The following is a 258,260-nucleotide window of genomic DNA, read 5'->3' as shown; positions in this document are numbered from 1 at the left end:
CGGTTTGCGCGTGCGGCGTTGCGTTTTGACAAATTGAGCTTTGAATCTGATGCCGATGGATCATGGTAGCCAAGATTAGGTGACTGTCAAAGACGGAGTTGCGAGATGAAGGAGATGACGCTAGGTGAGGGCGATGCCGTGATGATTGAGACTGGAGAGAGAACTGGCACTTCCCATGTTCCTTAGCCCCAGGAACGGGTCGGTCACGAGCGAGAGAGTTCGTTCGAGTGGAGGAGGAGGAGGTCTGGCACACCTGGGCAGATGAGACGAGACGAGACTCAGACTTGGCCGTGTGAAAGAGTGGCCGCCGCCATGGTTGATGATCCATGGTGGACGAGGACGTGGACGAGGACGAGGGAGAGGGAGAGGTCAGGTACATACTCTCTTTCACCCGAGAGCAAAGAGCCAATCGTCGGAGCCGGCGGGGCGGCAGCCTCACTTTGCGTCAACGAGCCGTAGCCAATCGAGCCTCGCCCTGTGACGCTAGTCTCTTTTTAGAGCTACGCGGGAGAGCTGTGATTCGTCACAGCTGGATTCGGCCAAAAGTGGGAACCGAAGCTGGGGGATTCGTGACTTTGGGGGAACTTGGAAGTTGCAGAGACACAGAGACTTAGAGAACAGCCCCAGCATCGTGGAGTCCAGCCGTGGACCACTTCATCTCACTGAGCGACCGGGCAGAATGCTACAGAGCAGGTCTTCAGTGGATGTCTGTACCTATTCTTCACTAGCGCCTGGTTTGCCAGCGAGGTCATAGAAGGGAATCGGCGCTGATGGCGGTCTGGTGTAGGTACCGTGTTGGGGGTTCTCCAATGCTGGGAAGCTGTTTAGTGGTGACTCCCACTGGAGGTACGTAGGGGTACGTAGAGGTACGTACTATCTCTCGAAAATGAGGCAAACCACCGTCGATTGGACCAACATCGCCAATGCATCCATCACATTGGATGCCACTGGATGCCACTGGGACGGGGAAGGGGATGAGATGCGTCCAGTGACCGTCATCCGTATCGTCAACCACAACACAAGAGACAGATTCGGCCGGCGTCACTTGGAGGGTGTTGTGCATGGGATGGGGATTGGGCCGATGGAATGTGTCCATGGCCGTGGTGCGGTATCTCTCTCGTTGCAGTGTTGCTCTTCCTCACGAGTCTGCAAGCCGCATGCAAGCCAACGCTCGACAGGGCATATTCTACTGGTTAGGCGTTTTTTCGACTTTGTTAGATCTTGCGATGGTTTGCTTTCTCAGTGCATTTTTTGTAAATTCCATCGAATTGGATTTCAACTTGAGGTGATACAAAGGCAACGATGGCGGACTAGGTGCTTGTGAGGTGGTGGTGGTCAGCCAGCATCCGGGCGTCTGGGGTCCAGATCCAGAGCTCGTCACATCATTGCCGCTTCGAGAGGAGGCACTTAGATGTGTCGTTGGCGATGGTTCCCCATCGCATACGATCCTCTTGGCCGTGGAAATCACACACTACCGACCACACCAAAAAAGGGAGCCACCAAGACATGCCCGTGATGGGATATCGTGCCTGAACATCATGGAGGAGGATGCGTCCGTGGCTGCGCCGAGGCACGGGGTGACATGGCATGGGCACGACGCGGGAGGGAAAGGATTTGTGGGAATAGGTAGGTATCTCGCATTCAACTCTGTGTCTTGCCTCTGTCATCTCCATGTGTAAGTGCCCGTGGGCCCACGGCAAGCCGCATATCGGTGCGCAAGAGACTGCGTGGATGGATGAAGCCTAAAAGGGCCCGAAGGAGGTGGTGATCTGCCCGCCTGTGCCCCCAACGTCACAAATGTCGACCAACAATGACGAATTTGTCTCTGTTGTGGTTTCTTATTCCTCGGGCTGAGCAGCATCGCACTAGAGATACCACGCCCCCCCCGTGCCCCCTTGAGTCGGGAATTCCAAGCAATACTCAAAAACCCTCTGCCGTCATATTGTAATTTTGCTTTTCTCTTGGGGTGGTGCATCAAACATCCCGCGTTCTGCTGCGTGCTGTGTGAGTCTGGTTGTCTTGGGGAATGCATGCCCGGAGTCCCTTCCGATTCCCCCCGTCCCTGGTCCAGACTTGGAGATCAATCAGATTAGGTAGCCAGGCATGGGCTTGGTTTGACAAGACCTCGGGCCCCCTTGCGCAAAGAACGTGTTTGGGGATGTCTTGCACTCTGCTAATTAGAGAGGATTGACTCGTTCGGTTCAGTAAACGTGTAAAGTGCCTGCATAGGAATTCTTCTTTGGTTCCGTACGCATACTGATGGTTGTTTGGTTTGGTTTTGTCCAACGTTTGACACGTTCCGTCATTGAAGATCTTACAAATTCCTTCATGGACTTTTCATCGCATCGCCATTAATGACGGAGTAATTATCGCCCTCACTTCATGGATGGCCAATCGTCTTAGTGTGAGAAGTTTGGACCGTTGAGAAGAAAATCAGCAGAGAAATTTTTATGATCCGAGAAATTAGATGAAAACCCAAGGATCTAGGTTGTGTCAAGCAAAGGCAGGAAGGGGAGAGAGGGAAAAAAAGGTTTCCGTCCCCCCTCATCCCGATCTCGTCCCGAAAGACAAGCAAAAGCCAATTCGCTCTTTGACCCTTTCGCTTGTGTGAGATGATGAGGAGATGGGTGATGGAGTAGTTGAAGCTCACGGTTGACTGACGCGTGAGGTGGTGAGAGTCGTGAGAAAGGGGTGGTGTGTGTCGGGAGGAGCTAAGGGAGGGAAGCTTTGCATGAACGAACTTGAAGCTATGTTGACATTAAAAAGGGTAATCAAGGACGAGGAAGGACGCGAATACATGAGGGGGAAGGGTTACAGAAGTCCAGACGAAATAGAGTTGCTCTTACATTTCCCCTTCATTTGCGGCTATCACAACCGGGACAAGTCATGATGATGATGTCCATCAGACTTGATAACGATCTCAACTTAGCCAATGGCTGGGTACTTCTTTCTTTGGTCCCGTTGAACAAGCCCGGCGCGGGAACCTAACATGGAAACTCAAAAAAAAGAATGGTTGACTTTTCTCGTTTTGCCTTTTTTGGCTCTCGGGCTGCCGTGGGCTGTATGGGCTGTCAACTCTAGCGGCTGCCGCAACCGCATCAGAGAAAGCCTAACGGCCAATGGCGCCAGGAACGAGTCATGTTTTTGCCAGACGGGCGTGACGGGGAGAAGCGGTTGGAACTTGGTGCGAGGAGTGGTTCAAAACGGCGCGCTTTGCGGTAAGACCTCTCCTCCCATCCCCTCCCGAAGCCACGCATCCCACCTAGGGAAACGGGGTGTGAAAGAATAAAGAAGGGCAACTTGTGCCCGTTTTCGCAAGACGATAGTTTGGCTGGTCTGGTTTGATCGTGGTCTGGTCTGTTTATTTTTGCGGATGATCTTCATGCAATCGTTATGCGGGGCCTTCATTAATGGTGTGTGACTGTGTGTGCTGTGTTGGTGATGATGGTGGGTGTTTGTTGCCGAACGACCGTTTGAAGCAGCTAGACTGCTGCTTCGTGTGCATTCTTCTTTTTCCCTTGCGCACAGTTGCGCGCGATGGTCACCATCTTAGGATAAGTCGCGGCATTAATCGTTCTTCTGGTGTTTCTCTCTCAAGAAGAGGGGTTCGATCAAAGCAAAGGGCACGGATTAAAGTCAAGCATGATGAGCAGAGTCAATAAGAGTCATTCATATCGGCCCGGATTGTCAGATGGTGCGAATTGGACGCGCGGTGTTTACAACAAGAGACGGCATCGAGAGGGTTGAGGTGAGGGAATAATGTGCTGTGTGTTCGGAACCGGTTTGCTTGGACGGCATGGTGTTGAGAGACGACGGATGGGTCTAATGAGACACCAACAACAAGTCAGGGCATGGCATATCTCATCGCATCGCGATCTCTTTTTACCGCAACGAGGAGGATCCGCAAAGGTGGGCCTGCTTTGTGAAAGTTCGGGACGATCACGATGTCGGCCCATTCTGCCAGGTTTCTTGCGGCATACGTACGCTAACAGCGAGGTAGTAGCTAATGGAGAGGCGCCGAGTATCAAGAGATGAGGGTACTGTAAGGTAGCTCTCAGACCGGCGGCCGGGCTTTTTTGAGTTGCCTTTCAGGCCCGGCCAGACTGCGGCTGTCCACGTTTTTCTTGGCCGGGTTCCTCTCATTGTGACAGACATACAGCACGGCGGCCCGAACCCCAAAGTTGCGTCGTGTCGTGCTGGCGGTAGTGAAATTTGGGGGACCTTGTAATATGAGTTTGACCTCGGACAGTGGCACTTTTTGATGAAGGTCAGGTCATGATAGCCACCACTAGGGAACGTTATGGCAAGCACCAGGCTGAGTTTGGTAACGGCTCAAGATTAAGGTCGCGCCGCCTCCGGGGCCAAGATTGACAATGACAGACAGCTGCCCAGCTACGGGGCCTAGTAGCTGCTAGACAGGCGCGCGCAAGAGGTCTAGAAGAGCCGTGATAGCCCAAGCTAAGAGCAAGGTTCCTGAGCCGTGGGTTCAGGGCCAGTCTCGATACGGACAAGATTCAAGATGAAGAGTGCCCAACTGAGAGTTGCTGAATACGACTTCATCTTGCTCATCCTCGTAGCTTAGGATGAGTGTGGTATATTTCACTATTGTGTTGCCGCGTGGGAGGTGTGACTCTATGAGGAGGAGAGGTCCGTGGGCGAGCTGGACGGCAGCCAGCCGGGCAAAGAGTTGGAGAAGGTTGCTGCCCAGTCCAATTCTCACTACCTATCCCTCGGTATCAAATTAGGGAATGCCAGAGAAAGAGATGGAGATACCTACCCTAGAGTGAGTGACCACTGACCAAAGTGAGAGACCTGATTGAGAGTGAGAGTGACCGGCGAGCATCAATGAGAGGAGAGATGATTAGGCGTCACACCCCTGCCTCACACGCGCTAGCAGACGTGTTCGGTGCCCACACGCCCCCTGGTGACCAGCACCTATACCCACACCTCCCAAAAATACCACTGGAAACTGGGACAAGTCGTCACCGAAGCCGAGATGCGGTTGGAGGAGGGCACGTTCTCAGGAGCCGCTGGGGGTGTCGAGTGAGAGAGAGAGACACACACAGAGAGAGACAACCACAGACTGGGTAGAAACTGGAAACGCCGTGTGCGACGACGCTTCGTTCGGCCGGATGTGTTGACGAGCAGATCCCAGTCAGCCCTTTTTCATGTTGCGTGTTTACCTTTACACTACGCCTTTTATCTTCTTTCTACTTGCTCAGTGGAGACCAACGGCTCTCAGTTCCCTTGGGGAGTGAATGCAATTGTATGAATTTCCATCCAGTCGCAGAGCAGCTTTTGATCTGTGAGGTCCACCTCTGTTTTTCAGAATGAGAGTATCCGTAGTGCTCCTGAGGCTACTGAGGTCATTCAAGCTTTCAAGTTCACTGAGAGGACGGATAGACCCAGAGGCGGAGTGAGAGCCCGGCGTGAGAGTGAGAGTGAGAGGGGCCACGGGCGGGCGGCTGCACCCACTTTAACCTTCTTTCCTCGCTTCCATTCGTTCTTTGCCGGCCTTCTGCCGCCAACTGCGATTCCGCCCACGTATTCCTTCCTCACTCTTTTTTTTGTTTTGCTACACTATTCGTATGGATACACTGCTGGGCTGTGGTCTTCCTCTGTGTTGGTGCTGTGGCAGCTGTGCTGTCGAGAGTTCCATTTCTCGTCGTCCCCTCATCCTTGGTCGTGCCGGTGGTGATCAACCACTCGTGGTCTTGATCGTCCCTCCCACCGCTCGTCCCACACCCCCCTTCTGCTCGTGTCTTTCTCACCGCACCTTTGACCGCCGGGCAGAATAGCAGCCCAGCAGCAGAGGAGCAGCGCAATTATCCATTGCAACATTAATGGAACTGCAGTAACATTTTCAATACCGAAAGAGCAGCATCAGGCACTGTGTTTGGTCTCGCGGCTGTTAGTGGCGGCTGTTTCTCGTCTGCCAGCTCATCATCACCACCACTACTTTTCTCTCACTCTCACTCACTCACTCACTCTTTCGGTCTCTCGTTCTCACTCTCACTCGTCAGTCTCAATCACACCCTCCATCCAAACCCAATGCTTCTGAATCCTCGGCCAATCCAACCATCTCACAGCTTTCCCAAAAGACAGAGAAACACCCACACCCCCCATCCCCCATCCCGCACACCACCACATCATCATCGCAACACACACACACACACACACACATGCAACGCACGTCCACCACCCACCACCACCCACACCAACATCCTTACACCCCCCTCCCCTTCCCCCATCCACCATCATTCATCCACCCTCACATACATCTCCATCCTCCATCCCTGCTCGTCTAGCGTGCTCTGTCTTGCCTGTTCCACCGACATTACCAGCTCGCTGTGGAGACGCCGCAAAGCCTCACTTCCATGACTGGACATTCGTTGCGCTGCTGATCCTGTCGACTTCTTTAAACCACTGGCCTCTCGCCGTCCGCCTTCCTGAATTCTCCTGCGATCGTCTTCCTATTCGAAGCCACAGACTTTCCTGTACCATCGAACATCAACTCGCCTCAACCCGCCTCGCCAAACTTCAAGTCAAGTCAACTTTGAATCCTGCTGCTCGCACAAATCTTCGAGACCCCCAACAATCCACCAAAAGAGTCTCGAATACCAGGAAACAATTCTTGACGCCGCCGGGTCTCATTGTTTCGCTGCGCAGCATCAGCCATACTACATAGAAAGACAAGAGCCAAACAACAACGTTTTGTCTTGCTTGTCTCGCTCCCAGCAAAACAATTAATTTTCCCCGCCCGGTTTCCACAAGTTTGTCACTCGGGAGACCTTGAATGCGTTGGAGGAAGAAGAACGAGGCTGCAGCAACATCGTGTCACATCACACCTCGTCTACTACCGACGTCTAACACCACACTCTATCCCTCCGTCTTGACTCGGACGGCCTTGGATACCTCAACCGAGTAGAAGCCCGACACGCTTCACTCTTCTCTACTATACCAAACCCACCCTAGCTTCTTCGCCCATCACCCCGCTGTTCTCCGCCGACTTGACTCAACATGAACCATCCTTACAATAACGTCCAGGAGATTCAGAGGCAGATGCAACAGAAGCAGCAAGAGCTGGCAAACCTCCAAAACCTTCTTCTTCAGCAGAATGCATCAGCAGCACCGCAAGCTGCCCAGAGCAATTTCAACCTGCTCCCGTCACAAGGGGACTACCATGTAGACGCCGCCGCGGCCTTCACACAACACCAACAGCCCAATGCTGCTCCTCTGCTTAACCGCAGGGCCACAATACCCAGAAGCAAGTCCAACATGGGCTACGCTGCCCAACCCACAAGAATGATGGTAATGCACCACCACAGTTCCCATCACCATCATCATTGCTCGTGACCATGGTGAACCAAGTGTCTGTGCTAACAATCTCTTACAGGAGCGCACAAGTGATGACTCCCCCCATCCCGTGAAGCGCGCGAGGGTCATGTCCCAGCAGCACCCCCGCGCCACGCCCATGACGGGCATGTCTAGAAGTGCTTCCAACAGATCAGAAAAGTCTATCCCTTTCATCGTCAAGGGCCCTCTGCAACCCCTCCAGACGTCAAATAACCCCAATCCCATGATGGATCGCTTCTATCAGAGCCAAGATGACCCTCATGTCTTGTTCGAGTCTTCCCTCCAGCGATCGCCAACAAATCGACGCCATTCGGGCCTCTCGCCTGTAGAGGAGAACGCAGGTTTTCCAGAGGTCGGCATGAACCCTCTCGACTTTCTCGCTGCGCAAGACGAGAGCATACCGTCTCCAGCCATGGTCCCGCCGCCGCAGAACTTCCTGACGCCCTACGATGGCCGGAATTCACAGGCCAGCCTCATGAACTCAGTTTGCCCGTCAATGAGCTCTGGCACATCGGCTGCCGAGACCATGCCTCTTACGAGGGAGAACAGCTCCTTCGACAACCAGTCACTTAGCGGTGCATTCGGTATGACAAGAATCAACTCGGCGCACTCGCAAGGTGCTGCTGACTTTATGTCTCCCGAGGTGTACGCAGTCCCCTCCGGCACGTCACCGAACAAGTCAGATTATCTCGCCTACGTCGGCGCGGGCACTAGCCTTTCGCCGCAATATCCTCAGCAGTCGCCCATCGATGAGCAGTTCCTCACCCAAGGCTCGTCGATGATGGAGCGCTCCATTTCGGCTACCAGCAACGCATCCACCAAGTCAAGCACTGAGCGCAGGGCAAAGGAAGCACGCCTCCAGCAGATTCAAAATGCGAGCCGCACAAAGATCTGCCCCAAGCCGCACGATGCTGTCAAGTCCCAGTCGGCTGCCGCTAAGAAGGAAGGCAAGGTTGCTGTCTCTAAGGGTAGCTACACTCGTCCCAAGCACCCAAAGGTGTTCTGCGATATGTGCAGCGATCACCCCGATGGCTTCCGCGGCGACCACGAGTTGCGCAGACACATCAACGCTAAGCACGAGGGCATCGTCAAGAAGTTCGTGTGCCGCGACCCCAGCACGGTTGGCATGCAGAGTGGCGTCCAGGCCATCAACCCGCTCTCCAAGTGCAAGCAATGCGTCGCCCGCAAGCAATACGGCGCGTACTACAACGCTGCAGCTCATCTCCGCCGCACGCACTTCAAGCCCAAGACTCCCCGTGGCAAGAACAAGCGGGGCGACGACGAGGAGAAGCGCGGCGGCAAGGGCGGTGGCGACTGGCCCCCCATGAATGAGCTGAAGCAGTGGATGGAAGAGGTGTTTGTGGCTGCCGACGACGAGGTCGCCGAGGGCGACGCCCAAGAGGAAGACGAGGAGGAGACTCAGGCCACGGCCCAACAGTTCGACCCCTCCATGTCAATGGACCTGTCTCTTGGCCACATGGGCGAGAACATGACATACGACATGGGTTTCCCGCAGTCCTACCACATGCCTGAGTTGGCGGCGATCGACACTACCCAGGCCTCGTACCTGGCTGTTTCCAACATGCCGCTCTCCTCCGCGTCGGAAGCCTTCGCCTTTTCCCCGTTTGGTCAGAACTCGCCAATGAACAACGGTCTGTCGCACGAGACGGCATTTTCCATCTCGTCGTCAAACACCGTCACACCCACCAACTACCACCAGGACTCGCTTACAGCGGAGGCCTTTGAAGGCTATGCTGCCTACTAAAGACTAATTGGGAACGTTCTTGAATTCTCACGGATTTAATTCTTTTCTAATTTGGGAATCTTTCGCAACTCGTGTCACTCGTGCCGCACTCTCTCCCGCGAATCGTGATTGGGGTTGAGATCTTGGGCTGTTGGGCCGCGCTCAGGCGTTCATTGGGCCGACTTTCGGTTGACCAACTGCATGACGCGGCTCTGCCCAACACCGCCCTCCACCACGCGACCTCTAAAGGGTCGGTCAAGAAAAAAGAAAAAAGAAACAAGAAATCATGATAAAAAAGCGAAAACGATTTTCCTTCGATTGGCAATCATGTCATGACATCATGATCAGTATCAACACGGCTGCCCGGTGTAGTCGGCCGGGTGGAAACACTCCGGGTCACACCCGCGCAGCCCGATCTATTCCAATGCTCCGTTATCTTCGGTTCACAGTCACTTCCCGACTTTCTTCGACGTCGACCGATTTCTATTTTTATCTTTCTCTCAGCCGGTCGGGTCGCGATACGTTTCACAATGGCTCAGTGGAATGCGGTGACAGCATTTCGCGCCTCAAGAGCCGAATGCCTTTCGGTGGTGCAACCGAGGCCTTGAAAACATTGCTGTACATATACACACACACACACACACACACACACACAAACGGCCACGTTTCTGGACAACCAAAACAGTTTCCAGCGGATGGATCAAAAGGGGTGGTGGGAGGCGAACGGAATGGCAACCGTCGCTCCCGCGGTCCCGATATGGTACACAGGCGTTGTTTTCCTCTCCGCAAGGAGATTTTCCTCCCTTTTTATTTTTGGAATTTTTACAATCTTGTGATTTTCTTGCATGGTGTTGGGGACTTGGGAAGGGCTATTCACGCTCTCTGGGAAGACGAAAGGGTTCGTCCCGTAGACATGTATATACATGGGTTGGATGGATGGTTGGTTAGGTTCAAGACGCACAGCACGCGCTTGCGTAGGATGGGTTCAAGAACACGGAGGGCATGTGGCAAATGTCCCACTGGGGTGTATAGCATGAAACAAGCAAACTAGGTGTTCATCACCTTTCACCTCATTATTTGTTCTCAGCACGTGCTCTGGCTTCCTCATTGGTCTTTGTCGTGACCTGACTTTGTACGTGCCAGTGAAGCATTCTTACCGGTATGTTTGTTTACTGTGTCACAAGAGGTTGAATGAGGACAACACAGTAATTATGACTCATGTCAAACCATCCTTGAATAGAGTCGAGTGTAAACCATCACTGCAACTAGGACGATAGGCCAGGCCATCTGAGAGGCAGAGTCTGGGACTTGAATACACCTCTTCTTGGTCTGATGAATGCCGTCTCTTTAGACTGGATTTGTACTGAGCTTGTGAGTCCGACGATGGAACCCGGTGGCTGGAAGAGGATGACTAAACTCTGCTGTCAGCGTCTCTAAACTCATGGAGAGGCGGCTTCTTTTCTTAGTTCTGGTCAATTCAGGGTCACTGATCTCTTAAAACGATGGCTTGTATGAGTTTCAGGCGGCGCTCTGTCCTGACTGGCAGACTAGCTGCTGTTGATATGCGTCAACCTTTTCTTGGACTGGTCCGGGGAGACGGTCTATTTGGAGCGAGGTGTTGAGTAAGAGAAAAGCTTGTCCTTGAGGACGCCGAGAGACTATCGTGAATGATTTGGATAGGATGAGGGGCCTTGATAACTTGGTTGCGTTTCGACTCTGTGGACGTTCTTGTCTTCGACTATGTGAAACAAGATAGTCCCTTCCTTTGGCGTTCCATTCTCTATGATCTGCGACATGGTCTGTGGGGGAAGGGTGCGTGTCGAGAAGGAGACCCAGGTCAGCATGTAGAGGTTGTCATGTCTACCTTCAAAGTTGACTAGATTCTCAATCATTTGAGCTACCAAAGCCTTTGGAATCGATATCAAGGCCCTCCGAGTCTGCATCTCGAGATACCTAATTATTGGCAAGGAGGGTTAGCGTTGAGGCTCAATCGCGGCTTCTGAGGCCCAAGACTTAATGACTCCTGCTGGTGGTTCAGATTATTCCCCTGGTCGTACTGGCTACGAGCGACGAGCTCGAAACATCGTGTAAGATAGAGTGATACGGCAAGAAGAGAGACCAAGTGTAGATACCTTGAGTAAGAAGAGGGACACTGCCACCTGATGATTTGGCTTCACGTGCCGATGCGTCGATTGAGAGAGGGAGTTGAGGTAAGACTTGGAATAATGAAGCCAATTGGCGAGTGATTTGAGCAAGGAAACTTTACATAGTCAGTTGATCAATGTTTCCTGAGTAGGGATTTCAGACTGTCAAGTTGGGATTGTTGACGCAGGGTGGAAGCTCTCAGAGGCCAACTGCAGTTAGGGGTAGAATGATGAATTACCGAAATCTGCTCCTCCCTCGACGTGTACTCCCTGCGCTGTATATATATCTGAGCTGCTCCTTTGTTGCTTGGACTCCTTACTACCTCTAACTAGCCCCTATCCGGGAGGGCTCTGAGAAGGCGCCCCTTCCAACTAGGCTTCGTCCTCGAAGCTCAGTAGCGATGAACGCGCTGCGTTATCTCCCTGCGGTAGCGTTGCCAGCTGATACTTCTCATCAACCCACATGGTTGCTTGATTTGGACAGAATTTCCAGTCAGATGCCGGATGCATTTTTCGAAACGGATGCCGAAGTGTTACTAGGTAAGGTAAAGAAAGCAGGATTGTCGTTGACGGATTTCCAATTCCGCGTTATCAGGGTCCTAGCCGGCAACGAACTGATAAGGGGGCGCGGGTGGTTCTTTACTAATAACTGCCGGAACGCCTTCTCCCTCACTCTCTTGGAGAAACTCGGAACCATTCCTTCTCTTCAACCCCCCACCCCACCGATTCCGACCAACCTCACCTGTTCCGCGGAGCTGCAACCCGCGCTCCCCCCGGCTGCGACAGCAGTAAGCGAAGAACACAGATATGGGCCCGGACGCTGATGCGACGGAGGCCGTGACGCCGCCGTCGACGGCCGCGGGATCCGCATCGGTCCAAAAGCGTCCTGCCCCTGCATCTGCATCTGCCGAAGTGCAACGGTCCAAGAGGGCCAAGTACACCCCGGTCGCCTGGTAAGCAAACGACACCGACATCGACACCTCGGTGAGGTGATGATCATCGTCGGAAAGACATTTCGCTGACAGGAATCGGCCAAAAGCAACGAGTGTAAAAAGCGGAAGCTCAAGTGCATCAAAGAGGACCATCAGGCCGTGTGCCGACGATGTCTCTCCAATGGCGCCGAGTGTGTCTTCATCCCCGGCCCGCAACAGACGCCGCTGAGAGATCGCGAGGCCACTAATGAGAGAGATGATTCCATCAATCCGTATGAAGCGCCCAGGTGTCCAATCACGAAACCGGTAGACTAATAGTCGTGACAGCTCACAGTACAAGAAACTGAGCGACGAGGTAGCAACTCTGCGAGAGCAAGTCGCCACTCTAACCTCGTCCCTCCGAGAGCTCACCGGAAAGATTACACAAATCAACACCCGGTCGCCAGCAGCCCTCATCGGACCACAGCACCCGAGCCCTCTATACACGAGCGAATCCAACCGGAGACCCAGCGAACCGAGGGAGCCGCAATTTGTCGGTCCTACTAGGTCGGCCTTCAGCCTTCGCATCGCGGAATCCTCTCTCTCCCGCGTGCACATCCAGACCCGCGATGCGTCGGCGACGAGTAGATCCGCATCACCGGCTGCTTCTGCGAGGGCTGTGTCCGAGACCTCGGAGCATCCTGCCTCGCCATCGTCGTCGCAGAAAGACCTTGATTGCCTGTTGACGTTCGAAGCTGACGAACTTCTTCGGCTGCTTGATGTCTATCAGGATGATGTTGAGTCTGTGTACCCATTTACCAATATGAACGATGTCTCTGCGAACTTGCCGTATATTCTCGACTTTGTCAGGACCCAGCAGAACCCACTGGCTGGGGAAGACTTGGTCGCCACCGGTGATCGAGCCAAGATCGAGCTCAAGGACGTCCAGATTGTGAAGGTAGCGATTGCGACGTCGATAGTAATGGAAGCTCAAGGGCAGAATGCCATAAGTACGAAGCTGGTTGATGCGGTGGAGCCAATCGTGTGCCGTGTCTCTGGGGAAGCCTTCATTGATCTGAAAGAGCTCCAGATCATGACCATGCTGGTGAGTACCGTGTCTCCTGTGAACTGATTCAGTGATGGGTAAGGCCCTCAAATTTTTGCTAACTCAACGTTAGAGTATCTACTGGTTCCACTGCGGCGAGGAGTTGCTAGCATGGAGATCGATTGGTATCTCTGGACGAGAAGTCCTGGAAATCGGTCTTCATCGCCGCGCCATACTTCTCGAGAACTTTAAAGATCCCAAGGAAAGGGACTGGGCCCTGCGGTGCTTCTGGTGTGTGTATGTACTAGATCGCCGATGGAGCTTCGGCACGAGTCTGTCTTTCGGCCTCATCGATCGCGACATCGACCCCGAGTTGCCGGAGCCGGTAAGTTACTCTGTTCTTCTATCAAATTCCCACAGACATCAATGCTGACTAGGATTGCTCAAGGGAGACGAGTATCCGTACCTGAGATGCATGGTTGCCTACGGGAGGCTTTGTTCCAAAGTCTGGGAGGCACTGCCGCCCTTCGAGTCACCGTCGCAGTTTATCCCCAAGGATACAGTGGCGTTCCTCGACTTCATGACGCTGAACTGGCTCAACGCGATACCAGAAGATCTGCAGCTTCGGCACCCAAGGCTTGGTCTTGCTCCCAGGATCCAGCCACGCAGCGTGCATCGCCTCCGTACCCTGCTCTACCTGCGAGGAAACCACATGCGCACGCTCATCCACCGCCACCACGTCCTCAGCACCGCCGGTATCAAAGCAGACATGCAGAGCGCGAAGCTCGTCACTGAGATTGCCCTCGACACGATACAAGTACTTGTCCACTTGAACGAGACGAGCGACATCTACGCGCGGCAGCAGCACGCTTTCAACTACTTCCTGATGAGTGCCTTGGCGGTGATCCTCCTAGCTGTGTGTCACGCACCAGGTGTCTTTACAGAGCCTTGCAAGGAGAAGTTTCTGAAAGCTGTACAGCTGGTCAAGGGGTTCTCTCGTCACGGGCATGCTAGTCGGAGGCTATGGAAGACGATTCGAGGTCTCATGCCTAGCATCAAGTCGTTGGGTCTGCGCAGCGATCCTGAGAAGGGTGATGCCCCCCAACCTGTAGAGAACGGAGAGACGGAACAGAATGAAAACCACGCCAACGGATTGGAGCAGACTGTCGGTCAAAGCGAGCGCGACGGGAGGCGGACGGAAGCCACGCGGGATGTGTATGAGTCTGGGCCACCGACGGCAAGCTCTATGCCAGACATGTTCAACATGGGTAATGATCTTATGAACCTCTTCGATGCGTTTGGGCATGCGAATGCTGGGCATCCGGCGCCGTCGGACTTTCCTGTTGGGTTCTTTGAAGGGAACGATCAGGGGATGTCACTAGGGGATCCGGAGGAGATTTCACGACGATTTCAGGAGTTGATTTGATACACAATCCGAAGAGACCTAAGTTTTCATCATTTTCATCTATCCAAACTCCAACTCTTGCTTCCCGCGTACCTATTTATTCTTAGACTACAACTTCTGTGTGAACGAAGACCCCAGTCACAACGTTATCAACCGCCGGCACCTCGAACTTCTTCCGCCCAAACGAGATGTAGTAGACCACGCCGAAGGTCAGCCACCCAGCCATTACAACAATCGAGTAGTTCATGTTCTGCGGGGTAACCGGCATCGCCGAGGGTAAGGTGCTGAAGATGATCACCACAGTCATCCAGATTAGACTGATGACGTTCAAGATGGGTCCCACGACGGGACCAAGCTTGAATGGGCCATAGTCGGAACGGCTCAAGTTCTTCCTTCCGTGTACCAGCATGTACACGATGGGAATGATGTAGCTCAAGTACATTCCGATGATGGCCATGGACAGAATCGCTTTGAAGGCGGTCGTGTTACCGAGGTAGATGAACCCAAGCAGCATCTGGAGGACCGTGACGAGAACGACGGAGTGGACGGGGATCTGCTGGCGCTTGTTGACCTTGCTGAGGTAGTGATCGTACGGCGTGGCCTTGTCTCGGGCGAAAGCCCACAGCGTGCGCGAGGTGGACGTGATGCCGGCGACGGTGGCGGCCACGGCAGTGAGGATGATCATGAGGGACATGAAGGTCGCGCCGCCGTAGGACTTTGTCACGTCCATGAAGATTTGCATAAAGGGGAACCCTGTCGGGGTTGAGAGGAGGGCATCGAGGGGACCCGTGCAGAAGAGGAGGACGGTGCCGTAGACGAGGCCCATGATGCCGTTGACAACGACGCTGCCGACCATGGCGATGGGGACGTTGCGGCTTGCGTTGGGCATTTCTTCGGCCAAGTGGCATGCGGCATCGTAGCTGCGTAGATGTGTTAGTGTGTGTACAACACAGGAGGGGGGATTTGAGCGTACCCGAGGAAGGGGTAGACGGCGCTGATGAGTCCGACAAGCCATGAGACGCCGTCGCTCTCCCAGCCACTGGAGTTGACGAATTCCGTGAAGACGAACGAGGCTGAGTTCTTGGGGGCCATGACACCTAGAGTTTTAAGTTATGATTCCCGTTTTCGAAGTAAGGATACTCAGTCACTTACCCGACAAAAGATTGGCGGTGGGAAGGAGTCTGTGACCCCAGATGTTCATAACCATGCCGTATACCAAGATCGCCCAGTAGAATAGCATGCCCTGCCACCTTTGTGGGATATACGAATCATCGTTGAGGATAATGAGGGCCTGAGTCTGGAGACCGGCTGCGAAGGCGGCCGAGGAGGTCAGAACGACCTGGCCGCCCACGGAAATCCATCCTGTTGTGAATGCGGCCGCGAATCGAGTCGATGGTGGGCATAGTGCGGCGACCCAATGGTATTGACCTGAAGAGGGAGAGAATGTCAGTATTTGGATGCTTGTAAGTGCCCTTCAACTTTCTTCCTTGAGTTGAGAACTAGGTGCAGTTGCTTCACAATGGAGCTTGACACCGTTGGAAGGAAGAATTTACCTCCGGCAGTCGGATAAATCGAAGCAATCTCTCCGAGCGATGAGGCGATGCAAATAGTGCAAATAGTGGAAATGATGCTTTTCACGATGTTAGTCTCGCCTAAGTGGTGTCGCCAAGAACCCCCAGTTTGCATGTTAACTTACAGATTGTAGAACAAACAAGGTGCGCCTCCGCTAACTAGGGCTGGCGCAATGACTGTTGACAATGCCTCCCATGTTGCCATAAGGCAGAGACACAGAGCTCCCAGTGCCGGCAACGAGAATTGTCTCTTCAACTCCTGCGTGTGCCCGAGTTGGGCGAGGCGCAGGTCGTCGCCATTGACATCGTCGGTCTGGGACTGAGAGTCGATTCTTCCTAGAGTCGCGGTATCTTTCTTCATGTCGTTTTCCATGATTAACAAAAACTCTGAAGTAATTACTATGTCGTCGTACGATCCTACAGAGTTGACCCCTGTGTATCGGGCGATTCTCGAGTTATGTACGCCATGGCTATTACATACAAAGACGGTTCCGTCTTGTCTTTGATCTTATCACCGAAAGGGTTGTCAGGCCTTTCAACCAAAAACAAGCCTCGAAACCTGGCTGCAGTGCCGCGAGTTCTCCCAAAATGGAGACGATATCCTGTACCGGCGGTACCGCAGCAGCTTCCTGGTCTACCTTATCTTCAGCACAAGGTCCAATCATCAGCACTGTTATAATCAGTGGTCAATCACAAGAGCTTCTAGCAAGCTTCAAGGCTGGAATCTTTAATACACTAGCTTCTGTCAATGGCTTATCTAGGCCGGGGTTGAAGATAAGAGAGTGATGGGGGCATTGTCTTGACTCGGTGGCGTTCCGTCTTTCCGAGCGGTTTCCGCGTTGTACACTTAAGCTTGTGCTCGGAAACTCTTCCGAGGGCATTAGCAGACAAAGCGTCTCGTCTCATTTAATGGGCCAGACTTTCGACGTAACATCTGTCCTTCTCTATCACAGTATCACTATCAGCAAAAGCCAATTGCAAGCCTCTTATAGGTGGTTCCGAAAGTTGTCTGAATTCTTCATAAAGACACAGTCTTGCTCAGTCTCGAACACCACCCTGTCAACTACTTCCGGCCACACACCTCTTCAGCACCCCTCCCTCCCTTGTTCCGACCTTCCTTACTCGACCTCCTCTCCCACGATGGCACCCATTCCGCACCCCCTGTCCGCCTTGTCTCCGGAAGAGACCAACCGGGCGCGAGACATTGTTCTTGCGGCGCACGGCGGATCAGTGTTGGACTTCAGAGTGATTTACCTGTGGGAGCCGCCAAAAGCAGATGTGACCAAGTTCCTGGAGCTCGAGCATTCTGGTAAACTCACAGCCTCCTCACCGAGACCGGCGAGATGCGCACAAGCCTTCTACGATGTCATTGGTGGCGCCAGCAAAGCCCAGTACACCGAGTCTATTGTGGACTTGGGCATGGGAAAGATCGTTGACCAGAAGATCATTGGTTCCGAGCACCAAGCAAGTCTGACTGTGTATGTCTAGCCCTCGAAACATCCGCCCCCAGGTTTCCACTGAGTTCCGCAGCGCTAACATGCATATGTGCTAAGCTATGAGTTCGAGACCCTCGCCGAAGCTGTCGAGCGTTCCCCGCTCTTCAAGGAGAAGATCGCAGAGCTCCAGCTGCCAGAGGCCTTTGAGGTCGTCGTCGAGCCGTGGCCTTATGGCGCACCCGATGCCGCGGACGGGGACAGCCGCTTCTTCCAGGCCCTGATCTTCGCCCGTGACACGAGGAGCGGAAACCCGGACTCCAACTTCTACGCCTACCCCCTTCCCCTCATCCCCGTCATGGATGCGCACGCCAAGGAGATCGTGCGCATCGACGAGCTGGCTACCGGCGGCAAGGGTGACGCCCTCCAGGGCAAGACCCATAAGCCCACTATTGTCGACCACTGCCAGGAGAGCGAGTACGTGCCCGAGCTGTTGCCCAACGGCACGCGCAAGGACTTGAAGCCCTTGACTGTTGTCCAGCCCGAGGGTCCCAGTTTCTCCATCACGGATGGCAACCTCATTGAGTGGCAGAAGTGGCGTATGCGTATTACCTTCAACCCTCGTGAGGGTGCTGTTGTTCACGATGTCCGCTATGATGGACGTCCCGTCATGTACCGTCTCAGCATGAGTGACATGGTAAGTCACGAGAACACTGTTACTTGGTACCAGTTCATGAACCCCCACTAACAATACTCGTGCTCTAGAATGTGCCCTATGCTGATCCTCGCCCACCTTTCCACCGCAAGCAAGCCTTTGACTTTGGTGATGGTGGTCTTGGCAACGCAGTCAACAACTTGACCCTTGGCTGTGACTGTCTCGGTGTCATCAAGGTATGCCTCAACCCTTACTCATAGTCACACCAGTGTACTAACACAAGTAAACAGTACTTTGATGGTGTTCTTACCGACGCCAAGGGAAGTGCCGTTGAGACGAAGAACGTCATCTGCCTTCACGAGCAGGACAACGGTATCAACTGGAAGCACACCAACTGGCGCACCGGTCGTGCCGTCGTCACCCGCCGCCGTGAGCTCGTCATCCAGTTCATCATCACCCTCGCCAACTACGAGTACATCTTCAACTTCAAGTTCGACCAAGCAGCCGGCATCGTCGTCGAGGCCCGTGCAACCGGTATCGTCTCCGTGGTCAACATCGACCCCGGCAAGACCGCCCCCTGGGGCAACGTCGTCAGCCCGGGTGCCTTGGCGCAAAACCACCAGCACGTCTTCTGCGTGCGCATCGACCCCTCCGTCGATGGCCACGAGAATACGGTTGTGCAGGAGGAGAGTCTGCCGCTGAAGATGGACCAGCGTACGAACCCAAACGGCAACCTGTACGAGGTCAGGCAGACGCCCATCACGACGTCGGCGGGCTTCGATGCCGCCCCGATGAACAACCGCGTCTTCAAGATCCAGAACCTCAGCAAGCCGAACCCCATCAGCGGCAAGCCCGTCGGGTACAAGATTACGCCGCCGCCGACGCAGCTTCTGCTTGCCGACCCCAACAGCGTGCAGTCCAAGCGTGCGCTGTTCGCGCGTCACCACCTCTGGGTCACGAAGTACAAGGACCACGAGCTTTTTCCGGGTGGTCGTTATACCCTGCAGAGCAAGCTCGAGGTCGGCGGTGTCAAGGATGCTGCTGATAGGAACGAGGATGTCCTGAACAAGGATGTTGTCGTCTGGAGCGTGTTCGGTCTTACACACAACCCTCGTATCGAGGACTGGCCCGTCATGTGAGTATTTGCCTTGCTTGAGATCTCCTCTGTGAATGAAGACATGACTAACAATTACTTTAGGCCTGTTGAGATGCTTCAACTGCACATTACGCCTTCTGATTTCTTCACTGGAAACCCTGCGCTTGATGTGCCCTCAAACAAGGACATCGGCTCCCAGTTGACTTCGGGTAACCAGAGCTGCTGCGCCGAGAAGGAGGCTCCGATCAAGAGCAACTTGTAAAGGGGCTGATCAGATAAACAATCAGTCTGTGTATTTTATGAAAAGCGCTGTTTTTAGACAGAGCATGAGACCCATGATATCAGAATCATTAGTTACAATTTCATCTCCAAATTACTACAGTATTGGACCTTGCGAAAGTCGACGATGCAGCGAGCTGAATGTCTGAACCAGAAATCTCATTGCAGATCACTTCCATTTCGTTAGAATTACCTGCATTGGGATATCGCTTACGATGTATAATAGCGTTTGGCTCTCCCATAAGTCCTCTATTTACTTTGCACGTTCCAAGACCCTTGAAGGTTTCGTCTAAGTACGACCAAAGATAGCAGCAGCGATGGGGACTCGAATGGGACTACAAGCGCAACAAGAACTAGATGAGACCTCGAGTACTTCATGTCGTCGGATAATCAACAGCATCATAGTGTTCTGATGGCTTGCCATTCTCAAAATGCGTCTTTGTGTTAATTTGAAGAAAAGTTGCAGCTGTGCTGTGATGGCCATGATGCTATCGGTGGTGCGTTACTTGGAACTGAGGTGTGCCTACCGTCAAACTCGTCTGCCGAGTCTGTCTCGAAAACTCTTGCTTCAATCATTCAAACACGCCATGGTGATCTGAGCTACTATCTCCAGTGCAGCCCTTCAAAGCATTGTGACCCACTGATATCGGTTGCCCCTTCCTAAGCTTCACGAACAATATTAACTTTTCTCTAGCCTCCATGTGTCGAGAATCGGTGTCAATTTACAGTGAGATAAGATAACCCTACGTGTAGGTTGCCATCGGAACGATTCCGGCGAGGCAGAACGCGTCAACGAACCCCCACAAAGATAAGAGAACGCACAACTCGGAACCGGAATTCGCTTGATTTAGTTGATTAGATCGTGTGATGGTGGCGTATCGCCGACAAACACCAAGGTCGTTGACAACATGACGCAAAGAAAGCCGACTTTTGTGTCCGAGATCGGTGATGTCCACACCAAGGAGGATATTTGGGTTACCGCTATCTATATGATCTCCCATGTTTCCCAGAGCTGGGTCCCATCATGACCTGCACTGCCTTTTATGTGTACTCCTCTGCGACACAACCGCCAAATGTTCGGCCATATTAGCAACGACTAGTAAGTACGTACGTCAAGCTTCGCGGCTGACACATAAAGACGTCACGTCGATGAAGTCGTTGCTCATTCGATGTGTGCATATTTTTGCACATCTCCAGGTGTTAAGCAGCAATTTGAACACTTTTCCAAGAGTCAAGTATCGCAGCGCCTGTGAAGACAGGAGAACGAGTCAGTGAATGGACCGATTGAATCTTTCACATTGAGACTGGAGCTCTGCCAGCTTACACAGCACGTGTTGCCGGGGGCTTTTCGATACACATTGTTTGTGTCGGCAGCAATTGGTAGGCTAAGTCAGTGCCATGGTGTGGGATTCTAGGACCAGTGGGTGAAATGCAGGGCAAGTTTGGCGTTGAAGAATTGTTCGGCATCAAAATGGGGCCGCGGTGGATCTGAAATAAGGTAAGGTCTAGTGCGTCTCCATCAGCCAGATTGGGCTTATCGCCTAGGGGGCATGTCGTGTTCGACAGAATTGGCTGCTTGTGTGGGCTCAAATATATTTGATTTCGATAGTGCTCGGCCACGACACCGAAACGAAGTCCGGATCAATCCCCCTATTCAAACATCGTAAATGCTTGTGGTGTCTTGGAGAACTTCGAGCTTGAGAGGCCGACACGTCATGAGAACTGATTGATGGGGAATAGGTGATTTTCATTGTAGACATCACTTGGATCTCAAGGGATCCCAGTTGAAGAAATCCTGCCTTTTTAAACAGCCGCAAGGCCCGCCCTCCGCCTGAAGGCCATCTCAAATTTCCTTCGTGATCGCCGTGCGTCCGACAACCCCTGAAATTCCCACGTGCGCGACATCGCACGCTTTGATCACCCCCAGGCCCTTTTACTCCTCAATATCTCCCTTATCAACAGCACATTCTATGTGAAAGTGTTCTGCATTTAAGCAGCGGTCTCGACCTTGATGCTGGCCGAGCCGGCGGACTGGTAGCCCTCGGTGGCGACGATCATGTAGTCGAAGGAGGTACCGAGGGTCATGCCGGCGGACTTCCAGGCGTTGAAGAAGTTCTGGGTGGTGACAGTGCCGCCGACGCGCTTGCTCTCGCGGATGGCCCAGAACTGCTTGAAGGTCTGGGTGCCGTCGATGGACGGGGCGTTGGTACGGGTGCTCTCGTACAGCTTGTAGACGGAACCGTCGGAGGTGACCTGGCCCTTGAGGGTACCAGCGCTACCGGGGTTGTACGCGCCGTGGTTCTCGACGATGTAGTACTCGATGAGCTGTCGAGGATTGCATTAGCGATTTTGCTCGAAGCACTCGACTCGGTACACGGGCCGGTTTAACTTACAGGGTTTCTGGTCCATCCGTAGACGGTCAGGTAGCTGTTGCCGTTGTTGACGGGGGACCAGGTACCAGAGTACTTGATGCTCTTGGAACTACCAGTCTTCCAGCCCTTTCCACCGACGAAGTTGCCGCCAGACTGCCACTGGATGCTGTACGCGCCAGCGGCGCCGTTGGTGTAGGTGACGGGGGAGGCGCCATCGGTCCAGAAGCTGTAGAAGTAGCCGTTGCTGGTTCCCTGGGAGGAGGGGGTCGAAGCGCGCTTGATGAGGTCGGTGGTCATGGGCTTGTCGGTGGCGGGGGCGGCTAGGGCGCCGACGACGGCCAAAGAGGCCGTGAAGAGAGAAGTGAATGAAACCATATTGACAGGTTGGTTCTGATATGTACAAAAAAAGGTCAAGAGAACGAATGTGGTGGTCGGAGTATGAACAAAGAGGCTGGTGAGGCTGAGAGGGGAGGAAAGGAGAGCATCGTAGGAAGGGCGAGGACGAACCTCGTCCTTTTCAATCTAATTCTTTCTCGATCGTTTCTCTGGGTCCAGAGCAGGAACCGATGATGGGATGACAGGGGAAAACGGAGATTCAAGTGCCGTTTCCTATGGGTATTTGGGCATCGGTTGCATGGGAACTGGGGGTTGTTTTCTCGATGGGACCGCCTTGCCCAGAATTAACTAACCTCGACCCACGTGGGTAGCATTCTTGGGACCGGGTGGGAACTTCAAGAAGTTGCTTCCGTGCCTTTCTAGCACAGTTGCGCGAGGTTTACGAGCTTTTCGGTTTTGGGGTGACAAGTGCCCATGTGTGGTTCACCACCAACCCCTGGGAAATCTTTCCCAAACGGTCGACGAGCGGCCGGCCGTGATGGACCGATGAGGACCTGTGGGGTTCCGCCAATGGACGTGTCGGGTTTATGTCAGGAGTCGGATTGAGTGGCCGCATCGTCGGGAGTAAATGAACCAAGCCGGGGCCGGTGTTGCATGATCCTTGCTACGCTCTCCGCAATTTACGCAAGGGGCATGCTCTGGCACTGCGGCCGAAAAAGCAGTTCCTCTTTTTTCTTTGGAAAACAGTATTAGAGGCAAAGAGGCAGCTCGTCCGTCCCCCTATTACACATGAACGCTTGTTTAGCCGGCCATGCCGGTCTCCAGGATGATATTCATCCGGAACAAATGACAGCTGAAATGATCCCAGAAACCCATCTCAAAGTCGGACGGGATCTCGAACATCATCGTTAAAACAAGCTGTTAAGGTTCGGGATGGTGGCACTAGCAGCGGCCCGTGAACGATTCAGCGACACTTTGGGGGCATTCTGTGTGACTGCTGACCTCGAGGTGGGAATGGATTTCTTTACCCGTCGGCTGAAGTCATCTAGTGCTTTCCGGAGAAGAGGAACGGAGGCTGCGAATATTAGCGTACCAGATTCACTGCATTCTTAACGCTCGCGAATAGTTAGCCTCCATGGTTTCAGTGTGGAGAAGAGCATGAACGCCGAGGTTTGCTCGGCCGGCTTATAACGGTTTCTTATGATAGTACCGGATTTTCTTGTGCAGCCGGACCCAAGCTTTTGTCCAACCTTGCAATAATCTCGAAACCCGATTTTGGGCCATATTCATTCTAGCTTTTCAGGCAACCACGGGAGCCATGCCGGTACTTCAATCAGATGTGTTGCACTGCTTTTGTAGCCGGGTCTCAGCGTTTGAGTTAGACGCCGCAGTGAGCGCCTTTTTGGCGTTATTTCTCTCTTAACAATTTCTTAGACGCGCAGTCTCAACTGACGTCAATTCTAACTCTGAGCTGTCCCTCACCATAGCTTCCGGCTTGACCACACTCGTCTCTCCAGAGTCCAGAGCGAACAGAACCCTACGCCATGATCAACCGGGCGTGTCTGACCTCTGCCGATCTCTGATCTACTTATGCCACATTCCAACGTGTGGCCGTTCTCGACCGGCCCTCCAACGCCCTGGATCCCCTCCGCCATGATGCTGATTCCTACGTAGTAGGGTGCTTGGTGAGATCAAGTGCTGCCCCCAAGCCACATCCCCAACCAATCGATCCTGTGCCACCATCCAGCCGCTGACATAAGCAAAGCTGCGACAACAACGCCAGTTCGCTCGTTTTTGCATTAGTGTATGGCAAGCGAGGGACCCTGACTTGCACAACGGGGCGCTCGGCCTGCACAACCCCCGCATTTCGACGCGTCCAGACTTTCTTTCCCCCTTTCTGACCAGACCTCCCCCAGAAACGAAAGGGCAGCAAAGACACCAGACGAGACGACGTCAGTGCAGCTCCGGTGGCACCACCCTCCGCCCATTGGTCACCCTTTGTCGTCCTGTAAGTGAGAGGTGGCTGTCATGCCTCCTCATCAGACCATCAGTCGCACCCTTCGAAATGCGGGGTGCGTCGACCGCCGTCTGTTGCGGGTGAAGCCGTGGGAGCAGCAGCAGTGGCACAACTCAACGTCGCAGGCGGTGAGGAGTCGTGGTGCTAGCCTTCCCTCGACATGCCACCGGCCAGGCTCGTCGACAGCGACGACGACGCTTACGAGACGACGCGGTTTCCATACTTCTGCCAGTCATCGCGACTCTACTACTGACGACAAGATGATGCCGATGTTGACCATGGGAGGACTGCCGCGGTCAAACTCATGCAAGACGCACGCAAAGGCGCGGCTCAAGGAAACTCTCACGCCTGATCTGCTTGAGAAGCTCCGCCGGTTCTGGTTCAAGCATCTCAAGACCGATGAGGCATACATTCTACCCCAGAGGAGCCAGATGGGACGATGGTTCTACTCCGACGTCGATTTTGATGAGGCTTGCGTGTAATGTTACCCACCAGATTGCATGCTACGTGACGTTGCTAATGTGCACCTACAGAAAGAAGTTCCGCCCTGTCTTGGAGGCCATGAAATCAGCCAAGATCACCACCAGAGATATTCTCACAATTCTGAGGCCATTCACCCCTTTGCAGTGGCTCGGCCTAGTCCTCCTCCTAGACCAAGTCCCGCGAAACATCTACCGGGGCCCAGAGTCGTCGACGGTCTTCAAGTTCTTCGATCCCGTCGCGCGCGAAATCGCACAGCACGCCATCAATGCCGGCGCCGCGACTCACAACAGGATCAAGTACCGTGTGGCCTACCGCATGTGGTTCTATCTGCCTTTCATGCACTCCGAGGACCTGGCGCTGCACGACTTTGCTGTGGCGCAGTATCAGCAGATGAAGGACGATTTTGAGGAGCTGATGGCTGATGACGGGGAGGCCGGGAGCGACGATCAGCGTAAGTGCTGGGGCGTGTTGGCGGTGCAGAAGGAGGCGGCTAGGGATCTACTGGAGACGAATTGTGACTTTGAAACGAAGCATCGCGACATTATTGTGCAGTTTGGACGGTACCCGCATAGGAACATGGCTATGCGTAGGGAGTCAACTGTGCAGGAGAAGAAATATCTTGAGACAGGCGGCGAGACTTTCAGCACTGCAAGGTAATCCTGTCCGGTGATCGTTTTCTTGTATAGTACTACTAGTAATTAGCCATGATTCCTTAACGATGGCATTGGCATTGGGTAGCTGTTGGTATCCCTATCACAGGGAAGTTGGTTCGAACCGTAGGGTCCTGGGGGTGACGAAGTATCAATATCTCTGTATTGATTGATTCTGCGTAAGGAGTAGAAGGGAGATTCCAACCGGAGGTTGGGTGGGTAGTCGCGGTCTAAGTGTACCCCCTCGAGATGGCCCATGCTCCGCCCCTACTCGCGGCCGAATTGGACTTCCAATCCGACACTAAGTTTCTCAACATCACCTATCCACGTGCTTACGTGAAGCCGTATATGCTACATCCTTTACCCAAAGCGAGTACCTAGATGATAGGGTAAAACTTTTTGACATGATAACGTCATAGTGAGCATCCAATGTCAACGAACAAAGTTGGAATAGGAAGAAAAAAATGAGTTTGATTGCCTGCAGCTAGTCGAAACTATTCGATTCGTCTGAACCAGTAATCATGAACACCATTGAGATACGGGGAAACAGATCCCTGATCCTGCACCGCTGTCGATAGCAGTCAACATGAGGCATGTTTCGCCAAGGCTTTGGATAGTCGGATGACGAAAAGAGAATGATTACACACTACCTCAACGAATCTCGCCAAAATCACAAGGCGTTCGGTTCAATATTCGCTGGCATATGCTGCGTAGGGAGAGAAATTGTCACTTGCCGGACCCCTGAACCAAGAAGGGACTACTTCATGTTTCCAAAACAGCCACACTTTGTACTCGACCATATGCCTAGGAGAACTCAAAAACGAATAGTAACGAAGCTAAAACGCGAGACCCCTCAATATCAAACCCGAGCCACGTTTAGGGTTTCCGAGTTGGACACTATCCCATCGAGTGCCAATTGGCAACAGGTACATGCCCTTGAGGGGAACTGACCACTCAGGAGACAGCCAAGACTTCTTCTAGCCAACCAAAAAGCCTAGATTATGGATACTTCTGTTGTCTATATACTCTGACTATGAAAGAGGTACCAGCAATCATCCGAGTTACAAAGCGCTACTCCACACTGCAGGCACCCTGACCTCGTCTTTTTTCTGTGGGATCGTGAGTGTTGTTGAACAGGGCCTCGTACTGCGGCTTCATTGGTCCACTGTACCCACGATTCAACCAGCCTCAAAGGCACATACTGCTGAAAAAGCTCTAAAGGGGTAGTAGATAGACCCCGTACTGTTGCGGCGCGGTAGGGCACGTCGAGGGGGTTGAATTGGCCCGGTGTGCCCCTTTCTAGCGGAGGCGATTCGTGTGGGCGTACAGTTGCGTTATCACACCTCTCGGGCCTACATTGAGCTGTACAGGCGCTATCAAGGTCTTCGGGAAGTACTGCGACGGTGATATGTGAAAGCGCTGACGAATCAGACGCATCAGAGTCGCTTGAGGACATCGCGACAGTTGCCCATCTGTAGAAATGTTAGTTGTGGTGGTGAACGCAGCTGGGAAAATATAGGGGTTGATGACGTACCGTCATGTATTCCCGCGGTGAGGGGGCAAAACTGGGTCAAAACTGGGCATAATGTACCTGTTGCCAATTGGCACTCGATGGGATAGGCAAGATCAGTGAAGTACTACTCGTGTCCGACGCTGACTAGAGCTTCGTCGAGCATGAGCAACGAAGTTGGAACCTAAATTTTCGAGGTTATGTAGCGAAATAGGGGAGAGTGGGAACATATCCGTATTTAGACTTAAAGAGCACTTTCTGCAGGATATCCGCACAAGTGTAGTATAACCGGCTCCGCAGCTACGGCTACGGCCATCGAACGACGGGAAACGCCGCAAGGTAAAGATTGCGTCAACTTGACAAGCCTAGTTTCCTAGGCCATTCCTCGCCCGCAATCCTAGGTCCCTGTGACCCCTTTCCTTTCAGGCGACCGAGGCACGGCACGAATACAGATTCCCATTAAGAGGGTATTGCGGGGCAAAGCGAGGAGGCTTGCCAGCGTATATTTATGAACGCAATGCCGTGCCGTGCCCTTTATATTTCCTTCCCTGCATACGGCAAAGAGTCTCGACCGGAGCAATGTCAGCGCCAATAGGTACTATGGGCAGAGGATTGAGGCCGGACAAAACAGTCCCCAGCTGTCCGGGTGCACGCGAAACCGAGGGCGACACCGCGAGGGCCAAGAAAAGTACAGTAAAATCAATAGAGCAAAGAAAAAACCGAAAACGCTCGTGAAGTTGCCGGTGCGCTGCTTCTCACTGACACATATTGAATGGTTCGGTCAAGAAATGGCCCAGCCGTGGTACGCCTTAATGAAATCGCGATACTGGCCCGGCCCCATGACGGCAGATTTGGGAACACTCTGTTACCTTGGGATTAGCGATGGACAAGTAGACGAACTACCAGGGATTATTCGTAAGCTGGCGGCACGCGATTTCTAGAGGACTTGCGATGTATGTGAACTCAGGCGGTCAACTTTTGCTTCTACACTTCCTCAGCACATGTCGAACCTCCGCCCCTGATGACTTAATATGTTGGCTGAGCAGCAAGCTCTTCTCTTCACGGCCTAGTCATTTACCCATAAGGCTTGTATTAGAGCTAATTATTGGTTCGTCCGTTCTGATAGATGGTGGGGTTACTGTCGACATCGTTGAATATCCGGCCCATGTTTTGCCGGCCCTTTCGTTATGTAGCCTTGAATGTACTGATCGACAAAGCCACCACGAATACTACATTGAGTAGGTAATACCGACCATTACACTGTTGCCTGCATGTAGAAAGCAGTCACATCATGTCTTAGGTGTTGACCTTGTACACATGCTGACCCCACTCACCAGGGGGAGGGTCCAAAAATACCTGGGCAACGTATTGGCGTCATTGGTGGGTTCGGACTGCTGGCTGACGTGAGGCAGACCAGAGCCAGCTGCAAGTTCACAACCTCCAATCACACAGTTTCACACGAGTCCAGGGCCGAAAGAATGCCTCGAGCATAGCCACTGGAGCTTCGGTATGATCGTTCTAGGTATTGATAGGTTGCCTGCTCAATCCTTCTGGTGTAGGACAAATCCCAAGGCCCTACTTATGGACTAGGTTATTGATTCCATCAATACCATCTTCGAAGCTGTGTTTCGAATCAAGCCCGTATATCACGGACGTTCGCCAATACACGTACTGACATCACACGCCAGGGACTTCTGGCTAGACCAAGGTCTTCATGTTCACTTGAAATGTCCAGCCGACAGAGCAGCGACTTGCAAGACTCTCGGAGTCTCCTAATGCAGACGCACCGCGTCGATCGGGAAAATGATACTCCAAGTGTCTTGTAATCGCTCACAACTGGTTTGTACTCTCCCTCATTGTCCTGGTTCTGATTGCTGACGGGAGAAGGGGGCGAGTTTTTGGTCTCGGAAGGATCTGGTCCAGCTTTGCCGGGGCGTTCGAAATTGCGCCCTGAAAGCATCAGCATTCAAAAGAACAACATGACGGCATCTACAATTCTTGTTGATTGCGCCGCTGTTATACTACCGATAGCGATGATCGTGTTCGTAATACTCGTCTGGCGCCTCGATGGCACCGAAGTTGGCGAAAGGTTCGACGTATGGCAGAATGTGTCACGAATCGGCATATAGAGTAGCTCATGGAAATCGGTATCTCAACTACGGTCTAATCAACTATGGAAAAGGGGAAAAGGGAAGCCCTCGAGGGAGCCCCTTTTGTATGCCCATACCCCTGTCTACCCCTTATCTCCACCCCTGAGATATCCACTGCTATACCTCTTTCGTGACAGAATGCAACCAAGGTGGTAAGTTACATCCCCGTCCCCGGGCCTCTGGAGCGTTACCTCTGTTCGGTTATGTAGCAGGGCCCTCCGCTGACCTTCGTCTGTACTGTAGCTCTCGACACTGTTTCCAATCCTTTTCGCTTCTGTCGTGGGTCGCTTGATGCTTGAATCCGCGCGATGGAAGCTAGAACAAGGAGGGAGCCTGGGTTCTCTGGAACAGCTCATGGAAAGCAGAACTGTCGGATCTACGCTCTGGACCATTATTCAGTTCCGGATAGTGAACCTACTTGCGGCTGGATTAGTCTTTGTTTGGACCTTTTCTCCTCTTGGGGCTCAGGCAATCCTGCGCATGTTGAATTCGCTCAATCGCAGCGACAACTACCCTGCGAAGATGGTGTTCTTTGACAACCTATCTAGGTCTTGGTTTGCTTCAATGGTATCAGTCGGTGGCATCAGTGGCGGCGCGAACCGGGGTACGCTCGAGAATATTGCAAATCTTTACACCATCCTTATCTTGGAGCCATAGACTAATAAGTTCGACGTAGTGGATGTGTGGGGAAATTTGAGGATCCCTATTATGGACTCTACTCATCTTTGGTCGGGATCCCCGTCAGCTACGCCAACACCGGAGATGCAACATTCTCACTTGAGTCCAGTTATCTTAATCTTGAGTGTCCAAAAGCCGACCGCTTTTCCTCTACGGAACTCAATCGGCCACACGCATGGTCCAACGTAACGGATGAATACATCGGCCGCACAACGGCCATAAATGGAGACGGCAAAAATAAATACCCAAATGGCACGTGGCACGGGTATGACCACCGCAGGAACACGAGCAACTCTCCCCAATGGGGAATCGCGATTGATAGGTTCGTCGACCGTTTCTGGTTTGACGACGAGTCGCTGCGACCAGAGAGCTATGTCGACCCATATAAGGACTGCCCCATCGTGTTCACCAACGAAACAAATCTAGACGTCGACCCGACCAGGCTCCTTCTTCGATTGTCTCTCAGAGCCAGCGCGACCCAATACTGGTTAACGGACGAAATATAAATCACATGTCACATGAGTCAAAAGTACGTCGAGTCTCGCATCAGCTGCTCGGATGATAACGGCAAGCAGAGCTGCAAGGTGGTGGAACAGCGCCCATCTCAGAGGCAGCATTCTCCGGAAGGCATATCGCACCTATCTTTTCCACGAGCCTTCAACTATATCTCCAGAGACCTACCCGCTGCGACAGGCAGGACTCTGGCCGAGGGAACCGACCCCTCCATATACTATCTCGCAGATCCGGTCCTTGCGGGTATCACGAGTAGTCCGGATGTCACGATGAGAGAGATCGACCCCAGCACAGTCGGTATACGCCTTAGCCAGCTTCTCAACACATGTGTAGCCATAGGCCAGCGTCCATACGCTATCGGGGGCGATACTTTCCAGCCTATTGTCCCATCCTTGGGAGAGACTACCACTGTGGTGGAGGTATTTGATATTTCGAAGGGATGGGCAGTAGTCGGTTTAGTTTCTGCTCTAGTTCTTCTAGCCGGAGGCGCAGTGAGTGTTGTCTTTACGCATTTGGCTTACGGCCCCGAATTTCTGGGTTACGTGTCGTCAATTGTCCGAAACTCAAAGTATATCGATTTGCCTCCAGACACAATCTGGTTGGATAGTTCGGATGTGAGCGGGAAAGAAAAGAAATTGCGTATAAGGTATGGGGTCACGGGCGAGGTAACGACAGGGGAACCAGCAATCGCAATAGGATACCAGAATGAGACGAAAACTCTTCAGGAATGCGTCGCCAATAAATAGTTCAGGTACACACCTATGGCATGTTGCTCCTATCCCATAAAACCAATGCTACTGTCGGATTGGAAGTCCAATTCGGCCGCGAGTAGGGGCGGAGCATGGGCCATCTCGAGGGGGTACACTTAGACCGCGACTACCCACCCAACCTCCGGTTGGAATCTCCCTTCTACTCCTTACGCAGAATCAATCAATACAGAGATATTGATACTTCGTCACCCCCAGGACCCTACGGTTCGAACCAACTTCCCTGTGAAAGGAATACCAACGCTTAGCATGATTCTGACCGAAAAGCGAGTTCATGGTGAGTAGTAATCTTCAGTTTTCCGTTCCTTTTCTGCTAGGACTAGCCATCGTCCGTCACCAACGGTTTCTCACGTATTGGTACTGTCGCTTTGTCTTCTTCTGGGCTGATGTCCAAACTGCCCTCCCTCGTCCGCCTTCTGCTTCTTGTGCTCATCGGAGACGTGCGTCCATCAAAGATATAGTCCTTCCTCGCTGTCTGCCGCAGCGGAGAAAGCGATCCATTCGTCTGCTCGATGGCCGGAAGCACTAGCATCACCCCGTTATTTCCAACATTTGTGCGATTGTTGCTGTCGGCCAACGTGGCAGACGGTATGCTCTCGGGGCCTCGACAGTCGCAAGCACTCATTCGAGTGAACGCCAACAGCTTGTTGAGGACGACGAATTCGACTTTGAGCTTGACGCTGTAAACGAACGGTTTGCACATTGTCTGAATCTCGAATTTGTCGCTGTATTCCAGGACAATCAAACCTGTGTCTAGTATGAAGACAACAGCGAACAGTGAAGCCAAGTGCCGAACCATGCTCGTAACAGCCTTGGGTTTGATTGCGCTCAACGGCTTGAGACTCTTGTAGCCTTCGTATAGAAAGACCGATGCGATTATGTTCTCCTGAATGGTGAAGACGACTAGCTCGACCTTTTCGTAAATCTTGAACGGCATTACGTATTGCTTGCGGCTGGTGTTGGCGAGAAAGAAGATCACCGTCTCCGGGATATGCATCGTGACGGCGTTGAAAATGATCATTGTTAATATCCAGCGGATCTTCCGTTGGCTGTGAACAACTAGGTGCAATCGTGACCAGAGTACAATGGCCTGGCCTGTGACCATTGAGTACCAGGCGATCGGTATAATGATACTCGATGCGAATATTGCTTTCTGGTAGTAGCCGAAGTATCGCAGAATGAAGGCGATCACGTTGATGTTTATGCCGGTATTAGACACGACCATGCTCCAGAAATATCTCCCTCGTCGGCGCTTGAACGTCGTGAAAATGTAGAAGAAGGTTTCGATCGTATTGTAGTACGCGGTCGCGGCGAACGCTATCATAACCATCGCCTGAACCTGCGAAACCGAGATGGTTCCCGTCTCTCCGGCCATCTCTCATTCGAGAAGTGGAATTCGGTAAATCGACGACGCTAGTAATAGTTCGTACCTTGGGGAAGGCATTATGCGGGAGGAACACAACCGAGTGGCGGCGGCGGCGTCAGCGAGACGGGATGGAAGATGCGATGGCGCACGCAACCTTACTAAGAAGAGTGTAAAGGATGCCCGCTAGTACTTAAGACGAGCGCCATCATCTGCAAGCTGCAGACTGCAGTCGGATATGCAGGTTCATGACCCCAAATGCTGCCACAATAAGGTTTGAGAACCACCTCATGAAGAAAGCTTATATGCTGTGCGAGTGCTACCGATCCGCTTCGACAGTGAAACCAAAAGGATCGCAGGGCCAGTCAGGGTCTTGTTACTGACTCGTCTGATGCTCCGGCGCCATGGGATAATCGAGGAGGGCGGCGGCGGCAAGTTGCGTAACCTACGTTCACTACTTGGCCCGCCGGTAAAATTGGATTATACCGCGAGGTTGCATAAACTCAATATGTTTTTCAGGAAGGTCGAACCAGCTTGGTTCAGTCATTGGCTCCCAGAGACATGGCAAGCTTAATAGAGTGCTTCTTTGGTTCAGGGTTGCCGGGGAAGCGTGGACAAGTGATTGGTTCTTGAGGGTCGACACGGACGAAGACTGCATGCGGTTCGAAGCTGGTCTTTGTAGAGTGCAGATGGCAAACTAGTTTTCCGGGGGACCGGAAACAACACCCTTGAGATCTGGCTGTTTGAGAGGCAGTTCATCTTCTGCCCACTGACTATAGAAGAGGACTACTCCGGCCAAGTCTGACGTCTGCGTCTGCAGATCTTTGCATCAATTTGCTTAGCTTGAGACAGCTGACCATTTCAGCGACTATTCTACGATTAAGTGTAGGAGTGAGTAGAGGAGAGCTAACCTTCGACTATTGCCTAACATAATTCAAGGACGAGTGTGCTGTGAATACTTAGGATACATAAGACGGCAATTTGAACCCACTCCAGATCTGTTGATACGTTTCTTTTTAATGATAGCCTCATAATTAAGTTTGGACTTTGGAGTAGATTGTGACAAACACTTGATAATGGTTTAAGCAAGATATCAACTCATTCACCCACATGCCCTCCTCTGTTTCGGTTATATTATCAGAGTACCGATTCAACAGTCATGTCTTCCATCTATGAGCCTTGGCTAGAGACTCTTTGAAGCAAGACCTGGGCCTGTATGTCAACTTACTTCCGGACATTTGATAGAGTGATCAAGGGCCCCTAGGAGCATCTAAAGCGCACTTGACTTTACGCTACGAAAAGAAACGCCAAAATGCTCTCCTTCCTAAACTCCCACTTGAGTAAGTGTTAGTGTTTCCACTTCCACTGCATTTATGGCTTTCTCTCAGCACCTGACCAGGCCCGTGCCGCAACTTTCTGTCAAGCACACAGTCTGATAGAGTTATCTCCACGTTGATCGTCGAAAGCTAAGGCTCGGTTTCGGGCAAGGTTTTCTGCCCATTGATGATTCACATGCGGGCAGAGATCTTTAGTTTCCTTTCACACTGAGGCATCATGAATCAGTAGTTATTGACGAGAGAGCAGAATTGAGTCACGAGAATGGTTATGTACACCCAGCGGAGTCAGTCATTCAAAATACGTCATGAAAGGGAGGGAACTACTTGACAGTCGGTTGAGAGGTCGAGGACTGGCAACTTTGTACGCTACTGCCGTATTCGCGAAACCTATTACTGCTCTATTGAAAAGGTTTGACTTCATGTCTACGATAAGTTATGGAGCTTTGCCACCCCATTCACTACGATGACGAGACTTGTCTGGTGACACCACAGATTTCCCGAATAGTAAGATGTGAAAGAGATTTGCTTCACGTGCTCCAGGCATTTAAGTTGCAAATCTGCCACTTTTTCTTTGAAGTTACCTCTGGTTCTTCAGCACCAAGCTGCGAGCCTTTTGCAAGAGCTTATTGTAAATTGATATTGAAGTCTTCAAGAACAACCAATGACTTGAACACATAGTCACAAGAGGACAGTCATACCAGCCAGGAAACTCAATCCGGAGGGAGAGGTATCATACTGAAATCTTCTCCTTGAATTTCCGAGATCCTCTTGAACCTAGAAGCTTTCTAGGCAGATGGAAACTATGAAACTCTCAAACCATGTGACAAGTCAAATTCGCAACTTCATCGTAGCATTTGTGGAAACAGCCTCTAAGTGGAGTCCGTAAGCTTAAGTCTCAAATTTTGAAGGCTCTCCTACTCACATGAACTGGTCTGGTACACACTCAAATGGAGACATCTTGTATTGCTAATCCATAGTACAGATTGTATCCCTAAGCTGTCTTTTCTCTGGCAATCGACTTTATTAGACTCTTCACCTCATCATCTGACATTTCTTGGACTCCAAGTATAGGATTGTCGTCTCTGGGCCAAGGGCAGGAAAAGTCCGGCCTGGAGTTCGCATAGCGTATCATGTCGCCGAAAACGTTCATACTGTAGTTTCCCGCCTGGAACTCTTTCAAAGCTCCGGCGAATACTTGGTCCATATTCGACCTTGATTCAGTCCAGCCGTCAGACCCCAACGCCTCCTTACACAGGTCCACCATCTGCTTTTGGCTCTTGTTGACAGAATGCACGTAAACAGGTTTGTTTTCCGTCTCCACGTGGTGAAGGAGGGCCCCCGACACGGCCTTGCCAGTTGATTCGAGGGTGGTCCAGACGTGGACATTACCCCCCTCGTTGATATAGTCGACTTTCTTGTTGTAGATGTCGATGTTCATGAAGCCGGTCCGTAAGTTCCAATCCAAAAACGCACCGTTGCATATGACACTCCAGGTCATTCCAGTTTCTTCGCACTTCTTCAGCAAGTGTTTGTCATTCATGTCTTTCTTGAAGAAAACGGGCACCGAATGAACGTTGCGGTTGTTGAAGTCCAAGCTGAAGTCTGATGGAATGTAACGATAGACCCCAGCCGCGGCAGCAGCATCTATCAATCTTGTTGGAGTATCGTCATGGACAAGAGTACAGTCCACAAAAGCTTGGTGGCCCTGCAACGCATCCTTGATAGCATCAGGAGAAGCAAAGTCGACCACCTTGACGTTGACACCGTCAGGAAAAGAGCCCTGTTTGCGGACCAAGACAGTGACATCAAACCCGTCTGTAAGTAATGCTTTCAGAGTTGCTTTTCCAACATTTCCAGTTGCCTTTCATCGTCAGTTACACATCATTTGGTTAGACGATGTTTGGGACACGAGCTTACTCCTGCAACGGCGACTTTCTGAATTTTAGGTGCCATTGTGATTGTGAAAACTGCTTCTGCTACGACAGTAAGACTGATAAGAGCAACTCAGTCTGGAAGATCTTGTCGATGCTGGGTTTGGCGCAGACAATATCAACTGCGTCTCTGGTGAAGTATTTAAGCCGGTTAAAGGATACGCGGGTTCCCGGGCCAGAGCCCGCGCCCATCGAAGAACAGTCACCCGAAAGAGCCGTTAACCGCGTCAGCATTCATGCATTCAAGACATTAAATGTGAGAAGTCGTTGTATCTGAGTCTCGCGGAAACCGCTCGCCTGTTGTGTGTAGGATTGATCATTGGGCCGGACCCCCGGTTTGACAGAAGCATCTTCCCGCCCCGAGTCCGAGCACAAGGTGCACAACCTCGTCGTCTGTCAAGCAGCGTCACTCGTCGAACGCATCTACGTCTGTTGGGGCACGTCAACCTCGCAATTCGGTGCATATTTCTATCCGCATCTGTCTCAGACCGTCTGATATGTATCGGGCTCGTCGGCCACTCAAAGTTTATGTCACGACACAGGTGCTGTGGGAAGGACACCCGCCCCCCTTGTGCGGGAATACATGCACGGTGGATCAATCCTAGTGCGTGGGACCAGCTTGAGCGCCGTCTTGGCATCTGAAATGGCGTCGACGACTTCGTAAATGCTTTCCTTGAGGTCTTTAGCATGGTTGCCAATACTCAGGCACTACTTGAACTTCAGAGGTTAGACGAACTATTGGCAAGTCACAATCGCAACACGAAAACATCACAAGTTCAAGCTATGGCTTCAGAAAAGTCAATTGCAAGCTACTGGACTATCGCTACCGGCCAATGATCCGTCTAGATTCCAATCTAAATGCGTCGTGAATACCTCATCTAGTGGGTGTTGGTAACAGAGAAGCCCTTAATGGGGTAGTGGAAGTTGACGTGGTGAGACTCCACCTTGCCGCTGGCAGGAATGTAGACAGACTTGTCGGCAGCTCTGCTCTTCTCCAGGCTCTCCCATCCCAGAGCCGCGACGAAGACCTTGCCACCACCGTCCACCTCTTCGGTCGAGAAACCGCTGGCAAAGTCATTGAAGCCATCCATGCCGCGGACCTTCTCGAACTGAGCTCGCATGTCATCCTCAGACATGGTGGAGCCGCTGATTGTGATAGTCTCGGCAATGGGAGAGTCGATGGCGGCTCTGGGTGCGTACGGGACAAACTTGATGAAGTATGACTTGACGGGGCCGGTCATGACTGTCTTCAATTGCTCCATCGCCTTTGCGCATTCAGAAGACGCAAAGAAGCTGTCGCGGGACTCCTTTGACTTCCAGCCTGGGATAAATTAGACATGTTCGGGTTGCATGGGATAAGTGACTTTGAACGTACCGGAAATGAGATCAAGAACCTGCTCGTTCTCGGACCAAGGTCCCCATCTTGTGCGAAGGTAACCGTCTTGAGTCTTTAGAGCAAGAAGGTAGGTCTTAAGAGGTTCCTTCCAGTCCTCCTTGGTTCCCTTGACGGGGATAATCATGCGCTCAGTAACGCCTCCGGCAGGTGGTGCAGACATAGTGATAGTGTTTAATTGAGGTGGGTTGAGAGTAATTTTGGAGTGGTTGGTTGATGATTGTAAGTAGTTCTTGGTTGCTTGTGTGGATGTGATTGTGGTTGATGAATGATGACGATGATGAAAAGCTGCTGTAGAAGGTGATTCAAGGTTGATTATATACTGCCAAACGTGGGCCCGTGTTCTACGGAGCCGTTGTCCATTACCCGGTATTCTGTAGATGCATGACATTGAAGGCATGAGTCCGACAATGATCTCACGGCACGACACTGCGGCCCGGTGGCTTTCGGTGGAGTGCCACATCCTATGTCCGTTTTGGGGGACTCCCGCGGCTGCCACCACGTCAGGCCATCCACGCCTAGACCCTCAATGTCCAAGGTTATGCTAACCGGAGAAAGTTGCGGCTGTATTGCTGTGGGGTTGCCATATACGGCGATCTTCTGGAAGGAAACACTGCACTGGGTCCCGGAGCCGCGTCGTTGGCGCCATTGCGAACTCAGGGCCTCAGCTCTTCCCCGATGTTTCTAGTTGCGAGATAGCCCTGTCAAATAGAATAGTGGAGTACGACTGCCGAATAAGAGGTTTCAAGCATTCCTTCAAAACTTCAGACGAACTTGACAAGGGTAGTCACTTGCCTTATGGGGGGCGGGAGCGGAAGCTCTGCATCTATTGTGAGACTACTGCAAGCAGAACACAGACAGCGGAGCATGTAGGCTATGACGTTGACGTTGGACTGACAGAAAGAAACATAGAATAGTAGGCGGTAGACTTCGCAAAGAGAAGCTTGCCGTTTTAGGGTATCCGATGCTTTCGAAACCACGCGGCGGACAAAGCGGCGATGAGGTGGGGATCGACGAAGGACCTCCGCAAAGTCTAAGTTTCATAAACATACAAGGAGGAGACGGGAAACATTTCAGTACCCTGCTTGACTTGACATAGCCCACAGCCTTCGGCACGGCCATCCCGTCGCATTCTCGTTGATCGCTTTCGCACCTCGCTCCAGGCTTCGTTTCCTCTCTACGTCGCTCCGTCAGGTTTGCATGGCCGCCGGCCTTTAGCCTCCCGGAGCCTGGAAGTGCCATACACCTGAAACATGGGGCACCGGCGGGCAACGTTGTATCCCGTAGCATCTCCTTGATCACCGCGGCATTGATACCGTTGCCCCGGTGGCCCTAGTCCGTTGATCATCCCGGCGGTCATCGGGGAAACACCAGTGCTCGGTCCTCCGCAATTGCGGACGGCATCAACTCGGCGGGTCTTCACGGACTAATGCCATGTCCGATGCGATGCGAGAAATAAGAGCATTCCAGCCACGTTAACAATGTGTCCCTAAATATGAGTCGTAGTTGATTACAATGCTGCAGTTGCAGTACCCAAGTTGCCAGGCAGAGACGAAGGATGTACATGTCGCTGTAAATGTCAGATCCAGATTTACACTGAACTGATCATTGATGGTTGTGGAAGGATTTCAATTCCAGACAGTGCCAGCTGAGCAATGGCAGCTCACGAATCCTGAGGTCCGTTTTCTGGACCGTTTTGTTTGACTCGAATACATCTTTTTCGGGACTGCATTATCGAATAGGTCGTGCTTTAAGTTACCTAAGGTGTACAGTATTATCAAGCGACGATTCTGCACATTGCTCACTATTAGGCATAGCAGGAGTGCTTAAGGAGTGAACGAGGAGAAATCTGGGATAACTGATCATCAAAGATTGAATAATTTACACATACATAATCTACGTCATATCCAGATAGCGTCAAGTCAAGCGTATATCCTGTCATGTACAAACTCCGAGGGGAATATCCGGAGGGTTCTAGGCTCCTCTCGCCAACATCACCCTGTTACATTGCGCCTCGTTATCAACACGCTTCGTCACCAATATAGATAGCTAACCAGCAGCTTCATCATCCGGTCCGATTTTAGTCCCCCTGTACCTTCGGAGAGAAGTAAGAAGACATGTATGGCCCAGTCTCATTGTAGTTGTACGAGACGTAAGAGAGCCCGCCAGGCTTAGAGTAGTCCCTACCAGGTCTTGAAATTGTTAGCGCTTGTAAGAAGTTTAGTGATATTCTTGGTTCAACTGACAGCTTTGAAGTTTCCGTCGCCCCTCGGTAGAACTTGTCTGCAGACTCGTCCCATCCCAAATTTCTGAGAGCTTGCGCAAAGTTCTTCATGGTCTGCGCATCGCTACTCGCAGTCTGGCCCCATGGCAAATGTGCTTTGATATCGATACGTTCCGCTCCCGGCTTCAACTCAAATGCAAAGCAGATGCCCTTGTGCAGGTTCTGCATATCGCAAGCGTCTTTTCGTTGTTCCGCCGTCATGCCCTGTGGCTCGTCGAGGAGCAGATGCCACACCTTTTCCACGGTCTCTACGCCTTTCAAGGTGGCCTCGTCGGTCTGGGCCCCACCGAGGGTGAAGACGTCTGCCAGAACTGACTTTGCGTTTGAAGTTGTCCGAGCATAGACCTTGACGCGCGCCTTGTTGGGGTCGATGCAGTCGACAGCCATCATCTCAACTATGCACGGCTCTTTGCACGTCGCCAAATATTTTTGCAACTTTGCAGCCGATGCTGCGAGCCTGTCTCCGCAAGGCTGTAACCTGGGGATCATGTCGAAAACGAGATCTGACGTCGTCGCTCCTGTCGCAAAGTGCTTGAGGACGGGAAAGTGGTAGGATTTGAGAATGCGCTTCGAACGCTTCATATCGTAGGCAAGGAAAAGCTGCGGTATGCGTTTGACGAAAGAAGGCATCGCTTGACGAGCAGCTGCGGCTTCTTTGGGTGTGAGAAACCATGCATCAACGAGTTGCTCATACCATCGCATATCGACGTCGGAAGAGACTTGAGAGAGAATTGGGATCATGGACCTGCCAATTTCTCCAGCGAAGGGGTCATCGGTAGAACCGGCAGTGTCTCCCAAGGGCTCGAATGTGTAACGAATTACGCCGTCATCTCCCTTGGTGAAGTTCCAAGATGGTTCGAAAGTAGATCCATCGTAAGTCAAAAGCGGTCTTGCTTTTGCTTTTGGTGTCGGAATCCCGAACGAAGGCACAACAACATCGCGAAAGACGCGTAAGTGGTCTGCCCTTTCTTCCGGTGTATATGACTCGGCGCTGTTGAGCAGAGTGTTGAGAAGTGGTGCACATTTATCCCACCACCACCGATGCTTTGGGTTGAGTGGAGGGTCAATGGGAATAGTACCATCGTTGACACCCGAGGTGAAGGCGTTGAACTTTTGAGGAGATTTTAGTGGCGCTTCGAGACCATCCTTTACGGGATTGTAGATAGCTGCTGGCGCCATGCTGAAGTCAATGGAAGTATGTGCAGCGTAAGATTCAAGAGGAATGAGATGGAAATGTTATTAAGCATGCTCAAATAGCGCTGACATGCAGGAAGTAGGGCAGCCTTTAATCTTTATAGCTTCACCATACTCTGGGCATCTTAATTAAACACCGTTCGCCTGAAGTGGTAACTTCCTAATCAGACCTACGTTACACTCCGTCAACCGAGATACTCGTGGAACTAAAAATTAGACCGAGGGCCGAAGTCTTCCAGTTGGTCAACTTTCTCCGTCCTCCTCCTCATAGGGTCGCCGTTCACGTTCAAGGCGAAGAACAACATTGAGTTTAATCCGGTATCAAGTCACGACAACGTCACTGCAATGCCGTTGTTTGGTGGACCGTCGTCTTGCGGGCAGTGCATGGATATGCTGACTACTTACGGGCACTTACTCATAACCAGTAAACTTTCATCTTGAAGTTGAACAAGGAGGCTGTGGCCTGCCTGCTGTCAAGCTTAGATAGCCGTGAGCCGCGTGCTTAGTTAAAACGCGGAGACACTTCGAAACAAACAAGGACAACCTAGCCGTATAGACCTACAAAGATCAGGCGAAACCATAAGCCATGGCAGCGTATGATTCACTTCGTCAGCGAAACACTCGTTTTCGTGGGTATTCGTATAAGGCAAGTAGTGATGGCTTCTTGTCGGCGCCCGTCACTTCTTTACTCAGTATCATCTTGAGAGGCTTGGCCAAAGGCTGAAATCCGAGTTCGGCAAGTTAAACATAACTCTAAACATCCCACTTGATCAGACGATATGGCAGCTGCAGAGATGGCCAAGATTACGAAGTCGCCGCACCTTCCGTAACTATCGGCAGTCCGCAGTTGCACTTCCAATGAGACATGGAGTCTTGACTCTTTCTGCCCTTCATTAGTCAGGTGAGGATAGTAATACGGACGTTCCCATCGGACTCTTGAAAGTTTGATTCAATGCCACGCAGCCACTTTGGGGAATTCCAAGAGAGCCCTTCTCTTCAGGAACGGGCATTCTCATGTAGAAGATGTTTGATATCGAGTAGTCCAAGTGCTACTCCGCGCTTACAGCCCCGCGCGGACTGGATCCGCGGTCATCTGTGGAGGCCGAACTTCCGAAGGTCTGTCATGATATGGATGTTGGCAACAGCTCATCCTGAGCTCTAGAGCTAGGTTGAAGCTCACGGACGTCATAGACTGGAAGCTCTCATCAATAAATGAGCTCTGCCCCCTCTTCAAGGCAATGATTTGCGAATCCAGGCTTGTGATTACGGACAGCAACAGCATTGATTATTTGAGGATCCCGGTTTCATTCCAGACTTCACTACATATTTCATCATCAACTCTTCATCATTGCATTAAGACTACTAGACTATCGACAGAATCATGGCACCAGGCGTCAAGTCAGCGAACGGAGACCACGCATCGAACGGTGCGGCACCAGCTCCTCGGTTTCTACCTCCTGGAGTTTCCACGGAGAAGTTCCAAGAGTTCGCAGCGAGCCTTCAGAAGGCAGTCGGAAAAGATAACCTTCAGATCATTACCAAAGATACTCCTCTGGATGATGGCGACTATCAAACCGTCGACTGCCAGACGCACGACATGCACTCCCTCTACGAGCGTGAGGAGTTTGTCGGCAGCGCGCTCATTCACCCACGGAATGTGACAGATATTCAAGCAGTCATCAAGCTCTGTAACGAATATCTCGTTCCTGTTTGGACTTACAGCAAAGGTCACAACATCGGCTACGGCGGCGCCGCTCCGAGAGTAACCGGAAGTTTGGTGATGAACCTAGGAAAGCACATGAACCGCATCATCGAGGTCAATGCCACGGACTGCTACTGTCTCGTTGAGCCTGGCGTCACCTATCTACAGATGCAGAAGTACCTCGACGACAACGGCCTGCGGGACAAGGTGTGGCTGGACTCACCGGAGCTTGGCTATGGCTCCATGATCGGAAACGCCCTGGACCATGGTGTTGGCTTCACTCCATACGGTGATCACTGGATGATGCACTGTGGTATGGAAGTCGTGCTGGCCAGTGGAGAGGTTGTTCGCACGGGCATGGGTGCCATGCAGAGTCCCGAGGGTCGCAAGCAGGCGGCTCAAGGGGTGCCACCTCAAGATCAGCATCAGAACGAGTGTTGGCAACTTTTCCCTTACGGATTTGGGCCAATCAACGATGGAATCTTTTCCCAGAGTAACAACGCTATCATCACGAAGATGGGCATGTGGGTAAGTTGGAAGCCAGAAGAGGAGGACTACCTACGTTGGCCCTAAGATGAGGCGAAACTGACTGATGGACAGCTCATGCCTGCACCGCCGGGAATTACTCCCTTCATGGTTACATACGAGAAGGATGAAGATCTTGAGGCTGTCGTCGATATCATTCGTCCGCTCCGTGTTGTAAGTTGCTCCCCTGAGACTCTCCACGTAGCGCAGCTCACCAAACTCTGTAGAATATGGTTCTCCAAAATGCCGCTAGTCTTCGTCACATCTCCCTCGATGCATCGCATTACCACCCCCGCACAGCGTACACTGATGATCCCAATACCCCCCTAACGGAAGAACAACTGGATGCTGCGGCTAAGAAGGTCGACCTTGGCCGATGGGTCTACATTGGTGCAGCCTACGGGCCCGAGCCGATCCGCAAAGCCCACCTTGAAATCACTAAGCGTGAGATGACCAAGGTTCCCGGAAGTCGATGGTTCCTGCTCGAGGATCGTAAAGAGGATCATAGCACCCTGCATTGCCGGGCTGACACTATGCGAGGCTTGCCGACATGGGATGAGCTCAGGTGGCTCAACCAGTAAGTGTCCAAACGCCCCGTGCCTACGTCGCAGCATTGACCAGTGTACTCAGATGGATCCCTCACTGCACATTCTTGTCATTCTCGCCAATCTCCAAGGTTGATGGCAAGTCTGCCATGATGCAGTACACGATGGCCAAGAAGCGCTTTGCAGAGGCGAAGCTGGACTACTTTGGTATTCTCAGCATTGGCATGCGCGAAATGCGTAAGTTGTTCATCACCCAGCTTGTCGCTCGGTCACCATGAGGCATTGAGAAGATTTACTCACGCGAGGTTGCACAGACAATATTGTATGCATCGTCTACAACAAGGAGGATCCCGACATGCGTCGCCGTGCGCAGTGGCTCGTCCGCACCATGATCCAGGATTGTGCTGACAACGGCTGGGGCGAGTTCCGTACTCACATCGCTCTGATGGATCAGATCGCGGATACATACGACTTCAACAATCATGCGCTTGGCAAGTTGAACCAAACCATCAAAGACGCGTTAGACCCCAATGGTATTCTGGCTCCCGGGAAGAGCGGAGTTTGGCCTAAGAGCTATGACAAGTCGAAGTATGTGTTGAGCAAGGACTATATCAAGTAGATCATGTCGGGACGTGAATTCCGGGACCATAGTCACACCACGGACGTACAGCTTAGTAATTGAGAAACTCTTTTGAAGTACCTAGCAGTTCCTTATACAATGGATTGAGAATGACTCACTTACGAAGATCAAATGTTCAAGCATACACCATATTTGCAATATTTTCGGCTGGCCAGTGAGTATTACCCTGCCAGACAAGCTATTATAGACTTTGAAGAGTGTTTGGGGCTTTTGACATGGATCTTGGGACAAAACTGGCGGCGGGCACTATCTTGAGCAAGGGGGAGGGTTTTTTTCTTTCGCAAAATTAGCTCTGAACTCCGAGCCTCCATGAGACGTCGAGAGTAGCCCAACTCTCATCGAAGCACATCGCTTAATAATTAGCCCTGATGGTCTAGCGGTATGATTCTCCCTTAGGGTGTTCACGACGCGCCTGGGAGAGGTCCCAGGTTCGAATCCTGGTTAGGGCCATCCTCTTTTGCCTCTGAGTCTTGTTTTACTTTGCAGTGCATGGCATTAGATTAGGTGTTTTCCTGAAGGTCGACGAGCAAGTTCTTTCCAGCTTTCATAATGTTTTATTCATTGCTTACGTAGTCGCTTCGAGTCTGCATAGGGCACTACTTACCTTTGTTACTTTCGATCATAGAGCTGTAGTATCTGCCAGTGAGTTATTCATCATCGTATAGGTAATCTGTATGTTGTATTGACGTTTTCGAACTCGTAAGCTCAATTGCTAGCTGATGAGCCAGACTTTGGACGCGTACCCATATTTTAAATTATCTGAGCAGACCTCAGCCCCTGTTTGGCCTTGTCTCTCTCTGGTGATTTGAGGCTTTCTTGGGAACAGCTCTGTAAGGATTCCCAGTTCCAAGACCGTCGGCTTCCAGCGTGAAGCGCGAATATCTGTGGACTCAGTTTCAGATCGCCGACAAACATTCTCAGCTCCCAGCGATTCCGGACTCCGGATACGGGCCATGTCAAGGTGGTCAAGTTGGGACGAAAGTTCATGCAGGGGAAGGCATGCATAGAATCTTCGACGAAGTAGCATGATCGGCATCTGCATTGGGTGAAGGATTGTTTCGGCACGGGGCAAGGGTCAATAGACTTTTCGTAGATCAACTTTCTTAGAAGCTTTGCTAGCAGGCTGGTCTGACTCCAGTCTCAGTCTCAGTTGTCGTTCATGGACTTCCCAAAGGAAAAATGTCGGTTGCGCAGGAGTGCTTTGAGATGACGTGATTTGACCAATTGTCATTTCGAGAGACAAAGTCACGAGACGCAAACACAAACGCGTTTGCGCTCCATGTCAATGTATGGAACTGTTTATAGTTTCAATTTAAATGGCCAACTTGCATGTGGACAGCTCTCTCATCAACACATCACTATCATAGGAAAAACACCACAATTAAACTCACGACCAGCATCCTTCTTCAACATCTAGAAATTGAAAATTAGGATCGAGAAATAGAAGCAGAATTCAAGATGTCCAGAGAGTCTGCAGACCCGACAGTAGCTCTAGTGACTGGAGCCAACCAGGGCATCGGCTATGAGATTGCCAAGCGATTAGCCTCAGAACACCCGGACTACCATATCTTCATGACAGGGCGACGGAAAGAAGCCATTAAAAAGGCAGCTTCGGAGCTCCAGGAAGCCGGCTTGAACGTTGAACCTTTGGTACTCGATATAACTTCTGACGACAGCATCAAGTCAGCCGTCGATATCATCCGCACAAAATTTGGCCATCTCGACGTCCTCATCAACAATGCTGGAATCCTCTTGGGCAAGCCCGAAGACTCGATCCGACAAAAGCTCGGGACGGTCTACAACACCAACGTCTTCGGCTCCGTCGCCGTTACAGACGCCTTTATTCCTCTTCTTGGCGAGTCTTCCAAGGTCAGGCGCGTTGTTTTCGTCAGTTCTGGGCTGGGGAGTCTTGCGATTCGAACAGACCCTAGTCTGGGACCTGTGAGGGACTTTATCGAGTATGGTTCGAGCAAGGCCGCGCTCAACCACGCTGCGATGACGTTTGCGTCTAGGTACAGGGACGATAAGATGTGGAAGTTTAACATTTGTTGTCCTGGCTACTGCGCGACCAATATGAACTCGTACGAGGGGCCTGATGAAGCGTCATTGGGATCGGTTCAGGCGGTGTACTTAGCGACATTGGGACCTGACGGAGCATCTGCGACGTTCTCGAATCGACATGGGCCGATTCCGTGGTAGATAGTTGATGGATTGGTTGAGCATAGGACACGAAGCTGATGTGCTATTGATGTGTTGGTCTGCTAATCCAGTCCATGACCTGTATTTATTCTAGGTGAAGCAAGCGGCCTTATCACGGGAACTTTGAAATCAATATATGTAAGGACAAAGACAAGTTTTCGGGGACTTGTTGTGACCAGGAAACGTGCGTTCTTAGTGCGATAGATTGTTTGTTTATTCTCAGAACTATCCTGATGTCAGTCAACGAAGCAATTGTTGTGCTGGCGTGACACCCGCGCAAAGGTCCGAATATGTCCGGTTTTGTGCAAGGGATCAGTGAGAGCGCGCCAATTGGGCAAATGTTTCCATGTTGCTCCAAGGGCGCGTGTGCACGAGTTTCCCCGCTCCTCTTGCATTTGAACAAGAAGCACTCTCACCCGATTGCATCTTCTGTAGCTGGACCAGGACCAGTCAACACTTTCAAGTCGACGGATCAATAGTCTTCGCCATGGATGAGCAGCCTGTAAGACGACCCTACAGAGGCTCATGTCATTGCGGTGCGACGCAGTACATCGTCTTCCTCTCGTTTCCACACGCCCAACCTCCCGCGCGGGTCCCTAGGGCCGACGCACGAACGCATCAAGACTTTTACAGATGCAACTGCACCACCTGCCACAAAGCCGGAATATTTCACATGCGCCTCGCCTCGGCCCCGGAGGATTTTCTCCTCCTGAAGCCCCTAGACCCGTACAACGACCTAGGCGACTACACAGTCTATGAGAAAGACCTACACTTTCTCTTTTGCAAGAGCTGCGGAATGCGATGCTTTACGTTTATGGGCAAGGGCGAGGTGGCAGACGTGGATCTACCGGCCCTGGGAATCGGTGCCGGGACCGACTCCGGGGTGGAGGAGGGGGAGACCCGCGGCAAAGACGGGTCGACGGCGGCGGCGGCGGCGGCGGGCGAGAAGAACATGACAAAGGTGTGGAGACCGAAGAAGGATGGGTGGGTGGAGGGCAAGAAGTTCGGAAGCTATTTGAGTGTCAACGGATATTCCGTCGACGCCGGCCAAGATGGATTTGATCTACGCGAGATAACGGAAAAGAAATGGGTTGGGTATTGTGATTGGCTTGAGTTGCATTCCGAAGGGTCTCAAGGGACTCGACATGATCGGCCCTGGGAAGGCGGCGCTTATTGAGTTGGTGATGTTGGTTGACCTGGTTCGACTGGGCCGGTTAGTCAAATCCCGGACTGATAGGGGAATGAAGCGAACGCGTTAGGGTGGAGATGAGCTGAATGCCAGGCTGGTTGGAACCTGGCATATCTTGGTTACGCCGGTGGGAGGGGGTTCGTCGGGATATGGATTCCCCTCGCAATCCATAAAAGGATTCCGGCCCCTGATACGTCTGCCGATTCTGACTTGCTCCTTTTACACCTTCGTAGTAGCATTTCGTAACAAATGTGCCGATAGCTCTGATATCCAAGATTATTAGCACTATAATAATGCACTATTGACATCCTTGCTCGAGTCGTGTGCCTCTGGATATTGCTGACGGAGTATCACTGCGGAGGTCTGCATTCCGCTCCCGGCTGACTGCCGCGGTGCCAACGGAGGCTTAGCGGAATTCATGATCTATCATACCCCCCTATGACCGTCGCATTGTGAAACGATCTCCTTGCTATCAGGAAGACTATGGATATTAGCAAAACTCTAACCCCGCATTTTCCTTATCATTGGGTCTGCATTGCATGGAAAAAGACGAACTTGTTAGTAGACATATCTCGGCGCTATCTTCATCAGGAAACGAACCACCCTGTAATATTGCAGCTATTGCATGCCGCGCCCACATCCGGTCAGCCAGCACCGCCATCCAAGAGATATGTAAAAGGAAGCCTTCGAGAGGTCGTCCGAATCCAGACGAGCCTGTCAACCTTTTTACTTTTCACCTGCAGTTGCATCTCCTCTTCACATGTCTTTGCTCTCAAACCTTGCCTTACGTATCACCAACTCCACCCCCGCAGCAACAGCAACAGCAACAGCAACAATGACCAACACAAGCAAAGTCGTCAAGGTGGCCGTCACCCAGGCCGAACCCGCCTGGATCGACCTCCCAGCTGCCGTCGCAAAGACATGCCAGCTCATCACCGAGGCCACCTCCAATGGCGCCCAGCTCATTGCCTTCCCCGAGTGCTGGATCCCCGGTTACCCCGTGTGGATCTGGACCCGCCTCATCGACTTCGATCTCAACGTGAAGTACATCAAGAACTCGCTGCAGCTCGACTCGCCCGAGATGGCCACCATCCAGGCCTGCGCAAAGGAAAACAACATTGCCGTCTCGCTCAGCTTTTCAGAGAACGACAACCACTCGCTCTTTATTGCGCAGGCCCTCATCGGCGGGGACGGCGAGATCAAGGTGCACCGCCGCAAGATGAAGCCCACGCACATGGAGCGGACCGTCTTTGGCGACGCGTCGGGCCACTGCTTGAAGAGCGTGGCAGAGCTGCCCTTTGCGCGAGTCGGTTCTCTGGCGTGCTGGGAGCACATCCAACCCCTTTTGAAGTATAACACGATTGCGCAAAAGGAGGAGATCCATGTGTCGGCATGGCCCAGCGTTACGCCTCATTCCGGGGGTGGCCCGGACATGTGGTCCATGAGCGCGGAAGGTATGTCACCAAAATCACCGTTCGGGGGCGGAATTCAAAATTCCGGTGTTCCGGAGACACAAGGAACTTGAACTAACCAGCATGATTAGGATGCCAAAACCTCTCCCGCACATACGCTATCGAGTCAAATGCCTTTGTTCTCCACAGCACGGCGCTCATCTCCGAAAAGGGCATCGCGGCGCACAGCAGCGCGGGCGGCGCCATCATGTCCACCCCCGGCGGCGGAAACTCTGCCATCTTCGGCCCGGACGGCCGGAGGCTATCGGAGCCCGTTGACGAGACCACGGAGACCATTATCTATGGCGAGTTGGATTTTGACGCCATCCACAGGACAAAGATGTTTGCGGATTGTACCGGTCACTACAGCAGACCGGATCTTCTGAGGCTTAATGTGGATAAGGAGATTAAGATCCTAGTCAGGGCGGATGGTAGTGTTACGAAGGAGGCGAAGGAGGATGAGGAACCTGTGCTTGTTCTCTAGATACCTATTTCATAATTGCGTTTTTTTGTCCTTCTAGCAAATCAAACTTTTCATCTCGACACTTCGACCGTTCCGCCCGTGACCTTCCGACCATTCAATCGCAGCCCAACGCCTCGATCGCCACAAATTCTTCTAGAACGACGAAAAAGTCTCGTCCCATAGTGTCGATATATTGTTAACATGAGTCTTGCGCTACACGTACCCGAGGCAATTTTCCATCTCTTAACCCGCTCATAACCCGTTATTGCTCGAAAGCCAGTTGAAATCCTCGCAATCCGTGAGCCCCTGGGAGGCTTGGAGAAAGTCAACACTGCCCATGGCATTCGTCCGCTGACCGCTCAATCCAGAAACATCGAGAGTTCCCAAAGACGCAAAAGAACTCATGTCCAAGGTACTAAAGTCCACGGATGGCGCGTCAGCCGCAGTAGCGCCGCACCCATCCCACTCATACTCAAACTGGACCTGGTTCACGCCACCCAGGTCCGCCTCACCCATATTCCTACTCCTAGGCTGCGTAATATTCGCGCCCGAGTCCCTCTCTGCATCAGGCGTCGTTGTCTGCTCGATCTGGTAGCTGAACTCGATGGGCAAGGCCCTCATGACGCCCCACCGCTGCGCGAGCACGCGGATGATCTTGATGCTCTTGACGGCGCGAACAGGCCACGAGACCTGCAGCTCGCGCAGAAGCTCGAGGCACTGCCGGAGCCAGTACGTGCTCTGATGCCGCAGCGCCGGCGTCCAACTGGTCGCGTTCATCAGGTGCACGATTGCGGCGCTGAGGAGGTGGTGAATAATGACTGGGTTCGGGGAGGTGTCGAAGCCGTGGGCGCGGCGGTAGGTGCGGATGAGGCGGGATGTTGCGGTTGCTGCTGCGGTGAGGGAGCGGAGAACCAGGAGCATGAATTCCGAGTTTTGTCTTTTGCTGTTAGTGGTGTTCCCGGGCTCGGTTGTTTCTGAGGTTTGTGAGATTGCGGCGAAGATGCGGAGGAAAGGCGGCATAGTGATGAGGATTGTCATTTGGTAGGCTAGGTGGAATTGAATGACTGGTTTCGGGGTCGAGTCACCCGATAGATGGAGCCTGTCGTCGCGTGATCGAAAGAAGGCGCTGAGTGCGTCCTGGCTTGCTACGAGAATGCGTACTTGTTGTGGCATGGGTAGAGATTCGAAGTTTGTTGAGAAGCTGAGATCGATGTTAATCACGGAAGTCTACTTTTGAGAAATGTGTGGGAGTTTGGGAAGCAGTACTTACACCTGATCCATGTACTGGTCATGTAGATACCACAACTTACACTGCCATGCAAAAGATACTTGACCAAGGTCCGCCTTCGAGTTCTCAAAGGTCATCTCAAAGTCCGGCACGTTGACTCTCCGCCACGGCAATGCACAGTCACGGCCGAGAATCGAGATGGCTGTCCGGTCAATGATGTAAAACATCCAAAAAGTGTGAATCTCCTGCTCCGTAGCCTCCAGCTGCCTGGCCTCGCACTCGTCTAGCACCAGGACGTGCAGTCTCAGATGTACGCACATGCCGGCGGCCATGGAGATGAACATCCAGCCAAAGTGATCTCTCCCCATGGCCAATGAGCGCCAGGACATCATGGACAGCCCCTGGATGACCTTGAGTGTAGGATTCTGCCTGCAGCAGGTGAAGATGAGGCTTTCTGCAAACTGCGCGAATGCATCTCCTATGAGGGTGGCATCGGGCCTGCGTGTAAAGGTTGTACCCGTTGCTATGATGGCACTGTGTAAGAAGGCTTCATCTGGAGATTGGTAAGGGTAGCTGTGGAGAAAGTCGGTGGTCGTGTAGGGCGTGAACTGGTGTTCTTGGTTGATGTTATCAAAGAAGAGATCCGCCATCTCGTGAATTAGGCCCTTCTGTCGGCAGTAAACGAGCACTTGTTCTGGAGGGATGACTTGATGGGCCATCGGTACAGCCGGCTGTATGGGGTCGATTGAGTAGTGAGACGCAATGGCAGGGTCGTCGATGATAGTTACCCCGTCCCCGACGTTTGTTCTCCATAACATTACACAGAGCTCTTCCATTGCCATCTGAGACCTCTCTTGTGTCCCCGAGTCCTTGCTTGCACTACCTCCATGGTCTTCTATGGAGACAACGTCCTTGGTGTCCTCGTCGTTGCCGCTGACTGCGAGACCTTCAGTGGCATCACCTCCATCGAGACTTTCTCTGAGACTGGCATCAGGCTCTGCAGAGTGAGATGCACGGTCACTTAGAGACAACGGCGACGACGACTCCTTCTCGACGCTTTGCTTCTCTAGAGCCAAGAGCAGCGACTGTACTTGGGCTTCGAGGGCTCTGACGTAGTCCTCATCCCAGTATTTCCGTCTGGATGATTACGTTAGCGACATTATCCGATTGTTACTTAGCATTACTTCTAGTCGAGGTGAACCACAAGTAACCAGGCTACACACTTTCTGGGGCGTTGCTCAGTGTAAACACATTCCCTGTTCTGCCTGCTGCACAAGGAGCATGCAGGACGGGCAGCATCGCACTGCCGATGGGAGAAACTCGTTAGTCACGGCAGTTCACGAAAGGACTAAGAGACTAGCAAGGGAGCTCGGGGAAGTTGGTCCTTCCCCGTGGGGTTTAGAATGGAGTCTAGAATGGAGCAAAACTTCGGGAGAGTTCTTCTTCGCACCGGGCGACCTACTTTACGCTTCCCCGCCCTGCACCGGTCACAAGCGAAGCTTGTTGGTTTCTGGGACATGGCCGTGTTGGGAAGGGACCTGCTCGGGGGAATGTTTGTCGGATCTCAAGTTGGGTTCTCTTCTCGGTCACGCGCAGCGCCGAGCGAGTAAGCTCGCCCTCTTCTTTCCGCGTCTGCAAAGGGGCCCGCGAGGTTGGGCGACTCACTTCATCCGGCTGCCAACGGTTTGTTTCCTTTCATCTGTGTAGATCGACCACACCCTCTGCAGGCGGACGAATCCGGAAAGGGTGGGTGCGAGACCTTCTGGAAGACCTGGAAGCAGGGCTTGAGTCGTTGGAAATGACTCTGCTGGCGAGCGACTGACGCCTCACGTACGCGGTGTTGTTCGGTGGATTATCTGCGGGGTGGAGACCTCCGCAGGATAAGCCCAGGGCGGACGGTGAATTGAGCATGTCATAAATGGCACCGGAGCGGAGATGAGGGGTTTGCGAGACATTTCCCAGGGCATGAGGGGGCTGACAACCCTGATATGCTGAGTGGCTGCGGATGGTCGGAATATTTTCCGATGCCCACGCTATAGACTTCCCAGCTGAACTTTCGATGCGTAAAGTGGTTTCTTTCTGTTCTGTGAAGAAAGGGTTCTTATCTCGGAGGATCTCTCAGATAAAGAGCTCGAGGGCGCGGGCCACAGCACAGAAATAGTCGATACGAAGAGTCAGCGTGAGCGAGTCATGTATCAAAGAGCTGGCGACAGCGCCTGACAAAGCGGGCATAAGTGGCTAGCATTTAAGCGCAGAGGCAGCAAGAGGAGGATACTCGTCAGGTTCTTGGCCAATGTAATTTGTGGAAAGTCTGCAATCGGTGAAAGCCCCTTCAATGGGATAGCGACGAAGCATATGATTAATGGGCCGGCAGATGCTGTGGTGAGAGGGGCTAAGTTTGAGATCGTTCAGTGTCGGCGGCAGATAATCTGCTCCTCATAAGTAAGACATGGTGGTCTAACCGCAAATAGACATCACGAACTTGATGAGTCTCTTTTGAAAAGAAGACATGGAGCGTCTCGTCTCAGACCTAGGGCTATGGCCTCTACTTACTCCGGGCTACTACGTTTATTCAACATTTTATTCTACCTATATATAGGTAAAGTACATAGTTGAAGGTTTGAGGAGACAACAAATGCTGATGAGTTCAGGGTTACACACTTCAAACCTCACCTAGAAGGCACGTTACTTTTGAACTCTGGACGGTCTCCTTCGGGGGTTTCCGGCGGTGCAGCAGTGCTGCTTGCTTGAGTTTCATGGCGACTTTGGTACGTCCACAAATCTATACTCTATAACGTACCTGCATAGCGAGCGACGCATCATAGCGAGCGACGCACTCTCTCAAACCTTTCTACCTTATGTATAAGTTAACTTAGCCACAACGTACGAAATCAATTAAAACTATATATCACCCTCTTCCTCATTACTATCCCAAACCACTTCACAGGTTCGTGCGTTATGTCCAGGCTTCCCGCAATTACCACATCGTCGCGCGCGTGGTTCAGCACCTTCCGTACGACCCTCCTTCTGAGGGTTATTCTCTCCTCCAGCATTAACACCACCCTTCTCTACTTGTAGTGCCTCTGCTTCAGCACTATTAAGTGACCCTCCAAGACGTAGCCGGGTCTTTTTTGCCCTCCGGCGCTTACTTAGTACCTCTATCCCCGTACGAAGCTTACGGTTCTCAGCCTCAATAATAGCAAGCCTATGGGCTAACTTGCTAATACCTCTGGCCTGGAAGTCAATTACTTCGTACATTGGTGTTGGTGAGCTACCTTGATGTGCTTGGATCTTCCTTTTAAGGGAGGTAGCACTTCGTACGCCCTCTAGTGCTGTAATTGGTGTCCTTGGGTCCCAGGAGCCTTGGCTGCTTGGCCGTGAGTTTGATGGTGTTGGCGTCTTTGGCTTGAAATCCAAGCGAGAAATAACCACTTCAGGGTTAAAAGGTACAAGGCCTGCCTGCCTAAAACCAGCTCGTACGTTATTTTCGCCCATGGAAGTAAAGAATGCTGCTTTAAAGGCAGGAAAGAAGTCATCCTTTGTAATATGGGAAATCTGTATCCGCATCATCTTCTCGATTTCCTTGCCGTACGAGTACTCTAACGGGCTAAAGCACCCAACATCAAGAGGCTGAAGCTCGTGTGATGAATGGGGAGGCATACAAAGAGCAATAATGTTTTGTTCCTTGCAGTATTCGTCAAAGTCAGTCGATTTATGACTATTATGGCCATCAAGGATCAAGAGGCGATAAGAGCCCTTCGTACGAGTCCTTGTACACTGATTAAAGTGCTTTAGCCAATCTAGGCCAATATCATTTGTCGTCCATCCATTTTCGCTTGGATGGATACGCCATGTGGCTGGAAATTGGCCATTAATATACCACGAGAGGAGGTGATATTTGCCCTTTACGATGACGTACGGAGGCAGCGCCCAGCCATCCGCACATACACCCTGAATGACAGAAACCCATTCTCGATTGCCAGGCTGTTTCGTACGAGGCCTTCCCTTACGGTCAGAAGTCGTAACAACCTTTGCGTGCGATAGCATTCCCATCAGGAAACCAGTCTCGTCAAAATTATAGATATCGTTATCCTGTATCCCATACTTTGCAATTGTGTTTCGCACAAGTGCAAACCAGCCTTGTATAATCGTAGGATCCTCAGCTAAGGCCCTCTGATAGTCGATTCGACGTTGAAACCGCATTTTCAATTCAGGGACGCGTCGTACGAAGTTCTCTGCCCATCGCGGTCCAGTACGCGTCCCATCGCGTGCGTTTAGGAGTTGGTCGGCCATTTCTCGTACGTCTTCTTGTCGCGGAGGGAACCCTCGATCGATTAGGTCAATAACTCGTTCAAGAATCACCTCCTCTTCTGTTATAGTCATCTTCATCGAATTTGGTCGTGTTTCACCTCGTGCGACGCGTCCAGCGCGTCGGTGGCGGAGGGTTGATTCAGGGACCTCATAGATAGAGGCAGCTCTTCGTATAGACATTTTCGGGTCTTTTTCAATAGCTTGGAGGGCAAGGGTAATTCGACTTTCAATTGAGGAGGATTGCATGTTCGTACGTGGAGAAAAGGTGACCTAAAGATGAAGAGGGTAGAATTGGGAGGACGTGCGTCGCTCGCTATGATGCGTCGCTCGCTATGCAGGTACGTTAGTGTTGTAAATCATCTGAGAAAAAAGAGGATATGGAAAAGAACTGTACTCGGATCGTGTCGGTGTCTAGGCGTGGAGAGCGAGGTCCATGGCCAATGTAGACTGCCAAGACTGCTAACGTGCTCTACGTACGAGTCTCCCATTGTGTGGACACATCGAAAACCATGACTGCCATTAAGAGACCGGACAGAACTAAATAGATACATGTACTTGTGAAACCCCGACAATCTTCAAGGCAAGTCGGAACGTCTCTCACTGAGTCACATAACCTCTCCTTCTTTCGTGCCCTACCTAAGTAACTCTGAGAAATGCTAAGGCTTTGAAACAAGAATCAGCCTGCTCAATTAGCTTCCCTTTGACAACCCCGCGTTATAGGATCATGTCTAGTCTGATCCTTCCAATGTCGATGCGGAGACCCAGAATTCCCGTCACTTGCTTGTCAAGTTAAACAAGTCGACCTCGTTGAACCCGGCTACTTATCTTAACATCAAGGCTCGAGGATTAATCATGAAGTCATCAATCGCAACGTTGAATCCTACGGTTTTAAACTGTTCCACGGATGAACAGGCATGATTCTTCTCAATCCTTCTTTAAAGTTCCTAGGACAGTCTTGGCGGCTCACAGATTGGTATAGGGTAAGCGAGCTTCATGTAGGCTTACTGCATGAGGATGTACGAGCCTGTGAGATGGCCTTACAGTGATCATTTGGGAAGCACTTATCAATTTCGCAAATTGAGGCGAAGAACATAGTGGAAGTCCCACGGTGAAGTAGACTTTGTTGTTCACTCACCTCAACTCAGGCCTTGTCAAGCTAAAAGTGACAATACTAGACGGGCTAGTATGATGGGCGACCAAAGTCACACGATCAGCACTCAAAGGAAACCTATCCTAGCGGTATAGTGTAAGTCTCCCTATTCGTGGAATCAAGTTTTTTTGAAGGATTCAGACGCATTTGCAAATCATTGGCCGGCAGATCTGTGCATCTCACAGCTGGGACTTCAAACACCCGAGATAGTCATTGACACGGGCGACAGACTGCTGATTCGAAGCAAAAGCAGTATCGATGCAATTGTGTATAAAAAGGAATGGAATCCTCGATTCAAAAGGTACAGCTTGGACGTTTCCAGCCAGCAGCCATTTCGAAAAGTTCTAGACACTAGTTTTCAAGTTTCAACCCTTAATCCCACTCTAGAAATGTAGGTCTAGTTATTTTGGGATTGCATGCGTTCCAAACATCTCACTCAATATTTTCAATCGTATCAAAAAACACTGGGATTTACTAACAGACTTAGCTTCACAGAAGTTTTGCTTTCAGTCAAAATGAAGTTCATCACAACCGTCACTGTTACTCTGGCGTCTCTCGCTCTGGCTGCCCCCAACCCCGAGGGTCAGACAAATTCAATCAAGCTCAGCAAGGACTATGTTGATGCTATCGTTGCCGCGTACCCCGACGTACACAAGCGCGACTGTAGCTTTGACTTCAGCTGTGGCTGCATCTTCTGCGTCTAGTCTTGCTCGAGGCAAGCCTACAGACGTCACATATAGGAGGGTGGCCTGCTCACTAGGCTCTAGTACGGATATCAATGTCTTGGGGGAGGTATCATAGGATCACTTAGGAGTTGACTTGGTGATCGTCTTGCGAGTATCTGTGATGACTACGTGTAGTCTATTGCATTGTAGATGGCAATATACATGATTTGAATAAATGAGCTGCCCTCAGGGTTTTTCGGGACCTGCTATCTCGCATAATCCTTGATGTTATGTAATGGCGAAAAGAAAGGGAAATGCGAACCAAAACCCTTTTTGATACATTCAAGTTGCAGTCCAAGCTGCGACAAACACTCTTATCTCGTTACAATCTCTAGCTTTTCGAAACGGCGATTGCGCAAATCGGTGCTTACGCGGTTCCCTCGTACCATTCCACAGCCCAGTCAGGCCAGCAGCCGTTTCAAAATTTTGGTGGAGATGATTGACTGCGATGTGAGTCGGAACGGTCAATCACCGACGCGAATCCGAGCACAGGGCATTGTTCCGCTCCACCGGCCGACAGGCTCTGCCCCTCCTCGGCGCCGACCGATCGGAGTCCGGCAGCACACGCCAAGGCTAAGGCGGGAAGACCCGCGCCGGAGAAACCGCGCCGGGAAAGCGGGGCGACCGCCCGCCGTATCCCGCACGTGGCCGCCGTGGACGGGCAGGAGACGATGTTCCGCGCCTCTTCTTGGCCCCTGCCCGTGCAGCTGCCCGCATTTGCAGGTCCCCCTTCCCCGAGATGCAGTTGGTGTTTCCGTCTCATTGTTCGATGCCGCAATGATGATGAAATTGTAGCCACAGAACAGAGCGCGAAAACCGCGTTGATGACGTCAAGAGGGGATGTTCGGGTTCTGTCAAAGCGTGCGAATCCTCCCCAAACAGCATGAGGGGGAAACGCAAGACATCGACAACAGCTGCTATTTCAATATAGGAGATCTCTTCTGACATTAGCCACAAGTGCGAATCCCCGGGTCCTGTATAAATCGAGCAGGTGTTTACTCACAGCACCATTGCAATCTCGCTTATCGAACAGGATGGCGACCAAGCCGGACACAAATGCCGGAGACCCCATCAGCACCAAGAACCAAGTACTCAATGCTGGTGCTTCAATAGTGCAAGTAAGTCCTAGTCCTCTTACTAGCTACCATCATGTCACGGTCTTTGACATCTGAATAGGACCTTGCACCATTAAGCAACATCTGCGCTCACCTCAACGCCTTCCACGCATACGCTTCTGACCCAAGCCGCGTGGTCGAAGCGAACCATTACTGTGGACACTTGAACGAAGATATCCGCCAATGCATCCTCTACGATAGTCCTGAGAAGAACGCACGCATCATAGGCATCGAGTACATGATCACCCCCAAACTTTACGAAACGTTGGATTCGGAGGAGCGCAAGCTCTGGCACAGCCATGTGTACGAAGTCAAGTCAGGCATGCTCATCATGCCACAGGGAAAGCTGCCGGACTTGGCATGGCAGGCAGCAGAGAATAAGGAGATGGAGCAAGTCGTTCAGCTGTACGGCAAAGTATTCCACCTTTGGCAGGTCGACAAAGGCCACCAGCTGCCCTTGGGCGAACCGCAACTCATGACAAGCTTCACCCAGCCCGGCCAATTGGACTTTGCAAAGTACGTGGGCGAACGAGATAAAAGGTTCAACTCAGACTATAAGCAAAAAGAGGAGGCCCGGAAGCATATTGCAAGCCCGTCGGTTCATCCCGACGCTGACCAAGCCTGGAAGACCAAGGACAAGAACAAGGGAGTCTCGCAGTGAAAACTGTCAAACACTGATGAGGTTGATGCGACAACAATCACATCGGGGCTGTTGCATGCAAGTAAAAAAAGGTAATCTGCGAGGTTGATGCATCGCTTCCCGCCGAGGATGCACCCGTTTAACATTATCAACTATTGACCAGTCGCATAAGGTTGCAGGCGGGTCGAACAGGAGTTGTTCCTGGCGGGAGGCGGCGGCGGGGCGGCGGACATTGCAGGTAATAGGTTAGTAATATGGGCAACACGGGCTATTTGAGAGGAGAGAGACGAGCACTAAAGTTTTACGGTTGCGGAGGGCAGCGCGAGACGAGATTAATCCTATCTGAAATCCCATTATGATTTATTTCACACCCCCGGAGGACGGGGGCCCGGTCGCGAGACCAGAGGTTGTGGATATCAGAAGCACTATTGGCGAGTGACGAGTGACGAGTGACGACACAGAACAGGCTCAGAGTAAAATGCCGAGCTATCCCCTTTTACTCTCATATGGCTCGATGTCGATGCTTCAGATTCGTCTCGAAACGTCCCTTCTTTTGAGTCCATCCCCCCCTCCACCTCCAGTGACCAGTCTCCTGCCCTCTCGCTCGACGCAGCCCACCCACTTGAGGCTGCTCGTGATCGAATGACACCTGCTCTTGGCTTCCAGATGTGGGCCAGGGGTGAAACGTGAAGGGGAGATCCTGGTCTGAAGATCCCAGGCGCCAGCAGGGATGAGATGACTCCTTGCAGCAATCTTGTGGATCTCGCGCGTCTCCTTTATGTCGCGGAGAATTTTTAGGGTAATGGTGCCAGCGGCTGGCAATCTACGCGGAATCGCTAGCCGGAAGGAGAGACACAAAGAGAGTGAGAGAGGAGAGAAAGTTCTGGACTTGGACTGGCGGAAAGAAGAGCGAGCTGCTTTGCCGGTGCGGCACTCCGAGCCTCTACCCCGAGGCACGCGAGGGAAACGTATTCCATGTCCCTTCCCACACTTCCCATGCAAGGTACGCTCGCAAGCCTTCAGGTATCCGTCCGCTAAATTGTACCTTAAGTGGCATACGGGGATGCCGGTGGGAGAGGATAGATTGCTCCCCAGGCTCACCAAGAACAGAGTTCACTATCGGTAGGGCTTCTCTGCTCGATGCACTGCACTCCAACTCTCTCTCCACGCTCTTTACTGGAGCCAAGTGGTCTTGGCTACATATCAAGCAAGTCGAGTCGAAGCTGATCTCCCGAACGTCGCTGGTCTTACCTATCAGTGGCGCTGATCACCAAGGACCAAGCAAAATGAGGCTCAGCTGAACAAATTGTTCCCCCATCTTCTCGTCCGTCGGACTTGTCAGACTAGCGTGTGCGCCACGATCTGGGTTGGATCTGACGGATTACCCGTCCCGTCGCGCGTCCGTGGCTCCTTTTGGGCTACAATGGCGACCTGCTTCGGCGGGTCTCCGAGCGTGAGTCTCAGAATTGGGGTAATACACCAGACGAGTTCCCACGTTCTCTGCTTCCTATCCGCGTCGGAAAGAGCCCACGCTTGCGCCTGTCAATGTCAAGGCCTCAGGAATGGGACGAAAGGGGGAGGGGGAGGGGGGTTAGGAGATGAAGAGAGAAAACAAGAGCGAGACTGGGAGACGCCAGAGACCGAAAGTGACGAGAGGAGAGTGAGAGGGCGTGAGAGCCGGCTCACCTCGTCCGTCTCGCCGCGGCACCGCTTCTGGCTGTCGTATGCGCGCTTTGGTGCCTTTGTGCTTGGCGTCTGTATCACCTCCTCGAGTCTGTGACCCCCTTTGGGCCGAGAAGAGATGGGACTATCCTGGGAAACAGACGAATGGGACAGCGCTGACCCCCGGGAGAAAACAGGGCCGTATGCGAAATCGTTGCTCAAAGCGTCCAGAGTTCAGTGAGCAAACCGCAACCTTTCAACTCTCGCCAGGCTTCCCGCCCTCCTCCATCGACCGTCGACTAGGAAGTCTGCAGTCCGCAGCCGTTGTCAGAATTGCTTACTAGGGAATCTCCTAATGCTCTGTGAAACACGCTCGCCTCTTCAGAACAGCGCCCCCCCAGCGCGTAATCGTCCGACCTTTTTCTTTCCATCTGTCTCGGCCCTGCCAAACACGGCTAGTCGCCGTTTATGAAAACTAGTGGTTGACTCGCCGTCACTATGTCCGTCAATCGACAGGGATCCCGAGCCAAAACCCTCCTCCAGATCCACCGTCACTCGACATATGCCCCCAGGGCCCCATGTGAGCCTCCTCCAACCGCCTCGCTACCGGCCGCTTGACCAGGTCTCGAACTAACGCGAACTGCACCATGGTGCCCATTCTATTGCTGGCAGCTGCCCATACTTGTGGCCACTCACCTCCTCCTCAACCTCAAGTGAGGTCCTAACCTCCCCCAAGGTTCCATGGCTCGTCCCTTCCCCCCCGACCACACACCACCACCACCCCCTTCAGTCCCCTACCCTCCATCTGCCAAGGTACGTCGGGTTCAGGGTTAGGTCGCGACTCCGCCCAGCACCATAGCCTTGCGACAAGAGGTGTTGCAGATGATCTGAGCAGATCAGCGTACATCATGGGCTGGTCGACGTTTGGCAGTGTTTGCGTCGTTTCGGTCCTCGACCGCGAGCCTTCGTATAAGACGACCTTTTCGCGGCGTCGTCTCGTGTTTAAGTTTCCCTCTGCCCTCTCTCTACCCTCACATCATATCATCCTCCTCTGCGCCTACGCTCTTTCACCGGGCCTTTCCGTTTTTCCTTCTCTTCTTTTCACTTCTCCCTTCACTTCGTTCCTTTAATCGTGCTGGCACATTCCGACTTAGTCTCTGCGAGACAAGATGCTTTCTTTCACGGATATTTTAATCGGCTCGGCCTTCCTGGCCGTTGCCCATGGCCACGCTGCCATTCTCGGTGCTCAGGGAGACGCCGGCTCACCTGCTAGTGTCGGGTTCCTGGGTATGTTTTGCGCCGAGGAGGAACGAGCGGGAGGATATCACGATCTTTGATACTAACCTTGAAATCAGTTGACCCGAACATCGCCCGTAACTGCACGACGATCAACCCTTGCCAGCAGGATGCTACGATTATCCGTGATAAGGAGATCAACTCCAACATCGTCAACGAGTGCGGACGCACCGAGATTGCTGGCAACATCGACATTGGCGAGAGCACCGAGAACGCCCTGGCAGCGAACCAGGTTACGCAGGTCAAGGCGGGCGGCGAGGTTACTGTCACCATCCACCAGGTCAACGCCGATGGCGCCGGCCCCTTCTCATGCGACTTGGACCAGACCAGCAACTCACTCGGCGGCACCGGCCAGATCCCTCTCGAGGTCACCAACAACGTTCCCGGCGCCAACGGTTTCTCCCAGGCAAAGGCTCAGCAGTTCAACGTCACCGTCAAGATGCCTGCTGACATGAAGTGCAATGGAGGTTAGTAGCTGAGCAGACTCGACAACGTGTTTATTAATACTAATTTGAATGTACAGCCTCTACCGGAAACGTCTGCACTGTCCGCTGCCGTAACAACGCTGTCGCCGGTCCCTTCGGTGGCTGCTTCGCTGTCCAGCAGACCGATGTCACCCCTACTCAGAACACTCCCCAGAACATCCAGACCGGCGCCAAGTTGAAGGGCGTTCTCCAGCAGGTCCAGCAGGATATCGTCGACTTCCCCGCCGCTGCTGCTGCCAACCAGAAGGACGGAACCCCCGAGCAGCTGGCCGCCACTGACGCCGCCAACAAGGTTCTGGGCGCTCCCCCCGTCACTGTCAAGGAATTCCCCGTCGAGAATACCGGCCCCAGCCAGACCGGAGGCAACACGGCCGCTGCTCCCGCCGCTGCTCCCGCCGCGCCTGCTGCTGACCCCAACGCCGGCAACGCCAACGCTGGTAACGGCAACGCAAACGCTGGAGACAATGGCAACGCCGGCAATGCCGGAAACGCCGGCGGCAACGGACGTGCACGCGGCAAGGGCCGGGCTGGCAAGCGTGGCAGAGCCGCCAAGCGTGAGGAGAACGGATCCCTTCGGTGGGCCAAGCGCTACGTCGTGCCCGGTGCCGACTTCCAGCCCGAGGTTATGCCATGAAGGGGATCTTCTGCTTAGAATGAGAAGTTTCAGCTTCCTTTGCTGATGGTAGACGAGCGCTCTGAGCCGTTTCTTCCTTTTCACGCGGTGGTCGTCAAATTGTGGTTTTTCCTCCTAATTCAAAGTCTCACTTACAAGTACATTCCTCTTTGTTGAGCGAGCGCACAGAGACACACAAAACCGCGGCGAACTCAAATCTTGGGAAGAAGGGCAAAAGCGGCAAACTTTACTTTGCTTTGCTTTGCGGAGATCTTGGAGAGCGGTTGCGAGTCTTTTTTTTTTTACACCCAATACATCTTTTTTTACTCTTTACTTGTGTGTACACATTATAAAAATTTTTCATAGCCATGATTTGATGTCAAATCGTCTGCTGTGCTCTTTTGCAATGACTGATGATAGTGAAAAATGAACAGTACCAGTATGATGGGGATGAGGACTTTGCCCAGCAAATTCGCCGAATTCCAACCACATACGGCAATGACGACGAACCCGAGACGCTTGCACAGAGGCTGAAATTCCTCTCCCGCATTCTCGGGTCTTTTCACCAATATGCAGTAGACCGGGGCCTGCCGCCGAGCTGTGCGTCCCAAAAAAGACTTGACTTTGCGTTCCTGAAACCGAGGTGGTGGAGTTCCTAGAGTCTTTTTTGCCCTTCGCCCGGTGTTAAACAAACCATAGCCCGTTATTTCCCTCCCACCCATCAACCCGCCCACGTCGGCATGTTCGAAGAGTCCCGTGCTGAAACGCACAGATGCTACGGATAGTAAGCGATGCAGGGCCGGCCGGATAAGGCCTCGCGCATGGTCGTACGATTGGGGGAACATGCAGTTGCTCAGTTGGGAATGCGAGGCGGCGATTCAATGCTACAAGCATGTGGCAATCCCACCGGTGCTGATACAAGCAAGATAGGTCAGAAGGAACAAAGCGTTGAATTCCGATTTCCTGGTTTTCCTAATTTTCCCTTTTGCAGAAAGATAAGGGAGAATCCCAAGACAAATGGTCCGCCACAAGAGGCGTTCCAAAGTGCGATGTAGGTATCCGCAATGTTTCGACCGGGGAGTTTAAGGGAGGGAAAGTCTGCGGCACCGTATTGCATAACATGAATTCTATCAACCCCTCTTGACCATCGACGGCCTATTACTATGTGTGTTGATGTGGGTGATTGTTCTTGGCAGCGTATATAATCAGATTTTTCCTCCTCAAGTGATTGATCTACGTGTGTATGCCAATGATTCCACTTATGTGATTCGAGGAGGGACAGCGCTCCTCCTGCGACGTTTCTGCAAGGTTTGAGTATTGCAATATGCTAAGCCTTACAAGCGGGTTTAGATCTCTTGGCTTCAACTATATGTCTAGACACCAACCTCAGGACCTGCGTTAGCTCGCGGGGGAAAGCATGGAGATCCCCCTCAGTGAGGACGGTCGGTGGATATTGGGAGGGACTGCCAAAGTTGAGTAACCTCGGAACTCAGTCATCATTACCTTTAGGATTCCTTTACCGTCTTTAGTTGCATTGAAAGTTTCCGTGTCAAGTGTGGTGTATGGACTGGCCCGTCTGCATTTGGTGCACAATGCACCGGTACCTTGCATATGATCGAAAGTCAATCATAGTCTAGATGCATTCCTCCTTAGTATTGCAATCCACAGTTACTATAAACTGGAACTCCCTGGGAAGATCACGCAGATTTTTGTCGCTCTCGCATCGCAACAATAGTCTCGTTATTGCTGAATCCCATCAATGCAGAACGGAACACTTGCTTGCTGGTCGGAAATCGCTCGGCATTTGTTCTCTCAGTCATCGTTTCAACCGTTTCGACGACAGACTGGGGAAACCTAACAATCTGCAAAACTCTGTCCGCTCGTCCTCTCATCTAGTCCAATCAGCAGTGCGTCGAGAAGGGATGCACAGTAGATCCCAGTGAGATGAGAGAGAGCCAGTCACGACTGCGTAGCATACCAACCTTTCTTGCCCGTTTGATTTGCTGAGCATGATTGCCTGTTCTGTTTCTGAACGTCAACCTTGACCGGAGGGCTTGCACCACTACAGTGGATGGTGCAATCAAGAGTCGGGGGTTTTCTGTGACGAAACAAACGGCCGATCTTAAGGTTGACTTTCAACTCGCAGCCTGAAATGTAACTGACAAAGAGGGTTGTTTCGTCGGACAAACTTGCCCTATGTTTATGGGTCTTTCATCAGCTTGCGCTCGCCCCTTCAACTCTGAGATTAAGCTGGACTGTATATAAAGTTTCGAGCCTCAAGCTTCGTCGTGTCCATACCGCACTCGCCAATAGTAGGTATCTGACTACCTCATAAGCTCAGAACGTTGCTGAAGTCACACTTTGTCGACGAGGCTTAGCCTACCGTACCCGTATTCCAACGCACTACCACAGCACCATGGTTCATAGAACTCTTTGAGCAATCTATTTTGGACAAGCTTCATCTTCTTTGACCATAGTTCCAATGGCGCGAACCATTCGTGATCTAGAGTTGCTACTAGTTCTCAACCTGAGTTATCGGCTCGACGGTCAGATAGTGTGGGACGAAGCTTAATGCTGCCCAGTAACCGACTCACAGACGATATATCCAGAGACACTCCACGCTACGGCTTGACGTTCCGTTAGTGTATAGTTCCAATATTTCTAGCCTTGAGACGATGCGATATCCATGCCAAAATGGGACTACATCTGAACAACTTTGCATTTCGGCTCCGAGACCCCAACTCGCTGGTAGAGAGGAGACCGAGCCTACAATCTCCGAGCCGGTTTCTCTCTCGAACCACAACATGGACGTTGACCTACTTCCATTACCAAGGCGAGGCCAAGCCGTCAGATTCGGAGCCGCAAAGCTTCGATAACCACACCAAAAGCAGGTGAAGGTAAATGCGGCTGATCATTAACGATCCGAGGATGCGGTACGCTACCCTCCGTGACACGCATCAACGACATTAGCGCTTTCGAGGGTCTCTGCATGCATTAGATTCCCGGGGCCCGAAATTTGGAGAAACCGTGGGACTTTTGCAAGAGATAGAGATTAGGGTTATCTAGAGTAGCATTAAGTACGTAATGAATCTGTACACCTCAACTGAGTAGCTCCGTACACGGGAGAAACCAGGACCGCACTCGGCTGAGTGACTCCGATAGGTGGACTGCTTTTCACGGTCCGTCATTACGTGCGATGCTCCGTGGGCCCACGGCGCCACTACCGGCAGCATCAAGCCGCGAAACAGGCATGACCTGACTAGGAAAAGGGGGCCAAAAAGTAAATTAGACTAAGGGGGAAGATTGAGGAATGAGATAAAGAGAACTCAACTCTGTTTCTCGTCAGACATAGTGATTCCTCGGGCGCAGTTGCAAGCCTGAAGGCACAGGCTTGGTCACATTTGTGGTTGCCGTTAGATCTAAAAGTGGTGAGCCAAGACTCGAGGGCATTACCAACTTTGACCGGATGTCGGCGGTTCAACACCCCACGTTGGATGACTGTGCACGATAGTGGGCCGAATTCCTAGTGAGAAAGATTGAGGCAAATACTATCTGCCGCCGAGCGGATGAAGCAAACTAGGAACTCTTGCTGGTGAATTAGGGTCACAAAATTTCTCTCCATGCTAGGTAGTTTGCTGGACAAGCAACCACTTCTTGATGGCTTGTCTACATGTAGTCTAACTGAGATCAACGCTATCAGTGCCGCAAATAAGTTGATTGTTGGGGTAAGTTGACGCCGTCATACCCGCATCAGTAGCTTCGGTAATGCTCAGTAAATGCCGTGCCCTCCGGCTTGAGCAGGGGAGGCGGATATTACTTATCCAACCGCATGGAGACGCTTCTCCCAAACGGAGGGCGGTGGGAGATATTCCGCCCGGGTGCCCCTTGCATAGACCCCAACTTGGCTTTGCTTGACTTTGCGGAGAAGACACACGATGTCACCTCACGACGGGTTGCGGCAAACATGTGCTCTGCTCACTCGCTCATCCAGCTCCCTATCCCTGCGTCACCAGCCCTTTGGACCTTGTGGTAATTAATCAATTTGTTGCAACCGGCTGCCACGAGAGAACCAAGAGAGCCAAGTTGCGCCCCTCCCGGATCAAGCTTCGCCCAGCAGGCTTGGTCTGCCTTGGTCTCTTTAAGTCTCCAAGAAATGGACTCTGACTACGTTCGTCCAATCCCACCTGCCCCGGGCCCTCAAGACAGACTTAGGCAAGGCGGGAAGGCATCCGATCTTGCCTATCCAGGCCCACTAGACAATCATCAACTCTCCAATGACCGATGCATCCCGGGTTACTGTTCCCAATTGAATGCATCACGACTCACTCCGAGCCGCTCGCAGGAGCTCCCAAGCCCCTGGACGGAAATTAAGCAGTTTGGAAGGAAGTGGGAAGAGAGGGGCTAAGCGCAACCATCTCATGATAGCTTAACCTTGAACGGGAGATCGAAACAGTATGTGAGAGTCTATATAATGTGTCCGAGGCCATCCGCTCACTTTTGGCTTTCGTTTCCTCCTCCCAAGCCACTCGCGACATTCTTTTCCGGCACTCCCATTCATTCTTTTATGTTCAGACCCGTCTGATCATCTTTCCACACTCTTTTTCCCCGATCGATTCTCCCATCCGTTCTTTATCGACTTGACGTCCGAAGATATATCATCACCACCATGTTGACCAAGGTTTCTGCACTCACGGCCCTCGTGGCCGCTGTTCGCGCGCAGCAGGTCTGCACGCTCAACGCGGAGACCAAGCCTGCACTCACCTGGTCCAACTGCGCGGCCGGCGGTGCCTGCACCACGGTCGACGGTTCCGTCACCGTCGATGCCAACTGGCGTTGGACTCACAAGACCGACGGCAGCACCAACTGCTACACCGGCAACAAGTGGGATACCTCCATCTGCTCCACCGGCGAGGACTGTGCCTCCAAGTGCTGCGTGGACGGCGCCGACTACTCCGGCACCTACGGCGCCACCACCACCGGCGATGCCCTCAACCTCAAGTTTGTCCAGCAGGGCCCCTACAGCAAGAACATTGGCTCTCGCATGTTCCTCATGGACGGAACCGATAAGTACCAAATGTTCAAGCTCTTAGGCCAAGAGTTCACCTTTGACGTTGATGTCTCCAACCTTGGTGTAAGTGAAAAGGCCTCAGCTCCACCAGGCGAACAAGGAAGCAGCAGCTTGACTAACACGGCGATCATAGTGCGGCCTGAACGGCGCCTTGTACTTCGCCTCCATGGACGCCGACGGTGGCATGTCCAAGTTCCCTACCAACAAGGCCGGTGCCTCCCACGGAACCGGCTACTGCGACAGCCAGTGCCCCCGCGACCTCAAGTTCATCGACGGCAAGGCCAACGTCGAGGGTTGGGTGCCCTCATCCAACGACGCCAACGCCGGCGTCGGAACCATGGGCTCGTGCTGCTCTGAGATGGACATCTGGGAGGCCAACTCCGTCTCCAACGCTTACACCCCTCACCCCTGCGAGACTGTCGGCCAATTGAGCTGCAGCGGCGACGCCTGCGGAGGCACGTACAGCTCTACTCGCTACGCCGGCCAGTGCGACCCCGATGGATGCGACTTCAACAGCTACCGCCAGGGCAACACCACCTTCTACGGCAAGGGCTCCCAGTTCGCCATCGACACCTCCAAGAAGATCACAGTCGTCACGCAGTTCGTCGAGACCGGCGGCGCTCTGACTGACATCAAGCGCTTCTACGTCCAGGACGGCAAGGTCTTTGCCAACTCCAAGTCCGACGTCACTGGCGTTGAGGGCAACTCCATCACCACCGACTACTGCACCGCCCAGAAGAAGGCTTTCGGCGACGAGGACGTCTTTGCTCAGAAGGGTGGTCTTGCTCAGATGGGCAAGGCTCTCTCCGAGGGTATGGTTCTCGTCATGTCCGTCTGGGACGACCACCACTCCAACGCGCTCTGGCTGGACTCCACCTACCCTACCAACGAGACCGGCCCTGGCACCGCTCGCGGCTCTTGCGGCACCGACTCTGGCGTTCCCGCCGATGTCGAGTCCCAGGCCCCCAACTCCAACGTCATCTTCTCCAACATCAAGTTCGGCCCCATCGGCTCTACCTTCAACAGCGCCGGAACTGCTGTAAGTACTACTGAGTAGCTCTCTTATGTTTCTGTTGCTAATCATGCATCTTTAATAGTAAGTTGTTGAATGTTGATGTAAGCGATCGCCGCTACTCCTACAGTAGCCTCATCTCTGGTGTGGTTGCGAGGTTGCGCTAGGTGAATGTTAGTCACAAGTTCTAAGATGACCGTGGCATATATCCTTCTTTCGGTTGTACATGTTTTCTAGACATTTCAGTGTATATACATATAGCGTGGCTCTGACCCTTGCAAATAAGTGCAAGGGAAGTCGGCTTACAAAAGTCTTCAGCTAAGCTTTTACCCTCTTATATGCTGCCTATATCTCCTTGTATTTGAATTTTGTGCATGTGGAGCAAAGAGTCTCAAAAGTAATAACAGGAACTGTTACGAATTCCTTTCCCTCCGAGGATCGGGGCTTGGTCGGAGTACGTGTGTTGTAAATAGGTGCTCTGAAGACAAGATGGATAACACCATGCAATGTCTCGGGCTGTATTAACGCCGAATTGTCTGCCATTCTCAAATTCCCTTTTTGATTCCATTCTGTAACTCTGATGCGTTCAAGTTCCCTTATAGGAGGTGTGTTGTATCCTGTCCAACAAATAGCTGGAGGTATTGTTGATGGGACAATGAGTCATAGACCAGACAAGTACGTGCAAGTGCTGAGCACATGCATCTTGCTACAAAAGATTCTCGAGCCCATACAAGATATAATCGCATCCCTGATATACAATTCGGAGAGTTTCGACGGAAGTGTGCTTTTTCGAATAAGACTTCAGCTCATCTCAACCTATTTCCACCGCTTTGCTCAGCGCAATCTGTGGAGGAACGAGTAAAGTTGGTAGTGCATCATGACACAGGGCACCGCAGTGGATCTCTAGCCTCCAATGACGGATTCACAGGGCAAATCCCTCCAAGACGCTAACCCCAAACAGTGTCCGAGTCTCTGTCGCAGGCCATTTATAGATGCTAAATAGCTCCCGCGGCTCTGCAAGTGTTCCGGAACCTTTACACAATCTCACAATCTCATTTGAGCGCGGGGTTTTCACATCAATAAGCTTCGAATCGGACACATCTCAGCGACAACACAACTCACGAAGGGTTCATGATGGTCGATAAAATAGAAGAAAGTGCTACGGCTCGTAAGCCAGTGTTCTTTTTGTAAGCTCAATAATTCATCAATCTGAGATGCTCAGCAGATGGATGCGTATTGACTCACCAGGAAATAGCGACATCGACAACTGTCTTTACTCTAGAAGTAAGCAAAATAATTCTTCCTCTTCTCAAATATCGTAGTAATTCAAATGGACTCACTAACCTTTTTTCCTAGGTCATAAAATCCATGATCTCATGGCGAAGCTCATCGATCAGTACTTCGTGACACACTTGTCGCTAGGGGAGAAGGAAGCCTCGAGATTGACCAGAGAATACTACAAGACATACGGCCTCGCTATCGAGGGCTTAGTCCGCCACCACAAGATAGACCCGCTAGACTTCAACGCAAAGGTGGATGACGCGTTACCTCTCGACGACATCCTCAAGCCTGATGCAGAGCTCCGAGCGCTGTTGGAGGACATCGACACCAGCAAGGTCAAACTTTGGCTCTTCACGAATGCCTACGTCAACCACGGAAAAAGAGTCGTGCGACTCCTGGAGGTCGATGATCTATTTGATGGTTTGACGTACTGCGACTACGCCCAGTACCCTTTCGTCTGCAAACCAGCCAAGGAAATGTTCCGCAGGGCCATGGAACAGGCAGGAGTTGAAAATCCCGGAGACTGCTACTTTGTCGGTAAGCTCTTGACTATTAACCCCATTCAATGGCACGGTGGCACTGCGCTACTGGCTTTCCAAGAGATGACTTGTACTGAAAACATGCAGATGATTCTTACGATAATTGCAAGAGCGCAAAAGAACTTGGGTGGACGGCCGCGCACCTTGTCGAGGAAGGGTTGCCCGTCCCCGAGACACAGGCTTCCCAGTTCCAGATTCGACATCTTCGAGAGCTTCGCGACGTTTACCCCCAATTCTTCAAGTCCGGCGTTTCAAAGAGCCAGAGTTAGACAAAGAAGTATGTTCTTACCACGCTTTAAGGAACGAGCAAGTAATAGACTAGAATCTGCATGTAGATAAAAGAGTAAAGCTTGAATTCCTCGACGACTAGTAGATTTTCCTAGCCACAAAGGACTGCGCTCTGGAAACAAGTTGATCTTTTACAGTTAAGGATAAGTAACTTCATATGCCCTTACTGGTGTAGGTCAGTCTTTGGCGAAGGGCGGTGCCTCGAGTCATCTTCGGATCATCCGCAATATGAGAAATTACAAGACAGAATGTCTCCGGATGTTGAAACTTGACGGCTCTTTTTATCGTAGCGTTGCGCAAGTACTCTAACTCAAGTGATTCATACCGTTCTATGAACCCCTTGTGTAACGTCTTTAAGATGTCTCGACAGTTTAGCAACTCACTGCTCTCAAGTGCCAACCTGGACGTTGAATAAATGGTTCGCAAGTGCGAATTTGTCAAATTATCAAACGACTCAGATGCATAGGGTGCTGACAGCGTTTAACACAATGTTCTTTTGCGATCTGGACACAGTCTGGAATTACTTAGAATCGATACGTACCTACCCGGGAACAGAACATGGATTGCCCGAAGACTTCGTGTTTTTCGGTGCATGTTCAACTACTCTCTTATTGTGTGCAGCTTGCATAAAGCCAACACTCACATTTATGCAGTCACTGTTGTACGGATACCCCTTGCATACCAGCAACCAGAGGGTGTTGGTTCACGGGGTCGTATACGACAAATAGTGGTAGCAATTATCACTCGTCTGTTGGTGATCCTATTGCTTGTTCTTCTTGTTGTTGTTCTATCTTACATTGTAGGCAGGAGTCGGTCGAAGTAGGTAGTGACGGCCTGGGTGGTTGCCCCACCTTTATCCGGCCGTGATGACTAAGCCAGTTGTCCCACTTCGCCCAGGGCAGGTGCCAGCCAGCCCATGGTACCTGCCTATTACTCCTTATCAGCCTTTGCTGTTCCAACAGAGGGGCTTGTGGATCTCTTGTCGTTGGCAGCCCCGTCCGTATTGCATTATAATCCACTTGAGAGCCACAAATTTTAACAATCAGTTAGTCACCTTGCCAGAGTGGTTAATGGGCTGGCCTGCTAGTTCGGGATTTCTATCCTGGAGAGCTGATAGCCAGTGGCTTCGGTCGCGCAGGTTCGAATCCTGTGGGTGACGGCATTAATGTTTTTGCGTTTTGGCGGACGTACACGATCCTTTTGTTTTGTTTTCGCAACGTAAAGGACACGCCTAAATGCAACGGTGTTCTCGTTTTCTGACTCGTGTTGTGAGGTCTGTCAATAGGCTTGTCGCTGGGGCGAGCGGGGTTAAAGATATGGATTTCACTCATTTGGACATGGACAACATGTAACATCATCTCGATGAAGGCACTATGGCTGAGGAAAGGATGAATGAAGTCTGATTGAGCCGACTCCGTTAAATCAAATTCATTCAGGAAGACTCAATCGCAATCAACCTGCGTGAAGGCGTCGCTGTTTCCCACTGAAAGCAAGCGGGCACTGTCGGCAATTGGACCCCTAAAGTGGCGCATCTCTAGCTGGGTTCCCCGGCCCTCTTCCATAACCCGTTGCCCGTGTTCTATTGCGCCATGCCTACCGCCCACACCGTCCAAAGCGCTGACGTTCCTAGCCGGACCATCTGACGTGTTAGGGTGCTCGTTGGCGCTGAAACGTTGCCGTGATGGACGTAAGGGAAGCTAAGTCCGGTGGTTCTGTTCGTTCTCGTAACCTGGTGTGCTCCTCTATTTGGAGCGAGTTGAGGCAAAGAGAAGCAAACTACCGTGCTACCTTACGTGCTTACCTTGTGCCACTCACTGCATAGTGCCTTAAACGGACCAATGCCATTGCCTCTAGTAAGACTCATTACAACTTGTAAGAGATATACGAGCCTTTGTCATCATTCAATTCATTGATGTTGTTTTTATTTATAAAGATCGACCAGATCAGCGTCGAGCACTTGGCCAAGGTTTGATTAGTGTCCTGCAGCTTCGCCCTGCGGCCCCTCCCCCCCAGTCATGGCATTCTCTCCCCCAGAGTTTACCGGCACCAGACTCCTCCTCGCATTTTGAGGCGGAAGTAGCAACTTGTTGGTCGCGGCGGCGGAACCCGTAAGACTGGCGGCGACTACCAAGAATAGATCGAGTAGGAAGAATACCAGAGTGCTTTTGCTCACATCATGCTGGCACTGGCTCCAACTGCCCAGCCCGTTTACCCGTGCCATTGAGCATGCCCTAAAGGGGTAGCGTAGATGTCGACACGAGCCGCAGCGCCACCCGCTTGAGCCGGAGCCGTGCATTTGGCTGGCACGGGTGACCCGGGGCGGCCCAACGATGTCATGCCCAGACGATTTTCGCCTACGGAGATATTCTCAGGGGGCCCTGACGTCGAATCATACGAAAATAGACATGGGAATACAGACGACAAGGGTCTCTCGTCATGTTCATTTGGTGTTTATGATGAAAATACTCAAAAACATCAGACAAACCCCTCCTCAACTGTCTCGTTCCCTTCCCACTCCCACCACCCTTACTTCAAGCAACCTCCAAGAATCGCAGCCACTCAATACAGCCTAATAAACTAAACTTAATACGATCATCTACAAATTCTCTCGAAATGCAGTTCCGCGCTTCCCTTGCTGCCGCCGCCGGCCTCTTCGCCATGGCCAACGCCCGAATCTACGGCATCGCCTTCCCCGAGACCGTAAAGGCTGGCGACGAGGTTCAGGCCGTCATCGAGACCGAGAACTACATCCAGACGGTCGCGGACATCGCCATTGCATTCGGCATTGCTCCCGAAGCCTCTGCCTACCCCGGAACCCTCGGCCAGAATGTCCTGGGCTCGTTTTACCTCGGACCTGGTAAGTCTTGACGAAACAATCTTCCCATTATTTTTGATGTTGACGTCTAATACCCGTCTTTCGTATAATGCAGAAAAGTCCAACATCCTCGATAACATCACCGAGACGGTTACGATTCCTGCTGGTCTCGCAGCTGGCAAGTATGTTGTCTCTGCAGGCCTGTACAGCTTGTACGGCGCCTCTTCGTCCTCGACCCTGTCCAACTACAACGTCACCATCATCGTTGATGACGCGACTAGCGAGACCTACGTTGGCAGCCAACAGTAGACGCGATTCATAACGGCCACGAAATCATCTTGTTTCATATAAATGGCGTTGAATTTTGATTTGCATTTTTCAGGCCTGCCGCCTTGTTCTCCAAGGTCGAGCATGTCTGATGTGAGCTGGGCTATGTATTAGTAGAAGTATGACGTTTACACGGGCAATCAAAGGCCATGGCCTTAATGGCCAGGGTTATCAATACACTTGATACAACGTACATGTACTCTATGGGTGCTGAAAACCACGTCTTCAATCTTCAAGCTCCGTTCTGCCTTCCTCGCATACTATGTAACATCCGGGGGAGGGCCTTGGAGTTGGGTACCCGGAGCGTCGCTCTGGAGCAAGCCATGTAGCCGCTGCAGCCCACCTCACTGAAGACCTCATCTTATGGTTCTTAACGCAGAAAGATTTCAACACATGATGTCCCAGCTATCAGGCTATAATTCCTGCAGAACGATTGCGTCACCCTAACGCCAAGTATGCGCCCGCCCACAGCGCACGTTGATGGAGGGCCCTACCCATCGCCTTGACGGTTTCTCAGAAGTCATGAAGAAATACTGATCAGTATGATCTTAGTTCTAGTGTGCAAGCTCGAGGTACTTACACATTTACTTTCCCGGGATCATAAGCACATGTTGTTGTTGTTGTTGTTGTTGTTCTATTTAACGCCATGGCGGCAAGGGCGCAGCCGCCCTTGCGGCAGACCTCCCGGAGGGTATGTGGCGTGAAGGGTCGCAGGCTCTAGCTATATACTATATAGTACACGCCGTATCCTGACGTCCTCCAAATCTTGCTCGTGAGCTACTATGTGTTCTATCCATCCCTAGTTCCCACTGGTGCCCTAGTTCCGTTATAACCATCTGGTTTCTTAATAGAGGTAGTTTGTCGTTTGGAGGATAGGTTATGACCTATCTCCTAGTACCGCGGGCAGATCTTCTGGAAGAAGTCTGTCACGCAGAGGAAGGCCTGGAAGCCTTCAGAGTCAGTGATTAGCCCCTTGAAGTAGCGATCGAGGGACCCTATAGGTCCTACGGGCTCCTGGCGGCTGTAAGGGTAGAGGGTGGGCCACTGTTGCCTCCTCAGTAGGGTCTTTCGGCAGTAGACTAGATGGTCTGCCTCCTTAACCCATCCACAGGAGCAGGTGAGTAGTGCTTCTGTGTGGTTAAAGCGTTGGTGATATTGTTTAAAGTCCCCGTGGCCTGACCGTGCCGCGAGGAGGTGATGAAGGGCAGCCCTAGGGAGGCCAGGTTCAGGAGGGCAAGCAAGGGTAGCCTTGAGCCCTAGTTGGGTATAGCGGGGAGTTGCCTCTTGTTTCCACCATCGTCTATGTTGGCGTCTTGGCCGCTCTTTAGCAAGCCACTTGATACCTGATAGAGTAGCTAGTTGGCCCCTAAGGACTGGTAGAGTTGTTCCCTCCTTAGCTAGGCTGTCTGCTTCTTCGTTTCCTTTAATACCTTGGTGCCCAGGAGACCAATGGGTTTGTATATCGTGTATCCTAGCTACCTCCTGGATCTCTCCCTGGGTTGGAGAGAGGATAAATAGCAAGAAGTCTAATCTATTCTCTACTCGTTGGTCGTGTCTTGTGGGGACTTGCACTCTTGGACTGACAGAAGTACTTACCTTAGTAAAGTATTTAACTTCGCAAGGTTAGTTGGGCTGGGATACCGATATGAAATTCTGTTGTGGTAATTCATAGCGATTTCAAGACTTGAGGCAGCCTACGACAGCGGCTTCTACCTCAGGAAGGCTCGAATGGAGACATTCCGCATCATGAGAATCAATCCATGTGTCTGAGCGCTGTGTTTCTAGTTGACTTGGGGATAAATCTCGCGAGAAGTCATCGCAATCCCTGCTCCGTCCTCAAAACAGTCGTCACTTCTCACTTTCTAGATCGATCGTAGACAGATGCTTATCCTTCTGTTCCGGTCGCACAAGCGGCGGGAAGGTTGCATTTGCATTCCTGGTCGCCGCTGTCACTTTACGGGAATTTTCACTTGGGCATGAAGACTGGACCCAAGCTCCATTCCCAAGTTCATTTCATTGGCCAGTCTTCCCACTTCCCGTGGCTGATATTGCGCACGCCCCGATCAACTAAGTTGAGACGAACCCACCCCTACCGAATAAGTCAACACACCCACTTTCGGCCCACAAGCCAACGAAAATGGTCTCAGATCACCACCACCAAGTACACTTAATTAATTAACTACCTTCCACTACTACTATAATACACTTACTACCGTTATTAAGTAAATTGATCTTTATAAGTTAATTGAGACTAATAGGATAATTATTAAAATTCTTTTAAACTCCATATAACATGGTTCGTTAGTCAGCCAAACGTTTTTTCCCACGTCTATAATAACATCCAGTATTTCTCAACCATAATGCATTAAATTAATTATTAGTTATCGCTTTTAGAATTTCCTAATGATTTGATGTCTTTAGAATAGTGTCGGTATCACAGGCGTGATACATTTCCTTGTTACGGCCAGCTAGTCGTAGTGAGGTATGTTTGCAGAAGTTGAGGCTGCGGAACTGGTAACAGTAATCGTAGTCGTGGATAGCTTCAGGGAAGCTATGTCTGTAAGTCGTAAGGTAAGGGAAGGCTGCGGTGATCAATCGTAGTCTTATCAAAGAGGTTCTCAGGAAAGATAGCTGAAAGCGATCATAAGATCTGATACGAAGTTAATTGCTGAAGAGCTATGGAAAGTCTGTCCTAGAGTCCGGCTCGAGTCCATCCTATATACAAGTCCTGGTCCTGAACATATCCCTTGTCAATGATCAGTTCCTCTGATCGGGTGAGCGCTCATCGTTCGGCATGAGCGCTCATTACTTGGCATGAGCGCTCATGGCCCCACCATGGTCGCTCATGTCTTATCTTATCATCACGTGACTTGTACCATAGTTCTTCCGTTCCGTGAGAGGGTGCCTAGTGTCCCTTATCTCCTGCATATGTGGTGTATTATAACCGCCGCGAGCCTGCGGGGCAGGCCCTGTTCTTGGTCATGCATGTTGGTGTTACGAGCTGGACAAGGCAACCAACTGTGGCACAAAGCAAAAGCTTCGATAATGATGACTCCGGCATCATTGTCCCTTGTTCTGCATTATATAGCTACGCGCCCACAGTGACAAGTTGCGGCGGGCGTAACAGTTGGGTTGTAACACTAAGTTAATTAACTTTATTTTTGGTATAATCGACTAAATAAGTATATATAAAAAATCCATTTAGACGATTTTTATAATTATTATAACTAGTGGTTTATATATTAAGGGTAGAATAATAACGCGGTAGCTGGGAGGGATTTAATGGGGTGGGCCGAAAGTGGGTGGGTTGACTTAAGGAGCATAGTGTTACGCCCGCCGCAACTTGTCACTGTGGGCGCGTAGCTATATAATGCAGAACATGGGACAATGATGCCGGAGTCATCATTATCGAAGCTTTTGCTTTGTGCCACAGTTGGTTGCCTTGTCCTGCTCGTAACACATAGTCGGCAGTTGCCTTGCTTCGAAACGCATTCTATAATGAAATGGTTGAAGCAGCCACAATTCGAAAAAGTTACTATGCTTCGTTTAGAGAAAGGGTATTTACTCATAAGGCCAACAGAATCAATCTAGACTTTTTAAGAGCACATGCATCCATGTCGACATCATCAGGTCTGTTCTGCACCGGCAGATCCACTTACTCGATCGCGGGCGCCAAAGTGACAACAGCCCAGTGCACCTGGGATTTCTCATCCTTCAACGGCGTCCAGTGCGTGATGAACCTCTCATCGCCGCGGAACAAGGCACTTCTCCGAGTCTGTAGACGGACCTCGACGCTGATGGGCGCTCCGGTTCGAAGAGCATTGCGCACGCGCGTCTTGTAGTCGGACTGGTGGTTGACCATGTTCTGCTTGAGGAATCTGAAGACCTCTTGGCCTGCTACCAGGCCGACGGTGTTGTTGGCGGGGTGCAGCATTTCCAGGACGCCTTCAGAGTAGAACTTGATTATGAAGGAGTCGAAGCTGACAATTAGGTACTAAGACGTTCTGGTAAGCAAGACTACCCAAATCCATGGATCGCAAGCTCGGAGGAGGGACTCACTTTCGAATAAGCAGTGTAAAACTCCTTCATCTGGGCGTTTAAGTCGCGTCCTTCCAGCTTGTGGAGCAATTTGCTTTCCATGCCCGGATCGGCCGCGATGTTGTTCGGAGCATTGTCGTTGCTGACCTTGACCCCTAGTGCTTTCAAGAACGCTTTTCGAGCCGAAGGTTGGGAACCAGCGCGATGTAATGGTGCTGGTGGTACCTTAGCATCCTGGGTTTGAACGTCGTCATTGGTAGATGTCGACAACACTCTCATCACGTCCGCGTTGCTGTGGATTGTGGTTGAGCAATTGATCTGGCCGCCGATGAAGAAGGCCAGTTTCCCGGCTTCATTGTATAGCGGAGCTGTGTGAGGGGATCAGGTCAGCCTTCGTATGCCAAGTGGGATTAGATAACCATGTCTCGTTCGTGTGCATGTAGCTTGACGCCAGGCTGTACCAAAGATCTGTCTCGACGAGGTCTACTTACCAACATAGAGCAAGTTCCAAAACGGGTCTCCATTCTTCTTGTAGTTCAGGATGAGTTCAACGGACTCCTTTCGCTCGTCGATGGCGTTCTTCAGTCGTCGAACAGGAACGCGATCAGTATGCGCTCCCTGGAGGAATCTACAGTTTCGCGGAATGATCTCGGGTCGGGTGTACCCAGTGACTTTGATGAATCCATCTGACGCAAAGACGATCGGGTTGTCTGCGAGACTTTATTCAAGGATTAGCATACGTAAAAAACAAAGAGAGTCGTGGGAAGGCGTCAAGTTACCCAGGGTTCGTTAAGCAAAAGCAGTCACCGAGTCCTTGATAGCTGTGTCGATTGGTAGCTAACGCCCTCGTTGCGCTTATAGCCATTTGGTAGCGCACAAATCGAGGGTAGATATCCAGGAAGACATCTTGTTCAACGCTCTCTTGAAGATCCGTAAACAATGTTTCCATCGACGGGAGTGTCTTCGTGACCAGGGACTTCATGTCACCGTGGACGGACTTTCTCAATTCCCCATTGACGTTGATTTGCTTTGACGAGTCGTCGGCAAGGAAGTCCTTGTGGATGCTCGTCATGATTCCAGCCAGGTCATTGAGGACTGTTTGATACTGCTCGACCTGCAATAGGGAAAATATTGTCAGCAATCATGCTTCAAGATGCTACATCGGTATAAGCCACGTACCTTTTTGAGAAACTCGACACTCTCTGCGCAGAAACGAGCTTCGCTGAATTTCAGCAGTTGGTGTACGGTCGTAGGATTATGCAAAACAACCTGGAAAATGCCAGGTCCGAAGAAATCAACAGTACGGTTGGAGGACCCATTGCTCGTAACGCTTTGCTTCGAGATTGACTGTCTCGAGATCGAAATCGAATCGTCGCTCATTGCCCTTCGCGCCGCCGCCGGCGGTTGGTAATCTGGTGTCAGAGTCGAGCTGCCAAGGCCGTTCTTCCCGCTGTAGTCTAGAGCCTCCTCCTCCATGTCGGAGTATTGCTGCTTATTGTATGTCTGCCTGCGAGTGGCGCGTGAAGTCTGATGCGGACGTCTCTGGCTGATTGGTGGGGGTTCGGCATCCAGATACAGGCGTTGATGATCCAGCACGGGCGTCCTGAGCTCTCTCTTGTGTGCGGCGAGGGCTTCGGCAGCTCGCGATCGCGGGGGCGGCTGTGATGATTGGCGCGACGAGGCTCTCGAGGTGGTCGGTCGGCCGCGGGTCTGGCGATGATGCGCCGGCGGCGGCCGGGAATCTTCCGTCGGGATGTGGATGGCAGTGACGGGAGTCGTTGCTATACTTCGGTGCCCATTGCGCGTCTCATTGCGGTAATCGTGATATCCAGGATCTTCTTCCTCGTCGGCGCGGTCTTGATGATGGTCCTCTTCTTCCTCGGAGTCGTCGTAGATGATCCTGTGTGGTCGTCTACCTCCTATCGGGGGAGGTGTTGCTGAGCGGACAGCACTGGGGGATCGCACCATGCTCTGATGGGAGAGTTCCTCGTCTTCTGCGACTTGTGCCAAGAGTCTCTTTGCGGCCTCGATCTCTTCGGCGCGCGGGGGTCGCTGCGGTGTATTGTAATCGCGTCGCTTGAGCACTCGATCGGGGCTGTCAATACTAGCTCGATTGGGACGAGAAGACTGGCGTGGAGGCACAGCTACGGTGTCCCTGTCAGACCTTCCGTAGAGTCGCCGTGGTGGTGAGTAATCCCGGGAGACGATATCTGTCCGAGACAGAGGACGGGAAGGGCGACTGAGTTCCGTACTCTCTCTCGCTGAATGAGATTTCCCGTTTGCCCCCGTTGTCCCATTCCTTTCTTGTCTCCCTAAGGCCGTATCCCGGAGTCCATCGGAGTCCTTTCCGGCTTCTCCTAACATGAGACTAGACTCCGAAAGAGAACGCCGGAACTGAGGTCGCGAGTGGTCTTCATCGCTGTCTTCGGAGTCCTGACCAAAAGCAATGCGCGCCGTCTCGATGGCCGTGGTGTCTACCCGTGGCAGGACCCGCGTAAAGAGCTCGTCGTCGATAGGCCCTGTGGGAACTGACTTTGCAGCATTTCCATTCCCGGAGCGAAGGTAGGGCGGGCCGTCATCATCGACGTCATAGCCAGGCGCCATGGCTTAGTGAAAGGCTGCTCTATGGCCCAAAGGCAAGAATGTCGCTTAAACAGAAGAGGACAAGATTTCTTTGCTAGCGAGAGTGCGAGAGCAAAACCTTGTCTTGCTTGTTGAGATGGCACGCGAATGTCTCAACTTCCGGCCATGTGAGTGGACGTTTTCAGAAAAAGGAGAAAAAAGATAAGACCTTCCGAGAGGGACACAAAGAGGGCGTTTGGCGTTTTCTTGAACCAACTCCAACTTCCCACGGAGCCAGCCCGCGCACCCCAGGCCCCGGCAAGATTTTGATACCTCCATCCTGCCATGCACGCTCGAGCAGTCTCGTCCCAAACCACATTTCCGGCACTTGGTGTCAAGCAGGGGAATGCTCGCAACGGAGAGAGGGGTTGGACCCATTGAAACCTGTTTTCACCCTCCTCGAACTATTGTGGCAGAGGCGCCTTGGTGATAGCGTTCCGCTACGACTGGCTGAATTGAGCGCAAGATTGGACGACAGGGCAGAAATCCACGGTCCAGGTACATCGTTAGCTTTGTGCTTGGACCGCGACTTGGTATGTGTCTGGCCGGGTGTAGCTTGCAAAACAGGGTGACATTTGTCTCCGGAACCTGGATCCGTCCCCGATTTTCGAGCCTGGCTGCTCTAGCATCGAGACGTTTTTGCATGAAAAAAAAAAAAAAAAACCCTCCTGTTGAACGTGGGATCCCCACCATCCGAGCTGTGTTTGCTGCTCAGGGTTCGGTGCTCCCTTTGCGCTAATTATCAGACCGTTCTCGAGGCCTAGAATCCGTCCTTCTTCCCCAGCCCAACGGGACGGCTTCGATGTCGACAACCTAACTTAACGGTTGAGTCCCTTCATGTCAGGAACCCGGAGATTGTGGGGTTCGTCGGAGATGGGCGTCAACGTGCACATCACCTCGTGTTGAACAAGGATCAGGAGATCACCGATACCCGAGGTGGAAACCTGTCATCCATAGCCGGTCCAACTGCTATCAACACGAAAACTAGGCTTGCTAGCAGACAATAAATGTGACCAGATCACGCCAGATTCAACGGCGCTTGGCATTGTTACAGTCTCGACAATGTAGATCTGCGTGATTCGCGATTTGCTAAAGGTTGTGTTGCGATTGTTACTTTCAAAACATCTCAGAGTATGTTTGCTGCGACCGTACGTAGGATCGCCGATCTAGTCTAGGTCTCCAACTCGCAAACATCTCAAGCCGGCTCAATAAGACTGCTCGCCAAGAGACTCTTTAGGTACGATGCACGACAACGTTTTGATCCACCCGCGCAGAGATGAAGCATGTTTACTCCGTACTCCGCAAGACAACGCTCTGGGACGGTTATTTTTGCTCGGGGGCCGGGAATGACGTGCCATTCGGCATCTCTCGTATCAATATCAGCAGTGGTTTATACCTCCAGAGTTGCCTACCGCGGTGATTGTTGCGATATCTGCTGCAATCTCAATCATCCGCGAGAGCCCGAGCGCCCTCTCTCTCTCTCTCTCCCAGATTCGCCGTGAGATGACTGGTGACGCGGAGGATGCGATGTAACCCTGCACACATGGATGTGGCCCTGCGGCCAGACCTTCGAGTGCTACATGACGACACGATGATGGGGCTCGAGCGTTAAAGAATTGTTTGTTGGCTAGTGAAGGATTCGGGCTGGCAAACACTTCCGTCCCGCAGCGCCCAAGCTTCTTAGCTTCCTCTCCAGGCTAGTTGGAAACCCCTTCTTTTTGTCATCTCAAGAGTCAAACAAGATAATGCGAAGACTTGACGGAGCAGGATCCGGTCAGTGTAGGTTTCCTTCTTTTGTCAACATGTGCCCTATCCCAGTCCCTGGATTTCGGGGATCAGACCTCGGTCCGACTCATACAAACTGGCTAAGTCAACCCACCCACTTTCGGCCACCCCATTAAATCCCTCCCAGCTACCGCGTTATTATTCTACTCTTAATATATAAACCACTAACTAGTTATAATAATTATAAAAACCGTCTAAATGGATTTTTTTGCATACTTATTTATAAAAATATAATAGTCGATTATATTAAAACTAAACTTAATTAAGTTAGGCTCTTTTAGTTATTGTAAATAGTCTCTGTAACGGTGTGGGCCCCACAAGGGCAAATGTGGCAGCAGACACAACATGTTGAAGTGCGGAAGTGGAATTGGGCGGGTATGCTCGGACCAGAACGAGCAATCTGGACCCATAATAATCTTAGTGAGACCAACCAATGAAAATGCAGGAATCCAAGTGCCTCAGATGAGGGATATTCCTGGCTACATCTGGAAAGGAGAACACATAACATAGACAATAATTGTTGGTATACACGTCAGCAGGGCAACCGTACGGTTGGAACGAAGTGTCAATAATGGTCTATTATTGCTGCGTCTTGAGGTGGAAGGAGGAGGTTGTGGGCAGAGCCCACGGCCTCTCAGAAGTGGTATGTAAGAGGTCGTTTGTAAGTGCCCATACCGCTTTCCAGATCCACCTTTTCTGCCGACTGCTCAGAGATCCAACAATAATATCCCATCGAGTGCTGTTGGGCTACAGATACATTCACAGAAGGGATCTTGACCACTCAGGGACAGCCAAGAGTTTTCTCGACCAATCAATGGCCCTACTTGAAAGGTACTTCGGTTACTATATATTTTAAGTGTGATAGAGGTACCAGCAATCATCAGAGTTACAAATCGCAATCCCACACTACTTATATCCTAACCTCGTCTTCTTTTTCCTATCTCTTCGTAAGTTCTGTATAACTTCGCCTAATACTATTCGTTTATTATTACAAAACAAACAAGCAAAGGGCTTCCGTAATACCCTCACTAAGAGGTTAAAGGTAGGCAAAAAGGGAAAAGGTAAATAAGTTGAGGTACGAGTTGGGATAATCAGAGAATCGATTGTATTGATGATTATTCTATGATATGGTGGGAAAGTGTAGTCTATATATAATACAAATATCACATGTAATCATATGTAATCACATGTAATCACATGTAATCACATGTAATCACATGTGGTGCTTAAGTCCGAGCATTTATTATTAAGTTTATACGGGCATATGTGCCTGTCGGCGCTTTAACATGTATATGTAAAGCATATTTACGTTCGGGCTGTACGTGCGTACAAAGCGTTGTATCTGAGTAGATACGTACTTCGGTTGAGTGTTACGAGAAGGTCAAGGCAACCAACTGTGGCACAAAGCAAAAGCTTCGATAATGATGACTCCGCATCATTTTCCCTTGTTCTGCGTTATGTGGCTACGCGCTCACAGTGACAAGTTGCGGCGGGCGTAGCATTGAGCCTCTTATTACCATGTAACTTCTTAAGTACGTAACTCTTATAGTACTAATCAAGTATAAGTTTTAGAATTTTAGTAAATATTCTAAGTCCCTCGTATGTTATTGCCATAGAATGGAATTCTCTCTTATATCAGTGGCCCTCTAGGGCCGGGCCCGTTGCCTCCCATAAACTAATGGCCCAAAGTACTGAATTAGCTAGGTAGAAAAGGTCCTTCGCCATTCGTACTGAGAGTTAGCCCGAGCCCATTCCGGCTCGCCCCAGAGCTGGAGAAAGAAGCTATTAACAAGTACTACTTTGTTACGAGCAGGACAAGGCAACCAACTGTGGCACAAAGCAAAAGCTTCGATAATGATGACTCCGGTCATCATTGTCCCTTGTTCTGCATATATAGCTACGCGCCCACAGTGACAAGTTGCGGCGGGCGTAACATACTTCTAAGAGAAAGTTCTACATAAGGGATTGCCACCCCCCTCGTTAAACTGGCCGCCTATACTGGTTATAAGACCTCATTTGATCCCCTATATCAACGCCGTTCATATTATGGTTATAATCATCGATCTATACAGGAATAGGTGGTTTCTTTTGGGCTTTTGGGCTAAAGACCTCTCGGGCGGTACGAGCGGCAGCCGAGGACTTAGTAGGCCGGCGACGGTTCCGTAGTATCTACTCAGTGTCGCGATAAACAATTATAAGGAAAAGTACCAAGGTATTATCTTTCCAGCTTAGCTGATTAAGCTAGAAATATAGAGAACAAACCTTCAATATAGAAACACTATAAAAACATATATACCTTACGTACCTGACCGTCTTTTGTAGGGATACAGTGGATCTGATCTCAGGGAATACCCTTCCCTTCATCTTACTTTTTATTAACAAGTAACTGATCAATTTCCCTATCCCTTCGGCAGGTTCCAGTTGCCCCTATTACCTTTAATCGTAAAGTACGAAAGAGCTTTACAGAGACAAATAGGTTATTGAGGAAAACGTGGTATTTAACAAGGGGTAGCAGCGCTGCCGCTCGTTCTAATAAATTCAATCGCGCCTCGATTTGACTAATTTGACAACTTTTTCCTCAGGATTGGTTACATTGAGTAATTGGCCAATCAACTAAGCCAAATATAAGGGCACGTGACTCTTTTTATCACTATTATGCTACCCGATTAAGCAATAAGTGAAGCTATTTATATTAGTGTCACGACCCTGGTATAAATAATCCAACGTCTCCCCCAACAGGCAGGATCTTCCCCTTCAGCTAGTTCTTTGTCAGCTACAACTAGCCTATTATCTAAGGCTATATTAAGTGACGTTAAGACGTCAGGGTCAGCTTTATAGTACTAAAAGCTCTCTTGCAATCAGCAGCCATAGCAGGGATAGAAAATACATCAAGGGCAAGCTTGCTAAGAATGGGGTAGGTTAACTAGTGATCCTTCCACCACTTCACAAGGTCGTCTATAGATTAAAGAGGCTACCGGAGGTAAGTCTCAAGCTCATCCTGTTACCGAGGAGCCTCGCGACCTCGCCTACTCTATACCTATTATCTAAAATAACTATCTTTATAGGAGAGTAATATGATCTCTAGTGTCACAGACCCGCTGTCCTAGACCCCAACCTTGAGGTTGGTGTTGAGTAACCCGGTGGCCGGGTTACGTAAGCCTGAGGCTGGATAAAACTCTGCATCCTGTATTCTGTCGCGCATGTCCAGAAACGTAGCTCCTTGAGCTACGTCTTGTCAACAGAGCCTGTACCTGCTTAGGATAGAGCCTGCCCGTAGCAATAGATTGTCTGATCCGCCTGTCCAGCATCCACCTGCCAAACAACCTGCCTGCTACCGTGACATCTAGAGTAACTACGGTATCATCAGGAGCATCTTCCAACCTATATTAACAATTAAAGTAGTCCCTAAGCCCCTTTTTTGTATTACGAACCCACTCAAGCTAGACTTCTTTATACTAGACTATTTTAAGGTAAGAGATACTAAGTGTGTGTGTGTGTGTTATATTTAACGCCGTGGCGGCAAGAGCGCAGCCGCCCTTGTGGCCGACCTCTCGAAGGGTATATGGCGTGGAGAGCCGTCGCCCTATAACTATTGCTAGATACAGTTCAAATCGTCCTCCAAATCGTGCCTTATGGCTACTATGCGTTCTATCTGTCCCTGGTTCCCGCTGGTGCCCCAGTTCCATTCTTGAATTTTGCGGCTTAAGGCCGGATATGTCTGGAGAGGGCGGCCTGCCGAAACAGGCCCCTCGTACATGTTCTGATTTGTACAAGACCATTCCTGCCCCAGTACTAGGTTGACGACGTGTACTCGCCGCATATCCACTTTTTCTTGGTCGGAGGGTGTGGATATGAGAAAACCCTGGCGAGGGCCCGGAAAGGGTCCTAGGCCCCGCATTGGGCTCTGCCCTACCCTTCCCACAGGTAGTTAAAGCAGTTGCCGGCGGCTGGAATCGAACCAGCGACCTCTGGGCACCAGAGGCCTTGCCAGGTGTATGCCACTACACCACGCCGGCCTGGATTGGATAGTGACCTCTTCGTTCTTCGTGACTAGACTGAGCGCAGTCTTTCAACGATTGAACCTATCCCAATTGACGAGAACTCGTCCCTAGCCCCTTGATGGGTCTCAACATCCGTGCAGACCAAGATAGAGGAGTTTCATCTCCAAGAGAAAGTTTAAAAGAAGAGGCTAGCCTCATTTTGATGCACAAAGTGTTGAGAAGGAGTTGCGTTGACTCGTGTGAGAGCCAAAGCTGGTTAAAGCTGGGTATCGGATCCACAATAGAATGCGAGACCGAGTCAATCATTCAAAAGTGGTGGAATTGAAAATGTGATATTTTCCTTGGCTCGATCAATCTAACAGGTATATGATGTAGAAGACGTTGATGTCCATAGGTTCCCATCGACTTTCCAATACGACCCTGCAAGATCTAGTTGACCAAAGAAACACAACTCAATCTACAAACCCCACAACAGAAACTACTGCATATCTAAACCCGAGCTAGTACTATTGCAATAATGCAGTTTCCCGGCTTCTCAGGCGCGCTTGTCGCACTGTCACTTCTGTTTGGCATCGCCGAGGCGGGGTGCGCTGAAGTCGGCTCCGGTGACGGCAACAACCCACTGAGGTGCAAATCTTACTCCATCCCGAGAGACATCGGTACCAGCGTCACCGTCGGCTTGCAAACCCTCTCGATCGGCAGAACGAATCCAACGCAAAAGACTTTCGAGAAGGAGTTCTTCTTCTACGATATGAAGAATGAGGTCAACAACCAAGTAAACTTTGCGGTACAATTTTGGAACCCAACGAACAAGAAGGTGAGTAAAGTACATGTTCGGTACAACTAGATTTAGTTTATGAGGGTCTACATGTAGCTACAGTGAGGAACGTGAGACTTTGAGACTGACTTTCGCCATTATACAGAATGCGTGGAAAACGTACAGCTTAGCGCCAGGGGAGAAGTGCAACATCAGCTTTCAGTCGACTTTACAGAATGTCAAGCTCACTTGCTAAAGTGCCTTTGTGGGGGGTTCATAGAGAGTCGGTCGATGGCAGCTACTCTACTTGAGCGTTTAATATTAGCTGCTAATTGTGGAGTTGCAACAAAAGAAAACCATATGTACGGATACATCCGATACCAATAGAGACTTCAGCGAAGGCCAACTTGCTTTTCTGCTTTGAAATACCTTACAGTTGCTCGTTGGGTAACGGGATTTCCAGATTGAAGTTTTCATGTGGTTCCGAAATGACTCGTAGCGTGGCTGACTCTCTGAACTCAGCTGGGCTACAGGCGTCAGCTGACACTCACAGCACAGAGGGAGCACGAAAACACGCGACAGGGGCCGAAAAGGGGTCTTTCGGCGCTGCCGGATTGCGTTTTCGCCGTGGTGTTCTCTGTCGGCGTGCAACTTGGAATGGTCGAATTCGATCGAACCCGAAAAGAACATCGTCGGGCCGTCATGTTCATGTGGAAGCCATAACAACGAGCCTGAAGATGAAGCATGAACTCATTCTCTCCGACGCAAATGACTCTCGGCGAAGTCCATGATACCATCAATACAAGCGTTCCGACCAACATGGCCCGACAGAATACCTCCCGAGGGACTGGACCGCCCGTCCTGCCAGCTCTTGAATGCTGCGCCGCGAGCACCCGACGAATAGGAACACATGCTTACGAAGAGAACCCGGTAGGCATCGTTCGACTGGCAGACTCACGCTGAGCACAGCTGGGCAGAGACACCACGCAGAAAGGCTCAGATCTTCGAAATCCTTCCAACCAACGAGGCATAGCGCCAAAGTAATCAGGCTTAGTCCAAGATCTTGTCCCCAAAGGAGCCATGAAAGAACAGGGGTTCCGGCCTTCTCCATGCCAAAATTTGACAGTTGGGTCTTCTGCAGGTTGGAGGGAACCCCCCGGAAAATGAGAAAAATGACAGACCCGCGCCATCGGGACGCACATCACACCACCGCACCACCAGATCCGGCCGCGACACCGCACCACCCTCGACCAGAGTCGAACTATCAACAGACAACACCGGGAAAGATGACCACGCCAACCACACCACGCTCGGGAGAAGCAGGTGAGAGGCAGACGACTTCAGATACATAAGTATCTTCAAAGAAGATGAGGGGAAACACGATCTTAGATGCACTCCAGTCTCACATCGACCACACAAAAGCAATCTCAGCTCTCCAGTGTTACAATTACACAAAAGTCCACTGCAACTATTCCCCGGTTTACCTAAACCCCCACTACCACACTCACACAACCTTCAACCACTTCAACCCACAACTCTCACAATGGTCAACCAACCCGCCAGAATTCCCACCACCACCCCGGCTCTTGCCAGGTTCCTCCCTGCTGCCATCACCATCGGCGTTGGTAAGTCCAATCTTCAGCCCTACCTTGCCTTGCCTCCAGTAAAGTCAACTAACACAGTTCGCCTCGCAGTCTCCGCCGTCGCCCTGAACATTCGATCCCAGCTCAAGACCGAGTCTCAACAGATGGACCGCTTCTTCTCCAAGTACAACAACCCTCAGAGCGAGGCCGCCCGCCAAAAGGTCTTCGAGGACCCCACTGAGGACCCCCGCAAGAGCTGGTTCAACGCTCTGGGCCGGTCGTAAAGACATTGCAGCTGAGAGCTAGTTCGGAGGAGATTCTTGCACATACTATTCATTGCTGGGGCGTTTTCTATTTGTTCAAGGGAAGGATGATATCATTGGATTAGGTGGCGAGGGCGTCAATCTTACTTCACTTCGTTTTGCAAACACCCTCGAGGCATACAAGGAAAACACGTGGAGGGGCAATTTCTAGCTTAGACGAATAGTCGGACACATCGTTTCGAGTATAAATGTTAAACGTTCAAATCACTATTATTCACTCTGAGTTGCGACAAGAACGAAGGTGAGATGTACCAATGACCAATCAACGAGTCTTGGTGCTAATAGTAATAAGAGTGAGCTGCTTGTCCACGCCGAGGAACTGCCTCTTATAGCCTTTTGCAAACGATCAGCATGTACTTGACAAGGGCCTGGAGGAGTGGAAATGTGCCTGTACAAGTGAAGGCTTGTGTACTGTGCCTGCATGTGGGAACCTCCAACTAGGGAACCTTTTGAGGTCTAGTGTCTAGGGTACGTGGAGTGAAGGCCGTCTTTGACAGATTTACGTCGTGTTAGTGGAAGTGTTGCGCATAACTTCGATATTCACTGGGTAGCTATCCACATCTGAGGACTGAAATAGCGCGTGATATAGAGAAATTCTTCAAAGGCGTCAGTTAATTCTCGTTTCTTGTGAAATGCTCGGAAGCTGAAATCTGAGGTTTGCATTTATGTTAGTTGCACTACACAAGGACCATTCGATTATGGATCAAAGGTTTGTGAATAAGACTTATTGAATTAATCATTATCCTAGGTACCATCTCCATTACCTCCTTGATTCTAGCTTGAGAAGACCTGTTCGTGTTCGACAATACGGCATCCACAGTCTCTTCATGCTATCATTGAGCAAACCGACAACGTTGAATTTACGCACCGTTGCTGTTGTAGGCAACGAGATTAGGGCTACCGGACAGGGTGCCGGTGACACGGCCAGAGGTGCCGAGGGCCTTGATGCGGCTGGTAACGGCAGCGGGGGTAGAGAGACCCTCAAGAGCCTGGAGGTAGACGGCAAGACCAGCAACGTGGGGGCAGGCCATGGAGGTGCCGCTGATGGTGTTGGTGGCAGAGTTACCGCCGATCCAAGCAGAGAGGATAGAGACACCAGGGGCGAAGATATCGACACCAGCACCGTAGTTGGTGAAGGAGGCCGGGCGCCAGCTGGAGTCAATGGCAGCGACAGTGAGGGCGTTGGGGGCGTTGGCGGGGGACTGGCTGGAGACGGGAAGGGGGTTGCCGAAGTCGTCTCCGTTGCCGGCGGCAACGACGGAGAGGACGCCCTGGGTGTAGGCGGCCTGGATGGCGGAGGTCCAGGTGGTGGAGGCGGGGCCACCGAGGGACAGGTTGATCACGGAGCGGGCAGCGCGGGACTTGGAGGTGATGTCGTTGACGGCCCAGTTGAAGCCGGACAGAATGGAGGAGGTGGTGCCCTGGGCGCCCTGGAAGACCTTGACGGAGATGATGTTGGTCTGGGAATGAGGTGTTAGTACGAACTGGGCAAGATGCTCAGAGTAGTGAGACTCACCGACTTGGCAACACCGTAGGTGGAGCCACCGATGGTGCCGGCAACGTGGGTACCGTGGCCGAGAGTGTCGGTGTGGGTGCCGGTGAAGGCGTTGAAGCCGAGGGTGACACGGCCACCGAACTGGGTGTGGGTGGAGAAAACACCAGAGTCAACGACGTAGGCGTAGGTGTTGGCACCGGCCGAGGTGTCGTAGATGTATGAGGTAGAGCCGGAGGTCTTGTGGGAGATGGATCCCAGACCCCAGGGGGCACCAGACTGGGTGGTGAGGGCACGCTCCTCAACCTCAAAGTCGGAGAGGTACATGTAGTAGTCGGGCTCCACGACAGCAACCTGTATCAGAGTGTTAGAGCCATGTTTGATGGAGATATCTTGGACCTCAGGTATTCGTCAACTTACGTCGGCGCTGGCCTTGATCTCCTCAATGGTAGCCTCATCAAACTCGCCAGAGTAGGCCTTCCAGTTGCTGATGTTGAAAGTGTTCTCAACACCGACAGTGTCACGCTTGCTCAGGGAGCGCTTGTGGACGTCGGCGACCCAGTTCAAGTGGGACTCGACGCTGGCGGCGGCACCCTCCTTGAGGGTGACGATGTATTTGCCGGGGGCGGCCGCGGGCTCAGCACGTCTGTTGACGGCGGCGGGGGCGGCGAGGACGGCCGGGAGCAGAGCTCCGACGGCGAGGGCGAGGCGGCGAAGGGAGGCCATTGTGATGATGAGAGAAGAACCGAGGAGAGGTGATCAGAGAAGAGCGGATGGGGCTGAAGAGAGGAAAGCTGATGGTAGAGCGGGAGCGAGGTCCATCTTTTTACCGGATTTCCAAGATATCGATGAAGGCTGAGATGGATGGAGTTGCTGTCGATTCCATCTTTGACATTACGCATATTGGTGTAGTATCTTGCGTGATGTCCCGCCAAGCCCTAAGGTCTCCAGCTTGGAGCTGTCAAGCTTCCTAAACAGGTCCTAGAGCGGGAGATGCCAGGCGCTTGAGCAAGGAAAGTTGTGGACTCCCCGACTCCATGGGAGCACGCGAGAACGAACATGCTTGTTTGGAAGCCCCTACCTTCCAAAAAGCTAAAGCTGACCTACCTCTTTACCCGCTGTTTTCAAGCGCGCCCAGCTTTTTGGCTTGCTTGTCTCAGGCCTCCTCCCCGGTTGATATCTGGGAGTTGGATCTTTTGTTATGTTCAATGCCTATGTGGTCCTGGCGCGGGTACCAGCTCCAGCTCCGACTACGGCAGCACAGTCAAGCGAGAAAGGGGTACCGGACTTTGCGCCGATGGATCGATGAACATCAAATCCGATTATCTAAATGATAGGAACTGTCACCATTAGCTCCGCGCAAGCAGAATCGTGGTTGGCTGGAGGCTTGAATTGCCTCAAGCTGACTTACCATTCAATGAGACATTGGTAGGGGTTTCCGGCTCTTGATTTGCTTGGGACTTGTTTACCAAGACCGTTGGAGGTTACCTTAGCAGAGGAGCCATATTAGCTCAACTTATGCTTAATGTGGAAGGTCGCGTGTTGACATTGGTTGGAGGACCCGATGTAGGGATTATGAACGGACCAGGACTTAATTAAAAAGCTACGCAAGCTCCACACACGCCCTAACCTCTTCCCGCCTGCCACATCCGTCCTGATTCCCGACCGTGGAGGGGGTCTCGCAATAGACTATCTGGAGGCGGGAGATCCCCATATGGCCCAAATGCCGACCAAAGAGCACTGGCCTCGCTGTCTAAACTAGAAAGTTGCCCCGATGCGGTCTCTGATCAGCGAGGTTCAGGTACAGGACCATGCGTGATGGTGGGTGAGTGGTCTGGGGCAAAATATGCGGGTGAGCGCTGCTGCATTCGATGGGACATGGACTCGGGCGCGACTCGGGCGCAACTCTGCAGCTGCCGCCTTCTGTGTTGGGTGAAAACACCAAGACATGACATATTGCCTTTTCTCACGACCTCGTATTCCTATTACTGCGGGCTCGGGTCCCGATCGAAATCCGGAAGATGGAAACCGTTATGCGACCATCCAGGTTGGGGAGTCACCTCAAGGCGAGTAAGACCATGCGGTCATCCCAGCGGTGGATGTCTTCCGTCCCGGCCATAGCTTCCCCTGATATTTCTCGGCACTGCGCAGACAATCACAGATGTTCCGGGGCCAGGTCGGTACGGAGGAGGGAAATAGGAAGGAGATAAACCACGTAGCCGCGCTAAGGGGCATTCGCTCAAACTCCGCTAATATGGCATCACAAACATAGGCCATTCGTCAAGAACTCCTTGAGCATCTTCCCGCGGGTTATTGCACGGAGCGCCGAGGTGTCGTGCTCGGGTTCACCTTTTCCACTTATCAGCTAGGACAAACGTGCAGCTGAACCGCCTTTCCTGCCTCTTGGATGTCAGCGTAGTTTATGTTAGAAGACAGAACCACAGCGGCCCGGTGGGTTGAATCCGAGAACTCCACAGTGCGTTGATGCGTGGCATGTGAAGACTCCATCGATCCTCAAGGCTCCATTCGGCGAGGTCCATTGCCAACTTGCCAAGCAACAGACTCTGTGGGGCTGATAGGGACCGGGCTCGTATTGACTCTGGCTTGGCATAAGAATTACAGAGTCAGCACATTGCTAGGCAAAGAGTTGAAGTCATCACCACCTTGTCTTCGGGTCGAAAGTTTCCAGACTCCAGAATGACGTTCATGAGGCTCTGCAAGACTTTCGGATCCCGGATCAACTGTTCGTCTCTGAATCTAAGGTATCAGAGAATAAGGTGCATGTAGCTTGGGTATTGGTGGGTTGCACTGCCTAATCAGGCAGGCTGGTTCCTGGGACTTTAGGAGCAAGCCGATAGCCTCCCACATGCCGGCTAAGCAGACGGCCCCCCAATCGCTGTATGCAATACGACGATAGATCCCACTGGGAAGAAACTCTTCAGTGTCCTCAAAGCTAAAAAAAAAAAATTCTCAGTGCCTGGTCAATCCGAAGCGCTGAATTGGATTTGTTGTCTTTCCAAATCGTTGCTCGGAGCTCGAGTCTCAAAATCTTCAGATGTAACTGCTGACTCTATTTTTTGCTCAATCTGCCCATGATAGCAGAAATGCGACCGCGTAGGAGTCTCAGTAATGCGCCCGAGGAGCGCTTTTGGGTATTCCAGCCAAAAGATAGCAAAGCTCCCGCGGCCGGCAATCCCATGTCTAGGGTGTCGTGAATGGTGCCGCGGTCTATCCGCATTCTGTATCCGTACGGAGCAACCTCCTCCCTAGACTACCTTACTGGGATCACCACAAAGGAAGCTACCCTGACCAAAGAGTCGGGTCAGTCTACGCTTCTGGCAATCTCTCTTCAGCCTTATAAGATAAGCCTGCATGCAAGTCGAGCCTGTGACTGGGCCCCCAGCGTAGGATTGCAGAAATTCATTGAAGATCTCGATTACTGATCCCGACCGAAGTAAATGCTGCCAACTGAATGATTGATCTTTGCTTTGATAAGACTCAGTGACTATAGTATATGAGGACAATTCAACGAGTATTCAATCTTTTGTGTATACTTTATTCGTTCGAAAACAAAATATGTAGAACTCCTTGGTAAGCTAGGATCTTGGCCGCCGGTCAAGAAGCACTAGATATTCGCATGTACGAATACCGCCTTCCTTTATATTCCACATTAGGGGCTCAGAATAAAGCTTTCAAGGATTTATTAACGAATCAATTTAGTTAACAGTGTGAGTATTCAAGACATCACAGATGTGGTTTTCAAATCTGAATTTTGATTCAGGACGTGTTGATATCAAGACTGTATTTTCTCGTAAATTCTCAAACGCCGGACACACGCTTGCTGGTACACTGAACTTCGAATTTCTTGGCCTCGCAATACAGCAAGAACGTCTTCAAAGTGTTTGGGCCGATGCTCGTCCTCCCCGGCAGCTAGATATACATGTACTCAAATACGGAGCATCATCGATCCCCGGACAAATGATATTGTTGGTATCACAGGCGTGATACATTTCCTCATGAGGGTGTATCTTCGGCAACAATCACGTCGATGTCCGTGATAATTGCTGTTGTTGTTCTTCTTCCTATTTACATTGTGGGCAGGGGCCGATCGAAGTAGGTGGGGACGGCCTGGGTGGTTGCCCCACCTTAACCGGCCATGATGACTAAGCCGGCTGTCCCACTTCGCCCAGGGCAGGCGCCAGCCAGCCCACGATACCTGCCCATTGCTCCTTATCAGCCTTGCCGTTCCGACAGATATATGTTGCATCTATCGTGGTGCCAGCTATTCGGGTCTATACTAGGCAGAGGCAACTAAAGGTCTGTCTTTACTTTATCAAGTGGAGTTATCCGAGACTCTGTTGAGGTAGTTCTTATTGTTATTACTGGCGTTACCTTCGAGCTATATTGCGAATAGTCATCAATTAGCCTTGTTCGCAACTTCCTGCTTCTCGAAAGGCACTTGACTTACCCCAATAAGCATACGCTTATCTCCAGGTACAACCATCTCAAAGCGATCGTTGATGACGCCGTACTCAAAGTACCCAAGTCGGGCAATGGGGTTCGTCTTAGAGACATCGATCTTCCCATCCGTCAAGACGCTATTATCGATATGAACACCAACAACCTTGCCAAAAATAACATCGACAGTTCCCATCGGCGGTTTCCCGGGAAGGCGCACTGTCTGCATATACTCGCACTCGAATCGGACGGGAGAATCAGCGACCATAGGTACTGGCGTCTTAAGACTCTTTGACCACGTCTTCTTGAGGCCGGCTCGCTCAAACTCATCCTCGTCTGGGCCAATTGCTTCCGCTGAGATGTTGACGCTCTCCCGGAGAGGGTACGTGGCGAGCTGCCAGCAGAAGCTTCCGGTGCGCTCAATGTTGTTGACAGTGTCTTTTCGGTCTTCGGTGTGCGTTTGGTTGGCGCTAAACATAACCATGGGCGGGTCGAAGCTGACGTTTGTAAACTGGCTGTAGGGTGCTAGGTTGTGCTCTCCTTTGGGTGAGACGGTTGAGATCCATCCAATCGCACGAGGTACTACGCATGCCTAAGGTAGTGTATAATCAAATTAGAGAGCGTCTTTTTGGATGCGATGGGCAACTTACTTTGAATGGGTCATATGGTAAGCCATGGTCATCAATGCCGGGCTGGTAGAACATTATGAATAAGATCGTGAATTTGTTGTTGTTGTTGTATTTTAACGCCGTAGCGGCAAGGGCGCAGCTGCCCTTGCGGCAGACCTCCCGAAGGGTATATGGCGTGGAGGGCCGTAGGCCTATAGCTATCACTAGATAACTGTCGAAGGAAAGTAAAATTTGGTGTGAAAAGCCCTCTTGTTGATAGAAAAATCAGTGACTCGACTGTGTTCCTTGGCAATTTATAACTAAAGGCAGGTTGGATTCCGAATTCCCCTTAATCGGTGAAGCCAACCGACGAAGTGAGGGGTCTACTGAACTCCCACCGTCGTCCGACACTCGGAACCGTTTGACGTCACTGGGTCGGGGTATTCGGTGCTCTATCAGCCGCGCATTCGGACAGTTCGGACCATTTTTCACATGCCCACTTGCCGATTAACCGTGAAGCCTGACTGAGAACAAAACAACTATCTAACGTAAAAATGAACCGAGCCCTCAAAATATTTTGTCCGGCAGACCTCCGCCACTATGCCTTGCTCTCATTCCATCGTGATTGTTGAGATATGCTCAGATCTCGCTGGAGCCATTGCCTAGACCTCAAGCATTGAATCCGATAACCAACCTCGGAGTATCACACAATAATATTACCGAGCAGATTTCCATATGTTTTTGAGGAATAAAGCCATCAAGTATGTTATATCTCAGATCGAAATTTGATTCACAGTGGTATCCTAAGCGCTCTTAAAACTGAGCGACATTTGTCAGAACTCAACACGGTCGCCCCTCATCAGCAGTATCCGTCCTGATATTCACCTGACTATGCCATCCATGACTGAGAATCGACAGCTCTAGGCTGAGGAGTAGCTTGTGCCGTAGCGCCAGGTGAGGACACGGAGCTGGTGGAGCCGCCGGAGGTGGTATCCACGATGCAATCCCCCTTGGCTCCGGCTTCGACCTTTGTGCACTCATCGTTTGTGAATCTGGAGGGCACCTTGACGCACAAACCTGCGCTCTCAATCTCCCCGCCCTTGGAGGTACACAGACTTGAGATGCCGTCCAGGCTCACGTCGAAATTGCTTCCGCTCGCGCAACGGCATCGGAAGATCTCTTGGGAGACTGCTGCACTATGAGTTGGTCAGTACGTGTGTCTCTTCTAGTCAAGAGTGAGTGTACTTGCCCTAAGAAGGCCACGGTCATGATAATAATGCATGCCTTCATTTTGAATAGTCGAATTGATTCGTGGAAGATAAGGATAGTGTCGGATTGGAAGTCCAATTCGACCGCGGATAAGGGCAAGAGCATGGGCCACCTCGAGGTGGTACAATTAGACCGCGACTACCCAAGTAACCTACGGTTGGAATCTCCCTTTTACACATTACGCAGAATCAATCAATACAGAGATATTGATACTTCGTCACCCCCAGGACCCTACGGTTCGAACCAACTTCCCTGTGATAGGGATACCAACAGATAGGACTTGAAGTTTAGCTTCGTAAAACAGTGTTTGTTTCTTTATCGGATTCGTGTAAGGTTGTGCTTTGGCTGCTCGAGGAAGTTGACTTGGGTTGCTAGACATCAGAAGAGCCCGGGCCTGGGGTATTTATCCCACCTGAACCGTGGTTTGTTATCCGACGGATCTTTGCTTTGCTGCTTTGCCTAAATTGCACCTCACGTTCTCGATGTCGTATGACTTGGGCGCAGCTGACTTGGTGCAGCATCAAGCACAGCGTTGACTGACTCGGACGGTGCTGCCAGAGACTGCTTCTAGAAGCCGGCGCTGCTAGCACGAAACAGGAGCAGCCCTGCTGATGCGAAACTGGCTTTCGAGCTGCGGGCCAATGCATAGTGGCCTCGTTACTAAAATAAAGTCTGAAGCAATTGGAAGGGCCCCGGTTCCCAAGTTTACACACCTGACAGCGGGCGTTGGACGATCGATTCCAGCAAAGCTGTTCACTCGGCGCTCTTGGCAAGGCGCTGGCACGCTTCGCTTTGCATCCCGAGGCCGCCAGCGATCGTCAGAGATGTTCTTGGTACAGCCCGGAAAGTGGAGTGAGGCAAACTTCGTTCTTATGAGGAGAACTTGAGATAGGTCATGGTATGATAGTCGCAATATAGCTGAGACTTGAGAACAAGCGGACTTGTTGAATTTGACTTTCATGTCAAATTGGAGCAACGTCTGCCGAGAATCCTTGCCACCGAATTGACGACCAAATTGGAGTATCCGAATTCGACATCAATATGAAAACTCCTGGAGTTGTGACTCTCGCAACCGCATTCACCTATTCGGGACTTCTAATTATGATGGGCATCTTATGCTGCCGCTTAGATTGATCTGCCCAGCACCAAAAAAACTTGACACCTTCAATGTGTATACGGCTGAGCCCTGCTCTATTACCCAAGTGTTTGATGTTGTGGTTGCTGCGGGGCCGGCCAACCCGAGGCTTCGGCGAGCTTGGACAAAACCTGTACCTTGCTCTCGGCGGCGACCGTGTTCATTGTGCCGCGTAAGTTTTTGTTCTCTTTGGCCAGTATATCGGCGAAGTACGTATGTAAGTATACATAGTACTTTTGGGGTGCGCCGTGGAATCGATCATGTTGACAAGACATATAGTCAAGTGGAACCCGTTTAGTAAACTGTTGCTTGACTCCAGGGTGTTAAGGCAGATGTGCCCTAAAGGACGCAACTATTTCAGAACACACGGGTATCATCAAGTAGTGGGACTTCAGTTGAAAATAAGGCAAAGCGTTAGTGGTTTCGGTGTGTTCCGGTCAGAGTTGCAAATGACTGGATGTTCCAACGCGGGGTACACGTAGATGGCAATATCTCACGAAATACATTGTCCGAAATCTACACATACAATCCGTCTATGGTGTTTTCCCCGGTCAATCCATATTAATCTAGTAGCTAGTTGACTATGACCTGTAGACCGCCCTTTGCCACCAAGAGCATCTGTCCATCGCATGTTATTTTATACAGGAAGTCCATCGTAGATTGACACGTAAATTGCATTCTGACCATAAACTGGCATCCATGGAAGGTTCACGCCATTTGGACTGCCAGTCTTTGCAAACGTCGTCAAGTACGCCTGTAGTGTGGCTGCCGCAGACGCATTCAGAGGAAGCAAATTCGAACTGGCCTCCCCGTTGAAGAAGGTGTGGGCAATGTCCGTCCCGTGGTAGCCCGGTGGCACGTCAAAAAGATAGTTGTGCGCCTCCCCTCCCAGAGCCTCGTTGAGAAACTGATTGTTGCAGATGAACCAAGCCTCGGCAATAGTAGCGGATGTACGTTCGAGGGGCGTCTTCCAGGGATGAGTACCATCGTACACCGCGGGGTAGAGTTCGGTCTTGATGTAGTGGATGACATCGTCCGAAGCATCGGGGAGAAGATTTTGTAGAAGTCCAGACACATACTCATCGTCCGTCTGTATCAGTGGTGATGCAAAAATGAAGCCATCGTCACTGTTGTGGCTGGTGAGTATCTCGACGGACTTGTCGAATTTCCCATTCGAGAGAAGAACACCTGGGAGATCTTCCACAAAGTCACCGTCGACCGCCGGTCCCCAGGGGCACCAAGCACCCCAGTATGACTTCGCGATGATGATCTGGTTTGCCTTCCAAAGCACGTCAAAGGGAAGCTGCTTGAGGTCGTCGAGGCTGCTGACGGTGGAATTGCTGAAGTAGGATGCCCATTCAAGCACTCTCTTGTACTGCAAGTTCTGCTTTGCCGGGCCTTCCATCGGCTCGAAACCGGGTGATTGTAAGATGGCGCGTTTGAAAGGGGCGCCGCTCGAAGAACCAGGTGCGGTGAGCTGATGGAGGATCGAACCTCCTCCAGCAGACTCTCCAAGGACCGTGACGTTGTCGGGGTCCCCGCCAAAGAGATGAATGTTCTCCTGAATCCACTCAAGCGCGAGTCTTTGATCTCGCAAGCCCAAGTTTGCAACACCGCCTTGTTCTGTGAAGGCAGGTCCAGACATCCACTCGAAAAGCCCGAGGCGGTAGTTGAGAGCAACGTAGATGACGCCGTCAGATCCGTCTTCCTGGGCCTTTGCGATGAGTCCTGCGGGATTTGCGGCAAAGTTCTTGTGACCAAGAACGTATGAGCCGCCATGAAGCCAAACGATCACGGGGGCTGCGTAAATGAATGTCTGTTCAGCAATGACCTTGTGATGAATTCAAGTTCAATGGAGTGGATGAAGCAACTTACCAGCAGAATGCGAGTTATTCCGGGATTTCCCCCACAGCTTATCCGGTACTACGACATCCAACGCCAAGCAGTCCTCCGTGACTGTCGTATCAGCAGCGCTGAGATATCGTCCGATCGACTCCGAGCCCGACTTTGGAGTCACGGATTGCGACTTGGCGAAAGTTGAGCTCACCTCATCCAGCGAGAGCTGGCCGCTCTGGTACAGGGACGAGATCCCATACCAGGCCGGAAACGCCGCGGGGCAAACACTTGCTTTCTGACCAAGATTTACTGAGCGATTGACGCTTTTTATTGGCGTGGGTGCACTGAATCGGGGTGCATTGGCGTATGGGATATTTGAGAAGTTATAATATCCTGCCTCTTGCTGTCACTTCTTCTTAGCATTGTGTTTCCAAGCCAAGTTGCATCTTCAGCCAGCTAGACCGTTTTAAAATGGGTAAGGGGGACGCTTACATTATGACTCGTTTGATGGACTGCGTATCCAAGATCAACTATCGGTGATCAGTCAACTGTGCTGGCCGAAGTCTGAGCCAACCAGCCCACTAGAGCCATCACTCCGGCAAAGACACGAGAACTGCTCTCATTTTGATATACCTTGATTCTTGTTCCATTACTACGTCTGTTGGGGCAAATTCTCTAAGGAACATCTAGGGTCAAAAGCAACAAGGGTAATAGCAGCAGTGGTAGTAATAGTATGGCTACTCGCTTCAACTAATAGTATGTCCGGTGTCGAGAAGTAATCTTCTACAAGATGCCCAGCCGCCTTAGATTATCCCCGCTCACTCGTGGTGATCTAAAACATGTTCATGTGTTCCTAGCGCAAGCTTCTCCGTCTTCCGAGCCACCTCCTCCGTCAATCTATCCTCGTTGCCATCAAGAATGACTGCAGTCTCCTCCAAACTCATCTTTCCGGTTTCAACAAACAGGAAATATACCACCACAGCCTCAAAGGCCAGCCACACATCGTACGTGATGTAGTATTTCCACTTTGAGTTCGTCACACCAATTGGATTGGCGTACTGGTTGAAAATCAACGCCAGGGCCACGAACAAGTTGTACAGAACCAAGCCCTTGGCACGGAGGTTGAAGGGCAGAATCTCCACGACGTAGGTGACCTGGAGTGCGCCCCATCCCACAGTGAACGTGACATTGTACAAGAAAATCATGGCCAGAACGCCCTTTGCAAGGCCTGGGGATCCCGCACCAGTAAGGTCTGTTTGCTTCTCGTAAGTTGCTTGCAGGGCTGTCCAAATGACGTAGCATACGAGGGAGCCAATAGTCGAAGCGAGAAACATGGTTCGGCGGCGGAAGCGGTTGACAAGGACGGAGGCGAGGAGACCCCAGAATAATCCCCAGAGAGTGATAAGTGCGTTTATCAACGTCTGGGTGTCCTGTGAGGTGTATCCGATCGAGTTGAGGATCAAGGTCAGGTAGTAGCTGATCAGACCGTTGCCACTCCTAGCAGATAGAGTCAGAGGATGATTAATGGCCAGTTTGCGGAGTGTATGACTTACCACTGTGAGAAGAAGCCGACAGCAAGAATGATGAAGAAGCGACGCCGGTTGCCTGGCGTCTGGAAAAAGGCCATGTACGACGTAGTCCTTGATGCTTCCGCCTCCAGCCTCAGAGCTGTCCTAATCTCCTCCATCTCCAAAGGCACAATGAGATCCGACACATCGCCGTTGGCGTGGTACTTCACCAATAACTTCTCAGCCTCTGCATCCCTCTCCTTTGATATGAGCCATCTAGGTGATTCGTCGATGAAGAAGCACAAGCCGAGCTGCACGATGCTGGAAAGTCCCTGCAAGATAGAGGGGATCCTCCAGGCCCACGTATTCCCGATCCGAAACGTGCCGAAGGTAATCCACGCCGCGCTGAGGGCTCCCAGTCCCCAGAGCGAGTTGTAGATGGACACCAGTGGTGCCCTCTGGGACGGATACGCCAGCTCCATGATCATCAGGGGCGCGGCTGTGATGTTGAGCGCGAGGCCGAAGCCCAGAACGCCACGGGCGACAATGAACATGGCGACATTCTGGGCCGCGCCTTGGAGGGCAACACCGACCAGGAGGATGGAGGCACTGACGAGGAGGGCAGGTTTGCGTCCGAAGTGGTCACAGAACCAGGCACAGAAAGGGAGTGCGAGAAGCTGGCCCACGTTCTGGATCGCATTCAGGCTGCCTAATGTTAGAGTAGACTAAGGATTGGAGAAAGGATCAAACTAACAGTCCCAATTGCCGAGCTCCAGGATTATTGAATGATTCCTGCCATGTGTCCAGAGACTGGAGACCATTCATCATCGAGCCATCGTAGCCAGTTGCGTAGCTTGATACCAACGACAGCGCGATGACACAGTTCAGCTTGACTATTCCCGCATTCGAGAACCAGGCAAACGCCCCTCTCTTATCCGCGATAGCGGCGTCAACGGTGACGGGGATGCCGCCGGCCGGCTCAGTCGTTGCAGCGGCGTTTTGCGACATTGCTGCGGTCGAAGGACAAGATGGTCCCTATCAAGTCGTAGACAATCGACTTCGCAGGATTCCGGGGGACGGGGGATACGGGATCGTTAATATGCTGAGAGCTCCGGGATGACAACACCAAGTCCGATCCGTTCGTATCCCACTCGACTCCCGATAGCAGCTTCGATGTCACCATGTCCGGTCAACCTCCGGGCCGAAGTCACGTATGACATCTCGTAGAATAAAAATTGCTGGGGTCGTGTAAACCTCAGCCTACCGATAGGAGCTCCCGAGAGGAGATCAGGAGATACCAGCGGGGTTCCCTCAAAGGATCCATGGGTTCGGGTTGGCTGCGCCTATCAGCCGCTGGCGAGATACTCGGGCGAAATGCTTCCGAATGAGGAACGACGCCAGATATGCGGTTGGTAACATGACCTTTGAAGATGCGGAGACTGATCCCTTTCCTCGAGGGCTGGGTTCTTGACCATCAAGTCATGCAGCTAAACAAGCATTCGACATCGGATAAGCCCCAGTGCCTCTATCATCCCGACGTTTATCCCCGGCTCTCTCATGGTGCCATCCCCGAGACCAACGCGTGGTTCCCAAATCTCACCCCGCAAACCCGTTTACCTAAACCCCGCCCAAGCGCAGCTCACTAAGACCAAAGTTGGGGTAAGTAACCTCGCCCGGGGTACGGTGATGGTCCACCGGTTCCGGCCCGGTTCGGACCGGGGCTTGTCGAGCTGGAATTGATATCTGTGATTGGCGGACATGCAGTTCTGTCAGGGAGGCTAGGGGCAGTTCGGTCGAGGAGGCCTGAGTGAGGTTGGCGTGAGGGGTTGATGATGGTGTTTCTTGGTCAATGGTGATCTACCCCCGGCTAAGGATGTTAACGATGCTCGTGTGTGAACGGAATAATTGATCGATTTTCTCGTGGACATGCTGCGATATCCACTCTTGTGATTGTTGGAGGTCTTTTCTGGTATATAGTAGCAGGCATGAGACGGCAGGGAGGTGGTTGAGTCTGGTTGGAAAGCGTTTTCCGACTTTGCTCAGTGTCTCTGCTCGCATTCCCACACGCACGATGCATCTCAAGACAGGAGCTGCTTTGCTTGTAGCCTCTGGCGCAACGCTGGGGTCCGCCGCGACCAGCAAGCCAAAGCTTTCCACAAGTAAGAAAACCATAGAGATCTAAAATGCCAAGTAGGTAGTCCGGATTGACTTACACTACGGTCTAGATGCCCAAAATCTATTCGACTTCTCTATGGGGGTCCAGGACTCCAGATGGGACGACTCGTACAACCTTATTTGGTACCAAGACAAGGGTCCGTGGTCCGTCCGCTTCACAGCTTGGTACACGGCGGGTCTGCTCCATCGCAACGAGGGCGACGACGTGGAGAACGCAAAGGCGGCGATTGAGATCATGTAAGTCGGTTGGATCGATGATGCGAAGAAGGTTCGAGAGTGCTGATCTGTGGTCTGCGATGCAGCCTGGCGAGCCAAATGACCTCGGACTATGAGTCGGCATGGTATGGCACTTTCAAGCTGTCGCCCGATGAGCCGGATCCGACCCCAGACTCTGAGCTGTACCCTCCCAAGATCTATGTGAGCATCGTCTTAGTGCAAAGGCAGAGGTTGTCAACAAAGTCAGCTGACCGGAGATTTAGACCACCTACGACCCTAACTGGAGAGAATTCATAGGGTGAGTACATCGAAACTTGGAGAGATTTGTTTTTAAGCACTCGGACGGGTGCCGGCGTGCACATGAACGCTTACTTACGCGACCCAGAACTCAGCTAGTACAAGACGTCGAACTCTACTCCGACCTCCTCGGCGCAGACCTAGTCAAGAAGATCGAAGATGCTCTCGAGATTCAAGCCATCGGGGCAATGAGACGCAACGGCAGCTATCCCGAAGGCGATAACCTCATTCTCGGATACTCCAACCCAGGCCTAATGCGCGCCCTCACGGTCGGCTGGATCGGCGCCCGCCGCCGCAACGCAACCTTGACCAACTTCGCAAATACCCAAGGAACCCAGCTGCTGGAGCTCTTCAAGTCCAACGGCTCAAATACCCTCGGCGAGTACAACGCTCCGAACTACTATGGCATGGACGTCTGGGCCCTGGCCGCCAACATCGCCTACGGCCCGCGCAACGCGACCCTGACAAAGAACGCCGAGTACATCCTCACGAAGCTATGGGATGACATTGCAGCGCACTACAACCCCTACCTTGGCAATCTCGTCGGCCCTTATGACCGCGCTTACACCCGCGACATGACCAAGCACTCGTCCATTCTGCCCATGTACTGGTGGGCCGTCTTCGGGCGCGAGTACGGGCCCCAGCCGCCCAAGGGCGAGGGCGATTTACTTTTTGACGCGGCACAGGGCGCGGCGATTGCACTGGTTTCTGATACTGTGGCCCGGCACATCTCCAACGGCACCGCGGCGGCCCTCGAGGCGAAGGGTCCCTGGGCCGGCGAGCGCAGCATCACGCGTGAGGTCAAGGAGGAGCTGGATTCGGACGCCACGCGCACGACGACGTCCTGGGTTAGCGCGCCGCTCATGATAGGTGGACAGGAGCTCGCGGAGACCAAGAACCGCGGGGATCAGTTCGTGCCGGCGATCGTGCACTGGGCTTCGGACCCGTCGCACACGCCGTACCCGTACATCGGGTTTTTCTTGCTGTATCCTTCCGCTTCGACTATATCGGCCGTTGCGGGAGAGAGGTCCCTCAGCGTGTCATACCCGAACAGCACGCAGGAAGGGTCCGATATTTTCACGTTCGCGCTATCTGGGATTCCGCCTTCGTGGACGCTGGGTGGCAAGACGATTACCGGGTTGGAGGAACTGCCGTGCCTGAGCGTCAATGTTTCGGCGCCGGGGTTGGACAAGTTGCCGATTTCTTACGGGCAACAGTTGAGGAACCACTGGTATTATAATGTGTCGTACGCGGTTCCGGCTGGATTTGAGGGCGTTCCCCGGGTTGATCTGACGATGGAGTATACCTGTGAAATCTAAGTAGCCTAAAGTAGGAATTCTCGGTCCCTTGGCCGGAGGGATAGTAGCAGTTTCGAGCACATGATGCGATTTACCCCAGCTGATCGACCAGACAGGAAGTCCCCTGCCTTATGCCCACTTTGCAGAGACAGCCGGACTTGCGACTGAATCTTCATCACAGCTATTGAAAAGCAGTGATATTTCATAGGGCAACCTAAGGAAACTGGACCTGAGGGTGTTGTCACGTTAATATCTACCATGAACGCGGGATGCGTACCCGTAGCATGTGAACGTGTCTGAAATGGGACATAACTTTGTGTTACCCGGGCTGCGTCATGCCAATCTAGTCGTCGACGAAGTGATTCTGCCACTCAAACAATTTTTGATGCAGATTTAAAGTCAATTGATGTCATTTGGAGATTTGACTTTGATGGAATGCGCGCTAGAAGCCACGGTAGCAACGCTTCGTCGGTGCTTCGGGGCCATCCGTTCTTTTGGTTTAAGGCTTCAGCCTCTGAAGTGAGGCTCGGTCTTCAGTCATATTCGCCATCAATGTCACTCTGAAAGTTCCAAGATGAGAGCGATGTTTGGGTTCTCAGGCCGAGATTTGGCCTCGTTTGCTTTGGGTTGATTTGATTTTCCTACCCCGACTCACCGCCGATTCGTATCGATAGCTATATTAGTCTCATCTTGAGCTAAAATTTGCCCTGTGAGACCCTGGCCAAGGCGCCCCTTGTTAGTTTCAGATTGAGTAAGCCAGATTCAGGTTACTGGCTTCGGAAAACCCAGCCGAAAACGATTGAAAGCTCTCTCCTCCTGTCCTTGGAAGACTTGAGAGTCATCTGGATTGCTGAAGAGACTTGTGAACCAGTAAAAGAGTCTAGGAGTTGGCAGTTGTTCGCTTATCAAAGGATGGAATCTCAATGGTCCAAAGGGAAAACATGGCAGCAGGGGAACGAGAGGAAGCGCACCCCGACGGCGCCGATTAACCGCAGCAGATCCCTGGAAACATCTCCACTATTTGTCTCAGTTTGGCGTCTCGTCTCCCTCAAGAGAAAAAGAAGCTTTGACGCTCGTGTCGCAGAGGAGGCAAAGGACTGGAAAAGCGGCAGAGCGAGGCGAGGAACTCGAAAAGCGTGGCATTGGAGGGGACAGCAAACACGGCCGCTCCCTCTCCTGAGCATAGCGCGCCCCTCCGATCCTTCCGATCACCGTACTAATTTCCACCCTTGAAGAAGCTCCTATTGAGGCTTTTGGGTGTCCCATTTTATGATTTGGGAGGCGTTCGTTGATGGCGGCTTTTTTCTCTTTGTGGTTCTTGAAAGTCTAAAGTTCGACCACGTCGCCTGTGCTCCGTTAAGCGCCGGCCGTCACTTTGTCTTGTTTTGTTTCTTTGCTGCCTGTTCGGGATCTTCCCACCCCCTGAGAGCTGAGAGGGAAAAAAACACAGCCTTACTTTTCCTCACTCGTCATCTGTCAGCAACTCTCTATCGACTTTCAATTCGGAACCCTTTACTTCACTCACTCCCTCGCACATACGTACTCACATGTACTTATGAACTGACTCGGTAAACGCCTAATCTCTGAGAGAACGCGCCCTCGAAGTTGAAGGGGAGAAACGAGGCGAGAGGGCTAAGGGAGGGATCGGTGAAGGTTGAATCAGAATGGGCGCCGGCGATGGTCCCCGACGCGGGGACCGCCCGTTCAAGGACATGGACGACGACTTTGACGCGCCGTCGCGCCGGAGCGCCGACGAGGAGGCCCAGTTCCTAGCCGAAGGAGAAGAAGGCTACGAGCTCGAGGAGAGCACATCCAGCACGCCCTCACTGCTCTCGCAGCAAAAGTTCGGCCCTCACGTCCCCCACAAGCGGCACTGCCTCGCCGGGCCCCAGCCGCCGCGTGTACACACCATCCGGCCCTTCCTGCCTGCCGTCCAGGAAGCGCCGGCGCGCCTGCTGGACCTCGTGGCGCCGACTACACGCCGGAAGGCCGTTGTCGTCGCCGTGTTCCTGGCGCTGTGGGCCGTTGCTTTCTCCATTCCCCTCGCGTCGTCCCGGGCGATCAGGGATGAGCTCGGTAGGGACGTCATCAACCTCGACTGCGGCGACACCCTCTGGCGCTTCAAGAACGGGTGCGGCCTCGACGGCGCCGACTGCCGGCCCTTCACGAATTCTTCGTTTTCCTTCAGGTGTCCGGCGAACTGCATGGCTCACAAGCTCTTGAACCCGCATGCCGTCGGTGACCGGGAGATCGTCTACCAGCCGTTGGTCGTAGGCGATGAGATCTACCGCGGCGACTCCATGATCTGCGCCTCGGCGATCCACGCAGGCATCGTGACGGACCTCAGCGGAGGCTGCGGTCGTCTCCATCGCCTCGGCCAGCATGAAGAGTTCAATAGCACGACCAAGAACGGCATCGAGACAGTCCCCTTTGACTCGTACTTCCCGCTGTCGTACAACCTCACCGCAGACCCGACCCTCCAGTGCGGCAAGCGTGATCCTCGCCAACCTCTTTTTCCGACATCCATGTTCTTCACTTCTATCTTCTCCCTCTTCACGACGAGCCCCGCTTGCCAGTTCTTCGTCTCCTTTGTCGGCATTTTTGCCCATGTCAGCTTCGGCTCCGATCCGCCTACCACATCGCGGCACGCTGCCTCCGTCTTACCGGATCGCATCTCCAAGTTCACTGGCCGCCTGCTCCCGGCACTCTTTTGCGCCGCCGTGCTCTACCGGCTTTGCGTCAGACGAACCCTCATGGACCTGAGGGCACAGTTCGAGAAGACGGCGCTCTGGTTGGGAGGGTTCTGGTTTGGCGCGCTGTCAAACTACACCTTCGGATGGATGCCGATCCAGCGCCTCACGGCACACGACATTGAGCACCAGCCCGGCGCCAAGCCCGCGCTGGCTCTCATCTTGATCATTCTGACCTTCGTCATGGCCAAGCAGGTGTACTTCTTCTGGCTTGAGGGTAGACTACCCCGATTCTTGGCGCTGTACGCGCTTTTCCTGGCTGCCGTCATCGTCGGCGTCTCCATTCCCGGCGTCGACCTACGCGTGCACCACTACATCATGGCGTTCTGCCTGCTCCCTGGCACCAGCATGCAGACGCGGACATCTCTCTTCTACCAAGGGATGTTGCTGGGTCTCTTCGTCAACGGCATCGCTCGCTGGGGCTTCGACTCGGTCCTACAGACGCCCGATGAGCTGCGCGAGGACGGCCCCTTCAACTCACTGCTCCCGCAGATTGCGAAGCCGATCTTCTCCAAAGGCTCTTTTGAGCCCAGTGTAACCTTTAGCTGGCTTGTGCCGCCAAACATCGCCACCAACTTTGACGGTATTAGCGCCCTGGTCAACGATGTCGAGCGGTTCCGATATTACTTTGCCGATGGCCCCGACGACAACGAGTTTGTGTGGCTGAGGAAGGCCAAGATGGTGCTTCCCGAGTATTTTAGATTTGCATACATGAAGGATGGTGTGACGTTAGACTATACACAGGCCGGGACGTGGTTCTCGAACGGTTCGTGGGTGATGCCCTCATAGTAGACTGTAGCATAACATTTGCATGATCGGATAGAATGGACGGGGGCGTTTAGTTGTGGCTACTTTGTTTTTGGGCAGCGACAAGGATCCAACAAGATAATCAAACACATTATTACGAGCATCTCTAAAATTGACCTTTGGCTAAGACAATGGTTTGTCGGTACATGTAAGCACCAGTGACATTATCTTGCATGAAGATAACGCCCGTCTCCGGGTTTGGGAAGCTTACCAATCGTCTTACCTCTCGATCTGAGTGATACACTGCCTGTCTGACTGCTTCGAGAGTATTCCCAGAACGGTTTACGAGCGCCCGAGGAGTACTGGTATTGAGCTGATTATTACGGTCTTTCTCTACTCCGTACATACATACCAGCGCGGGATGATTGTCTCATTACACGCCCCACAAACGCTAATGTAATAACTTGTCGGCTCGAGTATCCTTCCCAAGTTCCTAGAGTGTTTCCAAGTGACCGAAGCCGAAGAAGGTTCCAAGAAGCCGGCCGAGTCTGTTCTCCAGACCCGCCGACCGGCCGAGACCGAACACATCCATTTAAGAGCGACAGTCTGACAATCCGGGAGGAATTAGGCTACATGTAAATAATGACTCACCGTCACGGCATTCCTTCAAAGCGCACTTTCTTAACTCAAAGCCAAGCCCCAATTCCCTCATTTAGTCTGATAGTAGGACTGGCCAACTTTTCCTTCTTTCTCACCTTCAACTCGGACGAAACTTCACCGACCAATTAGGACGAAAAGAGGCAGTGTCACCACAATGTCGAGAGCCAAAGTCGAATTGATCCCCTGGGATCCCAACTCCCCGGACCACTTCACAAGGATGGTAGATCAGAGAATAGCATGCGGTTGGGCCTCGGACCTGGTGCCTCAATGGCAAGAGAACCAGCGAACCGGATTTAAGTGCATCCACTGGCTCGTAAGTCTGAACCGACACCAAGGGGATGCGATGCGAGTCACCGAATACTGAGAATCGTTGAGCTTGGCGCAACTCTTCTCAATCCCCTTTCAAGCGTCATATTCCTAAGCAGTCTGGTGCATCTACTAACCGCGCTCATAGGTACTCGCGGATGAGGATCCGGAGCGAGACGCAAGACTCGCAAAGCACCTCGCCGATTACACAAAAGTTAGTCCCCTCAAAACCCATTTACCAGAGCTCTTCCCCTCTCCCGTGCATCAATGCTCACATCTGTCACAGGAAAAAGACCTCATTCTAGACACAGCAGACTCCATCAGCGCCGCCCCGCGAACCCCGACAGGAGCATCCTTTCACCCCGTCGGCCACATCTCACTCGACATCGACAACCCCGCCGCGGCGCCCCTCAACCTCCCGATCCCTAAGGACCACGTCTACTGGATCAAGAGCCTCTACGTGTCTTTTGCACTGCAGAGCTGCGGCATCGCCAGGGCCGCCATGGACTTGGTTGAGAGCATGGCCACTAGCGAGCCACTATGCGCAAAGACGCTCATGTTGGACACGGTCTCCAAAGAGGACCAATTGAGAAAAGAGTCCATGGTTGTGGCGCAGGGCAAACTTCCACCGGTGGGTTGACTTTTCCTCCTTCAAAATCATTACGCTTGTCAAAGACTGACATGGTGGTTTCACCTACATTACATGTAGACACCGACGCATGCGTGGTATGAAAGGAGAGGCTATAGACTGATCCACACCATCAACAACTTTTACGGGTTCCCGGAAAAGGATCCAGATGGCAACCTGCTCATTCGAAGGACGGTGTTCTTGCGCAGAGATCTCGTCTGGCGTAAAGATGTCTTTTAGAAAATCAGCGTGTAAATAAATCTAACCTTGGACACATATATCTATGACTTGTAGCAAGAAAGATTCAACTAGTCTTTTCCGTATACCCCGGAGCCCCCTTCCCCTTCATCTGCATGATCGCCTGGCCTCCAGGTTGCCCGCCAATGACGCTCATCTTCATCATCTTCTCGTAAAAGGGCACAGATTTATCCCAGCTATCGGTGGCAAGAATGCTCTTTCTCAAGTACGGCATCGGCTCGAGCGTCTCCTGCACGCATCCCACTAGCCATCTTCCCAGGCCGTTGGCCTGCATTGTGGGATCGACCCAGACGTCTGTGGTGTAGGCGAAGGACACAAAGTCGGTGACAAGACGGGCGAAGCCGACTAAACGATGGTATTCCTTCGACTCGGCGGCGTTTTCTTGAGCTGTGCCGCCGCCGCTGCTGCTGCTGGGTTCTTGTTGAGAAGTGGTGGTGTCGTAGAGGCCGAAGCAGAGGGAGTTTTGCAGCATTTCTTTCAAGAAGGGTTCCGGTGTGGCTTTGGTCCAGTAGACGGCTTCCGAGGCGAATGCAGCGTTGAGTTGGGCCACTGAGATGAGGGATGCATCTGTCGAGATGAGGTATGAGTCTCTCGTCCAGCGGCGGTTCCGCATTTCGGCGCTGATTGAGGTCATGTTCAAGGTATGTGTGTCAGGAAGCTGTTGATGTTGGAGTGCGGGTGGGTAAAACTGTATCAATTGCCGCTTGGAGTTGCGCCTTTCGAATGACGAGTTCCACAGTAAGTAGAAGGTGTATCTCCTAAAATTGAACGTACGACGCAAAGTGAATGATGTATGGGATGGATCATGAGAAATCCAACCAAGCCAAGGGAAAAACTAGCCATGTTATATCTGCGTTTGCTATCTAGGGACTTTGGGATGTGACTCAAGTCGGCTCTCGATCCGGCCACCGGTATCAACGTCGGAACAAGCCCCCACATTTGTAGATGGTCTTTGGAAACCGCCAATGCAAGCCGAGGCCGAGATGGCGGGGATTCAAGCCGAGAGTTAGAAAATACATGTCACGATTCAACAAAAGTCTGGGGAATATTCTACGATTTATGCTTACTCAAAAGTGTAACAATTTCAAAAAGGTGTCGACGGTGATCATAGGCCATACCAGAAAATGGCCCTGCGTAGCGAGCGTATCGAGCGTATCTGAGATCTGGCGTGCCAACTCCTTCTGCCGATCCGAACATGAGAGCGATACGCGCGACTCAACAAGTTTTACGAATACGAATGCGCGCTTACGATCGTGGATACCAGACTTGATGAAATAGCACATTTCTCCTAAATGCCCAAATAGTATAAATCGTCATACTCCCTGACGTGGTCGTCGTCTCCTTGGGCCATGGGCGTTCTCGTGTCGCTTGTCTTCGAAGACTACGTTTTCCTTCTCTGATCTCAAAAACTTGGTCTCATAGTAAGACTTCTGGAAATGCCACCACACTGGCCAGCCGATCACGATGGCAACGGTCAAAGGTAGGCTGACGGCCCAGTAGATCCAAAACTGCGGCACAACTGTGGGCTCGCCGCCGCCGGTTGAGTCTGATGAGTTTGAGACTTGCCAGTTGAACATTGACATACTGAAAATTCTCTGCCGAGGGTGCATTGGTCAGTGTGAGCGCTGCTTTATGAAATTGTAGGCCAGAGCACTCAAGTGTTGAAACTTACAGCTACAAAGGTCGGTGTTGGATCTCTGAGCAGTCGGCAGAAAAGATGGATCTGGAAGGCGGTATGGGCACTTACAAACGGCCCTTTCACTTACATACCACTTCTGGGAGATCGTGGGCTCTGCCCACAATCTCCTCCTTCCACCTCCAGACGCAGCAATAATAGACCATTATTGACACTTCGTTCCAACCGTACGGTTGCCCTGCTGACGTGTATACCAACAGTCGGAGAAAGGAAAAGCATCGTCACCAATGCCATTAGCTTCATAGCTGTGCTGTCTAGTCCAGCATTCGCCGCGATTTGCATGTTGAGATTGTTTCCCCCCTGTGCGATGAAGTTGTAGAGCTGGGATTGCAGACTTGTTAGCGCCATGGAGTTGCTTGCTTCTCAATCCACATCGATGTCCCTCAAGATTCCTTACCACGTTGAACTGGATGTCCAGCCTAGACCTCATAGTGCTCGTGAACGACACAATAGACCGTCTCTCGGCTTCGAGTAGCTCAATGAGGCCACAAAGCTCCAGGTCCGCCTCTGACGACACTCCGCCGTGATGCCTCCTGACGTCCTCGTTAACCCGGAGGAGGAACTTGATATATTCTTCGTCCCACTCTAGCGTCCTCAACATGTTCACAACATCCTCGAGTGTGGTGCTCAGGAGCGCCGTCGTATTAATCCGCGCCTTCTCGTCCGTGATCATGCGGTTCATGTTTGTGGTGATGCGGATGTCTTCGACGGTCCTTTTCACCAGCCGACCGGTCTGAGTCACGCCGAGAGTCTTTTCGATTACCACGGTTGTCTCGTTCAGCTGGTCTCGAAGTGGTGAGACATTACCATGCCCAGATTGCCGAGTTGGAACATTTGAGGTTGCTTCATAGTGAGAACTGCCGAATTCAGTTTCAGTCCAATGTTCTCATTGCTCGTGTGTGGGCGTCGACCATGGTTCACACTCACCGAGTGACTCCAACGACCGAACGCCCTTATCTTGCGTGAAGGTCAGATGAGAGTGTTGCTTCCCACCGGCCCAAGCCAATATCGCCAAAGATGTAGAGGGCAGCCCGAGCGTTTCTTCCACTTGCAGGAATGATTCACGGCTCATGGCAAACCATAGAGGCCGGAATTCGATGCGTTCACAGAGCAGCAGCCGGACTCGCGCGGTTCCCTCACGCTGCCAGTCTGGAGGCACGAATCTACCCGTTTGATGAAGCCATTCTGCCACCTCGGAATCTTCCAAAAATCCAGACTTTAGGTAGACATTGTTGGAAAGGCCTATGGTGTGGAGTTCAGCGCTGGCCGGCGGTTTGGGCTTGTGATTCGCCGAAGCGAAGAAACTTACCGTCGTCCCATGCCTCAATGTAACCTATGCTCCCTTTCTCTGGGTTCCATCTCGACCGGTGCTCCAAGATTTGCAGACGTTCTGAATCGAACATTTAGAATGATGGAAGTCTGACATGCGATGTTCAGGGCAAATTTCACTCACGTCCGCTGTAGTCAAAATGACGGCGCGCTCTACAGGTATGGGCCTAGGGAGTCGGCCTTGCACGGGGTGATGCGAGTGAGATTTTGGGGTAGGTTTATGCCCTGAATACTTGCATTGTTATCTCCTGCATTTGGTATCTTGTATCTGACGAAGTGATTGTATTCTTGCATTTGCCTTCACGCAATCGATGAGTTGATCTTGTCACTTTGACAACTTTGCGGATTATAAAGACTTCAATGTTCATCGCTGTGCCTTTTGCTACAAAGCTGCGGATAGGCATCGGGAAATACATGTAGTCTTCGCGCATGACGGCTGTAAGGATTAATTAAGTGCTCAGCTTTTCAAGACGCGCTACTCGAGTCTGTTGCTCCATCGAACCAATATGGCGGAAATCCTTCCTCTTGTCTCTTGTCACGCGAGGAAGTATTCAACCGGCAAAGCCAGCACGCAACACTGCCTTGATCCTGTCAAGACCCGGAAGGTGGGGGGAAAGACTGACTACAGAGGCGATCTCCAACTCCCCAAGAGTTTCTTAACTAACTTTTGCCTAGGGGATCAGCCAACTCCAAGAAATGTGCCCCTCATAGTGATCACAGGCGGTCCAATGACCACATCAAAGCAAAGATTCAGGCTAAATGCATCGTAGAATTGCCGTCTATGAGCGCCCCGGGCCCCTGTACCGTCGTACTACCGTGCGGAGAAACGCGGGGTGCGGAATGCCTGGAGTCTTTTCACCCGAAATTGGACCCCATGGTTCGGTGATTCCCCATCAACAATAGTCGTGCAAAGCCGAGGGATGATGACCTGGTGCGAGGGGTTCGCGGTCTCTTCGTGGAGTCTTCTAGGAATCCGTCGCCGAACGATGGGGCGGAAATACGTCAAGGAAAAGTTTCCTAGCCTGGCCGACGGGATACGAACGTGAAGACCACATCATGGCCCGCCATATAAGACTCAGTGGTGAGCGCGTGATGCTCGTATGGCAATGTCACAGTCACGTCAGAATCACCCGTCAAGATGATGACGACTTCACGGCGGTCCTCGTTACCGACGCGAGCCTTCGGGCTGACTCTCCTGAGCCTGCTGTTGCTCATCCTCACCCCCGCGAACGCCCTCACCCTCCAGCCCCGGCAGAACACACCCACACCGACCACCGGCGGCCGCGAGCGCGTCAGCATCAACAAGGGATGGCGCTTCTGGCGCTCCGAGTTCAACCTAGATGGCCTGATCTACGACCAGCGCCCGGACCTCGAGAGCCTCACCGACACCTTTGCCCTGAAGCCCTGGATCCTGCCCTCGGCAAACGACTTCATCAATGACCCGGCCAAGCACTACGAGCGCCCCGGCAGCGAGCCCTCGCGCAATGTCTCGTACGCCTCGGCGAGCTTTGACGATGGTTCGTGGGAGAGTGTCAACCTGCCTCACGACTGGGCTATCGCGGGCCCGTTTTATACCGAGGAGAACCCCATTATTGGAGGTGGGATGGGCCGCTTGCCTGTGCATGGCGTGGGTTGGTACCGTCGCTCGTTGACGGTCACCCCGGAGGATGAGGGCAAGGCTATCTTCCTCGACGTGGATGGCGCCATGTCATATGCGATGGTTTGGCTCAATGGTTACCTGGTCGGTGGCTGGCCTTACCCGTACAACTCGTTCCGCCTCGACCTCACGGCGCACCTCAAGAGTGGACAAGACAACGTTCTTGCCATCCGACTAGACAACCCTCCAGACTCGGCACGCTGGTATCCTGGAGGTGGCATCTACCGCAATGTGTGGCTGACCAAGGTCAACCCTGTCCACGTTGCGCAATGGGGCACCTACATCATCACAAAGGACGTCTCCTCCGAATCCGCTACCGTAGACTTAGTAGTCGAGATCGAGAACAAGGGCGACTCCGACCAGGACGTTGAAATCTCAACCGAGATCCACCTCCTCGACTCTTCCACAGACAAGCCGGGAGCCAAGGTCGCCGAACTCACCAGCTCATCAACATCCGCCACGGCGGGCAGCAAAGCCCAAGTCAACGGCTCAACAACCGTCACATCCCCCCTGCTCTGGGGCCCGCCACCGACCCAGAAACCGAACCGCTACGTCGCCGTAACAACAGTCACTCTCGCCGGCGCCGTCGTCGACACCTACGAAACCCGCTTCGGCATCCGCACCGTAACCTACGACGCGAACCGCGGCCTCCTCGTCAACGGCGAACACGTTCTCATCCAAGGCGTAAACAACCACCACGACCTCGGCGCAATCGGCGCAGCCTTCAACACCCGTGCCGCTGAGCGTCAGCTCGAGGTCCTCGAGGAGCTCGGTTGCAACGCCATCCGCATGTCCCACAACCCTCCCGCCCCCGAACTCCTGGAGCTCACGGACAGCCGTGGATTCCTGGTTATGGACGAGGTGTTTGACTCGTGGTACCGCAACAAGACGGCAAACGACTTCCACCTCATCTTTGAAGACTGGCACGAGGCCGATCTGCGTGCCATGATGCGCCGCGATCGCAACCACGCCTCCGTCGTCATGTGGAGTTTCGGCAACGAAGTCTCGGAGCAGCAGATTGGCGACCCAGGCACCGTCCCCGCGCTCGAACTGCACGGCATCGTCGGCGAAGAGGATCCTACCCGGCCATCTACCGCGTCCATGAACTTTGCCAAGCCAAACATGTCCTTCCCTACTGCCATGGACGTCCTCAGCTTGAACTACCAGGGCGAAGGCATCCGCGACACGCCAAACTACTCCTTCCTCCCCGGCGTGAGAACGCACCCACTGTACGCCGACTTCCACGAGGCCTTCCCCGACAAGATGATCCTCAGCAGCGAGACGGCCTCAGCACTGAGCACGCGTGGGACTTACATGTTCCCCGTGACGGGTGACACCGGCGCCCCCGTAAACGACACATCGGGTGGAAACTCCACTTCGCAGCAGGTCAGCGCGTACGAGCTCTACTCTGCCAACTTTGGTTCCTCGCCCGACAAAGTCTTCGAGGCGCAGGACACGCACCCCTTTGTCGCGGGCGAGTTCGTCTGGACGGGCTGGGATTACCTCGGCGAGCCGACGCCTTACTACACGGCGCGCAGCTCATACTCTGGCATCATTGACCTTGCGGGCTTCAAAAAGGACCGCTTCTTTTTGTACCAGGCGCGTTGGAGGCCGGATGTCAAGTTTGCGCATGTGCTGCCGCACTGGAACTGGCCCGAGGACCGCGTTGGCGAGGTTACTCCCGTGCATGTGTTTACATCGGCTGACGAGGCCGAGTTGTTCGTCAACGGGGTCTCGCAGGGCAGACAGACGCGCGCGGAGCTGACGTACCGCTTCCGATGGGACGACGTTGTGTACGAGCCCGGCGAGATCCGGGTGGCGACGTATAAAGACGGCGCAGACTGGGCCGAGACGACGGTGCGTACTGTCGGTGCGGCCGCGAAGCTTCGCGCGTCGGCCGACCGTACGACGATCGCTGCCGACGGCGTGGATCTGTCGTTCGTGACTGTCGAGGTGCTGGATGCGAACGGCGATGTAGTGCGGTTTGCAGATGATGAAATTACCTTCTCCGTCAGCGGGCCTGGCAAGATTGTTGCGACTGATAATGGTGACCCGGCGGACTTGGTTGCGTTCCCGTCGTTGGTGCGCAAGGCGTATAGCGGTCTTGTGTTGGCTATTGTGAAGTATGAGGAGGGTGTTGCGGGAGATATTACCGTGACGGCTTCTGGTGCGGGCCTCGAGGGGGTTGAAGTTGTTGTCAAGACGCAATGAAGTGGCGAGACTTTAGTGTAAATAGTAGTCTAATCTAAGACTATGTGAAGAGAACCTCGTACAAACAACAATCGAAAGCTGTAAAGCCTCGAAGACATTCAATTGATCATGATCATGTCGAAGAAAGCTTGATGGTTTGCGCTCGGTCTCGCAAATCAGTCGCCTTATGCTCCTGGCGTCGCACCCTGGAAGAGCCAAATAAATGGGCTGCAAAGGCTAACAGAGTGAGAAGATGCATGACGGGGGCTGCCAGGGTAGCAAACGCAAACGGGATGAACCATAGCTACGAGTCATTCGACTCAGCTCCCAACTGAGGCCCAGCCGTTATCTATCGTTCGAGGTAGGGCTGAAGAAGAAGAAAGAAGCTCGAGTTTGAAGGCTAAGATTCAAACATGTGTCTCCCCGTGTTCGGCCAGCTGTCGATCTTCTCGTGATGTGCTTTCACCACGCCGAGATCTTGAGACTTAGGACCACGCCAGCCACGCCGGTATAGAAAACGGCCCCGGGAAATTGGGTTAAAGGCGGACGGCGGCGGAGCAATACGACCAAAGACGAAAATAGCAGCAGACCACCCCACGTCGAGCGGGTTGGCCGGCAGTAAGATGGCTGCTATCACTGCTTCCACTACTGCTGCTGCTACTGATGCTGCTACCTTTCGCTATGGTCACTATTCTTACTGTTTTCTTGAGTATGTTCCTTAGAGATATACTCAAGAAAGCGCATTATGGCAATGACAACAATGCTGGTGGTCATATGAAGGGGCCGCGCGTGCGCTGGGTGGCATCCTGTTCTGTCACCCACTGAACTCCGTGAAAGTCTGGAGGGAATCCCGGCATTGTCGAGATTGACCTTCCCCACTAAGGCTCCCTGCAGCATCCGCCCTTTACGAGGTTGCAAATGATCGCCATAATGTGGGACGATGGGCACATCAAGTAAACAAGCTCTCTCTTTAAAAATGACACATCCGTCGCGTCGGGCCGTTCATTTGATCTCTCCTTTCTTGCTGCACGTTCTGTCAATCGTTTGGATACGTCAGTTTGAGATCCGTTAAAACATGTCACCCGTCACTCGTTTCTTCTCGGCGGCGGCGGTCGCGTCCGTCGCGACTGCGGCTGTGCTTGATCTGCCCATCATTGTCGACAATGGCTACGTGAGTTTCACCTGGGCCCCTAGAGTCTCAGGCCTGGGGAACAAGAAAAGTCACTGACAACAGGCATCACAGAATGTCGTCGAGTTTGGCATCGGAACTCCAGCAGAGACGTTCCGTCTCCAATTTGACACGGGCAGCTCGTCTTCATGGGCGACCGATAGCCAATGCCTCTCCAGGGGAAAGTGCAACAACGTGAGCGGGTACGTTTCTCTCGAACCATACCCTCGAGCACGGCGATCCTACAAGGCCACTGACATTCAATGACAGATATGATCGAACCGGCTATAGCATCAATGCCTCAACCACCGGCCACTACACCGGCGAAAGCGCCGTGATCCCCTACCTCGGAGGCGATGTCTCCGGCCCCACGGTCGCCGAGAAATGGATCGTCGGCAACTTCTCCTGGGACCAGTCCTTCATCGCCGCAAACGAGAGCAACTGGGCCGCGCTCGCAGCCGACGGCTTCATGGGCCTAGGCTTCAGCTCCATCATCGACGGTGGCGCAAACACCGTTGTTGAGACCCTCATGTCGGAGGGCCACCTCGACGCCGCCAAGTTCGGAATATACTACGGCACCGAGGCCAATAACACGAACGGCGTTCCCGGCGACGGCGTCTTGACTATCGGCGGCTCTCGCGAGGACGAGTACGTTGACGGCGAACTCGTCACGATCCCCATCACCCGCGTCGACGGCACCTACGACGTCTGGCGGTCCACCATCCTCAAGGTCAATGGCACGCGGACGACGAGCAACGGCAGCGTCATTGAGACGCAGACGGATTTCGACCAGGCGCGCGTCGTCTTCGATACGGGCGCGGGGTCCATCACGCTGCCGACGAAGCAGAACCTGGCCGTGTACGAGTCCATTGGTATGAACTACACGAAGATCATCAAGGGCGAGCACATCCCGCTCTGCAGCGAATTCAACTCATCGTGGTCCTTCAAATTCTCCTTTGGAGACTATCGGTACCCGCAAGTGGTTGAGATCCCGGGCGATCAGTTGGCGACACCGGGTTTCGCGTACCGGGACGATGCGTGCTGGCCTCCGTTCGAGGCTGGCGCTCAGTCTGGATTTGTGTTGATCGGGACGCCATTCTTGAAGAACTTTTACACGGTGTGGGATTATGGATCTGCAGCGAATGAGACGCAGATTTGGAAGTTCGACCCCACGTTGTCGTTTGGGTACTTGAAGAATAAGACCATCCCGGCGAAGTGAGATGATGATGGGTGGGGGATGGGAATGATGTGACAGGACGATACTGTAGGATCACAAGGATGGCTCAGATCAGAACCAGAATCTTGGAGCCCATCATAAGCAAAAAATACCATGCGATCAAATCTTGAAAATCCTTCAATTTGACAGACCAGGGGGTCATGCATCGATGCGATCGTGAGCTGAAGATCTTGGATCGCACGTGGAGGAGGACCAGCCAATCCAATTGAGAGGCACCCAACTGGACGGATCCGCATCGGGCTCGTCTATTTGACTTTTGATGTGACGTGCCGCACTTTGCGGTAGATGGAAGGTGAGTATCTATCACAGGGTTATGATTTGGCAGTGACAATTTTGACAAGGACTGGGATGCGTGAGTTGATGTGGGTGAGGTGGCCCAGACCTGAGCTGAATAGAGTGAACGAGTGAGTAAAATGTGAGTGAGTGGCTGAGAAATTGCGTGTGAGTGTGTGAGTGAGCAGTGAGATGAGAGGCCCAGACGCCAAAAGTGCGAGGTGCCGTGCGTCGCTTCCCCAAAACTCCCAAACTCAACGTGACGTCGTCGGTGACGTCTTGGCCGAACTTGCGCTCAGTGCCATTGGCTCACGGCGAGGACGGACTCGCCACGCGCCCACGCAACTTTTGCAGCTTCACAGTGAGAAGGTGTGGCTGGGAAAAGCCTGGAACACTTGGGAAGGCGTTGCACATGCACGAACCGCTCAGTCAATCGTCACTGCTCTGCATGGAGTGTCTGGTTGGTCATTCATCAGGTGTATTGAGTATGCCTGTTGTGTGTGTGAGAGAGAAGGAGGGGGAGGGGGAGGGAAGATGCGGGATATTACTCCTTGAGCACCGGCCGTTCATCTTGGCCATGTTCTTCCTTCATGATACCCGTTACCTACGAAATACCTAGCAAATTCCATCCTCTTTCTGTCAGATATTACCTTTCCCTAATACCTAGTCGTATCTAAACCTTTCCTGATTCTCTACTACTGTATGTAGTAGTGATTCATCATGCCTCGGACACTGCTTCTGTGTTTCATCCATGGCTTTAAAGTGAGTAGTCAACAACAGCAAGCCATCGATGCGCCGGTACAGCAAGCAGCTAACAAGTACAAACCTTTCAAGGGGAATGAAAACACATTTCACGACTTTCCAGATGTAAGTAAGGCTGCCATCTTTCCTGTGACCATCACTTCCGTACTGACCCTTAGTGATCTAGGACTTAAAGCGATCAGTCACCAAGCAACTTCCAGACCACTGGGTCGAGTCCATCGTGTACCCTCAATATGAGACCAAAGGCGAGTTGGCGCAGGCCACCGAGGCGTTTCTCTCATGGTTAGTTCACTTCATCGCTGGCAGTTGCCTGTACCCTGCAGCAACCTAACACTGTGTAGGCTCAAGGAGAGGGTCATGGATGTAAGAAAGGCCAACGTCGAGAAGCCCTGGCCACCAAAAGACAGAGAAGTCGGAGTCGTTCTCGTTGCTCACTCTATGGGGTAAGCAGTGTCGAGATATCTGCACTTTTGCATGACCAAAGGCTAACAGCATTTCAGAGGATTCGTCGCCGCAGATTCACTGTTCCTCGCCATCAATGAGCGAGCGCAGTCCAACCCATCAGAAGACGACCCAATCTTCCCCCTCATTCAGGGCATCCTCACCTTCGACACCCCCTACAACGGCCTCGCCCGCTCCATGTTCGTCTACGGCGGCTTCTCCAACTACCAAAAGGTCAGCAGCGTCTTCAACGTAATGACAGCCCTCTCGGCCGCTGCACCCTCGACCCTCGCCCGCCTGGGCACCCGCCGCGCCGCAACCTCGGCCGTGACATCTACCGCCTCCCGCAACCCAGGCTGGAAGACGTGGCAGCTTGTCGCCGTGAAGACAGGCACCGTAGGCGCCATCGCTGCCGGCGGCGTCGCCGCTTACGTCAACCGCGAGGCCATCCTCAAGGGCATAAAGGGGCTCAACAAGAACTCCGTGAAGGAGGGCTATCAGCAGAGTGTCGATGCCCTCGGACAGGGACTAGCTTACATCAACCGCGGCAACGTCGGCCAGTCCTTCGCCTGGCTCTCGGACCACTTCACTTTCGTTGGCGCGCTCATGAAGCAGAAGGAACTCAACCGCCGCCTCGGGCGGATGGGCGCACTTAAGGGCGTAGGGATTCACGACTTTTATGCGTCGCTGGGCGAGAATGGGTACTGGCAGGGTGGCTATTTTGTCCCCGAGCGGACGTTCTGCGCCGTTCCGGAGGAAAGCCACCCTGCTTCGTCCCTCTTCTCGCGGCAGGTTCTGCCAGAGGTCGACGACGAGGTGGCGGCGCATATGGCCATGTTCCAAGCGGATAAACACAAGGGATACGAGATGATGACTGAGCAGGCAGCTGACCTGGTGCTCGAGTGGTTCAAGAGCGAGGAGCCCGTTGTTGACGACCCCAAGTTCCGTGAGACGCCGCCCGAAGAGGTCGCGGAGGACGCCGAGGTCGAAGAGACGCTGGAAAAGGCCATCTCCAACACCGAAGCACCTGAAGAAAAGTCAGATGACAAGCTCGCTGAAAAGGTCGACGAGAAGGAGGGTTCAAAGTCGGCAGATGGCGAAATGCCCGACGAGTCGCCCATTGACATTGCCGCCGCCGCCTCGCTCGTGCCGCTCCCCGCCGATGGTGAGGGAGATTTGGTGGGCGATATGAACCCTGAGAACATGACTACAGAGGAGAAGCGGACGTACATGCAGCACCTCTTCCGCATCGCGCAATCGACAGGTACGGGCGTCAAGGGGTGGCTTCCTGGTATGCCCAGTATGCCAGGTATGCCGGGTATGCCAGCGATGCCCAATATGCTGAACATGCCCAAGGTCCCTGCCTCTGTCTCTTCTCTAGGCCAGGCATCGCTGCCGAGCGTCAATATTTTCAGAAAGTCAACACCCTCTCAAGCGCCGGCCGACGGGGACAAGCCAGAGGCCGAGAAGGCGACCGATGGAGGGGATGTCGCCAAGGCGGAAGGCGATGCTGCGAAGGCAGATTCGGCTGTTCCCGACGGCAAGAAGGAAGGTCAAGAGACTGCAAGCGAAGCCGTCGGCAACGAGACTGCTCAAGCGGCAGCCGCCACCGGCCAACTTGAGACCCAACCTGCGGAGACAGTTGCCGAGGACGGCAAGAAGAAGGGCTGGTCGCTGCCGAGCGTAAACATTTTTAGAAAGTCGACGCCTTCCCAGGCGCCTGCTTCTGATGGGAAGGAGGCTGCGAAGACTGAGAGCGAACAGCATCCGGAAGCGGAGGTTGCTGGCAAGGAAGCGGTTGAGGGTCAATCGGCTCCAGAAGCTGAGGCGGTGGGGACTGAGGTAGCTCAAGCAGCGGCAGCGACCGGCCAGCTGGAGACAGCTGACGTTGGTGATGATGCGAAGAAGACGACGGCATGAGGACCAGGGACGTGAAAATGACCGGGATTTGGTTTTGTTTCGAGAAAATACGAGCGCGGATTGATTGCATCGGAACCTTAGTACCTAGTTGATTGAGCTAGCAATACCAAAATAATAACTGAATAATTACGATACTCTTCAACGTTGAACATGGCTTGTTGTGGCTTTTTGGAGACTTGACACAAAGGATGAATGACAGAAGTTAAAACAACGAGTAGCTGAACCTTGCCAGGTACTACTCCAACGACATTGGAGTGCCTCTGGCAACGTCAAAAATGATGAAAATCGCATCCAAATCAAAGATGCACTGAAAGCAAAAACAAATGATTTCGCCCGGACTTGAACCGGAGACCTTCAGTGTGTTAGACTGACGTGATAACCAACTACACCACGAAACCGAGGTTGTTGAAAGTCAAGTGTCTAAAGTTTGTCATGTTGGTCTCAGTCAATCGCCAGAGGATGAAATCCACTCGCTTCACCAGACCTGCGGCAGTCAACTTATCAGGGAAGGATTATGTTTTCGCGGGGTTATTTAACCCGTAAAAGATGTTCCATGGCCTCCTTTAATCCATTTGCTACACTGCTAGAAGATGGTGGATGGGTTGGCTTGCTGATTGGATAGCACCCAAGCTGAGAGCCTGCGAGCGGTTGAAGGCACTACCATGAGTGCAAAATAGCCACCTGTTCGGATACTTAGAAGGCTGCAAGCTCATAATTAGAACTGCATTTACCTTAGTAAGGCTTAGACCGTGCTGTATTGGTCAGTCGCACAACTGTGGCAGTGTTGTGCGGCGGTCTCAGACCAGCCACGGACGCGATTGTCAGAAAGAGTGCCACACCTACAAGTAGGTCAAAGTCGAGCACTCAATTCAATAACGTAAAATCGAGGAATAAATTGTTTTAAAAGTCTTATTAAGACTATGAATATATGAGGAGTCTACTATTTGAAGTTTACGGTCTTTGAGTAGACTTTGAATTTACTAGAGATTAATTGACGTTGGTAGAGAAGTAGACCTACCTCAAGTGTGCCATTTGTTCTCACAACCCCGTACCACGGTGGCTATGTTGTTCGCAATGAGGCAACCGAGGAGTCTTGCCCCTGAAGTCAGTTAGAAATATGTATAAGCAAGCAACAGCGCATCGAAGCTCTTGAAGTCTCGACAATTTTCCACAACTTCCCACCGTCCATCGCTCGCAGCTATGCACGAATCATGCCGCTGATGGAGCCCGACTTTGACAACCCCAACCATGAGTGGTGGCCCGCGTCCATCTGATGGCAAGCTGGTCCCTCTCATACTTCAAGGCGCAGAGGATCCTAAATTTCTACCCTTCACACCGAGGTGGACCCCGTCTGGGTAAACCAATTTCGCAGGTCACGCCTCCCGTCCGTGTCTGTAACTGGATCGGAAAATCTCTATTCAAACCCGGAAGCCGCGAGTTTGTCGCGGATACAGATTCGTTCTTCATTGCTGCTCTCAAGCTCATCATCTCTTGGCCACTTTTATGCTTATTAGTATGTTAATGCTTGACTTTCCCGTGCTAACACAGCCTGTACCTAACGCCTCGTAGCTATCTTACTTACATGTGATGCTCCAGGTGTGCTGGTCTGAGAACTATGGGGTGATTTCGAACATGACGAAGCAGCATAAGCTGCGTCTTCTTCCACCAAACTTGGACACTGGACGATGCAATCAACCCACAGACCAGAATGGTATCCGTACCCACGAGACGAGTTTCCAACGTACCACAGAACATACTGCGACGAACAGCACTAGCCAGCGACCTCAGGATAATGCCAGACTTGACCAGGGCGGAAGCAGCTCGGGGACGTCTCCACCAGATGGCGAACTTGGAGATGACACCGCACTGTTGCGCCCAAGCTATCTCTGTTTCCTCAAACAGTCCCCCGATGGCACTGATGACTATGAGACTGTCAACGTGTCGGATTATCTTAGAAAGAATGGAGACGGCGTAGACGTTGAATATGTCTTCGTTTCGTACACGCGTGTGCACTTTAGGGTCTCAACTGATGAGGAGATAGCCAAATATGACTACCCAGAACCCAGAGAGAAAACTAGAGAGGCCAACAGACAAGTTGCGAAAAGATATCGAGTCGCTCTCATCAAGGTGGGCACTGATGCTGCTAGGAAGGTCGGCAAACAAGCCTTCAGGCTAGACTTTGAGTGCGTTCGTGACAACGTCGTTGCGAAATCTACCAGCAGTAGCGAGGATGTTTACAAAATATACGATTACGTACGGGTGGCACACTCCATGATCATTGCCATCGGGCCTACGGCTAACGACAAGGTCAAGGCTCTCATGAACGGTGAGGACCTTGATTCTTTGCCGTACAATCCAGATATGGTGACCCCTTGGCTACGGCAATCGGGCTCCCGACTTTGGACTTTACCGGAACTGCTGCTATGCCCTGGAGAGTATCGAATTCGGCTGTACGTCGTTGGTGATTCCTCCGAACCCCAAGCGATCGCAAAGCGGAACTTTGCCGAAAGGGCATGGACAGATGCCTGGGCAGTCAAACAGCTCGTTGACCACTTCGAAGGATCGGCCATTCTCACCTCGTCTGCACTGATCGAAACAGCCATGACTTGCTTTTCCACAAGACAAATCGATCAGTTCAGCCAAGGAGATATAGCTTACGCTACAAGGGGCCTTTTCCCGAGTCGCCAGAGACCAGACGTAGACAAACGCGATACCGGGTTACAAGCTTTTGGTAAACTAGCTCTCGAAAATGATAGCGCGACCTTTCTCAGCCGTCTCATCTGCCTGTCAATCCCCCAAGGATCACCTTGGTGTCGACTAGAAGACAGATGGGGGGTGGAACTAAGGGACATACGTCCTATTGGCAATCTACGAGACGTCCTGGAACCCGAGGCCGTCTCTTTGGAGGGCGTTTTTGGAACGACGATCCACTGGGACAACATGGACGCCGAACCTTACTTCGGCCAAGGCATAGGAAGATTCGAAAAGGTCATTTATCACGGGCCTTACATTACCACCTCCATCCTGCTTTACTTCTTCGTCATCTTGCTTTTCCAAGAGTCCAAACTATTTCTGATCTACCCTGCACTTATCGGCCTGTTTGCTCTGCTCCTTCCCCTGGGGATCATCAACTCACGACGCCATCTTAGACGACCTACGATTCCCCGACTCATTGGAATCGAAGGCGAAGTTCATGTTGAAAAGATTGAGAAATACCTCTGGGGTTTCAATTACGGAAACTTGAAGCGCGACACCACTGGAAGCTACACCGACTCACCAGCAAACAACCCTAGGGTTACGAACTCGTTGACTGCGCCACAAGTTACCACTTTCACTCTCGTGGATACGTATGCAATGAGTGTCACACATCTTGAATGCAGTACGCCTCCAGTTGCGATGTTTGTCTGTGGGGAAGAGAACGGCATGCACAGAGCCATCATCCTATGCTCATACGACTGGAGAACACGAAGTTATCACCGTCAATTCGTCCTGAGGTCAAAACGTTGGAAATTGGAGAATATGCGCTTGGTCGATAGAGTTTGCGTGTCGCTTGCTCCTCATACCAATACCCAAAGATCTGCGGAAGATTTGCACTCGGGGCCATCAATCTCGCTGACAACACCATCTCTTTCTGCAAACAGCAACCGTGTGGCATCTATAGAGCGACCGAGCAGGATGCGAAGAGAGCTTCTTTTTTTTGGCGATGTGCCTTGTAAGTGATCCAGGTCTTAGCGACTCCCATCTCTTAAATTAAGCCCAGTCGGCTAGAGGGATGGTGTCATGCAGATACTGTTCGGAACTGACTAACGTTAATTATAGTTTGGGTTGAACCCTTTTTATCCCGAGAAATCATTTCGTCCAAACGACGACGTATGCTACAACTTCTTATTTGTTGTTTCTCAGGCACTGGCCTTCATCCTTCTAGCAAAGCTTCCACTACACCAAGTCTTTCCGTACGTTGTCTTTGTTAAAGGTTAGTGTGGCCCCGTGATATAACTCCGGATTTCTTGGAGAATTCATCGTACTGACTGTTTCCAGCGTATCTAGCTTTTCCAGTGAGCCTCTATGAACGGAATTCATACATCTGGTCCATATTTGGCATCCTTGATGGGTGGGAGGTTTCGATGCTTCTATCACTTTTGCCCGAGTGGTTTTCGCCTCGTGAGCTGCCTCTGAGATTCCTTCTTTGCCTGACTGTAGTCCCGAAACTACAGACTATGATCGGTTACTTTGGTGTCCCGCCCATGATGTACTTCAGCGGAAGTATAGTTTTAATGCAGTTTCTTCTCCAATGGATCCTGCTCTTCAAAGCTCATTCGGGGTTGGTAGGTCGGCCCAGAGAAGTTTCCTGGCTTGAAACGTACCAAAAGGTCGTTCTTTTCCATGATGCAGACATCAGGAAATTCTTGAGTGATACAAGAGGATATCTGCGGCATCATCGAAAGGTAAGAGTCTTCCAGACATCTATTCACCGACTGACTTGCCATAAGTCTTCCTTTTACTACGCCCGGACTCTCTTTCTCGTGTTTGCCTTCTCGTTTCTTAACTCATTTATACCGATGCCGCTTGAGAAGCTGCCATGGGACTTGTACCGCACTGTTTCTATGGATGCCTTACTTGCTATCCTGACAGGACTGGCTATATTCTACAGACCTTCCTCTGCCTGTAAGTGAACCTGCCATTACTTCAGTCTCTGGTGAGACGTGAGCTTGCACGAATACTGACCTTGGTATAAGTCACGATAATGGCCCTTTCCTCCATGGTTTCGGGATATGCTTTCCTCTTGGACGAGTTTTCGACATCCGAGCACATCAGTTTCAGTACTCTTCGCGTTCTAACAAGAATTCGTGGGGTAGTTATGCCTAGTAGACACATAGCACTTCCTGGTGATACAATGATATGACAAGCTGACAATTTGGCTAGTACTTCTTTACATCGCTGTCTCTAAAAGTACAGGTACTTTCTCGATTCAGGTGGCTGCTTTGATTTCAATCTCCTACGCCGGCACCTCGATGGGCACTGTACTTCTCAGCACCATAACTGAAAAGTACATGTACCTATGGGATTTCACTGTGAACGTATATCTCCCCCTAATCGTAACTGAAACAGTCATCTGGTTTCTGTATTGGAAGTACAAGTGGGCTCATGGCCAGACGGAAGATTTGCATGAAGAATCGGCCCCTAGGGATGTCGAATCACATGTCCCCCAGGAGGGTGAGCTTCTGACAACTTAAGGTAATTGTAGTCCTTGTATCTAACATACCGTAAGGTAGTAGGATAAATATGCAACGAGAATGGGTTTGGGCAGGATAATGGTGATGTTTTAGGCCTTGTTTCTGCATGTCCTCAAAGTAAATGGGCTCGGGGAGGGATTTTTTTCTTTCTTGGATAGGATTATGTGCTCATTTTTCCCAATGTGCCTAGGTTCGATAAGGTACTTTAGAGAAGCCGACATGCATAGTGATTTCAAGGACATGAGCTCTCGGATATTGATTTGTGGTCCGTGGCGGCTTGATTAATAAGTCAAATACGCACAGCCAAGGCAAAAGCTGCTTGCTAAGTTACATGTATTAGTTACTCGTCACTGGTGATCAGCCAAGAAACAGGGGACTGCTTAGTATCATGTGAAACTTATCCGAATGGCTCAGAGCCCAGTAAGCTCACAGGGCATAGATGCAGAATAAGGTACTGTCATTTGATGTATAATCTTTGAATCCTTGCGTGTCCGTGCAGGAAGTAAGGTGCCATCCCGAAAGCCGAATGTGCGCCATGGGTGGTCGGATCAAGCCGGTGGCGACAGCGACGCATGGCTACATGGGATGCACCTGATGGAATGTTCAACTTTAACAACTGAGTAGAGACATGATTAATCAGCTCTTCACGGTATCAAACAAAATGCAGCGCATAGAATTATTGCGGTCAATCGCGATCGCTGTGAGACAACTAACCACCTGAGAGCGGACAAGCCCGGCCGGACGGATGAGTCCGGAGGCTGATGATAAGTTTGAGTGGTGAGATCTCCCACCGGTACCCTAATTCAAGCGTAAACCGTTCAGCACGCCCCGGGCCGTGCCGAAAGGCAATGATCTTGCTTCACAAATGTCCAATGCATTGCGTGTAACGCGGTTTGCACACTTAACCCACTGAACCCGCCTGTCCTGTAACCGATGCAAGAGTGCCGAAGCTCGCGACGCGGATGAGATGATCAACGCCAATCACGGCTTCAAAATCCGATTACGTCTTCGAAATTAAAAATGTCGTCTTTAATATGGGTGCTCAGATAATGGCGGCACTGAGACAGAGAGAAGCCTGTATCACGAAACTTCCTGTGGTTCCAGCAGTCTGGTACGTTCCTGCGTCTATGTCCCTGTCGTCTTCGGTCGCGAATCTTGCTGCGGCTTGGTAAGCCTTAAGCTTGTTGCTGCTGATTTCAAAGGTGCAGGCTCTAGATAGTCGACAGTGGTTCCAGTTAATAAAGTACTCTATTCGACATGAGATGATGATATTGCGTGCTCGAGGTTGCAATAAAGCTCGATAACCTTAGCTCTTCCCACAACGAGCTCCCCCTGCATCTCTCACTCTGCGAATATGCATACTCAAAAGTCTAATCTCGCTTCTTCATCCTCTTTCACCATCAAGCACCAGAAGCCGTTTACCCCGCATCCTTCTTGGCTCTTCCCCATTGGATCGCAGTTGAAAATCCTAGGGAAAAAGTCTTGGAAGTCCTCGGTCTCTCGGTGGAACATGTGCGGGACCTGCATCCCGGCCCAATTGCCCCGTCTGGGAGGTGACAAAATGCCCCTGGACATCTCGAAGTTGGACCCTTCCCCGGTTCCTTTCCTCCGCCATCGGTGCAACTGCACCGAAAGATGAGGGCTTCCCCTTCCATCTGCAGCTCGATCGACACAGAGCTTCATATGGCTCTTTTACTTCCTTGAAGGTATGATGCTCCGGGACCCGACTCAAGAGAAAGAGGGGAGTCCCTTGGCTTCATCTAACCTGCAGATCTAGCGGCCACCAGCACCGTAGCATCCTACTCGATTGCGGGCGACTCCCCGAGAAAGATGGAGCGAACGGATGGCATCATGCGCGCTGAGATCGCGTCGGGCCAAGTCTGAAGGCAATCATCCGTCCACTCCCACGACTCGAGATCACCGCACCGGATGATGCCATCCCCAGGCTGTGCTGCGAGCCAAGATTCGGCGGACCACGCGGTCGACTTGATGACATTTTCTTTCGCCTGCCGTTGTCCCGAAGTCGTAGTAGGCTCTTATTAGAGCAACGCGACCTCCGCGTCCTTTCGCAGTTGCTGCAACGAGGCACAGCTAGACGTCTTGAGTTCCTCACTCTTTGTTCTTCCAAGAATGTCTCGGCTCGTTCTTGGTCTCGTTGCCCTGACCGGCCTCATGGGCACGGCCAGCGCGCAACGCTTCGACAACACCACCAGCGACAGCGCCACCGTCAAATGGCTCGGCAGTACTCCCTCTTACACCCCCGGTACGACTTTCGGCTTGCCCTGGGCCCGCGGAAAATACTTTTCCAACTCGACCGAGTTCTCCCTCTCCAGTGGCGGCTTGCTGCAGACCTGGGTGACGGCATACTGGTCTGACGGCTCGATCAAATGGACCGGCCACGCGATCCCCGAGTCTGACACGATCCTGGACGAGTACACTGTCAGCGCATCCTCGTCGTCCAACTCGACAGCGCGCTTCTCTCGTGCCAGAAGACAGCAATCTGGCGGCCTGACGGTGGCCGACTCATTTGATGCCGTCAGTGTCGACACCGGCAAGCTCGCCATCACTTTCCCCAAGTCGGGTAATGCTGTGGTTGGCGAGATCAAGACCGCTTCTGGCAAGACTATCGGCCAGAACGGAAAGCTTGTGCTGCACTCTCAGTCCGGCGTCGAAGATCAGGCGGAATTGAAGGGTCAATCTGCCATCAACTACTTCAACTTCGAAAGCAATATTGAAGAGGTCACCGTCAGCAAGGACAGCACTGCTCGTGCCCTTGTCACAGTCCGTGGCAAGCACTCGGGCGAGGGTAGCCACGATGACTGGCTTCCCTTCATCCTCCGCTTCTACCTCTACCACAACTCCGAGGCTGTTCGTATCGTGCACACCGTCATCTACGATGGTAACGCCGAAGAGGACTTCATCTCTGGACTCGGCATCCGCTTTGAAGTTCCTCTCGAGGGCGAGGAGCAGTACAACCGCCACGTCAGAATCTCTGGCATCGACGGAGGTCTCCTGAGCGAAGCCGTGCAGGGCATCACCGGTCTCCGCAGAGACCCCGGTGTCGACATCCGCAGCGACCAGTTCGAGGGCGCGGAGCTCGCCGACCCCGCTACGTGGGATCAGAGAGTCACGACCAGACTCAAGTGGATTCCTACCTGGAGCGACTTCAGCTTGACACAGCTCTCCCCTGACGGCTTTACATTGAAGAAGCGCACCAAGGCTGGTCAGAGTTGGGTCAACATCCCCGGCGGCACTCGCTCGGGCGGTCTGGCATACCTCGGCGGTGCCACTAAGGGTGGTCTCGCCGTCGGCCTGCGCAACTTCTGGAAGCGTTACCCGACCGGCATCGACATCACCAACGCCGCCACGGACAAGGGTGAGATTACAATCTGGATCTACAGCCCTTCGGCGCCCGCTCTGGATATCCGCCCCTACCACGACGGCCTCGGCCAGGATACCTACGCGGAGCAGCTCGACGCTCTCGAAATCACCTACGAAGACTATGAGCCTGGCTTCAATAACCCCTACGGCGTCGCCCGAACCAACGAGATCTTCCTCTACGGCTTCGACCAGACCCCCAACCGCACCCTCATCGCCGACCTGACCGACCACACCAACAACCCGCCCGTTCTCTTCGGCGAACCTGAATACCTCGCCGAGACCAAGGCCATCGGCAACTACTGGGCCCCTCCGGCCGAGTCACCCTCAGGTCTCGCCGCTAACATCGAGAAGCACCTCGACTTCCTCTTCAAATTCTACGAGGGCCAGGTTGAGCAGCGCAAGTGGTACGGCTTCTGGGACCACGGCGACTTTATTCATGCCTACGACACGGACAGACACCAGTGGCGCTACGACATCGGAGGCTACGCGTGGGACAACTCGGAGCTCTCTCCCGACCTCTTCTTCTGGAACTACTTCCTCCGCACCGGCCGCGAGGACGTCTTCCGCTTCGCCGAAGCCCAGGTCCGCCACACGGGCGAGGTCGACGTCTACCACCTCGGCAAGTACAAGGGTCTCGGAACCCGCCACGGTGTTCAGCACTGGGGAGACAGCGCCAAGCAGGCCCGTATCTCAACGCCCCAGTACCGCAAGGTCTTCTTCTTCGTCACGGGCGGCGACGAGCGCACCGGCGAGCTGATTGAGGAGATCCTCGACACTGACAAGACCTACGGCGTTCTTGACCCCAACCGCAAGGTCCGCACCGACGGCTGGGTCCCGACTCCCAACTCTTCTGTCGCCGTCGGCCTCGGCACGGACTGGTCCTCCCTCGCTGCCTCCTGGCTCCTCGAGTGGGAACGTCGCGGCTCACGCTGGGAAGAGGCCCGCACGAAGCTCACCAACACCGCCGCCAGCATCGCCAAGCTCAAGAATGGCTTCGTCACGGGCTCTGGCCTGTATAACCTTGCCGACGGCACCCTCGGCCCCCCTCCCGCCGACCCCAACAACAACGGGACTGTTGCCGTCTCTCATCTATCTGCGGTCTTTGGCCTCATGGAGGTCGTTGCCGAGTTCATTGAGCATGCCGGCGAAGATGTCCCTGAAGGCTTTGAGCAGGCGTGGTACGACTACAGCTACTACTACAGCGCCAGCACCGCTGAGCAGACGGCGCGGTACGGCAAGGGATTCGGCAACACGAGTCTCAAGCAGGGACACTCTCGTCTCACTGCCTATGCTGCTCACCGCACGAACAATGCGACTCTCGCGGCTCGTGCTTGGAATGAGTTCTTCAACACGGATGGATTGAAGCAGTCCGCTCCTTGGAGCACTGTGCACTTCAACGGCAGCGATGTGTTGGCGCCAATTGACGAGGCGTCGTGGATCTCTACGAATGATGCTGCCTTGTATGGGCTGGCAGCCATCATTGACTTGGCTCTTGTCGGCGAATATCTTCAGTAGAGTATTTGAAGCGTTCGATCCCATTGCTGGGGACATTTTCTTGGTATAATTTCTTCGGGTGCGCAAACAATGCCCAACGCTGTAATTGCAAACAACCAACATGTACTTACTTATTCGTAACCTTTCATGTCTATACTTAATTCCATCTTTTCAACCTTGATGTTGAGATCTTGCATCTTACTAGTCGCTGCCTGTTGGTAGGCACACCGGTTACAAGTGATTGCTTCTCTCATTGTGACTAACTGCTAATATTTTGCCTTCAACCTTCGAAACAGACTGCTCTCCAATAATTTCATCTGTACAGTCCAGCTGTACCAAGTTCCATCTTGGCCATGTTATAAGATAAACGAAGGAATACTTCCAGTTGTTTTCCCAGTGGGACCCCTCGCAAGACAAGAAATAGGGTAGAGCTGGCAGCGTTCCAGCCGCACAAGGGGAGAAGCATGAGATTCAACCACAGAAATGTCAATCTCAGCATGACTTTCATGAGATTGAATAGCCCGAGGGTGTTTCTACCAGAAACAGAATGATCATGATGATAAGGCCGATTTGCCGAGGCTGGCTGGATCGTCTCAGAGACGCCAACTAGTGTGGCCTCGCTCTCCATTGTGTCTCTGGATTCCAGTGATGGTGCGATCAAAGGCATGCTCTCGTTGTTCACCTCGTGAAATAAGGGACTACTGGTGTCAGTTCTAAATTCGGAAATTGTCGGATTGTTTTGTCAAAACTGGGGTGATTCTAAGCGTACATGCGTCTTTCTGAGATTGGGTGAGGAGTCTAAATCAACAGTCGCTGTCCCAAGAGATAGTTCAAGCAGCAATTGACGATGTATCTGGCTGGAGAGGAGGTGGTTGAACAAGCTTTAGACGGGTGCAAGCTTTATTGTGGCCGGCTCGTGTGGCCAGGTATCAAAGTTTCTGTCATTTCTTCTCTCGCGAGTGGGAAGACATAAAGGTAGGAATTTATCCTCAAATCTTCAACACAACTCGCCGAGTGAGCTAACCACCCGAGACCCTTGCGTATCGTTTTTCGGGAACAGTGAATGTGTCAGGGATGATGAGCAACGGGTGACGCGCCACAGTAGATGCAGCTCGTTGGGAGTGGCACAGCGTCGGAAAAGAGTCTCACAGACTACATGGATTGCGCGGGTTGATCAAGATAAGTCCTTCTTCGGGGGCTTCACGTGTGACAAACGGATTGCTTTTGGCCGAATGTAGCACAACACAAAGCAGCTGGTTCGATATTAGTCACATGTGTGAGGTTGGTCACAAGGATCATTTAGCAATCAGCCGATGGATTGACCAAGACATTCATTATCGACCATGGGTACGTGTAATATGGATGGTAGAGGCCTCTTAATTCCACTTTGCTTAACGTACCTGCATAGCGAGCGACGCATCATAGCGAGCGACGCACGTCCTCCCAATTCTACCCTCTTCATCTTTAGGTCACCTTTTCTCCACGTACGAACATGCAATCCTCCTCAATTGAAAGTCGAATTACCCTTGCCCTCCAAGCTATTGAAAAAGACCCGAAAATGTCTATACGAAGAGCTGCCTCTATCTATGAGGTCCCTGAATCAACCCTCCGCCACCGACGCGCTGGACGCGTCGCACGAGGTGAAACACGACCAAATTCGATGAAGATGACTATAACAGAAGAGGAGGTGATTCTTGAACGAGTTATTGACCTAATCGATCGAGGGTTCCCTCCGCGACAAGAAGACGTACGAGAAATGGCCGACCAACTCCTAAACGCACGCGATGGGACGCGTACTGGACCGCGATGGGCAGAGAACTTCGTACGACGCGTCCCTGAATTGAAAATGCGGTTTCAACGTCGAATCGACTATCAGAGGGCCTTAGCTGAGGATCCTACGATTATACAAGGCTGGTTTGCACTTGTGCGAAACACAATTGCAAAGTATGGGATACAGGATAACGATATCTATAATTTTGACGAGACTGGTTTCCTGATGGGAATGCTATCGCACGCAAAGGTTGTTACGACTTCTGACCGTAAGGGAAGGCCTCGTACGAAACAGCCTGGCAATCGAGAATGGGTTTCTGTCATTCAGGGTGTATGTGCGGATGGCTGGGCGCTGCCTCCGTACGTCATCGTAAAGGGCAAATATCACCTCCTCTCGTGGTATATTAATGGCCAATTTCCAGCCACATGGCGTATCCATCCAAGCGAAAATGGATGGACGACAAATGATATTGGCCTAGATTGGCTAAAGCACTTTAATCAGTGTACAAGGACTCGTACGAAGGGCTCTTATCGCCTCTTGATCCTTGATGGCCATAATAGCCATAAATCGACTGACTTTGACGAATACTGCAAGGAACAAAACATTATTGCTCTTTGTATGCCTCCCCATTCATCACACGAGCTTCAGCCTCTTGATGTTGGGTGCTTTAGCCCGTTAAAGTACTCGTACGGTAAGGAAATCGAGAAGATGATGCGGATACAGATTTCCCATAGTACAAAGGATGACTTCTTTCCTGCCTTTAAAGCAGCATTCTTTACTTCCATGGGCGAAAATAACGTACGAGCTGGTTTTAGGCAGGCAGGCCTTGTACCTTTTAACCCTGAAGTGGTTATTTCTCGCTTGGATTTCAAGCCAAAGACGCCAACACCATCAAACTCACGGTCAAGCAGCCAAGGCTCCTGGGACCCAAGGACACCAATTACAGCACTAGAGGGCGTACGAAGTGCTACCTCCCTTAAAAGGAAGATCCAAGCACATCAAGGTAGCTCACCAACACCAATGTACGAAGTAATTGACTTCCAGGCCAGAGGTATTAGCAAGTTAGCCCATAGGCTTGCTATTATTGAGGCTGAGAACCGTAAGCTTCGTACGGGGATAGAGGTACTAAGTAAGCGCCGGAGGGCAAAAAAGACCCGGCTACGTCTTGGAGGGTCACTTAATAGTGCTGAAGCAGAGGCACTACAAGTAGAGAAGGGTGGTGTTAATGCTGGAGGAGAGAATAACCCTCAGAAGGAGGGTCGTACGGAAGGTGCTGAACCACGCGCGCGACGATGTGGTAATTGCGGGAAGCCTGGACATAACGCACGAACCTGTGAAGTGGTTTGGGATAGTAATGAGGAAGAGGGTGATATATAGTTTTAATTGATTTCGTACGTTGTGGCTAAGTTAACTTATACATAAGGTAGAAAGGTTTGAGAGAGTGCGTCGCTCGCTATGATGCGTCGCTCGCTATGCAGGTACGTTATCTATCGTGGATATTACAATCAGGTATGCAATCATGCAAGTTTCGATGCTTCATCGTACCTTGGCGCAGCACTGCTGCTGGATATTATCGTCTATGGTTGGCACTGCTTAGGGGCCTCGAGGTGTCGCGAGGAGACATATACGTGTTTAGGGGGCGATTTTGGGGTCTCGGAAGGCTGCGCCGCTCAAGACACAGGGGTCTGAGTACCTGAAGGGAATCAGCCATTAGAGTGCGTCAGCCTGTGGCTCAAGGTCGAATATGTGCTATTTTTGGGTCACACTTTTGTGGCTTGATTCTTGCCATTTACATTTTCAGTTCGCATGTTGATTCACGGAGTTGAAGGTGACATGAGTTGAATCAAGCAGTGGTACTTGTATTAGATTGTTCAAGGACTGACTGTAGCTGCATCTGCTAACACAACTCCACGACCCATTGGCGTAGATAGCCAGTACCGACGACCATTTACTATTAATATGAAGCTTCTTTTACTTTTGATGCCAAGAACTATCATATAGCATCCACGCCTGGCATTTCTCATGGCGGTATATGAGCAAAGGCCGACTGTATTGATTGAGGCCGCGATGATCTGAGTAGTCTCCCAAAGCGCAAGTTCCTTCAAACCCATGCCTGGAGCAATGTACTAATGTACTCTCATGATCCTTGACTGCTCTCCCATCATGTTTTGGAGTGCACTTCGCCAGCCTCAAGATTGAAGCGGCTGAAGCAGAATCACACAGATTAGCAATCGAGAGTTGTTGTATGAAATAAGCTGGGGAGACGTACCACAACGGACATGTGTAAGCGTGCTTGAGGAGCCAAAGCTCGATGCAAGCCGAGCAGAAGACATGGCTGCACGGCAACTGTCCAACAACACTTCCAGCGACGAAGTCATCCAAGCAAACAGGACACGTCTTGGCTTCGGCGACCTTTGCAAACGACTCGAGCTTTCCGCAGGTCAGCTTTGCCATCCGTGCTTTCCTCGGTAGCCTGGGCAAGTCATAGGGGCTCAAAGACGACGGATCGGATGCATCATGCTGACTGCGGTGATGATTTGCCGTTGTAAGATGTAGAGAAGCTGGCGGTGGATGCCTCAGCTTTCTGATCTTCTTCCATCCGAAGAGGTAGAGCACGAGGCCGACTAATAGGGCGAATGCGACACAGAGCGCTGCTGCGACGGCACCTGGCTGCTTCTCAGGCACCCAGGTGGTTGAGGCATCTGTGACAGCGGCATCTGGAATGCTTGTCGGGCTCATACGGATGATTTCATGAGGAATGTGTTGACGAGGAAGTTAAATGACGGGAGGATATCAGGATGAGCGAAATCCAAACGGACCTGAACCGAAGTCCTGCTGTCCCGCGGTTTTTAAGTGCCATCGACTATGACTGATTTCACTGTTCTTCGTATCAACATTGCACAAGTCCAATCTCACCGACTCGAAAGCCATGTGATGTCTCGGTTGAGGGATTAAGATCCTCATGTTGCTGCGTGCATTGATATCTGGCTTGCCAGATCAGGTCTTCGGATGCAAAGGCATTCCATAGGCTTGGTGTCACGAATCAGCATATAGAGTAGCTCATGGAAATCGGGATCTCAACTGTGGTCTAATCAACTATGGAAAAGGGGAAAAGGGAAGCCCTCGAGGGAGCCCCTTTTGTATGCCCATACCCCTGTCTACCCCTTATCTCTACCCCTGAGATATCCACTGCTATACCTCTTTCGTGACACTTGGCAGCCGATTGGAATGGCGTTGACATTATTTGGGTCCTTTTGTGCCCGTTTCCCATGGGGAAGCAGTAGCCTGTAGGTAATTTTAACCTAATGGTTGTCCATCACCACCGAAACCGACCGTGTCTGTGTTGACCTTTTGTGTATGAGCGATTTTCTCTTGGCACTTAGGCCTCCCTGCATCTTCCGCAATCCGGCTAGGGCTTCGTGTAAGTGATTGTTGGGAGGCCGCCCGTCAGATTAAAGGAGAGTTACGACGTGAGTCACTGTTCTAACTGGCATTTGCTCTTGTTCAGCCAACTTTTTTCATCCAGGATGATAGCGCGTTACCTACGGTCATGTAATAAGAGGCATTTAATGTCAATCAGACGCACCACTGCGCGACAAGTGAATCCAATCGCGTTCGTTTCAAATGCTTACTGACAAAAGGAACGGGACAGGATTGATTGCAATTCGAAAGACCATGTCTCTGATTTACCTCCAGAAAGTACAATAGAAATGTGACACTCTTTGTTTCTCTGCATATTTGCTCTTAACCTTACGAATCGATAACTTGTTTCTAATCCCCCGGAAACATGGAGCAAATAGGCATCGTTGACTTTATTTTCAGGCACATGATACTAGACGTAACTACGTGCGGCCTATTGAACCCGAGGTCGATTCCGCCAGCGCGCACTTATTTGACGAGCAAAACAGGAGAAAAATGATGAGTTGCGAGAGGAAAGATGTAGTTGGAAGTGTCAAGGTAGGAGATGAGGGCCGGCAAGGCGAGGCGGCGCTTGATAAAGTGCTGGACAATAGTCAAGGCAGTGAAGGGCTTGATTGACCGAAAGTCCATTGATGGCATCGAGAGAAGATCCTTTAATGGTAGTCTTCTAGTAATCATGCAATCCAATTTAACAACACTCCAGTCTCTTTGAACAGCATTCTGACGCCCATGCTAGGGGGTTCCCAATGTTTTCAGAATACGTCGACGTCAATGACGCCACGATAGTCACAATATCTACGACTTCTCCGGCGATAGACGGGCATGGAGCTTAATATGGCGGGGGTTTAAGTTGCGAAGAAGACTGCTTCTAGCAGTGTTGCGTTTACCCACCATGGTGCAAAGTCTGTCAAAGGCTTGGTGCAAGTTGAGGTCACTAATATCATTGTCAATCTCTATGTCCACATACCCACTTGAGAAAGCTATCTTCGGAGCCCTATATAATAGTCATTTCGGTTCATTTTCATTGATCCGGAGCCAAGAACCATCACCACACATCTTACATCTTCCATCCCAGTCGCACAACACGTTTCTATCCGCAGAGTCATCCCGCCTTGAAAAACGGGACTACTTGAGCCGACAACATGGACCTTCTTCACGAGCTTGAGTCCATGGTAGTTACACAGCAGGACAACATCGAACCAGACTACGACGACATCAAGAGTTGGCAGTCCCTCTTCGGCTACACATACTCCGATGCCGCACAAAAGATCCAGGATCACAGGTCCAACTTCGCACGAGCGCAGGTATCCGATCTTCATTGGGAGATGGTTCGCGCAGAGAAGGAGGATCAAGGCTACGACAAGGAGTCGTACGAATATTCCTGCAGCCTCCCCAGGGCTCAGACGTCACATGGCGCCGAAAAGAGCACGAAGACCAAGAAGAAGAAGCCCAGCATCTACCTCCTTAAGCTAGAAGGTCCTTTCTCCACCTCCGAGGATGTCAAGATAGCATGCGGCACTTCTTCCATGCTGCTCTCGAGATTCACCGGCACCGACGACAACGGAGCCCCTGCCTCTTTCTGCAAGGTTGACGGAGCAACCAGGAAGATGATCCTCGATCACCTTTCCGATGTTGTCGTATGGTCACAATGTGGGCATCGAGATGTTTGATAGAGAACGGTTATCCATTGAAAGTAGAGAATAGGTAAGAGGCTTGCTCTGAAATAGGTGATGCGAGCGAGTGTGGGCCTCGGTGATTATGTAACCGAGGTCACGTGACGGGTAGTGAGGCCACAGATGGTTGAAGCCATCACGACAGATGTTGAGTCAACCTTCCAGCCCACATTCATCCGCTACTCAAAGGCGGAAAAGGCACTCTCCACCACCTCCATGCATCCAACCCTTGGATCCGAGGCTACCTTGCCCAATCACCGACCAAGCTTCGAGTCCGACCTCGAGTCTGATCAACGCCTCCTCCCAACCCAGGACCAGTACCCAGTCTGGTACTTCTTCTACGGCACCCTTGCGGACCCTTCCGTCCTGAAGAACCTGATTGGGATTGGAGAGCCCGTCTATAGTGCTGCAAAGGTTCGTGGTGGCCGTCTTGGTACCTGGGGTGGCAAGTACAAGGCTCTGGTGGATGCGCTGGCTTACGAGACAGGTTGTGTAGAGGGACACGCCTTCCTCATTACGAACAAAGATCAAGAGGATGCACTACAATGCTACGAAACTGACAACTACGAGGTTGTCCGGTGCATGATAGAATTAGAAGGACAGAAGGAGGAGAAGGTCAGGGGACTTACGTTCCGATTCATCGGGGATACGGATCCTTGATATGAGTGGGAGAGTTCAAGGACCCGAGCCCGCGGATAGAGAAGATAACGAAGAGCATGTCACTATTGTTATATTGACGGTAGAAGACTGGTCGACCAATATCAGACCATCTCCACGACATGAGGAAATCGACTCCTTTAGGTCAAGGAGAAAGAAGAATGCGCCTGGAGCGTATACTGGTGAACCGACAATGCGTCAAACATCACCGTGCATGCCGAAGAGAATATGGTGCGCTAGATAGGAATTGAGGCCATCTCTGCCACAGACTCCAAACACGTTCTCATGCTTGAAGGTGGTCTGGTCACAAACGTTATTAATGCTACTTAGAGAGGCCCGTCTTTTGCGCCTGCTTTTGCAGATACTCCTTATGTTTTGGCTGAACAAAGCTCATATCCCCCCTCAGCATCAGAGACCTCTCCACACCCTCCCGCAGTCCAGACTGCAACACATGCTCGCAAGCGCTCAATGTGAAGCCAAACCGCGGATGCGTCGTCTGCCCGAAACTAAACGATGTCGACGACGGATGAGAGAAGGCCGAGTGAACCGTGTACAACTCGAGCTTGAGCAGGACGGACTGAAGCGCCGAAGCGCTCCCGCGGTACGCCGAGACGGGGTCCGGGGCCGTGAGATCGATTGTTTGCGCCGCGAATGATCTAATAAGTGAGCCTAATAGAATGCTGTCGCACCGTTTGCCTCCCGTGGGATCTTGCGGCGATGACATGCATCGATCTCCGTGTTTTAGTGTCATGTAGAGGCTGGCGTAGGGTTCCAGGATGGTAGTGAGTAGAGTCTTCCGTATTGTCGTGGCGTCATCTAGGACATCTGTCAGTGATTTCCATTGCGGAGTGCTCACTCATCAGAAACTAGGATACGTACCAACGAAGCCAGACGGGAATAGACATTCTATGTTGCAAAGCTTGTATGAGTAAGTATCCCGGTTTTCTCCGCTATAACCAAACACCAGATCTTCGTTGTCGTCAACCAAACACTCGGTAGCAATCTTCATCGCCATAGTATTGAACATCAGGGCATCTCCAAGTTCATAAGCAACACCGAGAAGTAGCGGATTTTGCATGCTTGTCTTGACAGACTCCATCCATCCGCGGGCCCACGGACGCGCAATGCTGGTCGCGTCATATTTCTCAGTGATAACAAGAAACTGGTACAACCATGTGAGATCGAGGTGTTCAGGGACTTTTTCAAATCGCCCATGTGAAATATCGAGCAGCAACTCCAATGCCTCTTGCCGGTCGTCGGGCAGTTCCACAGTCCAATCTCGCTGGGCGTCGGCCATATGTGGTCGCGATTCAGCGAAGCCGCCATAGAGCATCTTTCGAAAGAAGGTCGAGGCCCTCGCGAGCGCTTTGGAACATACAAAGTAGTTTTTGGGCTTTTCTTCCACGTCTTCTCCTACAAAGAGATAGAGGTCCCCGTTGGAGTCGATTACATCCAGGCCGCCAAGACTTCGGATCGCCGGCTGGTGGTCGGGATCTTGGTCCATTGTCGTCATGACACTGAGGAACTCTGGAGGGCGGTCATCGACTCTTGCCGTGGTTGGTTGGGCTAAGAATTGGCATGTGTTTGTCAGATGAACTTTCCGAGTTGTTCTGACTGGTTCAAATCAACCCAAGTCTGATCGTGGGGGGATCACCAGGTTGACCCCAGCCTGAATTGTTCACACAGAGACGTTCCAAAGGTGGTCAGATTGTGGCCAGTGCACGTCACAGAGGTCGTACAACGGAGAAGAAGGGAGTGTTTTGAAGTCGGTCGATAACAACTTGGGTAGAGGGCGGGAATAAGTCTCGGTTGTCTCCGTATGTGGGTGAGCAATGAGCCGGGGGTTGGATCTCGTAATCTAACTGAATAGTGACATGGTCTATCCAAAGAAGCAGAGACCATTCGTTCAACGGAACTCTCATAGAAAGGCTAGGCTCGGAAACTGATGGCTTCGAGTCCGTCCCTGGAGCAAATGTTATACGGGCGATCGGCACCATCCCGGCCCCCGAGGCCCCCGCGCGCATGGCAAACCCACCTTGAAAACGTCCAATGGCGCCTCGCGTCTCGGAGCGCCCAGTCCCGTCACGGCATCCCACCCCTGTGCGGCGCGGCGCGGGACGCTTTGCTGACCCCACAATCCGAGTGGTGTGCCGAGATTCTCTCACTCGGCGAGTTATTTGTCGGTGTTGGTATCACAGGCGTGATACATTTCCTCATGAGGGTGTATCTTCGGCAACAATCACGTCGATGTCCGTGATAATTGCTGTTGTTCTTATTTACATTGTGGGCAGGGGCCGATCGAAGTAGGTGTGGACGGCCTGTGTGGTTGCCCCACCTCAACCAGCCGTGATGACTAAGCCGGTTGTTCCACTTCGCCCAGGGCAGGCGCCAGCCAGCCCACGATACCTGCCCATTGCTCCTTATCAGCCTTGCCGTTCCGACAGTCGGGCATAGAGAAGTTCGGGTACATTAAGTCGACGGTGTCTTTTTCTTCCTCCTTCTTTCGCCTGACATAGAGGATCAACAGACGGATTTACTCATGATTGCTGCGTGCACAGGCCCGCAGCTAAGGTCACGAAGACTCATTTGGCACACGTTTGGTTCTGTTGGGCAGCGATTATCAGGTAGGGGGTCAATGGGATGTATTGATGAGTATGAAGAACGAGTGGCTATGGGAATATCCCGACTATCTATATAGTGAGTGGAAGACCCTTTATACTGGCATATCCTTGGCAAACTTAGTCATGCTTGTGTAAGACCATATTGTTTCATAGGCATAGTGTGACAATCGTTGTAACGAGTGTACTGGGATGGGCCTGACAGGTTCCTTGGATTTATGTATAAATATAAAGTAAGGTAGGGGAAAGAATGACGCTATAGCCTCAAACCAAACTGCTCAGATCAGTCTTTCCTCTTCCTAGATAATGGAATAATTTCACTTCACAAGGTACATACTTTAGTATTAAAGGCTACATCTTTGACAACGTATGGTTTTCGTGAATCCTTCAGCGGGGATGAACGTGCTTACGGGGACCACTATTGAAGAGCATATAAGGTATGTTATATTGTGAATATGTCTGTGAATACATTTGGTTATCGACGTTTTCGCTTCAGTATCTTCGTGGTCAACTCAATTCGAGCACGGGTCATTGGCCTTTTTGCTGCTTGATCGAGAGCTCAGGGCCAGCATAGCTTGTGAATTTACAGGATCTTATCTCTGTACACCAATTCCTCTTTCCCATTAGCTGGCTCGGTATGTACCCAGGTGTATTTTTCGTATCAATAAATGTATTTATCAAGAGATAAGCCCATCCTGGTCATCGAAAGTCACCTGCGCTAATATTATTGCCGAGCAGTTTCGGCATCCCACTCTCATTATGAATGGCATACCGTTCTGTTATCGTGTCCAGTTTGTGAGCGAACTATATCAAATCCCGATGTTCCTGGTTACCTACTTCTCTACTGTAGCATTACCGAATGATTATGTATACACATATGCTTTTCTCGCTCCCGTTGAGATGGAAAGAATCATGTCGAGATAGTTTGAACAACTTCTCTTTCTGATCGATCTCATCAGATCAAGAAGCCGGCGGTGTGGCCACCTGATGTGAGAGCGGGACTAAGTCTACGGTCGCGCAAAACGCACCGCACTCGCACTTGGGGGCCGACAGGCCCCGGTCTCCGCCGTGCGACGACGTTATCTATGCCACTTATTAACGTTGATAAGACTCAGATGCCATGGGTTAGAATCTCTTCTGCCCTGCTACACTGATGCTTTAGTAGTTTAGACACTCAGCAAGCACGGTATCTTCTTTCGCCTTAGGTCCGAGAAAACATAGGTTTGGTCCATAACATATCTATAATCATCGATTGACGAGGCTATCGTGACTTGTAGCTTTTGCAAGCGAGCGCAAGTTTATTCCCCCAGTCATTTCACCCCTGTAGTACATGCACCTGAACTCGAGTTTGTACTTTAGCTTACTTACATGTACTTACCTTACCTCACCTCGCCTACCTAGTAGTAAATAGACTGTTGGCCATCACCGTGGCTTATCCCGCCTGGGTCTAGAAGAGCAGAAGCTTCATTGGATAAAATAGGTGGTCAGATACATTGGCTTCTGTGACTGGTACTCCAGCTTGAAACCTAAAGTAGAAGGCCATCCCGACCAGTGGAGAAATAGATGGCAATGGAGATCGGAGATGCGGGAGGCTCCATCATCTGGCCGGGGTAGTCCAAGCCGGGCGGTGGGTCTCGGAGGTCGTATCTCTCCTCTAACATCTTCAGAAGTTAACATCAAGGGACGTTGAATGCCCGGCTGCTTTCTTCCAAAGTCACAGAACAGATTCCCTGACAGTATACGTACTTTAGGTATAATTAAATGCCACAAGTTTCTTCTGGTGGCCTGAGATACCGTTGAAGGCGGGATTTTTATTAATACTCAGCACTCTCATCTTCTGCCGGTAATATTATACAGAGTTCGAGTTATCTGCGCACGACCAAGCAGAGGAGCGGTTTGGTCCGTTGTAGTCATCGATAATTCCCATAATGGAACTGTAAGTCCCAGCAACCATCAAAAACGTTCCTGATACCACAACGAAAGCAGCCCAAACGCACATAGCGTACCATCTCAAGGTAGGGGTCTGTTTCCCTTTCGTCCAGTTGTCGTAGAACCACATGCAACCCATCGGCTGGAAACAAATCAGAGTGCCGAGGAGCGCACCGATGAGAGAGATGAGACTGTTAAATACGGGAATGCCGCTAGCAACCAAATATGCCACTAAAGCGACAGAAAAGGTACAGCCGATCCATGTTGCCCAATGAGTAAATGTGTTGGCTGTCAAGTGCTTTGAGCCTCTCAGGATTCGGACAAACATGTGCTTGCTGGGCAACTACAATCGATTAGCGTCCATTCGCTTCCTTGCAGCGGGATAAAGATATTTACATGAAGCAAGACAGCTGCAGAGACAATTAGTCCAGGTAGACCGAGCCCGTAGGCAACCTTCTTTACACTTGGCCCAGCAGAGCCGAGCGCGGGCGAAGAGACGTAGGAGCCGCAATAGTAGTAGACAACAGCGCCCACAGCCACATAGACGAGAGTGACAACGGACTGGCAGAGAATAAGAGCTCGGGTGTAGTGCTTAGGCTCGCGCATTTCCGCCACAATAGAGAAGAACGCTGGTGTGCCTGCGTACGAGAAAACGAGTGCGGAGATGGCGGCGATGGCTTCTGCGAAAGTGGGCGAGCCTACCAGCTTGAAATCCGACTTCCATGGAACATCTTTGGGTGCTGCCGCAGGTCGATCCTGCAGACCCACTGCGATGGTCACAGTGAGAACTGACGAGGTTGTTAAATACTACAAATTTCTTGGCAGTACATGTAAGGACGTAGGCTTACCAGCGACAATGATACTCGTCACACCGACCCATGCTAGCCAACTGATGCGTCCCAGCGTCCGCAGACTAGAAAAGCCGAAGCCAATGATCGCTGCAACGGCCACGAACACAGCAGTGCAGGTTGCGTGCATGAACAGAGCATTCAGGGCGATGGAAATACTCAGCATGGCTGACCCCGAGGTGAAGGTGAAGACTTGACAACATTAGTTGAGATCCTGCCGAAGGGCAGATAAGAAGACTCACAGAGACAAAACCCAGCACCGAATATTTCCCGGCCAATCCAACCAAACATCAACTCTCCAGCATCATCAACGCCGTAGACTTCGGGGTGACGGAGTTTGAAAGTACCGACAATGAAGTCGGACCAGGTAGTGATACCGCTGATTACGCAGATGAGGATAACTCCGGGAATTATTCCCATGGTGTCGAGGATGGAGGGGATGGATAGAACACCGAGTCCCATCTGGGTTTTCATCATCAAGACTGAAGTTCCGAGCCACCCAACCTAATACAAGTCAATTCCAACGCTCTCTCTCAATTTAAAAATGGGAGTCACAAACACTGCGGTAGTTAGGGCCATCTTCCGTGATCTCACCAAAGACAGCATCGTGGGCAATCGCGTTGTCTGCGGCGACAACCTTGCCCGTGTTCGACGGCGCCTCACCCAGCGAGCTATCCTTGATCTCTCTTGTTTCCGACATAGCGGTGCCTGAACGCAAGCACTCGACTTTCAAAGACTGGTCGAATCGGCGAGAACTGGGTCAACGAGTGGGAAAGACCAGGAAGGTGACGGTAGGATGAGCATATTATTATACTTATCGAAAATTCCCCAGATCATCCTGCAAGTTGCCGAGCATTTTTCCGGAGACATGAAAATTCTCCCCGCCTCGCGGGGTCGCTTCTTTTGATTGACACATTCTGTTATTAAATTTCAATGGAGTCGAGTGAAAATCCATTCTCGCGAGCCCGCCGGTATCGGAGCGTATAAGTCCGAGCCTTGGCGAGATTATATGGGCACTGACTGGGCAGTCGAAGGCTATCATTGATTAACGCCGTGATTTCTTCGTTAGATACTCGAGTTGAAGTCGAGGGGATTCAGCAACCCCGCGAATCCAAGATAAAGGCTACACGATAGCTTCTTGCCTGCGGAGAATTGGGTCCATCGCAGATAACATCCATCATTCGTTCCGCCCTAGATCCCGTAAAGGGTTGTCTGGGGAAGTGGAGACATAAATGGGAACAATCACCAATCAGACTCCGTTCTCGTTATGGCCTTCCTCTTTGGATTAGACGTTGATGAAGATATCTTCGTGTTAGTAAGAAATCCCCGGTTCTTTGGAACTAATTATGTCAAGGGCACGCAATATTACTTGCTAGGTCTTTCCGAGACTCTTGAGACCTTGAGACCCTGGGAAACTGGCGCTTGAAAGTACATGTAACGACTAATCGCCTACGAGTTCACGTAGGCCTCAGCGAGTGTGTGAGTGTTGGCCACGAGGGTCACCAACACATACGCACGCGATGGAGCTCGCATTCGAAATCCAGGTGTCGAACCCAATATTCTTGGAAATCAAATTTACTCTCTACCTAACTCTGAAAAGCGGAACCAGTGAAGAGTCTTCTTTTATGTGATCCACTTTTACCCGGCGGGATACGCAAATAAAATGAGACACTCCGAAGCTTCATATGACCTCTCCGTACCGCCAATGATCGAGTTGAACATCAAATAACGGTCCCAAAACTGCAATTGATGGTTTGACCATGAAATACTCTACTTGACTTTTGTCACGGTTGCGTTCTGTGGCGTGAACGTCAGAGGCACGTCCGCCGGGCTTTGAGCGATGATATTCTGCACAATGGGACCGAGTTGCGCATCAATAGTGTTTCGTTAGGGGACCAGCCAAGCTCGACGGGGAACCTCTCATTGCCTGGAGTTTGTTAGCTTCTCTTGCATTCATTAAGATTGCTTGCTTGCGACATACGGAAGAAGTACTCCAGGAACGTCCTGTTGGCAGCAGCAACGTCCGGGTCACCAAAGATTGCCAGGAAGAATGCGTTCTCGCCAACAATAACGGGGATCTGAGCATCGGTGATCGAGAAAGTCGGGTTGATGAGACTCATATCGAAAGCATGTCGAGCTCGAGCGTTTGCAATCATCTTAATGTTGATGGCCTCCTCGTCTCCAAAGTAGCTCACGAAGTTATCAAAAGTCCCCGTATCGAAAGAGTTGGTGGAGTCGAAGATGGCGTCTTTGCGAGAAAGACTGCCGTCATGCTCGATGACATTGTGTGCATGAAGCATTTTCAAGTCGAAGAACTTTCCGCAGGATTAGTAAAAAGCAATTCTCTCGTTGGAACCTTGAAGCCTCAGTGGTAAGCGAAGCAGTAACGACTCACAGTTGCATTGGGAGTAGGATTGACGACGAGGGCATTGTTGAAGATGTTGAGGGCGGGTGCTTCGGGGACGTTTAGCGCATCGTTGAGAGCCTTGATTAGGATATCCTTGGTGATGTTTCGGCCGTCATGGGGAACGAAACCATGATTGGAAAGAGTGTTCATAACCGGGCACGGTGCTCGTTCTACATTATTCCATCTAGTCAGTTTGGGCATGCAAATCGTATGGACGTGCCACGAGACTCACGATCATTAGCGCCCGGGGGACTCCAAGTGAAATGGTTCGGCTTCAGGGTGCCCCAAGATTCATTCCCTGTTTTTATTCCCTTCAGTCCTTTGCTAGGCGGCAGAGCGAAGCGAGTGTTCGGGTAGGCAAAGTGAGGGAAAGCCTGGACGACGGAGGCAGCCCCGATGATGGTTGGTAGAGGGAGATGCATGTCTTGGTCGGTTTTTGAGGTGATTCTTATCGGTAAACGAGGGACTGAAATGCTTCTGGTTCAAGGTGGCCTGTGATTAAGCGGTGATTCAAAATCTAGGTCTATTCTATACTGGCTGAAGGCAGCAATGGCTTTATATCATTCTCGATCGTTAGAATCGAATATCAATGCGCCCTATAATCTCTAATTGTAAATATGTTACTGGCTAGTTGCTCAACTGTCACTTGGGTCGACGAGAGCCTGTTACAGATGCTCTAGCTAATCGCAAGGTGGAACTGCACGACGAGTGCAGTGCTGCTGAGCCACAGACATGGATCCACTCGACAACGAAAACGAAAACGAAGATGAGGCTCATTTTTCGGCCATGATTGTCCCAGGTCGCTGTAAAAAAGATCATCGTTATCGTTCTCGTAGGGCTGATGGAATAGTGGCAGCCAATGTGATTCCAGGAGTTGTAATCTGCCAAGTACTATGCACTCAGTCCCACGTACGTTACCCGTGGCTCAGCACGCATTCTATCCTGCTGTTTGCTTGGCGCCAGCGAGGCCCAGCGCCGGTGTACATGTATTAGTCTGGGAACATAATAGGATTACGCCCTGTCAGAGAGACTTAATCAAGGGGAACCTAGCTGTGCCTTGACAAACCAGCAACTGACCTATTGACTCGATAGATCGCCTAGCCACACACATCTTAAAAAGAGCATACTATTATCTACTCAGACGGCTCTAAAGCCCCTAATGGTGCTACAGGGTTTGGCTTTGTGATATACCGAAACAACAAACGCATAGCCCAGGGCTGCGGCCGCCTCGGCCTAGCAGAAGTATTTGATGGTGAGGCTGAAGGGGCAAGGGCGGAGCTCCGACGGGACCTCCTTACCTCCCAGGGACAGCCTATACACATCTGCATCGATAACACTAGCGTTATCCAGGGGATACGCGGCGAGGCCCCAGACTCCTCCCAAGTAGCCTTCCTTGAAATACAAGAGGCAGTCAGTATATACGATATACAAACCCATTGGTCCCCAGGGCACCAAGGGATCAGAGGAAACGAGGAAGCAGACAGCCTAGCTAAGGAGGGCACAACCCTACCAACCCCTAGGGGCCAACTAGCTACCCTATCAGGGATCAAACGGCTTGCTAAAGAGCGTATACGGCGCCAATATAGGAAGTGGTGGCAGCGAGAAGCAACATCCCGTTATACCCAACTAGGGCTTAAGGCTACCCTCGCCTGCCCCCCTGAACTAGCTCTGCCACGGGCCATCCTTCACCATCTCCTAGCAGCCCGATCAGGCCATGGAGACTTCGAACAGTACCACCAACGTTTCAACCATAGAGAAGCACTGCTTACCTGCTCCTGCGGGGAGGCAAAGGCAGTAGACCATCTAGTCTACTGCCAAAAGACCCTAGTGAGGAGGTATCAGTGGCCTACCCTCCACCCTTCTAGTCCACTCGAGCCTATAGGACCTATAGGATCCCTGGAGCGGTACTATAAGGGGCTAATTACTGATCCTAAAGGCTTCCAGGCCTTTCTCTCCGTGACGGACTTCTTCCAGAAGATCTGCCCGCGGTACTAAGGACTAGGTCTTGACCTAGGCCCTACCAACGACCCCCTCCTCGTAGAGGATCTGACGGTCACAACGGAACTAGAGAACCAGCGGGTACTAGGGACGAACAGGACACATAGAAGCCCACGGGCAAGACTTGGAGGACGTTAGGAAGAGGCGTGTACTGTAGAGTATGTAGCTTGAGCCTGCGGCCCTCCACGCCATATACCCCTCGGGAGGTCGGCGTCTGGGTGACATCCGACGGGAAGTTGAGAAACTCCGAGATCACTGTCTGCCTTACCAACTAAAGTATGTGGTTCCCAACCGAACCTGCGGTTAAGATCTTTTCCCCGAGGAACTGGCACGGGGAAGCTTGGCTACTGGGATGATGATCTAGCTTAGTAATAGTAGTAGCCACTTAAGGCAGCCGGAATACGAAGCATCTATTCATGCATAAAGTTGAAACTGCGGGCTGACTACCTAGTCGTTTTCGAAAACATGGTCCTTTAGCAATCAACGACTCATGATTCGCAGGAACAATGATAGCTTCATTCGCTGGATATGTTCACATGGCTCAGGCGAGGACTGCTTAGAGTTGAACCCTAAAGCCTCTGCCTTAGTTGCTCTCATTATGACCGGGTCATAGTTGCAATGAACTCTTCCTGGAACTTGTCACCGGTCTTCTAGTCTCCACCAGACGTCATGATATCCAACGACGCCCTCTCATCAATCTACTCCGCCACTATTTACACTGCTCCGCTCTGCTTCGTGCAGCGTTCTCGGAGTACATAGGCTCCAAGATACCAGAGGAGATCTCGACTTGCTTGGCGGAATTAGGCTCCCAGCGCTTCCGAGCTCCCATATCGAAGGCGGACCTACCATCTGATTGCCTTACTCGTGTCTCCCAACAAGAAAGCAGAGAAAACCCCTATCTACCTTATATCGTCATGTCTCATCAAGCAGGCAGGGTGTTTACGTCCTGTTGCTACATCAAACCTTGCACCTCCTCGAATCCTTGACGAGGCATAGAGATAGAATCTCGACGCTGATCAATCCAGATTTGCTGCGGTGAAGGCAAGCTAGTACGGGGTCCAAGGTGAAGGTCCCACAGATCATGTAGTAGGCTTCACTGTGGCTGGTACTGATCGGAGAGAAGATGCGAGAAGCACGCCCAGTCCCATCCGATTCCATCAGACAGACTAGGCGACCATTCGTCGCCAGCCATGGGCATCGCGCCAAACGAGTCGAATCCAAACTCGGTTCCGCCAGAAAGACCGTTTCCTTGGTTGTAGAAGGGCATTGTAGAACCAGGCACGTTGACACCTGATTCCCTGCGACGGCTGTCGTCACTGCCAGACCATTGAGCATCTACCGATCTGGGGGTCGGTGTCTCCCCAGCGTTCTGCCAAGGGCTGGTGTCCGGCATTGATCTCGGAGTCATGGATGGCAAGGTAGTTGTTGTCCGGTTATCTGACGATCCGGGCGTCGGTAACCCTTTGTGTAGAAACGAGTCGAGCTTTTGTAGTAGCATGTCCAGTAAGCCGTCGCCCCGAAGCCTTGTGTATATCTCTCTCATAGAGTCTGAGGCGGTTTGGATGAGCTTTAAGCATGTTAGTGACGTTAAGGAGGTCGCACAATAGCTAAGGTACTTACGTGTAGGTCCATGGTTGAGATGCGAGAGTCGGGGTGCGTTACGACGTGGACAGCTAGTGTTGAGAGAGCGTGGAGTGGTGCCAGAAGATTCGGGAGAATCGCATTCGACTTGGAGTCTACCGCTTCGACGACTATCCTTAGGACTTTTCGGGCGGCATTAGCCGCGAGAGCTTGTCCGTTCCGCATGATGTAGTCCCATGGCTTGCCTTTGGCGATCATGTCGGCGCCAGAAGTGATTGCCTCTTCACTAATTAGAAGACTGTTTCGCGAGAGGATCACGAGACTGCGATGCGTCGTGTTAGTGAGATGTATTTGATTCAATAGGACGAGAAGATCACTTACGCATTATTATAATGCATCGATATGAATGATGCGAAGGGGCACTGTTTTGAGCCGATCAAGATGTCTGATATCGGTCTGGAGCCCAACATCGTCAGCTTCACTCATTTACGTGTCGGCATTCATGGGGCACAGTCAATCGTACCTAAGCTCATCGGGCACTGATTCACCCCATCTCGTGAGGAGCAGCTGTGCCTCACCAGTAGTCTCCACCTTTTCAGCTATGATAGCTTGTAGTGCACCGTCTCGGAGTCCGTCTTCCTTCCGGCTAACGATAATAGCCTTTCTTCCGATTTCGCTGAGTATCCTCGCAAGGTTGACAGTCACAGCAAACGCCTTATCTTTTGACGAAGTACCATTGCCCGTGGGCATATCGACATGAGCTGGGTAGCACTCCTCGTCCTCTATTGAAGAAAGGCGGCCCAACTCGAACGCCAAGAACTTTTCAAAGGCATAGATGCCGAGCCAAAACGCCTTGCGCTCTTCATCATCGACAAAGTCCGGCCTCTTGTCGGGGCGGTTGGTCTTGCAGCCCCGACACGTCCGAGGTTTGTGCAGGCCCAGCGACATTGCGATGGAAACCCCCGTAGTGAGAATGTTCCAAGCCCCAGCGCACTCGTCATAGCAGTGAAGACACAACGCGAGAAGCGCCAACGATCTAACAGTCTCGACGCCGTTGACGGTGACGAGGTGGCCGATGAGGGTCTTGCAGTAAATCACATAGTCTCCGGGATCCAGTGTAGGTTCCTCAAGTGCCGCGGAAGCAAACGCGATAGACATGACGAGGTAAACCGAGACCAAGGCTGCTAGCCCTCGTGCCTCGGCGAAGTTTATCGGGCCGAGTTCCACGGCTGTGTCGATGTCCCGCATGAGACGGTCTGGGTTGAACAGAGGATAGACCATATTAATACCTTCGAGGTAGCGGGCAGCAAGCTCGCGGGCAACCTCTTTGGGGGGGAACGAGCAGGGTTCAGACGACAGAATGCGGTAAACCGGCGGCCTGTCTACACGTGTTGGCATGCCGCGCTTTTGTTGGATCCCTAGCCGACGCGCAGCAAGGTCCAGCCAATCGCCGAGGATCTCGACTGAGTTGTTCCCGCGGCTGGGACGTACTACAGGTAACTTCCCTTGATACTTGGGCGGGCCCGGGCAGGCGGGAGGCTCCTCGTCTTCCGGGATAATAGTAACGGCAGCATCCTTGGGAACCCTTAGCGGCTTCGGAAATGCTATCGTTGCGGACTTCGGGGCTGCTACCGAAGATGGCCGGGTATTGCTGTAGAGCAGCTCTACCAATGGTGAAGTCTTGGCGCGGGCGTCCGGCAGTGGCGGCACCGCCGGCGGCTCGGAGCTCTCGACTTCCTCTCGAGGCGAGTGTGGAGACGCGACGGCCGTCAGCGAATGCGTCAAGGACGCGCTGGATGCCCGGGACAGCTGACGCTTCGTCTCACGGCGCTGGACCTCAACGCCGGGCCTCCGGCGGTCCGTCGTGACGCACTCGATGCCGGCGTTGATGCAGGCCCTACACGAGGGCTTCTGCTCATCACAACGCGTCTTTCGGTTGCGGCAATAGTTGCAGGCGAAGTTGATACGCCGCCTCTTGGCCACCGACGCCGCCGAGGTGCCCTCGGAAGACTCGACGACCGCCGTAGACTCGGCAGCCGCGGGGGTGGGTACGGGGTGGTTCGTATATGATGACATTGCCGCGCGTTGCCTGTGTGGTGTGTGGAATGTCCTCACATAGTCGGAACCTGAGTATTCTCCACTGGGCTTGGCTGGAGTGGTACGCCTACTGGTTGCTGACTGGCTGGGTTGTTCGGGAGCTGGAGATGAGGGTCGGCTGGGTAGGTTGAGATGCCGAAGCGCGTCGTTATGAGGAGTACTTTGTGTTTCCGAAACGTGTAAAGACGGCACGGCCCAGGAAGAACGAGAACACTGAATGACTCGCGGAAGCGTTTCGGGAGGTTTTTTGGTGGTGGATACTGCGCAGGCCGACCGGCCCCTCATTCCGGTTGACGCGATGATCAGCTCGGAATAGTGGGGGAGGCAGAAGTTGGAGAATCTGACATGGCGTTTGCTATGATTCTTCACAACGACATGTCTGCTTGATCCGTAAGGCTCTGCAAGCGGTTAGACTCTTTAGATCTTCCCCATGGGGTTCACAATGCAGGCGAACATGGGGAGCAGTATCCGTACGGAGTTCATGTACGGATAGGCTTAGCCCCTGCTCTCGGTACGAATACTATTGGTCTCCGCGATGTTTATTACCATGGCCATCGGGAGTTGATGGGTCTGAGCCGAGCCGACAGCCCAATGAAGCTATTGTCTGATAATGGCGCTCCTTTGATTGGACCAAGTTGCACTACATAGAAGTACTCTATTGAGATGCAATAGAGTGAACGGGAACATCTAGTAGGATTATAGACAGCCGAGACAAGGAAATCAGTAATTATCAACAACCGCTCAGACACCAGCTTGTATATAGTCGCAGGCATGGAGCACTGTCAACCGGCCTGTGCCGACATCACGACTTTTGAGTTTACTGCTCTGGTCTGTGCTGCGACATTCGACGACGTGCCATCAACTTTCTCGCTCGCCTCACGCCAGACTGCCGACTGCCTGATTAGTTAGTACATGTAGGAGTATTTCTGCCTGTCTTGCCGAAAATGCCTAGCACCAAAGATGATGAGCCTCATGTCGATACCATCGAAGGATCGGCCACAAAGGCCCTTGCGCAGGAGGACCAGGCATACGGAACCGTGCAGCTACTCCAAGGCGGTTCCATTGTCCTAATTCCCACTCCTAATCCTGATCCCAAAGGTGAGCCTAACGAGTCTCCAAGATCCATCTTGCGAATGCTGTGGAGCAAAACACATCCAATGCTAACCGCGGGAGATAGACCCTCTCAACCTTCCGACATGGCACAAGTACCTCATTATTTTTTTGTCGGCTCATATTCCGCTATCGCCGTCCTCGTCCCATCCGGCCTCGGCGCCGTGTTTCCCTCCGTGTTGAAGGAGTATTCCCCCGAAGACGCCACGCGAGCCACGGACCTCCTTACATACCCGACGTTGTTCATGGGAATCGGTAACCTCTTCTCCATGCCGCTCTGCGTGACCATCGGGAGGCGGCCCGTATTTCTCATGTCAATGATCCTACTGGTCTTGTCCGGGTTATGGTGCGCTTTCTCGACGTCTCTCAGCAGTCATATTGCCGGTCGAAACTTTTACAGCATCGCCTCTGGTCAGAGCGAAGCGCTGGCACCCTTCATCATTGAAGAGATTCACTTCCTTCATGAAAGGGGCGCCAAGCTGTCTTGGTTCATTGGTCTTCAGACGGTGGGGACGGCAGCGATGTTTGTTGCGACAGCTTATATCGTCCCTTCCCTGGGGCTTAAGTGGTGTTGTTGTTGTTGTTGTTGTTGTTGTTGTTGTTGTATTTAACGCCATGGCAGCAAGGGCGCAGTGGCCCTTGCGGTCGACCTCCCGAAGGGTATGTGGCGTGGAGGGCCGCAGGACTATAAATAATACTAGATACAGACCAAGTCGTCCTCCAAATCGTGCCGAAAGGCTACTATGCGTTTGAGCTATCTCTAGGTGCCGCTGGCTTGCCCGAGACAGTACTATCATCATTCCTAAACCGCGATTCCGCCAGTATTACCTCCTGAGATAAGTGATAACCGCCACGAGGGAAACCACAGGGGGCGAAACCTCGTGAGGCTAGGTTGTTTGGTTTGCTGTTAGGCTCTCCAATAAGCATTAGCAGCTTGGCCGCCCTATTTTAATTCTGCCTCCTGGGGGGACTCTTCAGGGATTTGTATGAATTTCTTGCGGCCACACCACTGAAGGCTATTGCGCCGTGGGAAGGGTGCGGAGACTTGTACCGCGAGCAATTTGCGCGGGGAGGCGTGTACGCGGGCGACTTGTTTGACGAGCTTATTGTCAAGCATATGCTGAAGGGTCGCGGTGGGATCGAGAGCTTCCGCGAGATGTACGCGCGGCACCCGCTTGCTAATGCGTGGTGGAATGATAAGAGGCCGGATATGAAGCGGATCAATGTCCCGACGTATATCACGGGAACGTGGACGAACACGATGCATGGGATGGGTGCGATACGGGGTTGGTTGGAGGTGCAGTCGAGCGAGAAGTGGTTGAGATGGCATCCGTGGCAGGAGTGGTGCTCCTCGCGGCACGGTCAGGCCACGGGGACTTTAAACAATATCACCAACGCTTTAACCACACAGAAGCACTACTCACCTGCTCCTGTGGATGGGTTAAGGAGGCAGACCATCTAGTCTACTGCCGAAAGACCCTACTGAGGAGGCAACAGTGGCCCACCCTCTACCCTTACAGCCGCCAGGAGCCCGTAGGACCTATAGGGTCCCTCGACCGCTACTTCAAGGGGCTAATCACTGACTCTGAAGGCTTCCAGGCCTTCCTCTACGTGACAGACTTCTTCCAGAAGATCTGCCCGCGGTACTAGGAGATAGGTCATAACCTATCCTCTAAACGACAAACTACCTCTATTAAGAAACCAGATGGTTATAACGGAACTAGGGCACCAGTGGGAACTAGGAATGGATAGAACACATAGTAGCTCACGAGCAAGATTTGGAGGACGTCAGGATACGGCGTGTACTATATAGTATATAGCTAGAGCCTGCGCCCTTCACGCCACATACCCTCCGGGAGGTCTGCCGCCATGGCGTTAAATAGAACAACAACAACAACAGGAGTGGTTTGACCTCTGGGGGAACTCGCAAGCCAAGGATGCGCTATTCGCGTTTTTTTTGACCGGTATCTCAAGGGCGTCGACAACGGCTGGGATAAAACGCCCAAGGTGAGGATGTCCTTGCTGCGGTTTGGTCAGAAGATTCCACAGGCGACTGAGAATATCGTCGAGGAGGACTTCCCGCCGGCGCGGACGCAGTATAAGCAGCTCTTCCTCAGCACAGAGGAGACGCTCATTCCTGATGCTGCGCCACAGGAGATGGCGTCGGTCAGCTACGACTCCGAGTCTAGCGGGAACGTCAGCTTCACTCATACCTTCACCGAAACCACCCGCATCATGGGCCTGCCCAAAGCCGTGCTGTACATGTCCTGTCCAGACCACGACGACATGGACGTGTACGTCATGATCCAGAAGCTTGACTCGAACGGCAAGCAGATGAAGAACCTCAATAATCCCTGGAAGGTTATCCCAGTGAACTCGTTTGAGGAGTTCGCACGAGAACAAGAGACGGAAGTTGTGCTGTACAAGGGACCCGTTGGTATCCTCCGGGCGTCTCACCGGGCCAAGGAGGAGAAGATCCCACCGGGCGAGGTGGTCAGGCTAGACATTGGGATCTGGGCGCTTAGGGTCGAGTATGAGGCAGGAGAGAGCCTGCGGGTTGTTGTCAGCGGGCAGAGCTTTGCCGTGAGTAATTTCGGGAAGAATCATACCTTGAATAAGGGTAAGCATATCCTACATCTGGGAGGTAGCCAGGCAAGCCACATCGTTCTTCCTTTCGTTTAGATAATACCAAACTTGATCGCCGATGTAGGTTTCAAATAGCTTTCATCATACGCGTCTCATGCCATGCTTTGACTGTTCCAGCAAGCTTATGAAGAATGGAGTTACGTTGGAGGTGGGATGATCCGCCCTGAATACTCGATTGAATACACACCCAAGGGAATACATAAGAAGCCCATATGGCCCCCCTCAATTCCATTCCTGTCACCAGCACAGCAGGCGCCTTCCTAGGTCGGTTGGTCAGGTCAAACTGGCGGGATGGTGGAGTGGTTAATGGTCAACAATTAAATTCTACACCAATCAGCCTACTCGACGACAGGCTCAGCGCATACGAGAGTTTCCGAGTTCGAATCCCAGCGTGAGCACCAGAAATTTCCCAGCATGAGCACCAAGAGATGTAGCCACACCGGTGGTGAACTCTTTTTTGTTATCTGTTCCCATAATAGTGGCTTTGAGCGAGAGTTTGGCACAAACTATGCAGATGATGTCGAAGGCGACTAGAAACTTATCCAGGCCCTCAATATGTTTCCCCAAACGTGCTATGAATGACTTGAGCTCCCACTCTCTTTGATACTGTCTCGAAAGCTCCTTTGCCAGGGCAGAGCTCTTGAATGACATACCGAGACAACGGGCTAGAAACAATAGCATTGGTAGTAGTAATAACGGTGGTAGTAGCATTGGTCGTAGATTTCAAAGCTGCTGTGTTGAGCGGCAGATTATCCTGTCGCTATCCTGTCGCTAGGAGTGACAGTATCCTTGGCTGGTGGTTAAGTGTTTGCAGCCCAGAAGGTGGAGACAAGTGGGTGAACCCCGAGTCTCTGGAGTTTACGCCGCATTGAGCACAGAGATAGCCCCACACGGTCTAGATAGCCACACGGCCACATGAGATAGGAAGCACGACATTCTCTATTTGCAACGTTAATGTTGGACGTCTGAATTGACTGACGGTACTACCTCTGAAGCACACACATTAAGCCGCAAGACTGGAGGGGCATCTGGCGTCGCGTTCGTGTTTGCCGTGTACCCTTGTAATCAGGGAGCCGTCGGGATTGGTAGCAACAGAGATATTGAATCTTCTGTTGGTTGCAGTGCTTCACATTGAGTGATTTCCAGCCCGGATTCAGGGAAACTTTCACCTCCCCGTGGAGAGTTGGCGTTGTGACTGTGATTGAAGACATGATGACACAGCCAATCTAACCGGGTGACACCGGCAGTAGGAGAACGTGGAAGACATCACTCTGGAGGGACTGATCTGCGGACTTGTAGACCACTGAGCTCACCGCCTAAGGTTTCATCGGCCGCTGCGCAAGCGTACACGCCGGCTCTGGGTCGGACATGCGCAACGGGGCGCGGCGGGCGCGTCCTCTGTCACATCGCGGGCCGCACTCCAGACGCCGGTTCGCAGTTTGAGTTCAAGCAACGGCTGCACCGGTTCGTTTCCTGTGTTGCGTGTCACACAAGGAACTTCGAGTCATGAAGTAACATGGAAGGGAGAACTCAATCTACTGGTTCCTCCCATCGATCGGGCTTGCATGATGTGGACACTGGACAGAACGGTCCCGATAGAGCAGAAGGAAGATGGCAGACCATCAAGAGTTCAAGACCGAGGGCAAGAGACGGCAACCGGGCCAGGCGCGCGCGCACAGCCTTGGGCAGAGGCTGGTGGGGCCAGCGGACCGTTAACCAGATTCCGGGACCGCTATTTTGGTGTTTTGGGTGCGTTGGTGTGAGCGGGGGCCTTGGGCCTCGGTGACGGTGGCCGGAGGCGTTTGTTAGATGCGTGGAACCGGCCGGGGCAGGATGCGTAGTTTGGCGGGGATATCCGTAGAGGTCGCAGATTGGGCTACGTTGGTGGCGAGATGGGGTTGGAGTTGGATTGTCTCGCTGTGAGTGAAATGTGTACGGAATAACGCGGAGTCTCAACTCAATGCACACTTGTGGACGATGGTCGCACGAAAAGAGACTAATCGGAGCCCGTGAAAGCTGACGTTCGTCAGGATGGTCGGGAATGGTTTGATGAGCCTGGCGACAACGTGTATTCGTACGAGAAGTTCGGACAGAGGAGCTACTGCAGACTTGGACGCGGCAGAAGCAGACGGCGCAGAGTCGAAAGCCGACGGTTCTAAACGAAGGAAGCAGTCGCATCGAAATGGGCGCAGATGGAGCGGTTCACGCCGCGGCGTCGTGGCGCTACCCAATCGGCCTTGTACGAGATGAGGGAGCTGTCAATATCAGGTACCAATGTGACCTCCCGTTGTGTTCATCGGTGGGCAGCCGCAAGACTTGTTGCGCTTTGACGGTGATAGTAAGGGGAGCGACTGCGACCAAGACCCTGGAATCGCCGTCGGGTCTTCTTCTACTTCTTGATGAGAAACGAGACTCGATACGGACGTAGCAGTCGGCGGCCGGATACCTATCCGTCTTTCGTACGACATTGCCTCGGTATCTGCCAGGGACTGTCAGCTGTTGTCTCTAACACCAACCTCCTTCTTGTGAGCAAGGCCTGCTGTTGGAGCAATGGAGAGACACCACAACGACATCTTCTTGCCTGTGTGTCTTTCTCCAATCGGTCCCTCTCGTTGCCCCTTTTGCAAGTGAGTGTGATATGGCGCGCCCCTTGAAGATACACTTGGACGGCAGAGTCAGCCTGCAGCCGGGGAACTGGGGAAGACCTTGCTTCCATCACGTTGGAATCGTCTCTTATTGGGTGTGAAGGAGGAAGATGCAGGGAGGGAGAAGAAGCAGCAGGGATGGCAGCTCGGAGTAATTGGACGGCGTGCATGGGACCAACCCACCAGAGGCACGTACCCCTGCATGACGCGTGCACAAATCCAATGACCAGGGCTCATTACATAATCACACACACAATCCACAAGTGCTGACTTACGCAAGCAGTAGCGGCTGTTAGCGCCGGCGCCATTGAGAAGGAAAAATGAGGAAAAAGAAATCCAGAAGAACAATGCCCGAGCTTCAAGCTCTCATGTTGGTCGGCATTTCCACATTGCGCATCCGCATCTTCATCGTAAAGGAATGCAAGATTGACAATGTGTGAGCAGAGGTCATAGCGATGACCGACCTGAGGGACCGAAGGATCTGACAGCTGAGCAACTTGCCAAATACTTGGATGGTCAGATAAACATTGGATGAGGATGGGATGAGAGCAAGCAGCAGCAAGACAGACCATCGCCACATACACATATCCGTCTCATGACTTCATTGCTGCCCAAACAGCTCCTTGGAACCTGGAGCTCGACTGACAGAATCTGCTGGAGATGTCGATCAATGGCGAACGTGCTTCTCATACCTTTTACTTTCTGAGCTAACACACTTTGTGAGTAGTTTCTCACGCAACGTGCCGCTAGATGAGAGACTAGCGACTGACGGGTGCCGGCCGTCGGCACTAATAACGGCGACCTCTGCGCCAGGCAATCTCCCCTGTCCGATGCTATTCCTGTTCCTGACCTGGCCAGTCTGGGAGTTTGCGCGGGCGCGCCAATTCTCAAGGTTTGGTGAAGATCCGACCAGAGCCGAAGAAGAGAGCAAGGAGGGACAGTCAGGCACCAAGTGATAAGAGTGGGGCGCAACCGCTTGGCTGGTTGATTCGAATGAGTGTTCTCGGACACTCAGACTTGGGTTGGTTCGGGAGATCAGAAAGACGCGTTGGTGGATGGGAAAAAGCAAGAATATTGTTTGTCTTCGGCGGGCATCTGTGCCTATTTCACTAGTTTTTGCTCGTCTTTTCTCTGCTCGACTGGTCTGATATGATGGTCTGATGTCTTTCTTTTGCAGCGTTGGTCCGTGGGAGAGGCGCATCTTCTCTCACCTGCACTTGCACTTGTTCAGTTGAGGTCCTCTCACCTGCGACCTCACCTCATTGTCACTCACTCATATCTCACCTTCATCCTGAGACCAGACTCACTCTCACTCTCATACAGTCCTAGTAATCCAGCCATCTCACCACGCCTGAGATTTCCATTTCTTTCTCGCTGCCTCCAAGTTTCAACCAACTTCACCACCAACACTTACGAATACTCTGTACATCAACAACACTCAACTTGCGTCACCTCGTCCTCCAACGGCCCTCGCCCGACTTTCCCCCACCGCGATCCCTGCACCTATTGGCCTTTTCCTCTGCTGCGCATGTCCCACCTCCGTCCAACCATCGCGTCTGATCCATCACATTCCACCTCATCCCACTCTTCACCTGCAAGGGTCTGCAGCCTGCCGCATCTTGTCACTCGCTTTGCTGCCAATTGGCGAATAATTCAACCTTGGGAATTGCTGCCTTTGCTGCTTTCTGGCCTCCCCGCGCGAGGCGTGCCTGCAGTTGGTCGCATCCACACAGTTCCACACCCTTAAGCCCCCTGCAGCTACCCTCGTCACTTTTGTTCCGTTGCATCAGACGCCCTTCCAAGTTCCTTCTCCTGCGTGCGTATTCCCGTCACCCAAGGTTTCCTTTGCGCCGCCAGCCGTGTGTGTCTCTTTCTCCTTCCGACTCGCGGCCGATCATTCGAGAGGACACAGAAAGAAATGTGCTACCTGCTCCGTCATCCTCGCCATTCTCCATTTCCTCTCCCACGAACTGCCATCGCCAAATTCTCTGCGCGCGGGTCAACACCACTACCACCATTATCATCCATCATCTCAACCAGGAGACGAACCCCGTCGCCGTCTTCGCATCGCTAGGCTTCAATTGGCCAACAGAATCCCCCCGAGATAGCCCTGTCGATCGGTCGCTATCTGCTCCCCGGAACTCAAGGGTCTCTTTTCGGAGCGAGGTCCTCTAGCTACTTTCCACCATTATTGACCAGGTCGCCTGTCGTTTCTTAGACGACGCCAACATTGTTGTCCATCGCAACTCCAGCATTGCTCGCGAACACGACATTAACGGTGGCAATCGGCAGAAGACGCCATCCCATCTTGCTGCTAACAATCATCAACATCATCATCACCATCGACATTCACTATTTCAGCTCAGTTCCAGATACCCAGTATTTCTTTGCCCTGCGTTCCCTGCCTCTATCGTCAGCTTGTCTGGGTTCTTGCGACCAGGACCCTCCGTTTGTCCCACCAAGCACCACGCAGTCGAGACATTCCAGCATCTCTGCCCCTCGTCAATTGAGACATTCCTGCGCCATCGCGACAGACATCCGTAGTTCGTACTGCGGCGGCACAGCGTCTGCGACACGGCCCAACCTCCAACGCTGGACCCAACTGCCGATCCGACGTTGTGGGAGAGAAAAGACCCGACTCGAGAGTTCGCCCGCTTGCCCTGCCTTTCCACGTTTCCATCGGTTCATGGCGAGCCATCCGACGTAACGCAATCCTCCTGTCTAGACAGCCCATCGGTTCTCCCCTCGGGTTTCCTCTCAATAATTACTACGGACCAGGAGAAAAAAAAAAAGAATCCTACGGCACTTCCACCACATGCCGCCATCAGCAGTCGCGTAGGCCCAACGCTGCAGAAACCAGGTTCCGGCCTGTTCTCTCGCAATAGCAGCTCTCTTATACCTTCAAAGCGCACCCACAGCCACGACTCGACGAGTTTGCTACCACTTCGATTCTCCTCTGGCTGTCGCGCCGTGTCCAGGGATTCCTCTCCTTATTATTCAATCACCAAGGACGTCGATTGCCCTTCCCGTGCTCACCCCCCTTCAGCTGCGTTAGCTTGACGCAACTGCCATTCGCGCTTCTGCACCTCGAACAGGCATCATCCTGATTCACGACGCCTTGCTGTCGCCCACTTCGGTCACTTACCACTCCAATCCGACTGCCGGCGTGATCCTTTGGGCCAAAGAGCCGTCTGATAACACGAATTTCTAGTTCGACTTGCATACAGGCGATTGCCCTTGTGCAATCGGATCAAGGAAAGGACGCCGTAGTTTCTTTTCCTTTGACACGATGGACAGTCTTGCGCGGACACAATCGCGCGACCGCGAGAGGTCACTCCCCTCTCCAGTCTACCCTCGTCCATCTTCGAGATCAAGTACAAGTACCAGTGCAACCCGACGTACACCTCGCAGCGCAAATAGTTCGACCTCACAGTTCGTCACCTCGCCGCGACCTCCCAGTTCCCATCCCGCCCATAAGTTCCACCACAGCTCCTGTGCCCCGTCGATGGTGACCTCCCGGCCTGGGTCTGCTGTGTCAAGAGACCGAGTCTCCGACTCTGGAAGGCAGAGCGCCGCGTCTACATATCTCCAGGACAAACTCCAGAGGAGAAGGGAGGAAGCTGATAGGTTGGCCGCGGTACGGTCAACACAAGACATGAGCGCCTCCGTAGAATTACCAGCACGACATGCACAGAGCTCTCCCGTGAAAGGCGAGTCCGTTGATGGACGTCGGCCAAGATCAAGCGGAGGCAATGGAGAATCTGCAAAAAGCAAAGGCATGGGCGCCAAAGAAATGGAGGCAGTAAGTAACCCTGGATTACCACATGTCCGTGTAAATGCGGTTTCTGATAGCTGCCTCAACAGACTGTTTCCACATTGCACAAGCAAAACTTTGACCTTAAGCTCGAGCTCTTCCACCGCCGCGAACGACAAAATGCGCTCGAAGAGCGAGTCGATGCTCTCGAGTCCGAGAAAGCACAGATAGACGATGTGAACGACAAACTACTCGACGAGTTGGAGAAGCGAGACAAGGCTGTGCAGGAGGCGGTCCAGATGATAGTGACTCTTGAGGCCCAGGTTGAGACGCTATTGAAGGAGCGAGAAATGGTCCGAATGGTCGACGCAGCCGGCTTTTCACCCCTCGACGACCTCGAGTCTCGCCTCAGAAGTCCCACGCCCAAGCCTAGAGTAGCGGACCTGGCACGACTTGAAGATGATGCTAAGACGCTCAACCGCATGCCCAGTTTCCTATCGGACTACACCGAAAACACCGAGAACCTACGAAAAGTCTATCTCAGCTCGCGCGGTAGCCTACTCAGCCTGCCAAGGCTCAACACGGAGGGAGTGGATGAGACGGATCCGCGTCGTGGTAACGGCATGACAAGCCCGAGCCTTAGCGTCCTCAGTGAAAGCTCATTTGTAAGTGTGTATGGTGAGAAAGAAGACCAGGATCGAACGATTGTGGCCGATGCAGACGAGCCACGCTCTATGGATGGTGCTTTGCCTCACTCCGGGCCGCCTCGAAAGGCCTCATACGGAAGTGACCAGTCTAGAATACAGAGACCACCGACCACCATGTCAACACGATCCAGTCGCCCGAGCAGGTCCAGTTCAACCGGTCGGGCTCCTGGTCCAGGCCAATTTCAGTCGCTCCACGACATCATCGACCACACCTCGCCCCTCCAGAAGCTGGCGAGGCTCGATCATACCTGCCTAGATAGTCTGCCCGCCCAAGACTCCTCTCCGATGGCAGGAAGAGGGCAGTCGCAAAAGCAGGTTAAGGATGCGAAGCGTGAAGCACCGCGGAAAGTGACCACAGATGCGCCAGCTTCACGGCCTGGCGAAGGCCTGCCCCCGACACCTGACACCATCTCCACATCAACGCTTCGAAGATTCAAGACGTCGAATGACACGCTCTCGAAGCAACGAGCTGTGTCGGATCAACATAGCTACCGTTCAGTGTCAAGGGGTACGTCCAAGGATGATGAGGGGGAGCACGGTGGAGGTGCACCGGTATTCCAGCATCCCCCATCCTCTGCATTTGCTGGACACGAAGAGCCAGCCAGTGCCCACTACTTCGACTCTCGACCGCCTTTGATCCCTCGCCCCAGGTCGGCAGATGAAACGACGATATCGAACCACAGGGAAATGGAATGGGACTCTGATGGAGATTCGATGCACTCCCTCGACTCTAGCCTCGACATTTGGCTACAACAAGGGAAGGATCCAAAGTACATTGCACAACAGCGGAGTGAGTCTCCAGATCTTTTCAGCTTTCCTCCTTCTGGTGGGGGATGGAACACGGCCGGCATGTTCGGCTCATCTGGCGGCGCACTTGAGGTCCCCGGCCTCCCGCCACCGCACCACAATCCAGCCGAGGACGTTCTCTTCCAGGATGGGGCCCAGCCTCTGCCCCCTCCGAATAGAAGGTCGAGCTTGGGTGCAAAGACAGGCCAGACTTCATCGAAGAACATGCCCATTAACGGCAAGCTTCGCAAGTCACCTTCTCGCAGCGGATCCAGGCGCAACAGTGTCGATGCGCAAATGATCCAGCTGGCAGAGGCGGTGGCTAATAGCCCGCAGCATGATTCAAAGACTGGTGCTCGCGCCAAGGACAGCCATTATCCCCCTTCTTCGACTGCCGCAACCCGTGGACACCGGTTGAACTTCTTCAGACGATCTATCGGAGGTAGCACCGCTCCGAGTCCGGTTCAACAGGTACCGGCAGCCGAGCCACCGGCACCAACTCCGACGCAAGCTGCCCCCATGGGCGTCCCCTCATGGGTGCAGCGAAACCATTCCGGTGAGGAGGACAGGACCAGCGCAACGCCACCTCCCATCTTGCGTAATCCCCGCCCTGCTCGCTCTGGCAGCTTTGACGAGGGTGCGCCTGTGCATGATCGCAGCCCTGCAGCCCCGACAACACCTATGACAATCCACACTCCGAATACACCGAATGCGAACGGAACGCCTGCCTCTGCAGAAACTACACCCGCGAGCAACTGTGCGAGTGGCGGCGCGCCCTTACACAAGCGAAAGTGGTTACCGGGCTTTGGTCGAGCGAGCAGTCTACGGAATCGTGCTGGCTGAGGAATCTGGCAGTCATCAAGCCAATCGCCGGCAGAAGCTGGTGGAGACGAGAAGAGAGTCGGCGGTCCAGGAGATCTTCGAGTCGCGAAAATCTGGCCCGATGTAACATATTTGGCCCCATCGATGGGCTTGTTGTAATACCTTTGCCTCATATGCCTCTACCAGGCAGGATGCTAATGATGGGCTGTACGATGGGGACGACTCAAGCAAGCAATGATCTGGGATTTGAATTGGAAACCAGCCGGGGTGTTTGAAGCCCGGCGGCAGAACGGGTGGGAAGGTGTTGAATAGCTGCAAGCGAAAAAGCATGGCAAAGCACTTGTGTCTGTGAAAGATCGTGCTTCAGGGTATTCATCCATTCATCAAAATAGAACTTGGAATATTCTTTTCATGAACTTATGTGCACCTAGTAGTATCCTGTGGCCTTTGTCGATATGTACCCCTTACCTAGCCTCCTTTACCGTCTCGTCCACCGTAGCCGCACATCCTTGGGACGATTCATCTGCAACGTCAACCTAGGCTGACTATCCTGCATCAAGTCTAAAAGTCCCTGTCTAGCCTTGGTCGCGTTCTCGGTTGCTGGTTCACGGCTACTACTATCGTCTTCAAGGACGGACTCGACGGTACATTCATGAAAGAGCGTCGCGATGACGGTGACGAATTCGACTTGGGCCATTTTCTGGCCTGGACAGGTGCTGGGGCCTGAGGACCAGGGGAGGAATGCGCCGCGGGGAGGTTGGATGTGAGGTTGCGGTGGTGATGATGATGGTGATGTCTGAGGTGTAAGCCATCGCGTTGGTTTGAAGGCTAGGGCGTCGGAGCCCCAGGTTTTGGGGGAGGTGTGGAGGGCTACTGTGTTGATGTAGACTGTGCAAGGGGGGATTGTGTAGGTTGAGGGGTGGGTTGTGGAGGGCGATGATGATGGTATTGAAGCTGATGTTGAGATTTGGCTGGGGAGGGTTTGGGTTGTTGTGTTTGAGCGCATTAGATGGGTCAAGGGCGGGAAGAGGCGGAGGGTTTCGAACTTGGAGGAGTGTGTCAGTATTTGCTTTCTAAAGATATTCTTCTACAAGGATATAACGTGAATGATAAGCGAGTGAGACAGACAAGCGAGTGAGACACAAAACTGCGCCGATGATGCTTCAACACAAATGGAGACGTTTCTTCCACAACACATCATGGCATCCAGAAGTAATGAGTCAGGCATACAGCTGGCCCTTCAAGCTATCAGAATCAATCCAGAGCTTAGTGCACGGGCTGCAGCTACGATCTACTCGGTCAGCCATGCAACATTGAGTCGACGATTGAAGGGCTCTACATCTCGAAGCGACAGGATACCGAACTCGAGGAATCTTACTTTGCTAGAAGAGCAGACGTTAGTTGATCACATTCTCGATCTAGATGCCCGATCATTTCCTCCCCGGATCCGTGGTATGGAAGAAATGGCTAATCGACTGCTTGCTAATCGCGACGCGCCTCCGGTTGGGAAGCGCTGGGCCTTAAACTTCGTCAAACGACAACCACAATTACGGACGCGGTTTTTTCGGAGGTACGACTACAAGAGGGCCCAATACGAGGATGCAGAGGCTATTCGCGGCTGGTTCGCTCTTGTGAAGAACACAATCGCGAAGTATGGTATCGATGAGTTTGATATCTACAACTTTAATAAGACTGGCTTTATGATGGGCCAGATTGCATCTGGCATGGTTGTCACAAGTACTGAAAGGCGTTCAAACACAAAAATGGCGCAGCCTGGTAATCGAGAATGGGTTACAGTGATTCAAGCCATCAACTCGCAAGGCTATAACGTCCCGCCGTACATCATCGTTGCAGGCCAATATCACCTCTCAACCTGGTATACAGAGTCAAGTTTCCCGGACGACTGGGTCATTGCGACGTCAGAAAACGGATGGACAACAAATGAAAGAGGCCTAGATTGGATCCAGCACTATGATCGTCATACGAAACCACGTTTGAGAGGCCAATATCGCCTCCTCGTCGTCGACGGGCACGAAAGTCACCACTCAACAGACTTTGAGCTATATTGCAAGGCAAACAAGATCGTTACACTTTGTATGCCGCCTCATTCGTCTCATCTACTCCAGCCCCTTGACGTTGGGTGCTTTGGTCCGCTAAAGACGGCGTATGGGCAACAAATTGAGGATAAGATGCGGCGGGGCGTAACCCACATCTCAAAGGAGGACTTCTTTCCTGCATATCGCAGCGCATTTAGTCAAGCGATGACTGAAAAAAACATCCAAGGGGGTTTTAGAGGAGCTGGGCTTGTTCCTCTGAGTGCAGAAAGCGTCCTATCAAAGCTGGATATCCGGCTACACACTCCAACGCCTCCAGCATCACTACCACAGACACCTCCGCCTTGGGTTTCAAGGACACCAAACAACCCAGTAGAGGCAAGCTCTCAATCCAACTTTATTAAGAGTCGGATCACTCGTCACCAAAGCAGCTCCCCAACCTCTATTTGCGAGGCTGTTGAACGACTTTCTAAAGGTACAAGAGGCATCATGCACCAAGTAGCCTTACTTAGATCTGAGATACAGATTCTTAGAGACGAGAATAACCAACTCAGTCGACGACGGAGAACTAAGAAAACACGCCTACAACATGGAGGAAGTCTTACTGTAGCTGACGCAGCAGATATACAGTCACAGAAAGATGTGACTGCGCAGGTTCAGGAGGAAATGCGTCGTACTAGTGGTCGCAAACTGAGGGCCGAGACAGGTCAGCGACGGTGTGGCGTTTGTGGTCACCCGGGACACAATTCACGAACGTGCCAGTTTATTGAAGAGATGTCTGAAGATGAGGATTATGAGTAGTTTGAATTGAATCGATGCTGTTGATGTTGATATGGAAGCCAGTTTATCTCATCGGCGCAGTTTTGTGTCTCACTCGCTTGTCTGTCTCACTCGCTTATCATTCACGTTATGGGTTGTGAAAAAGGAGGCTCATGGATAGGGCCCAAGGGAGCCGGGTAGAGTGGGTGACGATGTGGGTAGAGATAGTGGAAAGACTCACCATGACAGCAAGACACCGCGTCAATTTCGGGAAGACGACGCTGTAGTCCGGCAGTTCTCGCTCTTCCTCTTCCGACGAGGAGAATGGTGATGCTCTCGGAGGCCCGAGAACGGTATCGAGCTCGGCCTGGATCCAGGCTTGCCACTCTGGGTACGCTGCGAGGAGGGTGACGGCGTATGCTAGAGTGTTTGCGGTCGTGTCGAAGCCCGCAGCGGTGAAGATGAAGAGGTTACCAGCGATCTCTTCCTCTGTGAGGTATGATTTGGGATTGCTGTTGCTGGTGGTGCTCTTTGCGGGGGGGTTCTTTTCCGAAGTGTCGGTGCGGCTCTTTTCCTGATCTGAAAGGCGTACAAGCATACTCATGATCGTATCCGTCTTTCCTACCATCGCCGTCATTGATGACTCGTCTGATGAACCACCCAAAGATGAAGAGGATACCTCAGCCAATCGCCGCCTCTCACTATCCAGCATGTCCACCGTGAGCCCAGGTAATCTATGTAACGCAGCCCCCAGCGTCTGCACGACATTGGACATGAGGGGTAGACGCAAGATACGGATCGGGATGAAGGCAGCGAGGTCGAGGAGTTCGGTGCAGAGAGAGATTGCGTCGACGTAGGTCATGGATGCAGAGAGATCGCGTGGGAGAAGGGTGATTGCGAAGGGTTTGTTGTCGCCGTAGGCTATTTTTGTGAGGACGTTTATTGCGATTGTGCGAAGGCCTTGGATTGTGGTTGATGTTGTTGCTGTTGAGGCGGTGGTTGTGGGGGAGGAAGAAGGGGATGAAGATGGAGGGAACAGGATGTGGTGGACGAGGGATTCTGCTTGTTTGGCTGTTGCTCTGTACACTTCTGGGCTGATGCGTTCGTTTAGGACGGGGGCAACGATGCGTCTTTGGCGGGACCAGGACTCGCCGTTGGACTATGATTGTCAGTGTTGGAATAGGCCTACATTAGGCAGCAGGAGGTTGCTGCCGCGGTCCGTTCCAGCCACGGTGGTCCGTGTGGCTCAGCCACACGAGGGTGGTATACCCCAGACTTCCTGCCGCCGCTGGCACCTGGTTAGACTTCCACAGAAGAACAACAAGAACAAGCAATATCACCACTACAGTCGGTGATCGTTGCTACCCACGATACTCGAGTATTTTCCTTTTCCACCTGTGAATCCAACAGTCAGCTTACAGACCTTCTCTCACTTTCGGTGAAGTGAACTTCGGTGATGGGAGATAAGCGCAGCATCACTAGGTCTTGTTCGTCCGTCAAAGCCCATCCATAGAGGCTTAAAACTGGGACTGAAATCTGTGAAATACACTGAACTCACAGTCAAGATGTTAGAACCCAAGAACCCCATGACCTTGCACACGATATCCGGCTGGACAAACTCCCGACGGCCGTTCAAGATGGCGTGCGCCATGGTCGGGTCGGCGCAGATGAGCTGGTTGAGGCCCGTGGTGACGAGCATGAAAGCCGGGCCGATGCGATCGTGGACGGCGGACTTGTCGCGGAACTCCCAGCCCACGATGGTGAGTTCTACGGTGGCGAAGAAGGTTGCGGGGAGGAGGCGTTTGAAGAGAGGGCGGAGGGGGACAGAGGCGACGACGTAGATGAGCTTCAAGTGTGTCAGTCGAGATGTGTTGGTGAGGATGGGAGGAGAACTTGCATTTTCTGGGTCATAAGGGCATATTATTATCGGTAGGCCTACGGTAAGAGCTGCTCTGTAGTTTGTGTAAAGGTTCCATAATTGAGACGTAATCCAGAGGAGCGGTAGAGCGATGAGCCCGGTGAATATGGGGCCCATTGTTGCGGTGGAGTGAGAGGGTGCTCACGATGTTGTTGTGAGGTTTCATACGAAACGTGAGTAAGAATGAGATTCAGCTCTGATGTCAATGGTGAGATAAGCTGAATGGGTGAGGGGAAGGGATTAGTCTCATCACGTGTACGCCACAAAATGCATGATCCTTCAGACGCGAGACATTGGACGAAGACCTGGGGAATCGGTGAGATGTAACGAAGGTTCATTTTGCCGCATTCAAAGTATACCAGATAACTTGCTATGACGGTAATGTCGAGAATGCTAGTCGTGAAAGCTGTTGGGAACCCGTAATGTTCATAAATTTAGAGGAAATTGATGACATTCAGCATATTTGAGCTGTGGTTTGATGCAACTAGCATGCAGCAGGACCTATCTTGATCGTTGCACAGAGGGACAAACAATTGCCGACACCCCCTCAAGTGTACGACTTTCAGAGATCACGGCCTGATGAGAATTGGCATAGGCGCTGCCGTTTAGTATGTGAAACAGCTTGTGAGTTCACCTGTAGACTTCATCTTCTGTAAACGCGTTTAAAGAACGCGTTTAGCCCAGGTCGATCGGTACCGGGTTCGGATTCGCTTTTGCCTCCGGCGTGTTGAGCGCATTTCGCCCCGGTTCCGCTACTCCAGCGCGGCATTTATGGGGTCCCGCGGGGGGTTGGCGCCGCGAGGGAACGCCGCAGCCCGCTCGGCTTTCGGGAGGTCTTTCAGATGATTTGAGCGATGGACAGAAGAGAGGATTGCAGTATGGGCCTGCGAGATTACTTGATTTATGTTTTACTTCAGCTGCTGGAGACTGAGTCGACCAATGAACTCGTTCCTCAGTGAGCTAATCTTCTTTGGCGTTGAGTGAGTAAGCAGGAAAAAGCAAACTCATTTGTGCCGTGGCTTTCTGCTCCTTACTTTCAGCCTCTTACCGCCCAACCACTGCATCGACCTTTCACTTTGGCGAGCTCAACTAACTTCACTCAGTCTCTGGTCTTGTAACAGCGATCGAATGAAGGACCTTCACTCTCATTGACAAGACCCCCAGCGCGGAAGTGCTGTTCAGGCCACGATGCCCGGTACCACAATGTCTCAACAGCCACTGCCGAAGAGGCCAGACCAACTTCGCCCCGACCCGTCACCATCAGCGTCTACGCATATCAAGTCACCGAACGACCGAGTCTCTGCAACTGCTACCCGGAACAGGAGCTCCACGGCTAAAGATGGGTCACTATCCGACAACCCATTCGCCCTCATCCCGACCGCGTCGTACAGCGCGCTGGCCCAGCTCTATCACCTCGTACGGCCTTGCTTAAGCGATCAATCTCAGGTCACGTGTCTCTTTTCGCCAGTGCGGCAATCAGGCCTTGCACCAGCAGTTGAAGCACTACTTGTTGGTGGATACGGGCGCAGTTTTGCGGTCGTGGTATTTGCTGTACTGGTGAACCACGTCAGGAGGATGCTCGCACCCGCGCTTGGCGTGGGTGCGTTCGGGGGTCCCATTTCGACACTGAAACTTGCCATTGGCAGTCCGGCACTTTTTCTTAGCGAGGAGGTTGAGGTTGGTTTCTTCGGGAGGTTGTTCACGCCGAAAGGGGCGTGGAAGCTTCTCGGGGATGTAGTTGGAACTATCGTTTTGGAGCGCGTCTTGGTTCGCGCTGCTGAGGAACTGGATACAATGAAGGGTTATTCCAAGGTTGAGACAAAAGGTTCAACTGCAAGCGGAAGTATGGAGAAAGGTGATCAGATTCGGCTAAGAGCCGCCGAGAAGCGGATGACTTCCGCTCTTGTCGTCTACTTAGTTTGGATTCTGGGATGTGCCGAGTATCTCCACGCGAGAGCGGCACATGTCGTGGCTGTCGGCATTGCATATACCAAGCTCTTACGGGGCGAAATGCTTCACAAACAGGCTCTATGGGAAGTTCTACTCCCTTTCACATCGCCCAGGTCTTTGTCACTCATCGAAAATGTCGGAGAGAGTCTCAGCGTGGTTCGGTTTCATCTAGAGCTTGCATGCTTCATCGCCTGGGGCCTCTATCCCCTCATAAGACTAGCCATTGGTTCTACGTTCAGGATGAATCCGAGGAAGAGCAGACCTGGACTGGCGGTGCTGATTTCTACGTGGGCTTGGGGAACGGGCTATGTGACGAGGTACTCGAATAAGTACTACGTCGGCCTGGAGATGAGCGGGATCTTGCTCGTGATATGGTGGATTGCTGCCTGTGGAGTATTTCTTGGCTTTCACTTCTTTTGTTTGAGAATCACATAGCCACAAACTCATTAGAACACGAACTTCCAAATTTACGTGGCAGATATATCATTTCAAAAGCTTTGGATTTGATTCGAGTGACTTGCTTGCGTGTGGGCAATTCAAAGGAACTGGGCGAAACATCGATGCTCACTCTAGGAAAGGTACATGTAGACATGAATGTTTCATTGTTTAAATTATATTCTGACTCAATTGACGGCCCTTGCCACCACAGGATTGGCGGATTGCCGTCACGCTACGTTCCTGACGCAGCGTTATTCCGTATGGTCTTCATTGCCATGGTATAGCAGCTGGTTTTTGGTTTGGTTTTCCTTGACTCCTTTTCAACGCCTTCGCATAACTGTTGACCATCGACACCAACTCGTACACCCAAATTAAGAGTTCGGTAAAGGCGACTACTGGGTCTTGTAGTCGCCGAGAATCCTATCATCATTCCGACACAAAATGCCTTGTATATAGCGCCTCATACACCCGATCCTCCCTTAGCTTCATTCTGTCGTATGCTTGAAGTCCCTTTGCACGCGGATGGCGTGAAGGGGAATCTCATCATCGCTCTTGTCGTCCTTGTCCTTGACAGGATAACTCGAGACGGAGTATCCAAATCCAGTGGTATCTGGCCTGAGCTTTGAATCTGCCAAAGGAGGCGTAGGCTGGCGACTGGTACCCTCAGAACCGTTGTCGTCAGGCAACCGATAAAAGGCATCTTCCCCAGCTCCATGCTTGGTCGTCGAGAGGTTGCGAGCGATCTGGGAGCCGTTGTTCGTGTGGGGGTCCTGCGAGGACATGCCGTTGCTGAAGTTGGACTTGTTCCTGCTGGAGCCGAAGCCCAGCGCGGTCGTGCTGCGGAACATGCCGCCCATGCTGCCCTTGAAACCGCAGGCTCGAACGATACGCTGCATAGCGGGACGGATGGTTGGTAGGCAGGCGGAGACGATCCCGGCGGACATTTCGATGGCGGTCCAGCCGACAGTCGGGGCGAGAGTGTAACTTGGGTCGGTCCCGCTGTAGGTGAAGAGGACGCTCGTTCGGTATGCTGAGGTGAAGACGACGCTATGATACTGGTGAGCAAGACTGAACACATATGTTCCTCTCGGAAGAAGGCACTTACAAGAAACCGAGGCCAAAGGCGAAGGTCAGGGCAATCTTTTCAGCCTTTTGCAGCTGCAGCTTCCATACCTGAGGGAGAGGCAGCAGCAAGATGAGAAGATCGGTGAAAATAGTCGAGGCTGCGTTGGCAATCCAGGTCGCGACTTGGTTGATGCATCTGCCCGGGATGTCGGGATACCAAAGCTTCTCGACAGGTACGCAGATGAAGATGAAGAGGAAAGTGATGCAGATGACCCAGGCGAAGACAAAGGAGATGACGAACCACGTCATCTTCTTGAAGAATGGGATATGGAAAATGCGGTAGTACATCAACATCAAACTAAGCTTGGTCCAGCCCAGGTTCCAGGCATAGAGAACCTCTGCTACGACGAGGTACTTGGCCATCAACACGATGTTGTCGACGCCGACCTTGTCTGCGTGGAGGCCCATCCCCACCGAGTGCATCGCGAAGATGAAGCCAACGACGATGAGGTTCCATAACTACAACAGAGTCAGCTTTAACTATGCCCAAAGTTGATGTCTCCGATCAGAGACTTGGCATTGATGAAGAACGCACCATCGACCAGACAATCAAGTAATCATCCCACCACAGCTTCTGACCCTTCGTTTGACGACTGATGAGGCGGAGAATAACGGCGAGTACGGCGAGGACCGTCACCGAAACCACAACTTCGACAGTCCATGGCTGAATGTTTTGAGGGTCGTATCCAGGAAGCCCGGGCAACGGTGACGGACCCGAGTCGGTCGACATCTTTTCGTACGTGAAGTGCCTCTCACCTCACAGCGGCGATGTGTTGAATAATCCTCAAGATGCCGCGGGGGAGAGAGAACCAATTTCTCGGGAAATGGGGGTGGGAGGACCCAGCCTGATAGCTTCGAACAAAAGAAAGAAGGGAGGTCTCGTCAACGGTCAAGGAAGGGGCCGGGTCAACACGCATTCATCAATCTCTCGTCAGTCCGAAAGGTTTCGCTTCGCAGAAGGACTCCATAAAGGGAAGCAGGGCAACTGGATTACTTTATTCTGCCCAGGCACCGACTAGAAGAATGGGCAGAATCCTTTTGCAAGAAAGTGCCGTCCTATAGCCCTGAACCCTGAAAACAACGTGAAGCCTGTCGAGAAACGAGCCCCTGGACAACGTGGGAATGACGGAAAGGTAAGAAAACTGGGGAGGAAAGAACGTATGTTTTTGGTTAAGCACATGCGAGGGTGGTGAACACTATGCGAGGGTTTGATGGAACTCTCCGTTCGGCCGCCATTGCTTCATTCCTAAAACGGCGGCCAAGAAGAAGACCGCCTCTATGTCAAACGAGATATACAACCGAAAAGGGAACTCGATCTTCCACAGGAGAGGAGAATAAGTGAGTGGACTGACAGGAAAGGATATCTGATAGACTTGCAAGGTTCACAAAAGAGGTAAACTCTTCGATGCCACGAGGGATGTCAGGCAAGGCCCTAGTCTCTCACTTGTCTACACATGCACGTTCCTGGGTTATTTCGTACTCCAGTTCCTGCAATTGCTCGCCGCAATGTTGATCTCCTTGTCTCCCAAGTGAGGAAGGAAGAAAAGTCCACAATAAGTGAGTGTTTTTCCACGCTTTGTGGACCGAGGTTGCTAGCGGCCAAAGGATGACAGGCCTCTGCAGGTCGAACGACGTTTATGATTTCGCCGTTGTTCTCCACTGAATTATGCGATGCCCTGGGGCAAAACGACATGGCTGGATGGGGATCATCCCGGATTGCTTCGCCCGGTGCTGGGATCCGACTTAGAGGTGCCTCGAATAGGTATCGGCTAGCACCCCTCGGCTCTTCAAGCCTCAGGACCACTGGCACTAAGACTTTTGCTGTCGATGCCCAGCGCCGACGTCCCCTTGTCGGCCCGGGGCTCATGTTGTCGGGAGATTTATGACGGCTGGGCCGTTGATTATGTGGTTGCTGTTACACATCGAATACCGCATCCGGGTTTTGGCCGGCTTTGTCTTGAAGCTTGGAGCATTTGTGAAAGCCACTGAGCCAGGAACATCAGACTTGCCAACAAGGGCTCGCTTCCCCGTAACCGAAGCCTCGGCAGCTGCATGCGTCGGAGAAGAATGCATGGCGTGTGGGATTGGGGGCGGCAGGTGGGGACCGAAGGAATGCCTCGCGACAAACGATCGGCCCCGGCCGGTTGAAGAATTTCCCCTGAAGAATTACCGAATCCATCGCATCAGAGAAAGACATGTTGTGCGTTTAAAGTCTGGTCAACCCGTCCCCGTCCACTTTGCTCACAGACATTTTCTGCCTCCCACCCGCCTGGACTTATGTCTGTAAGATACCAAACGGGTAGAAGAAACACTAGAGGAAGGATATTCCCGTCCCTCCCGACAGTTCGTTTCTCTTAGACGGGCGGGAAAGGGAATTGACTTTTGACTTTCAACAGTCCTGTCTCTTCCAAAACGACGGCGCCTTCAGCAACCCTGACGCCACGAACCCGAAAATGGTATGAGATGAACCTCTCACCACCGTAACCGCAACGCCTTTGAGGGACGGCCCCGCTGCCGACGAGTGAACCCCCTTTCTCACGGTAGGATGACCGAGTAAAAATGGCACTTCAGGTAGAGTCGTTCTCGGGTTCTTCGGTCGTCCGTCACAATAGCGCCAGCGAGGACGCTAGCTGGGGAGAACGTGGCCACCGCCAAACTAAAGCTGGTTGCTCATTTCGCCCCTCAAAAAGTAGACCCCGAGTCATGTCCTGTCCCTGTTCCCGAAGTCTGTGCTTCGGCGATAGCACTAGTGACGAAAGGATATTCCTGGAAGACCATCCAAAACCAACGCGTGCTCGCTGATCACAACAAGCTCCTCTCTGGAGTCTGTTCCACTTGTCAAAGGAAGGATGTTGTCGGATACCGACGAACGTCCCCTCCAAGGGACCAGGACCGGCGAATAATGAAGACTTGGTGACTTATCAGACCGGAGTCGTCCACGACCGTTTTTTCTGCCATCTCCACCTCACCGAAACAGGTACAGGCCTCACCGTGAGGCAACTCGTTTGGGAAAACCAGCCCGTGGTCTACTGCAACAGATATTACGTTCAGTTGGGCTCCCGAGGCTTCTCGGCGGAGTGGGCCGTTTGAGATACACCGCCGCCTCTGAAGTTTACCCAATGTAACCCGCAACTGGCGCCACGACTCACGAGGGGTAGGATATCCAGAACCCCTCAGGAGTTGCTTAGTACATGTAGAAATCTGCATCTCTTTCAAACCTACTACTAGATCTAACTTTTGTCCAAGCCACCTTTTTCTTACCTCCCGGAACCGAACCAAACTCAAAGCAGCTTGTTATACACTCGCAGACAGCAGAGCAACAGGGCATAGACTACACACACAAATCACATCATGGCAGCCACAATCACTCTTCAAGTCCCCCACCTCGGCGGCATCACGGCCGGCTACCGCCTGTCCGGGGACAAGGTCGACCCCGCCAAGCCCACCGTCGTGCTCATCAACTCCATGTGCACAACCGTCTCCCTCTACAACGACCAGTTCAACAGCAAGACGCTGACGGACGCCGTCAACCTGCTGGCCATCGAGCCGCTCGGTCACGGCTCCACCAGCTGTCCCGTCGAGCACTTCACCTACTGGGACACTGCCATCATGGCCCTGCAGGTCATGGACAAGCTCAACGTCCAAAAGGCTTTTGCTCTTGGCACGAGTCAAGGTGGATGGATGGTCACCCGTATGGCCATTTTGGCCCCTGAGAGGGTACGTTACGATGCCACGTGACATTCAATGGCCCCGTTGCACTGTCACTTTGTTTCCCTGGGATCGCGATCCTTTTGAAAAAAAAAGAGGATCGTTATTTTCCTGGGATTTCTTTTCTGGACTATGCTGAACTCCATCGAATCTAGATTCTGGGTCTCCTGCCCTTGGGCACCTCCATGGACTACGAGTCAGCCGACTCGCGTGTCAAGGGCTGCTGGGACCCCAAGGCCCAGCTTCTGGCCTTCTACGACGGCTGGTCCAGTGCCACCCCGACGCCGGACTTCGTCGTTGACGACATCTGGTGCGGTATGGTTGGCAGCTTGGGCTTCTCTGGCACCGTCCCGCCCGAGACCCTTGAGTTCTGGACGAAAACCCTCAAGTCCGTCTACAAGGGCGACGAGGGCCGCAAGAAGCTCAAGATGGCCTTGGGTAACCTTCTGTCGAGAGATGGTCTGCTTCTGAGATTGAGAGATGTCAAGTGCCCCGTCTACTGGCTCCAGGTATGTGACAATGTGGCCGAATGACTGGTTACCTTCGGACGAATAGCTAACGAAGAACTAGGGAACCGCCGACCCTGTCTTCGGTGTCAACATCCCCGGCGAGCAGATCAAGCTTTTCACTTCTGCCCCGGAGGCGACAGTGACGATGGTTGAGGGCGGTGGCCACTACTTGAACGCCACCAGCCCGAAGGAGGTTGAAGAGGCTCTGCTGAAGATGGTGAAGACGTACGCCTAAGGCTGAGGCTTCATTGCAGTTTTTTTCCGGGATGAACTATGGCGTTATGATCATGAGTCGTGAACACGATAGGCGAGAAAAGCATGCAATGCCAAACGGCCCCCAAGTAGCATGCTGGGCGAGAAGCACGTAACATAAAGTATTCGTAGCAATGGTGGAGGATGAATGAAAATCCCAATGCTTGATCACATCTCGACGTGGTCCGGGTATTCCCCGGTCAGAAATCAGACAAGTCGGGGTCCAGTCCGCATTCCATCTGCCATCCCAAAGGTTCAGGGGTGAACACTTTGACATGTCATCTTTCCCAAGCGCCCAGTCGCCAGCCAGGGGATGTCCACGTCGATCTCGCGATCCGAGCGCCACCTATTGAAAAATGTCACGAAATAGGAATAGCATCAGCACTCTGTAATCAGCCCATCATGTGCGTTATCACGTGATTCTCTCATTTGTTCCTATATAGCACCTTTCCTTGCTCGATTCTATTTGGGTTAATATTACAAGCCACTTTTACCACACTTCATATGCCCATTGCTGCGTGCCATAACTCGTGACAAAAAACCACCTCAAGTGCGACATCGGAAAACCCTCATTCAATGCGACCGAACCAATTAACTCAAGAGCGCATTAACATGTGTTCTCGCCTCCAGCTTTTCAGTCATTTTCGGCCACGGTCCGGTCGTGACACACGGACTGCCGTGAGGCTGAAAAGACGTTGCCACACTATTAATACCGGCTGGGTTGTGGTTCCTATGTGGCCGGGGAACCAGGTCCGGGCTGCCATTTTCAATAGAAAACAACCATAAAGCCGGGGCTTTGCTCGAATGGGGAAATGATGAAAACGATGGGGGACCCGAGGGAGCGAGTATTTCGCAGCGAATAGGCGACACTACGCGCGTACCACAGCGTTGGTTGGCTGATTATCAGCCGATGAGTCGCATGAGCAAGCGTCGACCCGTTGCCGCGAGTCAGTAAGAGGCGATTTGGACTTTGTTTATGAGTTGTGACATACCATCACCAAAATACTCGCAATTCTGCCAGCTGAACTATCTGTGATATCGATGAACAGGGAGTGAGAGTGCCAAGTGTGTGACCAGAAAATCCACCCTTTGACAAGTCCTCACAACATCTTTCTATCGATGTAACCGTTGCAACAACTGCGATTACTACGGCTGCTCCGATCATTGTTCCCACTCAATGGCTACAATTTCAGTTACCCTTAGTGTTCTCTGCGTATTACATGTACTATTATGTACGTAAGGTAGCAGTGTCGAAAAAAGGAATTTATATTTGTTTGGCCCGGTCATTTGTCCCTCACTCGAGTGTCAAGTCTGCGGGACTGCGGATAGGATAGAAGGGTTTTATGCGTCCGTGTGTCAGACTCGGCAAGCGAACTTATTCCCATGGGGTTGTAGAATGCGATTAGTTCATCGTGAATGGAGGCCTTTCCTCCTGAGGTGGATTTAATGTAGGTAGAAAAATGCATTTGCTTATAGTGTTCTCAACCTTAAGGGGAATCTAACCTAGCACTACGTCCTGCTTTTCTCTGACCGCAAAGAGATTCGCATGGGCGCTTTCAGAAAATATGAGAAATATTCCAACCCGGTAATAGCCTTCCAGGCGATCCGCCGGATGAACGACGAGCCCCCAAATAGTCTTTGGAGCCTCACTATCTTGGCAGAACGAACAATGCTCTGGCCTTTGCCAATCTTCATCATCAAAGACCGTTTCGCCCTCTGGAAAAGGGAAAGACATCCCCGGTCCGTCTCGCAGACTGGATAGGTATCGCAGTTTACCCCGATTATTTGTCTTAAAACAATAACTGAAAGTCAACAAGAGCTTCATCTGATCGGGTTGCTAAACTGTAGTGATTTCCACGGACCAGTCAAACATGCAGAGACCACTCCCATTGGAAAAGTATCCAATCGGGGGGTTTCCCTTGCGTCGAGGTTCGATGATCACAACCGACGGGAGATCGGACAATGAGGCGCTTATTCGAAGATATGAATCGGGGTTGAGTCTGCCGAACGGACTGCTCCATTGAAAGTCCATGTGATGCTTCGTGACTGTGAACTCGGCTCGAACATGGGCTGGCAGTGTTTCTGATAACGACATGATCTTCTGGTTGCTTGGAAGTTCCTCCGGTGGCCTTGGATTGTCCACATTGTAGCGCCGACATGGTAGAACCTCGAACGGCCGTAGTTGAGATACCCAACTCCACGACGGGCCCACGTAAGGCTTTTGATTCCTCTTCTGCTGGAGTGTTGCCTCAAGGGTTCCAACATCTGGGTTCAAAGTTTCCCAAACAAGCCCGTGCTGTAGGTCGTTCATCCATGGACCAGCAAGGTATGTGTCTTCCGTAATCTTGGCACACTCTTCGGCCAATCCTGCTATGCTAGTCAGGAGGTCATCTCTGTAGCTCCACGACCTCGTCTGAATCTCCAGAATCTCTTCCCATCGGGCGTAAGCGTTGCGTACCCTACGGGATGCTTCGATAGGATCAGCTGGCTTCGGTTCTCGTGCTATATTGACGAGTGGTCTCAACTACCCGTGAATGACCGATCCGAGGGTCACGTATGAATTTTCAGACGTGGAACCATTCTCGCAAGCAAAGTGCCACATTCCAGGCCCGATAAAGAGCAATCTTGTTGACAGCATGTTCTCCTGAAACGTCCAGCCCCTGGTTTCTCATACTGACTGCTTCAAGTCGTTCATTAATGTCGATGAGTTCCAAATCGGCTTCCGGTCATCCGAAGATGGATAGAACGTGTAGGTCCCGTGAATAGTCTCGCGTTGTTTCGACTGAAATGGCACGTTAAGAACTGGTGGCCGTTCACCAAGGTACCCCTGCAGACAAGACGTAGACGCCAACGGACAAATGGTCAGAGTAGAGCAGTAAACACGGCCCATGGTCAAGCTTTCCGTGTTCCAGTCTTCTATGTCTCCTTGAATGATGCAGAGCGCATCTGCCCAGAGATATCTGTCGTAGGGTATATATGGCGTTAATTGCTGCCCGTAATTAACGGCGTCGTTTTTGCGACAATATCGTAGACTGAGAGCTCTGCAGGTGATAGCGGTGTCTCTCACAACTGGACTCATAAAGTCGAGTGGTATACCCTCAAGGTGTTCTGACAAGTTCTCTCTGGTTGTTTTCAGCTGTTCAGCTGCATCTCCTCTGGAACCCCAGCAGTAACTAAGCGTCACATACTCAACTCCGTTGAGCTTCCCCTCATTTGCTTTGTGCAGAGTTTCCGAGGTGACCAGGCGTGGGATGGCTACGTCGGTGCTCCCCACGTCGATCAGTCTTGTTGGAACGAAAGCCACGTCTACATTAACATGTCCACATTCTTCCTGGCATCGATTGAGCTCGTACTTTATCCAATCGACATTGGCGGGGTCAAGTAATCGAGGACGTCGCTTGTCATCGAGTCGCAACCAATCTGAGACAGCGTCTGGCTCGAATGTAAGCTCGGTGGAATACGAGTTCAGGAACCTAAAAAGACTAACCGTCATCGGACTCGATGTTAAAGGTAACAGCCGCAACGAACTCCTTCTCGGGGCGCTTGTATACTTCACATCGCCAGAACACAAGACCTTCGTCATTTGGTTTCGAGCCAAACACATCTCGGTCGGCGCCCCATATGTATCCCCCATTGATGTAGACACCTCCCATGTAGTCTATGGTGTTTTGATGTGATACCTAGAATCATTCGAATCAATATCAAGGGGGCTTAATAATAAAGACGATCAAGGGTGAGTACACAAGATCGATACTCTGATTCGCTTCAGGAGAGGAGGATGCCTGCTTCATAGGCACTTGTCAGTCCATTCCTGGAGCTAGCACATCAAACTCGATCCTTCTTCTTCTTCTAAACTCCAAGTCTCAAGGCCCTAAACACGTCAATTGCATTTTCGAGAATTAGAACTCTATGTTGCCATCACTCATCCTCATTTTCTGGCTTCTGGCCGTAGACCACGTTACTTTGAAGCAGTTAGCATCGAGATTATCTCCTCTCAGGTCTCATCGAGTATCAAACTTACTAGTACAGCCACGCATGAATATTGGGGTTCTTCAAGTCCTTCCGTACGCCGGCCAGCAAGACAAGGACCTCCTCCTTCGTCCACCCAAGAGCTCCGCAAAGAAGGCGAAGGGAGAAGCCTTCAAGACCGTCCAACAGCTGAATCAACTCCAGCATTCCAATATCCTTGAGATGAGGATCCTTTGCCCATGGTCCCGCTGGAATCTTGTACGGCTGGTGGTGAATGTTGACGAAACTGGTGTTCTCACGCACGATACCTTCCAGCTTGAGTCCGATTTGCCCGTCTCGGCCAAAGACTTTGCAGGCGTCCATGAAAAGGTCGACCCACCGCAGAAGCTCGGTACCTTCGATCGTACCGTCGTCGGAGTAGATCATGAAACTCCAGTCTTGGAACTCGGCCCACCCGCCCGGGTTTAAGTTACTGCCCAATTATCAGGATGGATCATGCTCAAGAGGTCCAGGGTGAATTGGTGGTTTACTCATAGACGCGCTTCACATACTTTGGCCAGTCCGCGATGGACCCGCACATATAACGACTGAAAATGAAGTCGTACTTCTCTCCAATCCACTCGCTTTCAACGTCATCAATCTCGAATTTGACATTTGGCGGTATCCTTTACTTGAATTTAGTATGTTGCGAGTCTTATATCTCGATGAGATTTACCAAGCTGGCTGGATGGCGCTGAGATCGTTTCCGAGAATCTACTCTCTTGTCAGCAAATTCAATAAGTGCATGACTGTATAGCTGGTAATGTGGAAAGGATGCATACCTCCGCATTGGGGTACTTATCACCCATCTCAATGGCCCCTGAGGTTGTTAGCCAGTCCCCTTTGAAGCGACCGAAAGTTTTGGTGTTGAAGTACAGATGCCCGTTCCTGTGCCGACATCAAGGATTCGATTCAATCTTTTCTCATCTATCGGAGCCAAGAACAGTTTGTTTCCGATTGTCTTCGTCAACAAGGCGTGGCAAAGGTCCAGTCGATCCATTTCGCTCTGGAGGTCACAACAATTAGTCGCACTATACAAGAGCCATCACATCATTTTAGATGCCTTACTTCATCGTTGGGAAGGATGTAAGCTGAAGAGAACAGTCAGTCAAATTCACAAGTGGCACAACATTGGCATTGCCATACATCCGGATCGGAATGAGTGGTAACGACGACCATGCTCGGTGGGGTAGTCAACGACGGACGAGGACAAAGATGCGGTGTACGAAGAGCTACAAAATTAGACCATTTGCACTATCAAATAATGGTGCCAAATTGGACCTAGGCGTCTTGGGGCATTACATTCTATCGTCAATGGTAGACGCGTTGTCCTTACGGCAGTAGGTGTCAGTAGACGCGTGGTGAGCAAGAACTATCAGTGTTACACACCGATTCGCCATCATCAATTGCGATATCAGCCTCCAGGTCAGTGGCTCCAGCGGGGGACAGCCAAGCTGCGTCCGACGGAGTCCTAGTTTTTGGGGGAGACCTGGTTGACTTCGGAGATTGTGCCGCAGGTGATCCTGGCGGCGGCGTAGGTTTTGAAGTCGAGTCGGCCATGACGGTGAGTTGGGGTTGCTGCTCGGTAGCAATCGGACCAGACACGCAGATGGCAAGAACGCCAATCAGATCAGAAATTCGTCCGCTTTTTGCGTCGTACCCGGGTCCGCGGGGTGTTTTGTAGAATCAGAACCCCCCCAGCTTGGCGAGTTATGAAATGTTGGTGCCATGTTGTGCTGGCCGTTGGTTCCAATGTCTCGCCGGCTGCGTCTTAGTGTGCGGCACAGCTGCAGATTGTGCATAAATATCAGTTCTCCTTCCCGATCAGTCTTGCTGCCGCGGTTGGTGGGGGTTAATATCGAGCACACTTACCGAGATCTTTTGCCCTTATTCTCTTCCCGAATGTCTGGTTTCGGCACGCACACTCACGCGTGAAGACTTTCTGGGCAGAGGTTTGAAATCAGTGCAGTCTCTCGGAGCTGATCAGCCGATTCACCAGGAAGCCTTTCGGTTGAATCAAGCGGCACAGTTCATGTCTAAAGTAAGTAGTAAGATGTGTGCACCAAGAGAATGGTGATGGATGTATTCTGTGATGGCAATCATCTTCAAAGGCGCGAAATCTACACGACTAGTAAGGTAGGTACTGTCGGGAGCGACCTCACACAATGGCAGCGGGCCAGACAGAATCATCTGAAAGCTTTGGTGCGATCGGTAACGAACTTGCGTCAGAACGAAGTCCTAGATGCATGTTCAAGGATCTTCTGCAGGTCTCATCGGACCGGATACCCCGGAGCCCCGGAATCGGTTCCGGTGGCTCGTTGGACAAGAATGCGTTGGCTGACAAGACAGCATTGTGGCTCCGCCAAACATCCCACCGGGGTCCAGGAAGAATGTTCTTTTGTGCAGGCAACTAGCCAGCTCCCGTTTATGCTTTTGTGCAGGAGATGGACTCACACCAGAGAAGCTCCAAACGTCGCCCTACTGCCCTAGAACGGACGTCAAGTTTAGGACGAGTCACAAAAGGTACCCGTGTGAACTTACGCCCATTAAGGTAAATTGAAAGAAGAAACCCCCGTGTCTGGCGATTTCGTCTCATCATGGGCATATGCGAGTTCCATCAATCTAGATAGCTCTGGAGTCTGGATTCATCTACTCAGCGGCTAAGACGTATACTCCTTGTCAATCAAACTCCCTTTGCCGAAGCGATATTGGAGCAGCCAACGCTTCTATCCATACTGAGTATTACGACCATTTTTAGACGCCATACGGAACCGGAGGTCAGGTTTATGTGACTATTTGGTGAGATAACTCAGGTAATACGCAGAGAAACTGGTATGTGATCCGCCATCGCTCATTTCATCGGCAATGGCTGAAACTCATTCACCCACTGATTCCTCGGCTTGCTCAACGTGCTCTTACCGCGTCGCAAGAAGTTCCCGTATCCCATATCGCTAACGATACCGCTGCCATCGCGGTCCCAAATCACCTTGCCTCGCAGGATGGTGAAGCGCGGCCAGTTGTGAAACTTCATCCCCTCGAAAGGAGAGTAGTCGATATCATGATGTAACATCGAATTCTCCAAGACGAACGGCTCTATCTTTGCAGAGCCCGTCCCGCCGTTGGCAGTAACCTGCTCAGCCGTAGGGTACCAAACGACAAAGTCAGCATCATACCCGGCGGCGATCGCACCCTTGGTCTCTCCCAACCCATAGAGCTTTGCGGGGTTCGTCGCCGTGACCTCAACAAACTTTTGCGGCGTCACTCTACCCGACAGCACACCGCCCTCAAACAGCAAGGGCATTCGCGTCTCAATACCGGGAAGCCCATTCGGGACCTGGTCATACCGCATGGAACCATCTTCCTTGCCCAGGCCCGCCTTCTTGCCTTCAGGATGGTCGTATTTACTCGGCGCGTGGTCCGAACTGAACGTCGTAAATGTCCCGTTGGCGATACCGGCCCACATGGCATCCAAGTCCATGCGGTCCTCACGTAGCGGCGGACTGCAAATGTGCTTGGCGCCGGAGAAGCCATCAGTAGCCGGATGAGACGGCTTCAGGGCGTCGGCTGTGAGATAGAGGTAATGGGGGCACGTCTCTGCGTGAATGGGCAGAAGCCGCGTCTGCGCACTCCTGACGTGCGCGGTGGAGGTCTTGGAAGACATGTGGACGATGAGGATGGGGATATCAGAGAGCTCGGCGAGGGCGATGATGCGGTACGTCGCCTCATCCTCAGCGATATTGGGCCGGCTGATGGCGTGGTAGTATGGCGCCGTGAGTTTCTGCTCTGCAAGCCGGGCCGTGATCCAGGTTATCATGTCGCTGTTTTCGGCGTGGACCATGGTTGTCATGCCCAGGTTCCTGGTGGCCATCATGACGTCTAAGATTTCGCCGTCTTTCAGTTGCAGGGGTTCGTAGGTCATGTAGAGCTTCACAGAGGTTATGCCCTCGCTAACAAAGAATGGAAGCTCATCGCGGAGGATAGTTGGGGTTGGGTTTGTGAGGATGATGTGGATGCCGTAGTCGCAGTATGACTTTCCCCTGGAGCGTGAGTGGTAGTCCTCTACGACTGGGTGAAGAGACTGGTGGGTGCGTTCCTGGGTAGCGAATGCGATGATAGTTGTGGTGCCACCCGCAATTGCTGATCGAGTGCCGGTCTCAAAGTTGTCTCCTGTTGGAGAGTTGTCCTGATGCTGTGTTAGACAAGGGGGTTTCTGTTGGAGATTCGAGTGGGAAACCTCTTTACCTGGTCAAGGTGTACATGGGAATCCACGCCGCCCGGCATGACGAAGCCATGTTGAGCATCAATCACTGTCTTGGCTGAAAAAAGAGATTTGAGGTTCTGGCCTACGGCTAGGATTTTGCCGTCGCGGACCACAATATCTTGCCGTGCGTGGACATCAGATGCCGTGACCTATGTGTTGTTGTGTCAGTTGTCTGTACGCTTGAGGGTTTCCTGGCCCCATAACGACATGGACTCATGCACTCACCACTGTGGCATTCTCAATGATGAGATCGACCTCCATCTTGTTGTTCAAATTCACAGCGCTGTACTAACAATATTCTGCGCCTAAGGCTTTCGTGAATTTGGCTCGGAGCACTTAGCATTCTCGAGTTTCCCTCGACACGATATAGAGTATCTACAGAGTCATTGACGACATCTACACCGGCCGTAGATTTGATAACGCTGCTCCTGCGTAGAAGAGATAGGCCTCTATGACACAAAGATAGGCAGGCGCGGCAAACTAACCGACGCCCTATCGCTGCTTATCGCCCACCACTGGAGCTGGGAGCTGCAGGGAATAGAACGGACGATATTACGCGCTGGTCTCACTGCATGAGGGGTAGACCCAGTACCACTGAGCTGGAAGGGGTCGGAGAAGAGCTCAGCAACTTCTCGTGATGAAAAGAATAAGTTTGGGCTGAAGTTAATGCAATTGCGTAAGAGAGAGGTGTTGAAAACAGAGCGAGTCGACGACTGCACAAGAAAATCAGAATTTCAGCAGCAATGCCATCACGAAAGCTTCGCGTGGCTGCGGCCCAGATGGGCGCAACACATTACAATGACCCCCGGCCCAAAACATTGAACCGCATGATATCACTTCTTGAAGCCGCAGCCGCAAAGGGAGCACAGCTAGTTCTCTTCCCTGAAGCCGCCTTCACAACCTTCTTCCCCCGGCATTTGATCAACGACCCCTCGGAACTTGACTCTTTCTTCGAGCACGGCGATGTAGCGACGCAGCCGCAGACAAAGCCGTTCTTTGATAAGGCCAACCAGCTCGGCGTCGACATCTCGGTCGGCTTTGCCGAAAAAGCCGACAATGGCGAAACCTTCAACTCATGCATCTACTACCACGCAAAGAGCGGCTCTATCCTCTCGAGATACCGCAAGATCCATCTCCCGGGCGACTTTGAGCCCTTTGCAGATCCAGATGCCACCAACCAGCTGGAAAAGCGCTACTTCAAGCCCGGCGACCTCGGGTGGAATGCGTTCCGGGTACCCGATTTGACGGAGCCGGAGGCAGCACCGGAGCGCGGGGACCCCATCTTCGGCATGATGATCTGCAACGACAGGAGATGGGCCGAGAGCTGGCGCGTCCTGGGTCTGCAGGGCGTCGAGGTCGTGCTCTGTGGCTACAACACAGCCGGCTTCGCGCCGCATCTCTGGGGAACTAGCGCCAGCATGGATCCGGACGAGGCGCGGAACAAGGCCGTCTTCCATCACAAGTTGGTGATGCAGGCTCATAGTTACACGAATGCCTGCTTCAGTATCAGTGCAGCGAGGTGTGGTCTCGACGATGGGAAGTACGACCTCATTGGCGGAAGCTGCATCACAGGACCGGAGGGCGAGGTCATCGCTGAGGCATCTACGACCGAGGATGAGGTTGTCTATGCGGAAATCAACCTGGACGAGTGCCGGCCGGGTAAAGAACGCACATTTGACTTTGCCAGGCATCGTCGCGTGGAGCATTACGGCCGTATCACAGAACAGACCGGCGTCGTGGAGCCCCCCAAGCTCACATCTTCCACCGAGCAGAATAACGATAGAGCAGCAAGCAATGGCATCACACCCCGAAAGACTGAAAAGAAGATCCGCATCCTCCTCATCAACCCAAACAGCACCCGCGCCATGACCGACGCCTGCGTCGCAATGGTCGAGAGCCAATTACCCCCAGACGTCCTGGTCACAGGCTTCACAGCGCCCAGACCGGCGCCCTCAGCCATCGAGGGCAGCTTCGACAACGTAATGTCCGCCGCGGCTGCGGCCCGCGCCGTCCTGCCCCTTGCGGCGACGCACGACGCCGTCTTGGTGGCGTGTTACTCTGATCATGCTCTCATCCGCATGCTTCGCGAGGAACTCCCCCGCCAGCCCGTCATCGGGATCATGGAGGCCTCGCTCTTCGCGGCGCGTACGCTGGGCGGACGGTTCGGTCTCATCGCTGTGAGTGAGCGGTCAAAGGTGTTGCACGAGGATAGTATTCATCACTACGGCTTCTCAATGTCCTGCGCCGGCGTAGTGTCGTGTAAGCTGGGTGTGTTGGACCTGCACGAGAAGAGCCAGAATGAGGTTATGGGGATCATGGCGGCCGTCGGGAAGCGGCTCGTGGAGGAAAAGGGGGCCGATGTGCTGCTTTTGGGATGTGCGGGTATGACTCCGCTCAAGGGAGCCGTGGAGGCGGCTGTCGGAGACGGGGTGCAGGTTGTTGATGGCGTGTTGGCCGGGGTGCATCATCTAGTCGGATTAGTTAGAATGGGCGGTGCCACAGCCAAGAGAGGCGTGTACAAGAGCTCTGGTGACGGACGAAAGGCGAGGGGACAGGATTGGATCTAGAGTTGGCCGCGGGAATAACAACTTGAGCTTAAATGGAACAAGTATCAGCCGAAGTCATGCACCAGTAACCATGGAGCTTGTTGCTATCGAATGCAGGGTTGTTTTGCTCATGATCCAATCGGCCAACGCTCCGTTATCAGAGTCCGATAGTTCGCAGATCAACTCAGAGTCTCAACCAACATGGAATCCTGGGGGACGCGGGGAACGAAGTCCGCAACGACATCAAGTTTCTTAACATGCTTTCCATCTTTAAGTCCACACCATGGAGATCAACGTAAACGGCCAGACCAAAAAGAGTAGTAGGAACAGTCACCCTTGCGACTTTTGCCGTTATAAGCGCGCCGCTTGCTTGGTGCACGAGGACACACCGCCATGTGAATTATGCCGACGATTAGGCAAAGAGTGCACCTTTGTTGGGGGCCCAAACAAGAGGAGACGGCTATCTGAGCGGCGGCAAAGCGGCTCCAGTGATGGAGTCAGGAGCCCTCCTCGACAGGACATCGATCGAGCTGCCTCTGGGGCAGATGGTAGGTTCCCGTCTGCGGAACTTTCGCCCATTGTCGATTCGATCTTCGTGAGAGGACAGACGGAGTCTGTGAGCCCGGTATCACCACCCACGACGTCTTCACCAGATGTTCCACGCCGAGAGAACGTGTTCATTCCTTCATCGCTAGATGCAGAGCCCGGTCACAATGCTCAGGTGATTGGTCTCAGTGGTGAATCGGATCCGTATCTGCTCAATTTGTATCACTTCGATGAGAGAGACGAGTGTACGTTCCAGCAACTGCGCATCAGGAATATGGGCCCTGATGATGGGGTTCCTATTCAGTTCATGTTGCAGCGAAACTCGCAAGCGAGTAAAGCTCAACCTGGTGGCCTTGGAGCTACTGAGACCGACCTCAGATGCGAGGTCTCGAACATGGTTTCTGAGACTGTTGGTCAACGACTGATCACACTGTAAGACGTTGACCAGACCCCCTCATACTCACTCTTACGTGCCTTGATTGAGAAGGAATTTCGATCTGACCAAAGGCAGGTTCTGGAAATACGTCCAGCCATACTTTCCAGTCGTATCTAAAGAATACACAATTCAAAACCTCAACGGCAGCCCCTCATCAATGCCAACTTGTCTCCTCGCCGCAATCTACGGCCACGCCCTCCCCTTCTGCGTCTTCGACGACATCCTCTGCGTAGATGTAGACACTCTCCCCTCGGCAGACCACCTCTTCAAACTCGCCTGGATGGCCGCCCTCTCCGAGTTCCACACCCCATCCCTCGCCACCGTACAAACGATGCTCCTCATGATCCAGCGGCGGCCAACGAACAAGCATGTCGCCGACACACCGTTCAAGTGGACCATGCTTGCTGACACCGTGGCGCTTGCGCAGTGCCTAGGGCTCAATCTGGACCCGTCCGACTGGGCGATTCCAAGCTGGGAGAAGAGGTTGCGGAGGCGGCTTGCTTGGGCAGCTTATGTGCAGGACAGGTGGTTGAGTCTCAACTTTGGGAGGAGCTCGCATATTCAGGAGTGCGATTGGGATGTGTCACCTTTGGGCCCGGATGACTTTGGTGATGTTCCTGGCTGTGAGGATGAAGGGCCTTTGGTGTGCAGGCACTTTCTGCACTTGACGTCACTGACCGAGATCGTGTCTAAGATTCAGCAGAACATGTTGTGAGTTGGTTAAAAGATACAGCATCTATGCTTCGGTACTTGTACTGACTGACTGGCGCAGTTCCATCAAAGCCACTAGAGCTCTCTCCAAGTCCCTCGAGGCAACATTCGAAGTTGCCCGGCCTTTGAGAATCGAGCTTGCAGAGTGGCTGCAAAACCGACCCGACGTGGGAGAACAACCCTCGGCATCCTTGCCAGAGTGCGGTCTAGACGGCAACGGTAGTCTGAAGCTCGCTTACATCACTGCCAAGATTGCTGTGTTCAAGGCACTACTCCGAACTAAAAGCATCGAAGTTCCAACTGAAGCCCGCACGGCGTTGCGCACTGGCGCCATGACTATTGCGCGAGAGATGCATGACTTTCTCGCGAAACTAGAGGCTCACCATCTCGAGGCTTTCTGGCATTCATGTAAGTCTCGCTCTCCACACGATACATATGCTCTCTCCGGAAACTTTAGCTGAACAGCTGACGATGGGCAGATTCCCGCGTCAACTTCGCCATTGCGAGCAACTTTATTGTCTTGCTTTTCGCGCTCTCTCCGACACCATCGGAAGCTGAAGACGCACTTGCCCTTTTGATTCAATGGAGGGGCTTATTGCGGATCAAGTCGAGAAGCTGCGACTTATTGAACTTGAGTCTGTTGAGACTTGACGCCGTCTTCGTGGCTGGGCTTGGCAAACTCATCGGATTGACACCCGCAGCAGCCGAGGCAGCTTCGAATCGGGGCTTGTAGCATTGAGGATAATCCACCAGAGATGGTGCTTGACCTCCAGTCTAAAAAGATCTGGCTTCAATAACATTGAATAATAACAAACTGTTTCCTAGCAAAGGGGCCTGGTAGGAGCATCCGAGGTTTTCCTCATCCCATCTTCACGTCTTGGTCTTTCCCTTCCAATCCTTTTTCTGACCCGATGGAATCTTCCACCGTGGGATATCCGTCAACGTACAGCTGCTCCCGACTGTCGTCCACAGGGAACGGCTTGATTTTCCAACCCACCCAATACGTAAAACTCGCTACGAGTATGCTGACGAGCCAACTCAAACTGTACAGATAGATTGCGCCCTTAGGAACTCCTTTAGCGCCACAAGCAGCCGCAAGACCGGGGATGTTTGGTACAATAGCGAAGATGAAGGCGATGACCGCTCTAGGGTTGACGCCAAAGGTGTAGTAGTGTATGCCTCGCGGATCAAATAGAGACGAGACTGCCATTGTGCGCTTGCGGCAGATCCAAAAGTCAGTGATGATAATGCCCGCGATGGCGCCGAGGAAGAGAGAGTAACCGCCCAGGAAGGAGGAGAAGGATTTGGCGCTGCGACGCGGATCCAAAGTCAGTAGAGAAACTTGATCTTGGGACAATGCACACAACTTACCTATACTGGATGTACCAAGGCACGGCACATACACCAAACACAGCGCATATATACGCTCCACGCCTATTGTTGATGTACTTTGGAAACCATAGCGCCAAATCGTTGCTGAAAGAGACGCTGTTGGCGCTAATGTTCGTGCCAATCACCGCAAACGCCCAACAGAGACCCGCGAAGAACTGAGCAGCGCGGTTCTCCCATAGCCGTGCGACTTCCAGAGGGTTCCAGGTCACCTTGCCGTAAATGACCTCGGAGGCGCTACTCACGGTGGCACCTAGCACACCACACATTGTGACTAGGACACACAGACCGACGGCCTGTGTCCAGAAGACCTGGCGGGGTTCCTTTGCGTAGCGTGTGAAGTCGGGCATGTTGAGGGCGAGTGTTGCTTTGGGGCCGATGGCGCTGGTGACACATTGGAAGAACACTACGACGGCGGGAGTACCGTCTTTGATGAGAGTTGGCTTTGAGAACGTTGGTCCGAAGCCCTTGCCTATGAGGAAGTTAGATACACTGCTCTTGGAATTCGTCAAGATTCAATGGGAGTACTTACCAGCAACGATGGCCCAGATGAACAAAGTCAAACCAAAGATTGGCATAATCACCGTCTTGGCCATGAACATGTACCTCAGACTACTCACATGCAACCAAAGCAACGGCAGCTGAACGATGATGAACAAGAAGAAGCACAGCAACTCGGAGCTGGTGACGTGTGCGCTCTCAGCGAGGTGGTTTGGGAAATTGTTGAACGACGGCCAGATGGCGGAGATCATGACCTGCAGACACTGTCCGCCCTGAAAGGACTGGGTGCCGAACCAGATACAGGCGACGACACCGCGGACAAACACGGCACCGTAAGAACCTCGGAGGCCAAAAGAGGCTCTGGTGAAGACGGGGAAGTTGATGCCGAAGATGCAGCCGACGTAGCCGTCTAGCATAGCCGGGATGCAGACGAGGACATGTCCGATGAAGACTGCGAGGATTGCGAGGCCTGGGTTAAGACCTTTCGTGACAGATGTTGAGGAGACTGTCGAAAGGGAATATGTCAGTAGTTATTCAGTGACACTCTACTCGTAGTAGAAAGATTCGATCATGGAATATTGTATGCAACTCACCTTGATACATCGAGATGGAGAAAGCCTCCGCGATCCAGAAGCCGAGCAAACTCGGCCAACCCCACGTGCGCTCAGGGGAGCCCATCGGGATAGGGTCCATGTCCTTGTTCGACAGCCGGCCTCCCTCCGTGCCGAGGTCGGCGCTCTCGGAGCGGAGCTCCAAACGCTTCCGGAGACCCATAGTTGCAGCTACTGATGTGTGTAGGTATCGATAGTAGATTGCTCCCGAGTCTCGACTAAAAGCTGGCCTCACCTTCAGGAGAAAAGGGATAGTCAGGGCGATCGATGGCACAATTGGAATTGCTAATTTTGTTTGCGGGGAGTCGGAACAACCGATGTCTAATTACTTTTACGTTGTTGCGCATCCGGTGTCATTTCTAAGACGAGGCTTATCAGATTCCCTTTCAGAGATTCAGCTATCGCCGTTGCCGAGCGCCATGGTCGTGCGGTTTCCGGATGCGTGCCACAAATGTTTGTGATAGGCACGCGATAGGCGTGCATTGTTATCAGTCCGATTATCGGGGCACAGAAATATCATTGGCTTATCCTTTGCTGGTGTTTCGTTACTCCAACAAGCACTATGATAGGCGTTGCATAATCTAATCAGTTGATCAACGAAAGGATACTGGGTTGTAACTTGTAAGTAGATTGCTAAACTCGATAGGATTGATCTTACGGATAGCGGCTGATCCATTGCGATATTGTCATCTTAATCCGAGGTTGAAGAAGCACACTCGTCAAGAGTCTTGTTGAGATTGGATCCCACGAAGTCACAGCCTCCAAGAGCGAACACAATTGAAGATTCACCTATGTTTATACCTTGGCAACATGGCACCGATCGCGGTGTCTGACCTGAAGCCACCTTCATCAATTGCTGCCGTCGACCCAACCGTGTTTCCTGCGCCAGATGCCGATGAAAGATTGAGAAAACTATGGCAACTTCACGGGCACCCTCATAGCTCAAGGTAGGAACCAATATCGTACCCATCAACCTCGACTGACTTAATGGCTCCAACGCCGAACTTGCAGATTTTCTGGCCCAGCGTTGACGAGTGTTGCGGCATTAGTCAAGCATAATTCCACAACACAGCCATCGAAGCCAGCTTTCATACATCCTGTTGGTGACTCATTTGAGGTGCTGGACTGGGCTCAGCTCAATCAACTCTGTGATGCAGCATCACAGTTCTACTCTCAGCGATTTCAAGAGGCAATTACAACTGCCAATGAGACTGGTCAGCAACCCACTGTCGCTCTCTTGGGTGTTGGGAACTCAATCTCATACCTCATCACCCAGTTCGCATTGAATCGCTTGCACCTTCGAGTTCTTCTACTTAGCAACAAGAACTCTCCGGCAACGAGGGATCACCTTCTCCGAGTATGCAATGTTATTGCGATAGTCACCGACGAGGCGAGTGAAGCTTCGTTACATGGGGAAAGCCAGTGTCAACTTCCGGCGACGAAACTCATCAGCCTGCACGAATTGAGAGGGCATAGCCTAGAGGCTTTTGAAGAACTAAATGTTGTGTTTGAGACTGATGACGAGTGGAATCTTCAATCAATGATCATCCACTCTTCTGGTTCCACTGGAGTGCCGAAACCAATTATTCACACAAACAGGAGTTTGTGTCAGATTGCACGGATGTACAGACTACTTCCAGAGTTCTTCGTCGAGAATTGGTATCTTTGTTTCCCTCTGTAAGACTCCGATCATTCTCGCTACTGGGATATATGCTCACACTGCTCAGATTCCACGTTGCTGGACTGTCAATCGCCTTGTCGGGACTTCCAACCGGACTCCCTACCTCTTTACCTCCAACACAATGGCCACCAGCTCCAAGCTCCATCCTCTTTGCATGGAATTCCTTGACAAACCTCGGCTATCCACCAGATTGCCTCCACTGTGCACCTTCAGTCATCGAGGACCTCTACGAATACATCACTCTCACCACCAAAGACTACAGTCCTCTCACAGGCCTGAAGGTTCTACAACCAGGAGGAGCCCCACTGTCGCCTTCAATGTTGTCCAAAGTCCAGAGCATCGGCGTCAATGTCAAAACCACGTACGGTACAACCGAAACGGGGCCGCCGCTTCGGACGATACCGCACACGAGAGACAACCCAGATGTGTACCGCTTCAGAAACCTCTACCCCGAGTCGGAGTATGTGCGAATGGAAACCGTTGCGGAAGGACTGTTCGAGTGCGTCGTGTACCGCGGCTTCCCGTTAGCCGCAGAACTCTGGCTCGACGAGACGGCGCCAAATCCTTATCGTACGGGTGACTTGTTCGTTGAGGACCCCCCAGGAAGCGGGTATTTCGTCCTCCAAGGTCGACGAGATGACATCCTCGTGCACAGCAATGGAGAAAAGACGCATGCTGCGGCGCTCGCTATGACGCTTGAGGAGGACAAGTCCGGTGTTATTGCGAAGACTGCAGTCTTTGGGACAGGAAAGCCTTGCCCCTCTGTTGTTGTTGAGATCAGTTGGTCTGAGGTGGAGAAGAGATCTATATCAAAAGCTGATCTTATCGACGAGGTGTGGAAAGTGATTCAAGCTTGCAATGAGAACTCGCCGACGTACTCAAGGATTCCTCGTCAAGCAGTTTTCATTCTGGAAAAGGGAGAGACGTTACCAATCACCCCGAAAGGGAACGTGCGACGAACCCTTGCCTGGGAACTGTACGGGGACAAGGTGGAAGAACTCTACAACTCCTTTCTGGGCAACCCGCTTGACACGGATGCAGATACTGAGTTTGATCCTTCGAGAGACCCCGATATCTTTGACATCGAAACAATCCGAAGAGTCGTGGCCGATATTTTCAGCATCTCCATACAAGACTTGGCAGAAGATTGTAACTGGTACGAACTTGGCCTCGATTCTATGCGTGCTGTCGAGATACGATCGAGACTTGTGAAGATGCTCGGGGCTTTCCCATTGATGTTCATTTTCGAATATCCCACGGCAAGGAAGCTTTTCGAGTTCCTTCAGCTGTCCAAAAGTGGTCTTGATAGCAAGGCTCCGACGGTCAGCAACCACCACGAGTGGATTGGGTCAACTATTCACCGCATGAACAGCGAAGTTGAAAACTGGAATAGCCCTCATTATCAACGAGAAGATGTCAGGAAAGACGGCGAAGTCATATTTCTCACGGGGGCTAGTGGTGCCCTAGGCAATGCGCTATTGGAAGTCCTGATCCAGATGCCAACGGTACGAAAGGTTTACTGTGCGGTGAGAGGAGCCGATCCTCAATCTCGAGTCTTGAGCTTCATGAAAGAGAGGGGCTACTCGACGAGCATTTACCAAAGCCATAAGATTGTTCCCGTCAGCTACAACATGAAGGACGAGAAGCTGGGATTGGACGAGAAGATATATCAACGTCTGGCGAATGAGGTGACAACTGTGATACACAATGCTTGGAAGTTGGACTTCAATCAACCGATTCAACGGTTCGAAGACGACTGTCTGAAAGGTGAGATATGTCTTATGCCAACGCAGAGTTTCTGAGCTGACGATGATGACCTTAGGAACTATGCATCTCATGTCATTCTGTCTCAAGGGGCCCGAGAAGACACTCACTTTCATGAGCAGCGTCGCTGCAGCAATGGGAAGCCCCGCCGGCACCAAAGTGCCAGAACTTCCTCTCTCTGCGGATCCTGCAAATGCCCTTCCTACCGGATACGCGCAGTCCAAGTTCATCATTGAACAAGTCACGCAGCACTACGCATCTACTCACAACACCCCTGTCCGAATCCTCCGAGTTGGCCAACTTTGTGGTCATTCAAGACTGGGAGCATGGAACCATACCGAGATGTGGCCTACCATGATGATGGCGGGACTCGATCACCTCGATGCGATGCCGACCTTACAGACGAGGGTCGACTGGCTCCCCGTCGACTTCTGTGCGGAAGCCATCGCGAGGGCGATTATTCCCAGCGCCGCTGAGACGTCGTATGCTGTGGTCAATCTTGTCAACCCGAGCGCTATCTCATGGAACGAGCTTGTTTTAAAGCTGGAGGAAGCTTGCGGAAGAAAGGTGCAACACATTGGTATGAGCGAATGGGTGTCTAGATTAGAAGCGACGGCAGAATCGCAGGGCTTGAGTGTGAAGGAGCTGCCAGCTCTGAAGCTACTAGGCTTCTTCCAGTCGATGGCCGAGGGCAGTGGAAATGGCGAGGGCGTGGTGTTTGATGCTGGAAGTGTAGAGAAAGGAAGACAAATCGGGGTTGACATGGTCAAGAGGTGGCTGGAAGTATGGCGTCAAAGAGGCCACTTGAGAGAATAGATGACCGACCATCTTGGTAACCTCATGACGAATTCGCTGAATGAAGCTCACTTCGGCTTCCGTGATATGACCTACAGCGTCGCATTCAACCCAAATAAGAGGAATCCGGGACATCAAGACTTGGCCTTCTCCGACGCACTTGGCAGGGTCTCGCGTTCTCTCCGCGGAATCCACGCGTTCCGTGATTGGCCGGAATGTTAAGCGGCGTCCGCGACGATGCTTTGAACATCACGAGACTAGAGTCTTGTCGGATACTTTGTCGCTAGATCCTATGTCATTTTAGTTTGATTCAACTGTGCCTCGTGTCGGATTGGAGTAAGGTGGCAGGTATATTACCTGTTAGGCACCATGCACGCCGCCTGTTGGACAAACATGTAAGCCCAAGCCCCAATCAGGAAGCAAACCATCTTTAAGGGAACGCGGCACGCTGGCATGTCAGCATGTGCGAATTATTTAAGACTATCATGTCATTCTGGTACCCCGGTGATGTCGTCCATGTCGTTTACGTTACCTAGACAATAGCCTCTGCGATGCTCACCTCACGCGCGACCTCCTTTACTGCCCGCCACCACTCAGCACATCTCAGAGTTGCTATCCTGTGCCATCCCAAGACACGTTCCTTCCACGCAACCTATTCAGTAAAATCCAGCCAAAAACATGATAGAATAGTCGTCGGTGCCGGTATCGCCGGTGTCTGCACAAGCATCGCAGCCGCAGAAAAAGGCGCCAGAGTCCTTCTCCTTGACGATGCCCACGGCGGCGGAGCATCCGCGCTCTCAGGGGGCGTAGTCTACGCAGGCGGGGGAACCCGACAACAAAAAGAAGTCGGCTACGGCCACGATACCCCGGAAAATATGCTAGCCTATCTCAAGGAAGAAACGGGAGACGCAGTCGACGAGAAGACTCTGCTGCGTTTCTGCGACGAGAGCGTGGCGCGGCTCGATTGGCTCGAGAAGCATGGCGGACGGTTCGAGGCCTCCTTGTGTCCTTACAAGACTAGCTATCCGACGAATAAGCATTACCTCTACTTCTCTGGCAATGAGAAATCGTATCCTTTCAACAAGCTGTCGACACCGGCGCCGAGAGGACATCGGATGGTGCAGCCGGGGTTCTCTGGCTCTGCGCTGTGGCAGGCGCTCTTTGACTCGGCGATACGTCTGGGAGGGGATTTCAAGCCAGCGTCCAAGGTTCGGCAGGTTCTCTTCAACGAAAAGAAGGATAAAGTCGGCGGAGTCGACATCAAGACGTTGCCGGATACCAACTCGCTGTTCCAGAAACACAAGGGTCTCACGCAAAAGACGAAGAAATTCCAAATCATGGCGTCGCAACTCGCCGACGTCTATCACCGGAAGGCAGACAAAATCTGGCAAGAACAGTCCACTCTGCAAACCATACACAGTGGAGCGGTGGCTCTGAGTGCCGGAGGCTTCGCTTTTAACCCTGAGATGAGGCAGAAACACCTCCCCGAGTTCTCCAAGGTCGCTCCGCTCGGCACCAATGGTGATGACGGATCGGGCATCAAGATCGGGCAGGCGGCCGGGGGTTCAGTCTCAAACATGAACAATATGTCTGCGTGGCGGTTCTTGTATCCTCCAACAGCTCTGCTCGAGGGTGTCGTCGTATCTCAAGCTGGAGAGCGCATGGGTGCGGAAGATGTCTATGGGGCTGCACTCAGCGACACTATGATACGCCAACATGGTGGGAAGGGCTTTTTAATCCTCGACTCGGATCAATGAGTGAAAGCAAAGAAACAAGTCTTCCGGCAAACCGACATGCCTCTTCTTATTCAGAGGCTACATTGGCTCTACTGGGGCTACAAAAAAGCTGGCTCTTTGGCAGCGCTCGCCAGCACCTTCGGAATCTCGGCCGATGGTCTGGGGTCGACAATTCAGATCTACAACGATGCGATCGCCAGCGGAATGGAGAATCCGATGCACAAGGAAGCAGATTACTGCAGTCCGGTGATAAAGGCTCCATTCTTTGGTGTTGATATATCTTGTCGCACCGAAGGAATCCAAGCTGTTAACGGACTGACGCTGGGTGGGCTACGTGTGGATGGGGAGACCGGGCTAGTCCTGACCGAAGATGGTAGCAAAATCGATGGGCTGTATGCTGCCGGGCGAAGTGCTGTTGGTGTATGTGCCAACGGCTATGTGAGCGGCCTCTCTCTTGCCGACGGCTTGTTTTCGGGGAAAAGAGCTGATGAACATGCTGCTCGACAGCCTTCTGGCAGATAGCGACAAGCATGAGCCGGTTCTACCAGTCCTGATGGCAAGAGGACATGAAGTAGACGGAATTGAAATGTGTCGCAGCGCCACACATGGCGCTGCCGGTTACTGCCGTACGATACCGCTTTCCACAAGCCGATTACCCGTCTTGTACGGTATATAGATATGACCCCCATACGGATCTTCCACTTAGAGGAATCAAGCCACTTTCTACTATACATGTCTTCCACTTGCTACCTCGCTTTGTGATAAAATGAAAGAACGTGGGCCAGCTACGAACCATCGAGCAATGACCGGCGCAATGCCGGCTGAGAATTGGGAAGTGGAACGTCAAATGAGTGACAATCGACGCAACATCAAAGAAGAGACCCCAACTGGTTATTCAAAGCCTCTGGCTATTGGGCGTTGTATGTGATGAACAACATGTCTCCATGCACGGTCTTGAAGCGAGCCGCGACAGATTCGGCATCTACTCTGTAGGCATTTAGCAACTGCTGTAGTATCAACAACCAATCTTCATAACGGCATGCAACACCAAATCAGTGCCTTGCGGCCTTGCCTGGCTGAAGAAACGCAAGCATGTGACACTAAAGTAATTACTCTGTGAGCACTGAGCGGCCGCCAGCTGAACAGCTATTGTCAATTCTGTCAAAGCTACGCAGGGGCCGACAGGGGCATAAGGGTCTGACTTTGTGGAGGGCGCTGCGGAGTCAATTTCACGAAAGCGAGGTGCTACTGGTTGTGAAAGATCACGGCGGACTTCCAAGCGGCAAGTGGGTGACCGAATCATCTGCCGCGGCTCAATACATCTCGCACTGTAAGTTAGTACCCCCTCCGGAGAATCTCTACCGCCATCGATTTTACTACTGCAATCTCAAGCCGGCTTGGTTCACAGGTTCTTGAGGTGATTTATTCTAAGAAACCCAGTAAGGTATGTGCGGTCAAAAATGTAAAGGTGAGAAAGTGGTCCGATTGTGTATTGACCTGCAGATGTCTTCATCTCTCACTCAGCAGTCAATCAGAGACAGCGGGCTCATTTTACGATGTGAGCAACAGAAGCTTCAAAGAGCCCTTCGAACAACAGCAGCCGTCAGATTTGACGAAAACCACAACATTCTAGAATTGCCATGCGGCTCAGAATGATTTGACGTGAGCTTGCATGTGCCTATTCGTCATAAACAAGAAGCTAAGCTACAGTGCCGGCGATCAGGGCAGAACATAGTTTGTGGGGCCGTCCGGAAAACTTCGAGTCGGCGCAACTTTCTATCCGAACAGCTAAGATCGTCTGAATGGCTTCGACGCGCCTAAGTAAACCATGCTTAACTACCCAATGTGAACCGGCCGAAATCATATGCGGCACTGGCCAATTCTCGTGATGATGACCATGAATGACACATCTAACTCTCTAGAATCTGTTTGGTTCTCTTGAGAATGAGCGAGGATCGAGGGGGCAAATGTGGCACTGAGCAGGCCGACAGAGACATGCCCCAAACATTTCCAGAACAAATTGTCCCGACAGCGTGTCACGGCCCACGACCTCGGTATGGATACATCTCCACTTAATCAGGGATGTCTCCGTTCAGGAGAGCTTCTTTCTGGGGGACGGGGTGGAAAAAAATTCAAGGTGCTCGGCCCCGAGCTGTCTGAGTGGGAAATGTGTCTCCAAGGTGGTGCCAATGCCCTTTTGGTGGTCGTCATTTTCGTACAACTGCTCACCATATGCTCGTCGAGGTGCTTCCCTAGAGCTGTTAGTTGAGGATTGAAAGCCATGACTCCGTAACCAGCAACCGGGCAGCACGCGTGACCATAGTAGCATCATTCCGACTCCGTAAATCTCACAAGACTTCCTCGTCACGACATGGGCCGCGAGGATCCCCTCCAGGTGGCCGTCGTCGGCACTGGCCTAGCCGGCCTCACTACCGCATATCTTCTACAAAACGACAAGCAGGGGCGATATGCTGTGACCCTTTTTGAACAGGTACACATATGTTGAGGATGGAGGTGACGATTTGGTGCCTAGACTGACTTTTACAGGCCGAAAGTCTGTCATTCGACTCAGCCTCCGTCGCCATTCGAGATGAAAACTCTGGCAAGGTCGAGCGCATCGACCTCCCTATGCGCGCCCTCGCTGGCGGTTATTACGCCAACGTGATGCGCATGTATGACCACTTGGGTATCCCATATCATCCCGTCCGGTTTCTCTTCTCATTCGCCAAAGCTACACTACCTGTGAAGGCGGATGCAGCATCACCCAAAACGCCTACATCAGGAGGTTTTCAAAGCGCCGATAGGGACCCCGGAGAGTACTTTGTCCACGCGTCTAATCTGCACCAAATCCCACCTTGGCCGGGGAAACGCGGAGTTCTCACATATCTGTTTGAGATCCTGTATTTGGTTCTCTGCCAATTCTGGTTCACGGTCGCGTGCTTCGTGATCCGGCCCTCGTCCGGAGGCTCCGACGGGGACGAGACGTTTGGCGAGTATTTGGAGAGAGTATGGATGCCGCGACGCTACATCACGCATTATCTGCTCCCTCTCCTAAGCAGTGTCTCGACGTGCTCTCACACGGAGCTCCTAGCGTTCCCTGCGGGCGATGTAGTGAACTACAAGAAGCTCTCGTACGGCCAGCAGCACTACACGGTCTGCGGCGGCGTTCATCAGGTCGAAGCCAGACTGGCAAGAGAGATGAAGCGGATTCGTCTAGGCGCATGTGTCGCTCAGGTAGCGCCGACAACGGACGGAAGAGTAAGGGTTCGCTGGCAGTCGACGAGCGACCCGGTCGGGCCAATCGTGTATGAAGTCTTTGATCGGGTTATCCTCGCTGTGTCACCGGATGTGACTCGCAAGATCTTCATGCCCTTGCGCGAGGTTCTCGAACCGGTACCGACGATTCGCGTGGAATGTTCGGTGCTCCGTCCGGCTGGTGCGTCATCGAGCCAGTCGTTCACACTCGTGGAAGACGACGAATGCCGGCCAGCGACCTGCTCACACCATCGTGGGAATATCACGCCGCCGCAGGTCATTTGTCTGAGGAGTGACTTCACTCGAGATGCGGCGAAGACGGAGGCATTGCATACGATGCCAGGAGGGGCAGTCGTGAGCACTTGCCTGCTGGATCCCCAGGCCGACGCGAAGAGAGTGCTGCAGACGGCGAGGTTCACAAGAACCCTGAGAACGACGAAGAGCAGAGCGGCCATACGCAAGATAATGGACAGGAGAGCTCTCGACAAGAAGATTGACTCGGCTGTTGCGGCGAGAGACTGGGCCAATGGCCAGGACAGTGTATGGCTAGCTGGGGCATGGTGCTGGGATGGAATGGTTCTTCTTGAAGGGTGTCTCATTTCGGCAATGGGGGTCGCAGACGACTTTGGTGTAGAGATTCCATGGGAGACATCAAGCGCAAGGGGGCAATGAACACAAAGCGTGTGAAACATATGAGAAAGTGTGTACATAATGTGAGCGAAGGGAATGAAGTTGAATTTAGAGTCTTACTTACTTTAAACCCCGGGCATGGAGTTTCGTTAGGCGTCGAAAAGCCGCGGACCTCCGAATCCTGCCGGATCCTTTCACTGCTCTTCCCTGCCAGTCTGCTCCAGCTGGCAAGAAGCCCGGTCACGCGTGGCAGAATCTCACTGCAAAGGTCTTCTCAGTGAGCGACACAGCACCAACCTTCCCTCACTCTCACTCATCTCATGCAATGTCACAACCAATTCATGCCGTTCCAGACTTCTGGAAAGGTGTATTACTCGGCGCATCTGGCTGCACGTTTACGATTCTATTCATCATACTGGCACTTGCTGTTCCCTCTCTGCAGCGAAAAGATGTCTACGACAATGACCACTGGAAGCTCAATGTCAAGGTGCCGTTCACCACCATGTGGATGAACATGGGCTATTGGTTGGTCCCTCCCCTGACCTCACGACACCTCGTAGATGCTGCATTCCCCATTCTCTTTTTACTCTCGATTTCAAATGAAATCATCTCATCGCCCATCATGATGCTCTTCCACTCCGCCATAGCACTACTAACTTACTATCATGTTCCAGGACGAATGCCGACGGCCTACACGTTACCGTTTTTGAAACGGCCTGTCGCAATTTACTTTTAAAGGTGCTCGAAGAGGCCCACATTTTCAAAGATTCACTTCAGTCCTCTACATTAGCTATTCTAGACTTGGGTGTTGGTTGTGGTGACCAGTCACTTGAGCTCGCACGACTCATCAACGACCGAGGCATTACCGGATATCGTTATGCAGGACTCACTTTAAATGAGTCTCAGCATCGCCTGGCTTTGTCCAGAGTGCAATCGGAGGTGTCAAAGCTCAAGCTGGTTGACGGAGCTGTTGAAATCTTTTGCGCTGACGCCGCGAACCCCGACACCTGGAACGCGCGCGTGAAGTTTGCCGTCAAGTCTATGGTCGAGCAAAAGACCGGCGATCAACACAGATGGGTACTAGCCCTTGACAGCCTGTACCACTTCTTTCCTTCGAGAAAGCCAATACTCAACTACGCAGCGAAGAACCTTGATGCTTCGTTTATGGCCTTTGATTTGCTGCTGAGCGATGAAGCGTCTTACCGACGGAGGCTACTGGTCAAGCTCATTGGCCTGGTGATGGGTTGTCCTGCTGCGGCTTTTGTGACGGTGGCAGACTACACGAAGCAGCTCGTTGACGCGGGCTACGATGAGAAGCACATCCAGTTCAGAGATATCACGGAACATGTGTTCCCTGGTCTCGTCAATCATATTCAGAGCCAGAGTAAGGCATTGAGGCCATTTGGGATCTCAGCAGGAAAGTTCAAAGTAGCCGCAAAGGTGTTTAGTTGGTTTGCTGAGTCGAAAGCACTGAGAGGGACGGTTGTGACCGCACGCAAGAGACCTAAAACTCAGTAAGAGACATCAGATATGAATGAAAGCGCACACGTAATTCTTTTGGAGAGCATCTTGAAACTTTTGGTATTAATATCATGGCATAACTCTAAGTGTGCTATCGACATCGGCCTGCTGCCAGATTCATGATGTCCATTGGCTAAGAGTGGACGAGGGGAGCGTAAATCACGCCAAGAAATCAACTCCAACTGGGTTGAAGTAATGCTCCATGAGACTTCACTGTGCTGTCGAGGTCTTCCCATAGATCGTATGAGACACCCCAATCGTCTCTTGATTCGTGTTTGAAACAATGGTGTTATCAATCACGTAGCAAACCGGAAGTCGAGCCTGCAGGACGTTAGTAAGACTCAAGAAATCAACCAGTTGTCGATGGAGCTCACCGTTTGTTCCCTTTGTCGGTCGTATTCGCAAGGTAGTCGTGTTGCTGCTCTGGTGTCATAGCATCCCACTTCTTGGCCTTGCTATTATTCCTCCACCGGTAGTAGAAGTAGGTGAAGGGGTACTGCACCACCTGTAGATCGTGTGAGCTGTGAGACGAGGACCTGGGATGATTGAAGCATCTACTTACACACATCCAAATGCAAATAACCAACAGACCCTTGTTGGCCTTGAAGTATCGAGGAGAATCACTTGGTTGGTAGACTTGACCACTCAGCATCATCCATCATCATGTGAGGGTTAGACAGCTACTTACTGTTTGCGCCGATCATGCCACTGACTTGAACCCACATGTTGTACAGGCTAGAGGCATGTTGTTAGTCGAGTAGCATCTATGAGCAAGAGTTGCAGAAACTTACGACGCAGAGACTGTTCTGTTCTGGACGGATCCAGCGTTCCTACTAGTCCAGGCAACTTGAATAGGGTGCGTACTGGTAGTAATTAGCAAGCAAAAATACAGAAGCGTATTTCTCTGCACTTACTAAGGGAAGGACAACAACACTGTTGCAATCGCAAAGTACGCCCAGGGACTTGGGTTCGCGATCACGATCAGAGCGATGAAACATGGCAGCAACCAGGCATCCTCAGCCATGGCGACGAAACTTCGGTTATTGCATAGCTCGCTCGCAGCCGTGATGGCCAACATGGTGATACTAGATCCTATGATCCACGGAATCGAAAGTAAGTTGGTCTGGATGACGTTGAACTTGAGATCTCGGAGCGACAAGGTGAGGTATTGGTTGACGGGATACTTAGGCAAGCCAAAGAGCAAGCCGAGAGCGAACAAGGGCCACATGTCGTAATCCTTGGAGCATTCCCATATCTGTTTGACGGACAGACCTTGCCTGTTGTACATGCCACCCTTTTGCGGATCGTCTCGGATGACTAGCAAAATTGATTAGCTTTGGAATAGATGTTGAGCTTGAGAGAGACGTACCAGAGTTGACAATGATCTTCTCCTCCTTCTCGTTGAAGTAGCCTTTCGGATTCCACCAACTCTTCGTCTTGGCAGGGCATTGAGGCATCAGGAAGAATGAGCAAAGCCCCACGCAGACTAGGCCAATATTGTTAGCGATGCAGCTAAAAGAGTATGCACTGCGTTGACTTACAAGTGAAAGCGCCTCTGTCGACGGTGTGTAAGCAAGTTGTCAACATCGCAAGATCATCATGGAAAGGCTTACTCGATAAGAAACAACCAACGCCAACCCTCATAGCCCAATATACCGCGCATAGAAACAAGACCGACGGCGGCGAATCCAACACCGATGTCAACTGCAAAGTCACATCAGTCAGAGTTGGATGTAGCTTGAGGGTGGTACAGGGCGACTTACCCAGTTGCGAAGACATCCAAAACCAGGCCAATCGAATCGGAAGCTAGAGAATCACGTCAGAATGGTGCTCTAGTGTGAAAGTTCGATATCAAATTACTGACCGAGGTGCCGGTGTACCAGTAACTGAGGTAAAGAATTGTGTCCCTGCCAAGGAGTTAGTTAAAAGCTTGGACTGCAGGCTTGTTGAAAACCAAGACTTACGGGATGAAACCTCCTTGGAAGGTTGCGCTAAACAGATGGTTGTAAGTACAATCAATGCTTCCCCCAATGGACATCAACCATACTCACATCAGGTATCTTGTTGCAAGGAAGGACGCTCGACCCTTTAGGAAGAACTGTGCCCCAGAGATGATAGAGAAGAGGCAGATCTGGATAGGTATCCATAGATCGGGACCAATGCTAGACACCGGAGTCAGTGTCAGTTTCCCAGCTGGTAAACAAAGATTACCGACCGCTTGGATATCAACTGCGATGGAAGCTCGGCAACCAGAAAGCCAACTCGGGAAATCGTTTGACCAAGGTTCTTGGTCGTATTAGCGTATGGCCAAGCAAACAGTCCTTTAGTTCCGTCACTCACATAGTCGCCTCGCGTCAAACCAAGATCGTCGAGCATGTTATCGGATACGGCGTTGGAGATGTTGTTTCGGTCGATGTTGAGGGCTGCGAACATCACACAAGCCCAGACCTGCCAGTCGTTAGCTTGGGTTCTCTGTCGAGTGCCTCAGTAGGCTATTCACCATGATCTTCCAATCAATCTTGCGCCTCACGGCTCGCTCTTCCCTCCATGTCCATCGGAAAGTCGGATCGAAAGCAGCCCAATTCTCCCATTGCGGGTGGATATAGAGGCTCTTGTACTCTTCGACGTTCTCAGAATCCCAGATACTCGGCTGTGTGGCAATCTTTTGCTCGTGTTAGATGCCATTGATCGGAGCCTGTCGCAAGTTGACATGAGTTGGTATACGTACCGCATCGAGGTCATACTCTTCAGCCTTTGGCCCTTTTCGAATTCTGAAGAACCGCAGTATGGCATCTCCCATTGCTGCTTCCATGCGCTGGGTCTGCTGTGTTGCAAGAGCGGGCGCTGTCGGAGGCGCTGTATCGACAATGACCTTGTCATCGACCGCTGATTTGGAGCCCAAGCCGCCATGGTCGGACGAGGTATCAGACCCAGCGGGCGACGGCTTCGCGACCGGTTGCTGCGAAGACATCTTGTCTCGTCGTTAAAAAGAAGAAACAATGACGTACGGTGCCTACACAAAGCGAGAGGTCAAACAGAGGCCCTGCCAACATGCAGCACAGCTGAGCCGTTCTATATAAGAGTCTCTTGACAAAACTCTTTCAGCAGGGGTTCCAACATGCACTGCTTCCCAAAGGTACGGCTTACTCTCCAGCCAAGCTGTCATGGAACGTCGCCACAATGCGTGACGAGCATTTGGGTGTGCTCATAGCTAGGAAAGGGGCACGCTTTCTCCAATTCTCGGTCTGATACCGAGAGACGATCCACAGGTAGATGACGACAGGCTACCTATTCCGTGAATCTGACCCTCCCACAGCAGGTTAAACGGTTGTATCCCGAGGAGATACAGAACTTGTATGGGATGACCTTGTACTATACAATTAGTTGCGGCAGTTGTCGGAGCTTAACCAAGCCTAGTTGCATTTTCTTGGGTTCTCATAGGACTTTGCGTTGAAGCTAAGCCCTATGCCAGCACTTTGCAACCTGGTCACAGACTTCAATCGTCTCGTCAGAGGCATTCATTGCTGCCCACGAAAAGTCGTATCGAGCTCTCACAACTGATTCCATCGCTGCTATGGAAAAGACAAGGAACAAGTATTAAATGGGGCTGATGCAACTGTGTGGGCGTTTAGTGTGTCGCGTCAGCTTGCTTGCAGCTCGCGCAATTGATTCACCATCGTCGGAGTCGATGGCGTGCTACACATAACTGCCCCCCGTTGGAGAGACCCTAACCCGTCCAATCATATTGTACTTGACTGTCATCTGAAGAGTTCAAGCTCCTCCGCTGACAGTTCCATTATAAGAACCTTATTGATCTCTTTGCCATTTTCGGGCTTGGGATTCGGTGCCCTTTTCCCTTCTACATAAATCACACTACCAAACCATCTATTGAGTTATTGACATGAAGTTGCTGTCCTTACCTCCCCAGAAACGACCATGGAGCTTATGTAAACAGCTTAAACTCTATTCAGCTTGAGGTGCCACTGAAATGATGACCTTTACGTGTTCTAGAATACGGCCACAACTGTGGCCAGGTGTGTGCATAGGCACCAGAGTTCTGGGTGCGGTTCTTCCTTCTTTCTGAAATCTTATCGTCACTTCTTGTAAGGGAACACTTCCGACTTGGAGAGCTGCAACTTTGAGTTCTATCAGATGATTGTATTTATTGACACATGCATTTCCCTTGTCAGTGCATGTTCTGCAAGGCCATGAACTCGGATTGCCTACTTTAGTCAAGTGGGTGACATGATAGTTTGGAGCTCAACAACACCCCGGCTCTATTCCTACTAATAGTATCACTGCCCTTGCCACTGCTAACGTGAATGATAAGCGAGTGAGACAGACAAGCGAGTGAGACACAAAACTGCGCCGATGATGCTTCAACACAAATGGAGACGTTTCTTCCACAACACATCATGGCATCCAGAAGTAATGAGTCAGGCATACAGCTGGCCCTTCAAGCTATCAGAATCAATCCAGAGCTTAGTGCACGGGCTGCAGCTACGATCTACTCGGTCAGCCATGCAACATTGAGTCGACGATTGAAGGGCTCTACATCTCGAAGCGACAGGATACCGAACTCGAGGAATCTTACTTTGCTAGAAGAGCAGACGTTAGTTGATCACATTCTCGATCTAGATGCCCGATCATTCCCTCCCCGGATCCGTGGTGTGGAAGAAATGGCTGATCGACTGCTTGCTGATCGCGACGCGCCTCCGGTTGGGAAGCGCTGGGCCTTAAACTTCGTCAAACGACAACCACAATTGCGGACGCGGTTTTTTCGGAGGTACGACTACAAGAGGGCCCAATGCGAGGATGCAGAGGCTATTCGCGGCTGGTTCGCTCTTGTGAAGAACACAATCGCGAAGTATGGTATCGATGAGTTTGATATCTACAACTTTGATGAGACTGGCTTTATGATGGGCCAGATTGCATCTGGCATGGTTGTCACAAGTACTGAAAGGCGTTCAAACACAAAAATGGCGCAGTCTGGTAATCGAGAATGGGTTACAGTGATTCAAGCCATCAACTCGCAAGGCTATAACGTCCCGCCGTACATCATCGTTGCAGGCCAATATCACCTCTCAACCTGGTATACAGAGTCAGGTTTCCCGGACGACTGGGTCATTTCGACGTCAGAAAACGGATGGACAACAAATGAAAGAGGCCTATATTGGATCCAGCACTATGATCGTCATACGAAACCACGTTTGAGAGGCCAATATCGCCTCCTCGTCGTCGACGGGCACGAAAGTCACCACTCAACAGACTTTGAGCTATATTGCAAGGCAAACAAGATCGTTACACTTTGTATGCCGCCTCATTCGTCTCATCTACTCCAGCCCCTTGACGTTGGGTGCTTTGGTCCGCTAAAGACGGCGTATGGGCAACAAATTGAGGATAAGATGCGGCGGGGCGTAACCCACATCTCAAAGGAGGACTTCTTTCCTGCATATCGCAGCGCATTTAGTCAAGCGATGACTGAAAAAAACATCCAAGGGGGTTTGAGAGGAGCTGGGCTTGTTCCTCTGAGTGCAGAAAGCGTCCTATCAAAGCTGGATATCCGGCTACACACTCCAACGCCTCCAGCATCACTACCACAGACACCTCCGCCTTGGGTTTCAAGGACACCAAACAACCCAGTAGAGGCAAGCTCTCAATCCAACTTTATTAAGAGTCGGATCACTCGTCACCAAAGCAGCTCCCCAACCTCTATTTGCGAGGCTGTTGAACGACTTTCTAAAGGTACAAGAGGCATCATGCACCAAGTAGCCTTACTTAGATCTGAGGTACAGATTCTTAGAGACGAGAATAACCAACTCAGTCGACGACGGAGAACTAAGAAAACACGCCTACAACATGGAGGAAGTCTTACTGTAGCTGACGCAGCAGATATACAGTCACAGAAAGATGTGACTGCGCAGGTTCAGGAGGAAATGCGTCGTACTAGTGGTCGCAAACTGAGGGCCGAGACAGGTCAGCGACGGTGTGGCGTTTGTGGTCACCCGGGACACAATTCACGAACGTGCCAGTTTATTGAAGAGATGTCTGAAGATGAGGATTATGAGTAGTTTGAATTGAATTGATGCTGTTGATGTTGATATGGAAGCCAGTTTATCTCATCGGCGCAGTTTTGTGTCTCACTCACTTGTCTGTCTCACTCGCTTATCATTCACGTTACCGTGACAACAACCTTTACTTTTGCTGTTTGTATATTCGTCACATAATATGCCTTGGAAGTGTAGTGCGGTATGTCAATAATAGTGGCTATAAGAAGGCGACTGTCCATTTTGATACTTTGTCATCAACTTTGCTAATTACTGAACGCGAGCATTTTCGTCCATGCTTGGTTTAGAGACACTTCGCTGAACTCCCCTGCGGATATTCGAGGCCCTAAGTTCTTTAAGCGGCATGACCCCAAGCTGAAATTGAGGTTTATCAAAGTCTGAATGCTGAATTTTCGGTCTTGGTAGTAGACTTCGTAATTGAACGCAGAGCAAGGGGGTGGAACCTGGCGTTTGAAGCACCTCTTATGACCCCCCGCCCGGCTCTCACATCCAAACTGCATGTGGCACTACGGCCATTTCGAAACCTCAAAGGTATTTACATGCTCAACAATGGTGCGACTATAAATGATCTATCGAAACTTCTAAGCGCCGCTAGGTAAGCAGTGGGTCCAGCAAAGTGCTTCAAGCTACTGAAGAACTATCCACAGCGATAACACTTTCCGATACTGGAGCTCCCAACTCGTCAATGAGAGGGTACATGTAGTGGTAAACCTCTTGCAGAATTCTTGCAGAGAGGTGGTGGTATTTGAAGTGTCTTTCCCGGAAAGAGAAGTCACGATTTGAAGATCCGTGTAGACTTGGCGAGTAGTTTTCCTTGTATCGACGAAGCGGTATCTGATTTGGTGGCATTCGCCGGTTCATCATGGATACATACCTCTGAACGAGTGGTTGGTGCCAGAGATACCGGAGTCGGGATAGCTTGAATAAGTACTTTATCTACCATCAAGGTCACTGAGCACCTTGTTGTGTGAGATCACACCTACGGCAGGTAAAATAGCTTCATCATGGTTATACGGATAGGAAACTTTGACGTGGCATTTCATCTTGAAAAAGACTGAAGGCCCCATGATTAGCATAACGCAATTCTGTTCACCACATTCGTTTCTTGGCAACATGTTGTCTTTTTCCCTTAACCCTTGACCGAACCACTCCCGTGGTCGCAAACTCATGCTCAGCTTCTCAAAACGGTGTTGGTGACTTCGACGCCAGCAAGGCTCGCTTTGCCACCTCATCATACTTGCACCTTTCATCTATACCCGTTGTCATTTGTTTTATTCTATGTTTGATCATTCTCACCTGTGACTTACCTTTATCACTATCTTTAATATTCTATCCGGCGTCCCGGTTATAGGTACTGCAGGCATTCTCTCAGGATGATTTTCGTGGCACTACTGCTATTTTTTAGAGTAGGCAAAGTTCACCTAGAGAAACTTTACCTCTGTTGATAGTAGCACGCGGCAAGATCGAAGTCTCCAGCTTGTGAGTCAGAACGGAGAAACTGAAGACTTCATGTTTATAATGTGCATTAGAATAACCTGGTCGATCCGTGTCTGGATAAGAACCCCTCATGACACCAAGTTCCTATCCACCTTAGTACGACGTTACGTTGGTGTTAAGCGTTGTTAGGCAATAGCCCCGACATGCATATGCGGTTGGTTGGTATCAACCTATGGCAAAAGTCAGCCAAGGCCATAAGATTGACCGTTGGAAATCCGGCATAGTGGGACCGACAGCAACATAATAGTCTGAACAGTTTACAACCGAACAAACAAGGGGGCTCGTGTGGTGCGAAATCATAAAGTCGTATCGAGAAATGGGCAGCTCCCCTGGAATCCCCACGGAGTGCGTACGTTGAAGGATATAGATTTCTTCAGCCGGCGCAATACCTAGATCGAGGAAAGATGCTCTCCTCTTAGGTACGAGTGGTCATTTACCTAAGTATATAATACGATTTTTCTTTGACTGCCGAACAACAAATCATGCAATCGTCAACCCTTTAACCAAGTCCTAGATCTTATGCCCGCCTTTTAGGAACCTTGAACCAACAACACAACAGTCTCAATAACTCGTCCATATCCTTAGCCGTCATGCCAGCTCCCAACTACAAATTCGAAGCCTGGCTTGGCCTCGACAAGTCAGCAGCGGAGGGGAATATGGTCTGGCAAGAATTCGAACCCAAGGAATGGCAAGACACAGATATCGACATCAAAGTCACCCACAGCGGCATCTGCGGGACAGACCTGCACACGTTGCGCAGTGGCTGGGTACATACAGTTATCTTCAGTCCGCTGCCAAACTTGCGTAAATGGCCGTCTTTATTGCTGATAAACCATGCGAATCAATAGTACCCGGCCCCCTATCCAATCTGCGTCGGTCATGAGATCGTCGGCATCGCCGTCCGCGTCGGGTCAACAGCCGTTGGGAACATCAAAGTGGGGGATCGAGTTGGCGTTGGCGCCCAAGCGGACGCCTGTATTGGTCGTTTTGGCCCTTGCAAGGCCTGCGAGGGCGGAAAGGAATCATATTGCAAGAAACCTGTGCATACGTACGGTGCTTTCCATTACAACGGTGGCAAGGCGATGGGCGGGTACGCGACTCACCACCGGTGTCCTTCGCATTTCGCATTCAAGATTGATGACCGGCTCGACTCGGCGTCGGTCGCGCCCATGCTCTGCGGAGGCATCACCGTGTACTCGCCGCTGAAGTTGAACGGGTGTGGGCCGGGGAAGACTGTGGGTGTTATTGGGATTGGAGGTCTAGGCCATTGCGGTATTCTATTTACCAAAGCGCTCGGGGCGGATAGAGTTGTGGGCATATCTCGGAGTGAGGCGAAACGAGATGAAGTTTTGAGAATGGGCGCGGACGACTATATCGCGACGAGTGAGCATACGGACTGGATGGCTGAGCATGCTGGCGCGTTTGACATCATCATTAACACCATTGGCACGAGCAAGGTCCCTTTCAACCAGTATCTCAGCTTGGTGGGCCTAGATGGCACGTTTATCCAAGTCGGGTTGCCGGAAGACGGCTCGTTTGAGGTCAACGCTTTCATGCTCGTATCGCAGCGGATAAAACTCACCGGGTCAAACACGGGGTCTCGGGAAGAGATTCGTGAGATGTTGAACTTGGCTGCCGATAAAGCAATCAAACTTTGGGTTCAGGAGAGACCCATGGCAGAGGCAAACCAAGGGATTGTGGATTTTGAAGCTGGAAAGGCGCGTTTTCGTTATGTTCTAACGCTATAGACAGAGCAAGCCGGAGTTGCGGCCACAGTCACATTGAGTAGCAAAGGGGATAATAAATTAGGATATAGGTTACCACACGACTGCTCGTCTTCTTAAAGCCGCAATTAATATTATGATCGCTACAACACACTACTTATCTAGGGCGTATTCTATAAGAAATACACAAGGAATACAGAGTACTAGTAGCAATAGTAGCAATAGTAGCGATGGGAATAGTAGTAACTAATGGGAATAATAGTAATAATAATAGTAGTGATGAAGCTAACCTAAAAGGTATTGAGCGGTAAATAAAATGTGCGTTAATTATTAATAAACTATACCTCTTTAAGTACATGTATCTACTAAGATAGAAAGCTGCAGTTCTTCATAGAAAGCCGGGACTGTTCTACTTGGATAAGGCAAATGATGATAAGATTTCCGAGCGAGCCGCACGCGGACATCTAGTACTTAGTCGTGTTGTCGCTGTAGCGACTTCTTATGACTGGCACGAGCTGGAATGAATGTCAATATCAATCCTCTTACTCTTCCACTTTGGAGTCTCCCTCCAGAATCCTAAAGTATGAGAAGATGAAATTGTCGCGAGGCCACGTGCAGCTTGAATGTGAAAGCTGGACGGGGGTTATGAGAGAGGGGTCAAAGACCCGATTCCACTCCCTTGTTGAACTTAGACGTCCAATGACGAAACCCATCAAGGAGACCAAAAAGTAGCCACGCGGACGTTGGTAAAACCAAGTTATCAGCTTGGGGGCATGTCGTTAACAAAAGTAAGTAGGACCTCAGTTATCCGTAAACGGAGTTGAGTAAAGTGTCTGTACTAAACCAAGCACGAACGGAGTTGGCCCCTCGGAATGGTGATGTGCCCCGTAATGCCTGACGTCTCAGCGCCCCGCAACGCGTTGGTAGCTAACAAATCGCGTCGTGCTGAGTACCTTAGCATGGACGCGATCATCTCAGCCTCTTGAGCACCACTACACCAGACCTTTGATAAGTCGCCTCGGATTTTGAACACGTTGTGAGACTACTACACCTTGAGCCACTCATACTTATTTCAAGAATCATCCAACGACATTTCACAAGGCACCTTTCAAAGCTGTGCAGAATGAGTGTTTTGGAAGAGGACATGACAGCCCACTGGAGCGAAAGGCCCTGTGGCGGCTGCGGCAGCGTCTGTCCCGAAACTATCAGAGACCACCGATGCGCCAACCGCGAGGGGACGCTGACCCTCATCGCGAACATCAAGGTGGCGATAGCCGAAAGAAAAATATCCTCGTAAGGGCTCAGGCTAGTAAGCAGGACGCAAGCCGCCTGCGCGAATCGCTGGCCCGCGAGGACGCCTACATTGGATCTCTCGAAGCCGCACTCGAGGAAGCGCGGAATCGCCGCGTGAAAGTACGTGAAGAATATACTGCACGCGTGAGCAACTTTGAGAAGGACCTCGGTGACGCAGCGGGCGCGATGAAAAAGTGTAGTCATCTACTTGAGGAATGGAACGAGGTCCTGATGACCAGGGGCCTCACCACCCCAGACAGGTTACGAACAATGGCCTGGAGGATGACGATCAGTCTCAAGAAGACAAGGAGAATATAGGACCTCGGCGACAGGTTTGCAGTGTTCCGCCCACCAACCTCGCAAGCGAAGATAATCGGCTTAGAGGGAATGAACGGGCTCACATGGTGAGAGAAAGGACGACAAAGGATGAGGCTGTCGCGAGCTGGGTTTCTGCCACCCTAGACGCGCAGTCTGAACTTGATCGAGGAGTTGATGACAACGGTAGTGGTCAGACATTGTCCCCGGCAAGAAGACCACGGAGAGAAAAGACGCGCGGGCAACGGCATCGCTACAGACCATACGATTCTCGGGATTGAGATTTGCTCTAGAATAGCTGAGCTTCTCGTGGATTATGGCACATATACATCTAATACTACCTAGCCTAATAGTTAGACTATATTAATCAAGTCACCTGTAATATCACCTCGCCGAATACAAGGCTAATCTGTCGTGCGCCAGACTCTTCCTCCACTACTTGTGTGCCATAAATTAATAAAGTGTAACGCTCGACAACGGATAAAATGATCTTAAGACGGAGGCAGTGTAAGAAGGAAGGCAATTCCCGCTAATGCGGAGGTCGCGGGGCAAAAGAGCCCGGTTCTTTAGGCCGGCCCCACCAAACTTCCGGCCAACACGGAGGAGTCAAAATTCTCCCGAAGAAAAGAGAGAAGTAGGATACTCGCGCCATCATATTCGCGGTTACATATAGAATCTGCGACTTGTGCTGCACTCCTTCGTCTCTAAGGCTCGCCTACCGCAGGAATGTGGCTTTTATTGTCTGACTTTAAGCTAGTGCCACTGTGCCAGCGATTAGGCGGGCCCCCTGTGAAACTCTGCCTAAGGGATCTATGCAATAATTTTATCACGCAGTAAAACGCGTCGCTGCTTGACGCGTCCGCGTCTCCGAGGACCAGGCCTTTAAATCCCCGCGTCCACACCCTGCTACTTACACTGCTTGACCCCTTTCCCATGTTCTTCCGCAACAACATTTAGTCAATCGGAAGTGAAAACCGAGAATTTAAGAATCTGACTTGGACTACTTTTACTTCATTCATACAAAAGAGAGATCAATAAAGGCCAAAGTGAGAAGACCCGCCCCTGTAGAATGACAACAGTGTGCTTACGCCCGCCAGATGCAACCCCTGTGGAAGTCATACGACGATGGCGCCGTAGAATGGGACCAGACGCCATGCAGAGGCTGCGGGCAATATGGCAAGCACACCGTTTTCAAGCATAGGAGCTGTGCAACGATGGAACTTGAATCCTCCGTTGCTGCGCGAGTCCTAACCGATCGCGCTTGGGAACGGCTACAGCGTATTATCAAAGATGCAGAATACACAATCTCGGAGCTCAACGAGGAGTTTCAAGTGGCAAATGATACCGTGTCTGAATTGGAAGATGCCATTACGAAGGTTGAACAAGAGGCAATCTCGGAAGCCGTCCTTGAGCCTTTGAGAAGGGCGTTGCGCAATGCGCAGGAAACTCGTGACAGCGTTCAATCGACTCACATCAACCACAAACAGATGCGAGCGTCACTGTACAGACAGAAAATGGCAATGTGCGACTTGCTGAATGTGGCAGAGGTTCGCGAGGAATTGGCCATTGAGGTGTGTCTAACGACCCGACCGACCAGCCGAGACATGAGACTGGAGGCGAGGTTTAGCAGAGGAGCACACGCATCGGAACGGGCCAGGTGGTGGCAACAGGACGAGTTCGACGACCCCGAAGAGCTCGGAGAGGACGAGCAGGAACGATATCGGTCCTTCCTGGTAGATTGGAAGTTTCGGCGAAGGGATAAAATCCGCGACCCGACAATCGACATGCTCGGCGAATGTTTGCAGCTACCACCCTTTAGCCATCCTCCGGGCTGCGCACGCCCAGGCATTCAGTTCGTAGATGAAGGTTGGGGTCATACTTCCACTCCAGTAGCCTCGTCGCCGCCCGTCCACTCGATCAAGATTGAGGATGAGAAAGACGAGGAGTCTGTCAGGTGTACTACGCTCGGGCCTTCACCGCCCATGTCTTCACCAGAGACGATGTCGAGTCCCCGCAGACTGTTGTGGGGGCATACCAATGACAGAGCGACACGAGGCAGTGTGAAGCGCGAGGACAGCTCTCATCCGGCGTCCGATGATTCGATAGAGGAGGCGCTGGGCCGCGCATTCAGAAACGTCGAGAGGTCTGACAGTGCTGGTGCTACCGCGGCAACGGGCCGGGCCCTACGAACTACGGACGCTACTCGGCAGGCGCGCCGGGTCAGGCCGTACTAGAGTGAGACGCGGGTTGAGACCCCCGAAACCTCGGGATGCCTGCGTGGAAGGGTTCTAGAATGGAACGTTTGTACACTTATGACATTTATATTATACGGAGTAGCTATGAACAACTTTATGAAACAGAGACCAAGTTCGCTCCGGGGACATTGGCACATTGGATTGACAGAAACGGTTGGGAACTTGGGGATCGCCTCATCTCCTCATTCTCTAACCCCTGACACTCGAAAGACCCTCAGAGGGGCGGTCCCATTCAGAAACTGGAGCTCCTGACCAGGGGGTTCACAATGTAACCGAAAGTGAGAGTCATGAAAATCCCGCCGTATCCGTGTGCCACCTGAGCCGCTTTCCCCTATTTGGTAGCAATTTCGGTGGAGAACTCCAAAGAGAAAACCCAACGTTCAAAGTCAGTTTTTTCTTCAACCCATATTCTTTTGCTTTTTTTTATGAAGAACGTATCCGCCCATGGCTCCATGCTCCAATACTCCTTTTCTTTGGCTGAGCAACGGCTGGAAACGAACCACTCCCCCGAAACTTGGATTTCTCATTGATGAGACCAGAGAAAGAATGGACGAATCGGCATCAAAGCCATGTGGTGGTGTGGGAACTTGCAGGAGGCTGCTGCAGCCAGGGTTTTCTCTCTCTCTTCCTGCCGGCAGGCATGGGTACTTACTACCAGCACCAGGCTGTTGGAAACGAATAGTTTCCTGGGGGTTGAGAATTTGCTCGAGACTTTCCCAGCACTGAGCACAGCCATGATGCCATCGCGTGACATGTTTGTGAACGATCTTCAGCATAAACCAAGGTTTAAGGAGCTGCCAAACCTGCATCTGACGGCACAACTGACTCTTGACTCTTTATCCAACACCCAATGACGCATTACGTGTCTGCATACGGGAGCCCATACGTATTTTCATACGAACCTTGGGCCGTTGACCTGGGCACAAATGGAGTCGACTCAATATCGCTAACTCTTGCAAAAGATCCACATACATCCCCTGGGCCTGGAGTAAAACGGGGTCCTCTCAATGATGAAGAGGATCGTGACCCCCCGCCGCCCAGGTGCTTCCAATTAAGCTGTGAGAGAGAGGTGGTTTCTTTTCCTTCGTTCCCGTTCACCTCAGGACCCTTTCCTATTCGAATGTCCACCTTTGGACCCCTACCTACATCATCTACAACCTCCTTTTGATATCCCCACCGGCGGGAAACAAGATCTTCGAACCACCAAAAGGTGAGACAAACCCCGTGCCTGCTTGCAGCGGGAATCTGCCCATGGGGTACATTGCTTAAAAATGCCTTCATTTGCGATCCCGATGAGTAAGGCTGAGCGAGCTGACATGGGGTTGGGTCAAGCGCCAACGTATCCGTAACATCGGAAAAGAGGGTGCATCTCTATTCTCTCCGGAGCAGTGACATTCCAGTCAGATGGACCCGGACGTCTGCCGGAACTGCGGCCACAGCGGCAAGCACATTGACTTCGCCGACGCGCGGTGCGCCATCATGGAGCGCGATGACGCCGAGCGCGACAAGCTCCAGGCCGACGCCGCCCTCGCCCGGGCCCGCGACATCTGCGACACGTCGCTCTCGCTCATGAAGCGGCAGATGCAGGAGCTCGAGGACGCCAACGAGGCCATTGACACGCTGCGTGCCGCGCTGGCGGCCGCCGAGGACCGGAGGGAACGCGTGCGGCGCGATCTCGGTACCCACGGCGACGTGTGCCTGCTCTCGCGGTCGAACCTCGAGGCGGCGGAGGAGATGGCCATCTCAGCTGCGGGGCGCTACTTTGAGGCTGGACGGGCTGTGACTGCATTGGAGGATCGGGAGCAGTTGCGGAAGCAGTCGCCGAGTATTCATGTGGAGGAGGCGCCGCCTTTGCCGGTGGCTGTGCCTATGGAAGAGGATGACGATGCAGAGGAGGAGGCGAGGGAGAAGGAGGATCGGAGGTGGAAGAGGTCGAATGAGCGGTTTTGCAAGTGGTTGAGGCAGTCTGAGGCGCAGCGACAGATTATGAAGTCGTCGTGGACGAAGCTGAGGGTGGCGGAGAGGTTAGCCGGCGAGAGCGTCAACGTCGATGTTGATGTCGATGTCGACGTAGTCGACGCTGTTGACGACGAGGAAGATGAAGAAACGGCACGCCGGAATAGGGTCCAGGCGTGGACTGCGGCGCGGCGGCTGACGGACCAGCTTCCGCCGGAGGAGGATCCCACCATGGAGACGGAGTACCTCGAATCGGAACCGACGGATTCCGCAGAAACAACTGAGGAGTCTTCTGAGCCTTTGGTCCTAGCGCCCGCGCCGACGTCTGCTCCCACTCCTGCCGCTCGCGAGACGGGCGTATCGAAGACAGCGCCGGCTCTGAGGACGAGGGCAAAGACGGGCAGAGCTGCGACGACGGCGACTGCGCCTGCAACACAAGCGCCCCAAAAAGTGCAGTCGAGTCCGGTAAAAGGACGTAATCTGCGGACAGCTCGGAGGGTGGAAAGCCAGACTCGCTCGGAGCCGATAAGGCCTACGACGGCTACGACAACAGTGACAAAGAGGGTGAAGAGGGAGCCGAAGACGACATCTGCGGTCGTGATGGGAAAGGCGGGAACTACTACTGCGCCTAGTTCGGATGGTGCCGCCGCTGGCCGGCCGGCTGCGAGGACACGGGCTCGGACTGGGAAGACCCCGGCTACGGTAGCGGCAGTGGTGGCAGCGGAAACGCCGGCAGCGACACGGCCTCAAAGGGCTACGAGGAGGAGGTCGGTGAGGGTTCAGCCGTATCCTCAACCTGGCGCTCAGCCAAGATGGAAGTAGAGTGCGGCTGTTGTGGCGATGGTTTAAGAGTGCCGGAGGTTTTGAGAAAGTTGTGTTGGAATTATGAAGGCCTTGAGGAGGAGGCCGATGCCCTCCTCGTCCATACCCCCTAGATTGAATAGTCTCAATTCACAGCGTTTCCTTTGTCAACTAACGTAATCAATGATCTTGCTTGTCCCTAATGGTTGTCCATGTTCACCAAAGTCCCATTACAAAAGTACCATTGAATCAGGCTGTGATGATTGAAATTCGATAAGAGAATAAGATCTGATAGGCAGATGATCGTAAAATGTCGCCATCGGAGCCATCCATCACGACAAGGCGGAACATCAACTCTAAAAGAACCTCCACACCGAATCCGCACTCCTCGTCTTCTTGAAAGCGCTGTACCATCTGCACAGCGGGTACATAATTGCCATAATCACCAGCCAGTTCGCCCACCACACCCAAATGTTACTAACCCCGACCGCAGGCCTACCGTCCATCGGCGGCGGCAGCCCATTCTCCCGGCCAAAGAGCCCGACGAGCAACATGCACAAGCTGAAGAGAATGACGAGGTGCGTGAGGTAAAAGAAGAGCGCCGACGTGCCAAAGACAAGGAGCATGCCGAGCCACTTTGTCGCAAACCGCGGTGGTACCGAGCCGAAGATGGCGAGCAGGAAGAAGGTCGCTGCAAGGGTGTACGCGAAGAAGGCAAAGTCTGGTGGGTACTTCACGACGTAGAAGAAAGATGCGACGGAGACGAGGTACGGGTTCGCGTCCGGGCTCGCCGCCTGGTCCGGGGTCCGCAGGCAACCTTCAGACAGGTTCCCGATGCGAAGCACACGCGTAAGGACGAAGAGGACGCTGAAGACGAGACCCGCGGCAACGTTGCCACAAGTCAGCTTCGTGGGCGACAAGGGACGGGCGAGGATGATGCGCGCGTACAGGAGCCCTAGGATGGCAAAGGAGAGCCACGCCAGCGGCGGGAAGCCGGACATGACGCGCGGGCGGTTAATGTCAAAGAACCAAAAGCGCCAGAAGTCGTTTGCTACCGTGCCGGTTACGGGGGAAGACGAGGCGGCGGCGCAGGTGCCGTGGGTTGGCGAGACCCAGTGGTTCCAGCAAATCGTGACGAAGCCGAGAACGAGGAGGACGACGTTGTGGACGTGCCACGAGATCATCTGGGCGCGAGCGGATGCCTTGGACTTGGGCGGGTTCTCGTGGCCGGTGTGAACGAGGAGAGGCGTCCTCTCACTTCCGTCGCCGCGACGACGACCACCTCCACAACCGGTACCTACAAAGAAACGATGGAGCACGTTAGCCAACAACGGCTCCGTCTCGTTGATAGCGAGCCACAAGAGGCCGACGAGGAGGTAATCCACCGCCAGCGCCACGAGGACCATGTTAAGAAACCACAGCTGGCCCTGCGTCAGCACGAACCCCATGATCGTCGAGACGGCCGTCAGAATAACGGCGCGTATGGCGAAATGCTTCGCCATGCGAGCGGACGACCAGCCCATCTTGAGACGAGAGCGACCGAAATACGCGATGCCCATGCCGAGGAGGAAGGTGAAGCCCGGGGCGCAGAGGTGCGAGAGCATGCGGACGGCGTAGCCGAAGGGACCGTTCCAGCGCTCGACGACGGCGGAATCGGATTCTTGGTGGTTTGCGCCGGTGGAGTGTGGCCAGGCGTTGAGGCCGACTACGTTGTGGTCCATTGCCATGAACATCATCAGTAGGCCGCGGAGGAGGTCTGGCGCCAGGGCGCGGGTTGGCGGGGGCGGAGGTGAGGCATCATCATCGTCTGCCGGCGCTGGCTGTTCTGGCAAAATGGTCGGCCGACGCCCGTTTGCTATTGCCCGGAGGGAGTCGGTGGCCTTTGGAGGAGTTGTGGACGGCGGCTGAGAGGTGCCGTAGGTGTAGCCGTTGGACGACGTGCTCTGCTCGAGCGTGTTGGCGTTGTCGTCGGATTCAGCTGCCGTCACGGACTCTTCATCGTTGGGGAGGGTGTGCAAGGACGTGTCCTCCTCATCACGGTGGAAGCCTCGGACGTTGGGATCTTTGAGAGACTCCCGTAATATGGAAGCGAGGTTGGCGTCTGTAGAAGCCATCTTGCTTGCCGGGTTCTGCGGGTTTACGCAGAGAACATGAGCGGTTTCCAAACCGAGAGTCTCACAAGAAGAGGGTTCAAAGCACGAGAAGGCAAAGGGTACGACTTATGAACCGTGTCAGATTTGTTCAACGCCCACGGGAGGATTAGTCAACCGGACGCAGGTCTCCGTCTGACCCGCGTCGCGAGAGGGAGAAACACATAGAGTCCAAGAGGGGATCTTAGCGCGGGCAAAAAGGGCGGATTCTATCTTTGTGGAACGTCCCGTCGCGGTTGATGACGTGCACCAATTGCAGTTGGGGGAAATCTGGAACTGGCGGAGCGGAGAACGCGGGCGACGGCTCAGGCACAAGACAAAGACATGGTGGATGTTGGGCTTTGTTGTGAGTTCTTTTATTATCTTTCATATTCTCTTTCAGGTTCCCTGCGTCTGCAGCATGCCTTATTTTGGTGATGCCATCTTGCCGGACTCAAGTTGCCTCAAGACGGAGAGAGCATCTAGAAGAGGTGGGCAGACAGAGAAGCAAAGAGCCCGAACTTGCCCCTCGGTGACTTTTGCAGCTGAGCTGTGTGTGAGGCGGGCCAACTTCAGCCCCGAGCGGCTCAGCCGTCTGAACTTTCCACGCGACATGTCCGCCGCTAGACACTTAGATCCTGAATCCCGTCAAACTCCGCATAGTTCAGCGACATTGTCTGACTTGCTAATCTTCGTATTGCTTCCATCTTTCACTCTTGGTTCTTATGAGCACCAAAAAAAGACATTTCGAAACCATCCTCACTGGGTTCATGTGCTCTTCTCTCTCCAGAGGCGGTGTCACACCAGGCCGTTTGTCCCGGCTCACTGGTTAGACTTCCCGCTGACCGCCTCAGCTGTATGGACCTGTACCTGACATGGGCTTGGGAGGAGCCGGTACATGTGGCACCGCGTAACGGGCTCGTTGGGCGTGACCTGCCAGCGAAATGCTGCATTTGGGAACTTGCTGCAGCTCAAGAGCAAGGGATCTACCCGTAAGATCTTTCAGGTTTGAGGAACACGCAAACTTTTCATTCGCGGTTGCACCGGGTATGAAGAGTCGTCAATCGATCAAGTTTTGAGATGCTGCGACGATTCTCTTCCGTCTCACGTCAGCTTGGGCGCCACTGACAAGATGAAGTTTTGGTGGCTCATTCCAACGAACCCCGCCCAGTTCAGTGGCTGAACATAAACTCGAGACAGCGTGGGACTGTTAAGTCGCTCAGTTTGATGAGTCAGCATATCTCTCTTGACCTCTCACTGTGCCGGTCCATTTTAGGAGATTCTCGGTAAATACAGTAAGCCGATGTCCCCGTTCATTAGACTCTAGCAACCTACGGAGTAGGTACCTAATGTTGAAAACTTGAGCATCTTGGCAATGTCTCTCGGTTTCGGATAAACATTAGTATCAAGAGGACGGCTCGAGCGAAAGAGCTCATCGACCAGACCTCATCGGAGAGTTGATCCGGCCCAGCCCCCCGGCCGTCTTCCGAACTGGATCGAATCCGGGCAGAAGCTGCTCGTCCCAATTGAGTCTTTCGAAACGCTTCCATTGGCGAGGGCATCTCTAGCAGCTTCTTAGTCTGCTGTGCTGCAAGTCGTCATTGCTATCCGCAGTCCCCTCACGAAGGCAGCTCCCAGAATGCGAAGGGATTCTGGAGACCCCATCCGTGTTTCCCCGCCGTTCCGAGTTCCGACCTCCGTTAGGCTCCACTTTGGAGTCGTCCGCGGGGCATCACCGCGGGGCAATAAATGAACCCAGAGGCCGTGATGAGATGATGTTAATGAGAAAGCTGGGACGAGAGTCGTTGGCTGAAGACGATAATCGTATTCAAAATGGCAGACAAGACAGATATTGAAGCCATTTTCAAGACATTAAGTCTCGAGGAAAAGGTAAGATTTCTAGGTCCTCTCCACGGGATACCGCTGACCCCTCACTCATAGATCCGCCTCCTCGCTGGCCGCAACTTTGTCGAAACTGGCGATGTCCCCGATAAAGGTGTCCCAGCAATCAAAGTAAACTCACAACAAACATGTATCGACGACAAGTCCCCGTGCTGACATTCTTTCACAGACAACAGATGGCCCCAACGGCACCCGCGGCGCCGCAATAGACGGCAGCACAAAAGCAGCATGCTTCCCCGCCGCCTGCAGCATAGCAGCAACCTTTGACCGACGCATCGCCCGCTCCGTCGGCGCCGCCCTGGCCCAAGAATCCAAAGCAAAGGGAGCCCGATGCCTCCTCGCCCCGACCGTCTGCATCCACCGCCACCCATTGGGAGGGCGTAACTTTGAGAGCTACAGCGAGGACCCCTATTTGGCGGGCAAGCTCGCCTCGGAAATGATTCAGGGGTGTCAGAGCCTGGGCGTGAGCGCGACGATTAAGCACTTTGTCGCGAATGAGCAGGAGACGGCGCGGACGACGGTCGATGAGACGATTAGTGAGCGGGCGTTGAGGGAGATTTACCTCAAGCCGTTTGAGATTGCGGTCAAGGAGGCGAAGCCTTGGGCGATTATGTCTGCTTATAATCTCATTAACGGGAAACACTGCGATTCGAATGAGTGGTTGTTGAAGGAGCTCCTGAGAGGGGAGTGGGGATGGAAGGGGCTCGTCATGAGCGATTGGGGCGGAACGAACTCTGTGGCAGAGGGAATCAAGGCCGGGATGGACATTGAGATGCCCGGTCCCCCGAGAATACGCAAGCCCGCCGCCGTCCTCGAGGCCGTGAAGAAGGGCGAGGTCACAGAGGCCGATATCGACGAGCGCGTACGCACGATCCTCGAGTGGACGGAACAACTCAACGGCTTCAAGGACCCAACCATCACCGTCGAAAAGGCCATCGACCGCCCCGAACACCGCGCCTTGATCAGGGATGCCAGCGCGCGGGGCATCGTCCTCCTCAAGAATGATAACAACATCCTCCCGCTCACGAAAGAAAAGGTCAAGGGCAAGAAGATTGCCCTCATCGGCTATGCTAAAGACGGCCTTGCTCACGGCGGCGGCAGTGCGAGCGTAAACGCACACTACAGACTCCCGCCCTGGGATGCCCTCCACGAGGCCCTCGGCTCTGACGTGGAATTCACATACGCAAAGGGCGCTCACAAGGAGCGTCTTCTTCCGCCTATCACACCAGACGGCAAAGTCGGCACTATCGTCGGCCTGGACGGACAGCCTGGCTTCAGCCGCGTATTCTACGACTTTGGCAAAGAAGACGCCGAGCCCGTCTCGGTTCTCAACAGCTACCCCAACTCAGCCTACTCTCCGCTAGGCTCCCAAGAGTCTATGTGGAAGACCCTCGACATCGTCGGCGACTTTACGCCCTCTGAGACGGGCTCACACTACATTGCGTGCTCAGGCATCGGACCAACCCAAGTCTTTGTCGACGACGAGGTCGTCTTTGAGCAAAAAGAAAACTGCGCAGACCCCATGGGCGCCCTCTTCCAAGCCGCCAACGAGCCGCAGACAAAACACGCCTTCACAGCGGGCAAAACCTACCGCCTTCGCATCCACAGCAAACCTCCCTCCAAGATCGGCCTCGAGATCCTCGAAGGCCGCACGGGAGTGCGCATGGGTTTCGGGCTGGAATCCGATCGCGACGCAGACCTTCAGGGCGAAGCAGCGCGGGTGGCTGCCGACGCGGACCTCGCTATAGTGTTCACGGGGCACGATCCGCAGTGGGAGACGGAGGGCCGTGATCAGGAATCGTTCCACTTGCCCTACGGCCAGGACGGCCTCGTTGATGTCGTCGCGAAGGCTAGCGGCGGCAAGACGATCGTAGTCAACTCTACTGGTGTGGCTGTGGCGATGCCTTGGCTGGACAAGGTATCTGCTCTGGCGCAGTCGTGGTTCCCGGGCCAGGAGTGCGGCAATGCCATTGCTGATGTGCTCACCGGTGCCGTGAACCCCGAGGGCAAGCTGCCCGTCAGTTTCCCCGCTCGCGTCGAAGATGCTCCAGCACATGGAAACTTCCCTGGCAAGAGGGGTGATGATGGTGTTCTCCGGGTCGAGTATGCCGAGGGCGTGTTTGTTGGGTACAGACACTACGACCGCGTGGCAAAGGAGGTGTTGAACTTCCCCTTTGGATACGGCCTCTCGTACACGAACTTCGAGTATACAGGCTTCCAAGTGACGAAAAGCAACACCACTGGAAACGGGTTCGAGATCTCTGTGGAGGTTTCCAACACAGGTGCCGTCGCCGGCGGGGCCGCGGTGCAGGTCTACGCTGGAAAAACGGAGCCGTCAGCAGACACGCCGGTCAAGGTGCTCGTGGCGTTTGACAAGGTTCGGCTGCAGCCTGGAGAAAAGGCTACGGTCAAGTTGTCGATCTCGGCAAAAGACTTTGCTTCGTTCGATGAATCGGTGAGAGAGTGGGTTGTTGGAGCCGGGAAGTACAACTTTTATCTCGGCGAGTCCGCTGCCGAGACCCTGAAGACGGAGTCACTGACCTTAGAAAGAATCATCTACCACCGGTATTGAAGTAGAGGAAACCTGGTAGCTAATCATTCATCGAGTGGAACCGAATACCGGTCGACAACGGATATGAGAGGATAGGATGTAGCAAAAAGATGCCTAGATGAAATTGAAGAAATTGGATGAGAAGATCTGATGGACGCTCGTGTGACAATATTATCCTTTGAATTAGACCAGCCATTGTGGTACAGGCTGGTCATCGAATCTAGGGTGGTATGGCAGGGAAGGTCGAGGTCGCCGCCTTTTCTTTCTGATTTCTAGTGTTTCTTAGCATACTGACAGCGGCCTTCGTGGCTAGTTCAGAATGCAACAGCCCCCTTCATCATCTTGCCAGTCAAGTCGACCATTGAAACATCCGTCTCCGATGCGAGTAGTCCACTCGACGTATTGGTTCATGCGGTGCGCCAAAACATTTGCCCAAGCCTGTTTCTCGAGGTCACCACGATCGAGGCGACAAGTCATGAGCTTCTCTTCTTCGTCGTCCGTATCTTCGTCCTGGTCCTGGTCCTCCTTGTCATTCTCCGTGAAGTCCTGCTGCTTGTCGTAAAGTAACACCATTTGGCCGAGAGTGTTGAGATGCAGCTTCGGCGGCTTGAAGTCCGGTAACTCGCTCGCAGGTGGACAGATACTCCCTCCCACGCGGTGCCAGATGCGGGCCAGCTCCGTGGCGTACGCTGAGTCCATGCGAGGGATTGGGTCACCGTCATTAAGAAAGGCTAGCATGATACCCTCCCGGAAAGAACTGGAAGGGAAATGCTCGATGAGGAGTGAGTCGATGTCGGCGTCGAATAATGGAGGACATCCAAAACTTATGCAGGAGAGTTTGGGCTTGGCTGATGGTACGTCTGTGTGGTGTTGTTCGTCAGCCTAGCACTCCTTACTGATAGCTGTAGTCAATGTTATCTGGTTCTGGTCCTTACCCAGAACTTGAGCTGTAAGAAAGTGGCCAAATAGCAAACAGGCTACGGCCCCTCCCGCAGAATGACCCGTGAAGACAATTTCGATCTCTTGATCCTGCTCTTGGTCCTCGTTCAGGACTGTCTTTATCTGAGCCAGAAGACCTGGGGCGATAGTCCTGGCGCACTGAGCGAATCCGCGATGTACTTTTGGCAATGGTTTATTGTGTGACTTGGGGAGTTTCTGGAGACATTAAATCAGTATTGAAAGATGTGCTCAACCCAGAAGCCAGCATCCAAGAGCTTTAGAAAGTGTCTGCGGTGAGGAATTACTGGACTCACCAATAAGTCAAGGCAGTCCGCTAGCTCGGTATTCAAATTAACAAGCCAGTCAACGGTTCCCGCGCTCCCACGTACAGCAACGACAAGAATCTTCCGCCGAGATGACTGGTTCGTCGGTACGATCTCGAACAGGGCAGCGGCCTTGCCCGAGCCATCTGCGGTGGGCTCTATCCAATGCCTGTCTTTGATGGCATAGTCCGGGAGCTCGGGAACAACTTGGGTTGGATCCTTTCGGTAGACGGCTCTCGAGCAAAGGGCAGCCAGTTGCACGACGCGGGCAGTGCGTTCGTTGCTAGCGACAATCATCGTCAGTATTATCGATCAACCGCGGTAACTTGCGGAGCAGCGCTCAGGTTTAGACGAACGTCTTCCACTTCCTTGAGGGCAATGACACCGGCTTCTTATGAAGCTCCGTGACCATGTTGCGTAAGTTCGTTGCGCGCTGTTCCATCGCCTTCTTGTCCAGAGATTCCCTCACGAGCCCTAGTCGAAAGAAATTTCGTCAGCAACATGAAAGTGATTCATAGTTCTAAATTAGGGCTCATTGGGGCGGAAGGTGAACGGAAGGAAAGCTTACCCAAAACAGCGGCATCACTGAAGTCATCGAGATCGCTGAGCATTGTAGCAACTGCAGCCGAGGCACCCGCCAATGTGGTAGAGCCTGCAGACTCCGCTCCAGAGGCAGAAGCTGCTAGAGAGGAGCGCGTGACGGACATCTTCTCGTTGGGCGAGGTAGTCAATGAATGTGTAGTTGATGGTCAGTCAGATCGAGCTAAAGGTAGAGTCGACGTAGGCTTTGGTTCGAGGGGAGATGTGGATGGTGATGGTTTGTCGGATTCCTTTTCTGCTTAGGGAGAAAGGATGCGGTGAAGGAGACAAACATTTGATCAGGCTGGCATTACGCGTCCTGTATCACCAAGAGACGCCCCGGACGGTTCGTCGCGACATTCCGGGCATTGCTGATTCTGGCAAGTGCTTGGCCTGCTTACCACCCAAGAAGCAGTCACGTGCTGCTGAGACATGTGAAGGCGCGCACCTTCTTTCCTTTGATTTGTGCGAGACAACCAGGTAAGCAGGCAGGTGCTGATGGAGGAAGGAGGTACATGAGGCGGTCAGCAAGGCAGGCACCTCGACACAAGTACCCCCCGACCTTCTTCCGGGGACAACTTGGCCTTTTTCAACGTCTCTCCCTCACGAATCTTCACCCTGTTAACTTCATTCCATGCCTCTTTGTCTTTCTCACTTCAATCTTCAGCAAGGAAACGAACTTCTCGGCGGACCTCGTCGTGTCTTCCACCCAATGCGCACGATTCACGATGGCAACCTCACTGACCTCATCAATTGGATTGCCTTCGAAGGCAGATGCAAAAGTTAAATGGGTGAGGGTGCCATACATCCCGGATACTTTCGTCAATAAGCTATGCAAATTATATTGGCTTGGTATTGACCGGGACTTGGATGAGATCCTGCGGGCTCTCAACATGTGGGGAGATGCTATCGAGCCGCCGGCATTCAGCTCGGAGCCTCACGATGGGCTCGGTTTCGAAGCCTTTCTTCAGAGAGCCACAGGTTCGGACTCGGTCGAGTCGCTGTGGGTTTACACACTTTCTGCCACGGTATCGATTTTTTCATCTTTGCTAAGTACTAATCATGGTTCCCTAACTCAGTACCTCCGAAATCCTGGCCAGACTGGATATGAGCAATCCTGACGAGTTGACAAAGAGGGAAAAGATGGCGCAAGCACTCCTTCGAGCGGGAGGTATGTTTACCCCTTATTTGCCGACACAACTCATTACAGTACGACAATGCGATGCTGACCATGATCCATTGTATCAGGCATGCTTGACATAGACAAGAGTAAGCACATTACCGAACATCTAGCCCGCACGCTCTCGAGGAAGTATGGTGGGCTGACCGCTGCGCACAAGTGGTCGAATATCGGGACCCTGAGTACACATCAGGACAGTGGCTCCGGCCAAGAGCACCACAATGTATGCACCTATCTCAGTCCAAGTCATGGGGTAGCTGAAACAGTAGTCGTTTTTTGCTGACCTATCTTCAAAAAACGACAGTGGTTGCTGCACAGGCAGAGAATACCCAAGTGCCGGTCACTTTTGCGTCCCTTGAATGCTCCAGCTGCAAGCAAGTCATACAGGGCACCCATTTTCGGTGCATCTCTAGCTGCACTTGTGACAAGACACTTGATCAGGGCCAACGACCTGTTTTCTGCGAGACATGTGCTCGAGGGTCCAACGGAAATCACCCAGAGGACTTGCGCAAAATCAACAAGAGATGCATACTATCCGCCTGTATGTCTGATGAACAAGCGAGGCTGGCATGCCAATGTCATGGCGATGATCTCTCATCCGACAGAACAGAGCCCTTGTTCCCGTTTCCAAGGAATGGCCGCGCCCGACACGACGCAGGCTGCCCCTTGGTGATGCTCAAGTCTCAACACTGCGAGACCAAGATCAGTGAGCTGAAGCGCCTTGGGATGTTGCAGGACCCCGAAGACAGGGGCATTGGCGACAATCTGACAAAGGCTGCAATGACTGCCGGTGCAGCTTTGAAGATTCACCAAGATATCCCATATGGAAATGTTCACATGAGCCTCATGATTGGGCCGCTGATAATCGAGAACGGAGTGCCCCAGTTAGTACCCTTTTTTAACACCTCAATACGTTTGCGCCAATCGAAAAGTTTCTAACCTTGGTTCTACTACCTAGGTCGAAGAAGGGGACGTTGATCACCGTCCGAGACCGTCTCCAGCTCCATCCAGTGGGTACAACTACGAATTCAGTCAACTGGTGCTTTGCCCTCACCAACAAGAGACAGCTATTCCTCACGGATAAGCACATACCTCGGAACCGTCGTGTCAAAGCCTTCATGAAACAGGTCGTAGGTAGCCCATTCTGGGGGCTGGGAAAGGACGACCGCGTCGTGGAGGCAGAAATCATCAAAATGGTAGCCAAAGCCAGCTTCAGGTATGCCGACAACCCGAAGAAAAGAACAGCATTCAACAAGAAGAAAAAGTACAGTGCGAGAAAGAGTATACTCAAAAGGCTCCACGAATTTCTCCACGTTCGTGTCAGATGCTACATTCACACTATCGTCGAGAGGCTTGCCGACAAAAGCCTAGAGCTACGTAAGATCTTCGCCCCCATCGCTTGCTAGACTACTGGTCTGCTGAGATGAGTGTGGCCTTCAGCTAACATCTGCTATAGAGTGGAACCCATTGAGCAACAATTGTCAGAAGTTCTGTGACGCTTTGATCGACCGCAATGCCTTCGGCAGTTTCATGGTCTACCCTCGGGAATGTGAGGAGAAGAAGCACGAAGCACCGCAAGCACTATATCTACTGAGCTTTGTCAGTCGAATCGGTTGCCATGATGGCTTCCCCAAAAGAGTGATTCCATCTTCGAGGGCCACATCTGCAAACGGTCACACGGAGGAGTTCCTTCTTCGCTTCCGCCGATTCGACCACCACAATGACACGGACATTATCGACGGCCTGACAGAGTACTGGACCGATTGGGGAGGGTTTCCCGAGCCTCTATTTCGACATCAAGGCCTCTTCCCGTGGGACTGTACTGAAGCACGCACTCAAGAGGAGGAGGCTGCGCGTCCTCAAGTGAAGTGCGGAGATTGCTCTCTGGCGAAGCACCTTGGAGCGTTCCCCTTTGACGCATGGTCCCTTACTCAGCTTCACATTTTCAGAGAGCGGCGATTCTATACCCCAGCTTCAGGCACTTCTAGGAAAGATCTGGCCCAGATCGATTACCAGGAGTGGATGCACAACAGGATGAGCGTTTTAGAGGCGATACAGACCCTGGGATCCATTGCAGTCGGAATGCATCGGTCAAAGAGTTTTCGCAATAGCTGCCAATGGAATTTTGAGGCTCGCGGCTTGGTTTTCCGCAACACGGCTGTCGACGGAGTTCTCTTCAGTCGTCGGAGACACAGAATCCACAAGCTTCAAAAACAGAGGCACGGAAATCTCAGAGTCCGACCAGACAGCGCCAAGATCGTTCACGATCGCATCAAGCTTGCCGGGATCCACCGGGCCCAGCCCATGAGCTACCTTTACGAGCACGATATGCTGCATGATTGCACTCTAGCCGACTGGGCAGACCTAACATACGATGAACAGTTGACAGCCTACACGGAACTGCGTGACTTCAGGTCCGAGAACGTGCATGAAGTCATTGAGGAGGCAAGGCGGAAGTGGGAGTCAACAACGTCACGAGCCGGCGACCAGATGAGAGCCCCTATCACTTCCAATGTACGTACCGCCGGCTGGAGAGACGGGGATTGGATCCCCGAAGAGCTTGTTCCGGAAGGATGTGATGGGCTGGGCGCTGTGATGGAGTTTGACTCGGGCGGGAAGTGCAACTGTGTATGTGATGTTACGGCTCTATCGGGTTTCGACTCATCTCCGGCCTATGGAGGATGGGACTTGAGTTCGGGTGGCAGCGGATTCTCCGCCGACCTAGGGAGCCACACAGGGTTTGACGGTGGGGGAGTTGGTAGTGACAGCTTTTCCAGTAGCGGTAGTGGTGGCGGTAGCAGCAGTTTCAGTGATGGCGGAGGTAGCAGTAGTAGTAGTCATGGTCACGATGGGGGCGGGAGTAGCTCTAGTCATGGAGGGGGCAGTGGTTGCGGAGGAAGCAGTAGTGGCTGAGGCAGCTACTGATGCCGAGCGGCGGTCCACGGCGAGGATGCTGCTTTCGGCGTTGTCTTCTTTCGACAGAATCGGTGTGACGGCACAAAGCCGGAGCAGGAGGTCTTTCGGCCCCATACCTGGCAAGCCCCCGCCGCAAACAACGGGGTCTCCGGCGCGCGGAACGCCCAAGTGTACGTGTATATTTAGCCCTGAGGAACCGTCCTCCTACAAGCAATCCATCCACAGAGTTACCTTACATGAAGAACATTGTGGTCTTGTCAAGAAAATCTCGCTATTATTGAAACGGGACTATGATTAATCACATTTGGTATTACCTTGGTCATGCTCGAAACACCAAGCTACCCCTTGACCCTTGAACCGTCAACTAGACTAGAGCAATGAAGAAGACGTTATCGACAAAGCATCAACAGTGACCGTGCGGCGCAGCTGTAGTTCACAGTTACATAATGGCCGGGGGACCGGTGTGTAACACATGCGGCAGACTTATCCCCGCCGGAGCGTCAGCCGAGCGGTAAGCCTTGCCCCGAAGAGTACCCTTTACCCACAACTGCAATCCCAGTGAAGCTGAGATCCGTTGACAGCCGCGGACAACGGCTGTGCGGTCGACTGAGTCCCTTATTCATGGCGGCGGCACTTGTTGCGGCGGCGTTTACGTAGCGCTGTGGTCCTCTTGCCAAGCCTGCCAAACGATGAGGCTTGAGCGAATGCTTAAATCGACGTTAACCCGCAATGGGCTGTGATCCCAGCAGGAGGAGATACAGGATCCTAGCACAAAGAGAAGCACTGACAGCTGCAAAGATCGGCTCCACTTGTCGATTGACTTTCGATTTACGGCTGCCGCACCCCCCTTATCCGTGTATAACATCATTTGTCTGGTAGCGGAGGTCCCTGCTGGAGATAAAGACTGCCTTCAAACCTTGTTTTCGTCAAATACCATTTTCAGTAATGCATCCCAGAAGTCATCTGTAGATCCTGCCCTTATTTGCCTACCACAGCAGCAAATATGACTAGATATTTCGGCTATGTGATTGACTCCTGATTCATGGCGGCCGCACGATCGCACCGTTGTCTGGCGGCCCGGATGCGAAACCTTAAGCCGGAGCGCGGGGCGCACCCGAACGAGTCCCGGCATTCAACCAACTACGTTCCTTCGCGTTGGTGCGGAGTGCACGATACGCCATACGCGGATAGAGCACGTGTGGATGCGGCTAAGAGAGACCCTGGTAGGACTCCTAGGAAGGGCTCCCCGGCATCACCAGTCAAATCTCGGCCGAGACGGGGTTCCGGCCTTGGATGTAAGTGTCTCAAGTCATCCACAGCCTCCACAGTAGTGATTTGGGAGCCTCCTGGCCTACTTTGATCTTGGCATGATAGCAACGCGGGGCCGCGGGGGTCAGCGTCCCGCATCTCGCTCCGGGGTTTCTTCTTGTCCGGAGAGTTAACACGTAGAATTGTCCGCTGAGTGAGTCTTGTGACCCGAACTGGCAGGATCCTTGCTGGGGGTAATTTTATACCATCCCGTACCAAATGACTAGCACCCGTGGGGCTGGGTGCTGTCTGGGGGCTTCTTCGCTCTCTCTAATTCGTAGATCCCAGGTCAATTTTAGAACAATGAGTCTGACAGGGATGTCGTTAACAAACTTGGCTCTTGTGTCTTTCATACGAGACGGCAACGTCATGTCCATGAACGGGTAGGGTTGGGTCAATACCAGTTGCCTGGGCTTGAGATCAGCCCAAACTGCATGTGAGAATTGGCCGGCCGACCGGCTTGCGTCTTCACTCCGGGCTGTTTTTCAAACTACGCGCGAGTCAAGTGATGGATACCTCACGAACTTGTAAAGACCAGTGACTTTTTGCGCTGTACGGGTACTCAAAACTCACTTGAAGCATGGCGCGCGTCTGCATTCATGGGGCATAATACCTCTGAGTTCAACGCACGACAATTGGTGAATCAACTAAAAGCTGTCACGACATGCAGCATGGCCACTGCTTAACATTATGTGGTAAATAAGGCGTAATTGCTGGCCGGCAATTACGGATTCGTTTTTGTACGACACATTACGATATGCAAAATGAGGTGAGGACGGCGTGAACTGAAGAACTCCACATACTCACTTCCGTCAGACATGATAACTATGGCGGAAGACTACAGCACCCACATGTTCAATGTAAAGATTCACTAGAATTTGTAGATAGTAATGCGAGCATCTCGTATGTAACCGAGAAGTGGATGTTAGACTTAGTAGTCGGTGTTCTAGTGGTAGCTCGGTCTCGTATTTTGCATAGGAGCGCACAAAGCACGTGTTTTAGGAAGCGCTAGACGTACTACGTATTTAGCTCTCCTTCATTTGCCGCAGCCTTTCGGGTGATTGACTCGGACAAACTAAACTACATGGAACACGGACACTCCTCTATTCTTTCCGGGTACTATTCTAAGGTTCACGCGATCAGACGAAAAGCTGGGAAAGGAAAAGAGCTCAGACGAAGCTCGCAACCCAGACATCCATGGCAGCAACTCCCTTCTTCCCCCCCGGTACACCGTCCAAACTCGCCTCGCAAGCATCGCGCAACGCAAAGACCACGGCGCGCTCCCGCTCATCCTTGACGCGCTACTCCACCTCGCGAGCGAAACCGGATCCAAGACAGGCAGAGACCTCCCACTGTCCATCCTGTAGCCCTTCGCCGCCTTGCACGCAGGTCTCCTTTTCCAGTTGCCATCCAGCCGCCAAAGCCAATTCGGTGAGTCGCTTCGGGCCCAGCACCGTGCGGACGTTTGAGATACTCTCTTCGCCTTTGCGGCACTCTAGCGCGGCTTGGGTGAGGGCGGCCAGGACGTGAGGCCGGGCGGAGGGGCGAGTTGCTTCCAGAGACCATTCAGAGAGCAGAAGACGTTTGCTATGCTGCCTGATTGCACGGAAGGTTTCTAGAATTAGGGAGGGGGAGGAAAAGTACCAGAGGCAGTGGGCGAGAACTGTTGCGTCGAAGGCCTTGGCGTCGCTAGTTGAAGTGAGGGATGAGACATAGTCCTTGGGGCTTTGTTGGACCCAGGTGATGCGTTTGCCAAGCGGACCTTGTGAGATGTGATCCTGTGCTTGCTTGAGAGTGTATGGTGCACCTACAGAAGCGATGGATCAGTTGGCCTGCCTGCCGAGGCTACTCAAAGAAATGACAGAAATCAGCAAGGACTCACCATAGTCCAACGAGGCCGGATCAACGGCCACCACGGTACCTTGCTCGCCCACAACAGTAGCGAGAGCGGTGGTGCAGTCTCCCTGTCCGCACCCTGTGAACGGTCTGGGTGAGCTGGACATTGAAGTGCTTGGGGTCGTGCAAGGAAACACGAGCAATAGTGGCGGCGTCAAGTTGAGTGGACATTGTGTTCAGTGTAAGTCGAGTGAGTCCAGATGCGTGATTGATACAACAAGGATCAGTGTGTTGGGATCGGCCAAGGAGGTTAAAGTAATGAAATATCTGGTGGATTCTTATTTCTATAATCTATCGCTGGGGGCAGTGGACTCTTGTACTACCTATGTAGGGTGAGACCTGGCCTTTAGTGTTCATGTTAGGTTTACCCCTCCAAAGATTCAGGAACAAAACATGCTGCCCACACCAGCCACGGCCATTCTATTGTCAAATGTCTGTGCATATTTCTGCCCCCAATCCGTTAGTCAGTCCCTACTCCTCCTCACTCCCTCTTTCTCACCAACTCAAACCCAAATCGCGGCAGCATAGTGTCCAGATGCATGAAGCTAACATGACACGCCACGCGCTGGCATTTCAACTCTACCACGAGATTCTCTGCCCCGCTAGGGCAGGCAAACTCCACTGTCGTGCTGTTCGGTTTCATGGTGAGGTCCAGCACGCCGAGCAGCTCGCCGCGCACAGGGAGAGCCGAGTACGACACCGTGTCGTAGTCGAGCTCGTCCATGTTCGTGGAAGAGCCGGGCTTCGAAGTGGCCGAGGGTGCGATAAGCTGCCATACTTCAATTTCGGAAATGTCACCCTTGGTGGTCAGGTCCTTGATGCGCGTGGAGTTCTCCGGAGGCGCGTGCCAGGAAATTGCGCAGGCGTTGATGCCGGCGGTAGGAACCGGGAAACGCATGATTGTTGAGTCCTTTTTTCTTATGTCAGTTTTCTCATTTGAACGGGCGAGAGTAAGAACGAAATAGTAAGGAAATGCGCGCGTACCTCGACTGTCACATAGACTTGCGGTCCGTTTCCCCATACCGAATTCTTCAACTTGCGGCTCACTCGCACAACCCTGTCTGGCCAGGCGCGGAGATACTCTCTCGGCGGGCGAAGAATCTTTGCTGCTCTGTCCAGCCCCAACCTGGCGTCGCCGTAGGGTAGGGCATTGAGCTCAGCGTCGGTATAGGGGTAAGCTGCGTAGTTTGACAGTGTCGCGGGGAATAGTGCGATGTTCGCACATGACAGCAGCGCGAGAGCGAAAGAAAAGTAGAGGATGAGCTTGGGAAGCTGCCAGTGTTTGGGTGCTTGGAGACCGGGGAGGTTTTCCGAGGATTCCAGCAAGGGGTGATCGTCATCATCCTCAGAGGAGCGCTTCTCCAGAGATGTACTTGAACTGGAACCCTCGCCACCGCCTGGTCGCGAGAGAGGCGTATACTGGGAAGTGCTCGTCTTTGATTTGGAAAACATCGCGAGAGGCGGTTCCAGGAAGCGGACGAAAGACAGAAACGAAAGGAGATAAGTTGAGAGGTGAGTAAATAGAAATAGTGGATGAAAAGAGGTCAGAAGTGTCTAGAGGAAGTCAGAGGAAGTCAGACGAGAACGGATGATGAATTGGAATAAAGCTTCAAGACGCGGAACTACCGTGTGGCGCAGTCTAGCCATTGAGGAGCACCTAGAAATAATGATGCAGTGGGGCTGCAACGCGTCTGTAGTTTCGAACTTTCACCAGAACTTGACTCGGCAAACATAGTGTAGGCAATTAATCTGATATTCCGGGATGACCGTGTCGGTCACTTTCAGCAGTCTCAAGTCAGTTGAGAGTTAGACTGTCATATGTCTTTGTCGGATTGGAAGTCCAATTCGGCCGCGAGTAGGGGCAGAGCATGGGCCACCTCGAGGGGGTACACTTAGACCTCGACTACCCACCCAACCTCCGGTTGGAATCTCCCTTCTACTCCTCACGCAGAATCAATCAATACAGAGATATTGATACTTCGTCACCCCCAGGACCCTACGGTTCGAACCAAATTCCCTGTGAGAGGAATACCAACACTGATCAGTGGTTAAATTCCACTATCGCAGATCAGCAAGGCATCCCACGAAAGCAGAAGAGGCGACCCTCTAATACCGAACGGGATAGAGGAATCGTGCTCCCTTGACCTCTCGAATCTCACGAGAGGAGGCGTCCATCACGTCAGCAACGCCTTTGACGGTCGACCGGCCAGACGCCTCGAGCGCCCGACGACCGACGAAGGACCCTTTACTTATACCGACTTCATCGCGGGAAGACCGCGAATTTAAGTCTGTCAAGTACACCAACCGCGACCAGACCGCGCGACAATTATATCTATTTTCCGCAGCCTGCGACTTACGCCCGCGAGACAATATACCGACTATACCTTCCAACGCGTGAAGTACGAGCCCTTCGACCAAAGCACAAAAGGGCACCACGCGACCAAGGAAGAAGACCAAGATGGCGGCTGAGCCCGAGGAACCCACGGCAACGAGGCCAGGAGTAACGACGAGATCTAGCGCCCGTCAGCAAGGAGAGGCGGGATCGAGCCAGACCCCGTCTAATCAGGCCAGCGACGACAGTCTGCTGCTGCCACGCCCGATAAGCGGCTCGACCCCCAGTCCACCAAGATCAAACACACCGACTGTCTCTGATACGAGCACTAGCCAGGGTACGGTTATAAGCGAGTCAACCAGAATGGCGATGACTAGGGTACCCATACCTCTCAAGTGGCTAGACATCAACAATTCATACTGGGGAAAGTGGACCTTCAGACCATCGGATACACCAGATAACGAGCGGGTCGACGCTGCCCTCGTTTTCTTAATGGAAATCTACGCTAAGCAAGGACTCGAGGGGCAACCCCTGTTTTACCAGATTACCGATGATATCGGCCACTGGCCAGGCAAATGGTTTGCAAGCGCCAACGACGGTATCGTCAGAGAAGTCGTCAGATTCCTTCATGGCCGAGGCATATTACCAGATTCGTCAGCTACGAGAGAACCTCACGAGACCCTCGCAGCCACACTGTCGGCATCAGAATTTACGCCTTGGAACCAACAGCAAGTCGACCGCGCAATATACCGGCTTAGCGAGTTCAGGCAGCGCATTACCAAGCCAGAATTTCTCTTGATGATCACCAATGGCGCAATCGGCCCCTATATGAGACAAGCCAACAGCGGCCCACCTCCAGAAGTACGTCAAGCAACGGTTCCTCCAATTGCAATTACAAGCCCAAGGTTACCGTCGACATCGCAACCCATGGGCCAAAACGGTGATATGCGAATAGAACCACATTCAACTACACAGAGCCAACGATTCAACTCGACACCACGCGAATCACGCGAGGAGCAGGATCCAATCATCGCTAACCCACGGCAATTAACGGACCTCACGAAGATATTCCCAAAAGAGAAGAAGTATGCAGGGGGGAAGTACGAGGTCCTACAAGAGACCCTGACCATGTTCTACGACTACTGCGAGAAGGCAGGAATCAAGGAACACCAATACCACTCAGCTATCACGATTGTACTCACGGGTAAGGCAGAGGAATATTACTACCTCGCGGTGCGTACACTCGACAAATCAGACTTCCTCAGCGTTGTTGACGCAATCCGAAGCCGCTTCGAGACACACGATAGGAGCCTCGAGCTCCTCGCCGAGCTAAGGGCACTTTCATATGGATCTATCGCTCGCGGAATGGAGGGCAAGCCACGCGTTGAGATTCTCGAGGAGCTTATCGACAAGATCGACAAGTTGGCCAAGACCCAGCCAACGGAGGGAACCAACGAGAGAAAAGTCGGATATCTCTGTACAGCGGTCCAGCGAGTACCCGAGGCAAGGATGACTTTGCACGCACCGCCAACCGACTACGAGACCCTCTGCTCACGGCTGAGGTCGAGTTTCAACATCGAGGCCAGGATGCCCAGACAACAACAATTCCGAGCAGTTGACGCACCATATCAACAACACTGGGTCGACCGTACATACAACGGCAAGGGAAAGGAAGCCAGATACGGCAACCGATCCAATGAGCAAGAGACACGAGGAGGATCAACATCAGCCACAAGATTCAGGCCACGCGGAAATCAGCCTCGCGGAAAGTGCTGGGTCTGCAAGAAAGACGGCTGTTGGTCGACAAGCCATACCCAAGAGGAAAGGGATAAGTCGTACGAGAAATACAAGCAGACGAAAGGCACTGAGGGCAAGTCGAGCCCGGGCCAATTCCAGCAATTCCTCATCGACTACGAGGGAAAGGGCCCTTCCACACAAGGGGATCCTGATCACGAATCTGACATCGATGAGGACATCACTCCCTTCCTTAACAGAATCGACGATATCGTCGATAACGATTTCGACGACGTCGACGAGGTCCAACACGTCTTCTTCGCTCCCTCATCGTCAGGAGGATATTCCACTCTGAATGACAGGCAAGCGGTCAATACCCTCAACGAGGAGGCATTCTTCCATGGTTGTCAAGGCAGATTCGTACGAAGTAAGGGATCGTCGGCCCTATACGAAGGAAGCCAAGGATCAAGCGAAGCCTTGAGTGACCACAACCTGGCTAAAGAAGCATTGGATGATCACACCCGTACCGAGAAAAAAAGGAAGACAAGCTCAGGGGCCTCACTACTCCCCTTTTTATATCCACCAGATGAGCCAGACGAGGGGACGGCCCAGATATACCATACCCAGGAAAGGTACGGGCCAGACGTCTTCCAAGGGATTATCCCTGATACCGGAGCATCACATTGGTCTACCGGGGGACAGGGCCAGTTGGAAGCGCTACAGAAGATCTACCCAGCAGCGCTCGACAGGTCGAAGGCAGGCATCGCCGTTATCAGCTTCGGCCCAGGGGACCAACTGGTGGGAATTGGTACGGTGAGCATCACCACCACCTTCGGAACCATGACCTTCCATATCCTTCCGGTCAATACACCCTTTCTGTTATGCCTCAGAGATATGGACCGGTTAGGCATCACATTCGAGAACCTCAAGAACCGGATCTCCAATGGCACGCACTTCGAAAAAGTAGAAAGACGATGGGGCCACGCATTTATGAAGCTCGAGACCGCAAGCAGGTCGGTATACTACTTGACCGAGGTTGAGCTCAGGAGATTACACAAGCGTTTTGGGCACCCATCCGTCCCGAGATTACAGAACTTGCTCAAGCAGTCGGGCAACGACGTCGAGACCGAGGCCTTGGAGCACATCACGAAAATCTGCCATCAATGTCAAATGAACGCCCAAAGGCCGCGCAGATTCCGCTTCAAGTTGCAAGATGAGATTCACTTCAACTGGGAGATCGTTATCGACATCTTCTACCTCAACGGCAAGCCGGCTCTTCACATCATTGATGCGGCCACATCATTCCAAGGTGGACAGTTCCTCGACGACCTCCAGGCGAAGACGGTGTGGGCAGCAGTCAAAAGAGCGTGGATCGACACGTACCTCGGCCCACCTGACGGCATAAGAACAGATGCCGGAACCAGCTTCAAGTCCACGGAATTCAGGGATAATGCGAAATCATACGGCATCCAACTGAAAGTGGTACCAGTCGAGGCACATCACAGCATCGGCAAGGTGGAAAGGGCACATCAGCAGCTGAAAAGGGCATTCAAGATAATCAAAGACGAGAATCCCGGTGCCCCTGACGAAGACTGCCTCCAATCAGCATTCAAATGCTGCAATGATACCATGGGACCAGAAGGACTAGTCCCAACGCTCCTCGTCTTCGGTGCTTATCCAAGAACGACCACAGCCTCGCCACCGTCACTAGACGTAGTCCAACGCGCGAAGGGCATCGAGAAGGCCATGAAGGCGCTACGCGAGGTCAATGCGAGGAGGCAAATCAATGAAGCCCTGGCTACACGTAATGGACCAGACATCTCATCGAACCTCGACATGCCACTAGGCTCAGACGTGAGAGTCTGGAGGTCAACTACAAATCAATGGACGGGACCATTCAGACTAATCTCCGTCGACGAGCGATCGTGCGTCGTAGCCAGAGATCGAGACCAACCGTTGGAGGTATCGATCACTGCTGTACGACCCTACTTGAGAGACGACAACGAGGAGATCGCAGATCAACCACAAGAAAGAGGAGAGCCAGGGGAAGACCTACCTCCACCCCCTGAGATTGAGCAGGAAGTTGTCCTCGACGAAATTATCGTCGCAGCACCCTCAGACGATGAGGACGACGAACCCGACGACCAACAAGCAGAAGACGAAGAGCCACCTACCCAGCACAGTCCATCGCCGACGCCGCCGCCTCGACGACGAAGACGGACACGACGTGCCCCTATGAGACAGTCCTTTACCAACAACGATAGGGCCATATTATACGTCACAATGGAAGATCTTGCGAAGGTCAACGCATATTACACAGCGAAGGAAAAGGCCGACTTCGCGCTAGCAGTCAAGCTAAGAAAGAACGGTATCATTACCACTGAGGGAAGGCCATTCGAGGGATCCGACCTCGTCGAAGCAGATACATTGCGCGACAGAGGGGTCTACCGATTCGTTCTATACGACCCAGACAAACACGCAAACCTCCGCATCTTCAAGTCGCGTATGGTACGTGAGGTTAAGGGCAAAGGAACCCCAACCCCTTACGAGAAATCACGACATGTAATTCAGGGATACGGCGACGTCGAGAAAGCAGGACTGCTCACGCAGTCACCCACCGTACAACGATGTAGCCAACGACTCATGATGGCATTAATGGCATCACTTATACGAATGGGATTCCACGTATGGAGCCGAGATATTACGCAAGCGTATACCCAATCGGCAACCAGGCTCATGAGAAAGATCGTTGCCCAATTGCCAAAGGAAATGGCCACAAAGTACCCAGAAGGCACAATTATCGAAGTGCTCAAGCCATTGTACGGTCTTGCGGAATCGGGCACCCATTGGTGGGCAACCTATCACGACTTCCACATCGTCCAACTATCGATGATCACATCGACGTACGACCCGTGCCTGCTCATCTCTGAACACGCAGACGGGCCCTTTGGCATGGTTGGCATGCAGACGGACGACACCTTGGGGCTCTCCAACGTCGACTTCATGAAGAAGGAAGACGATGAGCTCCAGAAGGCAAAGTTCACGGCCAAGCCCAAGGAAATCCTCACTGCCAACCAACCGCTGGCATTCAACGGCGGCATCCTCACTATAGAAGGGGATAATGTCGTCTTCCGGCAAAAGGGGCAAGGGGAAAAGATTACCAAGGTGGACCCGACATCGAAGGATCGACATCAACGATACCGCGCAGAGCTCGCGCGCGGCGCCTACATCGCCAGCATCTGTCAACCAGAAGCCACCTTCGACTACGCCAGGGCAGCACAAGCCACGGATCCAACAGATGAGGATATCGCGGCTCTCAACAAAAGGCTCAACTGGCAGGCCAGTCGCCTGGATAGGGGATTAACCTACTATCCCCTGGAATTGGCATCAACCCGGTTATACGTCTTCGTCGACGGGTCATTCGCGAACAACGCGGATCTGACTTCCCAACTGGGTTATATCATCATACTGGCCAACGAGACCATGATGGAGGACAGTTTCTCCATCCACGGCAATGTGATCCATTACTCGTCGACAAAGAGCAAGCGAATCACCAGAAGCGTCCTCGCGTCGGAAGTCTACGGTATGGTCAACGGCGTCGACCTCGCCCACGCGATATCGACGACATTAAAAAGGATTACCGATCGACTAGACTTACCCACGATACCTACGGTAGTTTGTACAGACTCATACTCGCTATACGAATGCCTCGTCAAGTTGGGCACCACCAAGGAGAAGAGGCTTATGATCGACATCATGGCCTTACGGCAATCGTACGAACGACGCGAGATAATGGAGATCCGTTGGATCAATGGCGACGACAACCTCGCCGACGCCTTCACCAAAGCGAGCCCCAACCAGGGATTGGAACACTTCATCGACAAGGGGAAGGCCACGGTACGAATGGAGGGATGGGTCACACGGAAGGGACCTCGGAAGGAGGAGAAAGGGGCACATTAGACAGCACTGGTCTTACACGCATGATACACGACTTCGCAGCGTTCGAATTATCCTTCCAACCGTACCAGTTAGACGTTAAAAGAGAGAGATAGTCAGTGTCGGATTGGAAGTCCAATTCGGCCGCGAGTAGGGGCAGAGCATGGGCCACCTCGAGGGGGTACACTTAGACCTCGACTACCCACCCAACCTCCGGTTGGAATCTCCCTTCTACTCCTCACGCAGAATCAATCAATACAGAGATATTGATACTTCGTCACCCCCAGGACCCTACGGTTCGAACCAAATTCCCTGTGAGAGGAATACCAACAGTCTTGGCACGAGCTATCATGTAGCTCTCTCTCTCTTTGCCGCAGATGGCCGCGTACAACGTGGAACCTACGCCGATCCAGCACTTGAAAACCATCCATCATGCCCAACATTCCTACCGTACTCACCTTTTTGCTTGCCCTCGGCACCGGCATTAATCTCACATCCGCCGCCGCCCCGGCCCACGCTGGCTTTCACATCCAGTACCCATGGTCGTCCCGTGGTGCCAACCTCCCGTCCCGGGCAGAGTTAGATGAGTTCCACCCGTTTTGCCGTAAGTTTCCCCTTTAGTCTCCTGCTCAGACTCCCCAGCATGAGTATGGTCTAATACATAGCAAAAGGGGAGATCGTGCACAACCCCCAAGCCTACGCCCGCAGCTCCCGCACATTCCTTTCCTTCTCTGGCCATCCCGGAGACCTTGTCACGGCCCTTTACACCCGGAACAGAGTGCCGAAGAAGAGGGACGACTTCCCCCATGTCATCCTGCAGGACTTGCCAATGCAGCCTTCAGGACAGGTGTGCGTCAATGTCACGATACCATTTGAGACCAAACTCAATGAGATGGGAGTCATGTATTTTGAGGCCAAGGATCCGGCGACAGGCAAGGTTGAATATTTTGTGAGTTGCGCCAGCTGAAATCCCACAGGTAGTTCGACTAAGACTGATGTGACCCATAGTGCACTGACGTTAAGATGGCTGACACAGAGGCTCTTCCTGAGGAGCATCCGGCCATGTGTGCAGCTGGAACGAGACACTCATTCCAATGCCGGATGAGTACCTGTAGATTAGGCCGAGGAGCCGTAGTTCATATGATTGTGACCTCTGGACTTATTTTTCTACAACCCTCTCCTAACCTGGGTAGAATACAATAGATCAATGCGAAGGCGCGCTACGGCTTTGGACATGGATGGAACATGATTGGTGTTGAGCTGTCTGGTTCTGTAGCTTATCTGAATAAACCGTCTGCCGTAAATGCTCTTGTGTACATGCTCAGGGTGATTGCCTGAGATAGACTTAAGTTTTTCTCCTTCTGCATAAGACTTAAACCAAGATAAATTGTAGGGATAAGTCTTATATGCAACGTGTATAGAGGTAGGTGCTCCGCCGAAGATCACTGCAGCTTTCAGTCAAGTCGCTAGTCTTGGCAAAACTATCAAGGCAGCTCCAGAGCAAGGGCAGCGCAAGAGCGAGCAGTTTCGTAATCGCAAACATCGTCGGGGAGGATAGCGACAGATCGGGCCTTGGTCGCGAAGACTCCATCGCGCTATGCAAGTTCTCAGCAGACTAAGATAGTAAACCTCAAACTAGATGTACCTATCTGTACGACCATTGACTTTTCAAGGGGTAGGGGAAAGGCTCGGAGACTCGTCGCGTCGACAAAACAAACGTGCGTGCGGAAACGATTACTCACCCAGATGCGCCCTGACACCCTGATTTGCTCTTTTTGAGTTTTTGTATATTACTTACTTTTGTGTAACTAGCGCTAAGACAATAGATTACAAGACAAGCTACGAAGTTTAGTGACTTGCTTGCCGGCCTGGAGCTCGCGTGGGGATACGCTTAATTTAGGGGCGTTTGCCGAAACAAAGAGCATATTGGAAAGAAAATTCTATTGTAATTGAAGAGGACGCCTCTAACTAAACAAACCTAGCTACGCGTTTGATCACTGGAAGTTCGCAAAAGTGCTGAGACACCCCACTACATCTCCCCTTCTCGCAAGCCAGCCATGGAATCTATTCCGCCCAAAACGATTTCGCCCCAAACCCGTCCCTGCAGTGACTTTTCCTGACTAGCTTCGACTGCTTTTGGGTTTAGGAAGAGGTCTCATCGACGTCGGGAGAGTAGACGTAACGCTTAGCGATGGTCTCGTCGACTTCGGGAGAGTAGACGTGACGCTTGTTCAGGGTCTCATCCACATCAGGGGAGTAGACATGGCGCTTCTCAACGGTCTCGTCCTTGTCGACAGAGTAGACGTGGCGCTTCTCAACGGGGGCTTCGTCAACGTCAGGAGAGTAGACGTGGCGAGCCGCCAGAGCGGCTTCAGCGCTGGGGATAGGTCCGGCCTGAACAGGGAGAACGTTCAGGCCGAGACTGGCAAGGCTGAGCATGACACTGGTGATCTGCATTTTGAAAGATTGGTTGAAAAGTTGATGGTTTGAAAGTAAAGGTGAGTTGAAGAAGATGTTGAAAATATAGTCAGATGATTGATGTGAAGTGAGATGTTGTTGTGGATGCTCTTTCTTTCGATAGTCGTTATTTCCTTGGGTATTTATAGAATTTCGAGCCTCAAGAGACGAAGCGCATGGGAGGGATATCCGTTCGACAATCTCTCCGTACGGCCACGAATCCCCACGATCTGAAGCGTGCATGTGCGTTGTTGCGCCGGCGTTGCCTTCGCGATAATTATCAAGTCGTGGGTCTTCAGACATTCGTGCTGAGTCTCTGACATGCCTTGCAAACTTTCCCAGGTGGATTCGACGATGAGGTTCTAGGTAAAGATCGTGACTAGCTATCGCGCTCGCGCCGGGTATACGAGGCTGGTGGATATCTCTAACAGCAGGGCCGGGGGCGTGTAGATGGCACGCCGGGCGTGATGCGCCGTCGGACGGAGTCATGATGTCTCGATGTCCGTTCCGTCGGGCAAGCCTCGTTCAGCTTATTCGGATGAGCCCTGAGGTAGGCGAGCAAATTGACCTGCGGGCGTTCATGATTCATCTGGATATATCGAGCGGTCGCATCACTTTGTGTGGAGCACGCAACCTGTTCCATACCTGCGGTCCCTTCCTTCCGCAGCTAGGATCCTGAATCCCGAGGTTCATCTAGACGGGGAAACTTACTTTCATCGCAAGTCGAGCGAGCAGATCTTGTGGAACCTCAAACGGTCCTGCGGTCCTTTTCTTCGTCAACGCAGCAACGGAGATTCCGAAGTTCGTCTAGATGTTCATCTAGATGCTGAAACTTACTGTCGTCGTATATCGAACAGCTTTTGTGGAACCCCAAGTTGTCATGTGGCCCTTGGATGACTGACTCTCATGAGTAGAGCATCTTGACACTTGCGAAGTTGCGAATCCTCCTGCACCGCCCCGTGGTATCGTTGCGACTCGCCTACTCAAGTGAGTGCGGATACGGCCACAAATATGTTAAACACTGCTCGCCCACTCTCGGCGCCGTTGATCCAAACGATCATGTTCTTTCTTTGCGAACCCTCAACGCACTATCCTGCCAGCACGCGACCATGTCTTTCAAGTCTTTGAAGTCTCAGTTACGAGGCCCCTCACTCGGGCTGTTCGTAGCGCTCTGCGTATGCCTCGTTTTGAACTTGGGCGCTCTCTTCTTCTCCTTTCGCGTCTTGACCCGCGGATCACACTCATACAGTATGTCTAGTTTGCTCAAGCTACTTTCTTTCTCAGACTCCATAATTAACGCACTATAGCCTACCTCGAAGGTGACCGGCCTCATGAGCTTCCTATCAAGGTCCGCACCATTCAAGCCAACTTCGTAGATGACTCTGAGCACTACGGGATGGAAGGCTTTGCTTCTACGGTTGAATGGAACGCAATCCGTCCCCCTGGCAAGGGTTTCGTCTTCCTAGGTCAGGAGCACTTTGCATTTGGTGTGTCAATGTGGCATCAGATGCACTGCTTAAGCCACATTCGCGCCGTGCTTGTTAATGGAGACGACGGGTCTGACCACACAGAGCACTGCTTCCACTACTTGCGGCAGGGGATTATCTGCGCCGCTGACACGACTATCGAACCTGGCGGCACAAACAAGAAACTGGCCAATGGGGACAAAATCGCTGCAGGCGACGGAGCTGTACACACCTGCCGGGACTGGAGACAGGTACACGATTGGATGGCGGAACAACATGGAAAATGGACACCAGAGATGTTTGAGAGAATCAATGAGTCTAGTCTTTAGAGAGTTCGATTTGAGTTTAGACTTCAGCGCCTTCCATAGATGCCAAATCAACTTCACCAACTTAGTTTTTCACACTTTTGTGCTCCAATCATCCGTCCCATCTATCTCGTTATTCTTTCTCTGCACTTCGTGTAAGTGAGTGTGCACAGACTAAGGCAGAGCTAAACTCTAATATGAAGACAAAGCGAACGCGACCCGAGGTTTACTGGTTCAAGTTGTGCAACCAACATGTGGCGTTTATTATTCCAGCCCTGCAATCGTCACTCCTCATCTACATACTGGTAACATAGCGGCTCAGCCTCCGTATCAAAAACCTTCTTCGGCGTCACTGGTACACTCTGAACGTCAAATGGCATCTCACAATCTGCGCTCGCGTTAAGGTCGTACTGCGGGTCGCTCATATTGAACGAATGTAAGGGTATGCCGGAGAAAGCAGCCAAATTGGTGGGGTGTCGACGTTGCCACTGCAGAACTCATCAATACGCATTAGTAAATTTGAGTGATAGTTGAGTTAAGTAAGGTTTGGGAGGGGCGGGTACCTTGCTCCATAAACGGTCAAGCTGCGCATGATGCAACCAGAACAGAGGGTCATTCGGCGTGAAGGCGACGGCTAGGTCCTTGCAATCATCCGCTGGCAATTTCTTTGGGCAGTCTCCCGCCAAGTCGCCCCCAACAAAGTTGTGGATGTGATGATGCATCTGTTCCATTGAGTGCTGGAAACTGTAAAAGTCGCCCGTGTGATGCTCTGTCGAGTTCCGCACGGAGTTTGGGCCTAGTGTGGAGTTCTGGGGCCGCTCATGGTCAAACCATCCAGTGATGAGCGTCAAGTTCCTGCGTAGTTGGTGCGGAATCGGCCAGGCGAGCTCGAACTGGGCAAAAGCACCTGTGGTGACCATGCAATCGGCTTCGGGGGAAGAGTTACAGTCCCCAGTACCGCCTAGCCCAAATTCGGGTGAATCTTCAAACACGGAAGAGCCGACGAGGTCGGCGTGATCCCGCGACCAGTCCCAGTATGGCGTCGGACCACTGTACCCGCAGTTTTGGCGGAGAGACGTGTCGAATAGGTAGAGGAACCAGCGGTCTGCGCTCGTGTAAGTATCGGATGTGTGTTTGGGAAGAGGAAGAGGATAGGAACATACGCCACGGCAAAAAGTAGACATTTCTATGAGCGCTATGCTCTACTGCTGCGTGCGAGTAGGAGAAGTCATCGTATAGACTTCTCATCCCCTCGAGAACCTTCTGCTCTGGAGTGAAGGACAGTCGTTGATGCCGTATGCTTCCCAAGCACTTGACAGCCCCCACCCATTCAGTTTTCTCACCCTGCGTCAACGTTCGCCATTCTTTGCGTGTCAACAGCTTGCCGCATTTTGTTGATTGCGCGTGGCTGGGGAGGACCGAGAGAACGGCAAATAAACAGAGAAACAGAATAGGATGACCCATGGCTGTAACATGAACATGGAATCGATTTCCTAAGGAAGAAGCGAAAACATTCACTCAGAGCAGATGGTAGTTACAGGGTTTAATAAGGACTTTGGCCATGTCGTTTGCGGGATGTGTCCCACTTTAACTTAACACTGTTTCGGCCAATGAGGAGAGTATTCTATAGGTTTATACGGCCAACCCGTCGACCAGCACCTAACCTCAATCTCAACTGCCATCGTATTGAGGGGTTTCGCTGTGGCAGGACGGAGAGCCTATGAGTTCAATAATTACGTTGTTAATTCAATAGCAACCTTATAGCGCGTTAGTATTCAATTGCAAAGGTCTCTTAGTTCCAAGGTAAGTCATGTTGCCGCGGTGCAAGAGATTCGGCTCGGCAGAGAGTCTGACGTGGCCTGCCATCCAAGACACTTTCTCATTACAGGAGGCTTTCCATAGTCGTTGACTCGTCGGCAGGCCTCGGTAAGGCTGATAGTGCTGGAGGGATTCATCCTGTCTCACTAGCCGAAGGTTACCTCAAGTTAAAGTGGGACACACGCCCCCCTGGCAGAACTTTAAACAAGAACAGAGATGATCCCGGTTGGCATCCGTGTGATCGTGAATCGTGATAATCCACTATTTTCGATTCAGACAATGCTCAGACGGTAGACCCCATCGCTTGGGACCGGACGGCGCGGACGGCGGGCGCAGCCGTTGCCTTCTGGTACCTGCGGCGACTTCTAGTATTCGAGGCTGGATATAGAGTATCTGGCCCTTAAGACGGAAAGTAGCTGGCGCAGAGGTTCAAGGCCAGGGAACTTTCCACTTATCACGCCGTTCATCCACTCGTGAAGCTCTTCCTGCTTCCAATAGGGCTGCGTCTAGCACGAAGAATCAACTCTCCTGGCACAAACATTCATCGAAGCTACAAGCACAATGATGTGTTCTTCAATCTTCCCCTCCCGCTCCCTTGCTCTCTTCCTCTGCATCATCTTTCCCTTATACCTCGCCCTCCGTGGGTCTGGCTCGTTGTCTGACGTTACACTTTTTCTCTCTAAGCTCTCCTTACGCGCCGAAGCCCTTCATGTTGCGCTCAATGCCCCCCTAGACATTCCTCCCCCATCCATTTCCAAAGCACCCGTCGGAGCTTCCGCGAGGCCCGCCAAGGTCGTTCGCGCATCTGAAGGAGAGAAGAAGCTCCCTGAAGACCTGGCGCATGCAATCAACTGTCAGAGTCCTCCCGGATAGGGGCTAGTAAGAGGTAGTAAGGAGTCCAAGCAACAAAGGAGCAGCTCAGATATATATACAGCGCAGGGAGTACACGTCGAGGGAGGAGCAGATTTCAGTAATTCATCATTCTACCCCTAACTGCAGTTGGCCTCTGAGAGCTTCCACCCTGCGTCAACATCCCAACTTGACATCAACTCCTTCGAGCAGTATTCGTCTCTCGCTCAAGGGGTGTCACAGCGGAAATATGCGCGGTACAACTGGCAGACGCCCGCACAGAAGTTGATGAGCAACAAGCTCGGCTATCCTGAGCACTTTGAGAAAGCCACCGAAGGAATCAATGCCAACGCCCGTCTCTCGGAGCAGATTGCACAAATTTCGAGGAAGCACTATCAAACCGGCCCAGGAGCACTGACGCACGAAGACGATGCCGATTTTGGTCTTGTGGACCTGACTTTTGGGCATCTTTCGCGAGACTGGAGCTCACATGATGTCACGGAGAGGCTGGCTACTTTCCCACCCGTTCTAGCTGGGCTTGAGCAACACTTTGGCGAAAATGGGAAGGGGAAGAAGGTTCTTGTCCCCGGATGCGGTATGGGCAGACTGGCGAGCGATATTGCTGATGTCGGTATGTACATTCTTCACGGCGGAGTCGAGAGCGTAATATGTAGTGCTTACACGTTGACTCAGGGTATGATGTAACGGCCAACGATCTAGACTTCAGCTCCATCTTGGCTCATCACCTTCTTACAAACCATACGACCTCACTCCATCAGCATACTATTCATCCCTTTGTGACCAAATGGACCCATCAGTCCAACCCTCCTCGCGCTACACGGCCCTGACGGTGCCAGATCACATGCCAAACAAGGCTGTCAAATTCGTCCAGGGCGACTTCTTGGAGATGTTCCCCGAAGACGGTCAGTTCGACGCCGTTGTCACGTTATTCTTCATCGACATTGGCAACAACATAATTGACTTCCTGAGCAACATCCACCGGTTACTGAAGCCTGGTGGTACTTGGATTAACCTTGGACGTAAGACTTCCCCATTAACCCTCTTTTACTTGCAATTCGACTGGACCTTTTGATTCAATCAGCGAAGTAGAGCTGACGTGAGACTACGTACATGTAGCGCTTAAATATGGCACCCACACCGCTCTTCAACTCTCCGCCGAGGAAGTGCTTCATCTAGCGGATCTGATTGGATTCGACGTAGACCTTTCGTCGCGGAAGAGTATTGACAGCCTTTACGCCCAACAACCAGAATCGTTGCTCAAGTTTACGTATGGTAAGTATCCCTTGTTTTCTTGCTGGAGATGAGACCTATATCTAACTGAGAAATCAGTCACGCAATTCTGGACAGCGACGAAGAGAGTGTGAAAGGGGGTTTCTGTATTGCATCCAGGTTTTGGGCTAGATGGATTGTCGCGAAAGATGTGTTTTGGTACCTTATGACGTAGGGCAGCAGGCTTGCAGATGATGCTGGGAGACTTCTCAATTACGAGCATGTCTGTAGACACCACATAGGATGTATGTCATATTGAATACAACAAGTTTCTGCATGCATTGTCATATTACCACACATACGTGTATTTTGAACGTCTAAGGACCAGCTCAGTCCCCCGGGGCAAAGACCGTGCTGCTAGCGACATCAGTGGCTTGACCTCCGTGCAATACCCCAACAGGTGCTAGATGTCGCCAAATGTAGATATACGTACTTGGATATCCGTGGAAACGATAGGGAGCTGTTTTGCGAACCGACCGCATTCTCCTTATTCCCCTAACTTCCTTTCATTAAAACGTTCGTGAAGTCACGGAGTTGGTCAAGATTCGAAAGACGTATATACATACGGGTAGTTATCATATAGTTCAACATTTAGAGCCCTGAATGGGACAATTCTTATGAACAACAATTTAAGAAGGGTCTAGTGATGCTGGAGTACTCAAGGCCATGGAGGCTATTAGCACAGCGAAGTACTTATCTGGAAATTTGTTAGGTTTCCGCACTGCCTTCAGGCTATATGCTCCTTATCTTCCCTCCGGAGCTTTGGCTCAAGTTCTTAACAGCACTCTCCAAGACACAATGAAATCTTGACCGGTAATTAATAGACCAAGGGGCCTGGCGGCTCTCGGAACTTTGGCTGCCAAGCACGGCGTTTGACAAGCAGTAGCACACAGTCAATTGGTCTTAGATAGATGGTCGTATTTGAATTACTTTACTCATAACGTGCTACTATAATGAGTCTGCGAGTAACTTTGAAGATACCAAGTGCAACTTCTTATTCTGGTTTCCGAGCTGGGTTTGTGCATACTGGCACTGATGGGAACTAGCATGTCTACCTAAATGGTTTCTGCCGTCGAAGCTCTATGTTGAGAAATATAAGTAACGGCAAGTATATTTCCTGTACTGATGGCATGTGTACACTCAGGTAAGCAATCAAAGTAGTTGACGGACATCCAGATCTTGATAAGTTGGCATTCATCGGTCACTTTGCAGAGGTTCAGCTCTGCCCAGCGGGCTGGAATGAGGTTGATTACATCTCGCATCTCAAGCCGGGTGTAAATAGATCAGTTTATGTCAGATAGATGCAGAATCTCTCCTAGAAAGGCACAGGGCATCGTCTGTATAAGTGGGATACCAACAAACGAAGCCCGGGCAGGGCGTATGAGTATCAACTGTGTGGGTGGCGCGCGATGTATGGAGCTGGGACCATCATACACATGGCGCGGCTGTACAGAACTGAACAAGAATGAGATGAAATGAGATATCTATAAGATGGAATGACATGTGCATGAGATAAGATGAACAGACGTATCAAGTATGAGCTGAGCCGGTGGGCTTTCAACAACTCATTGAGGGATATTACACAGCCACAGCTCCCTGCATGTTTAGCGCTACCTGCGCCACTGCACCAACCATGTTGTCGCTGCCTAGCGCCACGTCCGCCCCTAAGTGCTTACTATTGTGCCGCAATTCATGACATGTTTAAACACGACGACGTTCGCAATTCCATAAGCCAATGAATTTTCTCTTTAATCCATCGGTGATCTAAATTCTTGTTGCTCGAGACTCAGTCATTGAATAAACATGCCTCCCACGGAAAGGAAAAACAATATCGATCTCTCGATACAGCTCCTTCACCCAGACACGCCCCTCCACGGAGGCAGCGTCATCCTCGGCCACATTGTCCGCAAATCGCACATCGTCGCTGCCAACGCCACAGTTCGCGTCCGCCTCCTCGGGCGCGCGAAAGCGAAACTCGTCATCTCCCGCGGCAATAATCAAAAGAGCTACTACCGCTCCCGCTTCAACTTCTGGTACGAGGGCGCCATCACCGATGTAGTCCACCATGGACCGGTCCACGTCGCGCCCGGAGCCGAAGGGCAGCCTGTATCCTGGCCTTTTGCCCTCGCGCTGCCTACGCATACGGATGCTCGGGCCGTGAATGCCTGTGGTGGGGATAGTGCCAAGGAGGCGTGCTTCTTGCGCCCCGGATTTGGGACCCAAGTCGGCGCAGGGCTGCCTGAACAGCCGTTACCGGGGACCTTTTACTTCGACGGGTCCGGGTTCAACAAGAGCTGGCATGGCTTTGTGGAGTATTGGATTGAGGCCGAGTTGACGGTGCAAGGAAAGAGTTCCGTCCTGAAGGCGGCGATGCCTGTAAGGGTCTTCTCGTCTCCCGTGCCGTCGCCAATGATCAGCGACTTCAGGCTGGAGAGACGTAACAAGACTGGGTGTGTGAGCAGTCAGCGGTTGCTCCCAGGGATGACGGACGCGGAGCTGTCTTTCAAGCAGAAGACGCAAAAGTTCTTTGGCTCATCCAAAGTTCCTACCTTCCACTACACCCTCGATGTGCAGTATCCAACAGTGATTCAGCTGGGCAACGAGTCGACCATCCCGTTCCTGCTTCATCTCACACCGTCCAAGGATCGCACGTCGGATATCATCGAGGACGTCCCGCAGACAGTGACGATAGAGCAGATGGAGCTGGAGCTACAGACGACGACAGGCATCATCTGCCCAGGAACACTCGACCCCCACGACGCTAGCAAGACGAGGAAACTCTGCCTAGCGCGACTAAAGCATCTTTTTCAAGCCCCGGATAGCAAAGTCGTCGTTCCATCGGGTCCAAAGGAAGTCCCACTAGACCTCGGCGCCGTCCTGGACCTACGAGTTGACGCACTCGGACGGCTACTCCTCGGTCAAAGGAACGGCGCAGGTGCGTTTGGGCAGACGGTGCTACCAACGTTCGTGACGTATTGCGTAAAGATTGAGCACGTGTTACACTGGGAGGTGAAGTTGTCGGTGGCGGGGGAGACCTGGAAGTGTGAGGGAAATCAGAAGTTGCTTGTTCTGGCGCCAGATGAGGACACGGCGTGTGGGAGGACAAGGGCATCTGCGGTTGCTTCTTCGTCGAGGGCGCAGCCGCCGCCTGCCGAACAGGTTCCGGCTTATGATGAGCCTAGCGCGGCGGCACCGGCATACGAGAAGGTTGTGGGCGGCGGGGAGGGAGCGCCGGCCATTGGAGGAAAGTCGTGAACCTGGGATGATGGGCAGAGGGTACCTATCACCTTGGGAGGAGTTAATGGTTAAGCATTGAGGAATTCGAAATACATGATACCCAGGCAACAGCGGAATCCGTTATAAGAGTTTAAACCATGAAATAATTGCAGCACCGGATTCAACGCGGTAAAACTTTTTCTATCGGGTATCTGAGAAAGGCCAAAGATGACCTTGAGCCGTCCAGCGACCAGACGGGACCAATCGCTGTATCAATGTCAACAGAACTGAAGCGGGAGGGATAAGGTGGCAGGAAGAGAAGTATTCATAGTGTCGCATCTGGATTCTTAGTAGTGCTGTGAAGTGGTAGCGGCCGGTCGGGGAGAGAGAGAATATGTCGAGATTGTTCGATGCTTCTTGGACATTTTCATGCCTGGAAAACTCGTGCCTCGAGTGCTTTACGCATCACACATCAGTCAAATCGTCACAGATCGCGGTGCACTCGGGCGGATCAACTTACATCGTTCCTTCGCAGGCCTGCAGCTGGAGCAGACAGCCCGGTAGCATCCGTCGATGATGTATCGTTCGGCGCCAGGATTGGTATCAGAACACCAGTTCAGACAAGCCCCGAAGTCGGTCCCGAACGTGCCGCACTCTCCGGCCGTTACCGGCACGACGACAATAGCAGCGAACAAAGATGCGGCGAGTACGAACTTCATTGTGGTCGGTTCCAATAGTGTGAAGTTAAAAAACAAGCTTAAGAGGATATACCGAAATCCGGGCAGAATCCACACGGAAAATAGCGAAAACGAGAGTTTTTGGGTGAGAAGGTTTGATGAACTGGGAGAAAGCCAAAGTATGTCTGCCTTTTGTAAAGATCTGCATCGCAGGTCCGACGGTTTTATTCTCCCCATCGGCACCATTCGTGCCCAGTATTAATCTCCCCGACATTTGTGAATACTCGGGCGGGAGCCGGGTGCACGTGGAGTTTCATCTCGGAATAGAACCGGAGGAGACCGATCATCTGGAGACGACCCAGTATCGCGGTCACAGATCTGCAGTGCACATCACTAGCTGAGATGAACGGCGCGCCAAGTGTGGCTTGATGTATCATGTGCATGGCGTTTACACCATTATGAACGGGGAGTTAAACGAGTGCCGTGAGCACACGAATCATTGCCCAGTGGAAACTACTTCCCTACGTTGTCGAATCTAGGGGCTGAGGCCCAGTTTT

The 258,260-nt window shown here is 52.2% G+C and overlaps 87 protein-coding genes and 4 non-coding genes across 91 annotated transcripts; 53 read left to right on the top strand and 38 right to left on the bottom strand.

Moving 5' to 3' along the window:
* Positions 1 to 6,854: 6,854 nt before the first annotated feature.
* Positions 6,855 to 9,254, top strand: BDP81DRAFT_56429 (key lime pathogenicity protein). The gene is made up of 2 exons (XM_060595990.1): positions 6,855 to 7,311; positions 7,397 to 9,254. The coding sequence occupies exons 1-2, from the start codon at positions 7,021 to 7,023 to the stop codon at positions 9,119 to 9,121; spliced, it is 2,016 nt and encodes a 671-aa protein (XP_060442878.1). The 5' UTR covers positions 6,855 to 7,020; the 3' UTR covers positions 9,122 to 9,254.
* Positions 9,254 to 10,454, top strand: BDP81DRAFT_56436 (uncharacterized protein). The gene has a single exon (XM_060595991.1). The coding sequence runs from the start codon at positions 9,387 to 9,389 to the stop codon at positions 10,149 to 10,151; it is 765 nt and encodes a 254-aa protein (XP_060442877.1). The 5' UTR covers positions 9,254 to 9,386; the 3' UTR covers positions 10,152 to 10,454.
* A 1,571-nt stretch (positions 10,455 to 12,025) lies between these two features.
* Positions 12,026 to 14,681, top strand: BDP81DRAFT_352993 (fungal-specific transcription factor domain-containing protein). Its single transcript, XM_060586236.1, has 5 exons — positions 12,026 to 12,197; positions 12,284 to 12,448; positions 12,504 to 13,260; positions 13,334 to 13,585; positions 13,649 to 14,681. Exons 1-5 carry the CDS (start codon positions 12,052 to 12,054, stop codon positions 14,624 to 14,626), a joined length of 2,298 nt encoding a protein of 765 aa, XP_060442876.1. The 5' UTR covers positions 12,026 to 12,051; the 3' UTR covers positions 14,627 to 14,681.
* A 27-nt stretch (positions 14,682 to 14,708) lies between these two features.
* Positions 14,709 to 16,549, bottom strand: BDP81DRAFT_473206 (amino acid permease; the record flags this gene model as incomplete). Its single annotated transcript, XM_060594646.1, has 5 exons — positions 14,709 to 15,525; positions 15,579 to 15,702; positions 15,758 to 16,033; positions 16,159 to 16,235; positions 16,302 to 16,549. 5 exons carry the CDS (start codon positions 16,547 to 16,549, stop codon positions 14,709 to 14,711), a joined length of 1,542 nt encoding a protein of 513 aa, XP_060442875.1.
* A 580-nt stretch (positions 16,550 to 17,129) lies between these two features.
* Positions 17,130 to 19,879, top strand: BDP81DRAFT_352986 (copper amine oxidase). Its single transcript, XM_060586235.1, has 5 exons — positions 17,130 to 17,654; positions 17,730 to 18,306; positions 18,375 to 18,500; positions 18,555 to 19,399; positions 19,463 to 19,879. The coding sequence occupies exons 1-5, from the start codon at positions 17,317 to 17,319 to the stop codon at positions 19,620 to 19,622; spliced, it is 2,046 nt and encodes a 681-aa protein (XP_060442874.1). The 5' UTR covers positions 17,130 to 17,316; the 3' UTR covers positions 19,623 to 19,879.
* Positions 19,880 to 20,617: 738 nt separating this feature from the next.
* Positions 20,618 to 20,936, top strand: BDP81DRAFT_432486 (uncharacterized protein). Its single transcript, XM_060590789.1, has one exon. The coding sequence runs from the start codon at positions 20,639 to 20,641 to the stop codon at positions 20,912 to 20,914; it is 276 nt and encodes a 91-aa protein (XP_060442873.1). The 5' UTR covers positions 20,618 to 20,638; the 3' UTR covers positions 20,915 to 20,936.
* A 692-nt stretch (positions 20,937 to 21,628) lies between these two features.
* On the bottom strand, positions 21,629 to 22,386 carry BDP81DRAFT_324780 (family 11 glycosyl hydrolase; the record flags this gene model as incomplete). The annotated part of the gene is made up of 2 exons (XM_060584915.1): positions 21,629 to 21,964; positions 22,033 to 22,386. 2 exons carry the CDS (start codon positions 22,384 to 22,386, stop codon positions 21,629 to 21,631), a joined length of 690 nt encoding a protein of 229 aa, XP_060442872.1.
* Positions 22,387 to 24,819: 2,433 nt separating this feature from the next.
* BDP81DRAFT_432483 (uncharacterized protein) lies at positions 24,820 to 25,610 on the top strand. The gene has a single exon (XM_060590788.1). The coding sequence runs from the start codon at positions 24,830 to 24,832 to the stop codon at positions 25,502 to 25,504; it is 675 nt and encodes a 224-aa protein (XP_060442871.1). The 5' UTR covers positions 24,820 to 24,829; the 3' UTR covers positions 25,505 to 25,610.
* A 3,555-nt stretch (positions 25,611 to 29,165) lies between these two features.
* BDP81DRAFT_56355 (uncharacterized protein) lies at positions 29,166 to 30,185 on the top strand. The gene is made up of 3 exons (XM_060595988.1): positions 29,166 to 29,309; positions 29,401 to 29,761; positions 29,834 to 30,185. The coding sequence occupies exons 2-3, from the start codon at positions 29,449 to 29,451 to the stop codon at positions 30,022 to 30,024; spliced, it is 504 nt and encodes a 167-aa protein (XP_060442870.1). The 5' UTR covers positions 29,166 to 29,309; positions 29,401 to 29,448; the 3' UTR covers positions 30,025 to 30,185.
* Positions 30,186 to 31,391: 1,206 nt separating this feature from the next.
* On the bottom strand, positions 31,392 to 32,278 carry BDP81DRAFT_432475 (uncharacterized protein). The gene has a single exon (XM_060590787.1). It carries the CDS (start codon positions 32,218 to 32,220, stop codon positions 31,435 to 31,437), a length of 786 nt encoding a protein of 261 aa, XP_060442869.1. The 5' UTR covers positions 32,221 to 32,278; the 3' UTR covers positions 31,392 to 31,434.
* Positions 32,279 to 34,806: 2,528 nt separating this feature from the next.
* Positions 34,807 to 35,768, bottom strand: BDP81DRAFT_462736 (uncharacterized protein; the record flags this gene model as incomplete). The annotated part of the gene is made up of 3 exons (XM_060593938.1): positions 34,807 to 35,091; positions 35,161 to 35,676; positions 35,733 to 35,768. 3 exons carry the CDS (start codon positions 35,766 to 35,768, stop codon positions 34,807 to 34,809), a joined length of 837 nt encoding a protein of 278 aa, XP_060442868.1.
* An 856-nt stretch (positions 35,769 to 36,624) lies between these two features.
* BDP81DRAFT_396253 (uncharacterized protein) lies at positions 36,625 to 37,302 on the bottom strand (the record flags this gene model as incomplete). Its single annotated transcript, XM_060588161.1, has 2 exons — positions 36,625 to 37,067; positions 37,122 to 37,302. 2 exons carry the CDS (start codon positions 37,300 to 37,302, stop codon positions 36,625 to 36,627), a joined length of 624 nt encoding a protein of 207 aa, XP_060442867.1.
* A 1,917-nt stretch (positions 37,303 to 39,219) lies between these two features.
* Positions 39,220 to 40,602, bottom strand: BDP81DRAFT_462734 (aromatic prenyltransferase; the record flags this gene model as incomplete). The annotated part of the gene is made up of 3 exons (XM_060593937.1): positions 39,220 to 39,331; positions 39,386 to 40,533; positions 40,576 to 40,602. The coding sequence occupies 3 exons, from the start codon at positions 40,600 to 40,602 to the stop codon at positions 39,220 to 39,222; spliced, it is 1,287 nt and encodes a 428-aa protein (XP_060442866.1).
* Positions 40,603 to 41,998: 1,396 nt separating this feature from the next.
* On the top strand, positions 41,999 to 44,008 carry BDP81DRAFT_324504 (FAD binding domain-containing protein; the record flags this gene model as incomplete). Its single annotated transcript, XM_060584892.1, has 5 exons — positions 41,999 to 42,847; positions 42,920 to 43,018; positions 43,072 to 43,421; positions 43,475 to 43,626; positions 43,704 to 44,008. 5 exons carry the CDS (start codon positions 41,999 to 42,001, stop codon positions 44,006 to 44,008), a joined length of 1,755 nt encoding a protein of 584 aa, XP_060442865.1.
* Positions 44,009 to 44,391: 383 nt separating this feature from the next.
* On the top strand, positions 44,392 to 44,478 carry BDP81DRAFT_t232. Its single transcript has one exon. It is a non-coding gene; the product is annotated as a tRNA-Pro (tRNA).
* A 926-nt stretch (positions 44,479 to 45,404) lies between these two features.
* Positions 45,405 to 46,408, top strand: BDP81DRAFT_473200 (short-chain dehydrogenase). Its single transcript, XM_060594645.1, has one exon. It carries the CDS (start codon positions 45,488 to 45,490, stop codon positions 46,226 to 46,228), a length of 741 nt encoding a protein of 246 aa, XP_060442864.1. The 5' UTR covers positions 45,405 to 45,487; the 3' UTR covers positions 46,229 to 46,408.
* A 27-nt stretch (positions 46,409 to 46,435) lies between these two features.
* Positions 46,436 to 47,730, top strand: BDP81DRAFT_432469 (uncharacterized protein). The gene has a single exon (XM_060590786.1). It carries the CDS (start codon positions 46,575 to 46,577, stop codon positions 47,403 to 47,405), a length of 831 nt encoding a protein of 276 aa, XP_060442863.1. The 5' UTR covers positions 46,436 to 46,574; the 3' UTR covers positions 47,406 to 47,730.
* Positions 47,731 to 48,252: 522 nt separating this feature from the next.
* BDP81DRAFT_396248 (carbon-nitrogen hydrolase) lies at positions 48,253 to 49,352 on the top strand (the record flags this gene model as incomplete). The annotated part of the gene is made up of 2 exons (XM_060588160.1): positions 48,253 to 48,871; positions 48,961 to 49,352. The coding sequence occupies 2 exons, from the start codon at positions 48,253 to 48,255 to the stop codon at positions 49,350 to 49,352; spliced, it is 1,011 nt and encodes a 336-aa protein (XP_060442862.1).
* Positions 49,353 to 49,467: 115 nt separating this feature from the next.
* On the bottom strand, positions 49,468 to 52,166 carry BDP81DRAFT_56295 (fungal-specific transcription factor domain-containing protein). Its single transcript, XM_060595987.1, has 4 exons — positions 52,022 to 52,166; positions 51,783 to 51,862; positions 50,602 to 51,696; positions 49,468 to 50,532 (listed from the first exon to the last, which is right to left on the bottom strand). The coding sequence occupies exons 1-4, from the start codon at positions 52,076 to 52,078 to the stop codon at positions 49,584 to 49,586; spliced, it is 2,181 nt and encodes a 726-aa protein (XP_060442861.1). The 5' UTR covers positions 52,079 to 52,166; the 3' UTR covers positions 49,468 to 49,583.
* A 4,369-nt stretch (positions 52,167 to 56,535) lies between these two features.
* On the top strand, positions 56,536 to 56,724 carry BDP81DRAFT_462728 (uncharacterized protein; the record flags this gene model as incomplete). The annotated part of the gene is made up of 1 exon (XM_060593936.1): positions 56,536 to 56,724. The coding sequence occupies one exon, from the start codon at positions 56,536 to 56,538 to the stop codon at positions 56,722 to 56,724; it is 189 nt and encodes a 62-aa protein (XP_060442860.1).
* Positions 56,725 to 57,557: 833 nt separating this feature from the next.
* On the top strand, positions 57,558 to 58,852 carry BDP81DRAFT_352961 (uncharacterized protein). The gene is made up of 2 exons (XM_060586234.1): positions 57,558 to 57,863; positions 57,922 to 58,852. The coding sequence occupies exons 1-2, from the start codon at positions 57,780 to 57,782 to the stop codon at positions 58,519 to 58,521; spliced, it is 684 nt and encodes a 227-aa protein (XP_060442859.1). The 5' UTR covers positions 57,558 to 57,779; the 3' UTR covers positions 58,522 to 58,852.
* A 2,479-nt stretch (positions 58,853 to 61,331) lies between these two features.
* On the top strand, positions 61,332 to 62,577 carry BDP81DRAFT_324910 (uncharacterized protein; the record flags this gene model as incomplete). The annotated part of the gene is made up of 3 exons (XM_060584929.1): positions 61,332 to 61,449; positions 61,518 to 61,925; positions 61,982 to 62,577. 3 exons carry the CDS (start codon positions 61,332 to 61,334, stop codon positions 62,575 to 62,577), a joined length of 1,122 nt encoding a protein of 373 aa, XP_060442858.1.
* A 4,645-nt stretch (positions 62,578 to 67,222) lies between these two features.
* BDP81DRAFT_462725 (concanavalin A-like lectin/glucanase domain-containing protein) lies at positions 67,223 to 68,681 on the top strand (the record flags this gene model as incomplete). The annotated part of the gene is made up of 3 exons (XM_060593935.1): positions 67,223 to 67,687; positions 67,758 to 68,456; positions 68,517 to 68,681. The coding sequence occupies 3 exons, from the start codon at positions 67,223 to 67,225 to the stop codon at positions 68,679 to 68,681; spliced, it is 1,329 nt and encodes a 442-aa protein (XP_060442857.1).
* A 952-nt stretch (positions 68,682 to 69,633) lies between these two features.
* Positions 69,634 to 71,001, top strand: BDP81DRAFT_432453 (pyrimidine 5'-nucleotidase). Its single transcript, XM_060590785.1, has 4 exons — positions 69,634 to 69,823; positions 69,892 to 69,920; positions 69,993 to 70,454; positions 70,544 to 71,001. Exons 1-4 carry the CDS (start codon positions 69,768 to 69,770, stop codon positions 70,723 to 70,725), a joined length of 729 nt encoding a protein of 242 aa, XP_060442856.1. The 5' UTR covers positions 69,634 to 69,767; the 3' UTR covers positions 70,726 to 71,001.
* Positions 71,002 to 71,793: 792 nt separating this feature from the next.
* Positions 71,794 to 71,903, top strand: BDP81DRAFT_t233. The gene has a single exon. It is a non-coding gene; the product is annotated as a tRNA-Ser (tRNA).
* Positions 71,904 to 73,195: 1,292 nt separating this feature from the next.
* BDP81DRAFT_482660 (uncharacterized protein) lies at positions 73,196 to 74,120 on the top strand. Its single transcript, XM_060595025.1, has 2 exons — positions 73,196 to 73,601; positions 73,675 to 74,120. Exons 1-2 carry the CDS (start codon positions 73,358 to 73,360, stop codon positions 73,866 to 73,868), a joined length of 438 nt encoding a protein of 145 aa, XP_060442855.1. The 5' UTR covers positions 73,196 to 73,357; the 3' UTR covers positions 73,869 to 74,120.
* Positions 74,121 to 77,541: 3,421 nt separating this feature from the next.
* BDP81DRAFT_324338 (uncharacterized protein) lies at positions 77,542 to 80,528 on the bottom strand (the record flags this gene model as incomplete). Its single annotated transcript, XM_060584880.1, has 5 exons — positions 77,542 to 77,880; positions 77,946 to 78,292; positions 78,416 to 78,642; positions 78,704 to 79,038; positions 79,104 to 80,528. The coding sequence occupies 5 exons, from the start codon at positions 80,526 to 80,528 to the stop codon at positions 77,542 to 77,544; spliced, it is 2,673 nt and encodes an 890-aa protein (XP_060442854.1).
* A 5,741-nt stretch (positions 80,529 to 86,269) lies between these two features.
* BDP81DRAFT_t228 lies at positions 86,270 to 86,347 on the bottom strand. The gene has a single exon. It is a non-coding gene; the product is annotated as a tRNA-Gln (tRNA).
* Positions 86,348 to 86,743: 396 nt separating this feature from the next.
* Positions 86,744 to 87,279, top strand: BDP81DRAFT_56085 (uncharacterized protein). Its single transcript, XM_060595986.1, has one exon. The coding sequence runs from the start codon at positions 86,850 to 86,852 to the stop codon at positions 87,177 to 87,179; it is 330 nt and encodes a 109-aa protein (XP_060442853.1). The 5' UTR covers positions 86,744 to 86,849; the 3' UTR covers positions 87,180 to 87,279.
* Positions 87,280 to 88,332: 1,053 nt separating this feature from the next.
* Positions 88,333 to 89,202, top strand: BDP81DRAFT_432440 (uncharacterized protein). The gene has a single exon (XM_060590784.1). It carries the CDS (start codon positions 88,633 to 88,635, stop codon positions 88,954 to 88,956), a length of 324 nt encoding a protein of 107 aa, XP_060442852.1. The 5' UTR covers positions 88,333 to 88,632; the 3' UTR covers positions 88,957 to 89,202.
* Positions 89,203 to 89,855: 653 nt separating this feature from the next.
* On the bottom strand, positions 89,856 to 91,213 carry BDP81DRAFT_396238 (subtilase; the record flags this gene model as incomplete). The annotated part of the gene is made up of 3 exons (XM_060588159.1): positions 89,856 to 90,455; positions 90,512 to 90,841; positions 90,908 to 91,213. 3 exons carry the CDS (start codon positions 91,211 to 91,213, stop codon positions 89,856 to 89,858), a joined length of 1,236 nt encoding a protein of 411 aa, XP_060442851.1.
* Positions 91,214 to 94,904: 3,691 nt separating this feature from the next.
* BDP81DRAFT_324860 (uncharacterized protein) lies at positions 94,905 to 95,649 on the bottom strand (the record flags this gene model as incomplete). Its single annotated transcript, XM_060584922.1, has 2 exons — positions 94,905 to 95,537; positions 95,596 to 95,649. 2 exons carry the CDS (start codon positions 95,647 to 95,649, stop codon positions 94,905 to 94,907), a joined length of 687 nt encoding a protein of 228 aa, XP_060442850.1.
* A 2,945-nt stretch (positions 95,650 to 98,594) lies between these two features.
* Positions 98,595 to 100,384, bottom strand: BDP81DRAFT_482655 (carboxylesterase; the record flags this gene model as incomplete). Its single annotated transcript, XM_060595024.1, has 3 exons — positions 98,595 to 99,757; positions 99,833 to 100,196; positions 100,343 to 100,384. The coding sequence occupies 3 exons, from the start codon at positions 100,382 to 100,384 to the stop codon at positions 98,595 to 98,597; spliced, it is 1,569 nt and encodes a 522-aa protein (XP_060442849.1).
* Positions 100,385 to 100,611: 227 nt separating this feature from the next.
* Positions 100,612 to 102,309, bottom strand: BDP81DRAFT_462717 (general substrate transporter; the record flags this gene model as incomplete). Its single annotated transcript, XM_060593934.1, has 3 exons — positions 100,612 to 101,290; positions 101,347 to 102,006; positions 102,056 to 102,309. The coding sequence occupies 3 exons, from the start codon at positions 102,307 to 102,309 to the stop codon at positions 100,612 to 100,614; spliced, it is 1,593 nt and encodes a 530-aa protein (XP_060442848.1).
* A 1,063-nt stretch (positions 102,310 to 103,372) lies between these two features.
* BDP81DRAFT_324935 (uncharacterized protein) lies at positions 103,373 to 105,308 on the top strand (the record flags this gene model as incomplete). Its single annotated transcript, XM_060584932.1, has 5 exons — positions 103,373 to 103,460; positions 103,527 to 103,713; positions 103,779 to 103,893; positions 103,956 to 103,990; positions 104,078 to 105,308. 5 exons carry the CDS (start codon positions 103,373 to 103,375, stop codon positions 105,306 to 105,308), a joined length of 1,656 nt encoding a protein of 551 aa, XP_060442847.1.
* A 1,233-nt stretch (positions 105,309 to 106,541) lies between these two features.
* Positions 106,542 to 107,278, top strand: BDP81DRAFT_432425 (uncharacterized protein). Its single transcript, XM_060590783.1, has one exon. It carries the CDS (start codon positions 106,557 to 106,559, stop codon positions 106,857 to 106,859), a length of 303 nt encoding a protein of 100 aa, XP_060442846.1. The 5' UTR covers positions 106,542 to 106,556; the 3' UTR covers positions 106,860 to 107,278.
* Positions 107,279 to 107,284: 6 nt separating this feature from the next.
* On the top strand, positions 107,285 to 108,968 carry BDP81DRAFT_432424 (uncharacterized protein). Its single transcript, XM_060590782.1, has one exon. The coding sequence runs from the start codon at positions 107,492 to 107,494 to the stop codon at positions 108,824 to 108,826; it is 1,335 nt and encodes a 444-aa protein (XP_060442845.1). The 5' UTR covers positions 107,285 to 107,491; the 3' UTR covers positions 108,827 to 108,968.
* Positions 108,969 to 109,598: 630 nt separating this feature from the next.
* Positions 109,599 to 110,618, top strand: BDP81DRAFT_396233 (uncharacterized protein; the record flags this gene model as incomplete). Its single annotated transcript, XM_060588158.1, has 4 exons — positions 109,599 to 109,757; positions 109,899 to 109,964; positions 110,037 to 110,381; positions 110,460 to 110,618. 4 exons carry the CDS (start codon positions 109,599 to 109,601, stop codon positions 110,616 to 110,618), a joined length of 729 nt encoding a protein of 242 aa, XP_060442844.1.
* Positions 110,619 to 110,682: 64 nt separating this feature from the next.
* Positions 110,683 to 111,249, bottom strand: BDP81DRAFT_462713 (acetyltransferase; the record flags this gene model as incomplete). Its single annotated transcript, XM_060593933.1, has 1 exon — positions 110,683 to 111,249. The coding sequence occupies one exon, from the start codon at positions 111,247 to 111,249 to the stop codon at positions 110,683 to 110,685; it is 567 nt and encodes a 188-aa protein (XP_060442843.1).
* A 700-nt stretch (positions 111,250 to 111,949) lies between these two features.
* On the bottom strand, positions 111,950 to 113,735 carry BDP81DRAFT_396231 (uncharacterized protein; the record flags this gene model as incomplete). Its single annotated transcript, XM_060588157.1, has 6 exons — positions 111,950 to 112,231; positions 112,531 to 112,653; positions 112,730 to 113,065; positions 113,140 to 113,189; positions 113,260 to 113,574; positions 113,642 to 113,735. 6 exons carry the CDS (start codon positions 113,733 to 113,735, stop codon positions 111,950 to 111,952), a joined length of 1,200 nt encoding a protein of 399 aa, XP_060442842.1.
* A 982-nt stretch (positions 113,736 to 114,717) lies between these two features.
* BDP81DRAFT_462712 (glycoside hydrolase superfamily) lies at positions 114,718 to 117,529 on the top strand (the record flags this gene model as incomplete). The annotated part of the gene is made up of 2 exons (XM_060593932.1): positions 114,718 to 114,759; positions 114,908 to 117,529. The coding sequence occupies 2 exons, from the start codon at positions 114,718 to 114,720 to the stop codon at positions 117,527 to 117,529; spliced, it is 2,664 nt and encodes an 887-aa protein (XP_060442841.1).
* Positions 117,530 to 118,511: 982 nt separating this feature from the next.
* Positions 118,512 to 120,385, top strand: BDP81DRAFT_432415 (pepsinogen c). The gene is made up of 3 exons (XM_060590781.1): positions 118,512 to 118,679; positions 118,752 to 118,879; positions 118,947 to 120,385. Exons 1-3 carry the CDS (start codon positions 118,584 to 118,586, stop codon positions 119,893 to 119,895), a joined length of 1,173 nt encoding a protein of 390 aa, XP_060442840.1. The 5' UTR covers positions 118,512 to 118,583; the 3' UTR covers positions 119,896 to 120,385.
* Positions 120,386 to 120,408: 23 nt separating this feature from the next.
* On the top strand, positions 120,409 to 123,621 carry BDP81DRAFT_432414 (uncharacterized protein). Its single transcript, XM_060590780.1, has 5 exons — positions 120,409 to 120,948; positions 121,021 to 121,053; positions 121,115 to 121,230; positions 121,290 to 121,391; positions 121,449 to 123,621. Exons 1-5 carry the CDS (start codon positions 120,907 to 120,909, stop codon positions 123,307 to 123,309), a joined length of 2,154 nt encoding a protein of 717 aa, XP_060442839.1. The 5' UTR covers positions 120,409 to 120,906; the 3' UTR covers positions 123,310 to 123,621.
* Positions 123,622 to 123,633: 12 nt separating this feature from the next.
* BDP81DRAFT_t227 lies at positions 123,634 to 123,707 on the bottom strand. Its single transcript has one exon. It is a non-coding gene; the product is annotated as a tRNA-Val (tRNA).
* An 875-nt stretch (positions 123,708 to 124,582) lies between these two features.
* On the top strand, positions 124,583 to 128,543 carry BDP81DRAFT_493459 (uncharacterized protein; the record flags this gene model as incomplete). The annotated part of the gene is made up of 7 exons (XM_060595357.1): positions 124,583 to 124,822; positions 124,879 to 127,021; positions 127,129 to 127,179; positions 127,235 to 127,282; positions 127,348 to 127,754; positions 127,800 to 127,974; positions 128,233 to 128,543. 7 exons carry the CDS (start codon positions 124,583 to 124,585, stop codon positions 128,541 to 128,543), a joined length of 3,375 nt encoding a protein of 1,124 aa, XP_060442838.1.
* Positions 128,544 to 130,639: 2,096 nt separating this feature from the next.
* Positions 130,640 to 133,619, top strand: BDP81DRAFT_432409 (uncharacterized protein). Its single transcript, XM_060590779.1, has one exon. The coding sequence runs from the start codon at positions 130,674 to 130,676 to the stop codon at positions 133,437 to 133,439; it is 2,766 nt and encodes a 921-aa protein (XP_060442837.1). The 5' UTR covers positions 130,640 to 130,673; the 3' UTR covers positions 133,440 to 133,619.
* Positions 133,620 to 137,026: 3,407 nt separating this feature from the next.
* BDP81DRAFT_378392 (uncharacterized protein) lies at positions 137,027 to 138,015 on the bottom strand. Its single transcript, XM_060586795.1, has 2 exons — positions 137,459 to 138,015; positions 137,027 to 137,393 (listed from the first exon to the last, which is right to left on the bottom strand). The coding sequence occupies exons 1-2, from the start codon at positions 137,926 to 137,928 to the stop codon at positions 137,351 to 137,353; spliced, it is 513 nt and encodes a 170-aa protein (XP_060442836.1). The 5' UTR covers positions 137,929 to 138,015; the 3' UTR covers positions 137,027 to 137,350.
* Positions 138,016 to 139,553: 1,538 nt separating this feature from the next.
* BDP81DRAFT_493452 (uncharacterized protein) lies at positions 139,554 to 141,216 on the top strand. Its single transcript, XM_060595356.1, has 2 exons — positions 139,554 to 140,246; positions 140,436 to 141,216. Exons 1-2 carry the CDS (start codon positions 139,752 to 139,754, stop codon positions 140,940 to 140,942), a joined length of 1,002 nt encoding a protein of 333 aa, XP_060442835.1. The 5' UTR covers positions 139,554 to 139,751; the 3' UTR covers positions 140,943 to 141,216.
* A 45-nt stretch (positions 141,217 to 141,261) lies between these two features.
* On the bottom strand, positions 141,262 to 142,443 carry BDP81DRAFT_396222 (uncharacterized protein; the record flags this gene model as incomplete). The annotated part of the gene is made up of 2 exons (XM_060588156.1): positions 141,262 to 141,755; positions 141,819 to 142,443. The coding sequence occupies 2 exons, from the start codon at positions 142,441 to 142,443 to the stop codon at positions 141,262 to 141,264; spliced, it is 1,119 nt and encodes a 372-aa protein (XP_060442834.1).
* A 2,963-nt stretch (positions 142,444 to 145,406) lies between these two features.
* BDP81DRAFT_451474 (transmembrane amino acid transporter) lies at positions 145,407 to 147,034 on the bottom strand (the record flags this gene model as incomplete). Its single annotated transcript, XM_060592632.1, has 5 exons — positions 145,407 to 145,829; positions 145,883 to 146,274; positions 146,335 to 146,526; positions 146,577 to 146,838; positions 146,894 to 147,034. 5 exons carry the CDS (start codon positions 147,032 to 147,034, stop codon positions 145,407 to 145,409), a joined length of 1,410 nt encoding a protein of 469 aa, XP_060442833.1.
* Positions 147,035 to 148,226: 1,192 nt separating this feature from the next.
* BDP81DRAFT_269678 (Chloroperoxidase) lies at positions 148,227 to 149,013 on the bottom strand (the record flags this gene model as incomplete). The annotated part of the gene is made up of 4 exons (XM_060582921.1): positions 148,227 to 148,261; positions 148,316 to 148,649; positions 148,730 to 148,911; positions 148,974 to 149,013. Coding segments are annotated over 4 exons (591 nt in total), but the record flags the coding sequence as incomplete, so codon positions are not given.
* A 2,819-nt stretch (positions 149,014 to 151,832) lies between these two features.
* On the bottom strand, positions 151,833 to 154,396 carry BDP81DRAFT_462703 (fungal-specific transcription factor domain-containing protein; the record flags this gene model as incomplete). The annotated part of the gene is made up of 5 exons (XM_060593931.1): positions 151,833 to 152,306; positions 152,360 to 152,642; positions 152,702 to 152,776; positions 152,844 to 153,913; positions 153,989 to 154,396. 5 exons carry the CDS (start codon positions 154,394 to 154,396, stop codon positions 151,833 to 151,835), a joined length of 2,310 nt encoding a protein of 769 aa, XP_060442831.1.
* A 965-nt stretch (positions 154,397 to 155,361) lies between these two features.
* BDP81DRAFT_396218 (uncharacterized protein) lies at positions 155,362 to 157,177 on the top strand (the record flags this gene model as incomplete). The annotated part of the gene is made up of 6 exons (XM_060588155.1): positions 155,362 to 155,515; positions 155,591 to 156,050; positions 156,150 to 156,187; positions 156,241 to 156,314; positions 156,543 to 156,959; positions 157,025 to 157,177. The coding sequence occupies 6 exons, from the start codon at positions 155,362 to 155,364 to the stop codon at positions 157,175 to 157,177; spliced, it is 1,296 nt and encodes a 431-aa protein (XP_060442830.1).
* Positions 157,178 to 157,427: 250 nt separating this feature from the next.
* On the top strand, positions 157,428 to 158,244 carry BDP81DRAFT_493413 (galactose-binding domain-like protein). Its single transcript, XM_060595355.1, has one exon. The coding sequence runs from the start codon at positions 157,541 to 157,543 to the stop codon at positions 158,207 to 158,209; it is 669 nt and encodes a 222-aa protein (XP_060442829.1). The 5' UTR covers positions 157,428 to 157,540; the 3' UTR covers positions 158,210 to 158,244.
* Positions 158,245 to 158,394: 150 nt separating this feature from the next.
* BDP81DRAFT_55825 (uncharacterized protein) lies at positions 158,395 to 159,020 on the bottom strand. Its single transcript, XM_060595985.1, has 3 exons — positions 158,827 to 159,020; positions 158,489 to 158,745; positions 158,395 to 158,433 (listed from the first exon to the last, which is right to left on the bottom strand). Exons 1-2 carry the CDS (start codon positions 158,882 to 158,884, stop codon positions 158,528 to 158,530), a joined length of 276 nt encoding a protein of 91 aa, XP_060442828.1. The 5' UTR covers positions 158,885 to 159,020; the 3' UTR covers positions 158,395 to 158,433; positions 158,489 to 158,527.
* Positions 159,021 to 164,473: 5,453 nt separating this feature from the next.
* BDP81DRAFT_324869 (uncharacterized protein) lies at positions 164,474 to 166,908 on the top strand (the record flags this gene model as incomplete). Its single annotated transcript, XM_060584924.1, has 2 exons — positions 164,474 to 164,620; positions 164,683 to 166,908. 2 exons carry the CDS (start codon positions 164,474 to 164,476, stop codon positions 166,906 to 166,908), a joined length of 2,373 nt encoding a protein of 790 aa, XP_060442827.1.
* Positions 166,909 to 167,320: 412 nt separating this feature from the next.
* BDP81DRAFT_432392 (uncharacterized protein) lies at positions 167,321 to 167,743 on the bottom strand. Its single transcript, XM_060590778.1, has one exon. The coding sequence runs from the start codon at positions 167,582 to 167,584 to the stop codon at positions 167,366 to 167,368; it is 219 nt and encodes a 72-aa protein (XP_060442826.1). The 5' UTR covers positions 167,585 to 167,743; the 3' UTR covers positions 167,321 to 167,365.
* A 1,854-nt stretch (positions 167,744 to 169,597) lies between these two features.
* BDP81DRAFT_55798 (cytochrome P450) lies at positions 169,598 to 170,651 on the bottom strand. Its single transcript, XM_060595984.1, has 3 exons — positions 169,942 to 170,651; positions 169,697 to 169,719; positions 169,598 to 169,631 (listed from the first exon to the last, which is right to left on the bottom strand). Exons 1-2 carry the CDS (start codon positions 170,560 to 170,562, stop codon positions 169,705 to 169,707), a joined length of 636 nt encoding a protein of 211 aa, XP_060442825.1. The 5' UTR covers positions 170,563 to 170,651; the 3' UTR covers positions 169,598 to 169,631; positions 169,697 to 169,704.
* A 404-nt stretch (positions 170,652 to 171,055) lies between these two features.
* BDP81DRAFT_432382 (uncharacterized protein) lies at positions 171,056 to 171,889 on the bottom strand. Its single transcript, XM_060590777.1, has 2 exons — positions 171,598 to 171,889; positions 171,056 to 171,546 (listed from the first exon to the last, which is right to left on the bottom strand). The coding sequence occupies exons 1-2, from the start codon at positions 171,733 to 171,735 to the stop codon at positions 171,130 to 171,132; spliced, it is 555 nt and encodes a 184-aa protein (XP_060442824.1). The 5' UTR covers positions 171,736 to 171,889; the 3' UTR covers positions 171,056 to 171,129.
* Positions 171,890 to 172,618: 729 nt separating this feature from the next.
* On the top strand, positions 172,619 to 174,075 carry BDP81DRAFT_432379 (uncharacterized protein). Its single transcript, XM_060590776.1, has one exon. It carries the CDS (start codon positions 172,807 to 172,809, stop codon positions 174,001 to 174,003), a length of 1,197 nt encoding a protein of 398 aa, XP_060442823.1. The 5' UTR covers positions 172,619 to 172,806; the 3' UTR covers positions 174,004 to 174,075.
* A 13-nt stretch (positions 174,076 to 174,088) lies between these two features.
* BDP81DRAFT_55768 (uncharacterized protein) lies at positions 174,089 to 174,436 on the top strand. The gene has a single exon (XM_060595983.1). It carries the CDS (start codon positions 174,163 to 174,165, stop codon positions 174,379 to 174,381), a length of 219 nt encoding a protein of 72 aa, XP_060442822.1. The 5' UTR covers positions 174,089 to 174,162; the 3' UTR covers positions 174,382 to 174,436.
* Positions 174,437 to 174,491: 55 nt separating this feature from the next.
* On the bottom strand, positions 174,492 to 175,861 carry BDP81DRAFT_324545 (uncharacterized protein; the record flags this gene model as incomplete). The annotated part of the gene is made up of 3 exons (XM_060584895.1): positions 174,492 to 175,053; positions 175,112 to 175,590; positions 175,667 to 175,861. 3 exons carry the CDS (start codon positions 175,859 to 175,861, stop codon positions 174,492 to 174,494), a joined length of 1,236 nt encoding a protein of 411 aa, XP_060442821.1.
* Positions 175,862 to 178,482: 2,621 nt separating this feature from the next.
* Positions 178,483 to 179,583, top strand: BDP81DRAFT_462699 (Alpha/Beta hydrolase protein; the record flags this gene model as incomplete). The annotated part of the gene is made up of 3 exons (XM_060593930.1): positions 178,483 to 178,848; positions 178,995 to 179,348; positions 179,410 to 179,583. The coding sequence occupies 3 exons, from the start codon at positions 178,483 to 178,485 to the stop codon at positions 179,581 to 179,583; spliced, it is 894 nt and encodes a 297-aa protein (XP_060442820.1).
* A 1,372-nt stretch (positions 179,584 to 180,955) lies between these two features.
* BDP81DRAFT_493402 (uncharacterized protein) lies at positions 180,956 to 182,124 on the bottom strand (the record flags this gene model as incomplete). Its single annotated transcript, XM_060595354.1, has 1 exon — positions 180,956 to 182,124. A coding segment is annotated over one exon (687 nt), but the record flags the coding sequence as incomplete, so codon positions are not given.
* Positions 182,090 to 183,385, bottom strand: BDP81DRAFT_55668 (uncharacterized protein). The gene is made up of 2 exons (XM_060595982.1): positions 183,088 to 183,385; positions 182,090 to 183,032 (listed from the first exon to the last, which is right to left on the bottom strand). Exons 1-2 carry the CDS (start codon positions 183,251 to 183,253, stop codon positions 182,269 to 182,271), a joined length of 930 nt encoding a protein of 309 aa, XP_060442818.1. The 5' UTR covers positions 183,254 to 183,385; the 3' UTR covers positions 182,090 to 182,268.
* Positions 183,386 to 183,518: 133 nt separating this feature from the next.
* Positions 183,519 to 184,608, bottom strand: BDP81DRAFT_324977 (methyltransferase domain-containing protein; the record flags this gene model as incomplete). The annotated part of the gene is made up of 6 exons (XM_060584940.1): positions 183,519 to 183,561; positions 183,622 to 184,041; positions 184,100 to 184,234; positions 184,285 to 184,322; positions 184,391 to 184,428; positions 184,485 to 184,608. 6 exons carry the CDS (start codon positions 184,606 to 184,608, stop codon positions 183,519 to 183,521), a joined length of 798 nt encoding a protein of 265 aa, XP_060442817.1.
* Positions 184,609 to 186,459: 1,851 nt separating this feature from the next.
* On the bottom strand, positions 186,460 to 188,130 carry BDP81DRAFT_462697 (dihydropyrimidinase; the record flags this gene model as incomplete). The annotated part of the gene is made up of 3 exons (XM_060593929.1): positions 186,460 to 187,791; positions 187,851 to 188,018; positions 188,095 to 188,130. 3 exons carry the CDS (start codon positions 188,128 to 188,130, stop codon positions 186,460 to 186,462), a joined length of 1,536 nt encoding a protein of 511 aa, XP_060442816.1.
* Positions 188,131 to 188,524: 394 nt separating this feature from the next.
* BDP81DRAFT_432368 (carbon-nitrogen hydrolase) lies at positions 188,525 to 190,563 on the top strand. The gene has a single exon (XM_060590775.1). It carries the CDS (start codon positions 188,613 to 188,615, stop codon positions 190,434 to 190,436), a length of 1,824 nt encoding a protein of 607 aa, XP_060442815.1. The 5' UTR covers positions 188,525 to 188,612; the 3' UTR covers positions 190,437 to 190,563.
* A 135-nt stretch (positions 190,564 to 190,698) lies between these two features.
* On the top strand, positions 190,699 to 192,841 carry BDP81DRAFT_324751 (fungal-specific transcription factor; the record flags this gene model as incomplete). Its single annotated transcript, XM_060584911.1, has 4 exons — positions 190,699 to 191,393; positions 191,473 to 192,108; positions 192,170 to 192,516; positions 192,588 to 192,841. 4 exons carry the CDS (start codon positions 190,699 to 190,701, stop codon positions 192,839 to 192,841), a joined length of 1,932 nt encoding a protein of 643 aa, XP_060442814.1.
* A 126-nt stretch (positions 192,842 to 192,967) lies between these two features.
* Positions 192,968 to 194,772, bottom strand: BDP81DRAFT_482634 (NCS1 nucleoside transporter; the record flags this gene model as incomplete). The annotated part of the gene is made up of 4 exons (XM_060595023.1): positions 192,968 to 193,418; positions 193,480 to 193,969; positions 194,030 to 194,503; positions 194,592 to 194,772. The coding sequence occupies 4 exons, from the start codon at positions 194,770 to 194,772 to the stop codon at positions 192,968 to 192,970; spliced, it is 1,596 nt and encodes a 531-aa protein (XP_060442813.1).
* A 647-nt stretch (positions 194,773 to 195,419) lies between these two features.
* Positions 195,420 to 198,870, top strand: BDP81DRAFT_493386 (male sterility protein; the record flags this gene model as incomplete). The annotated part of the gene is made up of 4 exons (XM_060595353.1): positions 195,420 to 195,556; positions 195,621 to 196,286; positions 196,337 to 198,057; positions 198,113 to 198,870. The coding sequence occupies 4 exons, from the start codon at positions 195,420 to 195,422 to the stop codon at positions 198,868 to 198,870; spliced, it is 3,282 nt and encodes a 1,093-aa protein (XP_060442812.1).
* A 530-nt stretch (positions 198,871 to 199,400) lies between these two features.
* On the top strand, positions 199,401 to 202,218 carry BDP81DRAFT_451458 (FAD binding domain-containing protein; the record flags this gene model as incomplete). Its single annotated transcript, XM_060592631.1, has 8 exons — positions 199,401 to 200,568; positions 200,608 to 200,977; positions 201,093 to 201,211; positions 201,371 to 201,505; positions 201,599 to 201,690; positions 201,753 to 201,915; positions 202,026 to 202,029; positions 202,089 to 202,218. The coding sequence occupies 8 exons, from the start codon at positions 199,401 to 199,403 to the stop codon at positions 202,216 to 202,218; spliced, it is 2,181 nt and encodes a 726-aa protein (XP_060442811.1).
* A 489-nt stretch (positions 202,219 to 202,707) lies between these two features.
* On the top strand, positions 202,708 to 204,568 carry BDP81DRAFT_352858 (uncharacterized protein). Its single transcript, XM_060586232.1, has 2 exons — positions 202,708 to 203,076; positions 203,133 to 204,568. The coding sequence occupies exons 1-2, from the start codon at positions 202,957 to 202,959 to the stop codon at positions 204,510 to 204,512; spliced, it is 1,500 nt and encodes a 499-aa protein (XP_060442810.1). The 5' UTR covers positions 202,708 to 202,956; the 3' UTR covers positions 204,513 to 204,568.
* A 227-nt stretch (positions 204,569 to 204,795) lies between these two features.
* On the top strand, positions 204,796 to 206,090 carry BDP81DRAFT_378346 (uncharacterized protein; the record flags this gene model as incomplete). The annotated part of the gene is made up of 2 exons (XM_060586794.1): positions 204,796 to 204,995; positions 205,145 to 206,090. 2 exons carry the CDS (start codon positions 204,796 to 204,798, stop codon positions 205,986 to 205,988), a joined length of 1,044 nt encoding a protein of 347 aa, XP_060442809.1. The 3' UTR covers positions 205,989 to 206,090.
* Positions 206,091 to 206,287: 197 nt separating this feature from the next.
* On the bottom strand, positions 206,288 to 208,962 carry BDP81DRAFT_324398 (major facilitator superfamily transporter; the record flags this gene model as incomplete). The annotated part of the gene is made up of 17 exons (XM_060584884.1): positions 206,288 to 206,312; positions 206,366 to 206,496; positions 206,554 to 206,627; positions 206,680 to 206,726; positions 206,783 to 206,854; positions 206,906 to 207,308; positions 207,361 to 207,477; positions 207,533 to 207,546; positions 207,605 to 207,695; positions 207,755 to 207,797; positions 207,856 to 207,898; positions 207,956 to 207,982; positions 208,043 to 208,153; positions 208,207 to 208,277; positions 208,332 to 208,439; positions 208,492 to 208,653; positions 208,720 to 208,962. 17 exons carry the CDS (start codon positions 208,960 to 208,962, stop codon positions 206,288 to 206,290), a joined length of 1,782 nt encoding a protein of 593 aa, XP_060442808.1.
* A 5,184-nt stretch (positions 208,963 to 214,146) lies between these two features.
* Positions 214,147 to 215,304, top strand: BDP81DRAFT_451455 (cinnamyl alcohol dehydrogenase; the record flags this gene model as incomplete). Its single annotated transcript, XM_060592630.1, has 2 exons — positions 214,147 to 214,323; positions 214,405 to 215,304. 2 exons carry the CDS (start codon positions 214,147 to 214,149, stop codon positions 215,302 to 215,304), a joined length of 1,077 nt encoding a protein of 358 aa, XP_060442807.1.
* A 749-nt stretch (positions 215,305 to 216,053) lies between these two features.
* On the top strand, positions 216,054 to 217,579 carry BDP81DRAFT_473161 (uncharacterized protein; the record flags this gene model as incomplete). The annotated part of the gene is made up of 3 exons (XM_060594644.1): positions 216,054 to 216,068; positions 216,358 to 216,693; positions 216,834 to 217,579. The coding sequence occupies 3 exons, from the start codon at positions 216,054 to 216,056 to the stop codon at positions 217,167 to 217,169; spliced, it is 687 nt and encodes a 228-aa protein (XP_060442806.1). The 3' UTR covers positions 217,170 to 217,579.
* A 203-nt stretch (positions 217,580 to 217,782) lies between these two features.
* On the top strand, positions 217,783 to 219,307 carry BDP81DRAFT_408064 (uncharacterized protein). Its single transcript, XM_060589036.1, has 2 exons — positions 217,783 to 217,934; positions 217,986 to 219,307. Exon 2 carries the CDS (start codon positions 217,986 to 217,988, stop codon positions 219,120 to 219,122), a length of 1,137 nt encoding a protein of 378 aa, XP_060442805.1. The 5' UTR covers positions 217,783 to 217,934; the 3' UTR covers positions 219,123 to 219,307.
* Positions 219,308 to 220,359: 1,052 nt separating this feature from the next.
* On the top strand, positions 220,360 to 222,088 carry BDP81DRAFT_55561 (uncharacterized protein). Its single transcript, XM_060595981.1, has one exon. It carries the CDS (start codon positions 220,548 to 220,550, stop codon positions 221,919 to 221,921), a length of 1,374 nt encoding a protein of 457 aa, XP_060442804.1. The 5' UTR covers positions 220,360 to 220,547; the 3' UTR covers positions 221,922 to 222,088.
* A 168-nt stretch (positions 222,089 to 222,256) lies between these two features.
* BDP81DRAFT_324625 (uncharacterized protein) lies at positions 222,257 to 223,621 on the bottom strand (the record flags this gene model as incomplete). The annotated part of the gene is made up of 1 exon (XM_060584901.1): positions 222,257 to 223,621. One exon carries the CDS (start codon positions 223,619 to 223,621, stop codon positions 222,257 to 222,259), a length of 1,365 nt encoding a protein of 454 aa, XP_060442803.1.
* Positions 223,622 to 225,435: 1,814 nt separating this feature from the next.
* Positions 225,436 to 228,682, top strand: BDP81DRAFT_432348 (glycoside hydrolase superfamily). Its single transcript, XM_060590774.1, has 3 exons — positions 225,436 to 225,919; positions 225,971 to 226,042; positions 226,101 to 228,682. The coding sequence occupies exons 1-3, from the start codon at positions 225,863 to 225,865 to the stop codon at positions 228,501 to 228,503; spliced, it is 2,532 nt and encodes an 843-aa protein (XP_060442802.1). The 5' UTR covers positions 225,436 to 225,862; the 3' UTR covers positions 228,504 to 228,682.
* On the bottom strand, positions 228,648 to 230,624 carry BDP81DRAFT_55553 (Alpha/Beta hydrolase protein). The gene is made up of 5 exons (XM_060595980.1): positions 230,313 to 230,624; positions 230,101 to 230,218; positions 229,736 to 230,027; positions 229,418 to 229,637; positions 228,648 to 229,342 (listed from the first exon to the last, which is right to left on the bottom strand). Exons 1-5 carry the CDS (start codon positions 230,449 to 230,451, stop codon positions 228,792 to 228,794), a joined length of 1,320 nt encoding a protein of 439 aa, XP_060442801.1. The 5' UTR covers positions 230,452 to 230,624; the 3' UTR covers positions 228,648 to 228,791.
* A 427-nt stretch (positions 230,625 to 231,051) lies between these two features.
* BDP81DRAFT_473155 (uncharacterized protein) lies at positions 231,052 to 234,588 on the top strand (the record flags this gene model as incomplete). Its single annotated transcript, XM_060594643.1, has 7 exons — positions 231,052 to 231,326; positions 231,403 to 231,494; positions 231,617 to 231,726; positions 231,808 to 232,044; positions 232,239 to 232,387; positions 232,462 to 232,880; positions 232,960 to 234,588. 7 exons carry the CDS (start codon positions 231,052 to 231,054, stop codon positions 234,414 to 234,416), a joined length of 2,739 nt encoding a protein of 912 aa, XP_060442800.1. The 3' UTR covers positions 234,417 to 234,588.
* Positions 234,589 to 236,896: 2,308 nt separating this feature from the next.
* Positions 236,897 to 239,329, bottom strand: BDP81DRAFT_482628 (SAM-dependent methyltransferase; the record flags this gene model as incomplete). Its single annotated transcript, XM_060595022.1, has 6 exons — positions 238,608 to 239,329; positions 238,241 to 238,533; positions 237,963 to 237,967; positions 237,610 to 237,702; positions 237,038 to 237,534; positions 236,897 to 237,007 (listed from the first exon to the last, which is right to left on the bottom strand). Exons 1-6 carry the CDS (start codon positions 239,073 to 239,075, stop codon positions 236,897 to 236,899), a joined length of 1,467 nt encoding a protein of 488 aa, XP_060442799.1. The 5' UTR covers positions 239,076 to 239,329.
* A 6,628-nt stretch (positions 239,330 to 245,957) lies between these two features.
* BDP81DRAFT_482627 (uncharacterized protein) lies at positions 245,958 to 246,916 on the top strand. The gene is made up of 3 exons (XM_060595021.1): positions 245,958 to 246,229; positions 246,297 to 246,574; positions 246,634 to 246,916. The coding sequence occupies exons 1-3, from the start codon at positions 246,058 to 246,060 to the stop codon at positions 246,826 to 246,828; spliced, it is 645 nt and encodes a 214-aa protein (XP_060442798.1). The 5' UTR covers positions 245,958 to 246,057; the 3' UTR covers positions 246,829 to 246,916.
* An 851-nt stretch (positions 246,917 to 247,767) lies between these two features.
* BDP81DRAFT_396195 (uncharacterized protein) lies at positions 247,768 to 248,082 on the bottom strand (the record flags this gene model as incomplete). Its single annotated transcript, XM_060588154.1, has 1 exon — positions 247,768 to 248,082. The coding sequence occupies one exon, from the start codon at positions 248,080 to 248,082 to the stop codon at positions 247,768 to 247,770; it is 315 nt and encodes a 104-aa protein (XP_060442797.1).
* A 1,109-nt stretch (positions 248,083 to 249,191) lies between these two features.
* BDP81DRAFT_462684 (uncharacterized protein) lies at positions 249,192 to 249,877 on the top strand (the record flags this gene model as incomplete). Its single annotated transcript, XM_060593928.1, has 2 exons — positions 249,192 to 249,330; positions 249,390 to 249,877. 2 exons carry the CDS (start codon positions 249,192 to 249,194, stop codon positions 249,875 to 249,877), a joined length of 627 nt encoding a protein of 208 aa, XP_060442796.1.
* A 97-nt stretch (positions 249,878 to 249,974) lies between these two features.
* Positions 249,975 to 251,326, bottom strand: BDP81DRAFT_493344 (monooxygenase-like protein). The gene is made up of 3 exons (XM_060595352.1): positions 251,017 to 251,326; positions 250,417 to 250,958; positions 249,975 to 250,341 (listed from the first exon to the last, which is right to left on the bottom strand). The coding sequence occupies exons 1-3, from the start codon at positions 251,315 to 251,317 to the stop codon at positions 250,138 to 250,140; spliced, it is 1,047 nt and encodes a 348-aa protein (XP_060442795.1). The 5' UTR covers positions 251,318 to 251,326; the 3' UTR covers positions 249,975 to 250,137.
* A 906-nt stretch (positions 251,327 to 252,232) lies between these two features.
* On the top strand, positions 252,233 to 253,924 carry BDP81DRAFT_493333 (methyltransferase-like protein; the record flags this gene model as incomplete). Its single annotated transcript, XM_060595351.1, has 5 exons — positions 252,233 to 252,463; positions 252,671 to 253,151; positions 253,300 to 253,560; positions 253,658 to 253,813; positions 253,871 to 253,924. 5 exons carry the CDS (start codon positions 252,233 to 252,235, stop codon positions 253,903 to 253,905), a joined length of 1,164 nt encoding a protein of 387 aa, XP_060442794.1. The 3' UTR covers positions 253,906 to 253,924.
* A 1,689-nt stretch (positions 253,925 to 255,613) lies between these two features.
* BDP81DRAFT_462681 (uncharacterized protein) lies at positions 255,614 to 257,065 on the top strand (the record flags this gene model as incomplete). The annotated part of the gene is made up of 2 exons (XM_060593927.1): positions 255,614 to 257,020; positions 257,060 to 257,065. The coding sequence occupies 2 exons, from the start codon at positions 255,614 to 255,616 to the stop codon at positions 257,063 to 257,065; spliced, it is 1,413 nt and encodes a 470-aa protein (XP_060442793.1).
* A 339-nt stretch (positions 257,066 to 257,404) lies between these two features.
* BDP81DRAFT_432338 (uncharacterized protein) lies at positions 257,405 to 258,210 on the bottom strand. The gene has a single exon (XM_060590773.1). The coding sequence runs from the start codon at positions 257,947 to 257,949 to the stop codon at positions 257,503 to 257,505; it is 447 nt and encodes a 148-aa protein (XP_060442792.1). The 5' UTR covers positions 257,950 to 258,210; the 3' UTR covers positions 257,405 to 257,502.
* Positions 258,211 to 258,260: the final 50 nt, after the last annotated feature.

Source organism: Colletotrichum phormii (genome assembly GCF_030913505.1).
Source record: "Colletotrichum phormii strain CBS 102054 chromosome Unknown BDP81scaffold_15, whole genome shotgun sequence".
NCBI lineage: Eukaryota > Fungi > Ascomycota > Sordariomycetes > Glomerellales > Glomerellaceae > Colletotrichum > Colletotrichum phormii.
This window is presented reverse-complemented; position numbering and strand designations above follow the sequence as displayed.

What these genes read in the sequence shown, in the direction of transcription:
- BDP81DRAFT_432486 (XM_060590789.1), top strand. Translation starts at nt 20,639, where the DNA reads ATGTTTCCCAGAGCTGGGTCCCATCATGACCTGCACTGCCTTTTATGT.
- BDP81DRAFT_432483 (XM_060590788.1), top strand. Translation starts at nt 24,830, where the DNA reads ATGAGGCTTGCGTGTAATGTTACCCACCAGATTGCATGCTACGTGACG.
- BDP81DRAFT_432475 (XM_060590787.1), bottom strand. Translation starts at nt 32,220, where the DNA reads ATGGTCACAGGCCAGGCCATTGTACTCTGGTCACGATTGCACCTAGTT.
- BDP81DRAFT_56436 (XM_060595991.1), top strand. Translation starts at nt 9,387, where the DNA reads ATGATAAAAAAGCGAAAACGATTTTCCTTCGATTGGCAATCATGTCAT.
- BDP81DRAFT_55668 (XM_060595982.1), bottom strand. Translation starts at nt 183,253, where the DNA reads ATGGGAGGTGTCTACATCAATGGGGGATACATATGGGGCGCCGACCGA. An exon ending in TAACATCGAGTCCGATGACG is followed by an intron (nt 183,033 to 183,087) that starts GTTAGTCTTTTT and finishes CATTCGAGCCAG; the next exon opens with ACGCTGTCTCAGATTGGTTG.
- BDP81DRAFT_56429 (XM_060595990.1), top strand. Translation starts at nt 7,021, where the DNA reads ATGAACCATCCTTACAATAACGTCCAGGAGATTCAGAGGCAGATGCAA. An exon ending in CCCAACCCACAAGAATGATG is followed by an intron (nt 7,312 to 7,396) that starts GTAATGCACCAC and finishes AATCTCTTACAG; the next exon opens with GAGCGCACAAGTGATGACTC.
- BDP81DRAFT_352993 (XM_060586236.1), top strand. Translation starts at nt 12,052, where the DNA reads ATGGGCCCGGACGCTGATGCGACGGAGGCCGTGACGCCGCCGTCGACG. An exon ending in AAGTACACCCCGGTCGCCTG is followed by an intron (nt 12,198 to 12,283) that starts GTAAGCAAACGA and finishes ATCGGCCAAAAG; the next exon opens with CAACGAGTGTAAAAAGCGGA. An exon ending in ACCCCGAGTTGCCGGAGCCG is followed by an intron (nt 13,586 to 13,648) that starts GTAAGTTACTCT and finishes GGATTGCTCAAG; the next exon opens with GGAGACGAGTATCCGTACCT.
- BDP81DRAFT_56085 (XM_060595986.1), top strand. Translation starts at nt 86,850, where the DNA reads ATGCAGTTTCCCGGCTTCTCAGGCGCGCTTGTCGCACTGTCACTTCTG.
- BDP81DRAFT_432368 (XM_060590775.1), top strand. Translation starts at nt 188,613, where the DNA reads ATGCCATCACGAAAGCTTCGCGTGGCTGCGGCCCAGATGGGCGCAACA.
- BDP81DRAFT_432453 (XM_060590785.1), top strand. Translation starts at nt 69,768, where the DNA reads ATGATGGTCGATAAAATAGAAGAAAGTGCTACGGCTCGTAAGCCAGTG. An exon ending in CAACTGTCTTTACTCTAGAA is followed by an intron (nt 69,921 to 69,992) that starts GTAAGCAAAATA and finishes CTTTTTTCCTAG; the next exon opens with GTCATAAAATCCATGATCTC. An exon ending in CGGAGACTGCTACTTTGTCG is followed by an intron (nt 70,455 to 70,543) that starts GTAAGCTCTTGA and finishes GAAAACATGCAG; the next exon opens with ATGATTCTTACGATAATTGC.
- BDP81DRAFT_55798 (XM_060595984.1), bottom strand. Translation starts at nt 170,562, where the DNA reads ATGACCTACGTCGACGCAATCTCTCTCTGCACCGAACTCCTCGACCTC.
- BDP81DRAFT_432348 (XM_060590774.1), top strand. Translation starts at nt 225,863, where the DNA reads ATGGCAGACAAGACAGATATTGAAGCCATTTTCAAGACATTAAGTCTC. An exon ending in CATTAAGTCTCGAGGAAAAG is followed by an intron (nt 225,920 to 225,970) that starts GTAAGATTTCTA and finishes CCTCACTCATAG; the next exon opens with ATCCGCCTCCTCGCTGGCCG. An exon ending in AAGGTGTCCCAGCAATCAAA is followed by an intron (nt 226,043 to 226,100) that starts GTAAACTCACAA and finishes ATTCTTTCACAG; the next exon opens with ACAACAGATGGCCCCAACGG.
- BDP81DRAFT_408064 (XM_060589036.1), top strand. Translation starts at nt 217,986, where the DNA reads ATGCAACCCCTGTGGAAGTCATACGACGATGGCGCCGTAGAATGGGAC.
- BDP81DRAFT_432382 (XM_060590777.1), bottom strand. Translation starts at nt 171,735, where the DNA reads ATGGGCCCCATATTCACCGGGCTCATCGCTCTACCGCTCCTCTGGATT. An exon ending in GCCCTTATGACCCAGAAAAT is followed by an intron (nt 171,547 to 171,597) that starts GCAAGTTCTCCT and finishes ACACACTTGAAG; the next exon opens with CTCATCTACGTCGTCGCCTC.
- BDP81DRAFT_55561 (XM_060595981.1), top strand. Translation starts at nt 220,548, where the DNA reads ATGGACCCGGACGTCTGCCGGAACTGCGGCCACAGCGGCAAGCACATT.
- BDP81DRAFT_352986 (XM_060586235.1), top strand. Translation starts at nt 17,317, where the DNA reads ATGGCACCCATTCCGCACCCCCTGTCCGCCTTGTCTCCGGAAGAGACC. An exon ending in ACTGTCTCGGTGTCATCAAG is followed by an intron (nt 18,501 to 18,554) that starts GTATGCCTCAAC and finishes ACAAGTAAACAG; the next exon opens with TACTTTGATGGTGTTCTTAC. An exon ending in ATCGAGGACTGGCCCGTCAT is followed by an intron (nt 19,400 to 19,462) that starts GTGAGTATTTGC and finishes CAATTACTTTAG; the next exon opens with GCCTGTTGAGATGCTTCAAC.
- BDP81DRAFT_55825 (XM_060595985.1), bottom strand. Translation starts at nt 158,884, where the DNA reads ATGCTACTACCACCGTTATTACTACTACCAATGCTATTGTTTCTAGCC. An exon ending in GTTTCTAGCCCGTTGTCTCG is followed by an intron (nt 158,746 to 158,826) that starts GTATGTCATTCA and finishes AGTCATTCATAG; the next exon opens with CACGTTTGGGGAAACATATT.
- BDP81DRAFT_432379 (XM_060590776.1), top strand. Translation starts at nt 172,807, where the DNA reads ATGCCCGGTACCACAATGTCTCAACAGCCACTGCCGAAGAGGCCAGAC.
- BDP81DRAFT_493452 (XM_060595356.1), top strand. Translation starts at nt 139,752, where the DNA reads ATGGACCTTCTTCACGAGCTTGAGTCCATGGTAGTTACACAGCAGGAC. An exon ending in ATCACCTTTCCGATGTTGTC is followed by an intron (nt 140,247 to 140,435) that starts GTATGGTCACAA and finishes ACAGATGTTGAG; the next exon opens with TCAACCTTCCAGCCCACATT.
- BDP81DRAFT_56295 (XM_060595987.1), bottom strand. Translation starts at nt 52,078, where the DNA reads ATGTCCCAGAAACCAACAAGCTTCGCTTGTGACCGGTGCAGGGCGGGG. An exon ending in GCAGGGCGGGGAAGCGTAAA is followed by an intron (nt 51,863 to 52,021) that starts GTAGGTCGCCCG and finishes TCCCATCGGCAG; the next exon opens with TGCGATGCTGCCCGTCCTGC. An exon ending in GACCAGTACATGGATCAGGT is followed by an intron (nt 50,533 to 50,601) that starts GTAAGTACTGCT and finishes CATCGATCTCAG; the next exon opens with CTTCTCAACAAACTTCGAAT.
- BDP81DRAFT_55768 (XM_060595983.1), top strand. Translation starts at nt 174,163, where the DNA reads ATGTTTCATTGTTTAAATTATATTCTGACTCAATTGACGGCCCTTGCC.
- BDP81DRAFT_432409 (XM_060590779.1), top strand. Translation starts at nt 130,674, where the DNA reads ATGTCTCGGCTCGTTCTTGGTCTCGTTGCCCTGACCGGCCTCATGGGC.
- BDP81DRAFT_432469 (XM_060590786.1), top strand. Translation starts at nt 46,575, where the DNA reads ATGTTGCTCCAAGGGCGCGTGTGCACGAGTTTCCCCGCTCCTCTTGCA.
- BDP81DRAFT_432392 (XM_060590778.1), bottom strand. Translation starts at nt 167,584, where the DNA reads ATGGCCCAAGTCGAATTCGTCACCGTCATCGCGACGCTCTTTCATGAA.
- BDP81DRAFT_482660 (XM_060595025.1), top strand. Translation starts at nt 73,358, where the DNA reads ATGCAGTTCCGCGCTTCCCTTGCTGCCGCCGCCGGCCTCTTCGCCATG. An exon ending in CTCGTTTTACCTCGGACCTG is followed by an intron (nt 73,602 to 73,674) that starts GTAAGTCTTGAC and finishes CGTATAATGCAG; the next exon opens with AAAAGTCCAACATCCTCGAT.
- BDP81DRAFT_432425 (XM_060590783.1), top strand. Translation starts at nt 106,557, where the DNA reads ATGATTTGGGAGGCGTTCGTTGATGGCGGCTTTTTTCTCTTTGTGGTT.
- BDP81DRAFT_482627 (XM_060595021.1), top strand. Translation starts at nt 246,058, where the DNA reads ATGCCCAACATTCCTACCGTACTCACCTTTTTGCTTGCCCTCGGCACC. An exon ending in TGAGTTCCACCCGTTTTGCC is followed by an intron (nt 246,230 to 246,296) that starts GTAAGTTTCCCC and finishes ACATAGCAAAAG; the next exon opens with GGGAGATCGTGCACAACCCC. An exon ending in CAGGCAAGGTTGAATATTTT is followed by an intron (nt 246,575 to 246,633) that starts GTGAGTTGCGCC and finishes TGTGACCCATAG; the next exon opens with TGCACTGACGTTAAGATGGC.
- BDP81DRAFT_352858 (XM_060586232.1), top strand. Translation starts at nt 202,957, where the DNA reads ATGGGCCGCGAGGATCCCCTCCAGGTGGCCGTCGTCGGCACTGGCCTA. An exon ending in CTGTGACCCTTTTTGAACAG is followed by an intron (nt 203,077 to 203,132) that starts GTACACATATGT and finishes TGACTTTTACAG; the next exon opens with GCCGAAAGTCTGTCATTCGA.
- BDP81DRAFT_493344 (XM_060595352.1), bottom strand. Translation starts at nt 251,317, where the DNA reads ATGGGTCATCCTATTCTGTTTCTCTGTTTATTTGCCGTTCTCTCGGTC. An exon ending in TGTCTACTTTTTGCCGTGGC is followed by an intron (nt 250,959 to 251,016) that starts GTATGTTCCTAT and finishes ACACGAGCGCAG; the next exon opens with ACCGCTGGTTCCTCTACCTA. An exon ending in TTGACCGTTTATGGAGCAAG is followed by an intron (nt 250,342 to 250,416) that starts GTACCCGCCCCT and finishes TGAGTTCTGCAG; the next exon opens with TGGCAACGTCGACACCCCAC.
- BDP81DRAFT_432415 (XM_060590781.1), top strand. Translation starts at nt 118,584, where the DNA reads ATGTCACCCGTCACTCGTTTCTTCTCGGCGGCGGCGGTCGCGTCCGTC. An exon ending in TCATTGTCGACAATGGCTAC is followed by an intron (nt 118,680 to 118,751) that starts GTGAGTTTCACC and finishes CAGGCATCACAG; the next exon opens with AATGTCGTCGAGTTTGGCAT. An exon ending in AAGTGCAACAACGTGAGCGG is followed by an intron (nt 118,880 to 118,946) that starts GTACGTTTCTCT and finishes ATTCAATGACAG; the next exon opens with ATATGATCGAACCGGCTATA.
- BDP81DRAFT_432338 (XM_060590773.1), bottom strand. Translation starts at nt 257,949, where the DNA reads ATGGTGCCGATGGGGAGAATAAAACCGTCGGACCTGCGATGCAGATCT.
- BDP81DRAFT_432424 (XM_060590782.1), top strand. Translation starts at nt 107,492, where the DNA reads ATGGCTCACAAGCTCTTGAACCCGCATGCCGTCGGTGACCGGGAGATC.
- BDP81DRAFT_432440 (XM_060590784.1), top strand. Translation starts at nt 88,633, where the DNA reads ATGGTCAACCAACCCGCCAGAATTCCCACCACCACCCCGGCTCTTGCC.
- BDP81DRAFT_55553 (XM_060595980.1), bottom strand. Translation starts at nt 230,451, where the DNA reads ATGTCCGTCACGCGCTCCTCTCTAGCAGCTTCTGCCTCTGGAGCGGAG. An exon ending in CCCTCAAGGAAGTGGAAGAC is followed by an intron (nt 230,028 to 230,100) that starts GTTCGTCTAAAC and finishes GATTGTCGCTAG; the next exon opens with CAACGAACGCACTGCCCGCG. An exon ending in CGGACTGCCTTGACTTATTG is followed by an intron (nt 229,638 to 229,735) that starts GTGAGTCCAGTA and finishes TAATGTCTCCAG; the next exon opens with AAACTCCCCAAGTCACACAA.
- BDP81DRAFT_473200 (XM_060594645.1), top strand. Translation starts at nt 45,488, where the DNA reads ATGTCCAGAGAGTCTGCAGACCCGACAGTAGCTCTAGTGACTGGAGCC.
- BDP81DRAFT_432414 (XM_060590780.1), top strand. Translation starts at nt 120,907, where the DNA reads ATGCCTCGGACACTGCTTCTGTGTTTCATCCATGGCTTTAAA. An exon ending in GTTTCATCCATGGCTTTAAA is followed by an intron (nt 120,949 to 121,020) that starts GTGAGTAGTCAA and finishes AAACCTTTCAAG; the next exon opens with GGGAATGAAAACACATTTCA. An exon ending in ACCGAGGCGTTTCTCTCATG is followed by an intron (nt 121,231 to 121,289) that starts GTTAGTTCACTT and finishes AACACTGTGTAG; the next exon opens with GCTCAAGGAGAGGGTCATGG.
- BDP81DRAFT_56355 (XM_060595988.1), top strand. Translation starts at nt 29,449, where the DNA reads ATGCTTGAATCCGCGCGATGGAAGCTAGAACAAGGAGGGAGCCTGGGT. An exon ending in CAGTGGCGGCGCGAACCGGG is followed by an intron (nt 29,762 to 29,833) that starts GTACGCTCGAGA and finishes AGTTCGACGTAG; the next exon opens with TGGATGTGTGGGGAAATTTG.
- BDP81DRAFT_493413 (XM_060595355.1), top strand. Translation starts at nt 157,541, where the DNA reads ATGTCCTTGCTGCGGTTTGGTCAGAAGATTCCACAGGCGACTGAGAAT.
- BDP81DRAFT_378392 (XM_060586795.1), bottom strand. Translation starts at nt 137,928, where the DNA reads ATGAGCCCGACAAGCATTCCAGATGCCGCTGTCACAGATGCCTCAACC. An exon ending in GCTTACACATGTCCGTTGTG is followed by an intron (nt 137,394 to 137,458) that starts GTACGTCTCCCC and finishes ATTCTGCTTCAG; the next exon opens with CCGCTTCAATCTTGAGGCTG.
- BDP81DRAFT_352961 (XM_060586234.1), top strand. Translation starts at nt 57,780, where the DNA reads ATGGCGACCAAGCCGGACACAAATGCCGGAGACCCCATCAGCACCAAG. An exon ending in CTGGTGCTTCAATAGTGCAA is followed by an intron (nt 57,864 to 57,921) that starts GTAAGTCCTAGT and finishes ACATCTGAATAG; the next exon opens with GACCTTGCACCATTAAGCAA.